Here is a 245972-nt window from a genome sequence, read left to right as displayed (position 1 = left end):
TAAAATAAGGAGAAAGTCAGAAGCAAACTTAATGCAAGAGGAGAATGGCTCCTCTGGATGATTTCATCACTGAGCTTCCACCTAGTGTGATGGGCTGCTAGGAGAGGGTCTAGACCCAGTTGGAGGAAAACAAACTCTGCATTTCTTTCACTAGTGGTGTGGAAGTTAAAAGTAAGAACTTAGCTTCTGTTAAAATAGGCAAGGACTCTGAAACCTCTATTTGTTGTGTGTACAGTGGTTGGATATCAGGTGAAGTTCAGTTAATGTTTACTTTATACCTGCTTTAAAGGTAGTATTTCCAGGTATTTAATGCCCTAAAGCGGGGGAAACAAATATAGGTTTCTCACTTTGGAAACCACCAGTACTCAGCTTAGTACTCTGTTATCAAGGCAGAGAATGATTCCACTGTCCACCTCCTCTCACTCCATTACTTCAGTGACTTCCTGCTCCACCCCACCTCACACACTCACCAATTTTGGCACATACTTGATTTTATAATCCCAAGTAACTGTACAATCTCTGCCTTCACCAATTCTGAAATTCCTTTATCAGACCACACCACCTCATCGGTTTTCCCATACGCTGCTCCCTGCCCCCCACAAATCTGTCCTATTCCCCCTGCAGAGACATCAGTTCTTTTGACAACCCCTCTATAGCCATCCTACCCCATTTGGTCTCTATACACCCAAACTACCTTCTCCTGACACACAAATCGGCACTCAACACCATCTTCTCAACTGAACTCATACCACTAACCCACAACCCTGGATCACCTCCACAGCCCGCTTCCTCCGTTCCTTTGCCAGAGTTGTTGCCAGCACTGTTGGGAGGAAATCCAGACATCCCTCAGGCCTTGTTGACCTTAAATTCATTCTAATCGGCTTCATTTGAGCCCTTTCCACTGCCGACAACAGTACTTCTTCTTAATTCACTTCCAAACCCATTGTCCCCACCAGCTGTTCCAGGTATTTACTTCCCTTCTCAAACCTCTTTTTCCCCCACCCTCTCTCCTCCTGACTCTAATGACCTGGCCCCATACTTTTTGTTGTTGATGAGGCATGATCTCCCTAAAACCTCTCCTGCTTCTCTCCTATCTCCTCTTCCTCCACCCTCTTCGATTCTCCCTATATTCCCAGCAGTAATTCAATATGCAAACTCTCTCCTCCTCTCTAAATCTAGCTCCTCCACCTATGCTTCTGAGCAGTCCTTTCATACCTTTTTAAAACTCACCCCCTCCTTTCTTCCCTCCTTGATTGCCATCTTCAATTGTTCACTTTCCAAGAGCTTCCTCTCCACTGCTTTCAAACATGCTTATATAACCCCTATCCTAGGGGAAAAAAATCCCTTGACCCCCACAGCTCCCTCCAGTTATCACCTCTTCTCTCTCTAATCCATTCTCTCCAAACATCTTGAGGGAGTTGTACAAACCCGCTCTCTCCACTTCCTCTCCTTCAATTTTCTTCTAGATCCCCTGCAATCTGGCTTCCAACCCTTTCACTCCACAGAAACAGCCCTCTACGGTATCTAGTAACCACCTTCTCGCCGAATCTGACAGTCTCTACTTCATCCTAGACCTTTTGGGCACCTTTAACACTGTAGACCACCCTCTTCTCCTTGAAACTTTATCCAACCTTGGATTCACTGGCACTGTCCTTTTAGTTTTCCTCCTCTCTGCCTCTTCCTCCTCAGCCTCTGTTGCTAACTCCTCTTCTGCTTCCCACCCTCCGGCAGTAAGGGTCCCTCATAGCTCAGTTCTAAGTCCTCTTCTAGTCTCCCTCTAAACCCACTCCCTAGGAGAATGCATTTGCTCCCCTGGCTTCAATTACCACCTCTCTGCAGATGACTCCGAAAATCTGCATCTCTAGCCCTCACCCCTCTCCTTCCCTGAAATCTCACATTTTGTCCTGCCTTCAAGGCATGCACCTCAAATTAAATATGCCCCAAACTGAACTCCTTATCTGCCCTTTGAAAACCTGTCCTCCCCATCTTTCCCAGCTCTGTAGACACCAACACTATCTTCCCTATCTCACAAGCTGGTAACCTTGTTGTTATCTTTCAGTAGTATTTATTGAGTGCTTACTATGTGCAGAGCACTGTACTAAGCACTTGGAATGTACAATTCGGCAACAGAGACAATCCCTGCCCAATGACAGGTTCGCTGTCTTATCCTTAACTCCTCTCTTTCATTCCACCCACATATTCAATCTATCACCAAATCCTGTTGGCTCTACCTTCACAACATTGTTAAAATCCACCCCTTTCCTGTCCATCTGAACTGTTTACCATGCTGAACCAAGCACTCATCCTATCCTGCCTTGCCTCCTGTCTCTCCCCACCCTAATCCACAGTTCACTCTGTGCATTGATCATTTATCAACAGAAGTGTTCAGTGTGTCTCTCCACTCTCCAAGAACCATCCTAACCATCCACCTCCACATCAAACAGAAACTCCTTACCATCGGCTTTAAGGCTTCCAGTCAGCTTGCCCCATCTCACCTCACTACTCACTTATTACACCCCTACTACTGCCCACTTTGCTCCTCTAATGCCAACTCACTGTACCTCTATCTCACTGCCACCCTCTCACCCATGTCCTACCTCTGCCCTGGGACTCCCTCCCACTCCATATGTGTCAGACCACCACCCTCTTTACCTTCAAAGCATTCTTAAGGTCATATTTCCTCCAAGAGGCCTTCCCCAATTAAGCCCTCTTTTACCCATCTCTCTCCCTTCTGCATTATCACTTTGAGCTGTGACCTTTGGACACAATATTTGCCCCATCCCCACAGCACTTTTGCACATTTTAAATTATAAATTTACTCATCTCTCTTCCACTTTAGACCGTAAGCTCATTAGGGGCAAGGAACATGCATGCTAATTCTCTTGTACTCTCCACATGTTTAGTCCAGTGCTTTGTGCAGAGTAAGTGCTCACTAAATTCTGTTGAGTAGAAGACTGCTGCATTTCACATACAGATCAGGGGATAAGCTTCCAAAACATCTAAGTTGGGGGAGCAGTCTCTAATGCTCCTGAACTTTACCTCAGGCTATCGTCTAAAGTGAGCATGGTGCAGCTCTTTAGAATTACAAAGCTTCTGCATGGCAGCACAGGAATGAGGTATGAGTCCTACAATGCAAGATGATAGCCAGATGAGTTGGGTAGGTCAGTGGGGACCCAGAAGGTTCACCTGTACTTTAAGTCCTGCCCCCTCTAACTGAAAGCTTAGGCATTCTTCTGCCATCTCATGAAGGGCCCTAACAATATATGTAGTACATAAGGCTAGAGCAAGGAAGCTAGTAGGAACTGGAAGTGACTATTTACAATTTATGGTGAAAATGAGTGAGGTGGCAGGGAAATGATGGACTCAGCCATAGCAGAGGGTATGCATAACAAAGTCTCTTGCTCTCATTTCAACTCAGGCTAAACCTAAGGTCTACTTTAATCATGTCAAAGCCCTATTGCAGGGAGGAGGTTGCTTATTCAATTTTCCCACTATATTGAGTGTATAGTAATGTGTGAGGCCTGCCTTTAAAACTCTTTGTGGACAGGGAACATGTCTACCTTTTATATTGTACTCTCCCAAGCACTTAGAGTGCTGTACAACCAGTAAATGCTAAATAGAGTGCTGGGCCAAGTTGGGCATTTTCAAACATTCTCCTATAAATAAGTTTATTGGGATTGTACAATCCCAAGCATCAACCATAGAGCCCCCTTTCTGAAAAGTTTTACAATAATGTTCCTACTTTCTTATCTGCCTTCACAGAAGTATTTTCCCCACCTCCATTTACAAATTGTGTAAATTCTTCAGTTTCTCTCCTTGACCACATCAGAGAAAGATGATTCAGGTACCTCAACTGTATACACAAGGCAGAGGTGGGGATGACCACTTCCTTGTAAGTGGATGAATAGCTTACTGTTGCATTTAATACTCGAAGGGCCACAAAAGATGAATGCAGGAGCAGTAGGGGAAGGAGTTGGGGAGGGTTGGGGCCTCTGACTAGATTGCTGCAGAGCAGTGGATGGAGCAGCACGTTAAAGTCATTGTTCATCCAGCTACTGTGTGTAATGCCTGTGGGGAGGGAGCTGTGTGGGACCAGGTCCCAGGGCTTCACCAGTTCAATTTACAGTGGTGATAACTTTCCCTACCCTCTCTCAAATCCTGTATTTCAGTTTTTTTGGGGGAAAATTGACCATAAAAAAGTGTAAATATTCCATCATTCAGCTCTCCATCTAATCAGCTCTAAGACCATGATTTTTGCCACCTTTTCTATTTTCTGAGTTGAAGTTAAAAAAAAATTCAGGACAAGCACATCATGCATGCAAGAGTTTTATTTCATAAAGTTTTACCATCTAAAGGCTCCTCCATAACCACCTGAAACAACACTATTTCCTTCTCATTTTTCTGTCTTCACTTTTCTCCAGCCTTCAATCAATACACCTCACCCTCCTACTCTCCTTTTCACACATCCACCTGAGCTTCAACCATACCCCTACTGTTAAGTCTATAGGAGGAAGTTTTGAGCACTTTAATACAGACTCATTACTCGGTACACAAGACTGCAACCCCACGTTCGTAGAAACTGCGAGGATCTTCCTTTGTTGCAATTTCAAAGTCAACAGTGAAGATCAGGTCTGCTCGTGTGAAATTCAGGTAGACAGGCAAGGTAACCTAGAAAAGAAAAATGAATGAAAAGCCTTAGTGTGTTATTGAAGTATTTCAATGACAAATTCACATTGAAAATGGATCTTTTCTCAAAGACCTCATAACTCCCTATATGACAAAACAAAAAGTCAACTCAGCATTAAATTAGCAGTAATTAAATCATTTGTGACTGACAGTCCCTAAAGTATGTCAATAGGATAAGACTGATTTTTTTTTTTTAAGGAAAAAGGTCAATGTAATCAGAAAGCCCTGGACTTGAGGGGAAAATTCAGCCTCTCCCTCCATTCTGGAGGGCAGTAAGATTCTAGACAAAGCAGCAGTGAAATAGATGTAACCAAGGGGATTCAGAAGAGTGGGGCAGCAAACCACTTTTTCCTGGTGCTGGCCTCTCCAGCCCATACGGCACCAGCCGAGGCTATCTTGGGGTTGTAGGAGCAAGGAGCCAGTGTTCTCAGCCTGCTTGTGTTAAATGAGATGCCCAAATAAGCATGAGAGGTTTGGTCAAACAATAGAGGATTCTAAGCATAGAGGGTTCCTATTCCTAGGAAAACAAATTCTTTTCTGGGAAGGAAAGTTCAAGCTCAAAGGCCTGAGGATAAGAACAAGACTTTATAAAGAGACTGTTAACCTATGTACTACTTACTACGTTGGCCTTTTTCTCTGCATTTGTTTGCTTGATCCAGCGAAGCTGTGTAATAGGCAGGATTGTGGAAATAGCATTTGAAAGGGACAGTTTATTATTACTGCATGTGGCACCCTGGAGCTTCAAACCTATGAAGAGAGTATCAAATTGAAAACAAGCAATAGAATGACCCCCAATCCTCCCCAGTCTAATCCCAGAGGCGCACAGCCTTTTAAAAGACTTCTCAATTGAAGGATTTAGCTTTAAAGCAAAAAAGTTACTGCATGAGCTCATAATACCAAGTTTATTCATAACCTGAGCTTCATAGGGAAGCTGATCTAGTACATTGAAATGGTTTGCCCAATACATTTCATTGAAGTCTCACTCCTTACTTTGACTGAAATTAGTAGGAAGACCTCTAACCCCTCTGACTCATTGCAGTGAAAAGCACAAACCAGGTAATCAATCACTCCTGACAGCAGCAACCGGCTACCCTGGGGTGGGACAGATTTGGCCTACTGCAAGTGAAAGTACAAGTTGAATCCTTTTGGAATTTTTCTACATGTGAATCTTTAAATCCCCCCTCTACCGTAAGCTTGTTGTGGGCAGGGAATATGTCTGTTATAAAACTGCTTAGTAAAGTGCTCTGCACTTAGTAAGTTTTCAATAAATATGACTGACTTACAAATCAAACTCCTTGACTGCAGGAAAAGTGGTAATGGTATTAAGTGATCACTATGTGCAAAGCACTAAACTAAATACTGGGAAAGTAATACACAGATGAGGTAAGGATATAGTTCCTGGCCTCCAAGGAACTTGTAATTTAAGAATAGGGGAGTCATGGGATTTGGCCACAGAGACTTAAAGGCAACAAAATACCTGAGACTGTACTCTAACGAAGGAGCAACAGGATTTCAGGCTCCTTACAGTTGTCACAAGTCACAGCTACAATTAGTGTGGTGACCATCTCAAAATTCTAAACGTTGGGAAGGCCTCACTGCTTCCATTAACTTTACTCTTTGTAACCTTAAGTTTCTAGCAGGATGTGGTGCAACTCACCTGTGACTCCAAAGCTACAGGCATCCAGGACTGCGTTCTGTGTGGTTGTAACATTGACTTCAAGGCAAAGCTCCTCAAGAGACCAGCTGTTGGCTTGTGCCACATACTGCCTCGTGGCAGTAATATAAGCCTCAGGTACAAACAAGCCACCCAAGCAGACATGTATGTTCTAGGGAAGAAAGAAAAGAAGTTTTAAAGGGCAATATGCGTGAGAGACCACTTTTCTCATTTCTTCATTCATTTACACAGAGATATCTGGGTGGAGATATCCTCTTAAGCATGAGATGCAGCATGACCTGATGGATGGAGCACATGCCTGTGAGTCAGGAAGAACTGTGTTCGAATCCTGGCTTTGCCACTTGTCTGGGTGACCTTGGGCAAGTCACTTAATTTCTTGGTGCCTTGGTTACCCTGCCTATAAAATGCGTACTGGACAGTCCAACCCCCAAATGCCTTTTTGTAGTGCTTAGCAATCAACAACAACATTTTGCTGTCCTAGAATCTTGGGGAATTAGCATGTTTGACAAGTTCCAGTAAGGCAAGACCACTTTAATGCATGTATGGCTATTATTTTTCCAAAATGTTTTTAACCCATTTTAAACTCATAATATTATTGGGAAGTAGGGAGAGGCTGGAAATGAGTTATTTTACAGATTAATTTTAATGATGGTATTAAGTGCTTACTCTGCATCAAGCATTATAGTAAGCGCTGGGTTAGATACAAATTAATCAGGTTGGACCCAAGCCTTAGCCCACATGGGGTTTACAGTTTAAGTAGGAGGAGAACAGGTATTTAATCCCCATTTTACAGATGAGAAAACTGAGGTACAGAGCAGTTAAGTGACTAGCCCACAGTCACACAACTGGCTAGGTGGTAGAGCCAGAAATAGAACCTAGGCCCCCTGACTCCCAGGCCCCGTGGGTCTTTGCAGTAAAGCCATCCTCCTCCTCAACTCCGTTACTACCTTTTTACCAAGATCGCGCTGCCTCCCATAGTACTTGATATTTCATTATTTATGGTACTTGTTAAATGCTTATTAAGTGTCAAGCACTGTTCCAAGCAGGCTGGGCACAGTCCCTGTCCCATGTGGGGCTCACAGTCTAAACAGGTATTTAATCTCCATTTTACAGTTGACACTGAAGGACAGAGAAGTTAGGTGACTTACTCAAGGTGTTACAGGAGGCAAGTGGCAGAGCCAGGATTAGAATCCAAGTTTCTGACTAGGCCACGCTACTTTCCTTGCTCATTCCAAAAGATATTACATACAAAGGAGCCACACCAAATTTTGGCAAAGAAGTTTAGAGCTCAAGCCCAAGGGGAGAGGAGGGGGATGTGTACCTTTAGTTCTTTTGCACCACCAGATGCAGCTGCCAGGGAGATACTCTGCAGTTGTTTAATGCGTTCACTAAAATCAGACACCCACTGAATGACAGTCATACCAGCAGGCACGGTGTAATGCGACCAACTCCGAGGCAAGATTCCTGCAAAGGGTGAAAGTAGAGAGTGTGGATTTGAAACCGCAATGTAAAACGGTGATAATCTGATAAGTGCTTTCCTAACTATTGTTTAGGAACAAGCATCTCATTAATGGATCTGACCCATGGTTCAGCCAGTTTAAGATTCTTTCTCCAACTTGGTCAATGAGATATCTGGAGGAACTTCGTGATGGTTGCCCTTCTTCAAGTTCTAAAAAAAAGTCCTTTGGATTTTAATTCCTTGACCAGGCAACCAAGGGTATGTCTTCCCTGTCCATTTTCTGCAGAATCTATTTTCTAGAATATAATCTTAAAAATGCAATGGTTGCCAGACATCAAGAGGGGAAAAATGCAATTTAATCCAATCTAGTCACAGAAATGCTGTGATCCAGTTAATGATTTACATTCTAATTTTTTCCAGTTGAATTAAATTTTTTTTCAGTGGGTAATTAGAAAAATGCACTAAAACTGGCTTTTTTTTTTAACTTTAAGTTCCCATGATGCCAGAATCTGGTCTTCAAATGAATTATTAAAATAATAGGGAAAGAGTAATCCTCTGATTTGACTTCCTTTGTCCAGGATCCCCTCCATGAGGGATCTGGCTCTCCTAGAGTCAAGAGTTTTTAAGGAGAGAAGTGATTAATCCCATCCTCAAGAGGAAACAACTAATCTGCATCAACCTTATACAAGACATGGGACTGAGCGCATTTTCATTCACTACCTGGAAAACATTCTCAAGCTATATAAATAGCCAATCATTGGTTAATTTGAACTGAACCAAAGCTTTCATCTTACTGTGAGTGAAAAGGAAAAGGATGAAATCTGATTGAGGTACCTTTCACCAGTTCATTTATAAGTGTTCGCAAATAGTTGGTTTGTTTCTTCTTTCCCTCACACACTTGAACCACATCAGCAAGATCCTGACGAACATCTTGAAGCAACTTAGCTCCCATTTTCACCTCTCTCTCAAAGAATCTGAATAAAGGATCCTGAAGTTTAAAGAAACGTGAAGGATAAGTCACATGGAAAGGAAATTAGATAGCGAGACATTTCTCTTAAAATTAATAAAACGCAAATATTCTGGTATTTGGGGATGTGGGGTGGGGGAAATCTGAGGGGAAATAATTGAGAACACCTTTTCCAATGACTCTTACCCTTAGGAGTCAGACTGAACTAGCACCTGACTAAAAATAAAAACTAGCTCCAATCTGTCACACAGCAAGCCAAGGGAGGAGTTTGTCTGACAAGGTGCTTTCTAAATGAATATACCGACTCTGGTCATGCCTTAGGATTAACTGCTTATTGGCTGACATTTGCATAGCCTGAAGAAAAGTTCAACCATCTCTCCCATGCACGTTACGTACGCTATTCCAATTATTGTATCTGGTTTTTACCACAACAAATAATTCTAACTGTTCTTGGGAAAACCCAAGAAAATAGCCAAAAGATTCTCAAATCTCAGGTGAAAAGATACAAAAAAAAAATTCTACCTTGATGTTTTCCACAGTTCTCTTGAGATGATTTAGAGTCTGGGGGATAAGGTGCAGCCAGTTAGAAGCTGTGGTGTGCAGGGTTCTCATCCAGGCTGGGCGTCCATCTGAAGTGGAATCTGTTCTTGTTTTCTTCTCAGTTTCTGCATAAGCTAGGTCATCTTCATCTTCTAGCATCTGCATTTTCAGCATTTTACTGATCATGTCAATGCCTGAACCACAACACAAAAGGTCAAGAAGGTTTAGGGTTTCGATAATGAACACAAAGAACAAAAATGAAACAGTTTCTAAATATCAGAGTAATTAATAGGTAATGTTTTTGGAGGAAAAAATACTTAAGTGGTGGGCAGACAATTCAAAACCTAGGTGATGCTGCAGGGCCACTCAAAAAGTCTTTCCTTACAATTTGAAGAAAACAGGGCTTATGGGAGGAAGAGGAGAACAGCTTCTCCATGGAAGAGGGCAGGAATTGGGTCAGTCTCATGTCTGGAGCATAGGTGCAATTACATCTGCCGGCCCCAAACTCCTCAAAGAGCAATACTTTCACATAAGTGACCACAAGTAACTTTTGCACAGGGCCCAATAAGCATTTTTAACTCATCTGGGAAAAGATGATAGACTAGTTTATGCAATAAAGAAGTATAAGCCTATTAGTCAAGGGACATAGACAGGAAAAAAAAAGAACTGGATAACTGGACCATCAGGATCAATGCATGGAAAATACCAGCCTGCTGAAGGGTGAGGTTACACTAGAATGACAATCTACTGCAACAAAGCTAGGCAAACAACATATGGTTAAAGAGGGATGAAGTTGGGTGATAGCCATTTCAGTGATACCCTTTTGTATGTTTAGAAAAAAAGAGGACCACACAAAACAGCATTAGGCACATTTGGTTAATAATGAGGTGTGCTAGGAGAGAAGGAGCATGGCCTAGTGGATAGAACATGGACCTGGGAATCAGAAGGACCTGGGTCCTAATCCTGGCTCCTCTACTTGTCTGCTGGGTGACCTTGGGCAAGTCACTTAACTTCTCTGTACCTCAGTTATCTCATCTGTAAAATGGGGATTAAGACCAAGCTGTCATTTGGGACATGGCCTGTGTCCAACTTGATTAGAATTTTGTATCTACCCAAACCCTGGGCTCCCTTGACTTTCCAATCACTGTAGACCACACCATAATCAGCCCATAACCTTATCTTTGATTCCTCTTGCTCATTAAACCCAGTCTATCACTAAATCTTGTCAGTTCAATCTTCACAATATTGCTACAAATCTGCCCTTTCCTCTCCATCCAAACTGCTACCACTAATTCAAGCACTTAACTTATCCTATCTCACCTTGAATACTGCATCAGCCTCCTTGCTGACCTCCCTGCCTCCTCAACTCCACTCCATATTTCACTCTGCTGCCCAGGGCATTTTTCTACAAAAGCATTCAGGCCGTGTTTTCCCACTCTTCAAGAACCTCCAGTGGTTGTCCATCCACCTCCGCATCAAACTGAAACTCCTCCCCATCGACTTTAAAGCACTGGATCACCTTGCCCCCGCTCCTACCTCTCCTTGCTGCTCTCCCACTACAACCCAGCCTCCACACTTCACTGCTCTAATTGCCAACCAACTAACTGTGCCTCGATCTTGTCTATCTTGCCACCAACCTCTCACCCATGTCTTTCATCTGGCCTGGAATGCCCTCCCTTTTCATATCCCACAAACAATTACCCTCCCCACCTTCAAAGTCTTACTGAAGGCACAACTCCCTGAAGAGGTGTTCCCTTACCACATCCCCATTTCCTCCTCTGCCACTCCCTTCTGCATCACCCTAATTTACTCCCTTTATTCTTCCCCCACACTCAGCCCCATAGCACTTACATACATATCCTTAATTTGTCTCTCACTCTAAACTGTAAGCTTGTTGTGGGCAGGGAATGTGTCTCATATTTTGTGTTGTGCTCTCCCAAGTGCTTAGTACAGTGCTCTTTCACATAGTAGAGCTTAATACCACTAATAGGTTAGCTTGAATCTATCCCAGCACAGTAAGCCCTTAAATACCTTAAGAAAAAAAAAGTACACAGTAGAACTGGATATTCATTTTTCAGAGACCATTTTAAGACAAGAGCTCTTGGAAGATTTGTTTACTTCCATGCTATCCTGAAGAGTTACCTAACAGCTATTGTATTCCTTCCAAATAAGATCAGACCGCTTCTCTTCACTTAGCTGGAACACCTTGAACCACTCATCCATGTCTATTTCAGTGTTCCTTTAAAAATGTGAGTTTTCTTGAAGTTGGACTTATTTCAAAAGAAACTTCCATACACAGCGTTCTCTCATGTTCTGAACTAGGTGAATGTGAATTGGAGGAATAGAACATTGTCGAATCACTTGCTGGTTAGAAAAAGGAATATTCTTCTATATTTATTCCTTTCTAGCCATGTGAATGCATTTCTACACAGTATCAAAAATCATCAGGCAGAAACTGTTATATAGATGGAAAAGTAAGCACAACTGCAAGTATGTATACATCAGCCCTTCAGGCCATTTTTGACAGATGCAGCACTGAGAATTAGTACTTCACCTTTTAGTAACAAGCACCACTCTTAATAAACGTTTACTGTAATAATTATAGTGGCATTTGTTACACCTCAAGCACTGTTCTTAAGCTGGTAGTGGACATAAGACAGTCCCTATCCCACATGGGGCTCAAGGGCAAAGTGGGAGAGAACGGGAATTGAATCCCCGTTTTACAGGTGAAAAAACTGGAGGTAAAAAAAAAATACGTGAATTGCCCAATACACAGCAGGCAAGTGGTAAAACTGGGATTATAATCCAAATCCTCTGATTCCTTGACCTGTGCTCTTTCCACTAAACCATGCCTCTCACTGCTTACATAGAAACAGAAAGTAATCTTAATGTGACGGCGAGAGCAGCCAGCCCAGTTTTGGTTTATTCAGCTACAAAATGCATCAAAGAAGGGCAATCAGTACTGCTCTTCCACTTTACTTGGGAAAAGCTAGTAGGTGACACACCCAGAACTTGCTAGATATTTAGGATTTAGTTTGGCCAGGGCTCTTCAGAAGTCAGCCTGACGCTGCTTTCTTGTTATATTTTTCTTACCAAGTGTCAAAAATGCTAATCTGTGTGCATCACCACACCCACTATTAAAATGGCTCGCGAACACACATCTTTTTCTGGCATGTAAATGCATCCCTCCCTTCACCAGATGGAAATTTAATCCTCTAGGGAAGATGAAATCTGCCTTGTCTTAAGGCAAAGAAAGCAATGTTCTGAACAGAATGCTCTGATTGTGCCGACGAATCAAAGAGGGCAAAGGTCATCAGGAATTTGTTTCTGAGCTTCTTAGTAAGGTCTTCAGAAGATCCAGTGGGGAAAAAAGGACGAAGCCTCTAACAGTGAGAAATTTAGTGGATGAGTGATTTACTCAAGCCAGTCCACTTGAATTTCCTTTACTCTAAACACACAATTATAGGCATTCTTCTACTTTAAAACGACTTTCATCTAAAAAAAAAAAAAAAGGAAAGCTCTCACTATAACCTACTCTTGATTATCTGTGACAATGGCATACAAGGGGAAGCCTTCTCATAAAACTCCACAGCCAGACCCCAAACTTTACCTGAACTAGCATTTCCAATAATAAAAAAAAATTACAGTCAGAATGTGTGCATTGCTTGAAAGTGCTTCCACATCAATTTCATCCTCACAAGATCCCAGTATGATAGGCAGGAATTCTGATCTCCACTCACAAATGAGAAAATAGAGGTACAGAGCGGTTAAGCTGGATCCAGGGTCATCCAGCATGACAGTGGCAGAGCAATAACTAAAAACCAGGTCCGACTCTCAGTCCTAGGCTCTAATCATTAAGCCATGCCACCTCCAAGTTTCCAACCCATCAGGAGGAAAGCTGTTGGGTTCCATCTTCCCTCCCTACCCTCTAATAGGAGCATCAAAGAGGAGTGAAATGGCCGACAGGCTGCCAGAGGAGAGAGGCAAAGGACACAGATAATTCAAAAACTGAATAGATATTTCCCCTAAATTGAGAATCAACATAACTCAAAACAAGTTCATAACTTTCCTACAAATATATGTATTTTGAGAAATAGGCTTAAGTAACAAGACTCCAAAAACTAGGAGTACTAAACTTACCCTGAGTAGTGAGGAGAACTTTCTCGGCATTATTTGGCAAGCCAAGCCAGGAAGGAGTCTGAGTATCTGGAAGCAGCTCAACCCACTGAACGAATTCCTCCCGTCTGTAAATCACAAAGTTTAGAAATATAAGTACAGATTAAGTTCATAAAGTTGCACACAACCTAATTAAAGACTACTGTGGTTATCTTGTGTTGCTGAAAGTCAAAATAAAAAAGCAGATCAAATAAATTGCAACAGACTCATGAGAACAAGTTGAAGTCACCAAAATTTATGAATAGAAAGGGAATACCTGATGCCATCGGGCATTTGTATGTCTTTATGTCCATCAACTTTGCAGGCCAGCTTAAATTCACTATCAAAACTTTTAGTAGTGAATAAACGCTCCAGGAAAGTGTTGAGAAGACGCTGATCAAATTCATTATCAACACGACCTCCATAAATGGACTGAGCCATCAGAGTCTTCAGGGCTGACCAAGGGATTTTATCAGGTGAAATATTCTGCCGGCCCTAAATGATACACATCCTTCCATAAGTTTATTTTGTACACTATACAGAGTGGGGGTGGTGGGGGGTGCAAAATCAATGTATTGTGATGGTCCATTATGTGCACAATGGCCACCCATGGCCCTCTTGGATCCTGGACCCACATGACACCAATGGAATCTTATGCACTATTTTCCTATCTGCATCCATCTAAATCCTTTTCCGAGAAAAGGCCAACGTTTTCAACTTGGATTGAATTAAAAAAAAGAAAAAAAAAGATTATCTCATCTGCTTGAACCTTTGCAATTAAGTCTTTAAAGGCTGGAAGGCAGCTCAGTCTCACCATTCCCTCTGTCTGCTCTACTGTCATTAATTTTTAGGGTAGAGCCAGCGCTGAATCCATCTGAACTCAGTGCATTTCTCTATGGGGAACCCCATCACCCCACACAGGTGTCTGTAAATACGGGTGGCATTTCTAAACTGTGAAACTCAGGTTCAGGAAATGTGGTGGAGGGAGGCTGGGGGCTTAAATAAAAATACTAAAAGGCATACGGAGGTCTATTCGTACTGGGCAGAAGACAGACCACCTGAAAACTGGATGTATGGCCACTAATTGTATGGTCAGTTTTTTTTTTTTGCTTTCTTTTTATACCAAAGTCAGAGATACCTAGCTACTTTGTTTTGGCTTCAGTTAATGGTGAATTGCCAGCTCATTTCCTCTGGCCTGAGCACGTTCCCTTATCAAAAATACCATCAAATCACCGAAAGCATCCTCCAGGGTCATCTTAGAATCCTGAGATGCAGATTTTACTTACCTTTGCTGTATCATCCAACCACGTGTCTACAGTGTCACAGGCAGATCGCAGATCTGATTCTCCAAACTCATATTTCTTTGACCAGCCCAAGGGGGCATATCTCAGACGCTCTTGAATGATGGCATGGAACCAGGCCAGGAGGAAATACAACCGAGCACGTTCATTGGGCGACTAGATGAGAAATGTCACAAAGATTAATACAATAAAGGTATTCTAGACATTGAGGGGGACATGGGTCAGTCAGACAAAGAAGGGACTGAAACATTTCCCCCAAATTCCCAACACATTCTGGATCGACAATTATGAAATAGATTATCTTGAAAGCATCCACAAAGGCCCTAAGCTATACTTGGCCTTTACCTTGCAAATTCTTGAAACAGGAATGCTGCTAAAAGTCCTCAGCATGTTAGCCTTTACACCTGGAGGAGGCTCAAATACAAATATGCGACCAGCTCGAAGCAAGTTAACTGGCACCTAGAGAAAAAACACACACACACATTACAGTTTGGCCCTTACACATGCTAGAAGCAAGGCTAGCTCTGGATTTAAACACACGGTTACAGAGTAATCGAGAGGAAAAACAGATCCATGCAGCCCATGAAACCACTTTTAGGAAGAAACATCAAACACGGTTGAACTCTTTACCTTGGGATTAATTTCCATGGTCAGGAAGAGTCTGAAGCAAGCATGAGGCTGGAGGGAATGGAGCTTCTTTTCCAGTTGCATTAACCAGCCAGGAGCCAGATGCACATTTTTCAGCATCACCCACCTTGGAAAAGCAAATGGAAGCATTAAATGAGATTTGGTTTGTATGTTACAAGGCATGGAGAAGCAGCGTGGCGTAGTGGAGAGAGCTTGGGCCTGGGAGTCATGAGGTCCTGGGTTCTAATCCTGGCTCCGCCACTTGTCTGTTGTGTGACCCTGGGCAAATCACTTCATATCTCTGTGCCTCGGTTAGCTCATCTGTAAAATGGGGCTTGAAACTGTGAGCCCCATGTGGGGGACAGGGACAGTGTCCAATCCAATTTGCTTGTATCCACCCCAGTGTTTAGTACAGTCTGTGGTACTTAGAAAGCACTTAACAAATGACACAATTACTATTCCAGTAGTATAAAACCAACTCAAATACCTACCTGCCAGACTTAACAGCTGTATTAATTGCCTTGTCAGCTTGGTTAAAACCCTCCGCAGAACCTAGAAATACAAAAAAAGTTTAGGGACTATTGACACAGAACACCATTTTCAAATCGTAATTATAAGAGTGTTCTTTTCTTCTGTGTCCAAATGAGATCACGCTCACCAATTGCAATCGAAGTAATCTGTGTATTTTGTTCAGCCGCAAGATCTTCAACATGGCCACTGGCATCATAACCAGGCACAGAGCACATGAGTACAGGGGTGTTTGGTTTAACCTGAAAATTCAGCAGTCCACAGTAAGTATTCATTCAGTACAGTCTACGGCTTACTTTCAGAAGCCAGGAGGAAGTGGGCAAGGAAAGAGTTCGAAACATTTCTATTTCACAGAAAAGTAAAACCTGCAGTCAAGGTCCCTTATCAGTCTAATGGAGGGGGACCTCCTTTTCCACTACATACACCTGATGTGCAGTACACAGATGCCAAGTCTACAGGCCTTGAGGAAACTGCTCAAAGCAATCCCCAGAGTATAGAGCCTCCCTGCTTCTTAGACTGTGAATTCCAGATGGGAAAGGGACTGTCTGATCTGATTATCTTTTATCTCTATCCCAGCACTTAACACAGGGCTTGGTACATAGTTTTGGTATTTACTAGGTGCTTATTCACTGGTTGTTCAGTGTTGTGAAGAGATGGGGCTGCCACAGGCCACGACCTAGAGTCTATTACCTCAGTGTCCACAATGTGAGTCAAATCCAATGGCTGCTCCATAATAGACATAAAGGACTCTCCGAGGTTGGTTGAAACAAACATATGAGCCATAGCCAGCAGACGATCGGGACGGAAAGCTTGAATCAGAAGCAAGCGATGGATGGCCTGACCGATAGGGGCTGAAATGAAAACGAAAGGGTTATTCTGGTGTGTGTGCTTCTGGTAGATAACGTGTATCTGCAGACAAAGCGATTCATCCTCAGTTGATCAGAGAATGGTCCTCCTATACCTTTCCCCTTCAGAATCTGACAAATGGAGGCACAGTCATTTTTATTTGCAACAGAAGACTTGCAAATTTCCCTTAAATGCTACAAAAACTCAAAAGTCACTTGAGCTTAATTACTAGAAACCACTTTTGTCTAACAGAGCAAACATCCAGCTGGTTCCTTAACACTCAGACACCGTTCAAATGATGAAGTACTTTTCAGCAACTACTAGCTGTTGCCTGGGGAAATTATTTCAGCTTCCGTGCAGTCTCCAATGCCAGTATGCATGTAAGATTAGGTTCACTTTAAAAAGTAATTTAAAAACTAAGGCATTCTTTTTAGGATAATGGGTCTTAATTTAGGTTGAAATATGCAGTCGGGGAAAAAGACCCAGAGATAAGACATACTTGCTGGCTTTTCTTCACTCCAGAGGTATGGCACAGTCTGCTCTGGTGAACTGCTATCTAACCAGATGCAGAATTGCTGCAATAAAAAGAAGTAATGCATTACAACCATGATTTAAAGTGAAAGCAAGGGTGAATTTCATTTTTTGGAGGCCAACATATTGGAAGCTGACAAGATTTCACAAGTACATTCTGTTTCACTGAAGACAGGCCTGCTTCCTAGAAAAGGCCAACGTTTTCAACTTGGATTCAATTAAAAAAAGAAAAAGATTACCTCATCTGCTTGAACCTTTGCAATTAAGTCTTTAAAGGCTGGAAGGCAGCTCAGTCTCATCATTCCCTCTGTCTGCTCTACTGTCAGGCCATTAATTTTTGGGGTAGAGCCAGCGCTGAGTACAATTTCTTTTCCTCTCAAGAAGTGTTGGAATTCAGCATCATAGGCAGGCTCCCTGAAAATGAAGTGTCTGGTTAGATAAGGTCTTAGTTGTTTGTTTTTTTTTTAAACCTGGTCCTTAAAAGCAAGAGTCCTAAAAGATAAAGCAGGCAGCCATACTTAGACTGCGTGCCCCTTGTGGGAATATGTGTCCAACCTGATTAACTTGTATCTATCAACCTCGGTGCTCAGAAAGGTGTCTGATACATAGTAACAGCTTAACAAGTGCCATAATTATTATTATTAGCCATAGCATACAATATTAGTAAAAAGTCAATGAGATTGACGACCTTCAATTAATCTTCCACCTGCTCCATTCCCCTTTATCATCTCAGCACTCATCAGCTGGTGTTTATCCATTGTGTTTGACGTATCTCTAGCATTTTTAATTATTGTATGTCTAGGCTATAACCTTGTCTTGGGCAGGGAATGTATCTAGGAACTCTGTTGTACTGTACTCCAAGCACTTAGTACACAGTAAACCTCAATAAATACCACTGATCAAACAATCACACTTAGTGAACACTTGGGAGAGAACAATACAATACTATTAGCAGACCAATTCCCTGCATGTAATGAGCTTATGTCATTTTGTGTGTTACCTTTGAGAGAAACTAGCAATGCTTACCCAATGGTGCCTTTCAGCTTAATTCTTGCTAAGAGCATAGCAAAGGTTATGTGATCCTGATGGAGCATGCCTCGAGCCACTCTGTTAAAAGCTACCTGTGGACCAAAGGGAAAAAAGACACCGCAGTTTAGGACACCATTCAATCGACTGTTTTCTATGGACTAAGCTTCAAATGAAATCCTTGATTTTTTTTTGGGGGGGGGCACCATACCTGGAAGAGATCTTTGGTGATGATAGAAAGGCGCTGGGTATGATCGGTAATCCCCTTCAAATTTGGGTTCTCATACAAGACATTGTGATAAATATCCAGGAAAAACTGGAGTGAGTATTGGTACAAGAAGTGTATCTGAAAAGAAGATTTAAACAAACATCAGGGGATGTAAATTCATCCAGCTACCCTCTCCACTGCACCAAGACTGCTGTTGCTGTTTCTCTGCTCTGTTCTTTCTCCTGTTACTGAAGCCAGGAGTTGGAGGCAAGGGAGGTGAGCCTGGCATCTGCCTCTGTGAGCCTGAGTTGTGCACCCTTTTAAATAAGTTATATTTTAATTAAATTAATGGAGTTAAAGACGAGTGATGGGCTCTGCTACAGCTGGACAGGCCAGTTTCATCATTGTTTCCACATGCAAAATGGAAATGAATAGTTGGAACTTGTTTTGCGGGTCAAGGTTTGTGTTAATAGGAGTTGAGATTTTCTTAGTTGTGCTTTGTTTAGACACACATAGGATCCTTCCTCTGGAGAAACAATCAGACCCTGCAATTACACAACACTGAACAATAGCCAACTCCCTTTCCTGAAAGATTGCTGGTTTAAGAAATTAATCCCTGCAGATGACTGGCACCTCACAAATGACATTTTACTTAGGCCCAGATGGGTCCTTGAGATCCAGATGTACATGCAATGTATTTTGAACAGAAATTCTGCCTTGACCTTCACTAAAACTACAAGAACTTTAATAACAGTAATAGGATGAAGACATTCCTGACACACAATTGCCTGAATCTTCTTTAAATACATTTTCCAAGATCCAATCTATTGGTCTACAGGCACTGAGTCTGAGGCTATGGGCATTATGCTCAGCCATTGATGAACCAGGGTTAGCAATACTCTAGGAGGGACAATTGCTCTCGCCCAGCCACAAAGAGGGCATTTGTTTTGCAGAAGCAGCGTGGCTCAGTGGAAAGAGCACGGGCTTTGGAGTCAGAGGTCACGGGTTCAAATCCCGGCTCGGCCATTTGTCAGCTGTGTGACTATGGGCAAGTCACTTAACTTCTCGGTGCCTCAGTTACCTAATCTGTAAAATGGGGATTAAGACTGTGAGCCCCACGTGGGACACCTGATTCCCCTGTGTCTACCCCAGTGCTTAGAACAGTGCTCGGCACATAGTAAGCGCTTAACAAATACCAACATTATTATTATTATTATAAATGCTTCTCTCTGCCTGAGGGAGGTAAAGAGTGCAGGTGGGACAGAGCAGGAAACATACATGCCAAGGTTAAGAGATCTGGGCTTTGAAAAGTTAGTTGTAAATTTGGCTGTCTAGAAAACTTCATCTAGATCCCAAGACTACACCATGAGAGCACGGCTGGCTGGGTCGGGACCAAGAGTAGCCAACCTGAGCCATTCCCCATCGCCAATACAGTAGAGTTGGGAGGGCTAGTGGGCCTGGCCCTTTCGACTTATCCCGCCTGGAGGATAGAGGTGTTACAATACGCTTTTGCAACTCTAGGAGACCCAATTCAACAGACTTGGAGCATCATCCAAAGTCCTAGAAATCGTCCTTCAAGAACTACTGCTTTCAGATGATTGTGACCTAGGGACCCAACACCTAACGACAAGCAAATGACTGTAACCTGCTTTCACTGAATCAGCCAGGCATTATGGGCAGGAAATAAATCTAAAGAAAACTGAGGTGAAGTATCCTGTCTGCACCAGGAAAGACAAATACAAAACCAGACAATCACTTTGGTAAAAGAGTTACAGAGCTCGCATAATTTTGTTACCTAGGCAGCACACCGACCAATGATATAATGATATATGAGGAAGTAGAAAATTAAATAAGAGGACCAGGACATTCTTTGAGAGACTATCAGAATGGGATGGCAATGTGGTATAAGGCTCCAGACCAAACTAAAAGGCTACTAAGCTGCACTGCTATCCAACCTTTTCTCTAGTTGTGAAATCCAGACCCTACATCCAGCTCCTTGAGCCATTCCATAAACATCATTTATAGGCCACAAATAATATCAAATAGCAAGGCAAGGTCACAGATAATTAAGTTCTAGAACACAGTTCCCCTTTCATCCAAACTTTGCTCGTCCAAACAAAGCTTTCTGGGTGAGAAAAAAAGAAGAGAATAAAAAGGAGCAAGATACCCAAACAACTTCTATATGGAGGCCTGAAATTGGGATACCAAGAGCAAATGTTTTAAGGACATGGTAAAACAAAAGCCTCAGATAATGCTGTGTACCAGCTGAAAACTGGAAAACAATTTTTGAGGGAAAACCAACATGGTGTATCACTTCCAAGGAAGAAGTGGGTCTCTTTAGAGAAGCAGCGTGGCTTAGTGGAAAGAGCATGGGCTTGGGAGTCAGAAGTCATGGGTTCTAATCCCAACTTGTCTGCTGTATGACCTTGGGCAAGTCACTTCACCTCTCTAGGCCTCAGTTACCTCATATGTAAAATGGGGAATAAAAGTGTGAGCCCCACATGGGACAACCTGATAACCTTGTATCTACCCCAGTGCTTAGAACAGTGCTTGGTACATAGTAAGCACTTAAGAAATACCATGATTATTATTTTTATTAAGCAAAATCTTTGTAAAGAAATACAGTTTAAGTAGGAAGAACACAATAACAGTGTTTCCGGGTGTACAGAGTGGTCATGGTTTAGGGTCTCAAGAGTATCCTTTTTAACTACATACACACACACACAGATGAAGTCAATCACCAGTGGTGTCTTCTTCAAATATGCAGGACAAGAATAAGAACAAGGACAAGGACCACACACAGAAAAATACAACACACACATGCCCAGCAGAGTGGAGATAAATGAACTACTAACCAAAAGCCTAGTAAGTAGCCAAGTCAAAATGGTTCTGGAAAGAAATATTTAAAATGTGTCCCCAAATGTCAGAGCACTGTTTGAAATCTGCAAGAGTAAAAAAGCCAAAGGGGTCCTACGCATTTTTACCTGTTTCAATGACTCCATAGTAAAATAAATACTACTGCAGGCAGTGGAAAGTGGCAGATATTGCTGAGATACAGTTTCCACCTCTTGCATGACAATGTCAGTCTCTTCCACTTTTCGAGTAACCTCAGCTGCCTCCTTCTTTAGGTTCTCCAGAGTAGTTATGATAGTGTCATCATCCAAAATACGGCCCTTCACTTCGTTAAGGGCTTGTAGCAGAGATTTTTCTAACTGACGCAAACGCAACTGAAATTCACCTTGAAGAAAAATAGTTGAATTAGTTATGCTATTTGTACTGTATAATCGCTGTATTTTCTAATAAAGCAAAAGGGATGAAAATAGGAGTGGAAGAGATTATTCCTTGAAGGTTCAATATAATCCCATTAATTGCTATCTGCATACTTGTTGCTATTAACTACAAACATTTTTAGTGTCCTTCCATACAAGATACACCAACTTTTAGACTCAATAGTATTTATTGAGCACCTACTATTCAGAGCATTGTACCAAGCACCTGGGGGAGTTATAATACAATTAATAGACATGATCCTTGCCCTCGAGGAGTTATGATCTAGTAGGGGAAACAAGACACTAAAAGAACTACTATAAATGTATATGAAAATATTTACATATGTGCTTTTGAGTAGTTAGGTGGCAGAGTGCTTAAATAGCAATTGTGGGAGATAATAAGGTGGGGAGATTAAAAATAAATAGGGGAAAGTCTCCTGAAAGATGTTTTTTCAGAAGGGCTTTGGGAATGGGCAGCGTAATGGTCTGAATATGGATATGAAGTGGGAGGGAGTTGCAGGCAGAAACAAGTCAGCAGTGGGAGAAAAAAGAAAGAGGCACAGTGAGTAGATGGGCTGGAGAGGAATGATGGGGTGCCTTAAAGTTAATACCTGAATGCCTCAGAGACTGTCCACTTAGTGCGGAGAGGTATGGGTAATCTCTGGAAGCATAAGCAGAATATGGTCTGTACTGGGGAGATGCTGGAAAGGTAGAGATCAGCAAGGAAGCTGATGCAGAAGCTGAGCCAGGATTTGACAAGTGTCTGGATCAGAGTGGTGGCTATTTGGATGGAAGGGAAAGGGCAGATTTGGGGAGTGTTATGGAGGAAGAATTGACAGGATATGTTGACAGATTGAATATGGGGGTTGAAAGAAAGGAAGGATTAAAGGATAATGCCAAAATTATAGACCTGACTGGTGGGGATGACGGTGCTGTGGACCGTAATGGGAATGTTCAGTAAAGGAGAGTATTTGGGAGGGAAGATAAGCTGAGTTTTGATAATACTGACTTTGACATGCCAGAGGAACACCCAGGTAGAGATGCCCAGGAGACAGAAGGAAAAGTGAGTTTGTAGAGAAGAGAGGCCATAAGATGAAGGTGGTTTAGAAACATACCTTGAAGTTTAAGAAGATCTGAACGCTTTTCATCCACATCAGGTCTCTCTGCTTTCAAAACCTCATTCAGACACTGGCTCTGTAAGCTGCTGCGGGTGACCGTGAAATTAACAAATGTAACCCGGGAGCAGAGATCAGGTGGGAATTCAACCTGTCAAAAATTTGGGATCACATTTAGTGCCGCATATTCATTTAACTTGGTAATCATCAGACTGCCAGACCTCCTAGATTGCCCTTTCTTACCGTTGGATCTCTGGTCGACAGGAAAATGACAAATGATGGTGATAAGTCTATATCCTGGTCTCCAAGGGTAATGAGCACTCTACCACCTGTTCTCCGAACTTCACGATTCAGCACTGGATTCAAAACTGGGTCATAGCTTTCCACGTCCTAAGAGTAAATACAAATGTTGGAATACTGAGGAAAGCAGTTGCTTTTAGAATCGCACCCAAAATGACATAAGTATGTAATCAGTGTAAGAAATTCCATCTTGCAAATACTTGGGGCTTGAAACTTTCCAGTTGAAAAAACAGAACAGGTACTTGATTATTTGGAGGGTTTAAGAGAAAACTCAAGTCACAATTCTAGAACTTGATCAGCTTTCTCCTCGTTTTCACCTTCAAACCAAATATCCTTCTCTCTGTACACAATTCCGTATAAACTACCCATTACCTGTTTTCAGCAATCAGTTCTGGAGTTAAAGACTAAAATGGAAGGGGAACCACTCTTGATTTGACTCACCTGAACAAGCAGTGGGTTACCAAACCGCAATGCACTTTCTAAATTCTTTCTGAAGGCATCATCCAAAAAGCTGGTTCGAGTGATTTTACGATCTTTGTACTCATTCATAATGAATTCTGTAGCTTGTCCAGAAGGATCGATAATCAGTGGGTACCTAGACGATCCAAAAATTAAGGGTTAAATTGGCCTGAAAGCTCAGGAGCTTTCATAGTAATGGCATTATTTATTGAGAACCTTGGTGCGGTGCACTACACTAGACACTTGGGAAGTACAGAATAATGACATGACATTATCTCTGACCCCAAGGAGCTTACCCTCTATTGGAAGAGATAAACACAATTATACTTACAACTAGAGAGGCCAAAAATAAAGCAGATATATGCGCATTACTGCCATAGAGGATGTAAGCTTGGAATTCTTGAATTTCAGCTAGAATTGGCTGAAAGGATGACATGCTCAGGATGGTGGGAAATTAATACAGGGAAAGCTTGTTGGAGGAGGTAGGAGTGAAATGTGGGGAAAGCTGTAGCCTGGGAGGTATGGAAAGAGCAAGTTCCAAGCTGGGGGGAGCAGGGTGAGCAAGGGGATGAAAGTGGGAGTCGAGAGTAAGGAGCAGCTAGAGGTTTGCCTTGGGAGGAATGAAGACAGTGAGCTGAGGAATAGTGAGAGAAGAAAGAAGGTAAGTAAGGTGGGGCCAAGTGCTGGGGAGTCTTCAGGCTGATTATGAGGAGTATGTAACAGAGATTGGAGAGGAAGAGGTTGGAGATTGGGAAGCCAGCGAGGAGCTTAATGCAATCATCAAGCCACAGTGTGGCAAGACCGGAATTCATAGTGGAGAAGGGGCAGATTTTTGGAATGTTAAAAGCCACTTTTATTTCCCAGTTGGCTACACATACAATTATACCATCACTGTCTTCAGGGAAAAAGGAAAAATTCCTTATCAAATTACCGTATTTGCAAAAACTGAACAGCAAAATTAGAAGCAAACACTGAAAGCTCTAGAACATGCTGTTTACTTTGTTAGTTGAAATCAGAGATCTAGTAACATTAAAACGGGCTCTTTAGGGAAATAAAAGAATGACAGTGTTAGAAGGAGCCTTTAGACATGACTAAAACTTTATTCCTGGAAAATAATATCTCTCTCATAATATCTCATAATATCATCGCTCTCATAATATCCCGACTGGATTATTGTGTCAGCCTTCTCTCTGATCTCCCTTCCTCTTGTCTCTCCCCGCTCCAGTCTATTCTTCATTCTGCTGCCCTATCTTCCTGCAGAAACGGGCTGGGCATGTCACTCCCCTTCTTAAAAAGCTCCAGTGGTTGCTTAACTTCCGCACGAAACAAAAACTTCTCACTCTAGGCTACAAGCCTCTCCATCACCTTGCCCCCTCCTACCTTTCCTCCCTTCTCTCTTTCTACTGCCCAACCCATAGGCTCCGCTCCTCTGCTGCCCATCTCCTCACTGTCCCCCGTTCTCGCCTATCCCGCTGTCGACCCCTGGGCCACATCCTCCCGTTGTCCTGGAATGCCCTTCCTCCTCACCTCCGCCAAACTAATTCTCTTCCCCTCTTCAAAGCCCTACTTAAAGCTCACCTCCTCCAAGAGGCCTTCCCAGACTGAGCTTCCCTTTTCCCTCTGCAGCCCCTCTACCCCCCCCTTTACTTCCCCTCAGCTAAACCCCGCTTTCCCTCTGCTCCTTCCCCTCTCCCTTCCCCTCAACACTGTACTTGTCCGCTCATTTGTATCTATTTTTATTACTCTATTTATTTTGTTAATGAGATGTACATCCCCTTGATTCTATTTATTGCTATTGTTTTAATGAAATGTACATCCCCTTGATTCTATTTATTGTTATTGCTTTTGTCTGTCCGTCTGTCTCCCCCGCTTAGACAGTAAGCCCGTCAATGGGCAGGGACTGTCTCTATCTGTTGCCAATTTGTACATTCCAAGCACTTAGTACAGTGCTTTGCACATAGCACTCAATAAACACTACTGAATGAAGACAGCAGTATTTTCATACCTTCCAGGGAAGGAGACTGTAGAACAGAAGAGGTCAGAAACCCTGGCACGTATATCTATGGGTGATACCTCAAGCTGGAGGCAACAACTACCTATTCCTGGGGTGGAAATGGCACTTCTGGCTTAAAGAAGCCAAGCCACAAATCTCTTCTGCCTGATCCTAACTTTGGTGGCTACTCAGCAACACCAACCATGCTACTGCCATTTCCCAAGGCCCTTCTCCAGTTGGCAGTATGGGTCTCCAAAGCTACAGCCTTAGCATTGTGAACCCAAAGTGGCAGCAACAACTGTAATAAGACTGACTCATTTTCGGTCCTTAGGCTACATGATCCCATTTCTTTTAATATTTAGGAGGAATAATTTTCAACCAGACCATTATCAGAGATTATGTGCAATTTTGGTTATTGTAATTTTATATAGAGAAAATGAGCATGGAAAAAAAATGATTAAAAGGCTGGGAAATAGGATATAACCAAGAAAGGTGCAAAGAGCTTAGCCTGGAAAGAAAAGAGATGGCTATAGGGTGATTTGACTGTCTTTACAGACATACATTTATGAAACTGAGGATGAGTTCTCCATGCCCACAAAACACGAGCAGTGAGCTTGGATTTCAGCAAAAAACTTTGTTGGACATAAAGGAAAAATTTCCTGTCAGGATGATTAAATATGGGAACATCCTTGGAGATCTTTTAGAAAAACATTGGAAAACATCACTTCTGGATGGTTTAGTCACAGGCCTGAGGCAGGGGACCTACTGACTTCTAGAGTGCCCTTCCCTTTATACCTCCCTATCTTCTACACATGGGCTGTGGGTTCCCCATTTTCTTCTGGGGTACTTTTTTCCCCTATTAAAAATTGTGATTACTTTGGAAAAACAAAGACAGAGGAATGACAAGGTATTAAAGTTTTACGTTTTCACATGCCCCAGCAGCTTGATTTTTGAAAAGCAGAAATAATTACCTGTTAAACCGTTTAAGCATGATTGCATTTTCTGTGCACAAATCATCTGCAGGTAAGGAACTTGCTTGCCAGCGAAGACGCTCATCAGCATTGGAAAGATATTCTGTTCTTGCAATATCTGTACGGAACTGAAAGATAGATCTTATTATTTTTAATCTCCCAAACAGCTGGGCGGCTATTTTAGCTCCCCTGGTAAATTGTAAACTCTTTGAGGCTACTTTCTCTCCAAAGTGCTGACCATGGAGATACTCAATAGGATGAATTATGTCTCTAGTTTTCAAGTTACAACTTTATTTGTAAGAGATTCCTTTATTAAACAGAATAACATTTTAACTCAAAGTTTAGAGTTTTTACCTGTATGTTTGCTTGTTGCAAGTGATGGGACCAAGTAGTGAACAAGTTCTGGCGCATCTGCTGATCAAAGTAACCAGCATAAGCAATAAATGCAGCTGAGAGCAGACAATCTCCTGCAATTGTAGACATCTGATTTTTAAAAGTTTCACTCGTTTTCTCCCATCTTTCACGCTCTGCAGACAAACTCTTCAGGAGAGCAGTACTTCTGTTTACCTAAAGTCAAAGAAACCAAATAATTGAAGATATTAGCGGTAATATACTGAGAGAGGCTTGGTTGGTATGTATCCATCGCTAATATTCATAGGATTATAGGATTTATTATATAATTGCGAGTAAAAACACACCACCACTGCAACAAAAACTCAGTGCTCCACATAAAAAGCAGAATTTATGCTTCAAATGTTTGGGTGTTGTGACACATGGTATCGTTTCGTTACAAAATTTCATTTTTCCTTTTGTTTCTACCAAAATGGAAAAATCACGCCTTCATCTTACATGTCTTCTGGTGCCATTTGGCTGGCAGGACTTGGGGGAGGAGGGAAAAGTCAAAAATACTGAAACTTAAAAGGTTAAGGATTAAGACTCCAAAAACATACTTTGGCCTCCACGGCAGCCAGGTCAGCTTTAATTGCTTGGGCTTCGGATATCAATACAGCATATTCTTCCTTATAACGAGCGATGCTAGCCTCAAGATCACGGATCATCTGTTCAACCTCATTAGCTTTCTGCTGGTTGTCTTTGGCATCATCTTCCAGCTTCTGCAGTTCGTTACGCAAGGGTTCTACTCGTTTCAGCATGTCTGCATAGTTGAGCTGTTGAATACACAAAAAACAAGAGTCATTTATTGGGAGCAAGGGGGAGTCTTCCTGATTCCAATTGTAAAGTATGTATTTTTTCCATTGGCAGGTGCCCAGGACATCCGTTAATTACCTGTGCGATTGCCCACTTTACCATAGGACCACAAGCGAGGGATGCTCGGTTTACAATTTCGTAATTGTAACTAGGATTGGACATATAGTTCTTCTTCATCTTTTCTCTTATGGCATCGCTGCAACAGAAAAGTTCCATTTTTTAGTATAGGAAAATGGAAAACAGAGCTAATACTCGATGGGGTGCAAAAATACTGACGTGGATACACTAGTGTGCTAGCCCAGTGACCGTTTAAGATAAACTAAAACCAATACCTTAGTTCTTCAATATTAAAGTTGACAATGCTGCTGATGAAATTATCTCTGAGAATAACTGGTCTGATCTTTTTCCAGTCATTTGTCTCCTCACCCAACAGAAGACAGATAGATTCTAAAGCCAGCTTTACCGCGGCAGGAGGGTTGGCCATTGCTCTTACTTCAACAAGATGTTGCTTCCTTATAGAGCTCACAGCTAGTGGTGGGGGGGGATGAAAAAAGTATTCAGCATGCAAGACTTAAAGAAATGTAACACTACTGCTGGGAACACAGGAAAGAAATTTGAGTTCTTCTTAGTGACAACAGTTTGTTTTAGTAACTAGGGTTGGCTTTCCTCCCCTTTAGTTTTGGCAAATTGAGCTGCTTTCAGGGCAATTTATCCCAAGATTACAATGATGACCATTTAGAGTGGGCTAATTTCGGCTCAGTGAGTTAAAAATCAAAACCTTTTTTGAACAATTTCTTTCAGTTCCCAGCACTAGCATAGTTCTTTCATTTATTCACCTGATCTCTTCAGCGGAAAAGTTTACAATAGTTGGGATGAAGTTCTCTCTCATAATGATGGAACGTATCTGTTTCCAGTCAGTTGTACTTTCACCCAACAACAAGCAGATGGACTCTAGGGCTAGCTTCACCGCTGCAGGTGGATTTGCCATTGAACGGACCTCTACCAGATGTTGCTTCTTTATTGATTTTACAGCTAAACGACAGCAGTCAAACCAGACGGGGCAAAAGCAGCAGAGAAGGCATTGATTGGGGGAGAAAGGAAGACAGACAGCACACAGTAAGACAGAAACTTTTTAAAAATCACAATCTGAAGCTTTGACTCAAATTAACTAGTGTCAATGCCAGAAAGATCTGCTAAGACTTGGTAAACTTTCAAATAATAATGATGGTATTTGTTAAGCGCTTACTATTTGCCTTTTGAATACCCATCACCAGCATCATTAAAAAAACCAGAAGCCAAGTATATACACATATATATTCTACAACAAATAGAATGTAAGATCACTAGAATTAGTTACAGTATCTAGTTAAGCAGTCCAGCAAGTTAACTGTACTAATTTTTAAATCAAGGTGGTGCAAAGAACTACTCTTGTGGGTGCAACTACATGTTAGCTATTACAGCACTTTAAGACCACTGGATCTTACCAGTGAATACATGATGATTTTACTTTCACAAAAGTTATATTTTTAACAAGTGTTCATTAAGCTTTATGTGCCAGAGTTTTGCAAATTGGGAAAAAATTTAGAATATATAACTTAATAGTTGATTACATTGCCATTTCCTTGTGGCCTTAATGCTGAAGTAATGGCTTTACGAATAAGCACCACAACCAATTCTAATAAACTTAGTTATTCCAGACCCACCCTGATATCACAATTCTTGGGAGTTTGGGACACAATTAAATCCTTCCCTAATATGCAAAGGCAATCTATTTCTACCAGTTGAGGGCTGTTTCTTAAAGATTCTAGAGGTAGATTTACCCTTGTTAAGGGCACTGGCCATCTGGCATATTTCCAAGAAATGTGATTCATGTAGACCATGTGGCCTAACAAAAAAGAGCACAGACCCAGGAGCCAGGAAACCTGGGTTCTAATTCCGACTATGGCCCTCGCCTTTGTGACCCTCACCTTAGGCAACCCTCAACTACAGTGCCTCAGTTTCCTCTTCTGTAAAAATTGAGGTAATTTATTTATGCTTATTAATGTCTGTCTCCCCCTCTAGACTGTGAGCTTGTTGTGGCAAAGAATGTGTCTGTTGTTATAGTGTACTCTCCCAAATGCTTAGTACAGTGCTTGCACACAATAAGTGCTCAATAAATACAACTGAAAGATAGAAAAAAAAGTCTTCCCCTCAGATTGTGAGCCCCATGAGGGAGAGGGACTGTGATTGATCTGCTTATATTTTATCCCAAAGCTTAGTACAGTGCTTGGCACACATTAAGGGCTTAAACACCACTTAATTAGTATTACTCCAGTCAGAATTGTGGATCAAATTCACTGGGTAATCACCAAGTTTCCATTTCCCCATGTCCTAGGTAAACACATTTAACAAGTGGAATCCCTCTCAAATTGGTGGAACTAGAATCTGAAGTCACTCCAATTCACTTTATAAAGCGATGGCTATCTTCAAGTGCCCAAAATTTTAGATATTAAGTACTTAATAGTGTACTCAGCACTTTCAGGAAAGAAAAGAGTTTCACTAATAATTACCAAAATTTGGAAATAGGTGGGTAGTTTTGCCTTTCATTACTGAGAAAAGCTAAAATAGGGTCTAGAAAGAGATGCTGCTGACTCACTTCCACATAGCAATTTATAGCTGGAAAGGTGCATTTTGGCAAGGGAGGGGAGGAGGCAAGGAAAAGTGAGACGGAATGACTGCTGCCTCTTATTTTTAACTACTGAAAATAATTTAACAAACATTAAGCAATAAGATAGAATTATGTTAAGATAAAATTATGTTTTACCATGTTATATAAAATTTTCAGTGCAACAAAAGAACGGCACTAAAAGTAGTTTGTCAGGTAACTAAAATGGTTCAAGTGTACTCAAATTTGTTTGCCAGTTTTGGGCTCTTTTGAAATGGGTTTTCCAAGATGAAGGAAAAGCTCAATTTTACTGCATATCAATATGTTTTAGAAACATCAAATCTACAGTGTCCTTGTTAAAAAAAAAACCATCAGTTGGTACTGGCCATCTTGGAAGCTTTTCTGCAGAATTTGGACCTATCCAAACCCCATGAGCATTATCTATCTGAAACCACTCTTTCTAGCAAGTTAAACATTTTATGGTGTTTACGTACCATTCTGAGCCTCAATGACAGCAGGCTCAACTTTGTCTAAATCTTCCTTCACACTCATCTGCTTGTCTGCAATTACTTCCTGTTGCTTATGTAGCTGTTCTTGAATTTCTTGGCTCATAACCTGCAAGGCAGGATGAGTTAAATGTTGGTTTATCTTTAATCTATTGAGAACAATTTCTGAAAAACACATTCTCTAACTTCCCTAGATTTTGGAACTTTGAATGTTCCAGAAAAATTACGAGACCTGCAATTTTTAGAGTAAAACTACATAGCCATATTACCTTTTTCTTTTCAGCTTCTTGCTGATCTTTAACCATCTTTTTCAGCTTGTCATTAGCCGCTGCATTCTTTACTTCCAACTCCTGGCTCTTTATTCGCAAGTCGCGACGCAGCTCTTCCACCTGAAAAAGTACAACACTTAGTGTAAACATCTGAAACTTAAGGAATTCTGTCGCTCCGTCAGTGTATTTTAAAGCTCTGTACCTGGTCAACCGTTTCCTTGATTTTCCGAAGGCCAACGTTCAAATGCATCTGCTGTTCCTCCAGTTCACTCCGCTTCTCGTTGAAAAGGTTGGCATAATGGTTGATGAAGTCCAAATAATGACGTGGTGTAATTGCCATAGTTCTGCCACCTCGTTTGGCCAAACGAGCATTGGCCTTAAAAACGGAAAACAAAAACACAACAACAAAAAAACCAACCAAAAAATATTTAAAACATTTTTTTGTAAAAATGCATTTGCAATTTCAATAATTAATCTAGTACAGTTAATCATTTTTGTAAGTTTTACTATGACTAACCCCTTTAAAAATCTCTTTCTGGAAGGTTATTTTAAATATCAAAACACTTAGTTTTCTTTTGCCCTGCTGATAATGCCAAAGACAGAACCCACCTGATGGAGAGTCTGATGAACAAACACACAACTATTCACTATAGCTTCCCTGTGTGATGGTGGTTGGGGCAATTTGTCATAGACAACAGGCATATAATCCGGTACAATGTAGTTTGGCTTTTCCAGGTCCATTTTACTTGTAAATTCCTTGCCAACTTGATACAGTGCTTCTGTGGACCAGTCACCAAACCAGTTCAACACACACCTGAAAGAGGAACAGTTTTCTCAAAAACACCCAAAGTAGTTCTCGCCTTTTATCAAGAAACACAAAGACTTTGAAGTATCTGCAGTAGCTTCAGAGCAGAACAGGTTACCTATTGAAGAGGGCAGGAGAAGTGGCAGCTCGGTCTTTAAGACCCTCAGAAGATGGATTCATTGTAAACACAACATGGAGATTACGAATAACTTGGCTGGTGAACCACTTATAGAGTTCTTCATGAGAATCCAACATCAAACCTTCTTTCTGTGCTCCTTCTTTACATTGAGTCATAAGAGTGGCATACTCATCTCCCTCAAAGAGACCAGGAACCTAAGAAAATAAAAGTCATCATTTAATCAAAGCTCAGTTATTACTCTTTAGAATAAAAAAGTGTCAGTGACAACACAGTGGTCCATTCAGCCCAATACTCTACCTCCAGAGAATGGCAACAGAATAGTTTGGAAGAAGAATGAGATGGATGCCCCTCCCTTAACATTGTTAGGGATGGGTTTCCAAATATCTCTTTTTCCCCTCTCTCTCTCTCACAGAGATAAGCTCATTAATTTATACAAAGCTTTCTTAGAGCTATTTAACAGATATGCCCTTTAGTTACCTCTCCATTGGCCAGAAGGGTGTTCATTCGCTCCAAGAATCCAGAGTCCAGTACATTTGACTCATCCATTATGAATGCTATCTTTTCATTTTTACAGCCAGAACGTCTCAGCACAGTCCTGAGATCTTCATCAAAGTCTTCACCAGTATATTTTCTGTGCACCTATGCAAATAGACGGTTTTAGCTCATTTCAGGCCCTATTTTAGAAAGGAGGCAGGCTCCCCACTAATTCTTCCCATTTAACGTATCTGGTCTCCTCGAATGTCTCCAAACTAAACTTGCAACTGGCACCTTGCTCGTGACTCTTCTTTCTCTGTCTCCTCACTCACGCTGCCCTCCCAGAATAAAATTCTGTTTCTTCCCCATTCTTGACAGACCACACTTCACTTGTTCAAGGCCTTCCTAGAATCCTCCAACAATATTTCCCCAATTAATTCCTGATACCTCAAGTCTTATCAACCCAACCCTAGTTCTTATGTATGTATACGTACTCTCAGAACTGGTGCATGCATGTATAATTAACTTCACTTTCAATTATTTGGTTGATAATTTCCAGATATTTTTAAGTTTGATTCCCTGATTAGGATACATGCTATTTTAGGGCAGGCAGTGTGTGTCTTTCTGTTGTACCTTCCCAAGCACTTAGCACAGTGTAGAGCACCCAGAGGATGTTCAGTAAATACCATCAATACTACACTAAACAATCAAGGCAATATTCATTTGAATAAAGTCTGTGGTTTTTCTTAAAGGAAAGCAGGCTTCAAGCTATTCTTACCTTAATCTGATAGACGCTTAATCCATTCATCCAGGCAACAAAGCGAGAAAGGGTAGTCTTCCCAGCTCCACTAACTCCAATAAGCAGTAAGTGGCCTTGAGGTTGACGGAAGATCCTTTTATTTAAATTAAAAAAAAAAAATAAAAAAGTGATTTGCTTAAAAAGCTTAGTGGAGCAATATGTTTTCCGATTTAAGGGTGGGACCATCTTTTAGATGACATTCAAATTTAGGTTTACATTTTCCCCCTCAGTAAATGAGGAAAAAAGTGCTATATAAAAGCAGAATGCTGAACAGAAACATTCCATATAGGATTTATTGCTTTGAAGCCCACAGTAATATTTTGGTTTAGGATTTTGGAGAGGTGAGTGGTTCCTCTAGACTGTAAGCTTCTTGTGAGCAGGGAACGTATCTACCAATTCTGTTGTATGGTACTCTCCCAAGCAATTAGTACAATGCTCTGCATGCAGTAAGCCCTTGATAAATCCAACTGATTGATTGGAGAGGATTTACCCTGATCCTCAAACTTTAAAAAAAGATGAAATTTAAACCTGCTTAGGCAGTTTGAATTTAGGCACAAATTAAGTAGAGGTCAAGGTGCATTAAACTCCTCTCACCTAAAAATGAAGCTCACCTGTCAATCCTGAGGACATGATCTAATACTTCATTGAACAGCACAAGAGGGACATCGAGTTCTTCTTCATAGAAGACTTTCAGCCGGGCTTTTACATAGTCTCTTAGCTCCTCCTGATCCACTGGAATGTAATCCTACAGAAAATTGATTTACGAACAAAATTTTTGTACCTTTGATTAAACAAGTTTTATATGAAAGAAAATCCCGACAACTATAAATCAAGACTTCAGTAGATCTGGCTAGGAATGCAATAATAATGGAAATTGTTAAGTGCTTACTTTGTGTCAAGCTCTGCATTAAGTCCTGAGGTAGATACAAAATAATCAGATCCCATATGGGGATCTCAGACTAAATACGAGGGAGGACAGGTATTGAATCCCCATTTTACAAATGAGGGAACTGAGAGAGAGAAGTTAAGTAACTTGCTCAAAATCACACAGCAGGCGACTGAAGTAGGCAGGATTAGAACTCAGGTCCTCTGACTTCCAGGCCCATGCTCTAATAAGCCATAATGCTTCTCTTAATATATATGTATATACATATACATATGTATATGCATATATAAAGCTCTTTCCATGTTCAAGTGTTATGCCTTAAAATATATTTAAAAAATTATATAACAGATCTCTCTCCCTAGAGTTGAAGCCCTATACATAACAGTTGAAATAAGGAGAAATCACCAAGTATTAATCAAACAAAAGTAACTTTTTCAAAAGGCAAAGGTTAATGGCTTATCCTGAAAGAACAGATGCACTTCAATTTAATCAGGAACAGGCCTGCCAATGGTAATCTCATTATCTGACCAAATGAACTACTGCCCAACCTGTTATTTGAATTAGAAACTAATCCCCAGGGTGATTCTAGAAGCAGTGTTAGCAGAACCTTTGCTGGTGGAAATGTCATCTTCATTCAGTGTGTAAACAAAGAAGAGGACTCAACCACTATAACAAAATTGCTTATGGTATCTGCTTTATAGACTAGCCCCCTGTGTTTATGCCTGTAGTCATTTCCCTTCCTTCTGGTGGAGAAATTTAATTAAAATTTGCTTTATAAATCTTAATCATTGAGTTATTTGCTAAGCATTTGCTATGTATCAAACACCGTGCTAAGCACTGGAGCAGATATAATATAATCAAGTGGACCCAATCCCTTGTCCGACTCAGGGCTCAGAATCTAAGTTGAGGGAGAAGAGGTTTGTAATCACTATTTTAAAGATGACAAATTCCAAGGGAGAAATGAATAGCTTGCCCAAAGTTACACAGCAGGGGAATGGTGGAGCCGGGACTAGAACTCATGTGCTTTTACTCCTAGGCCTGTGCTCTTTCCATTAAGTCATGCTGATCAAAAAAAAAAAAAAAAAAATCTTAGGACAAAAAATTCTTAATATAAAGGAAGTCAAATCTTAACCATGGACATATTAATTCAAGAGTTACATGCAATTTACCTTTGACAGCCAATTACTGTACAAGATGGGTCTGTTCATAGCTTTCTCCTTGTCAATGTTGGGGAAATGCTTTAGGGCTACCATATCAATATTTTCATCAGTCCAACGCCTCTCCTCATCTTCCACAAGTCTTTAAAAAAAAAAAGGCAGCATACTTGAGCGCCTAAAAACATCCCCCATCGCCCCTAAATTACTGGGCTATATCAATGCAGTTGTAAGCAATGGTTATCTTTTCTTGACCTCAACTCTTTGATGACATTATTTAGAATTTTATTATAAACCACCCCTTTCCTAATGACAGACTGAATATGAAGGTCAATTGACAGAGATGAGTTGAAAATAATGCCGTGGTTACAGGCTTTGGAGAGGGAGGATGGTGATGCTGCCTTTGGTGATGGGGAAATCTCGGGGAGGACAGGGTTTGGGAGGCAACGAGGAGTTCTATTTTGGACATGTTTCATTTGAGGTGATGGCAGGACATCCACCTCTCCAGCTTCAACCATGTCACTGAAGGCAGGAGGAAAATGCAAAACTACAGAGGAGAGGGGTTGGGGCTGGAGAGGTAGATCTGGGAATCTTCCACATAGGAATGGTAGTTGTATGAGAGCGAATGAATTCTCCAAGGGCGTGGCTTTAGATGGAGACTAGAAGAGGAACCATAACTGACCCTTGAGAGACTCTGAGTTGCAGGGTGGGAAGCAGAGGAGGAGGAGAAGCACAAGGTGAACTTGGAGCACACTAGAAAATCACAGAGCAAACTGCTCAGGAGAGTGTTCTGGAAATTGGGTCAGGAAAAAGTTGATGTCCCTTGCTGGAATATTCACTTTTTGACTAAATAATATTCTACTAAATTCAATCAACTAGATCTTCACATATTACTTCAGTGGGTCTTAATCCCAGCAACAGACTCTTATTTATTTACCTGTCCTGGAAGAGGCGGAGGGCTTCATGAGCCCAGATCCTTATAAGCCCTTCAACTGGTAATGTCTCTAAAGGTCTTAATGCTTCAAAGATACCCCGCACCCATCTGGTCATTTCTCGTGGAGAATAGATATAATGAGGCTGGGTGTCTTGGGTGAATCTCTCCTGAAAAGGAATAAGCATTAAACCGTTGTAACTGGATAAAAATAGCTCAGTAAGATTAAAAAAATAGGTAATTTTCCTTGAGTATGTGGCACAGGTCTTAATAGCACAAATGAAACTAGTTGCTACTACCAAATCTCAAAAGAACAAAAAGCCAAAAACCCCAAACTATCCTCTTCCCCAAAATACACTGGATTAAGACAATATACTTCTCAAAGTTGCCTACTAGCTGGTTAGGAAATAGGTATCAAAGTGACAAATTTAAAACTAAATGTACCTGAGACATTGTGTAGAACTCTACCATAGCAGCAGTAAGAGGTTCTGCATATGTGCGAAGTGATGGAATTAGCCTCAACATTGCACGATTGAATGTGCCATATATCTGAGTCAGGGAGGCAGGACCGGGATAATCCACATATACTACTGGTACGTGACGCAAAAATCTGTGGGTGGGTGGGGGGAAAAAAGTGATGAAAGGTTTTCCTCTAAGAATCAGAAAGGAGATCAATTTAAAACCTCTCCCCACTCTGGCCTGGAACGCCCTCCCTCCTCACATCTGACAATTACTCTCCAACTTTCAAAGCCTTATTGAAGGCATACCTCCTCCAAGAAGACTTCCAAGACTAACCCCCTTTTCATACTCCCCTTTGCGTCACCCTGACTTGCTCCCTTTATTCATACCCCCCCCGCCCCAGCCCCTCAGCACTTATGTACATATCTGTCATTTAATGTCTGTCTCCCTCTCTAGTTTGTAAGCTTGTTGTCGGCAGGGAATGTGTCTGAAATTCTAACTCCTCCAAAAAAGACTTTTACCATATTTTCTTCTTCCCAGGTTGCTAATGTGCTAATTGGAAAGATGTACTTTTGCACTCTCTCTCTCACTGCACTTCAGGACACGTTTTATGTATCATTTTAGCACATCTTCTCATCAGCCTCATTAGACTGCAAACTCCTTGAGGACAGGGACCTTGTCCCCTAGGTCTACTGTACTTTCCCAAGCATTTAGTACAGTTCTCTCTGCACACACAGGCATTTATTATCTACTGATTAAAGGAAGTTTAATGAGGAACATGAAGCACTTCACAGAAAAAGGAGCCTAGTTTATAAACGCATTACCTGTGAGAAAGGGGTTTTCGACCAGGATCAGTAGGAGGATTGCAAGCTCCAACAAACTGAATTCTCTCTAGTTTCACCCACGTCTGATCTGACGTGCGGTAGAAGCCCCCATGTTCTACCATCTGAAAGAGGAAAGCAGAATATTAGGAGGGAATAAAATTGTGAGTCTCAATTTTTTGTGCCTCTAATTTTGAGAAACCAACAAACCTGTCTGATAAAGGATATGACTCTCTGTGTGCCGTACTTATCCATATCTGGCAAGTTAATTTCATCACAGAACAGCACAAGCCACTTTCCAAGCTGAACAGGAGCCAACACTACTCCATTTGGAGTTCGCCTGTACTCACAATAGTGATCGAATGTTTTTAGGAGTAGCTCTGGAGTTGTAGCACTTGAAAAATTAAGCCCAACAACCTAGAGGAGGGAAAGCCAAAGAGGAAGTAAATGTCTGAATACCACTGCGCTTCCAATATTTAACTTGGTAGTGGCCTATAAGCTTTACCTCCATATCAGGTAGGGCTCTGAGAGCACTAAAGAGAGTCATAGTCTTTCCAGAACCTGGTGGGCCACACAGGACCAAAGGCTTGTGTTCTGCTAACCAGGTATACAAGAGGGCTTCATGCCGGACTGTATCTAATGTTGGCACAACAACATCGGGAGCAGCAACTTTGTGGGTCTCTACTTCAATCTGAGGAACCTTGGACTGCCATGGTGCCCATTCTCCACTAATAGAAACCTATAAAACAGAATCTGAAGTTAGTTCTCAACCAGAATAACTAATGACACTTCCATTTCTCTATGGTTCTTTTAATGACAAAATCTGACTAAAATGCAGTTTACACAAGTAAAGAAACAGAGCTACCTGATTTAGCATTTAAGAGCCTGGTATTTGTTCGTCCATTCATTCAATCATAGGCACAGAGAAGTTAAGTGACTTGCCCAAGGTCACATAGCAGATAAGTGGCTCTAGACTGTAAGCTCATTGTGGATAGGGAATGTGACTACCAACTCTGTAATACTGTACTCGTCCAAGCATTTAGTACAGTGCTCTGCACATAGTAAGCATTCAATAAATCTGACTGATGGATTGAAAAAGTGGTGGAGCCAAAATTAGAATCCAGGTCCACGCTCTCTCCACTAGGCTATACTGCTTTCCTAAGTTTATTCTATAGTAAAAGTGTAGCTACTACGCCACTTCAACAGAGGAACTGAGTTAATGTTTAACTTCCAGTTTTAGGCTGATTTTGACTAATTTTCCATATAACATCAGAAAGCTACCTCAGCCTTGAACAAAGTATTTTAAAATGGAGAAGATTTTACAAACCTCATAATCAATTATGGGTATATTGGGTGCAGTTGGTAGTGGCACAGTAGTAATTCTCCTGATGTATTCACCCAGCTCAGCTCTCATTTTCAGGCGGCTATCTCCCGACAATGACCACAGTATTGCATAAACTAGGTACCGCTGATGGAAGAGGAATGAAAAATTCACACACATAACGTTTCTCAAAGGAAAAAAAGTCACTCAGTGACAGTTTATCTTTTACAGCTATATCTAGAAGCCACTTTGCTTATGAGTTTCAGAATGGCTTGAGACTTTTTTTTACCTGGATGTAACGTTCTAGTTGATCGATCTGCATAGGAAAGTCTGGATGATTAGAATTGTACTGGGCTACGTTGCGGCAAGCCTGATGCAGCATGGAGAAGAGCGATCCAAGACAGCGCAAACGAGTGAGATCCATGATGTGCTCCAACTTGAAGGCGTGCTCGAGAGCTTTAGTGACCAGTCCATTGGAAGTGAAGTATGGCTGCATAATTGTCGCTGCATCCCTCTGGATCTGTGAGAGAATGGAGAGATAATTATTCTTTCACCATGGACATCAACTGCCTGAAAGATCTCTAGCAGAAAAAATTTTAGATGATGCCTGAATTTTACAATATGTAATTACCTTCTGCCACTACTGCTTTAGAAATAGTCCTGTGCATTTTTCAACCCCAAGTCTCTGACTACCTAGCTTTCATAAGATGCTAAAAGTCATACCTGTAACATTGGGGAAGCAGCTTCTTCCCCTTCATCTTCTTTGCCTTTCCGTCTTCGCTGTGCTTCATCTTCACCCTCATCCAAGGGAATACTTCGCAGTCTGGCCAGGAAATTATTGAATATCATGTCAGTACTCAGAACATCTTCGCTAAACCAGACCATCCCACATCTTGAAACTGTAGCCAGAGTTGCATATTTCAAATCTTGCACTTCAAACATAATTCGCACCTGTAAATAGAAAAAAGATATAAATTCAACAGGTGTAACGAACTGTAGGTTTGGTTTTTTTGAAAGTCTTTAAACCGCAGTTATAGCACTTTATCTGAAGAGGAAACGTCTACTAAAAACAAAACAAAAAGCTAGGGGCTTTAAGGCAGGCTTGAAAATAATTTCACTTTTCACCTTCCTCCAAATACTCTGGGCCCATTTCACACAAGTTTGCAGGGAGTAAGGATGATAACATCTGAAACCTTTCTTTATCAGAGCTGCTCTTGTTGGGCTGTACATGGATGCTCTCCAGAATCCGGTAACCAGCTTAGAACACGTGAAAGGAGCCCAGAGAAAGTTTCTGAAGCTTCCAAAACTTCATGGAGATACTTTATTTTTGAGAGAGGCACTTGTGATATTCCTCTCAATTGTCTGAGGTAATGATGTGAAAAATCAAATCCTGGCTCTGACTAGGCAGAATTGAGAGGCAGCTCTGAAGAACTGAGAGGCACCTCTCCTTGCATCTTCGAGACCCGCACAAATGCTTATTAGTTTTTCTGGGAACCACAAAAACTAGTTCTAGACCTTTTCTAGGAGCTGGCACTCTCTACCTGGTGGAGCTCCCACATTACTGGTTGACTGATATGGCATTCAATTTAGATGCATGCGGCAAGTAAGGGATCTGTTTCTGAAACTAGTTTAGCATCTGAAACTTTTGCAGATGTTTAATTTATCTGTTTTGTTTGAATCTGTTACCAGTCTTCATCAGTAGTGACATCTCCAACTAAAGATCATATTAAGCATCAATTACTATTATCTTCAAAAAACACTAATGATCCACAGGAAGGCAATAAATGATCAGAATGTTTACGATATCAACTCATTCCTTAATGAACGGATTGACAGGGATAAAAGGCAGTTATCTACAAATTGATATTAAGTACTTTTTGTTGACAAGTTTCAGCTACCTATAGGAAATAATATTGGAGATAAAAGTGAAAGGAAACTATTTACATTTGGTGGAAGGCTGAGACGTTCTCCATTTGGCAGAGTCAGAAGTTTATTGTCATCCAGGACAGAGTTTAAGTTTTCAACCCATTCAGGATCTACATCTCCATCAAAGATGATCCACTGCCGCTTCTGCAATTCACCTCTAACATTGTCTATGATCCTAAGTTATTACAAAGGTATAAAGGTGATGTTAGTTTGTTTTCTTTTTAAACCTTGCTTTAGTCATTTCCTGAATCCTTTCTGTGGCACATACTATAATTAACTAACTAAGGCTTATTGTGCACTTTCTTTCTGTCAAACACTGTGTTAAGCATTGAGGTGGGTAGACAGTCTCTGTCCCACAGAGGGCTCCATCTCCGATAAGCAAGGAAGGCAGATGTCATCCCCATTTTTAGATGAGGAAACTCAGGCATGAAGATTGCTTCCCCAAGGTCAAAAGTCAGAGGTGGACTTTTCAATAAGCCAAGCTATCTACCTCTCATGTGGCCCTCCTGGTTGGCTTGGTCCGGCTATTGGAGAACCATACTCTAGAATTCCACTAGATATGTAATCGATAAGTTATGACAACAATACTTACTTTCTCAGGACATGTGTGAACAAGCCATCTGTCCATTCTCTAGTATTTGGATCCAGGGTACCATACAGGTGATCTTTGCTGATTGCCTTTGGATCAATAATGTGAGCAACCCCTTCCACGCCTTCCAATCTCTCCAGAGCTTTTAGAAGAACTCGCCAAGCCATACTCTTTCCACTTCCTGAAGGCCCCACCATCATCAAGCCATGATTGATTTGGGTGATCTGATAGAGCTGAAGAACCTACATCAAACGAACCCAATATACTTTTTAGTACAAAAATCTTAGCCTAAGAAGTTGCACCCAATTTCAATGTGCTGAGTATTTTCTATTTTGAAACAGTGAAGTCCAATTTGGGCAAGAAACAAAGCTTTCCTAGGACTAAGCCTGAAGAATGGGATGGGAAATAGCCTCCCCCCAAAAACAAAAAAAACCTAGTACACAGTGCCACATCTCTTGAGACTGTAAACACTTCGTAGGCAGGGGATATGTCTACCAACTGTTGTACTGAACTCCCCCAAGCGCTGAGTACAGTGCTCTGCACACAGTAAGCACTCAATAAGTACCACTGATGGACTGATTTCATGTATGTTAGTCGAGTGATCTAGTGAGGCACTAATAGTGAAGATTTTCCAATTACCTTCTCAACCCACATCCCACCAACTTCTTCTCCATCACCATAGGTTAGGTACATTTCCTGGCACACTTTCTTAAGTTCCTCTCGCAGAGCAGTCATTTCACCACGATGATACTGAACTCCAGGGAATACATCAGACAAAAGACTGAACAACAGTGGAATGTCTTCTGCGACGAGTTTCGGTACCATGGTCTCACAAACACTCTGGATTAGGATCTGTTCGGGGGAGCGGAAAAAAAGGGTAGCTATCACTGTACCTTGATCACTCATTTTTTAGTTCACCATTCCAATTTACTTTGATGGTACAGATCAGAGAACAGTCAATTTATTCCTGCATATTTCACCTAGTCAGTATCAAAACAAGAGGCTTAAACAAAGAAGAAAAGACAAGGTTCTGTGATCATCATACACATACATATACAAAAAAACAAATTGGGACTAAGAACTAACCAAATGGTGTATTGATATCTGACAATACCTTTGAATACTATAAGAGATAACCCATTCTGTACGAACCTCTTGCTCTGGTAGATTTTCAGCAATTTCTCCTTCATCAACCACTTCACCCCGTTCTTCTTTCTCTCGCTTTATCTTCTGAATTCTCTCCCTCTTCACATTTCCTGCACTCACCAAGACACTCTTCAGAGCTCTCAGGCCAAAGTCATAATGGCTTTGAGAAGATAATTGTTCATCACACAGCCTGCAAAATGGCAGAAAATTATTTTTTCAGTTACCTAAAATCTAAATGCAAAATAGCATTATATATCTGGTTCTTGCTGGATAAAATATCTGACACTTCATATGAAATCAAAAGGTGGAATTTTTGAAAACATAGTTTTCACAGTAAATAAGTAAAATAAGTTCACAGTACTTATTACATGACAATTACTCACTTAAAAAATGGCACAATCTTGTTGGCAAGTACTTCAGCCGTGCGAAAGCCCTGAGAATACAACATGACTTGGGCAATCAACTGGCGATCTGGCTTCGTCATTGCCAAACTTCGAAACAGCTTCTTCAAGTTGTCTGGAAGATTCGATCTTCCTGCATAGCCAGGATTCATGGTAATGAAGATGGCCATATCCGGGCTCACTTTGACCTGTTTGTTGAGCAGCTCACAAGTGATAGGTGCAGAAGCTGAAAAATAGCAAAAACTGAGCTTCTAGAAAATAGTATTCAGACACTTCATATAAATTATTAAGAAGCAGGGATGCTAACTACCACCCTCCTCAAAACTGGAATAGGAAAATCTAGGGCAAAGACACAGTTGGATTCCGACCAGTGCTATCGCAGGGGAGAAACCCTAAACCCTATGGCTTTTCAATTCAGCTAATGATTGCCAATCATGCCTCCTATTGATTTTGCTAGTCAATTAGCCTCACTTCCTTAAACTTTCATTCCTACTCTTTTGGCTTGGTAATGACATTAACAGTACCTACTCTCCTCATCTTCTTTCCACATAAGAATTCAACTGCACATTTAAATTATAAAATAAGCAGAACTTAATTCCCACCATCTGCATTTGGGCAAAACATCTCATTTTGCTGTGCCTATGTTGTTTTTGATACTCTAGTACTTAATATTTGTCTGCATCAGACTAGAATTGGTGCCACAGTTAAAATCTAAGTTCAAAAGAATAAGAACTTCAGCTTTGATTACCCGCCAGTAACAAGTACAAAAGCCTGCAATTACTGCTACTCCAGTTTGAGGCACTATTGGCTTATATTTTCATATTTTGGTAAAAAAAAGACTTGAAGTTGAGAGAAAAAATGCTATTTTCTAACTTCCGAAATGGAAAAATACTATTTTAAAGAGTTCTAAAAAATATAGGGCAAATCCCCACTAGTGGTATGGGAGAAAAGAAGTATTCAGGGTAACTTTAGATGGCGATATTTAAATTCATTCATTACCAAAAAGACCATGGCACTAGGTCTTACCTTGATAGACTACACAGTAGAGTGTTAAGCTGGTAACCAAATAGGCAGATATGTAGGCCAGAACTAAAATGCAGTCAATGCCACCTACAATGGCTTCTTCCTGCTACTAAGCCAGCTGTATGGTCAGTAACTCTTATGCACCATTGGTCTTAGAGACTGCTGCATAGCAGGAGTTACTAAATACACCCCACAGCTAGCTTGGCACTAGATATGATCAACCAATCAATGGTATTTAGAGTGCTTACACTGTGCAGAGCCCTATACTAACTTGAGGAAGTTATTACACTTTGGCAATTTAATCCCCACTCTTCTACTGATGATCAGGAAGACATTACGTGCAGCACTCCAAATGCTCAAAATAACGGCACAACCTTGTTCTAGTAGTTTATACTTGAAATTAAACACTCCTCCCCCAAATTTTCAGTAGATACCTCTGCCCCCAATCCTTCATGCTCTGTTAAATTTTCTGGCAGCTTAAAACTTCCTCAATTGCAGTTTACTGGCCTACTGATTTTTTCCCACACCTTTTACTCTGATTTAATTCATGATGGGAGGAAAGAGACTAATAAAGCTACATTAATATGGCTTTAGAAAAGAAAAAGGTGTTTTACTCCTCTCGTAGTTTGGATTGGAATGTTCTCGCAGGGCTTCTTGGATGCACTGAACTTGCTGAGACACTGCAGACAACATACGCTCCTCCAGTCTGTTGAACTCATCAAAGCAGCCCCATGCACCTACTTGACAAAGTCCCACAAAGATACGTCCCATTGCCTAAAAAAAGGAAAAAAAAGTCAGTTTGTAAACAGTGTCAGTGTTTCTTGAGGAGAACAGAAGTAGTAGTGGTAAACTCCCTACTCTGTTCTCTGCCCAATAAAAAACTGCTAGCTCTTCTATTTGCAGGTCTCAAAAGGTTTTCTCTATTATGTTAACTATAGAAATCTCTTTGGAGTCAACAAAATATTTCCATAATTTGACATGCTAAAACTGACATTCTGAATGACCGAACTTCAAACGAAAACCTTACTGTACCTGAAAGTCGAATGTTTCATCGCAGTTGAAAACCAAAACAAATCGTCCAAGCTGGTGCCCAAGAGCCTTGACTGATTCTGTTTTACCAGTTCCAGCTGGCCCTATGTTTTTAAAAAGAAATACTTTCAGATTTCCAACACCCAGTATCAAACTGGCACATTTTTGTTCACATTAAAGGACTTGATATTAATTTAGTTTTAAAGTTAATACAGTATTATTGGGAAGTTTCAATAACGTGAATTTAGGGCTTAAAAATCATCTACTCTAGGTAATGTCTCTGAGGAATGCAATCTGATGATGTGAAAGTCTAGTTGCCATTTTTCCAGTTTGTTTCAATTCACCAAGTAAGAATATCTTACAAGCTACCCTCTTTTCCCCACTATGTACACGTCAACTTACCAAATGGAGAACCCCCAAGTCTCGCCTCTAAGGCTTGCGTCATTGTCAGGTAGCAACGGTCAGTAAGAGGTGTCTGTACTAGTTTATCCTGAACTCCAAGGTACTCAAAGCCATAATTAAATTTGGCATTTGCCATTTGAATAGACAGCTGCTGCAGAACATCAGTTTGCTTGGGATCAAAGTAGAATCGCATCTGGCTGAGCCACTCGAAGGATTTAGAGTTGTCAATCTTGCTTTTGATCAATGATCTTGTAACATCTCTTTGGTGCACTAACTCTGTAATCTATTAAAAAAAAAAAAAAGACAAAAGTTAACTCAGCGTTAGGCTTCCTGTGAAATGACGCCATTGAACACAACTGAGGCACTTAAGACCGTGAGTAAATGAGTGCCCAGAGGCGCCATCTTCTAAACTCTCACCCTGGCTCACGGAGGAATGTGGCATCCTCTGTAGCTCATATGCATCTTTGAGGACCACACATGCAGCCATTTGCTTGGGTGGGAGGTAGGGAAATGGAGTTACCAATTTTTTTTTTAATTAAGAAAAGGTATTTGAGTGCTTATTATAAGCTAGGCACTGTGTAAGTGCTGGGGTAGATATAAGATTGGACACAGTCCATCTCCCACATGAGGTTCACAGTCTTAATCCCCATTTTACAAATGAGGTAACTGAGGCACAGGGAAGTAACTTGCCCAAGGTCACACAGCAGACAAGTGGCAGAGCCAGAATTAGAACCCAGGTCTTCTGTCTCCCAGGTCCGTGTTCTTTCCACAAGGCTACGCTGCTTTCATTTTCTTCCCAAAGTCCCTTCAAGTAACTAGCCCACACGATTCAATCTTCCTCTTGTACTATGGTTAGCTACGGCAGGCTTTTCCAACCCATTTCCAAACTATTCAATCATCTTAAGCATTTTCTAGGTTTCCTCACTGAATTTATTCTAGTACACTTTCATGTATTTGTCAGGGGCTTGGGTGGGGCATGTGTTACAAGGCACACACTCACCAGGTGTTCCAACTTCCTCCGGCGGAGTGGGGGCTGTTCCATCAGCACAGAGTCTGCCAACACATTCAGAGTAACTTCAACATTAGTCAGCACAGACTGCAGAGAAGCAGAGTCACCTCCACCTCCAACAGCACTCAGAGCAGCCTCTACATTTTCAGACCATGCTATCTGGGCTGACAAAACAACAAGCTGTGCCTGAAAGAAAAACATATTTACAATGATTAAAACAAATCGATCATTAGGCACATCACCCCTCCAATCTGAAGTGCTTCTAGTTTTAAAGATACCTGGTATTTGTCGATCCAAGTGATATAGGTAGTTGGATCTATTGAAGTTGCTTTCCCAAAGATCTCCACTTCTGTAACCGACTCGGCAAGTAGTTTGGCTAGGGTGACCCGCATTTCCTTCTCCACTAGCGTGAGCCACTCATTGATTTTAGGATGCTCTGTGATTGACACTGGACTCTTAAACATCACCTGAAAAAATGAAAATGTGACTTAAGATCTGCAGCAGTGGTACTGTCCATATTTGTGAAATGTAAAAGGCAATCCCAACTACCTCTTCTCCTTCGCGTGATGAGATGCCCAAAACAACAGAGTTATCCTCATTTAGGATGATGCTAGAAACTCCAGCGAACATCTTCTTGAAATGCTTCTGCAGTTTAGCTACGTTCTTGCTGTTTCCGATGATCTCAAGCAAATCTTCATCACCAACGAAGTAGAACCTGACATTAATGGCAAAGAATTCATCTTTAGTTTTCCCACTTAAATGTGGGCAAAAGCAATCTAAAATGGATCCGAGGAAGATATACAATTGTGGGGAATGGGAAGGAGAGAGGCAAAAGGACTAAGGGCTCTCCAGAGTGGAAACTACAGGTGGCTTTTGCTTTTCTTGCACTTTCTGAATTTCATTCATTCATTCATTCAATAGTATTTATTGAGCGCTTACTATGTGCAGAGCACTGTACTAAGCGCTTGGGATGAACAAGTCGGCAACAGATAGAGACAGTCCCTGCCGTTTGACGGGCTTACAGTCTAATCGGGGGAGACGGACAGACAAGAACAATGGCACTAAACAGCGTCAAGGGGAAGAACATCTCGTAAAAACAATGGCAACTAAATAGAATCAAGGCGATGTACAATTCATTAACAAAATAAATAGGGGATGGGAAGGGAGAGGTGGAGGAGCAGAGGGAAAAGGGGAAAATGAGGCTTTAGCTGCGGAGAGGTAAAGGGGGGATGGCAGAGGGAGTAGAGGGGGAAGAGGAGCTCAGTCTGGGAAGGCCTCTTGGAGGAGGTGATTTTTAAGATCTTATCTGCCACTGTCCACAGGGTTTTCTCTTCTAGGACTATTGTTTTTGGGCCCCCTGCTCTTCATTGAAAACCTGCCTTTTCAGGAGAGAGCCAGACCTCAGCACACACTAGAAGTTACATATAACCCAAAGCAGTGGTAGGGGGGGCTTGTCAATTCCTGCTGAGGTGCCTACACGATCTTAATAAACATACTACACTGACACTAACCTACTAAAAATTTCAAAAAAAGTGTCTGCTTAATGTGCAAATGAAGTTCATTCTCTCCCCTCCCACTTCCACTGAATCCTATAGAACTATAAAGCTGCCACACAGTTATAGTTTATTTAGAATTTATGGTATCTATAACCCAATTCTGATGGCACAAACATTCCCAGATTAGCATTAATTATACAAAATGAAGAAAAATCACTTCCAATACCAGACCAGTGATAAGCTTCTTTCATATTCTGCTCCTCCCCAAACTATGTCTTCCCATATGTACCTCTGAGATCAGTGACCCCCCTTTTACCCCCTTTTAAGGTGATAGCTAGACAAGCTTAGATGGCTTTTAAAGGAAGATCATTAATCATGTTCTGAGCCCCTACTTACACAGGATTTAAGGAACAACATTATGGATATATATTTAAGGATTTAAGGAACGACGTATTGATGGCATATAGGATTTAAGGAACAACATTATTCAATTAAATGATCATCTGAAAGAGATCTGATGCACTTATTGGCAATGAAATGCCTCAGGGGATGGTGTGAGATTATAATCAGAAGAGGGGATTTAAGTAATACTTTGTCCAAAAAAAAAAAAAATTCAAATATCCTACCTGGGGAAGGATGATCTCTCTCTTTCCAGGTATTCTCCTAGTGCCTTTTGGATCTTTCCAAGCAAGTCTGCCAATCTCTCCAGAGACCTTTGTACACCCTGGATGTTAAGAACATCCATCACAAGAGGAGATTTGGATACTTTTTTCATCAGAGCCAAAAACTCTGTACTGATGCTGCAAGCCAAATAATAAAGAGTTTAGCTTTAAATTACAGAGAAATACAATATCTATCAGAAATGAAGAATCTCATTATCAGAAGCACACCTTTGGAATCTTTGAGTTTCCACTGGCAGAAGATGCTTGATATCAGCACTTCCAGTAAAGATCCCCTCTAGGTAGACCCACCGTCTCTGGACATCAATCCATACATCAAAGAGAGCCATGATACGATTCAATTTGTCTTCCCAGCTCAATGCATCTTCTTCAAATACCTAGCAGTGGTGGGGAGTGGGGTTAAGAAAGTTTTAATTACCTATTAACCTTCAGAAAATGATCAGTTAGCATACACATTTGATAGTCCAGACAGCCATTAGGTTATCCTACGATAAAGGCATTACAGATTAAAGGGCCTGACTGGGTATACATTATTCTTAAACATTTGAATTGACAAAGTCAACACAAAATTCTTTTACAGATACCTTGTAATATGGTGATAACTTCATAGCAGAAACACTGTTGATGTGCTCTTTGACCTTGTTGAAGAGATCATCCCATCCACGAATCAGGCGACATTTGTTCTGATAGTTGACTAAATCTAATTCATAAGTGTTCCACACTTCCCTTATCTAAATTAAAACAAAAGATTAGATTGATATTTGAATATCTACAGGAATCACAATGCTAAACTGGGGGACTCTCAAAGCTTACTTGTGACCAATTTTTAAAGAGCTCAAGTTTCAATAAAGGAATTATTTATAAAAATTTTCTTCTGGAAATATGGAAATTGTATTTTCTAAACATTTCTCCTGATCTATTTCATCCAGTTAGGTGTACTCAAACCTCTCTGGCAATATTTTATAGAGGGCAAAATCTACAAAAAATAAAATAAAATTCCAAACCATCTAGTTTTATTACTTACCTGTTTCAAAAATTCTTCCAAAGCCATTTCTCCCTGTGCTACAAGTAGCACATCTTTGACAATTGCTTCATTTTTCTGCAAATCAACATCCCAGATTTGTCCCAGCGTTAGCTCAGATACGACCCAGTTAACATGAAGCCTTTTCATCAACTGCTTCCAATGGCGATCTTTAAGTGCTTCAGACTTCAGCTCAATCACCAACATGTTTATCTACAAAAGGTATAAAGGGGAGTAAGTAGCTATAATAGTTTCAAACGTTCATTTTTGGTACACATACACCAGTAGTTTACCTTCATATAGCCTTTCAGAAGCCTCTGAACAAATTCATAAGAAGCATATTGCCGCAAACGTGCAGGAAAGTTTTTCAGCTGGTTCAGAAGTGCATCCAAATTTTGTCGAAGCTATCCAGAAAAATATAAAATGATATTTAGCTGATCAAAACCATACCCCCCTACACTGGACAAGAGTTTTGACTCACTTTTGCTGTGGGGTAGGAAGCACCCAAATCTACCCTTCCCAACAACATAGAGAAGTTTTAATTTTTGACTTCAGGGTGGGGTTTTTTTTGTTTTTTTCATGGTATTTGTAAAGCGCTTACTATGACCCAGGCATTGTTGTAAGCAATGGGATAGATACAAGGTTATCAGGTTGGACACAGTCCATGTTCCACATGGGGCTCACAGTTTTAATTCCCATTTTACATATGAGGTAACTGAGGCACAGAAAAGTTAACTGACTATCTCAAGGTCACACAGCAGACAAGTGTAAGAGTCAAGATCCTTCTGACCCCCAAACCCATGTTCTATCCACTAGATCACAATGCTTCACTATTTATTCTAATAAGAAAAGCCAAATATAATTTACATGTAAATTTCACTTATGAAAAACACTATCATTTGCTGACCAAAACCCTGAAGAACCTATATATACCTTACGAGGCTGTACTGAAACCCACGGCTGTTCCTTCATTTGATCAATCTGCTCCCAAACTTTAGAAAGCTCAGACCAAACACCTTTGAGATCCTGCAATTCTTCCAAAGCCACCTACAAGTTTGAAGAATTAAACAGAAATAAATACCTATGAGGTAGATAACACAAGTTCAATGCCAATTCATATTGTGTAAAATTCATGAGGAAAACGATCACATCTTTTACTTTGAGTGCACGCTCCCAAGTGTTAATACAGGCCTGTGGAGGCTCTAGTTGGCTCTAATACTGATGGATCGATACATACCTGCACACGTTCTTCACTGCCACTGAGCAGTCCTGTATCTGTCAATTCTAGTGCTTCCTTGGCCTTCGCACATTTCTCGCGATCATCCTTTAGCCGTCCAAACTTCCCTTCATAAATGGTAAGTGCCTGAAGAGCCTCCTCCGGACGTAGGTTGCCCTAAAATGAGAGTGAACAAAGAAGACAAAACATGAGATTGCTTAAATGCCCTATAATTTTTTTAGAAGTCTGAGGTCAGCCCTCACATTTCAGCAAAAAAAAAAAACCACCACCAAACTACTGTTCTGATCCAGGAATCAATTAAATGTAATCTTAAAGCTTCCATCCTTATCTCACTTTGGATGGAGGCTTTAAAATTACATTTAACTGATTTTAAGTTTTTAAGTTTACATTTTAAGTTTTCTGGAAGGGCTCTCTAAGATTAAGCAAGAATTGTCATTTCTGACTTCCACCAATCCAGGTTTGTTTCAAGCAGCAGCATGCCTACTGGAAAGAGCACAGGCCTGGGAGTCAGAGGATCTGCATTCTAAGCCCAGTTCCTCCACTTGCCTGGACTTTACTTCTTGGTGCTTCCGCTCTCATCTTTAAAATGAGGATTCTCCCTTCTTCTTAGACTGTGAGCCCCATGTGGGGCAGGGACTTTGAAGGACTCTGTCTGATTTGCATATACTCTATCTGCCCTAGTGCTTAATACAATCTGACAAATGGCAAGCACTTAAATCCCACAATTATTAACTTTTCTGCACACCCAAAAAGATCCAAATCCTGAGATGATTAAACATTGTAGTGACAGAGGAGAAGGAGACACATGAACCTGGAAAAGACAGGACAGAATGCGGAAAGAGGGAAAGGTAATGAACTATCTACTGCCCCAGAGAGAGAAGATAATTGAATATTTGTTCCTAGCAAGCAAACACTTAAGGGCCCAGAGAATATATATGCAAGCAAATTGAAACCATCAGGTGGGATGACCTTAAAATCTCCCCTACTCTTCTCCAATCCCCACCTCTTCCTCCACCCTTTTTGACCCTCAAGAAGAGATCTCTCTAATCTATCCCCTCCACCTGGGCTTCAGATCCCATCCCTTTTGCAACTTTTTAAAAACACTTACCCTTCCACCATTCGACTGCCATCTTCAACTATTCACTTCCCAATAGCTTCTTCCCCACTACTTTCAAACAGTGGGGAAGAAGCTGTTGAAAAGGAACAGTTGCTCAACCCTCTCTAGACTTTAAGCTTGTTGTGGGACAGGAATGTGTGTTTATTGTTGTACTGCACTCTCCCAAGCACTCAGTACAGTGCTCTGCACACAGTAAGTACTCAATAAATACAATTAAATGAAAGAAGGAAAGCATGCTTACTTACTTATCCCTTAACCCCTAATTCCTCTCTCCTCTTTGTCACATTTCCTCCTGCCTTCAGACATCTCTACCTGGATGTCCCATTGACATCTCAAAACAGACGTCCAAAACAGAACTCCTTTTCTCAGCCAAATCCTGTCCTCTCTTTGACTTTCCCATCATTGCAGACAGCAGCATCGTTCTCCCTGTCTCACAAACCCGTAATTTTGGCCTTATTCTCAACTCATCCCTCATTCCACCCATATACATGTCACCAAATTATGTGCTTTCTACCTTTACAACATTGCTATAATCCACCTTTCCCTCTTCACCCAAACTGCTACCATGCTGATCCAAGCACTTATCCTATGTGCCTTGACTACTGGCTCTGCCTTCTCGCGGACCTCCCTTGCCTTCTCTCTCTCTCCCCTTTCCAGTCCATTCTTTACTCTGCTGCACAGATCATTTTTCTATTGAAGAACATCCAGTGGCTACCCAATCACCTCCACATCAAACTCCTTACCATCGGCTTTAAGGCACTCAGCTTGCCCCATCTTACCTTACTTCACTGATCTCATAATACAACCCCGACCACATACTTCACTTCTCTAGCTCCAGTTTACGCTGTATCCTGATCTTGTGTATCTCATCGCCAATCCTTTTCCCACATCTTCCTCCTAGCATGGAACTCCCTCTCCCTCCAAATCCGCCATACTACCACTCTCCCCACCTTCAAAGCATTGTTAATGCATCTCCTCCAAGAGGCCCTGCCTGATTGAACCCTCTCTTTCCTTTCTCCTCCTCCTCCTGCATCATCTGTGCATTTGGCTCTGTGACCTTTGGGTGTTTGATATTCACCTCAATCCCACATCACTTATTATAAATTACTTATATTAATGTCAGTCTCCCCCTCTAGACTATAAGCTCTCCGAAGGCAGGAAATGTGTCTGCCAACTCTAGTGTTCTGTACTTTTCCAAGCACTTAGTAGAGGGCTCAGCACATAGTAAGCATTCAATAAATACTACTGATTGACTCTGAAGTGAAGTCACTAAGAAAAACAACTGAATCTCCAAATTAGAAAGTCAGATCAAGGCAATGACTTCTTTCCCATTCTCATTCTGTATTTCCCCTACACCTTCTGGTGAATTAGTTTAAATTCAGTCTACGTTAATCCAGGTCCTCTATCTTGTTATTTTCTCCAGGTTTCACAATAGGTGAGGTTCAAAGGAAATACTGAAATTGCTCATATGTAGTGTTTTTGGCTACAAAGAGAAAGGTTTTGCAAAATAAAAAGGAAGGTTTAGGGCACCCTTATAAGATTTGATCTTCTGCCTTTTGGTAATTGAGGTCAAAATGTTATGGCCATTATGAATTGTTATAACCACTCCTTAAAATATGCACATGTCCTTTGTCTTTCTGAGGCTTAAAAAGAGTTATATTATTCACCAAAAGGCTAGAATGAATTTAAAATAAACAGTTAATTATCCAAACGTTTGTTCCCAAATTGAATAATAATTATGGCATTTGTTAAGCGCTTACCAAACACTGTGTCAAACACTGAAATAAAATTGAAAAATTCCATAAACAAATTGGACACTCAGATATATCAGGCAAGCATCCCTCAGGTAGCTCAAACAATTATATACCACAGTCTCAGCCCTGGTTAGTTCAAATACTACAGCTTTCTACTTGTGCCAGTCAGCTGACATAAGCATTAGCATAGCAGATTATTTAAGGAGAAACATTCCTGCTGACATACAAAACAGTAGACTTACGGTTACAGGCTTGGTTTTCTCCCAGTCAGTCAGGAGGTCTGTAGTGCGGCTTTCCACCGCTCGGTCCTCTTGGACAATCTTCATTTGCAGGTTGGCTACTTGCTGTTGAATAGCAGAATCCTTACGGCGCATGATATCATTGAAAGCTCCCCATTCACCTTCAATATTATCAATATATAACCAAGACGGAGGAAACTGGAACCTCTGCTTTTCAAGCAGGCGCTGGCCATTGCGGTAGAGCTTTAAGAAAAAAAACAAACAAAAAATAGACATGACATTTCTTGCTAAGTGGACAACTTAAAAGACTAAAAATATTTATCAGGGATCTAAAATGTGACCCGCTGTTCGACTGAACTTAGAAAATTTATCATTCATTAGATAGCAAGCTCCTTGAGGGCAGCGATGTCTTTAATGTCAACTGTACTCTACCAAGAACTTAATACTGTACTCTACGTTCAGTAGGGAAATATTACTGAGAGCATCCTACGAGCCCACAATCTCACGATGAGATTTCCTGAAGACCTCTGCCTTCAGCAGGATGACATCTGGTCATCCTGAAACAAGATGTATGTTGGAAGTTTGACCACTTGAGTGTCAAGAAAATAAAAGCTGCCAAGCAGCACAAGGATAGCCATGATTCACATTGTGACTCATCTAGCCAAAATATAAATTAACTAGTTTTAAATGTTCATTAAAGTAAAAGTAGCCACACTATTTCACGTTGATTCAAAAATGAGAAAAAATACCAAGTTGCCCCACCGTTACAGAAACTTATTTCAAATACAGCTAAAAATGTACTTACTTCAACTTGTTTCTCAAACTGCTTGATCTTGCGTTTCAAAGACTGTACATATGTGATAAATGTCACTGCATCGGATGTGCTAGCTGTATCAACAGAATGCTGTTCTAATTCTTGCCGAGACTGTAAAAAAAGATTAGATTTTAGGAGCAAGTATTTAATGTTTTAAGAGGAACGAAAAAGCATATCAGAAGATTTGCATCTTCTCACCTTGGATATTTGAGAATGGAATTCTGTCATGTTCTGCCCCAGCATCTGTCCAAATTTGCTGAGAACCTCTTTATGCCAAGAATCATATTTCAAGTTGACTTTAGATTGGACCTGGAATACAGTGAAACAAAGTATTATGTCAAGGCTTCTCATATACTTGAGTTTAAAGTTTTTCAACAACTCAACCTTAATAACTATTCAATTAAGTGTCAATGACCTGTTGGAGTTTACCTTGCCATAGTCTATGACTACTGGTCCAAACTCTTTCTTGGTTTCTGCATTGTCAAAAGTTCCTCTGGCTTTCCTTATCTGCACCAAAAGGGCTTGCCATTTATTTAGATCTTCTCCAAGGCGATTATAAATGTTTTCAGCTTGCATATCCCATAAACACTGATACTGAAGCCACACCTATAGATCAAGAACAGTATAATAAGACACCATCAACATTTTTTGTACACAAGTTTCCAAAAGTTTTAAGAGGAAACAATCATTCCAAAAACATAGGCACCCAGAATTGGAAGATGTTTCATTTATCCAGACTCTGGAATTGTCAGATGAGAAATTTATTCACTACTTTACAAAAACAAAGAAAATCACAACTAAACACCAGCTAAAGTATCCCAAACTCTGTGAAGCAGTACCTTTAAATGGTTTGTGGATCACAACACATAAATATACCTGTACATTTTATGGAGTTTTGATGCTTCTAAATGACAGTTTTGTGTTTGACAAAGTTAGGTTTCTTACCTTGACATATTGTTCTACTTCAGAAACAATCCCCATGACCGCAGAATATGACTCTTCAAGAGCTGAAGGGCCATCAGGCATCCGGGTTAAAGCATTTCGGTAAAACTTTTCTTCTTCAGACAATTCATAATGCACCCCCACCTAGCCAAAATGATTCAAATTAATACTAGTAACAGCAAATACTAGCAGATCCAACTTAAAACAGGAAAATGGGATTTAGGTCAGAAAAGCAGACTATAAGTGCTCCTACCTCCTGTTAGTTTTCCAAAAATATAAGTATCTAATTTGAACGCCTTAAAGTTTGCTGAATCTTACCTACTTTTTTCAAAAAAAAATTTTCAAAATATTTAATGCAAAATTTGGAAGGGAAGTGGGGAAATCAAAAAGTCCTACATCATACTTTTTGTAAGACTCAAGGTTTTTTGCAAAATCAATCTGGCCTGAAAAAGTATTATGTGTTTTACAAATATAGATAGCAAAATTTTTTTTTGTTGGATCTTGGTATACTCAGGTGATACTACAACTGCTGAAGGCAAATATTGGTGGGGAGGAAGACTGGGAGTGAGGGTAGGAAGAAACCCAGAGGACAGTGGTGGTCTCCCCTCCCCACAACTGTTTGGACATGTAGCAGCTTTGTCAGGCATGTGTCAGAGAAATGAACTGCTATAGAAAAGGATTCCACACCCTCAAATGAAGAGTGTAGGCTGGAGAAAAATCTATTGCTAAACCTAGGAGAAGGTCCATGAGACTGTAAGGTAAGTCAGTGCAGGAGCCAAGAAACAAAAGTGATGAAATAGCTTTAAAAAAAGCCCACGGGAAAAACTGAAGCACACAGGGAAGGAAAGGGGGTCCTAGTCTTCAGCTTTTTTTTTGAAAGGGAGACAAGTGAGCTGAGTTAGAGGGTAGTGGGTGGGAATCAGAGTTAGAAAACAGACTAGACCAACAGCTCCCTTGCATCAACCTGGGCTCACCTAATCCAATACCCCCAAAAGTAACTGCTGATAGTTCTAAGCTACTCTAAGGATTACCAAATTAATATGGTGAACACTTGTTAGGTTATGAAAAAAGCACTTTGTTCAAACTAGAAGAACAATCAATACTTTGGTATCTTAATACTCCAAGACAAAAAGTCACAAATTTTGAACTTTAAAGAACTGCAATCCATAAATTCCTTTAAAAATGGTGATTTTGAAATGCTTACCTGATACCTCTGAGACTGAATTCTAGGAAGTGACAATATCACCATCTTCCATGAAAACATTTCCTGATAAAGTTTGTATCTGCATTCTTCAATTGGTGGATTCAAATAGATGACCTGGTTGGTTATCCTTAGTTCATGAATGACATTCTGCAATTGGAGGTATTAAACAGTTTCCAGTTAGGTAATTTCTTCAGGAAGATGTATAAGTATATATATATATTCTGTTCACATCTGGGAGGCCTATCTTAAGAAATGTTCCTCAGAACCAGGCCAGAATGCAAGGAAGTCAGCATTCTCCTAATGCCATAAACCCAACCACGCCAATAATTGAAAATCCAAAGTATCTACTAGGTGGTATGGTATGCAAGGTATTATACTAAGAACATGAATTTAATGATGCTCCCCTATCTGCCGCTTAACCACCAAACCAGAAATAGATGAGAGTATTCAGGTAAGAGCAGGAAGTAAGCACAGAAAACAAGCTGGAACCCAATTACCCCATTATGTCTCCACAAAGGCCTATTTTCAGCAAAGACTGCATTGGATATTTGGCAAACTGGCGAGAGTGTTTATGAAAAATTTTTCAGTTAGAAGACTGATGGCCCCAGAAGTACTTACTTTGATCTTTGGCTCTCCACCAGGTTTGTGACTGACTTGTGGAGCATCTGTATCCATGTCAACTTCTGCTTTATCATCTGCCTGACCAAGAAGTACCTGTGTCCAAGCCCTCAGACCAGCTTGCAGACGAACCCCTAATATTCTTTCAATCTAAGGAAAAAGAAACAGAATGGACTCATAACAATGTTTCTCTCCATGAGGTGGCAGTATTTTCCTCCTTTAAAGGGTAGTACCTTTAAAATTGAAATTGGTAGTAATAATATTTACAAAGCACAAACTGTGTGCCTATCATCGTACTTAAATACTAGGAAAAGTATACAAAGGTGGACACAAATCCAAATTAAATTATCTGTTCTTATTCCCATAGTTGTCCCTCCTTTTTCTCATCTCATATATATAATGCTCAACCTTTGTTACCATAATTATGATCATAACTATTCCTTGGCAAAGATACAGCATATAGCTGGACTTGTTTTCAATCCTCTTCAGGTCCAAGTTACATAAAGGACAAGAGTGCACTGAAAAAAGATTTACACTCTGTCACTAAAATCCAAGACAGTAGGCTACTAGTAACAACTGGTAGTTTCTGCTAGCTGATGGAGTAATGAACAAGATGTTTGCAGTATCAAAGGTTAGTTGTAGCAACCAAAAAATCCTAAAATACTTTATTTAGACTGGGTGGAAAGACAGATTTGCTATATAAAGGGAAACTTAAATACATCTCATACCTCCATATCCAGTTTGTTCACCCAAATGGGCAAGTTGGAATATGAATGAAGATTTAAGTCATCAACAGCTTTTTGGACTCTGTTCAAGATTTCTGAGAAAGTCTTGTGATCATACATGCATGTTTCCAAAGAGCGAACTTCAAGGTCTATTTTTTCTTCAATAATCAGAAGATCATCAACCTGTTGGGAGCAGACGTTGTCCAGTTAAAATTAAATTTCTAATGTTCTGCATTCAATCTTGTTTCCCGTGGTTTGTGACCAGTGGCTGAAATATTTTATTTTGCATTGGTGTGGGAATTGGGAGGAGAAATCTCTCATTACCTAAGCAGTACAATTTTGGAGACCAGTATGTTTAATTTTACTCCTCAGCACAGGTGTTTCTTCTACTTTCAACTACCACAAAAAACCCAATTTCAAAGAATTTTAGAGAATTACTTTATCATTCTCCCCCTCCACCCCACCTCTGGCACCCTGAAGTAGTGTGACTCTAATGTAAACTCAATTATATTGGTCTTCAGTGAGAGGCAAACCTCAGGCTGTCGAGCATTGTTGTGGTTGAATGTATTAAAGTAACTGAATACTTGGGATAGATAGAAATTACACTACTGTCTTCAAAATGCTGTATTTGTAAATCTTAATACTTCACACAACTTTAAGTAGAGACATCTATTCTTACATGCGTATCTTTAAATTATACATTATAAATTAATCAGTATTAATGCCTGTCTCCCCCTCAAACCTATATGCTCATTGTGGTTAAGGTACATGCCTGCCAACTCTATTGTATTGTACTCTCCCAACCGCTTAGTACAGTGCTCTGCCTACAATAAGTGCTTAATACCACTGATTGACTGAAATCTTACCAATATCCTTAGAGAAACAAACCTTTTCTTGGAAATTGAAGACAGCCTCAGCTAACCGTTGGACGTAAGGGTCAAGTTTGTAAGACTCCCACACCAATGCAATTCCTTCTCCAATCAATGCTTGAACTTCTTTTTTCAGACCAGCTACGAGGAGTGAGATGGTATTACGCTCTTCCACTTTTTCACAAGTCCGTTCATATGTGCGGACACTTTCAATCAGAGAGATGGCAAACGGATAGAGCTGGTTGGCCTGATGAGCCTTGTTCACAATTGCTAGGGGGACACGGAAGCCTAGCCATTTGAGGTTGCGAACTTCTTTTGAGAGCGTTATTATTTCAGGGAGGAAATTCACTTTTAATTTGAGGACATTCCCAGTTCGGCCTCTCACACGAGTGCTTTCGATGGTGAAAATCCGGCCAGAAACCCCAAGGTTGCGCTGCTGTACTTTCCTGGCCCAGTCATCAAATATTTCTTGCGTGTTGAGCTTCATGCGGAAACTGTCTCCATCCTGCTTCAGCTTCTGACCTTCAACGTGGTTCTCCCAACCTTTGCCAAGAACATCTTCAACACGTTTCATGTAGGCAGTCAGCTGACGGTCAATCTGTTTGGCCCAGATGATGGACCCAGACACAGGAGGCAGATCACGAACGTGACTCATTTTACAAGCCTGACTTTGCGGATACTGAACTTTAAACTTGTCATGGAGAGACTCGATGTCATCTTTTACACGCTGGATCAGCTGTGTTTGATACTCACGAATGGCACCACGAATGTGAGGCCGGACAAAGAGAGCATTGAATCTGGAGAAGATTCTGAACATCTCATTAGCATTCTTCGCTGTACCAAGTTGATCTCTGAGGCGAGCAGTGATTCTTGTTTCTACCCTATCGATTCTTTCATCGTATCTCTTCATTGCTGCCTCCCATGCTTCTGTACCCTCTTTGGAAACGTCTAGGCCATCAACCTCCTTGACATTTTCATAAGCAAGGTTAACTTCTTCAATGGCATTGGCATCAGCAGCATCAAAGAGGACTTCGGCTACTTTCATATCCTGGGGTTCAGGCACATCTCCCTGGTTCTGCTGGGCAACTGCAGTGACCTATTTCCAAAGACATGTGAAAAACCATTTACCAAAGCTAACTTTTGAATTTGTTAGACAAAAATATTGCAATTTTTCTATAAACAGACTCCAGTTCCAAAAATATTCCAAATACGTACAGCAAACTTCATCAACATACCAAAGTTGATTAATCAACTTTGCTTAGGGCTTCATGAGGACTAAGAAATATCATACACAGTTCAAAGCACTTGGTTCTTTAAAATTAACTTAGCTACTGAAATTTTGTCTAACAAACTTCTGGAATGCTTTAAAAATTATTAGACAAATTGAACCAGATGTGATCTGGAGTATAATAGGCATAATTTTAGTATATTTGAATAGTTCGTTAGATTGTGTGCCAATAAGAACACTATAACAAACACAAACTCAAAAATATTATTGCTAGGTAGTTCAAGGAGAGCTACCAATATTATTAACACAAGTGGATATAACATGGCCTGGAACTCAAAAGGACATGAATTTTAATTCCAGCTTTACCACTTGTCTGTTGTTTGCCTCAGTTCCCTCAGCTGCAAAATGGGGACTGATACTGAGAGACCCATGTGGGAGATGGACTATGTTCAACTTGATTAGTATAGTCACTGGCACAAAGTCAGCATTTAAATATCATTGAAAAACAACAACAACAAAAAAGTGCTATTGCAGGGATATTTTACAAATTTTACATAAGCATTTCAAATCCAATAAAATGTCAATAAGACAGGGAAAACACCTGAATATCCTTGAAGATTAAGGAGTGTCACTTTGAAAATAAAAACGTTACTATTGAGGTTCACTGTATTTTTAGATTCAGAATCATACCTGTGGCCTTAAGACTCTGACAATAACAGCTCTCAGTTGTTCATGCTGACGCCTGAATTTTCTCATTTGGTCAAGACGAGACTGAAGCTTTCTGTGGGCAGGGTTAATACGCCATACCATCTTCAGATTTTCTTCTCTTTTCCTTTTCACAATATCTCTCAGCAACACCTGAAGCTTTTCATACTCATCATCCCAAGTTTGGAAGACTTCAAAGCACGCAACCATTACCTAGGAGAAAATAATTAAAGAGAGGGGGAGGTTTTAAAAGTTCTTTGGATTTCAGGCCTGTAAATGACTGCTTTTTTTAAATAAAAAACCTACCTTTTCAAATTCTTCATAAGCCACATGCATCAGTTTTCTGGTTCCTAACACCTTCAGTAGTTGAGAGCTCAGGTCTCTTGAAATTGCCTCCACTAGGCGTAGTGCCCGTTGAATAGGATATTTTGTATTTCTGATTTTTCTCAGATGAGTGAATATTGCAACTAGTGCCTGCCTTATTTTGTCAAGCTCAGTAGCAGAGAGCAAGTCGTTTAGAGGGAAGTCTTTCATCAGTGGATTGTAGTCATTGACAGTTTCCAAAGCTTGTTTCAGACCTAGATTAACAAATAATATAATATAAATATTATAAATATAACATTAATAAAGTCATTTTATTGTTTTAGGATTTCTGAAATTTGATTTATATGAACAAACACAGGACTGAACAAATAAGGGTTATCTTAAGAGCTATTGTATATAATAATTTAATAAAAACCCACCTAGTAACTTCTAAGTTAAAATTTTTATTGTGATATTACCTGTGTCTGTGTCAAAGCTGACTGTGGCATGGAAGCGTTTGCCATGCTTCAGAATATCTAGTGTTAAAAGAACTTCTGGACTTTCCCGCTTTTCCTGAATACGGTACAAAGCACGTTCCAAATTTAGCCAAAAACTGATTTCCTGCAAGGCAGTTCCTGATGCGGGATCACGGTCTAGTTTGGTCACCTTAAGGAGAAAAAAGAGATTTTACATAAATCACATACCTATTTATAACTAAAGTTATAAATACCACTAACGTTAACTAAAACATGAATTCCCAGCCCAATCTTATGCTTCAAATAGCTCTGAAATCACACGGGGCTGGAAGGTAACACTTCTGAAAATGGTACCCCAACCTCCCTAGAGAGAGGACTGTTAACTTCTAATATTTCAAATCATAATCCAGTATGCCTTCTAGGACTGAATCTTTGCTTTGATATGTAATTTTTAAAAAAATCAAGAAGTGGCCCAGTTTACCATGCCCACCACAAATGCTTAAACCTGGTGGGTTTTTCTGCTTTCTTACTTTTTGAATTTCTCGAATCCAGCGGTTAACCCCAGACTGCAACTGGTTGAGAAAAGTGGGGTCTTCAACCTTATCTCCAAAGTCAGTCACTTTTGGCTTTTCTCCACGTTCATAGCACTGCTTTGCCACATTTGTAATAATTGGATGAATCGGCAAACTTATTTCTGGAATTTCAATATTCTGTTGCAAATGAAGCAATCCCATTTCAAGTTCTGCAATCTTTTTCTCAACTGAAGGAGCCATTTTGTCACCATCCCTAAGAGGATTCAAGGTATCATTAAAGAAAAAAAGTAAATGCATTCAAAATTTGTAAATAGCTTATGTTATTTACTATCAAATATTATTTTTTATGGCATTTGTCAAACACTGTTCTAAGCATCGGGGCATGTACAAGTGAATTAGGTCTAACACAGTCCCTGTCCTGTATGGGGCTCACAATCTAAGTAGGAAGGAGAACAGGTATCCACATTTTACAATAATAATAAATAATAATAATGATAATAACAATAGTAATGAAATTTGTTAAGCACTTACTATGTGCCAAGCACTGTGACAGATACGAGTTAATTAGTTTAGACACAGTCCCTGACTCACAAGGAGCTCACACTCAATCCCCATTTTATAGATAATGTAACTAAGGCACAGTGAAGTGAAATGACTTGCCCAAGTTGTCACAGCAGACATGTGACAGAGTGAGAATTAGAACCTAGGTCCTTCTGGCTCCCAGGCCCACGCTCTCTCCAGAAGGCCACACTGCTTTTCACGGGTTTTCTATAGTGCTTTTATTGTCAAAGCAACCTCAGATTAATTACCTCATTTCTGTCCTCACAACAATCCCATGAGGTATAGAGGTAACATATTATATGCTGTCCTCTCACATTATGCAGTTCTACTTCATGTCTACCAATAACAAGCCAAAAATCTGCAGAAATGCAAGCACATATTTCTTTCACATAATGGATAATAATAATAAAAATAACTTACCTATCTGCCTTGCCAGACTCCCTGATGTAGGATTTAAAAAATGGAGCCACTGCATTACTAATGAAAGAGTGCAGTGTTTCATAAGGAGAGTCTTCACTGAGTGTGAGAACTCGCAGTTGTGAAGAAACTGGCTTATCGGCATCAATTACTGGAGTACGCTTAATGAATGCCAAACTGAAAAGAAAATAAATTGGTCAGAATCAATAAGCCCTATTCAAAAACAGATTTTATGTTAACAGCAGCTGCTTCCATCTAACTCTATGTCAAAAGACTACGGTCTTCTGTGAAAATTAGCTGAAGCATGGTAAAACCTATGTTTAAATTCAACTTAAATATGAGAAATATAATTTGCTCTCATGTTTCAAATAATGCTACATCATGACCTCTAAACACTTCCCCAAACCCCTCAGTCTAGTTCTTCCCGGTTGTCTGGGTCACAAATGTTAAGATATACTTGAGTAGTGATTTGTGAACACATACACTTCTGCCCCATGCAATCCTTAACCACTGAATGTAAAGCCTTCAAAATACAGGTTAACTGAGCTCATTACTTCTCCCTACCAGGCGCTTTGCAAGGTATGTAAATGGGCAAAAGGGAACCAGGTGAGAGAGTATTGATGGCTCAGTGAGAACATTATTACTACTGCAAAAACAAGTAATGTGCCTAACTTGTTGGCAGTATGCCCAAATGGCAGGGGACCAAAAAAGATGCACTGTTGTATTTTCAGGGGCACAGTGTGCAAGAGACTTTCAATTTGCCACTCACACCCAAGCCACCGTCTCTGTGCAAACTGCATTATCTTGGAATCAAAGGCCCACTCTACTATCCTGTAACTAGTTTATGTTGTTGGAGAGCAAATAACCATTTTCAGGCCAGTGCTTACATCATTCATTCAGTCGTATTTACTGAGCACTTACTGTGTGCAGAGCACTGTACTAAGCGCTTGGAAAGTACAATTTGGCAACGGAGACAATCCCTACCCAACAACGGGTTCACAGTTTACAAGGGGGAGACAGACAACAAGACATAACAAGTAAACAGGCAACAGCAGCATCAAAATAGATATATAGAATTATAGATATATTCACATCAGTGAAACCTCTCACTTTTCCCAGGAGTCCGTATTATATTAACAGACTATAAATTTTAATTTGGATCCATCTAGCCCTAAGATTAGTCTGAATATGTATTAGAGTGTCGAAAACTAACTACAGTCATATTTAAAAGCATGTATTTGTAAAAATATGTTGGTTTGAATTAAGTTAATTTTAGTTTCCCTAAAGTTTGCATGGATAGTTTACAAATCACATAACTTACCTATTGGACTTTAGCCCATAATGAATGTCAATGTTGATGTTATAGGAAATAAATTCTTTTTCCTCTTCTCCTTCATCACCAACATCCTCTGCAGCACACAAAACACATACACACATATATATATCACAAGATTTGCCATGGAACTTCTGGAGATTAACTGGCACCAATAAGACTGACACTCCATTGAGGTTTCAGGTTCTTGAGAAGACTCACAATTTGGTACCAACAGAAATTTTAAATAGAATGGATGTATTGTGGGCAGTTGATGATTTGACAACAAAAAATTCCTCTTCAGAAAAAGTTAACTAATACGCTTCAGGTGGCTCAAACCACAAGTATGCTTCTCTTTGTGGACAAGCAAACTTGTACTAAATGCTTCAAGCCAAAATAAAGGTGGTAGTGATATACGCTTGCCTTAAATAATACATTTTATGGCCTGTTTAAAATGATATTTGTTAAGCGCTTATTATGTGTCAAGCATTGTACTAAGCTCTGGGGTAGATGCAGTCACTCAGGTTGGATATAGCACAGTCCATGTCCCACACAAGGCTCACAGTCTTAATCCCCGTTTTACAGATGAGGTAACTGAATCACAGAGAAGTGAAGTGACTTGCCCAAGGTCACATAGCAGAAAAGTGGCAGAGCCAGGGTTATAACCCAGGTCCTCTGACCCCCAGGCATATGCTCTTTCCACCAGGCCATGCTGCTTCCCACATTAATATTATCTGGTTTGCCCTCTAGCCCTAACTACTGCATGGGACACTTGAGGGTGGAGAATCAAAGCTTTTCTAATCAAAGGAATTGGGGAACTTCACTAACAGGAAGGCATTTTCAGCAAAGGGTAAGAGCAGTGTCCCACTAGACTATAACCTCTTGGTGGGCGCAGGGAATGTATCTATCAACTCTGCTATATTGTACTTTCCCAAGCAATTAGTACAATACCTTGCACAGAGTAAGTACCCAAATATGATTTTGGGGACTATGCACAATGCAATTTTGAAAAGATGATGCTCTCCACCTTGGCAGTTGATATATCTGTGGTGCCAGTCTAGCTAGAATATGGCTAAAAATTAGGAAGAGCTTTGGCAGCCATTTCTCTGATGATACCTGAATATGGAGCAGGTTCACAGTAAGTTTTCAACAAATAAATCTATCCCCTGAAACTAGGCTTTGACCACGATTATAAGACAAATACCCTCAAATTAATGTTTTTAGCTGGAAACAAGTTACATTAATTCAAAGGCTTTACCTGCTTTCTAGAAATGCAAAAATATTGAATATTGGAATTATTTTAATGTACTATAGTTAGGCTAATATAAGGTAGCTAACCTTTCAATTCCAACAGCCCTCTTAATTTCCCTTTGAAGAACAAGACAGAAAACATTTAAAAGATTTGTTACATTTAAGAGATGTGTTGAGCTCAAGATAGTCATCACAACTACACTAAGGATCTTTGTTACATTCTCTAAATACAGGTGGAAACTATGTTTGGCCCCATTTGAAATACTGTTTCAAATGGTATTTGAAAAATGTCATTTTTTAAATCACCTACCATGATAAAGTTATGGAGAAATTATGCAGCCTCACATTTTCTGTGATTTCTACTTTTTGTCCATTTAACGTGAAGAAATGGTGGCGAGAGATGCAGAAAGCATTAGTTTATGTGATAAGTCACAGGATGATGTAAGTGTTATAGAAGCTCACTTCTGCATTAAGACTACTGCAATGCAGCATAAAGCTACTTTTGACTGACAAAGACACACCCAATGACATAATCCTCAAAGAACAATGGCCACTGGCCTCTGCTGAATTTCGATTTCAATTTGTTGAAAATGCTCAGAGTTACATTTACAGGTTAGATTTATGAGAAATATGGGATTTTTTAATGCTAAAATGCTTTGTGCAAGAAGGAATTTGGAGTATTCAAAATGTGAGGTCTATTTTCACCTAGAATGAATGTTACTACTGTATATTTTTTCTTAAAAACTGACCAAAACATGTAGAGTTTAACTTTTGTCCACTTTAAAGATGAAATACAAGGTTATTTAAAATAAACATATCCCATTAAAACAAACTAGTTTGCAAAAGAAATTTGCGTATCTATAACTGATATGCAAATATATCAAACTGTCCTGTCCATTGTTAAAAAGGAATATATACATATGTACATATATACATATATATATACACACACACACGCACACAATTCTGAATCAGCTGTATTTAGTTTTAAAACAGAATGTTTAAAGTACTGAAAAGTGGTGTGTAAACTGTAGGTTATTCACAAAACTACTAGTTTTCAGACACACTTTATTACATTACTGAGTATTACACGGATACAGGAACAATACTTCAGTAAAAGTACAAATTATTTTCCTGGGAGTTAAATTTTTCTTTTTTGGCAGGGGGGGGTAGGGGGGAAGAGGCGAGGAGGAGTAAGAGAACAGTCCAGAAAGAGGTTTAGATGACTTGTCCAAGTTAACCAGCAAATCCAGTAAGAAAACTGACAAAACTCTGCAAATGATTCAATCCCTTGATTAAGCTCAGCAATCAAATATTTAAGTGACCTCATGTTTATATACCAGGACAACATAAACTATGACAACACTCCAAATCAAAAGGAGCCTCAAAGGTTAAGAGATTCTTAAGGGGTTTTATAGCATGTTTAATTCCAGCTTTATAAAATTTCTAGAGGATAAGCAGGGATCGAAAAACATTATTTTCTCCATTTTTTAAAAAAAATTACAGACCAAAACTTTTCATTTAAACTAGTGCAAGAATACATCGTTAGGCTTTTCTTTTTAATGATGGCAAAGATTTCTTTTCAAAATGTAAACCGACGATGGCCTTTACTTTCATCCTTATTTTATTTTGTCCTGGAGGCATGCCACTTTCGTTTCTCCCTTGCAGATTCCCAGACCCATATTTGTTTACTGAAAGTTTTGCCTGTGAGCACTTATCTTGCTGAAGACTGGTTCACAATGTGCCTTCCAAACCAACCATGCCTCACTTGCTATCGTACGCAGAAGTGAGGATCATTGCTTTGTTCATGCTGGTTACTGTAAAAGTATTCCACAAAACTTCGTGAAGTCAAAAGGAACAAATTGATTTTTGCTACTAGCGGTGCTCTTGTGTAAAATGACTTAGAGAACAAAAATGATTAACTACCAGGATGGATGACAGATTGGAAAAAATCAGAATGCGACATATGACTAGGCTGTAAAGAATTTTTTTTCAAAAAGTCCATATTTACTAAGTATTTGTTGTAATTTTGCAGTAACTTAATACCTTTGTTAAAAATACCAATGGGAAGGGCATATGGACTGCTTCTGAAGTATAACATGGGGGTTTTGTTCTTACAAAATCCCGCATTAAGGAAAATTTTAGATTGCAGTACTCATAGTGCCTGACACTATGCGCATGCGCATAACTGTTTCTTCTGACATCATGAAACCGAAACAGATTTAATAGAGGAAAAATATCCCCTAATTCCCTTGTAGCATGCTAGCTAAAACATACAGAGGAAAGTGCTCAGGTCAGAAGTGTATAAAATCCAAACAAGATTCAAAGACACTAAGAGGAGCACCTTGATAACTTCTTTTTCAATTTTTATAAAAAAAGGCAGGAGTGGGTAAACATCTGCATGTTTATTTAAAAGACCCAAATTTCCAAGATGTAATTATCACATTTTTTCAGAAACAATTACTTCTAATAATAATAATGTTGGCATTTGTTAAGCGCTTACTATGTGCAGAGCACTGTTCTAAGCGCTGGGGTAGACATAGGTGAATCAGGTTGTCCCACGTGGGGCTCACAGTCTTAATCCCCATTTTACAGATAAGGTAACTGAAGCACAGAGAATTTAAGTGACTTGCCCACAGTCACACAGCTGACAAGTGGCAGAGCTGGGATTCGAACTCATGACCTCTGACTCCAAAGCCCATGCTCTTTCCACAGAGCCACGCTGCTTGAATCTTCCCTTCCCAAAAAAGAGAGGTCACTGCTTTTACTGAATATTATAATTTTTTCTTTAAAGTCAAAAAGCTAATTTGGGGACTCGAAATATGCTACAAATAAGCTTTTAGAATGGACATTTTTAAGTCACAAGTCTGTTAAGAAATGACCATGAAATACACCTGCCCTTAAACTAAAAATTAAGTTAGGCCATCAGTTTGTCTTTCCACCCTCTCCCACTCAAATAATTTTTTTTTGTCATTCTAAAAGTACTGTCTTAGACACATGCTTTTCCAATGCTATTTGTGCAAGTCCATTTTAAGATTGCATTAATGCTCAGTCTTCTTTCTTCAAAATGACCTAAGCATTTTTAAGATACAAGAATTTTATTTGCTCAGAGTCACCTAAATTTTCCTTACAATTGGCTAATTGTGGCAAAATAAAATTTTCTTAATAATTCTTATTCTAAAGGATTTACTAAAGTATTTATGTATATGGCTATATATGGGCTAGGTTCTTGCAAAACCTTGTGTTAAGGATTTTCTCCCCAAGTACTTAATACAGTGTACTACACAAAATGCTTACTATTTCTGCTGCTACAACTGAGTTATATAACAACAACAAGTCTATTTACTGGCACTTTTCCCTTTATTTCATAAATGTTAGCATTTGGAAATAAGCTATTGGTCAAGAAATTAATCTTTAACAAATCTTTAAATATCTGAAAGGCATTGATGAAGGATTTCACTTTCACATTCCCTCATCACACTGCCAACTTTCAAAAAAGTGCAAGTCACTGTGGAGTAGAGATAAGAGGACTGACATGCCCAGGTATTAGTAATTATATTCGCTGGAAAGAACAAAGATGTTTTGTGTCACACTTTTGATCAACAACCTACATACACAACAAAACAACCATAATAACATATTTGGACAGCTATGGTTGTCTCCCCGAAAACAAAAATGTACTAATGGATTGACTGATAGTCTAAAAATCTACGTCCATGGGGAAGAATTTTATATAGCAATCATGACCCAACAAAAGCACGGTTTACAAGGGGCCCAACCAATAACTAATCACTGGAAACTGTTAGCTTCCAAAAAGCAAAAGAGGTAGGTGATGGCCACATTAATGTAACCAGGAGAAAGAAGCTTCCTATTATATAAAAAGAGATGAAATGTACAAATCTGGTCGGTTTGTGGGAAGTGTCATTTAAGCCTGAGTAAAGATGTTAAATAGCAAAAAAACCCCAGTTGAGCTGAAAAGTAAAGCTGGCACAAAGCAGGCTGAATTTTTAAAATAATAATGTTGGTATTTGTTAAGCGCTTACTATGTGCAGAGCACTGTTCTAAGCGCTGGGGTAGACACAAGGGAATCAGGCTCAGTCTTAATCCCCATTTTACAGATGAGGGAACTGAGGCTCAGAGAAGTTAAGTGACTCGCCCAAAGTCCCACAGCTGACAAGCGGCAGAGCTGGGATTCGAACCAATGACCTCTGACTCCAAAGCCCATGCTCTTTCCACTGATCCACGCTGCTTCTCCGGAAAAGAGGTAATGCAGATGAAAATATTACTTTAATTCCAAGCCAGATACCAATTTCAAGTGTCCTAACAATCCTCATACTTCAATTTAGTGGGTAACCATATTTACCTAAGCATACAGGCCTGGTTTTTTCTTTTACATTGTTTTTAGCTCTGTGCTGTGTATTGTCTGGACTTCTGTGACTATTACTGTTCTTAAAAGATGATGGTAGTGGCAAGAGCCTGGACTTGGGAGTCAGAGATCGTGGGTTCTAATCCCGCCTCTGCTACCTGTCTGCTCTGTGACCCTGGGCAAGTCACTTCTCTGTGTTTCAGTTACCTCATCTATAAAAATGGGCACTGCGACTGTGAGACCCACGTGGGACAACCTGATCACCTTATATCTACCGTGGAGCTTAGAACAGTGCTCGGCACGTAGCGTTTAACAAATACCATTATTATTATTATTATTATTGGCCACAAAGGCAATCAGACTGAAAACATCGATGTGACACCTCATGTTGGGGGGGGGGGGGCGGGGCGTCCCAATGGCCTAAAAATCTACGTGCATGGGGAATAATTTTATATAGCAATCGTGACCCAACAAAAGCAAGGTTTACAAGGGGACCAAACAATAACTAACTCATCACTGGAAACTCAGCTTCCAAAAGGGAAAAGAGGTAGGTAGTGGCCACATTAATGTGGCCAGGAAAAAGCTTCCTATTATATAATAAGAGATTACATGTACAAGGACTTTGGTTGTTCCTCTCTACAATCAGTGTGGCTCAGTGGAAAGGGCCTGTGTTTGGGAGTCAGAGATCATGGGTTCTAATCCCAGCTCCACCCCTTGCCAGCTGTGTGACCTTGGGCAAGTCATTTCACTTCTCTGGGTCTCAGTTTGCCTCATCTGTGAAATGGGGATGAAGACTGTGAGGCAGTCTTCTACGTGGGACAACCTGATTACATTGTATCTACCCCAGTGCTTAGAACAGTACTTGGCATGTAGTAAGCGCTTAACAGACACCAACATTATTATTACAATCTACCAAGCGCTTAGTACAGTGCTCTGCACATAGTAAGCACTCAATAAATATGACTGAATTCTACCAAGCACTTAGCACAGTGCTCTGCATCTACTAAGTGCTCACTAAATACGACTGACTTCTACCAAGCGCTTAGTACAGTGTTCTGCACATATTAAGCGGTCAATAAATACGATTGACTTCAACTAAGTACTTAGTACAGTGCTCTGCACATAGTAAGCGCTCAATAAACACAATTGAATGAACTGCTGAATTAGATTCCTTCTCCCACTGCAGACCAAAGGCTTGGATCTGAATAGATCTTGGCCCTGTTCCTGTTGTCTTCCTCCCAAATCATTACACCAGATTTTTTTGGGTCTGTAGAGGGAAGGAAGGACACCTGTCCAAGTCACTTCACTTCTCTGGGCCTCAGTTCCCTCCTCTGTAAAATGGGCATTAGGACTGTGATCCCCACGTGGGACAACCTAACAATGTTCTATTCCCCTCAGCGCTTAGACCAGTGCTTGGCACAGAGTAAGTGCTTAATAATAATAATAATGAAAATAATAATAATACTGTTGGTATTTGTTAAGCGCTTCCTATGTGCAGAGAACTGTTCTAAGCACTGGGGGAGATGCAGGGTCATCAGTTTGTCCCACGTGAAGCCCACAGTCTTAATCCGCATTTTACAGATGAGGTCATTGAGGCCCCGAGAAGTGAAGTGACAATAATAATAATGTTGGTATTTGTTAAGCGCTTCCTATGTGTAGAGCACTGTTCTAAGCGCTGGGGGAGATACAGGGTCATCAGGTGGTCCCACGGGAGGCTCGCACTTAATCCCCATTTCACAGACGAGGGAACAGACACAGAGAAGTTAAGCGCCTTGCCCAAGGTCACACAGCTGCCAAGTGGCAGAGCCGGGATTCGACCCTTAATAAATGCCACCCTTATTACTGCCACCCCCGCAAAGTGTGGGGAAGGTGGAAGGGGTCTTCAAGGTTCTCCATCCCCTTGCGCCCTTCTACCTCTCCTCCCTTCTCTCTTTCCACTGCCCACCCCGCAACCTCCGCTCCTCTGCCGCCCACCTCCTCACCGTCCCCCGTTCTCGCCTATCCCGCCTGGGCCACGTCCTCCCGCTGTCCTGGAATGCCCTCCCTCCTCACCTCCGCCAAACTAATTCTCTTCCCCTCTTCAAAATCCTAGAGCTCACCTCCCCCAAGAGGCCTTCCCAGACTGAGCTCCCCCTTTTCCCTCTGCTCCCTCTCTACCCCCCCCCTTCACCTCCCCTCAGCTAAGCCCCCTTTCCCTCTGCTCAGCCCCCTTTCCCTCTGCTCCTCCCCCTCTCCCCTCAGCACTGTGCTCCTCTGCTCATTTGTATAGATTTTTATTTTCCCTATTTATTTTGTTAATGAAATGTACATCCCCTTGATTCTATTTATTGCTACTGTTTTAATGAGATGTTCATCCCCTTGACTCTACTTATTGCTATTGTTTTTGTCCATCCGTCTCCCCCGATTAGACTGTAAGTCCGTCGACTGGGCAGGGACTGTATCCATTGCCGAAATGTCCATTCCAAGCGCTTAGTACAGTGCTCTGCACATAGTACGCGCTTAACAAATACCATTATTATTTTATGCTCTGCTGTCTGTCTCCCCCGTTTAGCCCGTGAGCCCGTCATGGGGCAGGGACTGTATCTGCTGCCGATTTGTCCATTCCAAGCACTTAGTCCAGTGCTTTGCACATAGTAAGCACTCAATAAATACTATTGAATGAGTGAAATTCCCGGGACGAGGGGGATTCCTCCCTTTCCTCCCAGGAGGACTGGGCAGCGGGCCTTGGACTCTGCACCGTCAGACTGCCTCCACCCCACACGGCCATTTTGAGAAGCCGAAAGAAGACAAAGAAATCCAACTGCTGGCGGCCGAATTTGCAGTCTTCCTTTCCCACCCGATTCCTTCAATAGTATTTATTGAGCGCTTCCTAGGTGCAGAGCACTGTCCTAAGCGCTTGGAATATACAAATGGGCAACAGATAGGGACAGTCCCTGCCGAATTTGCAGTCTTCCTTTCCCACCCGATTCCTTCAATAGTATTTACTGAGCGCTTCCTAGGTGCAGAGCACTGTCCTAAGCGCTTGGAATGGACAAATGGGCAACAGATTGGGACAGTCCCTGCCGAATTTGCAGGTTTCCTTTCCCACCCGATTCAATAGCATTTATTGAGCGCTAGGTGCAGAGCACTGTACTAAGCGCTTGGAATATACAAATGGGCAACAGACAGGGACAGTCCCTGCCGAATTTGCAGTCTTCCTTCCTTTCCCACCCGTTTCATTCAATAGCATTTATTGAGCGCTAGGTGCAGAGCACTGTACTAAGCGCTTGGAATGGACAAAAGATAGGGACAGTCCCTGCCGAATTTGCAGTCTTTCTTTCCCACCCGATTCCTTCAATAGTATTTAAAGAGCGCTAGGTGCAGAGCACTGTCCTAAGCGCTTGGAATATACAAATGGGCAACAGATAGGAACAGTCCCTGCCGAATGTGCAGTCTTCCTTTCCCACCCGATTCCTTCAATAGTATTTACTGAGCGCTAGGTGCAGAGCACTGTACTAAGCGCTTGGAAGGGATAAATGGGCAACAGATAGGACCAGTCCCTGCCCACTGACGGGCTCAGGGTCTAAACGGGGGAGGGAGACAGCAGAGCCAAAAATAATAATGGTATTTAAGCGCTTACTATGTGCAGAGCACTGGACTAAGCGCTTGGGATGGCCAGATAGAGACAGTCCCTGTCCATTGACGGGCTTACAGTCTAATCGGGGGAGACGGACGGACAAAAGAGCAATAAATAGAATCAAGGGGATGTACAGCTCGTTAAAACAAGAGCAATAAATAGAGTCAAGGGGATGTACATCTCATTAACCAAATAAATAGGGAAAATAAAAATATACAGTCTAATCGGACACCCTCTGCCCGGAAAAAACCGTGGCGCTGGGCCGGCTCCCCGAAGGAGGAGGAGAAATGTCCTCCTCGGCCCTCCCGCCCCCAGGACTGGCACCGCGGAGGGGACGGCGTGAGGGCGGCACCTTTGAGGGTGGACCTCTCCACCAGGACGGTGTGGACCTGCGGATCGGAGAGGAATTTGCGCATCTGCTCCAGGGCGCTCTTCTCCTCCAGGGCGGCCTCCAGGGCGGCGGGGGCGTCGCCCCCATCTTCGAGGAGCAGCGGCACCAGCTTGCGCAGGTGTTTCTGCAGCACGGCCACGTCGGCCACGTTCTGCACCGCCGACACCTCCAGGCCCGACGAGCCGTCCTCGCCGCCGCCGCCCTCCGACATGGCGGGGACAATGGAGCGATGGGGACCGGTCGGGGAAGAGAAGGGGAAACCGCCAACCGACCGTCTCCTCCCTCCTTCATGAAGGGCCGCCCCCTCGGCCTGTCATGGCCGCCCGACGCCCACTTCCGGTCACGTGACGCGGCGGGCCCAACCGTCGCCTGCAAAGGACGGGAGGCCCAGGCCCCTCCTCAGCCTCCTGAGGTGGCCATTTCAGAGTGTTGGTCTTTGTTAAACCCTTCCTAGTTGCCAAACACTGTTCTAAGCACTGGGTCGGCGGGGGGGGGAAATAAAGGTGATCAGGTTGTCCCCCGTGGGGCTCCCAGTTTTTTAATCCCCATTTTCCAGAGAAGGGAACTGAGGCCCTGAGAAGTGAAGTGACTTAATAATGTTGGTATTTGTTAAGCGCTTCCTATGTGCAAAGCACTATTCTAAGCACTGGGGGGAATAAAGGTGATCAGGTTGTCCCCCGTGGGGCTCCCAGTTTTTTAATCCCCATTTTCCAGAGAAGGGAACTGAGGCCCTGAGAAGTGAAGTGACTTAATAATGTTGGTATTTGTTAAGCGCTTCCTATGTGCAAAGCACTATTCTAAGCACTGGGGGGAATAAAGGTGATCAGGTTGTCCCCCGTGGGGCTCCCAGTTTTTTAATCCCCATTTTCCAGAGAAGGGAACTGAGGCCCTGAGAAGTGAAGTGACTTAATAATGTTGGTATTTGTTAAGCGCTTCCTATGTGCAAAGCACTATTCTAAGCACTTGGGGGGGAATAAAGGTGATCACATTGTCCCCCGTGGGGCTCACACTTTTCATCCCCATTTTCCAGACTAGGGAACTGACACCCTGAGAAGTGAAGGGACTTAATAATAATGATGTTGGTATTTGTTAAGCGCTTCCTATGCGCAGAGCACTGTCTAAGCGCTGGGATTCAGGATCATCAGGTTGTCCCACATGAGGCTCACAGTTAATCCCCATTTTACAGATGAGGGAACTGAGGCCCTGAGAAGTGAAGTGACTTAATAATAATAATGGTATTTGTTAAGCGCTTCCTATGCGCAGAGCACTGTTCTAAGCGCTGGGGGGGATAAAGGTGATCAGGTTGTCCCCTGTGGGACTCACAGTTTTTTAATTCCCACTTTCCAGAGGAGGGAACTGAGGCCCTGAGAAGTGTAGTGACTTAATAATAATAATGTTGGTATTTGTTAAGCGCTTTCTATGCGCAAAGCACTGTTCTAAGCGCTGGGGGGGATAAAGGTGATCAGGTTGTCCCCCGTGGTGCTCACAGTTTTTTAATCCCCATTTTCCAGAGGAGGGAACTGAGGCCCTGAGAAGTGAAGTGACAATAATAATAATGTTGGTATTTGTTAAGCGCTTCCTATGCGCAGAGCACTGTTCTAAGCGCTGGGGGGGATAAAGGTGATCTGGTTGTCCCCCGCGGGGCTCACAGTTTTTTAATCCCCATTTTCCAGAGGAGGGAACTGAGGCCCTGAGAAGTGAAGTGACAATCATAATAATGTTCGTATTTGTTAAGCGCTTCCTATGTGCAGAGCACTGTTCTATGTGCCAAGCACTGTTCTAAGCACGGGGGTAGATACAGGGTCATTAGGTTGTCCCACGTGAGGCTCACAGTCTTAATCCCCATTTCCCAGAGGAGGTCACTGAGGCACGGAGAAGTGAAGTGACTTGACCAAAGTCACTCATCTGATAGGGGGCAGAGACGGTATTAGAACCCATGACCTCTGACTCCTAAGGCCCCGCTCTTTTCACTGAACCACGTTGTTTAGACTGGGCAGGGATTCTCTCTATTCGTTGTCAAATTGTACATTCCAAGCGCTTAGTACAGTGCTCTGCACATAGCGTTCAATAAATACTATTGAATGAATGAATACTTGGCACATAGTAAGTGCTTAGCAAATACCATTATTATTTTTTGCTCTGCTGTCTGTCTCCCCCGTTTAGACCGTGAGCCCGTCATTGGACAGGGACTGTCTCTACCTGTTGCCGAATTGTCCATTCCAAGCGCTTTGTAGAGTGCTCTGCACATAGTAAGCGCTCAATAAATACTATTGAATGAATGAATGAATGGAATGTACAATTGGGCAACAGAGACAATTCCTGCTCAGCAACGGGCTCACAGTCTACTTGTCAGCTGTGTGGCTTTGGGCAAAGGTGCTTAACTTCTCTGTGCCTCAGTTACCTCATCTGTAAAATGGGCATGAAGATAGTGAGCCCCACGTGTTACAATCTGATCAACTGCCATCCTCCCCAGCGCTTAGAACAGTGCTTTGCACATAGTAAGCACTTAACAAATGCCATTATTATTATTATTATTGTTCTGCTGTGGTCAGTTTTAGGTGAGAACCTGCAGTGACTGTTGGAGAAGCAGCGTGGCTTTAATGGCAAGACCCCGGGCTTGGGAGTCGGGGGTTGTGGGTTCTAATTCCAACCCCCGCCACTCATCAACTGTGTGATTTTGGTCATATTTATTGAGCGCTATGTGCAGAGCACTGTACTAAACGCTTGGAATGTACAATTCGGCAACAGATAGCCACTGTCCCTGTCCAACAATGGGCTCACAGTCTACTTGTCAGCTGTGTGACTTCGGGCAAGTCGCTTAATGTCTCTGTGCCTCAGTTGACTCATCTGTAAAATGGGGATGAAGACTGTAAGCCCCAAGTGGGACAATCTGATTATCTTGTACTCACCCCAGCGTTTAGAACAGTGCTTGGGACATAATAAGCGCTCAGCCCCCCATTTCCTAATAGAAATACCGGTTTAAACCCTGGGAAGAAATAGCAAAACAGAAACACACCTCAACTGTGGGGTACATAGAATGGGTTTAGGAACTTCAAGGGGGAAGTCTTTCCTATTCCGGGCCGCTAATTCATTCGTATTTATCGAGCACCTACTGTGTGCAAAGTACTGTACTAAGTGCTTGGGAGAGGACAATTCATTCATTCATTCAATCGTATTTATTGAGTGCTTACTATGTGCAGAGCACTGTATTAAGCCCTTGGAAACTACAATTCGGCAACAGAGACAATCCCTACCCAACAATGGGCTCACCAGACACATTCCCTGCCCATAATGAGCTTTCCTATTCCTTAATTCCCAGCACACTTAACCTAGCCAAGATATAATAATAATAATAATAATAATAATGGCATTTGTTAAGCACTTACTGTGTGCCAAGCACCATTCTAAGTGCTGGGATAGATACAAGGTAATCAAGTTGCCCCATGTGCGGCTCACAGTCCCAATCACCAATTTGCAGATGAGGCAACTGAGGCACAGAGAAGTGAAATGACTTACCCAAGGTCACAGCAGATGAGTGTAGGAGTCGGGATTAGAACCCAGGTCCTCTGACTCCCAAGTTCGTGTTCTTGTCACTAGGCTAAATTAAACACTCATCTTAGTAATTTGAGAAGTGCCAAATGAATAGTTTTGTTTGCATGAGATTCTATAGTTAAAATGGACCCATTTCAATGAAGCAAAATTTCAGATTAGCAAATGCAGTGAAGTTTGTTAGAATAGCATTGTGCTGTATATCCAAGTTTTAGGTCCCAGAACATGCTCTTCTTCGCTCGTTACTTTGTTACATCCCAAACTGCTTCCTAAAATCTCCTAAATTTATCAGATCATCAAGGTAAAAATCGAGCGCCTACTGTGACTGGGGAGTCAGACCCCTTCCACGTCACCTCAACTCTAGTCCCTTTGCCTCACAGCACTTATGTATATATGCATATATCTATAATTCAATGTATTTATATTAATGCCTGTTTACTTGTTTTATTGTCTGTCTCTCCGTTATCCCCCTTCCCCTCATCCCCAGACTGTAAACCCATTGTGGGCAGGGATTGTCTCTATTGCTGAATTGTTCTTTCCAAGAGCTTAGTACAGTGCTCTGCACACAGTAAAGCGCTCAATAAATATGATTGAATGAATGAATGAATACCACTACACTTGTCCCAGAGCACACCTATTACATATTTTGTACTACAGTTTATAACATCAGTGTTATTGAGAAGATAAACCTGAGTAAGAGGGTGGTATAATATCATCACTGGCCATTAAACCCAGTAAAAGATCTGATGTATCCAAGTATTGACAATCATTCAAATTAATTAAATCCCTTGCTTGTCCCTAACCTTAATTTCTAAACCAACCCAACTCTTAGCACAACGTTCCAATTTTTAACCTTAATTTTACCCTAATACAACCTTAAACAATTGGCTTTCTGCAGGATTAAATCTGACAACATTTAAACTGGAGTTTATGACACCACAAAGAAATGTACTTATTAATGCTAGTTTGATTTTTTTATTATTTGTCATCAAGCATGGGTAGAGTGCTCTGCTCCACCATAAAACGTACATGACGATAATATGAATTAAGTGGGGAGGGATCTAAAATGGTTTAGCCCTTTTAATTTTATATTTTACATACACTGCACCTATTTAGTTAGAGGTATGAGTAATTTATAAACTATAAATGAAATTGTTTAGAATATCTGTACATACAGGCTGATGTTGTTCCAGTGTGAACCAGATTATTGGGTTTTTGCTGCACCATATTCAGAGAGGTATCTTTTGGTTGGTTTGATTGATTAAACATCTTGATGGTTGAAAGTCTACTCAAGGAATATACTGCAGTGATAAGGTCATTATGTTGCTCAGTGATTCAGCAGAAACTTAAGCAATGCAGTCACATAAACACCTGAACAATTGCTATTGATCTGTATTTTGGCACAGGTCCTAGAAAGAAAAGCATATATAATGACCTTTATTGGAGACATACTGTGTAATGGCAGTTAAAACGGTGTGTATAAGACAGCATGGCCTAGTGGAAAGAGATGGGCCTGGGAAGCTCGTTTTGGGCAAGGAATATCCTTACCAACTCTGTTATATTGTTATATTGTACTCTCCTAAACACTTAGAACAGTGCTCTGCATGCAATACCTGCTCAATAAATATCACTGATGGAGTTAGGGGAGCTGGAGTCGAGTCCCAGGCTTCCTACTGGCCTACAGTGTGACCTCCAGCAAGTGAATGAATGAATGACGGTATTTGTTTCGCACTTATTCTGTGTCAAGCACTGACTGTACTCTCCTAAGCACTTAGTACAGTGCTCTGCATGCAATAAGTGCTCAAAAAATATCACTGATTGAGTCAGGGGAGCTGGATTCAAGTCCCAGACTTCCTACTAGCCTACAGTATGACCTCCAGCAAATTGAATGAATGAATGATGGTATTTGTTAAGCACTTATTCTGTGTCAAGCACTGTTCTAGGTCCTGGGGTAGATATAAGATAATCAGGTTGGACAAAGTCTCTGTCCCACATGGGGCTCACAGTCTCTAGAAGTGAAGTGATTTGCCCAAGGTCACACAGCAGGAGCCAGGATTAGAACCCAGGTCATTCTGATTCCCAGGTCCATACTCTATCCACTAGGCCTCACTGCTTCTATATGTATATTAAAAAAAAGATTTTTAATTTCTCCATGCCTAATTTTCCTCTTAGAATGTGAGCCCCTTGCGGGACAGGGACTGTGTCTGATCTGATTATCATATTTATTGAGTCCTTAATGTGTACAGAGCACTGTACTAAGCACTTGGGAGAGTAGAGTATAACAATAGACACATTCCCTGCCCATAATGAGCTTACAGTCTACAGGGAATGTAGGGCCAAGTTGAATGCATGAATATCATAGCTTCCTATGTTGGTAGGTTTTCTGTGTTCTATGGAGACTCAACCTTAGAAGTGGAAAATATGTTCAAGAGGATATTAAATAGGATTCTGCCACCAGGCCGGAGCCAGCTCCTTCCTTCAAAGGTGCTTGGCCAGGTTATCTACCCCAGCAGCCCTTAGTTCAATACTTGGTACATAAGTGTTAAATAAATATCAAAGTAATTATAATGGCAGTGTATACACACATGTAAAAATAAAAATTATTTTGATAATTTGGCATCAACAAAATTATCTTGTATCATTCATTCATTTATCATTCATTTATCTCCTGTAAAAAAGCTAAAGCACAAATAAAAAAGGTATTGTGAGGGAATGCCTAGGGGAACTTTTCACCAGGTAAAACCAGTTTTCTACTCTCCTTGTACTTTTTCTGATCTTAAATTATTTACTGTACTGTACAACCTAAATTATACTTTCCAGGTGCATTGTACCAAATGGGCACTCAACAAATAGTCCTACTGCTACTAAAAAAAATGCTATCAACTCTTTCCACTAACTGAGCAGTTTGACTCAAATTCCCACCTCTGAGATACATATTTTAATATGCACAGATCCCAATCCCGTCTGTCACTTGTCTGACGTCTGAACTGGGACAAGTGATTTACTTTCTCTGTGCCTCAGTTTTCATACCTGTAAAATGGGGATTAAATACCTGTTCTCCTTCCTCTATACCCTGTAAACCCCACATGAGACAGGGATGGCGTCTTGTTCTGAATGTGTTCTATCTAGTACAACGCTCAGCACAGTGTTTGGCCCATAGTAAGCACTTGTCTTATGACGTCGAGTCATCTCTGACCCATAACCAAAAATGGTAGAGTACTGAAAACTCTCCAGGTGCGATCCTGAGAGGGGTAATAAGCACTAATAATATTATTATTATTATTATTATCCGCAGCATATTCTTTCTCCCTCAGTCCCCATCTCCATACAGTGGCTCCTACGCTGCAAAATAGGGCCGTATAGCAGCCTCAAAACTATAGCTGGAATTGTTTTGATCTGCAGTTGTCCCCTCTGCAGATTCTCTAATGCATCAACTACATTTATTTACTACTCTCTGGACCCCTGTCAATCGGTATTAATTTCCCATCAAAAGTCTCACAGCTAAGAATCCGGCAACTACCTCTCACCCTCTAGTGGTGGAATGACATATTTTTCTTTATTGCAACTGTTAATCAAAAGGGGCACCGGGTACTATTTTAGGAACTAGAGGTAAAACCGCAGTTACACAGTGTTGTTTTAAGCACTTGAGGGAAAAGAGTCACAGAGACTTTTCACTGCTAACGGTTCAGCTTTCGATTAACTTAATGAGCACACTTTCACCCTCAAATGGTAGAATGAAAAAGAAAGTAAATCTGGGAATCCTGAAAATTCGCTGTTGCATCACCCCCTCTGACAAAAACAGCATGGCTGATCGGAACCAATTTCTATTTGTGGATTGCAGATATGCCTCTATATGTGGGTAGCAGAGCGCTTACAAACATTAATAATGACATCTTCTTTCAGTTTTACAGGTACACCAAGGATAGGGAGAATGGCAGTTCAGATTTAAGGGCATAGAAGATGGAGGAAACCCAGAGAGTTGGGAAGCAGAGAATAGTAACTGAAGAATGAAACGCCTACAAGAAAAAAATCAGAATTGGGAAAGCCTACTGGATGGCAACTTAAAAAAAACACTATAACTTCCCTGTCAAACTCTTTTCTAAATGTGTTTCTTCTATTAGATGGCTAATCAATAAATCAAGCAATCATATCTATTTGTTAATGTGAATGACAAAGCACTTTAGCCATAAATGGATCCTGCACACAAAAAACCTATAGATGCACTTCATAATGGTGCTTGTGCCCTCCCACTGCATTCTATATCCCAGTGGAAACATGACTGGCTATTAAGAGAGTTTGAGAGAGAGAGAGAGATATGCTGCTTAAACCACTAACACTATAATCAAGGGCCTTTTGCAGACCCTTGGTCCAGATGTTTCGGTATCAAGGCTGATTTGTTCTCAACAGCAGATTCCATCATCAACATGTTCAAGGAGTATTTTCATTCATTCATTCAATTCAATTGTATTTATTGAGTGCTTTACTGTATTGTACTAAGTACTTGAGAGAGTAAAATACAACAATAAACAGACACATTCCCTGCCCGTAATGAGCTTATAGTCTTTGGGAGGAGGGGAGACAGACACCAATACAAATAAATAAATTTATAGTTATGTACATAAGTGCTGTGGGGCTGGGAGGGGGAAAGAGCAAAGGGAGCAAGACAGAAGGGAGAGATGAGGAAAGATGGAACTTAGTCTGGGAAGACCTTTTGGAGGAGATTTGCCTTCAGTAAGGCTTTGAAGCGGGGGAGAGTAATCGTCTATTGGATTTGAGGAGGGAGGGCATTCCAGGCCAGAGGCAGGATGTGGACCAGGGCTCAGTGATGAGATATGTGAGATCGAGGAACACTGAAAGGGTTAGCACTAAAGGAACTAAGTGTGTGGCCTGGGCTGTTGAAGGAGACAAGTGAGGGGAAAGGTGGTGGAGTGCTTTAAAGCCAATTCACTAGTTTTGTTGATGCAAAGGTGGATGGACAACCACTGGTGTCTCCCGAGGAGCAGGGTGAACGTTATTGCAGAAGAATGATCCGAGCAGCAGAGTGAAGCAGGGACTGGAGTCGGGAGAGACAACTCTGTGGGGCCACACTGTGTTTTAGTGGCCAAGCTTTGAGCCATGGCCAAGCAAGAAACAGGCTTAAAAGGGTCACCCAACTACTTAACAGTTCCACAGAAACCTTTCTGGCATTCTGTCTCTTCTGATGAAAATCATGAGAAGCGGCAAGGCTTAGTGGATAGAGCACGGGTCTGAAAATCAGAAGGACCTGGGTTCTAAATACCAGCTCTGCCACTTGTCTGTATGACCTTGGGCAAGTCACCTAACTTCTCTGGGCCTCTGTTACCTCATCTGTAAAATGGGGATTAATGCTGTGAGTCCCATTTGGGAAATAATAATAAAGATAATGACAATAATAATTGCATTCCTTAAGCATGTATGATTATTAAGCATTGGGGGAGATACAAGATGGTCAGGTTCCACATGGAGCTCTCAGTTTAAGTAGGAGGGAGAACATGCATTGAGCTGAGGAACAGAAAAGTTAAGTGACTTGCCCAAGGTCACACAGCAGGGACATGGCAGAGCTAGGATTAGAACCCAGGTCTTCTAACTCCCAGGACCATGGTCTTTCCAGTAAGCCCTGCTGCTTCTCTGGACTGGTTGCTGCTTCTCTGCTTTAGATGAGATAACTTGAATAACTTGTTTATACCCCAGCACTTAACAAATACCATAAAACAAAAACCCTGTTTTCTCTCAATCTTCCTCTGATTCTGGTAGAAATAGTGATACTCCAGGAACCCTAAAATAGATTTCAGTGTGAGATGGCATAATGATGGTGGGATCCCAGGTATATTCAAAATGAAAAATATGAAGTTACTTCTTTAAAACAAATTATTTGTTCAATCCCCTGTTTTTTTCTAGAAAAAATAATCTTTCCTGCAACTGGATTTGGTTTTCCAGGCCCCACAGGCCCCCCCAGCTTCCTCAGTTCATTTAAAGTAATTTATCTCTAGGCAACTGCCTGGAGTTTGGTTTTTTGTCACTCAGTTTATTTCCTAGGGAATATGAGCTTTCATCACCATAGCAGCACCAAAATAGAGTGCCCAGATCAGAGACTGTACCTGAACAGAGCAAAAAACAATTGTCAACATCAATAGTTTTTACTGATTTTCTATAGGCATAGCATTGCTCTAGATCTTTGGGAATGTACAATAAAGAGTAAGATGCACAGTCCCTATGCATGGAAAGCTTCCAAAAAATTTCTTAATGGTATTTAAGCACTTACTATGTGCCAAGCACTGTACTAAGAGCTGGGGTAGATGCAAGCTAGTCAGGTTGGAGACAGTCCAAATTCCACATGAGGCTCAGAGTCAAGAGCATGGGCTTGGGAGAGGATGTGGATTCTAATCGCGGCTCTGCTACTTGTCTTCTGTGTGACCTTGGGCAAGCCACTTGCCCAAGTGTGTCTTGGGCAGAAGAAGAAGTTACAGAAGTGTAACTTCTCTGTGTCTCAGTTCCCTCATCTGTAAAACGGTGATTAAGATTATGAGCCCCATGAGGGACAACCTGATTACCTTGTATCTACCCCAGCACTTAGAACAGTGCTTCACACATAGTAAGTGCTTAACAAATATGATAATTGTTAATTATTATTATTAATCCCCATTTTACAGAAGAGGTAACTGAGGCACATAGCAGTTAAGTGACTTGCCCAAGGTCATGGGACACAGCAGACAAGTGGCAGAGCCAGGATTCTTCTGACATCCAGGCCCATTCTCTACCACTAGGCCATACTGCTCCCCTGAATCTATATGTTTCTTAACAGTTCAACGTTTAAATCATCGAATGCCATCCTTCTATTAATTAAGCATCTACTTTGAGGGTATGCTGAACTAGCCACTTAAATATATAAAATTGCCTAGGTGGCTAACAAGATGGCATGATAAGTTTTCCAAACAAATGAAGGTTTGCAAAGTGTTCTTTTGGTGGTATTAAATTGACAGAAAGCCTCTTAGAGCCTGTGCAGTTGTGGATTATCCGTAGGTGATTATTTGTTCATGTGTGCCTCTCACATGAGAAACACAGTGGCCAAGTGAAAAGAGCAAGAGCCTGGAATTCAGAGGACCCAAATTCTAATTCTGGCCCCTGCTGCATGATCTTGGGCAAATCACTTCACTTCTCTGTGCCTCAGTTCCCTCATCTTTAAAATGGGGATTAAATACCTGTTCTCTGACTTAGACTGTGAGCCCCACATGGGGCAGAGACTGATGATCTTGTATCTATCCCAGTGCTGATTACAGTGTTTGGCACATAGCAGCCATCAAAGAAATACCACAATCATTATTATTATTAAATGGCCCTGACATCTACCAGAATGTCAAAAGGGCTGTGCTGTTTCCCATCTACCTGAATTCTGAGGACTTCCCAGGGACAGGGACAGGGCTGGGAGAACTTTTTTCAAAGAGCGATTTTCATTTCTCCATTCAGAGTGAGAATCTTAGTAAAACCTCATACTTTTAAAATAATTCTTAATAAACAGCAGAGACATCTTTAAGATTGAGTTTTCCTCTAAGGCTGATGACTGGTGCTCTAGAACTCTTCAACAAGACAAGGTTGCATCTTATGGCATGCAAAAAGAAGCCAGGGGGCTTGCATTCTAAATCTACTGACTCTAACTTTAGACATTTCAACTCTTTGCCTCAATTCCCTCAAATGAGAGCTCGTGACATCTGCATTTGGCCATCCTTCTGGGTTTGGTGGGAAAATTAATGAGATCATGTAGTGCAAATACTTTCAGCTCCACGGGAAAGACGGAACATTTTGTTTTTACCCATTTTCAAATAGGAACACTGACAGTGACTCTCCTCTCTTCTGAATTTAAACTTTCTCTTGTGCACTTTTAGTTCACGCCCAGGTAGTTCTCAATATATTTGTGGATTTTAAATAGAAGAATGATTCACCACCAGCAGTGGCAGATGCCAGCATTGCTTTTTTTGTGGGGGAAACTATTAATATCTTTTTTTCAGTTAGAAATCCTTTATTCTCAGGCAGTCCTAAAACACAAGCAATTCCTTATTTGTGAACCTCATAATCCTGATTTGTAAACCTGTGTGGGACGCCCAGTGTGGTGGGTGAAACATTTGGAATTCCTTTAGGTTTTATTTGAAGTTATTCAGTTGAATTAAAGAGAAAAAATCTCTTTATCATCAATGGTATGGACTGAGTGCTTCCTGAATGCAGAGCACTTTACTAGTGCTTGGGAGGGCACAATACAACAGAGTTGTTAGACACATTTCCTACCCGCAACAAGCCCACAGCCTAGAACAACTTCTTTAGAAGCACCTCTCCTCCTAGTGCTCCTGAGAAAAACTTAATAAGCTATTAGTTTCTCTGGCAGCCTATTTCTTCCCTTGCATATACGTAGAACTCTGCCCCGTTGAAAGTAGAAAGTTAATCATCAATAATTCCTTGAGGCTCATTCACAGTTGAATCTTGTGCCTAAATTCTGGGATATAAAGAAATGTTTTTTTACTGATGATTCTTGTTAAAGTTTAAAGTCGCATTATGGCCTACTTTCCTTTATGACTTTTATGTTTGCCTCTCTCCTGGATTCACAATTACTTCATCACATATTTATCCCATCAACTTGTATTGCTGGGATCTGGCTCTCTGCTGTAGGAGAGAAGACATCATCTATTTATCCTTTGGCTCTCACTGTTCCAGTGCCGGGACTGGTTGGTTCTTGACTTTTTCTGCTACCCACAGTAATGGCTTAGCAGAGTTGCTCTGGGGAAAGAGCCCAGAGCCACTCTAGGCTTCACTCTAGGCTTCAAGGCTCTACATCACCTTGCCCCTTCCTACCTCTCCTCCCTTCTCTCTTTCTACTGTCCACCCCGCACGCTCCGCTCCTCTGCCGCCCACCTCCTCACCGTCCCTCGGTCTCGCCTATCCCGCCGTCGACCCCGGGCCACGTCCTCCTGCGGTCCTGGAATGCCCTCCCTCCTCACCTCCGCCAGGCTAATTCTCTTCCCCTCTTCACAACCCTACTTAAAACTCACCTCCTCCAAGAGGCCTTCCCAGATTGAGCTCCCCTACTCCCTCTACTCCCTCTACCGCCCCCCCTTCACCTCTCCGCAGCTTAACCCTCTTTTCCCCCATCTCCCTCTGCTCCTCCCCCTCTCCCTTCCCATCCCCTCAGCCCTGTACTCCTCTGCTCCACTGTATATATTTACATTACCCTATTTATTTTGTTAATGAAATGTACATCGCCTTGATTCTATTTAGTTGCCATTGTTTTTACGAGATGTTCTTCCCCTTGACTCTATTTATTGCCATTGTTCTCGTCTGTCCGTCTCCCCCAATTAGTCTGAAAGCCCGTCAAACGGCAGGGACTGTATCTGTTGCCAACTTGTTCATTCCAAGCGCTTAGTACAGTGCTCTGCACATAGTAAGCGCTCACTAAATACTATTGAATGAATGAATGAATGAATGAATGAGCCCAGGCTTGAGAGTCAGAGGACATGGCTTCTAATCCCGGCTCTGCCGCTTGCCAGTTGTGTGACCTTGGGCAAGTCACTAACTTCTCTGTGCCTCAGTTACCTCAGCTGTAAAATGGGGATGAAGACTGTGAGCCCTAAGTGGGACAACCTGATTACCTTGTATCTACTCCAGTGCTTAGTACAGTGCCTGACACATACTAAGTGCTTAACAAATTCCATAAATGTCAGTGGATCTATAGGGAGCTATGAAGTAAACCAGTGATGTTTTCTGTCCTGTTCCCCCCTAAATCCTTAGTGCATCACATGAATGAATACCCAAACCCTCACCCTCACTTGGCTCTTGGATTCCTTTTCTCCTGGGCATGATCATTCTCTCTTCTCAGGCTTGAGCAGAGAACTCAGGACCTCCAATTCTAAAACTTTCAAATCATATTTCTTGGCCTAAGGTCACCCACCTAGTCTAGTTCTTTCATTCATTTAATTGTATTTATTGAACACTTACTATGTGCAGACCATTGTACTAAGCACTTGGAATGTACAATTTGGCAACAGATAGAGACAATCCCTGCCCAACAACGGGCTCACAGTCTAAAAGGGGGAGACAGACAGCAAAACAAACAAGTAGTCAGGCATCAATACCATCAAGATAAATAGAATCATAGACAATACACACCATTAATAAAATAGATTTAAAAATAATATATACAAATATACACAAGTGCTGTGGGGATAGCCGGTTATCTCCTTAGCAGTCTTTTCTGCATGTTTAGCCCAACACCCTCACAGAAAAATCTGGTACATTTTTTACTTAAAGGTGCTTTTGGGGGATGAGTGAAGGAAGTAGGAAGAAGTCCCTTTTGGTAAAGACTGTGGTCTGGCATTCTTCTGCTGGTGTTCCTATTTCTGGGGTTGGGAAATCCAATGTGCATGCTCACTAAGACTAGATGTCTCAAAAGACCCAGTGTTTTAAGTTCCCCTACCATCTATCTCCCTTAAGGTTGGCCAATCTGAGAATAGGGTGGAGGAGGAGGGGGGGGGGAACACAACCTAGGAGGTTATCCCACGGATTGCTTAGCTCTGTTTCCATGGCCCAACTGGCCCATTAATTAACATGAAAATCCTAGTTGACCAAGGCGTGAGTAGGCCAAATCTGACTCTGAAGAGCATACAGAAGCTCCTTCATTTCTGCCCATTGCATAAATCCCTTAACTGGCTTAAAGCAAATCCGGGGCTGCTGCTTACAGATTTAAGAGAGTGAGATAGAAGGAAGTAGAAGAGCTTCTGTGTCTCACACTTCCCTCTTTCCTCTTATTTCCTCCTTGATGAAGAAGACAAAGCTGGGGGCTGGGGTAATTAGCACTGGGGAATTACTCTGTGACTTTTGAGGTCAGAATCTCCCTCTGTAAAGCAGGGTTATCTGCTGCCAGAGTTCTTAGAGCAAGATTTAGACCAAGTGACAGTGTCCTTTAGCCACTTGTGGCTGGTGACTAGTGATCATCATCACCTAAGAGAAGCAGCATGGCTTAGTGGATAGAGATTGGGCCTGGGAGTCAGAAGGACCTGGGCTGTAATCCCAACTCTGCCACATGTCTGCTGTGTGACCTTGGACAAATCACTTAACTTCTCTGGGCCTCAGTTACCCTATTTGTAAAGTGGGGATTAAGAGAGTGAGCCCTAAGGAGGACAGAGAACTGTGTGTCACCTGATTGACTTGTATACACCCCAGCACTTAGAAGAGTGCTTGGCACATAGTAAGTGCTTAACAAGTACCATAATTATCATTACCATATACCATCTCAAGCACCATAACCTCTCTTTTGCTCACCTCAGGGGTTAGGACAGCTACTCTGGATCTACTTGTCCATGTCTTTATGTTGTCATAGCATTTTGTTTAATCTTTCCTTTTACATCTGTTGCCACTCTCCCATCCAACTTTATGTTTTTAAATTGTTAGCCCCTGAGTGACAGGGACCTTGTCAAATTCCTACCTGTGTATTCTTCCCCAGTGCTTAATAGTGTTCTGTGCACAGTAAGCACTTATTAAATACTATTGATACTAATATTAGGAGAGGAGAGTGTCAGTGAAGTCAAGTTTGAATAATGTTTCCAGGAGAAGGGGGTGGTCAAAGACAGTTGAGAGGTTGAGGAGGATTAAGGTGGAAGAGAGGGCACTGGATTTGGCAAGAAAGAGATTATTGATGACTTTAGAGAGGGCAATTTCTATGAAGTCACAGGAGTGGAAGTGAGAAAGCATGGGGTCCAGGAGAGAATTGGAGGAGAGAAAGTGGAGGTAGCTGGTATAAACTCACTCGAGGAGCATGAAAGGAATGGTAGGCGGGAGAGGGGGTATATTTGTAAATTATAATTTCATGATCTTAGAATAAGGATGTTTCATTTGCTTCCTCTCTTCCTCTGCTTAATCTATTTCAATTAAAGAAAATATTTCTCCCTTCCCCTCCCTGCATTAAGGTTAAAATGCCAATGCAATGCTCAGAGATTATTCAGCTGGCAGAGGCATCCAGCAAGACCCCAACTGTCCAGGTGTCAACAGGCTCCTGCTGAGTGCTTTATGTTGAGTTTCAGGGTCTTTGGTTGCAAAGGTGAATAATACTACTTATGCCACTTAGCTCTATTTCTCCGGCTGCACACCATATCCACACCCATGCTATGTGAGCAGCCTATCAGAAATCTCATTTTTTTGGTGATAATTAACAAAAGTTAAATCTGCTTTTGTCTTGAATTTTTTAAAAAATCATGAATTATTTTAACCCTAAGGTCATGGGTTCTAATTCTGGCTCTGCCACTTGTCAGCTCTGTGACCTTAGCTGACACTTAACTTCTCTGTGCCTCAGTTACCTCATATGTAAAATGGGGATTGAGACTGTGAGCCTCACGTGGGACAAAGGACTGCGTCGAACCCGATTTGCTTGTATCCACCCTAGTGCTTAGTACAGTGCCTGGCACATAGTAAGTGCTTAACAAATACCAGAATTATAATAATTATTATTACTTTGACACATTTCCTGTCCTCAGCTAAAAATCAGTACCAGAACATGACCAAATCCATTCTGGAGACAGAAGAAATTTTATGTTAAATGATTTATTACAGGCACTATCTTAATGCAAGGAGAATCAATATCCCCAGGAACATCATTGTCTTTTGAAATTGAAACTGGGCCATTTGCAGATAGGATTTCACTAAAAGTTGATGGTTTTGACTGAGTTTATCCCAAACTGAAAGGCACACTACTACTTTGAGAATCAAACTGTGAAGGACCTGAGTTGAACATTCATCTCTCTACCTGTCATTAGGGTGTTGGGTTTCAATCTTTTTTCCATGCAGGATTTGTCCTCTTCCCAAATCAAGCTCTGTCTTTTCACTGGCTCCACCTCCAGATCTGTAGGGAAAAACTAAATGAGCCTGCCACCCACTTCATTATTCTTTGGCATCTTGGACTCTGGGAACCTGGAAAACATCACCTGCCTTGTTTACTTAGATGAAATGAAGGGGGTTAGAAGTGCCTCCTTAATTAGGAGAATGGATGCAAGGAGGTGAGTCATCACACTATTTCTCCAAGCCATACTGACTGAATTCTGAGCTTGGTAGATCTCTGGACTTGATCCACAATAGCCTGGTTTACATTACTCCCATTAAATTACATTATTCCTCTTTCATTTTGCAATTAGCCTATACCTGCCATGCAGCCTAAAACAATCACATTGAGTGCTTACTGTGTGCAGAGCACTGTACTAAGTACCGAGAGTGTACAGTATAATGGAGATTGGTAGAAACGTTCCCTGCCAACATAAGCTTACAGTCTAGAGGGGGAGACAGACATTAATATAAGTAAATTCTGGATACATAAATGCTGTGGGGCTGAGGGAGGGGTGAATAAAGGGAATAAATCCAAATGCAAGGACGATTCAAAAGGGAGTGGGAAGAGGAAATGAGGGCAGAGTCAGGGAAGTCCTCTTGGAGCTGTGCCTTCAATAAGACTTTGAAGGTGCGTGGAGTAATTATCTGTGGGATATGAAGAGGGAGGGGGCTCCGGGCCAGAGGCAGGATGTGGGTGTGATATCAGTGGTGAGATAGAGGAAATTGAGGTTCTGGGATATAGCAGGAGAACAGCAAGGTAAGGTAGGAGAGGGTAAGGTGACGGAGTGCTTTAAAACTATCTCAAACTCTGCTAATTTTAATGGTATTTTAAAAATACTTATGCCAGGCACTGTACTAACTGCTGGGGTAGGTAGAACCTAATCAAGTTGGACACAGTCGATGTCCCACGTGGAGCTCATCATCTTAATCCCCATCTTATAGATGAAGTAACTGGGGAACAGAGAATTGAAGTGACTTGCCCATGGTCACCCCCAGACCCATCCACTAGGCAACACTGTTATTAAAGAGAGCCCCTCTCTCTGCCATTATCTTTATTTTCTTCAACATGCTGTAATCATTCTTGATCTTTCTGATTCTTATTCAGTTTCCACATAGCACTTTTAACAAAATGACCTTGAGGAAAAACCCTTTGGCTACTTTTTTGTTCTAATTTAAGAAACGAAGGCAGTAGGTGTCTGAGTCGTTACACTCTGAACTTGATAGCTGAAATTTTTTTTGTGACTTAACTGACAATGAAAACTATCAACACCTTTAATTTTAATTTTTCTGTTGCTCATCAAATTCAGATTCTGAAACCAAACCTCCCTATTTTACCTAGTTAAGAACATAAAGCCATAAGCAATGCCAATGTGGTCGGTTCCAGGATCCATCCATCTCAGTAGTTTGCCTCTCACAGTGGCAACACGAAATGGCAAAGTATGCTAATTTGCCCTTCTGGACATCCACCCTCAAGGTTAAGAATGGGCCATCTATCCCTTAACTTTCCCCTCTATTAGAACCTTCTCACACTTACTATAACTACTGTAAAAGGAGCCACATGGCCTAGGGGAAAGAGCACAGGCCTGGGATTCAGAGGACCTGCATTCTAAACTCAACTCTGCCAACTGCTTGCTGTGTGAAAGTCACTTCACTTCTGTGCCTCAGTTCTCCGGTTCTGCCTCCTACGTAGATTGTGAGCCCCATGCGGGACAGGGACTGTGTCTGACCTGATTAACTTTTATCTACCACAACACTTAGAACAGTGTTGGTCACATTTTAAGCACTTACCTTAATTTTTTTTTAAAATAACATCCCTAATTTTTTGCTCTAACTACCCATCATGAATCAAGGAACTAACCCAACCCTTCTTGAATCCACAGATACTTTCTTGTTTCACCACTTCCAAGGGAATGCATTGTACTGTGTGATACAATTGTAAATATTTCTGGCAAAATGTGTGTCCAGTGCATTTTTTGAACAGACCATAAATACAGAATTAAGGAACATTTTCTTGACAAATATGTCTAGCTACACAATGCAATGTTAGAAGAAAGTTTTGTGCATATGTGTGGCACTGGGCAGAGTCTGAGCACAACAAAATTTTCCTCAAAGTGGATTTCTTCAGATGCACAATTCCTGCATTATGGTAGCATTGAGTGCACTGTATCATGCAGAGGAATGTATGAAGTGGTGTATACCATTGGAATGGAACATTTTGGTTCATCATGAACATTAAAGAGCAATTTTATACTTACCACATAGGAAAAGGGAGTACAAGGGAAATCAAGATAGCGGTTCCACAATGACAACTTTCCTGCTGAAGTTCCTTCACGTGTGAAGTGCTCTGAACTGGAGTCTTGAGAAAAGTTTTGCTGAATGGCACAGGACACCTCAGAGGGCTCTGTGAGAGAACAATATGGTGAAGGGAAAGTGGCCTTCTACAACAACTGAGGGGGCTAGTGGGAGCTGGGACTTTAGTGCTTAACGATCATCATCATCCTAGGGGGATCTGATGAAAGGTCCTATCAGCAAGTTGAAGATTCCTGAGACTCTCCCTACCTATTGATGTAAATCCAATCTGCTAAGAAGCTAACATTGGGGGGATCGGAGAAGAGCACTCTGTTGCTACTGAACATAGAAGGTCTGAAAAGCACCTGACAGACTTCATGTGATAATGCCATTTAGTGCATACTTCCTGGTTGGCTGACATGCCCACCCAATCTCTAGACTGTAAGACTTTAAAGGGCAGGGAATGCATCTACTCTCTCCCAAACTCTTAGTTCAGTGGTCTGCACACAAGAAGTGCTCAATAAATACCATTGACTGCCTAAGGATGATAAGGCACTGAGTTTTCTCCACTTTACTGCCCAGTCTGCTTGGGTTCTGGTGGCTTTCCTGAAGCCCCTCAGTAGGGCTGGTAGGCAGGACCAAAGGGAGTCAATGTTGGAAGTATCACTGTCCAATTGGATGAGCAGGTTCACATCAGGACTCCCGGATGAATCATGCAGATGCTCTCAAGCACTTAGTACAGTGCTTCGCACACAGTAAGTTCCCAATAAATACGATTGAATGAATGCTGTCCTGCTCCTATTTCCACAGCATGATTACCACTGAATCAGTCATGTTTACTGAGCGCTTACAGTGTGCAGAGCACTGTACTAAGTGCTTGGGAGAGTACAAATGAGAGTTGGTAGGCACATTCCCTGCCCACGACGAGGTTTGCTCTGAACACAATCTGGCACAGATATCCAGGAAAATTCCCTTTAAAAAGTAGCTTCTTCTCAGGCAAATATAGGCACCCCTCCAGCAGTGTTGGCAAGGATAAGTAGACTCAGAATTAGACAACTCCCCTGGCAAATTCCATTAGCCTAGAAATGACCAGCAACTGCCAAATTAATATGAGCCCCCAAATGCCCTTGCCCCTAAATCCTGTGTATTTGGGGGCTGGTGCTCCATTAGCAGGGTACACTCTTCTCCACTGTGTTTGTGGAGCAAATATTCTGACAAATGAATACTGAAGACGAGCACTGTGTGCATTCTGAGCAAACAAGACTTCCATTTGACCAAAAGACATTCATTTCTAATTTCCACATAAAACACTTAGCGCTGAAGAGCCTTGGCTTATGTGAAGGGACAGAACATTTCTATTTTTGGCTGAACTGCTCATTTTTGGTTTGTCTCTAGTGAACTCCAATATGGTGCAGAGCTTAGTCCACCATGAGTTCAGTCTATACGACCCTAGAGGGGGTTCCCTAAACTGGGAATGGGGTAGTGGGCAAGGTAACAGACATCCCAAGGTTCCTCACTCAGTTTAGGGGATGCTGAAATCCTCTAGGGGTTTTCAACTTACTTGAAAGATCTCCTCCACCCTCCCATGCAATAGTAGGTGGTCAGTTAGGTTATTGTGTGCAAACAGCCAGGGGTGGGAGTGGAGGGGGAGGTGACTACCACTTGTTTGCTGTGTGACCTTGGGCAAGTAACTTCACTTCTCTTTGCCTCAGTTACCTCATCTGTAAAATAGGGATTGAGACTGTGAGCCCCAAATTGGACAGGGACTGTGGTCCAACTCTGTTTGTATCCACTCCAAGGCTTAGTACAGTGCCTGGCACACAGTAAGTTCTTAACAAATACCATCATTATTATATTAGTCTAAAGCACCCTGGGGCGAGGTGAGAAGAGGGAAGTAGCGTGGGTTAGTGGATACAGCATGGGTCTGGGAGTCAGGTCATGGGTTCTAATCCCCGCCCCGCCACTTGTCTGCTGTGTGACCTTGGGCAAGTCACAACCTCTCTGAGCTTCAGTTACCTCATCTGTAAAATGGGGATTAAGATTGTGAGCTCCATGTGGGACCTGGGCTGGGTCCAAGCTGACTTGCTTGTATACACCCCAGTGCTTAGTACAGTGTCTGGCTCAAAGTGCTTACCATCATAATTACTAATTATAATAATTTTCCTCTAAATGTTTTTCACTTCTCATTTGTCCTCCAGTTAATATGGGGAAGTTAAGAATATCTCTATTTTATGGATGAAGAAAGCAAACCAGCGAGAAGTTAGCTAAGGTTGCTTAGAAAAATCAGAGAGCCAGTCTCAGCTTCCAATCCAATCTATAATTTTCTCTCTCACCACCCCCCCAAAACCAAAAGAAATCCTTAAGTCTTCAAATGAGTTTTATACCTTATGTACCTGTGTAGGAGAGTCAGGCTTTCTTCACCTTTTAGTCATTGTCTTATGGCACAGCACTTATAGGCTTTCCCTGATAATATTTATATCTAATACACTACTCCATGTTCTTCCTGTGAGGGTAGATCTAAATTACTTAAAGGGATAAGGAAACAGGTTCAAAATACAAGAGAGCAGTCATTAGCAAGAGGGCTACTAAGTGCCAATTGCCGAGAGTGAACTAGGCTGGTAATATTAATAATTATGGTACTTGTTAAGTGCTTACTATGTGCCAGGCACTGTTCTAAGTGCTGGAGTAGATACAAGTCAATCGGGTTGGACACAGCCACATGAGGTTGGACACAGCCACATGAGGCCCACACTCCTAACCATTATTTATACAGATGAGGTAGCTGAGGTCCAGAGAAGTTAAATGACTTGCCCAAGGTCACACAGCAGACACGTGGCAGAGCCAGGATTAGAACCCAAGTCCTTCTGACTCCCAGGCCCATGCTCTATCCACTAAGTCACATTACTTATAAAAACTGGCATCAGGATGATTTTTCATTCATTCATTCGTATTTATTGAGCGCTATGTGCAGAACACTGTACTAAGCACTTGGAATGTACATTTGGCAATAGATTTGAACCCCCACCTCCAATAGGGACTGGAGGCTTAATCCAGCACCTTAGACTGTTATGCCATGCTTACCCAGCTACAGGGGTTTCAATCTTTAGGGATTGAAATATTATATAAAATCCCCCAAATTTAGCTTTCTTAAACTTTTCTTTACAACTAGTTACTGTGTTAAAGGATTTTATCTGTAGGAGCTAGTGAGGGGGAATCTTTAAATTGTAATCAGTTTGTGAGAATAGAGAAGCAGCATGGCCCAGTGGAAAGAGCATGGGCCTGGGAGTCAGAGGACCTGGGTTCTAATCCCAGCTTTGCCTCTTACCTGCTCTGTGACCTTGGGGAAGACAACTTCTCTATTCCTCAGTTACCTCGTTTTCAAAATGGGGATTCAATCCCTGTTCTCCCTCCTACTTAGACTGTGAGCCCCATGTGTGACTGTCTTGGATCTACTCCAGTGCTTAGTACAGTGCTTGGCACATAGTAAGCACTTAATAAAAACCACAGTTATTATCAGGTGTCAAACTTACGTCAACCTATGTGCTTCAGGTTAAGAAGGCCAATTTTAATTGATTTTTATATATTCGGTTGTTAAAACATTCAATATATTTAGGGATATTCAATAATGCTATTGAAAGGCCAATTTTAAGAGTACTAAAAATTAAATGGGAACTATAAAGATCTCATAGCCTCCATTCCACTGCCTGACTTTTACATAGTAACACGAGTTTAAGGATCAGAGGTCATCGGTTCTAATCCCGGCTCCGCCGCTTGTCAGCTGTGTGACCTTGGGCAAGTCACTTAACTTTTCTGTGCCTCAGTTCCCTCATCTGTAAAATGGGGATGAAGACTGTGAGCCCCACATGGGACAATCTGATCACCTTGTATCTACCCCAGCGCTTAGAACAGTGCTTGGCACATAGTAAGCACTTAACAACAAATACCAACATTATTATTTTTATTTCTTGATGTTTCTAAAACAATTACTAGACCCCTAGCTCTAGTACTGTTCACTGCTTGTGTTTCTAAGAGTCACAACCCACTTTCTCTAGTGCTCTGGCATACATTATTTTATAACAAGGAAGAATATAACTCCATTTGCTTCTTTAAAAAGGTATGGTTTTAAAAAGTGTACCTTAAGAAATGTTGTAGGGAACATCTTAAAACAACAACAACAAAAAATTTCAACTCTGTCCTTCCAGTTGGCTCCTAACCTGGTGCTGCTGATCTGAACTCTTACCAGAAGCAGATAACCCGACACTGTGGCTGAATTCAGTTTCATGATGAGCAAGGAAAAGTCACATTTTTTTTTATTTAGTCCATATAATACACCATTTTTAGAACTTTAAAATTAGATAAAAGAGCATATTAAATGGCAAGTGTATGAAGTTTCTCTTCATAAACAATGTCAGAACAAAAATTATTGAATTACAAAATGTTAAAAAATATGTAGGTACATTGGAACATAACATTTCACGAAAGCAGAGTTACAGATATTGTCTAAAGAAAATAATTGTGCCACTTACCTATTTTTGCTGTATCTATGAACTTTTTTTATTCTGTACATAGGACATTTTTGTACAAAATATGAAGTCTACATTTTTATTACTTATTACCATAAAACAAAGTACAATGTATGTACAATATTAAAATGAAGCCATACTAGAGCCACACTTAAAGACACTTGTAATATTATCATTGACATTCCTGATGTACAGGTATACAGTATTTTGGAAAACATGAAGATGTCAAATACAGAGCTTTATGAAGGAAAACAGTCACCAAATTTCTAGTTTAATGTTTATTTTTTGTCAGAGTAGTTTTAAAATTCATTCAGTACAGATTACACATTATAACCAAGTATGATAAGCAAGTTAAACAATTAGGGTGGGACATCTGACACTGTACTATGAAAAATTCCATAGGTCAAAATCTCAAATCCATTATTTGTAATTTCTTTCAAAAACATGACTATGCTTATCTTTTGGTGAATGTTTGTCTTCGATAAAGAACAGAAATAAAATTGAGACAAAAAGATGTTCTTTTACTTTACAGTCAACCAAACACTGCTTTCCCCCCCAAGGGCAAAATGAAATTACTTCTTTCCAGAAATCCCTTGCACAAGCATACTGAACACCCCAAATCAAAGATATTTGATAATCTACCTGCTAAAGACAGAAGTTCAAACAATGGTATATCAAAATACATAAGACATTGCTTTATGATATAAAAGCACCCTTTTTCCCTCAAAAGGAGAAGGCATCTTTAAACTTTGTTAATTATAGTTTTATCATAATGGTAAAGCAGATTCTTTTCAAGTTTCACAGGAAGTTTTCTTTACACAGTGGACATTTCCACTTCAAGCCGGGGTGGTCTTTCAATTTAGTTTTCTCTCTTACAACACTAAATCCCCTCCACAAAAATGATTTCCCGCCAAAACATAAGGAAACAAAACACTGTAAATGAATTTTAAATGAAACCAACAGACATCAGGCACTACAACTGCACAAGGTAACTATGTCTGCTTTTCACAATATTTTTATGGATGCATGAGACCCTTTCTTCTTTTTTAAATAAAACAGATTTTTAAAGAAGCCACATTTTATCTTCTTATGCATCAAGACATTTAACATTAAGTTATATTATCTTACTGCAAGAGACAAAAGAAACTAGAATCACCCATCTAGAATAGCAGAACACATTTCAAACAGCTTTCAAGCAGGATAAATAAGTCAAAATACTGGCCACCCTGAGAGAAATCAAAAATAGACAAAGCATTAAGTTTAAAGAGTTTTTTTCCTCCCGTGCTGTTCCATTTATAACAAAAAGCCCATTACATGCAAATAACTTGGTGGAATATATAGCAGCATTTGAAGATCAATGGCAATTTGAATGCATTTTCATTTTCCTTGTGAGGTGTATTTGTAATGAGTGTGCTCTTTTCCACAGAAGACATATATATCCACATAAAATTATCATCACTGTTGCTTCTCCCATGCTCCTAGCCTCACAGTTAAGGTAAAAAGGTAGAACAATGTCATTTTATCGCCTAGTTCACTTTATACTGCAGATGTTGGACATTTTGCCGGAATGCAAGAGTTTTTGCTAGGAAAAGAGAACTGATCCAACTTAAAATGACCTCATTCTGATCTCTTCCAAATTCTGAGCTCTTAGAGCCCAAATATTTATAGATAAATTTTAAAAAGCTCAGTTAAGGGGCAACAGCCAACAAGTGTTACAGTACGGACAAAAATCAGAATTTTGAAAATGAAACTATTTAACACTTTAAAAAACGGAATCCAATTCCAGGTTCAAAAGAAATTGGGCATAGGAAAACAAATTTCTTTTTATCTGTTTCTGGAACACTGGTGCTGTAGTAAAGACTTTAAAATATGGCTTTAGATATATGAAAAATTACTAGGACATGGTTCACATGTACTTATTCAAAATAAAGAACTTAGAAAACAACAGTAATGGAGGACGGTCATTAAGTCCAATATCTGTAAGCTGTGTGTCATAATAAAAGGAATCATTTTAAGTGGTAGGTTTTTTTTTAAACTGCTGATATACAAGATAACAATATGGAAACTATTTCAAGGTTTAAAAAAAAGCCCTAGAAAATGTGTAATACTCCAAATTGACGGTGTTATTTTGATTTGAAAACAAATGCTGTTACTTTCACAGTAGCAGCTACTTATAAGTGATATACGTTCCATTTTGGTGGAAAAAGGTACACAGGGCGATCAGGGTGCTTTTCTCAGGTCTACAATTTTAGAGACAAATTCATATTTGTAATATGCTTGGGTCTTTGATAACACTACCAAAAAAAATGAGGCCATTTAATACTAATCAACCCAAGGTTCCACATGTGTGAAGTCCAATAATTTACCATTGTTTGAACCACTGATCTTGAGCTGCATACTGAATTATTGCCTACAGAACTGGGTTGAAGAAAGCTTTGAGTTTGTGTGTAACTGATTGGTATGGCACAAAAAGTACGTATTTTCTACTGAGTCCAGAAAAAAAATTCTTCCCCGCAATATATTCCACTGAATAGTCTAATGCCCATCATGTGATATTATTTCATCAGCTCTGCAATGGGATTCCAAGGCTTTCATGGTATAGATATCCTGAGGCAGTTCTGACTTGCGCCGCACAAGAGGACGGTCCTTTTTCTGATCTTTCTGTGCCTGAAATTAAAAATGCAATGGAGTTGACCCAAAACTAATCTAAGCTATCTGAAAAGTAAGAGATCATTTATTCACAAGTTATATTTCAGAAGAGAAAATATAAATGAATTCATACTATAAAAAAGCATTAAGTAGCTGAACCAAAATGACCATACATTTCAAGGAATGGGACTTACTAAAGGACAAATAGCAACCCCCCCCCCTTAAAAAAACAACTGAAGGGGAAATATTGCCGAGTCCACCTGTTGCATCTGTCAATATCCTAATTCTCTAAATAGTAATTTCCATTTACAAAACCAAACTTACATAGTCAGCCATTTAGTACACTCCACACCATCCTATTAAGTCTTTTGCATACAGTGTTTTCTCCTACAACAAAACCAAACCTCCACTGCTCATCTTGAAACAGTCTTGTCTTATCTTATGCTGTCAGCACCATACAGGAACCTGAAGGAAATTTGCACAGGAGTGGAAAGACATTTACAATATACTGGATTTAAAGCCAGTGAAGATGGGTTGCTTAAAAATGAAAGGAAGAAAAGAAGTTTAATACAAAGAGAAATTGTTAATGGAGTGTGTGGTTGCAAGTTAGGAAAAAAATTATTTAAGAGCCAGGGAAAAGCATCTCCAGGCAATCCTAACCCTTCATTTGAGATGACCAATACGACAATCCTCTGGTATTAATCGAATTCTTGGCTATTTTCTTAGTAATACGTTAAACTTGAATCTTGAATCTTTTCTTCATGAATTTGCCACCCTACTCTCTCTCCTCAATCTGGGGTACCAAGCAGGGAAGGGCTAAAATAATTCCACAAGAAGTAGCAAGGCCGAGTGGATAGAAAACAAGCTTGGGAGTCAAAAGGACCTGGGTTCTAATCCCAGCACCACAATTTGTCTGTGTGATCTCGGGCAAGTCACTTAACTTTTCTGTGCCTCAGTTACTTCATCTGTAAAATGGGGATTAAGACTGTGAGCCCCCATTGTTGGATAGAGACTGTGTCCAACCTGATTATCTTGAATCTACGCCAGTACTTAGTACAGTGCCTAGCACATAAGAAGTGCTTAACAAACACCATTAAAAAAAATCTCTCTGCTGGAATCCAGGGACTTCATGGGGTTAAAAATGGGATTCAAGTCTTCTCTGGAGTCCCGGTCCTATGGTGAACGAAAAGAGAGAAGGGAAGAGAAGGAGTGTGGCTCAGTGCAAAGAGCTCGGGCTTGGGAGTCAGAGGTCATGGGTTCGAATCCTGGCTCTGCCACTGTCAGCTGTGTGGCTGTAGGCAAGTCACTTAACTTCTCTGTGCCTCAGTTACCTCATCTGTAAAATGGGGATGAGGATTGTGAGCCTCATGTGGGACAACCTGATTACCCTGTATCTACCCCAGCGCTTAGAACAGTGCTCTGCACATAGTAAGTGCTTAACAAATACCAACATCATTACTATTATTAAGAGAGTATATTGCTTGCTCCTGATTGACCTTATGAGGCTACAGGAGAAGCAGAGGCTTGCTTGGTTTCTGATCCTCCCCTCCCCATGTGCTTTTTGCCTCTTAGATATCTAGAAAAAAAAATGACCTATATCTGGAATAGGTATTATGTACCCTATTTTTGTTGCAGGGGGTACTTAGGTGCCATTCACCGAGTGAACAGACTCAGCCCCAATCATTTTGGAAAACTAAATTGGCTGACTTTTGGAAAACGGGCAGAGTACGCCTCTTCTTGTGCATAAGGAAGAATGCTGTTCTTCTCAAGACTGAATGGTGGCTGTGGCTCATGAATGTATACAATTGATGGCAAAATAATCCACTGTCATCTCATTCTCCAATTGCCAGTGGTATCTATCCCAAACAAGGGCAGACTCTTTCTTTTAGAATAATCAGAAGACCAGTGACAAGTTATTAAATATAGCAAAAGAGTAGTTAATACATACATTCAGTTCTTCTTGAGTCCCAAAGGCTACGTTCTTGACAAAACCCATGTTGAGGAAAACTCACAATATCATATCTGTGCCTTGACTGATGCCATGTGCATACAATTTCAATTGTTACATTCTAGATAGTGATCAAAACACTTAGCAAAAATACACATTTTGGAAGAATTGAGTTGTATTTCAACAAAGAAAAACTCATTGGAAACCATACTTATCCACAGAAAAATATAAAGTCACTTTAACAATAATTCCACCTTTTAAACCAAAGAAGAAAAACACCTGCAGTTTCTGGAATACCACTTGGGAGTATATTTGTGGGGAGCATACTGCTTCTTCCAGAAAATTACTGCCTTCTGAGAGCTCCCAAAACTCTGGAAACAACATCAAGGTTAAGGAATGGTTCCACTCTAGAACAGCTTCCATCCATTAGGTGACACGAGAAGCTTTCTAGGCTTAATACAAGTATACAAGGAAACTGTACTGCAAGTTCTCAAAAGGAAAAAAAATTCCTTCAACCCAGAAGTATTGTGGGAGAGAATAAAACCAAAACACATTATCCAATAAAGACAGGGTTAAAGCCAGGACTGGAGGATATGAGGGTAGAAAATTCAATCACGGCAAGATATTTTTTGCAAGGCCAACAAATGACAAATGCATATCTAGTACCTAAAGATTCTGGTCCAATGTACATGAGGAGAACCAGAGATTCTACAATCCACAGGGCAAAGTCAGGTTTGAGAAAGAGTAAGGCACCCTTTTTATCACTGGAGTGAATTAGGACCTGCTGGAGAACAAGGTCAAATTCCAAGTGGGATGGCAAATGAACTGAGATGAAGGCTGAGCAGGGGTTGAACATATTTTAAATATGAACTGAAAAACATCTCCAACTCAAAATATCTTCAGGTGAGCTTCATGCCTGAGTAAGACGACACAATTTTGAGAACAATAAAAGCACAACATATAATTGGGGGGATGAAATACAAATGGCATAGTCAGGCATATCAATCGCTTTAAAATAGGTCTGGTGAGTTCACAGGCAGGCTTTCACACTCTACCTAGGAGATAATGTTTGGTTTGAACTATTCAACTAAGGGATTTCTTGATGACAACCACAGATTGGAATGACAAGAAAAAGGGAAAATACTTCACGTATATATTTCTCTACTTGGCCCAGTGGTTTATTTCTTAAATGACTTAGGTTTTAAAACACACACTGTGCATGTTACCAATGAATACCTTCACTTCACATTTTTCGTCTTTCTACAACTTCCTTATCTGTAAAGCTGAAATTCTTTTTCCCAGGATAAAACTGTTAAAATAAAAATTGTAACAATTTTCAGTGTGAAAAAGTTGTTGCAAGTTAAAATCATTTCATAGTTTCCCCTTGAGAAATATTTTTCTAGAAACATAAGCCATTTTCTTAATAGGATTCTGCATGATAATTTCAGGGACTTGTATACCATTTCTGTATCACAAAGCCAGGTAAACTGATACAAGATATTCCTCCCCATCTCCTCCACCAGGGATATAAAAAGCTGTGAACACATCAGATTTCTGGCATTAGATTAAATGTGTTTAAGCTAATACATAAAGGAACTATATCTTTTCTGGAAAGATCTATTTAATAAGTAAATTCCACTTCTGGAATAGATTCATCCACTACGTTCACACCACTAAGCAGTAATACACGACCATAAACAATGACATCCTGGGTCACGCCAATGGTCAATCCAACCCAGAGTTTGGGTTTAGAAGAATCATGAGATGGTTGTCCTCTGTGACATCCACCCTCAAGGACATACCATCTAACGGTCCTAATTTTCGCTCTACCCATTATAGACTGCTTGCCCAGGAATTTATCCAAACCTCCCGAGTCCACTGGCATGCCCTATAAGAACATAAAACATTATGGTGCCAGGTTTAATGAACCAAAACTTGAGTTATAACTTTTCCTTCAAATTCTATTAGGTCTAAATTTAATTTGCAAATGCTTTCAGCTGTTGGATGCTTGAAGAAGCAGTGTGGACAAGTGGTATGAGATGTAGGTTCTAATCCAGGCCTAGCTACTTTTTTTTTTTGGTTAAGTGCTTACTATGTACCAGGCACTTTACTAAGCACTAGGGTAAATACAAGAAAGGTTGGAAACATGGTACAGATGAGGTAACTGAGGCTTAGACAACTTAAGTGACTTGCCCAAGGCCACACAGTAGACAAGTGGTAGAGCTAGGTTTAGAACCCAGGTCCTCTGCCTCCCAGGCCTGTGCTCTTTCCACTAAGCCACATTGCTACTTTTCATCTATACAACACGGATGAAATACCTGTTCCCCTTTCCATTTATCCTTTGAGCCTCATGTGAGACAGGGATTGTTTCCGACCTTATTTTATAATAATAATAATGATGGTATTTGTTAAGTGCTTACTATGTGTCTTGGCACACTGTTCTAAGCGCTGGAGTAGATACAAGCTAATCAGTTTGCCCTATGTGGGGCTCAGTCTTCACCCCCATTTTACAGATGAGGTGCTGATAAGTTAAATGGCTTATCCAAGATCACACAGCGGACCAGTGGCAGACCCCGGATTAGATCCCACATCCTCTGAATCCCAAACCTGTGCTCTTTCCACTGAGCCAAGCTGCTTCTCTACCCCAGTATATACCTTTATATATACTCCAGTGCTTAGTACAGGGCTTGGCACATGGTAGGCCCTTGACAAATACCTCACTTACTGCAATTATTGTGGTGATGAAGGACTCTTGAGCCAAATGTTCTAAGGGCCACTGAGTGAAGGCATTGTCATTTGTTAACTGATAAAGGGGCCCAGCTCTCAGTACTTAACTTTTTGTATCCAGGAGAGATTGCCTAGTAATAAAGTTGCAAGTTATCCCAACTTGGATGCCTCACCACCTTTAGAAGCATGATCATTGCCTAAGGCAACTGTGACAAGAATTTCAATTTATTTGCTGGGAACTCTGGGGTTGTGGGAAGCAGTGTGGGCTAGTGAATAGAGCACAGGCCTGCGAATCAGAAGGACCTGGGCTCTAAACCTGGTTCTGCCACTTGTCTACTATATGTCCATGGACAAGTCCCTTCACTTCTCGGTGCCCCAATTACTTAATCTGTAAAACAGGGATTAATATTGGGAGCCCCACACGGGACACGGACCGTCTAACCTCATTTGTTGTATCTACCCCAGTACTTAGTTCTGGCACAAAGCAAGCACTTAAATTCCAAAAAACAAAAGAGCAAAAACAAACAAAAACTCAGGGGTAGTGGAGGACCTTGAGTTATTTTCTGCCACCTCAGCCTTTTTCTGGCAAACTCCAAGAATGCCATCCTGTTAGAACTGAGGCTTAAACAAAAGGGATAGCTAATACTTTTGGCTGGTCTGCGGGGGACTGGGGAGGGAGAGGTGTGACAGTGAGGGGCTCCTTAGGGCAGGGGACAACAAAAAACAAACAAAAAAAGGCTTGTGATTTTGGAAGTCTGGAATCTTTTTTAATTTTATAAATGGTATTTGTTAAGCACTTACTTTTGCCTTCACCCCACCAGGCTACCATCTTCTTTCTCAAGGCTATACCTCATCCTGCCTAGTCGGGCCACATAGTTGAGGGTATTATGATAACAAAGGCATTTATTAAGCCCTTTTTAATGGTATTTGCTAAGCACATACTATGCACCAGGCACCATACTAAGCGCTGGGGTAGATATAAGTTAATCAGGTTGGACACATGGGGCTCAGTCTTAATCCCCATTTTACAGATGGAGAAACTGAGGCATGGAAAAGTTAAGCGACTTGCTCAATGTCACACAGCAGACAAGTGATGGAGCCAGGATTAGAACCCAGATCCTCTGAGTCCTAGGCCCATGCTCTACCCACTACGCCACACTGCTTCTCAAGCACTGAGCTAAGTGCTAGAAGAGATAAATGATAATCAGATCAGAAACAGCCCATATCCTGCAAAGGGTTCATATCACTGAAAAAAGTTCCTTCTTTTTATTGCCCGGAGTTGGAAACCAGACCTTGGGCTTGGAGGAAGCTTGCTTAATAACAGGTCCCAATACACTGTACTGAAATCGGGCCTTCACACCACATGTGGTTATTAGGGCTAAGTTCAGTCCAAATTGGGTTGTTTCATCTGTAACTCTACTGATGGAATAAGTCAAGCACCAAAAATTTACAAATTCTTTACTAAGACCAGCCTTCATTCCCCTATTCCTTTCTGCTTGCATGGCCTAAAGTGGCCCTGGACTGTGGTGAATGGAAGAGGGAGGCTATTTTCCATTCTGCTCTGGTGGTTACTAATCTTGGATTTCTCTTAGGTTGGAATTCTGGGATCTTTGGTCACTGTTACTTTCTGGGGCTTTTGGACTAGCTCATTAGTAAACAGCAAGAAGCAGAAGTAAAATGTGATTCTTTGGTGATTAAGAGCTAACAATTCCTACATGTAATTTTGTCTTTTGGCAAAGAATGCTCATTCCAAATAAAGAGGACAGATCATCTTTAAAAACAACCTAAAAATGGGGTAGGTGTAATGTGAAAGCCTCCATCTCTCGCTCCTTCCCCAAGAACCTCATTTCATTTCCAAGAGAGCTGAGTCACAGAAGCTAAAGTTTGCAGACTGGTGACAGAGAGGGACCAGAATCTGCTCTAAACATGATCAGATATAAAATGTACTTGCAGATCACCGTCACTCAGAGGTATCCACATGATATCGGTCCTGTCGGGTCTGGGGACCCACTGAGGAGCACAGATGGAGGTCCTCACCCTGGGCAGAAGACCTTGACTCCCAAACTAGTATTCTTGCAAAAATCTTGGGCAGATTTACTGTTTTACAGTCAAAACTGGTGGAGGGGACCATGACTCACTGAATTTTAAAAACCAACTTCACTTGCATTAATTAGGTTCTTCAAGCTGCCTGCACAATTCATCTGCATGAGTCGCAGATATAAAGGAACAAGGGAAAGGCACTGGAATTGATAGGAAAAACAAGGACTCCACAGTTGCACTAATGGCTAGTGACACTGTTCGGATGTCTGGTTACTTTATCTCTTCAGTGAGGACTGGGATATTAAACTGTCCAGAGAAAGCCACCAAGGCAAGTTTGTCCTAAGCCTTTCTAATAAATGGTTCTACTAGTGTGGACTTGTTTTTCTTGAAAAGGAATGGGTCTCATGAAAACACAGGGGGTGGGGGTGGGGGAGCTGAAATCTTAGCAAAGTCCAACTGCTGCCCAAACCACTCCTTTCAGGCCCACTCCACCAAATCTCCCTCAACTTCCAGTTGGCATATGGTCAAGTTTGATTAATTACTATTAGAAACAAGTCCCAAGTGGGTTTCAGCCCAAACAAAGAAAAAAACCAGCAGAATCGAACTGAGGAAACCATTCGTCAGCTCCCTATATCTCCCTAGTGGCTACCCATGCAATCCTGATGGGGACGTGAACAGGATCCCCTGGACTCTGCACATCAGAATGTCTGTGGCAGAATCAGGATTAAATGAAAGCTTCTAGGCTATGCTGACAGGGCTGCAGAAATATTTTCCCTAGGGACACACACAGACATGGGAACAGGGAAGAACCGTGACCTGTGGGAAAGAATATGGGCCTGGGATTCAGAGGACTTGCCTGGTATGTGGGCAAGTCACAACTTTTTTAGGCCTCTGTTTCCTCATCTGTAAAATGGGGACTAAATTCTTGTTCTCCCCACTAGACTGTGAACCCCATGTGGAATAGGGACTCTGTCTGACCTGATTAATTTGTATCTACCCCAGTGCTTAGAACAGTGCCTGGTACATAGTACGTGTTTAACAAATACCATTAAAAAACAAAACGAAACAAATCAAAAATAGTGTTTGACCCGTAATAGGCACTTACATACCATATTAATAGTGAAGAACCAACATTTTTCCATTTTTGATTTTTCCTCCTCCAGAGGTGGGGTAGGCCTTAGTCAACCTGCAAGAGTCACCCACTCTCCAGGGGCTATTCTAAAGTGCACCTTTTAAAGTCCTCCCTTTTAATGCCCTTACTCCTTGGGGGTAAGAAAGTATTTAAAAAATCAACTACAACTATTTAAGAGAACTTAGAAATAGGTATCCCAGTCTGTCCTACTGACAGTCTTGCAAGGTTGGTCTTGGCAGCAAAATTAGATTTTTTTTCTCTTAGGTCCCTACTTAGTTGGAAGATTCTTTTTCTCCAATCCAGGTAGCACCCTCTGGGAGGGCAGGGTGAGGAGGAGTAAGGAGAAGGAATTACCAGAAAGAAGATGAGCAGAGGAACCAGGATGGACTTTTTCCCTCCTTTCTCCTCCCTCACTTACAGCCCACACTGGGGAATCTGTCAAAGGGGAGGGAGGAGGAAGGGACAGAAAGGAAAGTGCTTTCTGCCACAGCTCCTTAGACCCCTGCTCCATGGACAAAAATGGCTTCACCAAAAATGAGCAGCCAATCTTGCCTTTCAACCCATGTCACACGCAGTGGAAGGCAGGAATATTTTGTTTAAATCAGAATGGCATTTTAAACAAAAATGAATATTATTATGGCATTTGTTAAGCATTACTATGTGTCAAACACTGTTCTAAGTGCTGGAGTCAGGTTGGACATATGGGACTGGCAGTCTCTGTAGGAGGGTGAACAGTTATTGAAGTCCCATTACATTTGGGGTAACTGAAGCACAGAGTAGTTGAGTGACTTACCCAAGGTCACAAAGCAGACAAATGGTGGTGCTAGGATTAGAACCCAGACCCATACTCTTTCCTTAGGCCATGCTGCTTCTAAGATACTGTCTTTGTCCAAAGAGAGAGACAATACTTTTAAATACTGCTCTAAGTGTATTTTATTTAAACCAGCAGTTTCTGTACCCTCAAACTGAAGTTGTTCCATAGATAATCAGATAAAATTTAAATGTTCACAGGATAAGTTGGTTCCGCAATCCCAGCAAGTAATTTCTGGTGCAATAAACCCACCAGTTTCACATTCACAAGGTAATTAGAGGGTTCCATCCCTACTATGGAATGCATTTCTGAGAAAGAAGCATAGCGGAGGCTGGAGCAGTGACTTCTAAACTCACTAGGAGTTATGTCAGTGGGTTTGGACTTCTTGAGGGAATTGGGCATGCTTATGTGAATGCACTTTTATCTTGGGGTTTAGGAGAGTGTGTGAGTGATAGCATCATACCTTTTAGGTCTCTAGACGGTAAGCTTGCTGTGGGCAGGGAATACACCTACCAACTCTGTTGTACTGTACTCTTCCAAGTGCTTAGAACACTGCTCTGGACACAGTATGTGCTCAATGAATGCCACTGATTGACTGATAAAGCCCCATGGGAGTGAGAGGGAACTGACCGAACAATTGGGAGAAGCTGGGAGCAGGAGCCAAGAAGACAAATGATGCCTTGGGATTAGCAACCCTCAAGACAGCATTTCCAGGGGCTGGCAGAAGCTGAGGGGAAGACTTGAGGGGAGTCCAGCTTCCTAGGATTTGTAAGACTAAGATGGGAGGCAGGGCAACTTTTTCACAGGTTCTCCAACCTTGCTGCCCTTTTGTTTCCCCTTCTACCTTTTCACTTCCTCTTTCGCAATCTCTGGGAAGATGGGGTTTCCTCCCTGACTTTGGCAGGTGCCTGGAGACGATGTTCTGTGAATCACCGACACTCAAGCAACTATCAAAGAGCCAAGAGCACCTATTACTTTTCCCTAAGATTTATTTCCTGGGAGACCCAGACTTGAAATTATGTGAACGCTACCAATTTAAATCTAAAATGCAAAAGGGGATGCCTATAGAATTTTAACTAAATATTAACAATGATAGAGTCCTGAATCAGGCTTGGGTTTGGGTTACTGTTTGTACTCCTTATTGAATTTCCAGCTAAAACTACAATTATTTACTAAGCAAAGATACACAAAACAGCTCAATATATCTTGAGGATTTTACCTGACGAGCCTCTTCATTCACTGTCTCTCTCAGCATCTTTAAATCTTCAATTAAGGGCCCATCGGTTTCCATTGCAACAGGACTGTTCAGGGCACTGGTGTCACTACACACTGCGTACTAAAATGCAAAGTGTTAAAATCATCACTCTCTGTTGCAAGCTGAAATACTACCAACTTCAAGGGGTGGGGGGGAGGGAATTATTTTGAGGCATGGCTTGTTTTAGTGTTTAGTTAACTATGATACGTTTAATCAAAACTGAACTAATGCCTAAAACCAGAAAACCATCCCCCTGCTCCGCCCTCAATCTCCACTAAACCTAACTGTACTTCCTAAAGCAGGGTCAGGCTCTTTCCATTTAAAACAGCACACTAAATTATTTTAAAAACATTAAAACCTCATTTCTAAGTCCTGCAAGAAAAGGTTTGGAGGGGAAAAAAGTTTGAGTATTGACAAAACACAAAAGTTTGGTGAACTGCTATTTGCTGTCTGGTAAGATACTGGCAATTAGTATTAAAAATAAATTAATCACTAACACGAGATCCAAAATGTAAGATTTGGGGATGAAAACAAAACTTTGAAATAATCTCAATAAGTTTCCTTTTGAGCATTGAAGGAAGAAATACTCAGTATTAGCTTTGGAAATCTGTTGCATGTTACAAGCTTCCAAACTGAAGGTAGACAACAATAATATACTCCTATACTGAGACTGAAAATTTTGAATTGTAAGAGTTTACAGAGGACTATAGATACTGACACGATCATCATTTGGAAATACACGTACTGACATGAAATTTTAACCCATGAAGTATTTTCCACTTTTAATTTTGCAAGTCATTCGATGACAAAAGTTAATGATTTAGTTACAAATGGTATCAACACAAAGATGAAATCAGGGGAATGTCAAATTGGCAGCATGATAGTTCAGAATAGCAGTCACAAAGTGCTTAAAATGGTTATTTGAAAACAAATTGTATGTTAAAACTATTGTTTGTTTAATCATGTGATTGGCATAATTGTAAGAAGACTTATCAAGAGAGTCACAAAAGGAAATATAAAAACAAATGTTAGGCAATTCAGTTAACCAGGAGAAAACAGAGACACAGGATGTGCATATGTTTGAGAAGAACTCCTGTTACCTACAAAGAGAAGCAACAAATGCATGCACAGTGATTTTACATATTGAGCTGATATGGCTGAGCAGTTTTCTTTTACTGTTTACAGAAAAGATATATTAATTTTCAGATTATTTTAATTACACAAGCCAAACAACCTACACAAAACTCTGAAGAATCTTTACTTTCTATATATGGTGGATGTTTTCTACTTTACTAACTTCAGTTGCAGGAAATATCCTTTTCCCAGTATCTGGGTCTGGAGAAGTGAATGTGACAATCTTGCATTTCGTGCTAGCTTTCAAATTTTATCTACTTAGCAAATAAACCCATGCAACATCAGGAAGAGCAGCATTTTTTCATAAGATAAAACCCCCAAAACCTACACCATGGTCAATAGTTTTATGCCTGCCTTTTAGGAAATTAATTTATGGTTTCTATAATTGTTTTTACAATTTCTATCTTTAAAATAAATGGAATGCACATTACACTACCTTTAAATGCCCAAATAGGTAGAAATATTAATTTACAAACAATAAGAAATAAGATCCAGGAGAAATCATTCATTCATCCTCAGTACAGACTCTTAATAACCAATGAATGTTTTCAAATTAAATAATCTTGAACTAACATGTACAATGTAAGCAAATTAATATTGCAAGGAGATATGTTCTTTGATGTATCTTAAAGACAAATGTAAACAAAGAACCTTAATCTGTAGCTCTACAGAAATGCAAAAAGAATCAATGGTTTACTCTATGTGCAAGACTGCTTTTAACTGGCATTAGAATGATTCTAGATTATCTGAGAAATAATATTAATCATGTACCAAGTTTCAGCAGCTAAACTATCAACACTAATCCATTAATTTTGCATGCACAAACAGAACACTCATTTCTCTTGGTCCTATAAATCAGGCTAAATTATTCGCTGTTAAACCAACTCAGCATAAAGTTTTGAACTGAGACTGAATAGATTTGAACAACTACTTTTAAAAGGTATTTTCTAATTTCAGAGTGGAAAAATGACAGGAATAGAAAGTCTGAAACTTCTCTCATTAGGTACTGGAATAACCCCCAATCACAGTACACATTACAACTTTGGGGCTTGTCAGTGGCTGGATTCAGGCAACAGCCCTTAAGGTAGTAATAATACTTATTGAGTACCCACTGGGTGCAATGCATATACTAAGCACTTGAGATAACAGTTGCTTTGGGAGATGTGTGAGAAGACTGGGAGCAAATCTTAACATGGCAAAGATACAGATGCTTGACATTCATTAAGAGGAACAATTAAAGACAGAACGACACACTGGAGCAGAAGGATTAAAGAGTTTCAGAACTGATTTTGTTTTAAGTCCCTGTCATTAAAAACCACCACCAATCCCCACACAATAATTTCATCCCCCAGAGCCAATCGACTTCTCCTGGTTAAATCTTTTTACTGCTAATCTACAGCCACTCCCATGGCAAGATGGATTCTACTAGAATCTACAAATCAAGAAGATCCTAGTCTGGTTCTAATCAGAAGTGAACAAGTTCCCTCCCAGCCAATTATAATGGAAAAAGACAAATGACCCACCAGAAATTGGCTCTAGGCCCAACGTCATCTATTTTTGTTCAACGAGATCAAATCTTCCCCTCTTGAATTTATTCTTTTATTTTTTTTTAAAGAAAAAGGGAAAACCCAAGTGTTGCTTGAAGCCATCACAGCTCTGATATGAGACAGCACAATTTCAGTCTGAAGATTTGCCATAGTACAAACATAAGGCACATAAATAAAAGAGCTAAATGAAAGCAGGCAGTGAAGTGGCCTTATTAATTTCCTTGAATCTCTTTTAGGGACAGTAAGGGACAAAATAAGTACTTGCACAAGAGGAAGGTTACAAAGTTTAAAAGTAATTTTTATTGCAGATAATTCATACATAGTATTAGTGGAATTGTTTTTCCCCAGATTAAGTCATGTATGTACCTGTTTTTGCAATGGTATTAACAAAAAACTTAAATGTTTTCAACATGTTACTCTGTTTTTCAGTACCTGGGGATTTGATTTGGCTAGATTCTCTATTTTAACCCATGCTTCTTCTCGTTCCTTCAGTTTTAGCTTCTCTCTGAAAAACAGCAAAATGCCATTTTGAAACTAGGGGAGGTGAAGAAATTATGAAGTTTCTAACAAAGTTTTCACCAACACAAAGTTATTTTTAGACTTGTAAAGTGACCTCTCACAGCCAGGAAACCATTTCTTCTTTCACCTTGTTAGATGGCTTGACTCAGAGTCCAAATTTGTAATTATTTTCAATGGGACAGGATGGTCATATCCAAAGCAAAACCATTCTACACAGCAATGTGGGAGACCCAAGTTGAAAAGAGCTGACATTTCAGCGTAAGCATTAAAAAGGAAGAGAATGCAAAGTGTTGCAAGAAAATAAGAGGGATTAACAACAGAAAATGTCTATCACTCTAGGTATGTGCCACTTTAAAAATAGTTCCAGCAGACTGAGTTAATTCTGTTTTTACAAAACAGGGTGTCATTTATTTTCTGGGGAGTACGTCAGTCAATCAATGGCATTTATTGAGTGCTTTGTGCAGAGTACTTATTGAGCACTTGGGAGAGTATATTATAACAAAGTTGGTTCCCCGAACACAATGAGCTTTTAGTCTAGAGGGGGATAGTATATATAGTACAGTAGGTAGTATGAAGACTGACTGACCAGAAACAGACTTGCAGCAGTGGGGAGAAACTTATGAAGGTAAAAAGGGGTTATGTACAATAAAAGTCTGCATACTTTGGAAAAGAGTAGGTGGCTGATCATTTTACTGGAGTCAAAAAGAAAAGTGGTTTTAGAGATAGAAATAAAAATCAAAATAAGAATTGGCAGCATTGTCTTTGGCTAACAACCATTCTCATCTTGCAGAAGATCCGTCTTGCCCATCTTTTTTAGTCCCACCTCCATGGGGGACTGTGACCTTGCTCAAGTCTCTTTTTAACTTTTGTTTCCTTTAACGAGGGACCAGCACAGATGAATCTCTGTGATTTCACAGTGCTGGATATTTGGAAGTGTGGAACTTACTGATTCTCAGTATCTGGAATCAAATACTGTCTTTTGCACATTTTACAAAGTTGTTTTCTGGAGACCCAAGAATGATGTAAGTTAGCAGTTATGAATTAAAATGTAATTTGAATCTCTCGATATTCATTTGTGGGCAATACAGAAAAAAAATTAAGTTCGGAGGGAGAAAACAGAGAAAGGAAATGCTATTAAAATCAAACTGGCTTATGATCTTTTACCCTAGCAACTGGAATCACGGGTAGTATCGCTTTTCAGAAAGGAAACCAAACCAACATCAAGAGATCATAGGATGATCTTTACAGAGGGTTTAATTTTTAAGAACACATAGTGGGAAAGAGATTATCCTACAATGTTCTTGTAAGTTAACACTAGGCAAAGTTGTCACAGCTTTTTTTAAAAAAAAGTGGTGGGTGACTAGATCAAATTCTGGGGATTGCTCACCTACCCCCCTGAGGACATATACAAAAATCCAAACTTACTTCAGTTTTTCTGCTTTAAATTGTTGTGTGCAGTCATCGAACAGTTTTTGGTTCATCTCCATGAAGAGTTTCAGCGCATTGTATATTAAGCCATGTATTGTCCTATAAGTAAAACCTCAGGTTGAAACGCGGGGTATTTTAAGTTTGCAAGTGATTTCAGAAGTACTTATCAGAAGATTTGCCTCCCAGCCTGCCCTATGTAATTTATCACCAGCACAAACTCCTGATGGTATTTCCAATTTACCATCAGGAAAGCCCCACTGAAGGCCCTAAAAATCTCTGCCTGACTGACTTTAACAGGACAGCGATAAAAAGCTTCCCTGCATATCTCCCCACTCGTTGCTTTGAAAATGATGCTACAAACATTTCCAGCATTAAGAAAACATGAGGCTTTGGGATTTAATTGCATAAGGGCCTTTGTTTGGTCCTGGGTAAAACCAGCCGATGAGAACGGAAAGTTTCAGTCCTTTGTCATACCCAAAGCAAACAAAAAAAGTTACAGAAGCAGTTGTTGTTTACATTTCAAGTCCAAGAGAAATGGATATCCAAAGTAATTGGATGGCATGCAATTACTTTTACAACAGCCTAGCAAAAGCCTGAACACTGTTTCTCCTTAGTTGTGCTATGAGGCAATTTAGCCACATATTCTTGGCTTCTGATCTGGAACTTGCTGAAATTCTATTTAAGGTCAAGCAGCACCAGTGTTTCCAAGCCCGAACTGAAGGCATAATAGGTGGTGCTTAGGGAAACTATAACCAGAAGTTTTATTTTTATAAAGTAAAAATATGAGAACAGGAGCAATGCCATTATGAGGGTCAGACCAATGGTCCATCCAGCCCAGCACTCTGTAAGGAAAAGATACGGCTGCAAGGAAGAATTGAAAGGCTATTACAGGTTCATTAAGGATATTTCTAGTTCTTAACATGCCAAATAAATTATTGGTGGGAAAAAGAACGTGAGCACCATTTCTCAAAATTCCTTTGACAGTTTGCTTTAGGACAGCATGCTATAGTAGATTAAATTTACCCTCGAATAATGAAATATGGAATTTTTAGTAGGAAGCCATTTTGCTTGTATATATGCCTGTTTGCCACAAAATTTACACAGTGAGCCCTATCCATCTCTTGTTAAAACTTATGTTATCTCAGTAACTCCTACAAGGGGGGGATGGTGGTGGCGGGGCACGAGAGGGGATGAGAAGAGAGAAAGGGAAGATTTTAAGGGCCCAGAATGGGAGGGACAGGGAAAGGGTGTGTCTAGTAACGGTGCCAGTGGTTCCAAAGCCATTTCAAGGATTGAAACTGCTGATGGTTTCAGCTCCATATAGTCCCCAGCAGAGCTTCCACAGAAAGAGCAAAAGCTGGAGAAGAAAATATTCCTCCTACTGAAGAATGCCATAGCAGCTGCTGACTAGGGAACAACTTCAGGGTCTGGGTCTGCATCCACCCTTTGCCCCCACTGGAGGCCGAAAGACTACCCACCTAGTCTATCATAAAATCAGCTTGAGGGTGAAGAGTGGGACTGATTGTGATTAAGGGCCAGGGCAAGATCGTTATGTCACTTAATTCCTCTGAAATACAATGGGGCAAATCAATCACTGACTTCCTCTATGGTGCTTTAAATCCAGAATCCAGTATTGCAATTGATAAAACAACATCAGGAAGTTTGTAGAGTCTGCAAAACAGTTACCCAACTTTTCACCATGTGCACAGAAATTTCTTACTTGTTCCAATGAGTCTTTGAATTGCGGTACAAGGATGGGAACATGATAGGCAAAATCTTTGCTGCATTGTCACTGATTAAACTCATAATGTACTCATTATTCCAGTAATACAGTGCTCGCTCTGCCACCTGAAAGACATAGGTAAACAGCTTTTTCATAATGGTTCATTGGTTAAAAGTATGAGGAATTCATTCATTCATTTTTATTGAGCGCTTACTGTGTGCACAGTACTGTACTAAATGCTTGTGAGAGTACAATACCATAATAGACACATTCTCGGCCCATAATGAGCTTACAGTTGGGGGGGGGGGAGACATACATTAATTAATACAAATAAATTATAGATATGTACATAAGTGCTATGGGGATGTAAGGGGGGGATGAACAAAGGGAGCAAGTCAGGGCGATGCAGAAGGGAGGGAGAGAAGAGGAAAGTGGGGGCGAGTAATTGTCTATCAAACTACAGAACAAATGGGAAGCAGCATGATCTAGTGATTAGAGTATGGGCCTGGGAGTAAGAAGGATCTGGGTTTTAATCCTGGCTCGGCCACTTGTCTGCTGGGTAACCTTACGTAAGTCACTTAACTTATTTGTGCCTCAGTTACCTCATCTGTAAAATGGGGATCAAGACCATGAGCCCCATGTGGGACATGGATTGTGTCCAACTTGATTAACTTGTATCTATCCCAGTGCTTAGAACAGTGCCTGGTACATAATAAGTGCTTAACAAATACCATAAAAAAAGCAATATTCTGTATCATAAATTCAAAATTTGAGATACCCATGACTTCCTCAGATTCACAATACAGCTGCCAATGCAGCCCCAAGAATAAGGCATAAAAATGTATCCTAAAAAGTTTACAACCTTGAGGTTCATATATTTCACCTGTAGAGATGTGGCTGATGAAAATGACTTCTGGGAGGAGACAGAAAATAGTGAAATTATTTGAGAAATAATGATGAAAAAAGGGATAATTTGGGAAAAGTTGAAGAGAGGCATGTCTGCCTAGGGAATATCATGACTCTTGCCTCTTGTACAGAATGATCTAGTAAGATATAGAGGTATGTTTGTGTATGCACACTCTAGTTTGGGATCTCTTCCTGTCAAATTTTCTGCATTAAAGTGAAAGCTATTTTCCTCTCTGCAAATTTGGAGAAGGAAAGTCTTAAATTCAGAGAAAAGGTAACAAAAATGTTACTTTCACCAGATGGGCTGAGGCAACCTACTTGCTGAAAATGGTAGATGAGGAGCTCCAACAGTGAAAATAAGACCCAAGCTGGGAGAGGCTGATCATCCCTGCTTTGTGTAACCTACTTTGGAAAAGTATCTCTATTATGGTTACTTAGAAATCTTTACATTTGAGAACTAAATGGTTTTGGGAAACCTACACTCCACTAGACTTAAGCCCTTTACACAATTACTGTTATTCTAGTTCATCAGATCCCACAACATCAAGTGCGGAGACTCCAGCAGTCAAGATGGTGGTTTTATCTGGTTGTACCCTGCCAGTCCACTGACTAGTTCATCCCTTTCCTGTCACCACACTTACTCCCTGTCCCCTTCCCAATTCTTATGAGCCCCAGGAAGCTGGGGCTCTAGACTGAAAGCGGTCACTATTCATTTATTTTGCTTTCTGTTAGAGATTTAAAGCTTAAAATTAAGCTCTACATTTTCCTAAACTATAATGTAAACCCTCATCAAAAACACCACCCCACAAGTCCAACCCAAACCCAACAAATGCATAAAAGAAAAATCCTGTTTACTTGAGAAGATCAAGGTGCATAAAAAGAAGTGGGGGTACAATTTCAAATATGGGGAGGGGAAAAATAGAAGTTATACAGCTTGGTGTGGAAAGCAGTCTGGGATTACTCTTGAATTTTAAACACTAGTGAACCCTTTTTCACAACAAAATGAGTAATCTCTGAAATGTGAACATATGCTCTGTCATTAAAAAAAAAGATTAGTATATAGGATAGCCAAACTATTTGGAATTCTTTGCAATTTCCTTTTTTTACTCTCCTGTCCTATGCTCAAAGCATATTCAAAGTGTTGTTGCTCAATGACAAAAATACTTTAGGGATTTCTCATGTTGTTCAAATCTACAATACTAGTATTTTTGCCTGGGTATACATTTTAAGTATTCCAAAATTATTTTAATAGCTCGCTTTCATTTAGAGCTCTGTTTTTGCCTATAAGAATAAAAAGTTTTGCCTATAAGAATAAAAATCTCATCTTCATAATGTTTACATTGGTAATTTTTTGAAACACTGATCTTTGAAAAATTAATTCAGTAGATTTTTTTATCTTATTTTTGTAGCCCTTGATGTGAAAATAACTTTGCTAATGAAAATAAATACAGCTAAACAGTTTACCTGTGTATATGTTTTTTTTTTTTTACCATATATGTGACAAACAAATCCTTGAACACATTAAAACAACTGCAAAATGTGGCCATAAGATACACAGAAACCTGAGGGCCGGAAATACAGAGGAGTCAAACTCAAAACCTCATGGCTACAAGGCATACAGTAATCAAGACAGAAGGAGCAACTGGATAATCTAAAACTTATTGAAGCTCAATAACTACCAATTCCCTAAGTGGGAGAGACTGACAGTCTAAGTTTAAAGCCTTACCAATGTAAGGTCAAAATACAGGGTCACATGTAATTTTTGCTTTTTTCCCCCCTAAGCTTAAAAACACATAAAATAGGCTTTTAAAAGTAGTTCTGAAAAATCATCATCATCATCATTGTCCACTAGGTGCCTGATATTCTTATTCTATGTTGGCTACACAAAAGATGACACAGTACTTGCTTGCAATATGTATTTTACTTTATTCATGAAGAAGCAATAGGGAAAAAAATTAAAGTTCAGTGGTATATGGAAAATTAGCATTCTTTTTATGAAAAAACTATAGCTTCATTTGTAATAGACAGTTTTAAAGTTTCTTAACTAGTATTATGAAACATGCCTATAGCTGTAATGATTAATTCAGGTAAAAACGTTAAAACATTTATATCTTTTCTACACAGTACACACCTGGAAATGTGGGCTGGAAACACATTTGGCTAGTTGTCTGAAGAGAGGCTCCATAACCTTTACAAATTCAGATGGTTCAATAACATCTAAAATTTCCTCTAGTTCATTTAAAAACATGACTTCTTTTGGACTATGAGTCTTTGGCCAGTACTTGAGAAGTGCCATCACCACCTATAGAAACAAAATTTACCATGTTAAAATTATGACTAGAGTATAATAATCTGTGATCAATAATTTTTGTCATGCTTCTTTGCCCCTGATAAACAAGAAGACAATTTCTTTCCTTGTGGAAACATGATGCAATGCAATATCACTGTGTTTGATGTCTTAAAACTGGACAGTGACAGATCATCCCATATTTTATTCAGTAAGTGCTAGTGATGTTTCCAAAAAGAAACCCCCCAACAACAACAACAAAAAAACTAGATGAATTCAAGAGTTCTATAACAATGCAAATAAATGTTTTTACATTTGCTTTAGCTTGGAAGTAGGATTTTCCTCCAATAAAGTTTTTTTAAGGGAAACTTTACAGCTGGCTTGAAGTTTAAAAAAACAAAAAGCAAAAAACCCTCCAAAACATCAACTCATTTTTCTTTTCTTTGACTGCAAAATGGGATTCTATGGATTGAGATAAAATTATCACTGAATCACAGCACCTAAACTAGCTGTGACATGACGAGAAGACTATATCCTAACAGAAAAAGCCCAGAACTGGGAATCAGAAGACTCGGTTCTGCCACTTGCTTGCTGGGTGACCTTGGATAAATCACTTAACTTCTCTGTGCCTCAGTTACTTCATCTGTAAAATGGGAATTAAGAATGTGAGTCCTACGTGAGACAGGAACTGTGTCCAACCGGATTATTTTAAATCTTCCCCAGCACTTTGTACAATGCCTGGCACAAAGTAAATGCTTAAATACCACGATTTTTATTATTACCATGTTTCCCTTACATTTCCAAACCTTTTTAATGTGTTCCCAGTAACAGAACTGAACACTAAATTCCTACAATGTACAGTTAGGAACAGTTAATTCAATTACCCATAAATGGTTAACCGGTTTTTAAAGAGTGCTTCCTGCAGATTTTTGAGGCCTTACCAACTGTCTGCCTACTTCACCTGTGATAAAAGAAGTTTCTCCAGGCCCCACTCATCTGGCACTTCCCCCTTCCAATTCTCTCTTCATCAACGAGGTGAAGTCCAAAACTCTTTCCCCATTCCATTCTTCCTCCTTCATTAGCCTGGGTATTAAAGGTTGGCTGTACATGGTTTTGGCCTATATCAGAGCTCAACCAGGCTTTTCAGATACTTCAAAATGCAGCAATCCTCTTTAACACATACTATTTTTTTTTCCAAAGAGAATCTAACAAGGAGCTGTTTACCCTCAAACTCATTTTTCCAGTGCTGAAAAACAACAAAAATATCCTCTGGATTTCTGAAATGCTTGAAATCTTGTGGCTGCCAGGGGTACTGACTAAAACTGAGTTTAGTGTGGTGGGGCCTTAACCAAGTTTTCAACAGGAATGCTGACAAAATTAGAATTTAATCCATTTTGAGATAAATTTAATTATTACAATTGCATTAATTTCTGAGAAACTCTGACTAAACTCTTTTTATGCATGTGATCTTTTTTAAATGCACGGATATGTTTGCACATCACCTTACACCCATCTTAAATTGAACTTGAGGAGTACTAGTGAATTAAACAAGTTTAATCTTATGGCATTGTGATTATGGTGGTTGCAATTATTTTTCCTTAAATTAATTCTGAGAAAGAACATTTTCTACATCTTTTGGGGCAAGGGGGTGGATATGAAAGTCGAGCAAACTGACATATTCTTGCTAAAATAACTGGGCATTAGGTGAACATTATTAATTGGGTATTAAGGTTGGCTAGTTCCTGGGCACATTCTACATAAGTAACCAGTATTTAGTCTCAAATGTGGCTACCACAGTCTCTTAGATTCGAGCCCAGTAGGACTAAGGACTGGGTTCATTCTTACTCTGTTAGTATCTGTAAGTACTTATTCAATTCCACAGTTATTATTTTATTTTATGGTATTTGTCTAGCATTGTGTCAAGCACTGTTCTAAGTACTGGGATTGGCACATGGTAATTAGGTCAGATACAGTCCCTGTCATGCATGGGGCTCACAGGCTAAGTGGAGGGAGAACAGGAGAACTGAGGCACAGAGAAGTGAAGTGACTTGCCCAAGGTCACACAGCAACCAACTGGCAGAGCTGGGTTTAGAATTCAGATCATTTTTACTTTTTACTTCGACTTACCCAGGTCGTGTTCTTTCCACTAGGCTACACTGCATCTCATGATTTTACCAAAACCACTGCTGGCTATTGGAAGGACTTCCATGGTGTCCCAGTGGCAGCTGCCATCCTTTGCATCACTGCTACTTTAAATGAGAGAGGTGGTTTACTTTTTATAGCCAAAATGGCCATACTAATGGCTAAAAAGCAAAGCCCTCCTCATTTAAAACTCAGGACTTTTTTTGTCATTAGCCTAATTTGAAAGAGCTACAGCCCAAATGTTATGGCTTCTGCACAGCCAGGCACAGCAAAATTTTCTTTATGTACCATCAGTCTAAACCAAAACAATTGGATGAAAAATTTTCAAAGCAAACTTTGGGTGGTAGGAGAAAGTTACAATCAATTACAGGTTTTTATGGCTATTAGAAAGGTAAAACAAGGGTGGTTTGCAATTATTTTCTTCCCTCAGTATAACACCTCCAACTCTTCGGTTCAGGACAAGATGCCCTGACGATGTGCCACAAAAGTGCTTTGGTATTAATATATCAATTTAATCATCTTGTGTCTTTGGCAAAATTAGGATGATCAAAACAATAAATATATCCTCTGTATGACATTCAGTACCTCAACTTTGTTTGACATTGAAGTTTGATATGATTTGGGACAATTCCCTTTGGGCTTCCCAAGTTTCAGACCCAAATATGGTGGGGAGCTCCTAAGAACCCTCTGGTTCTCTATGACAACACTTTAAGATGGCTGGAGGTGTGGATGGGAAATGTCAAGCAATGCACTCTACCTGATATTGCACCACGTGGCCTCTAACAGGAATTTTACTTCAGAAGGACCGAGGTTTTAGGGATTGAGATTAAGAATTTTTCCAGAGTTTTTTTTTTGGGGGGGAAGGGGAGAAAGGAGATAAAAAAGAGGGCTGGAATAGGTGGAAAAAGTAAAAGCTGGATGGATTTTTGAATGTGTATCCGGGAGAGAAATTTGTTCAGTATTCATACAGAGTCTAAAATCAATAATAATAATGTTGGTATTTGTTAAGCGCTTACTATGTGCCGAGCACTGTTCTAAGCACTGGGGTAGACATAGGGGAATCAGGTTGTCCCACGTGGGGCTCACAGTCTTAATCCCCATTTTACAGATGAGGGAACTGAGGCACAGAGAAGTTAAGTGACTTGCCCACAGTCACACAGCCGACAAGTGGCAGAGCTGGGATTCGAACTCATGAGCCCTGACTCCAAAGCCCATGCTCTTTCCACTGAGCCACGCTGCTTCTCGTGCGTGCTTCTCAATAGCACTTATTGAGTGCTTACTGTGTGCAAAGCACTTTACTGAGCGCTTGGGAGAGTACAATATAACAACATAACAGAGTAGGTAGACACATTCCCTGCCCATGACTGTCCAGTCTAGAGGGCAATCCAACAGTATTGGGTGAGAATGGGGTTTAAGAAAATAAAATTTTGAAATTAGTAATTCTATTTTTTCTTTTATTTAGTAGTTAATTTAAAAAATCAGGTCTTCTTAGTTGATGTTCAAAATGTTAACAGTTTTAAAACATTAAAACATGGCCTGCTGGATTTTTAATCTCAACAGTAATAATGTAACAACTGTGTATTTGATAAGTGCTTAATATTTGTATTTATATATTTATATATATATACACACATTATATATATATGTATAATATGTACATATTATATATATATACACACATACTTATATGTGCCAAGCACTACACTAAGCACTGAAATAGACACAAGATTATCAGGTCAGAAAGTCCCTGCCCTATCAGTTTAAATCTAAGACACAACCTGTCTTATATGGAAAATTATAAAATTGCAGAAGATTAAATGAAGAGGCAGAATCTGAATATAAACTCAAACTAATGGAGATCTTAATCTTCATTATTTGTGGCAGATCAAAACTAGTAATTTCACAACTGCCAAGAAAAAAGAGATCCTTGAATTTGCTATGAAGCAAAACAGAAAAGTGAAGTGGTGTAACTGAAAGACTAAAATATTCCTGCCTAGTGGGTGGCTTTTAATGCTTTGATGTCTAAGGGAAGAAAGAGGTGTAAAAGTCCAAAGGACTATCTTTATTATACAAAATGTTTATTGCTACATACTAATTACTTTAGTCTAAAGGCTCACCTTTAAAAAGTACCTTACATGTGTGAAGTAAGGACTGGCTCTGCATTTTATACTTTATGTAAAAATGAATGAAATAAACCCTAGTCAATTAGTATAACTGAACTACTGCAGTTTGGGAAAAATAGAAACACCAACTTTGCAATTTGCAATCATGAATTCAACAAAATATTAAAACATACTTACTGGTTCAGTAAGTGTGCTGTCCTTTTCTAAAAACTGAACTACACAGTATGCCAACTGAAAAGGTCAAAGAAGAAAAGATATATTAGCATTTCACTATGTATTAGGTGAATACAAAGAAAATCGGGGAAACAAAAATTCAAAGAACCTACCACAAACACCATAGACACGTGAAAGTACTAGTATCTTGTATAACTACTAACATTTCCATCTGAATTTTTCCATGTTTAAATCCCTAAATTAATATTTAAAATTATTATTTTAGGTATTGAAAACACTTGGAATATTTAGATTACGGAAAGCTTTTAAAAACCTTAGAGTAAGCAGCAGAGTGTTACATTCTGTGATATTGAGAAAAAATAATTTTGATTCAGGCACTACTTACTGTGAAGAATGAAATCAGAACTGCTTCCATTATAACAGTACTGAATTATTCATGCCAAATAGCCCACATATCTTGTCACAGAGAAATTACGACAAACATAAAAGAAACCTGGCTGTGGGTAGAGTTCTATGAGAACTAAAGATAACTCCCACATCACTGGTCATTTTATTTCCTCAAGTTGTGAGTGATTTCTTCAGATTACCATCAACTATACATTGGTAAGTGCAGAAAAAGGCTGGATAATTTTTTTTTTTTTTTGGTGGTGAGGAGGGACAATAGTTCTGAACTTATACGTGGGTCAATTCTAAATGTCTTCCCCCCCCAAATGTATTTACTGAACTGGGTGACATTTCACATTTGAAAATAGAATAAGAAAATTAAAATAGACCTTTGATTTACCATATCTTATCACTTCACTTGCACTTCAGTGGGGCAAACTCCACATGTCAAGATACCTGGCTTCTATTTCAGGTTTTGCTACTGACTTGCTGTGCAAACTTGGGTCTGGCCCAGATTCTCTCTGAGGCTTCAGTTTTGGCATTAGTAAGATGGTAAGATGGCAGAGATACTTTCTCATGTCGGGCATTCTGGGTGACGATAAATGAGAGACTAAAAGGAAGCATGCTTTTTAGGCTCTTCTGAAAAGTGTTGCTCAAATCAGGAATCACTATTGAATCTATTCTAAGGAGACCTAGAATTTTCTCTTTTTAGCCACTTTGGATTATTCTCCCTAAGATTTTTTTCATATTTAAGGCTTTGGCTTTCCTTGGACAAGAGAATGGCATTCAACTTTGGGCTCTGCAGCTTCAAGAAACGGCTAGATAATTTGAAGAGCTGCAAGAGCTGCTATAGCTCCCAGGTACTTCTCCATTTGCCACTCATCCTGGGAGGCTGCTATTATGCTGCTGGGTCAAAAATTAATATAACGCAATGAGCCATTTTCCCATGTGATGACTTAAGCCAGTTGAGCAAAATAATAAACACACAAAAAATTACAAGGCAGTTTTCGGAAAAGCAGAATTTGGGTAGGGGATTTTTCTTAAGATCTATGGGGACAGATTAAAAATCAGAGGGTGGGTATCATGGTTGGTAACCCACTCCTTTGACCCCAAATCAACAATGAATCTGAGCTGTACCAACTTTCAGCTCCACTTTTTGAGCATCCCTGCCTTTTCATCTTAGGCAGCAGACTGTTTGGGCTGTGGGCATTTCTATTTATTCCCTGCTTGATACTGGTTTCCCTTTCTGTACAATTTCCAAAATAGTCAAGGCAAGACGACTAGTGGCCACCTGGAACAACCTACCCAGAGCCTGGATTTATTGATGCAGGGAGTCAGTGCTTATTGGACTGGTGGTCCACTGGACTCAAAGCCATTTTTGTTGGCAAAAAGACTAAGGAAAGATGACTTTAAGGTCTGTACAACAATGAGTTTTAAACCTCCTGAGCATGGTCCGAGGTAAGCCGCCTGCCTCTTGCTTTGGACTCTAAGCGAATCTCATAAAACAGTGGAAATGATGGGATCAAAACCTGTCCATAATTTTTGCCAGGAGGCTCCAGCAGTCACACTCTTTGGGTGGAGAAAAGGACGGGTTAAGTCTTCCCTATACCAAAACCCGCCCCAAACCAAACCAAAAACACCCTCCCTCCGGATCCCACTGCTCCTCCAGCTCCGCTATATCAACATCCCCGGCCCCCAAAAAAGACCAAAAACACAAAAACAAAAACACCCTCCCTCTGGATCCTACTGCTCTTTCAGCTATCATCTCATTTTCCTGTTTCCACTTTGTCCAAACTTCTCGAATAGAATGTATACACCCACTGCCTTCCCTTCCTCTCCACCATTTTTCTTCTTGACCTGCTTCAATCAGGTTTCCACCTCTCTTCTCTCCAAAGAGACAGCGTTCCCAAAGTCACCAATGATCTCTTGTCACACTAAATCTAGCAGCCTCAGTTCTAATCCTCAATCTCTTGATATCTTCTCACATTTGTGGACATTTCTTCAGGAAACACTAATTATGGTTTTACTGATGCAGTTCTCTCCTGCTTCTCCTCTGACCTCTCTAGCCATCATCATCATCATCATTATTATTATTACTCCTAATGGTATTTATTGAGCACTTACTCTATGCAGAGCACTATACTTAGTGCTTCGGAGAATACATTACAACAGAGTTGGTAGACATGTTCCCTGCCCACGACAAGCTTACAGTCTAGAGGACACTCCTTGCTGGCTCTTTCTCCTCTTTACAACCTCTGGTGGGTCTCCCTCAAGGCTTTGTTCTGGGTTCCCTTCTCTCTTCCATCTAAACACACTGAGGAAGATCATCCACTCCCATGGCTTTAACCATCAGCTCTTTGTGGATGACTTCCAAATTTATCTTGCTAGCTCCAGCCTCTTGCCTCCATTGCAATCTTGTATTTCCATGGGCCTGCAAGACATTGCTATATAAAAGTCCCTCTGATACCTCAAGCTCCACATGTCTAAAACTGAACTCCTCATTCTCCCTTCCAGATCTCGGGTCCCACCCAACTTTCCCACCACCATCTTCCCCGAATCAGAAAGCCACAAACACAGCATTACCCTTGATTCCACCCTCTCTTTCAACCCCATATTCAGTCAGGGGCTACATACTATCGGTTTTTCCTCCACAACATTTCCAGGATCTGCATTCCTTTCCATCCAAACAGCTACCATATATTCCAGATTTGACACCTGCAATACTGATCTCATTAGCTTCTCTGCCTCTAGTCTCGTCTCCCCTCCAGTCCATATTTCACTCTGCTACCCAGATCATTTTTCTAAAATGTCCCTTTGTACACTTTTCCTCCCTCCTCAAAAAATCTTCAATGGGAGCCCATTCCTCTCTGGGTCAGGCAGAAACTCCTGACCATTGGTTTTAAGGCACTTGGGAAAGCTCTCTACCCACTATTTATCTCTTCACCTCATCTAATAATAATAATGTTGGTATTTGTTAAGTGCTTACTATGTGCAGGGCACTGTTCTAAGGGCTGGGGTAGACACAGGGGAATCAGGTGGTCCCACGTGGGGCTCACAGTTTTCATCCCCATTTTACAGATGAGGTAACTGAGGCACAGAGAAGTGAAGTGACTTGCCCAAGGTCACACAGCAGACAAGTGGCAGAGCTGGGATTCGAACTCATGACTGCTGACTCCAAAGCCCGTGCTCTTTCCACTGAGCCACGCTGCTTCTCTATGTTCCTCTTGCACTTGTCTCTCCTACCTCTGACCCCTTGTTCACAACCTTCCTAATGCCTGGAACTCCCTCTCCATTCATATCCACCACAGTAGAGCTTTTCCCATCATCTAAAGGTTCCTGAAGACACCTTTCCTCCAGGAGCCCTCTCTTCTCCCCAAGTTTTATTCCACCAGCTACCATCGGCCTTCTGAGTCAACCACATATTTATGTATTTACAACAACTGAAGTCCTTTTGTTCACACCCTAGTACTCACATATTCATTTACCTAAAATATCCACTTTCCTTCTTTGTCCTAGCTGTTAATTATTTCAGTTACTATCCCGCTAGATAAGCCTACTGAGAGCAGGGGTCATCTGTACATCATCTATCGTACTCTCCCAAAACTTAGTAGTGTACTCTTATGCACAGTAACTGCTCAAATACTAATGAGTTTCACAGAATAGCAAAAGTGAAAGTTGCCAATAATATTTATTGAGTGCAGTAAATGGTACTACGTCATTCATTCATTCATTCAATCGTACTGATTGAGTGCTTACTGTGTACAGAGCACTTGAGGGAGTACAATACAACACATACATTCCTTACCCATAATGAGCTTACAGATATGTATGTAAGTGCTGTGGGGCTGGGAGGGGGGCATGAATGAAGGGAGCGAGTCAGGGTGACACAGAAGGGAGAAGGAGAAAAAGTCCTTGGGAGAGTACAATAGATTCAGTAGACATGGTCCTGACCTAAGGAGCTTACATCTTAGCAAGGCAGACACTGAAATAATTCAGAGGTAAGAGGAAAAAGACAACGATACACACATGATTTAGAGTTTAAATAGTACTGTATTTTTAAGATATGTACTTGAGAGTTCATAAGTGCGCAGGTGGCATAGAAGAATGAAAGTGGTAGTTTGTGCAGGTGTATAACTTGGAGAACGCAGAAATCAGAGCCTTGCTTTGTAGCAACTAGTTTTAAAATAATGTCACTTAAAACAACTAATTAGGTCAATAACTCGTCTTGTTTTATGCTTCCCGAGCACTTAAAGTGTACTGCACTCAGGGGTGTTCAATAAATACTATTACTAAGACTGTACTTGCAAAAGACCATGTTCCCGGACCAGCAAAAATTTTACTTTGACTTTCTGAAGTTAACTAAAGTGGCAGTTTGCTTTATATAAAAGAAAAAACCCCAACACATTTCAAAAGAAATGTTCAAGTACAAGGCTTTGTATTGTGAGCGCTACTGTATTATACAAAATACACATTTCCCAACAGTTTCAGCCCAAAGACACCAATGTCCCATTTTAGTCAACTACGTTTACCTGTGGATGGTAGACACTCAGTGATTTCACTTTGTGCAAAGGTAATAACACCTTCAATAAGAAAATCTTGTGCTCTTCTTTCAATGGTAAGGCAAATCCATTAATTATACTGCAAAAAAAACCATGGTATTTAAAAGTTTTGTAAAATGGTTTTTCTGTTCCACTTCAACATCACCAATGAACTTGATCATAATGCAGTATCTATTAAGCTTTTCCTAGAAGCACAACAGTATTCACAATTAAGACGCATTGTCCCCGTTCTCAATGGCTTATGGTTTAAAGCTTTAGGACATGAAAACTTGGGCAAATATCCTCTTCACAGAAACACTGGACACAAAAATTAGGTTAAGCTTTTCTGCTATTTAACAGAAACTTGCCGAAGGCGACTTGGATATCTGAATTGGGAAGAGATAAAGGAATTACAAACATAAGTGTAGGATTTGCAATAGTTACATTGGCCTTACTGAGAAGCAGCAAGGCCTAGTGGATGGAGCATAGGCTCGGGAGTCAGAAAGACCTGGGTGACCTGGGTTCTAATTCCAGCTCTGTCACTTGTCTGCTGTGTGACCTTGGGCAAGTCACTTCACTTCTTTGTGCCTCAGTTACCTCATTTATATAATGCGGATTAAGACTGTGAGCCCCATGGACTGTATTTGACTTGATTACCTTTTATGTACCCCAGTGCTCAGTACAGTGCTTAGCAAATAGTAAGCACTTAACAAGTACCATTAAAAAATAGTAATAATGCTAGCCCCAGGGAGAGCTCAGCTTAACCCAAAGCTGGATCCAAGACTATGGGGTCTAACCCAATGCTGCTGCTTTCTGGGACTGCTCCAGCTGACGCACAATGACTCCCACATATGCACAATCCATTGCTTGAGTGCAGGATTACCACAATTATGTGTGCCAGGACCTGCAGTTTATCCCTTCCCCCAGGCCCTCTAATGAAAAAAGTTTGCTTCTTTTGGAACATAGATGAGAGTGTTAACTAAAGTAGAGTGTTCAAAACACAACAATCTTGACATTGAAAAGTGTATCCATTTCAGACCAAATGCCTGATGACAAAAATCTAAAACCTGTTTTCTTGGGGGCAGCCATTGTGAAACAACAACAGCAACAAAAATAGCTCAAGAGCATGCTTTGCTGGCTTTGGTTCAGCAGAGGGCCTGGCTAATTATAAAAACCCAAACACATAAACATGTATGTCCCATTCCAACAGTTTCCGTACATGTGGCACATTGCCCCAAGTGACTTTTGGAAGTCAGTAAAGAGGATATGAAATCTTCCTGGCGGCCCAACGACGTGTTTCCCTGGAGATACCCAGCCGTCACCAGCCAGCTAACATTCAACCAGTGGGTGCTGCCAAATCCTGGCAGAGTCCCAGGGGTTGTGCTGGCTTGCCAGGAGGTCCGAGCGGCTGCTGTGGTCAAGCTACTTCAGAAGCCGCCCCTTCCATCCCTCCAACTTTGCCTCCAGGGCTGTTTGCAAGATTGGAAACTGACAATATGGGGTAGATCTCCTGAAGGCTAGTAGTAGCTCCACTGATCTATCAATTAGTGGTATTTACTGAGTGCTTACTGTGTGCAGAGCACTGTACTAACTGTGTGGGAGAGTACAATATAACAGAGTTGGTAGGCAAGTTTCGGTCCCACAGTGAGCTTACAGTGTGATGCAGGAGGCAGTGGAGTCACCTCAAAGTTTGGAAGATCCCCACAGCTGGGTGGTACAATCAGTGTAGCTGCAAGGACCATCTAACTCTCCTATCCTTTCCCTTTGTGTTTCATTTGCCTGATGCCTGGTAAAAATGTAGCTGGGAATTCAGGTGACTTCAGGGGAAATATGGAGGTGCTGCACATTTTCTTCATTCTTCAACTGCCTAAATGAATGCAGGGTGAGTGAAAAAAGTGAATTCCTCATCCTTAAAGAATCATATAATTACAATTAGGACAGATTGTCCGACAACTTACTTTATGATTCTTTAAAAACAGAATTAGTTTTCAATCATCCTATATTTCACAACTATTTTACTTTGAATTACACTGAAGTTTTAGTGTTGACCTGCTTATATTTTTGTTTTAAAAACCAGAGGGCATCTTTCTGCATTCACTAATGATAATAATAATTGTGGTATATGTTAAGTGCTATGTTCCAATTAATCCCATTTATTGAGCCCTTACTGTGTGCAGAGCACTTTACTAAGCACTTGGAAGAGTACGATATAATGGAGTTGGTAGACAAATTCCCTACACACAAGGAGCTTAGGCTGTACCAAGCATTAGGGGTAGATACAAATAATCAGGTCCCACATGGGGCTCACAATCTAAGTAGGAGGGAGAATGGGTATTAAATACTCTGCAGATGAGGAAACTGAAATACAAAAGTTAAGTGACTTGCCAAAGTTCACAGAGAAGACAATTGGTGGAGCTGGGATGAGAACTCAGGTTCTCTTACTCTCAGGCCTGTGCTCTTTTGACTACGCCACACTGTTTCTCAACAGTGGTATGAGAAGCAGTGTGGCTCAGTGGAAAGAGCACGGATTTGGGATTAAGACGACGTGGGTTCTAATCCCCACTCTGCCGCTTGTCAGTTGTGTGATTTGGGGCGTCACTTCACTGCTCTGTGCCTCAGTTACCTCATCTATAAAATGGGGATTGAGACTGTGAGCTCCATGTGGGACAACCTGATTACTGTGTACTTACCCCAGCACTTAGCACATAATAAGCACTTAAGAAAAAACCACCATCATTATTATTATTATTTGTTAAGCACTTTCTATGTGTCAAGGACTGTACTAAGGGCTGGAGTAAATTCAAGAAAATCTGGTCGGGAAGAGTTCCTGTCCCACATAGGGCTCACAGTCTAATTTAAAGGTTTTACAGACTTGGAATTGGGGAAAGAATGGAAATTTCCATCAAATATAAAGTTTGGGGAAATGTGAAAAATGCTGGAACTTGCATGTTTTAGGTTACGAAAACAACATTATGTGTTCTTTAAGGAATGGCTGAAATTATTCCTTTTGCTGTCAGACAACTTATTCTATGATTCTTTAAAAACAGAATTCGTTTTCAATCGTCTTATATTTCATAACTATTTTACTCTGAATTACACTGAAGTTTTAATGTTGACCTGCTTATGCTTTTGTTTAAAAAAATAACTATTTTTAAAACCTGCACTTGAAACAAAATGATTCATATTGTGCTGCCATGGCAACCACTGGAGGAATAAGTGGTAGCGAATTTTATGTACAGAAAGAGGAAGGTGTGTCATAGCTAACCCTGACCCAAGAAACATAGCTTTTCATCTTTCTGACCACTGTACTTCTTGCCTAAATAAATCTAAGGGGAGTTTAACCCAGTCTTGAACACTATCTGAGCAAAGGCAATGAATCCCATCTCAAGATCAATATCCTTCTCATGAATTTAACATTTAAGCAGCTTACCTTCCCAATATTTCCAGTAGCTCTGCTATGCCATTGTGGTGCTCTGTTTCATAAATAAACCTAAAAACAGATAAAATGTGCATTCTAGTCAAAAGATGAGAGCAACTTTAGGTTAAGAAAAATCTCTAAATAGAATAAGTACTCTCAGGAAGGACAATTTCACAGCAAAATTAAGCACTATTTGCAAAACACAAATGCTTTCATAGCTAGTAGTTCTTCATACACAAAGATAACAATTTGTAGATGTGTTTTGTTATAATTCTTGACCTAATCTCCCTGCTCCTCTGATTTCAAGTGATGGCCAGCCAGCTGCCCTCATACTCATGACATGTGTTCGAGTCTTCAGTCATACCAGAACCCTGGAGTGAAATAGCTTGGACTGAGGATGCAGGGTTGCCATATACGGATGGCAGATTTCTAATCTGAGGGGTTAGGCAGGATTTCATTAGCTTAGTTTTAGAACAAATGCTGATGAAACAGAACGCTGACATTTTATTTTACCACAACCTTCCCCTCTTTTTACTGGTTCTAATTTAACCTTTATCTTGCCTCTTTAAATTGAGTACTTTTACAACAGAAACCTAACAGTGCAACAAATGTAGCATCCGTTACCCTATTTATGGAGTCAACCTTGTAAAAAATGAGAAGTAGGGCACTATTCTCATTTACCAGTATTGTGGGTTCTGATGCCCATTTACTAGCAAGTTGAGGATGTACTGCGGGGTTAGGGAGGTTGTACCCTGGAGTGGTAGTGAAGAAGAAAAGAAGGAGGTGAGGACTGGACAGACACACTAAGTCTAGAAAAACAGATCCTGGGATTCTGGGCTGCCAGACCTGGACTTTGTGGTATTCTATTTTATCATGCTTGTACATGTGCAGTGCCACTCCAGGACCTTCACTAACTTAAGGCACTTTGAATCAATCAAGGTTACTTACTGAGTGCTTTCTATGTGCAGAGCACTGTACTAAGCATTTACGAGAGTACAATACAATAGAGCTGCTAGATACAATTCCAGCTCACAAGGAGTTTGCAGACTAGAAGAGGAGGCAGACAGAATGAATTACAGCTATGTATTAAGTGCTGTGGGGCTGAGGGTGAGGTGAATATCAAGCGCTTAGGGGGTACAGATCAAGTTCAAGGAATAAAACACTGATTTTGCCTTCTGATTGTCACGAATCAAGAAAAAAGATTTTTAGTGAATATTTACAAATACACACTAAAAAATGTTTTGCTGTAAGTTTTGTATCCCCCTCCTCCAACCCAAAGCCTTTTTAAAAACATTTTTAAACTGTGAGTGTCAAAAGGAATGAAAATCGTGACTCCAACATCTGGTTTAAAGTTAGTAAAGGAAATTAGATAGTTTATGTGTTCTGAGAGTTACTGAACATGAAAAGGCAATGGAGAGCTGTTAAAATAAAGACATGACACTGGGCTGACTAAATCAGGAGGAGAGACAATGAGATAATCCTCCCATTATGGTCGGTTCTGGGATGTGTTCTGTTCTGTCTTTTGCAACCTGGAAACAGTTCACAGGAGAGCCTTTGACAATGAATTGCCTGGAATATACAGCCTGAGAAGAATTTAAGAAAGTAAAATAATTTAGCATTGAGAAGAGATTACAGAAGGGAACATATTGGGTAGACAGAGCATTATTTTCTGACTAGGGTACTCTGCTGTTCTCTGCAAGAGAACAAGAGGAGATCGCAGGAGATGGGACTTGGAATGCCCTGAAGTGCGAGCAGTTAAAAAATAAGACTGGGAAGAAAGGTGCCATAAAAATGCAAAACAACAACCTATCTACCAAATGAAATACATTAAGTCATTTTTAACCCATATACCAAAATCAAATGTAGTTTCCTTCCTAAAAATTAGAAGTGGGAGGTGTCAAAACTCTTTTCTTATTTACTTAGCATTATAACCCAGTGCTGCCAAAAGACGTATTTTCTCTTTGGGTTTTAACTAGCAAAAGCAGAGTTTAAGGAGTAGTGTTCCAAGAACTTTAGTCTGTCTGGATAGAATGTAATACAATGTTAGAAGAAGCAGTGCTACACTGTGGGGTTTTCTTACCATGAGGTTCAGCAATAATGTAACTGCTGTGTTACAACAGAAATGAGTGGCTTCTGAGAATTCATCTGATGTCACATCACCTGGGTGCAGCTACTTCCAAATAAGGCATGCATCAAAAGGATTCGGGATGCATTAAAACCTAAGACCTCCATCTAAATCTGTTCAAATTGTATCCTTTTATTATTGTTGCATGAATCATTTCCAGAGAGTTTCCCTTTCTGGTTTGATTATGGTCTTTCAGACAAAGTACTCATCCTTTTATTGTGGGAAAGACATGCAACAACTAGAGTACCTACGGCCTCCTTCCTGTTTAGATGGAGAAGATTCAGACTGGGTGTGAAAATGGGCTGCTTCTCATGCTAAACAAAACAATCCCAACACTCAATATGTCTTGGTTTGAGAGCTGAGAGGTAAAAGATCATATTTCTTTAAGGAATTTTCAGGGCACGGATTTAACGAGAACTAGCTGACAAGTTGAGCAAGACATCTCATTTTGCTAATGAAACTAGCATCTGTGTTTCTGCACTTGGAGAGACAATGTGATCTGGTAGAAAGGGTAAAAGCATGCTGATTTCTAATCTCTAAATCTGTCATTACTTGGGAATGATATTAATAATCACTGAGCTACAATTTTATCATAAGTCCAACAGACAAGGCAATACTGACCTATTTAAAGAGATGTTGTCAGTGATAACCACTTTCAAAGAATTTTGTCATATGATTGCCCTCCATTATTATCATGTACTCTGTGAATACCAATTCTAACACTTAATCATGCAGACTCCTGAATGAAATTAGCTTGAACAATTTTTCTAGGGCAATATGAAGAGAATGTGTTTCTTTTCCTTTTAAATAATATATGCAGCCAAGTGAAATAGGTGGTCCTTAACTGGGGTTAACGGAAACTAAAGAAAAGGTCTGGGTAGAAAATGAAAATCCAGGTATGGAAAGTTTTAACATACCTATAAAATATATTATTAATCTGTTTCCTGATGTAAGCTCGTAAGCCTAAGAATTTCCCATAGATTCTGTGAAGAGTTGTTTTAAGAAAATCTCTCTCCCGAGGATCTTCACTGTCAAAAAGCTCTAAAAGCTGTAAGAGAAATAAAAAATGCTTACTGACCAAGCAAAACCCCATTATGAATTAAAGTCTGTATATAGTTTGAAAATACTTTTTACCTCACCTGCAATACAAACTTCTGATCGATATATTTCTTAGCTACATTAGGTTGGAAATCTGGAGATTCTAAAAATCTTAAGAAAAATTCATAAACAAGCTGAAAAAAAGCAAGAACAATTAGTTATGAGTATAGGAATATAGCACTTTCAAAACTGTAAACTCAACTTGAATATTCCTGTTTAAAAGAATAACAAACCCCCAACCTGACAACAATGAACACGATTATGCCCCATATGCTTAAGAACTATCCCATAATAATGATAATGATAATAATAAAAATAATGATGATGGCATTTATTAAGCACTTACTATATGCCAAGCACTGTTCTAAGTACTGGGGTAGATAATTGGATACTGGGATTAGACAGGGTCCCTGTCATTCAATTCGATTGTATTTATTGAGTGCTTACTGTGTACAAAGCACTGTACTAAGCGCTTGTCCCATATGGGGCTCACAGTCAATCCCCATTTTACAGATGAGGTAACTGAGGCACAGAGAAGTTAAGTGACTTCCCCAAGGTCACACAACAGACATTTGGAGGAGTTGGGATTAGAACCCATGTCCTCTGACTCCCAGGCCTGTGTTTCTTAGGAAGGGCTAGAGTTCTTTCAAATGAATGCTAGCTAATTACATAGCTTCATTTAATTAGGAAAAACATGGGTCTTAACAACTTCCCCCAAAATGATGCTTAGAAAAAAATTTTCTTTAAAAATAACCTAATTTTCATGGGAAAGACAACACCATGGTTTTAACCCGTTGCTCCGAAAGGGCCACATAACCAGCAGGAATTATTGCTAAGTGCAAATGGAGCATTAATCCATCTCATGTAAATTGTAATTTCAAGGAACAGGTTACTATTCAAGAGAAATTCTGGGTGGCTTGATCAGGTTATTGCAGGCTATTGCCACTCTCCTCCCACCATTTGAAATTGTTTTCCCATTTCCCCATTACTACTGGGCACTTTCCAAGCTCCAGAGCTACCATACCACACCATAAAAAGTAAGCACTGAATTTCACCCACCTGAAACTAGAACCTAATTGTAAATTTGGATATGTAATCAAGTAGCCTATATGGTTGTACTTTACTACTCTGACAAACTGGACAATACTGCACGACTTTGCACATTCTACACAGGTATACTAAAACATTTAGTTGATGAGAGAAATAGCCCAAGCAGTAATCATGAGTCTTCCTTCATGCTGCTGAATTTTTAGTGTCTCTCACTCACTTTCTGGTTTTTCCTTCTTTCTCCTCTTTCCCACCTGTTGACTTTTGAATTTTCCTATAATAACTCCTCTTCCTAATATGTGCCCATTCCATTACTATAGCTTGGCTTATTCATCCTTCATATATTGTCACGTGGCTCAGTGGTAAGAGCACGGGCTTGGGAGTCAGAGGTCATGGGTTCTAATCCCAGCTCCACCACTTGCCAGCTGTGTGACTTTGGGCAAATCACTTTACTTCTCTGTGCCTCAGTTACCTCACCTGTAAAATGGGGCCTAGGACTGTGAGCCCCACTGGGACAACCGGATCACTTTGTAACACCCCTCCTCCCCCTCCCAGTGCTTAGAACAGTGCTTTGCACATAGTAAGCGCTTAAATACCATTAATAAGAACTGTAGCCACCTCGAGGCAGGGAACATGTCTCCTGACTTTATTGCCCTTCCTTCCTCTGAGATTGTAAACTTTGGGAAGGACAAAGACTACATCTGACCTGATCATCCTTGTGTCTAATCCTGTGCCTAGCACACTGTTGGGCACATAGTAAGTGCTTAATAAATACCACTATTATTATCCTTGCTGGTCTTACCTAAAGTTATTAGAAAAATCCTTAACTGGTCTCAGCACAATATCATAATCATAATAATCATACCCCCAAGCACTGGAAAAATACAAGATAATCAGATCCAAAACAGTCCTTGTCCCACATGGGGCTCACAATCTCAGGGTTTAAGTGAACAAAATATCATCCAGGACACACAGAAGTAACTTGCCCAAGGTCACAGAACACAGTGGCAGAACTGAGACCAGAACCCAGGTCACCAGCCTTCCAATACTGAGCTCTTCCCATTAGGTTATCCTGCCTATCCAACATAGTGGCATGCAGTGGCAAGCACAATACATACAGGAGAATTGGTGACCTGAAAAGGCAAACTGAGGAATGAAGAAGTACACAACCTAGGTGTAAAAACTACAGTAATAATTTACATTATGAACTGGCAGTCTTCAACTTAAGCCTTGAATTAAGGAAAATGGCACAGTGTTATTAAATTTGCAACCTATTTTGGTTTTATAATATATTGATTTGGACTTTACCACCTCAGCCTCCTTTACAGCCCTAACTCGGGAGCTTGGAAAGTACCCGGTAGTAATGGGGAAATGGGAAAACAATTTCAAACAGTGGGAGGAAAGTGGCAACACCCTGTAATAACCTGATCAAGGCACCAGGCAGAATCACCAAAGAGGGTTAATATGTCCATTTCATAGAACCTACCTTTCTAAGGAAGTTTTCAAATCAATACAAATGTATCAGTGTAACTGTTTTACTCATTTATGATTAACTCATTGTGGCTTAAGGGCTTATTGTGCTAAAGATTGGGGTAAATACATTTTATGAGATTTGGACAGAGTCCCTGGCTCTCGCAGCCTCACAATTTATCTTATTTTCACGGTATAGATGAGGAAACTGAGGTCCAGAGGTTTAATAGGTAGCTGAGGGCCACATGTAGTCCAGTGGTTGAGCTAGGACTTGAATTTGGATCTCCTAACATACAATCCCATGCTCTTTCCACGAGGTCCGGCTGCCTCCCCACTAATTCTGGGTAATTTTGGTGAAAATAAGATAGGTACTTGACCTCACTTCAGGAACCATCCCCAATTTATAACATTGTTCCTATGAGAAAATCCAATCTGATTTATCCTTAGCGCCTGAAAAACTGCTTCAACTAGGAAAGTTCTAAGCTCCCATACCGTGCTACTTTGTAAAGAAAATAAGCCTAACTCCTGATTTTTAAAATAGCACAGATGTCCAAATGATTGCATGCCAATTCTTTTCCAACACTCATTAAATATAATTGTTTTACAGTACAAAGTTTCATAAGCTACCAGTCAGTATAGGGCAGTGAAGCAATGTGTTTTAACATCCACTAGAAAAAAAATTAGCTTGGTATATATTTAGCAGAAAATACTGCCACTGTATTATAACAACTATTCTACATGCACTGCTTTCCTGAAGAAACCTAATAATCAGATACCTGTAGATGAGGCCAAGCAGCTTCTAGTGTGGGTTCATCTTCTTCTGGATCAAACTCTGCTCCCGTGGGATTGGAGGATGGTGGTAATGTTCGAAACATGTTAACTGCAAACTAAAAACCACAGACATCTTTATTACCAGAAGCAAACTATACACTTAATACTGATGGAAAAGCCAGTTTCTATATGCAATAAATCATCATAATCATTATAACTTGATAGTGGGTCCTCTAGACTATAAGCTCTTTATGGGGAGGAAATATGCCTACCAACTCTGTTGTGTTCTCCCAAGCGCTTAGTATTCACTCAATCATATTTATTAAGTGCTTACTATGTACAAAGCATTGTACTAAGTGCTTCAGAGAATACAACAGACCAATACAGAGATATTCCCTGCCCACAATAAGCTTACAGTCTAGGAGGGAGACAGACACTGATATACCTGAATTATAGATACAGAAATAAATTACAGCACATGCTCAGTAAGTGTACAGAGCACTGTACTACGCACTTGGGAGAGTACAACAGAATTAGCAGACACGTTCCCTGCCCATAATGAGCTTATAGTCTAAATACCATTGATTGACTGAATGGTTTTTAGTGACTGGAAGAGGTGACAAATGCTTCAAAAATATGGTCTTCCCTATGATCTTCAAGGTTTATAAGTGAGGTCTTCAGAGGTGAAGTTGGAATAGAGTTAGACATGCCATTACTTTGCCATGTGGCAGGCAATGCTACACTAACAGGTGTCTCTTTCTGGAACCTGGATGGACTACTGTTTTCTGTGGTTGGGCCTAGCATGACCTCTCCTACCATCCTCCTCAATGCCCAGGGGTTAATATGTTGCAAGTTTAAATTTTTCTGAGAACAGCTGAAGTCTGTGGAAAAGCACTACATGAACCACACTGCAATGGAACATAAAATCCAATTGAAAAAACAAAAGCTAATCCTGAAATCTAGTAAAATAAATTTATGAAAAGCCACTGCCTTAGTTTAAAATCAAATTTTCCTTCCTTGAAAAAAGTTTAAATACGTATAACCTGCAATAATCTATATAGAGAAGAGTTCATCAAAGGCCAAGGGATGACAATAAAAGGTAGAGGCTTACAGACGAATTACTGAAATTAATACTGTGCATGCTTAACAGTTAAGATTATGGTAAACTATGAAATATGTACGTCTTATGCTAAAGACAAAAATAAAACATTTACTCTCGCTTTGCTATCTCTGACATATCTCCTCAATCCTGAAATAATTTGCAAAAAGTATTCGACAGAAAATTCCCTCCTAGATTTAGGGTTAGGCTTAGGGACATTAACGCAGGAATTCTTCATTTACTATGTGGTACCCCTAGCCTCAAGAAGCAGACATGATCTCTCCCTCTCATCCCCTTTCCCTCTCTCCCCAACCCTGACAGCTAAATGAAGAAGCAACTAATGTGATAAAGAGAAAAGGGGTAACTAGAGATGAAAAATTAAAAGTCAAATGGCCAAGTATTTTCCCTTTTACTCTAAATAACTGTACAGATGGATCCATAATATGTGCAGAAGCAAGCAAATCATTTTTAAATGAACTGAAAATTGAGGTGACATAAGGCAAACCATTACTTATGTCAGTGTAGTCTTAATCACTGGGAAAAGGTCAAGATTCTCATAAACTTCATCTTAATCATTTTCAAAACAGCAGTAGCTAAACAGCATGAAACCTCAAATCACTCTTGTGTTTCTGGCCCATAGTAACATATGCCTTGGCAGGAAAGCTTCTGGGGTCAAATTAGCTTTAGGGTGATTAGCATTTAACTGCAATGGTATTAAGGTTAATGTGCCAGTTGTACTTTGCAATCAGATCAGCATGCAGTTCCCACAGAGTTGCAGTCGGTGAAAGCTACATATGATTAACTCAATTCCAAGACAAGGAAACAGAAAAAAATCAGTCTGAAGGGACTCTTGGGTCCAGAACAAAGTAAAACAGTTACATTACAATCTGACCCAAGGAAATGAAAGGCCTGAAGCGACCTTTGAAGTCCCCATGGGACTGATGAACAATTTTTACCACATGTTTACGACATACACCCAGTTCTCCCACAGCACGTTTTCACTCTGGGTTTGGATAGAATGGTCTTAGGCAATTAGGGAATGTACTTCCAACAATGTGCATCTGTCTGGATAGAATGAAATGTCTGAAGAGACACTTGTGTGAATGTCATGGGTCAAGTCCCATATTACTCTACTGTGAGTTTCCCTTAACGCAGAATTTAAAAATGAAATCCTTGCATTAGTGCAAAACAGAGTGTATGACCAAACCTCATCCTGGTCATTTAAACTGACACTTAGTCTGGGTCCTTTGGGATATTTACTGTAATGTTAATATAAGTATGAGATTCAGTCAAAGAAAAGAACTTGAATGATGGTGAGAAGCGAGAGGCGAGGAACAGGTAAATATGATGGGACAAGAAGAGTCAGGGTGAAAAATGGGGAAAGATTCATTCATTCATTCATTCAATACTATTTATTGAGCGCTTACTATGTGCAGAGCACTGTACTAAGTGCTTGGAATGAACAAGTCGGCAACAGATAGAGACAGTCCCTGCCTTTTGGGCTTACGGTCTAATCGGGGGAGACAGACAGACAAGAACAATGGCAATAAATAGAGACAAGGGGAAGAACATCTCGTAAAAACAATGGCAACTAAATAGAATCAAGGCGATGTACATTTCATTAACAAAATAAATAGGGTAATGAAAATATATACAGTTGAGCGGACGAGTACAGTGCTGAGGGGATGGGAAGGGAGAGGGGGAGGAGCAGAGGGAAATAGGGGGAAAAGAGGGTTAGGCTGCGGAGACGTGAAGGGGGGCGGTAGAGGGAGTAGAGGGAGAAGGGGAGCTCAGTCTGGGAAGGCTTCTTGGAGGAGGTGAGTTTTAAGTAGGGTTTTGAAGATGGGAAGAGAATCAGTTTGGCGGAGGTGAGGAGGGAGGGTGTTCCAGGACCGCGGGAGGACGTGGCCCAGGGGTCGACGGCGGGATAGGCGAGACCGAGGGACGGTGAGGAGGTGGGCGGCAGAGGAGCGGAGCGTGCGGGGTGGGCGGTAGAAAGAGAGAAGGGAGGAGAGGTAGGAAGGGGCAAGGTGACGTAGAGCCTTGAAGCCTAGAGTGAGGAGTTTTTGTTTGGAGCGGAGGTTGATAGGCAACCAAAGATTAAACACTCTATTTTCCTGGTCTCACTTTGTTATGAAGAATGAAGAGCTGTCCAAGAAACAAGAAAAATATAAAATCAGATATGTCAGTGAAGGCCAGATTTAAATCTAGGTACAAAACCACAAGGGTTATCATCACTTTTTTATGGTATTTGTTAAGCACCTGCTGTGTATCAAGTACTGTGTGTCTAAAGCACTGGGGTAGATACAAGTTAATCAGATGGATACAATCCCTGTTCCACATGGGGCTCACAATCTAAGGAGGAGGGAGAACTGGCACCGAAATTTCACTTTTCAGTGGAGAAAACAGGTCCAGAGTAGTGAAGTGACTTGCCCAAGGTCACAAAGCTAGCATGAGGTGGAGCTGGGATTAGAACCCACATTCTCTGGCTCTGAGGCCTGTGCACTATCCACTAGACAACACTGCTTCCCTTATTTGTTTGGTTTAATTCATTTGAATAGGATTTGCTCTGGATCTTTTTGTCAAATTATACCAGAGTTCTTCAACTAGGAAGCACACATTGTCAGAGGAGTGGGGAGGGGCAAAGTGGCACAAAAAATCTGGCAAAGGAGCAATCTTCTCATTTCCTGTTTTCTACTTAAAAATTAATACCATTTTTACTGAAAAGAAGAGCTTGCACAGGAAGTGTTTTAAATGGCTTGAAAAATGACTGCCTCATTTTAAAAAACACAGGGCAGACTTTTCATTTAAAGATTTTTCAAAGTAATAATAATAATAGTAATAATAATGGTATTTGTTAAGCATTTACTATGTGCCAGGCACTATACTTCGCACTGGAGTAAACACAAGCAAATCGTATTGGACAGTCCCTACCTCCATTTTACAGATGAGGTAACTGAGGCCCAGAGAAGTGAGGTGACTTGCCCAAGGTCATACAGCAGACAAGTGAGGGACCCAGGGTTACAACCCACATCCCTCTGACTCCCACGCTAGTGCTCTATCCACTAGGCCATGTTGTTTCTCTTAGTAATAATGAACCCTCCAATACCACTCCCCCTCCCACACCAAGGCAACACAGAAAGGAAAAGCAACATCCCTTAGGCCCTTCCCTTACTCTCTGCTGGATGAGGCCCTAAATCTGTTTCAATGGAGAATTATTCCCTGGATGGCAGTTCTGTCCTCACATGTGTATCTCTTTCAGGTGCAAGAATTGAGCAGTGGAGGCCATGCTGAAGGCAGAATGATTGGGGGTGCACACTTCTATTTAGATTCTGCTTGACAATCCCTGTAGGCTGGCTCTAAGGAGCCTGTGTGAGGCGAAAGGGGATTGGAGACAGGCTAAGTAGATCGACTAGGTAGCTCAATGTTTCCAACCCACTTGTTTTTTTATTGATCTCTTTCAGGTACTTCATTATATTGTTTAACAGAGGCACAGAGTCTATTTAGTTCACTCATGCTTCATCTGCCTCTGTGGAAGTAGCAGACTCAAAATGAGATTCAAGTTAATGAACCATCAATCTTTCCTTTTTCCTTTCCCCATCCATTCCAAAAGTTCCACCTCTAAAACGCAACATGCACACATGCGTACGCGGACGCGCGCACACACACACACACAATCAATAAAAAGTAAAGGCAGGGAAATGTGCTGGGAATAAGAGAATCAGTATTTGGTTTGGTTTCAGTTGATTTTCTCACTTGCTACTTCTCTTAAAAGCTATTAAGCACCAATATAAAATACAACTCCCACTTCCAAGTTACATGGATTTATCATAGACACTGGAATGTGAAATCATCCTATTGTGCTAATCCTTAGGAAAAAAAAACCCTGTAAAGTAACTTTTAAAAATGATCTCCTTCATGCTGCCTGAGATTTTATAACACATTGTTAAAGGAAAGAACGTGTCAAAATGTCAAGAAGTCTTATATACCTGAGCCAACATGAAGGTGAGTAAACTAAGGGAAGTTTATCTGTACTGAAATGGGCAAGACTTAACTACAGTTAGGGGAGAAAGCTCCTCCACTTGACCCAGTTGTATGGAGTATTGCTGATTTTCATTAGAAGGATGTCTGTGCTGTCAACTTCAAAGCCAAGTTAAAATTCTGCTTCAGAAGGCATTCTAATATAGGATTATGATCTCATACATCTGCCTATGCACTGAATTGTAAGCCACATGTGCTGCCTTTGTTATAGGGCAAGGACGAAGAGGAGAAAAAAGCATCATGGGTATCCTCTAATCTATGCCGTGATTCCTTGGGTCCTAAAGTTTGGGTTCTTTGAGATGGGGCTCCTGTTTTTAAACACGCATCTTAGTCAATGCAAAAATCACCATGGCTGTTAAGGTCAAAGTGCTTGTTGAAAACAGGCCTTGACATATTCCTGTGGAAAAGAAGAGTACATGAGCTGAAAAACGAACAAAAAAAAAATCATAGGCTGTAAGTTCTTCAGGTAATCAGTTAAAGAATGTTACTGTGAGCCTGGCAAAAAAACAATGACAAAAAAGGGAGGAAACCATACTCTTTATAAGAAGTAAAATAGAAGGGGATATTTCAACTCTTGACAGTTGTCTATCTCCTAAAACAATGAAAATTATCTTTTTTCTCTCACTTCAAATATATCCTCATTCTTTATGCAAAGGATGTTCCAGAATACTCCGCATATATGAAAAATAGAAATGGAAGGTGGAAATGATCCAATTTTTCCAATGCCCAACAATAAATGAGGCAGAAAACCAGAATCACAGAGACTTCATGAAAAGTGGAATTCCCTAATAAAAGCTCTGATGAAAAATCCTTTAGTTCCCAGAGGCCGAGATCTTTCCAAATCTATGCAGGAATCTATGGGGACTCAGAACTGAGGGCACAGGTGGTTCTAGAGAAAAGCAGCAACACCTGGCACCAGAGCCAAGTAGGTTAACCTCAAGTGCCCCCATCAGGCCCACAAATCCAGGGGTTATTACTGCCTGTCCCAAAAGTATATAAAGTTATTTTATTGAACAATCAGCATTTAGATTTCCTAAGTAAAACTTCCATAAGGGAATATTTACAACTGAACTGGAAATACTGAATGCTTATGACTCAAGTGAGTAAATATTCTAAATGGATTTCAACTATAACTTGAGGAAAAAAACACAAAATGCAAAGATTTCATTTTGGACTCTGCCATCATGCCAATTTGCCTGCTTTTCTCAGGCTGTTTCATATCAACTGAAATATAAGATATACATTCCCCCTCCCTACCTCTCAGGGATAGCTGGAGAATTAATGAGACATCTCTAGAGCTTGAGGCTTCTCAGTGCAAGATGGTGTCATTTTAAAAATATTATAACCAAACGCAAACATTGCTAATTCTTCAAATAAGGTATGCTTCAAAGTGAAGTGGATATCAACTACAGTTTTACAGTTTATTACTTGTAAAAACTTAAATGTCCAGGATTCAAACTGGGTGGAATCATACAGTTACCTTCTCCATGCCTTAGCCTCCATATATTTAATTGTGAGTGGCACAGAAAGAAGCAGAAAATTCATCTTCAGATGGTAAAGATGTGGAGGTGAATTAAAAACTAAGAAAAATCCAATCCCCAAACCAAAGAGAGAAACATAGAAGATAGCTAAAGCTTGGGAAGCAGCATGGCCTAGTGGATAGAGTACGGGCCTGGGAGTCAGAAGGACCTGGGTTCTAATCCCAGCTCTGCTACTTGTTTGCTTTGTGACCCTGGGCAAATCACTTCACTTCTCTGGGATTCAGTTATTTCATTTGTAAAATGGGGATTAAGACTGTGAGCCCCATGCCAGGGACTGGGCCCAACCTGATTAGCTTGTATCTACCCCAGTGCTTAGAACAGTCCTCAACACATAGTAAGGACTTAGCAAATACCATCATCATTATTAAACCCTTATTTCACTCCCAATGCAAAGACACACTCTTCAAAACCCCTCATGGTAAAGTCTCAGCACTCTGTTAAAACTTGATATTTTGGTAAGCACTCAGACCAGAGTGCCCAGACTCTGGTCTGCCAACCATCAAGCTCTAGGTGCTTGGGGTGTGATCAAATTGCACCTGGGACCACTGTTTCCTGAGGCTTGTGCCTGGATGAAGACAGTTTTAATGCAAATCTACTCAACTGTCAAATTGTTCTGGTTTTAAAAACCTCCTCTTGGCTGATGGATAATAGATAATTGGAATTCATGCCCCGACCTTTTTTTTTTTTTAAGAGACTGACTCGAGATAAAGTTTGGACATCCCCATTTTAACATTCAGAGGCAGCCAGGGAACAAAGAAATACAACTAGGCACTAAATCCACAGTGGTCTCTTTTGGATGTCTTAGGTCACTGCTTCCTAACCTTTCTTCCCTAGGCATTCTGCTTTCACAAGAATCTCTTCCCCTCCACTGCCTCCTTTTTTGGGGGAGCGAAGTTGTTCCCAGACCTCTCCTAATATGTTTGACATAACCAAGAATTACTTTATTACCCACTCATGCACACACTTACAGACACTCATACATGAAGCAATTCAAAAGTGAGGCCCAAGATTCCCATTTCTTGGTGGATTTTTTTTTCTCTTCGTAAATATTTTTTAAGTGCTTACTACATCAGGCACTGAACTAAGCACTGGGGTACATACAAGATCATCAGATTAGACACAGGCCAGACTGCGCATGGATCTTTACACCCATTTTACAGATGAGGTACCTGAGGCAGAGAGAAGTTAAGTGACCTGTCCAAGGACAAACAGCAGAAAAGTGGTAGAGCTGTGTTTAGAATTCAGATCCTCTGAATCTAAGGCTCACGCTCCTTCCACTAAATCATGGGATTTTATGGGATTCTCCTGTGACAATCGGCAAGGCACATCTGTTAAGAAGCTCTGCTCTGGCTTCAGCTCTGACCATGGAAATGCAGGACATCTTGGAGAGAGAGAGCATTTTCAGGTACTGCTTCATCTTCCATAATAAGTGTTCACTATAGAGCTCATGAACTTTTAGGTATTGTGAAAAAACATTTTTCAGATTAAAGTGGCTTCTAGGAACAATTTAAGGGACAATCATTCTATTAGGCCTACCTTTTCAGTAACTTGAAAAATGGGGTAAAAGAGTCTTAGGGTTCATCTACTAAAAACCAGAAATACTGAACTTTTGGATTGAAGGTGGCATTCTTTAAACTGGACAACAAATTACAACAGAGCTGCACAATAGTGTAAATCTAATCTTAGAGAAAGTTTAAAATGGCAATTTTGAAGTATTATGAATATAGACCCTAGGTTTATATAACACATTTTGTCAGCTAATTCAATATTTAAGAACCACTTCTAAAATTATGGATTCTGAAGATGTAGGGATAAATACAAAATACAGGAGAGCTTAGAGGAGAAAAGATTTCCCATTTCACTAATAATAACTCTATTAATAGGTACTGGGAAAAAGAGGTTTTTAGTGATATGACTGTAATTCTGAAACATCTGAAAACTTTTTTTTTTTTACCAAGTCTAGAAACTGTCAGGCTCTAGTTCGAGGGCACTACACAAGGTTATATTCCCCACAATTTAAAAAAGCTACAGTGCAGATGAGATTCACTTAGAAGCAAAATATTTATCTGAACTTAAAACATATAGGCAATATTCAATCAGTACCTACGAGCTTAAGTTCTTAGGAAAGGTTTCATTATTGTCAAAGGTCTTTATCAGGAAAAAGGATAATAATAATAATGAGAGTGGTATTTGTTAGGTGCTGACAATGTGACAAAGTAATCAATCAATAGTATTTATTGAACGCTTACTGTGTGCAAAGCATTGTACCTACCACTGGGGAGAGTACAATACAAGGGAGTTGGTAGATATGTATTAAGCCCTGCGGTAGATTCAAATTAATCAGGTCAGACAGCTCCTGATCCAAATGAGGCCCACAGTCTAATGATTAAGAGAAACAGGTACTGAATGCCAATAAAGAGAAGGAAGGCCTAGTCAATCAATGAATGGTATTAAGTGTTTATTGGGTTCAGATCACTGTACTAAGTGCTTGGGAAAGTGCAAGAGAGTTGGTAGACATGTTCTCTGCCCATAAGGAGCTTACAGTCTTTAAAGTAAAAGGCTTTTCCCTCCACTCCTTTCAAACCTGCTCACGTATTCCCTATCCTAAAGAAACCCCCCCAAAACCCTCCCTTAAACCCACAGCTCCCTCTGGTTATTACTCCATTTCCCTCCTACCATTCCTCTCCAAACTCCTTAAGAGTGTTGTTTCCACTTCCTCTCTTCCAATTCTCTCCTTAACCCCCTCCAATCTGGCTTCTGCCCCTTTCACTCCACGGAAACTGTTTTCTCAAATGTCACCAATGATCTCCTTCACGCCAAATCCAATGGCCTCTATTCAGCTTCACTCACACTGTCCTCTCCTAGTTCTCCTCCTATTTCTCCAACAGCTCATTCTCAGTCTCTTTCACAGGCTCCTCCTCTGCGGGGGGCTTCCTCAAGGTTCAGTTTTGGGTCCCCTCTATTCTCCGTCTACACCCACTCCCTAGGAGAATTTATTCAGCCCCATAGTTTCAACTACCACCACTACATGAATAATTCCCAAATCTACATCTCCAGCCCTTCTCTCTCTCTCCCTCTCTGCAGTCTTGCATTTCCTCCTACCTTCAATACACTTACTTGGATGTAATGAAATTACCTCAAACTTAACAGGCTAAAAACACTTCTTATCTTCCCATCCAAACCCTGTCCTCCCCTGGTTTTCCCCATCCCTGTAGACATCACCATCCTTCCTGTCCCACAAGCCTGTGACCTTGGCATTATCCTATATTCCTCTCTCTCTCATTCAACTTAGATATTCAATCACAAAATCTGTTCGTTCAACCTTCACAGCATCACTAAAATTCACCCTTCCCTCTTGCCTCCTTGCTGGCCTCCTGTCTCTCCCCACTCCAATCCATACTTCACTCTGCTGCCAGAATCATTTTTCTATAAAACCATTTAATACATGTTTTCCCACTCTTCAAGAATTTCCAGTTACTACTTTAGCATCAAAGAGAAACTCCTGACTATTGGTCTTAAAGCTCAATCATCTTGTTTCTTCCTCTCTTACCTCACCAACTTCCTTCTGTAACCCAGCACACATACTTCACTCTAATGCCAACCTATTCAATGAACTTCGATCTCATCTCTCTCACCGCCGACTCCTCGCCTATGCCCTCAACAAGTCTGGCCTGGAATGCCCTCCCCCAACACTCTCCTACCTTAAAATCTTATTAAAATCACATTTCCTCTAAGGGCCTCCCCTAAGCCCTAATACCCTACCTACTCCCTCTCCCTTCTGCATATCGCCCTTGCAATTGGATCTGTAACCTTTAAAGACTTGGTATTTGCTTTATTCTCAGCCCCACAGCATTCATGTACATAGCTGAAATTTATTTTAAAGTCTGACTCCTCCTCTAGACTGTAAACTCCCTGTGATCAGGGAACATACTAACCAACTCTGTTGTATTGTACTCTCCCCAAGCATTCAGTACAGTACTCTACAAAGAGTAAGCACACAATATATATGATTGAATGTAAATGGTAAAGAGTAGTATCTGCAAAATGGCATTCATAATGGTACACAGAAGTCTGAAGTTACCAAACGTCTCAAGGGGCATTTGGTGTGGGCATAAAAGATATAGCATGGGGCATCACTGTCAATGGCTTTGTGTCTAACGTGGACCTCATTTCAAAGCTTTAATAACATCTGATAAGACTCCAGGGTCAATCCAGGAATACTGCTTTGGGAAGAGGAAAGAAACAATATTACAGATAGTCGTCCAAACTAATTAGGACTACAGCTACTTCAAAGTGAACATGCTAATAATTAAACAAACAGAATTTGGGATAACAGACAAATGAGTGCTACTTAAGTTACTCCAACTTTTTCCTAATAACGGAATGAGCCTTGATAGAGATTAACTGATCATTCACCAGACACAAGTTCAGATAATTGTCATTTCCAGGAGTGGCCCTCCTCATCATGATTTGCCCACAGAGCATAATAATGTTGGTATTTGTTAAGCGCTTACTATGTGCCGAGCACTGTTCTAAGCGCTGGGGTAGACATAGGGGAATCAGGTTGTCCCACGTGGGGCTCACAGTCTTAATCCCCATTTTACAGATGAGGGAACTGAGGCACAGAGAAGTTAAGTGACTTGCCCACAGTCACACAGCCGACAAGTGGCAGAGCTGGGATTCGAACTCATGAGCTCTGACTCCAAAGTCCATGCTCTTTCCACTGAGCCATGCTGCTTCTACCAAGCATCATACCAAGTGCTTGGGTGATAATAAGATAAGCCAAACACAGGTTCTCCCTTCAGGTAGTTTACAATTTCATATAAAAGAGCTCGTAAAAGGAGGGAAAGGAGTAACTGAATTATACATAATATGGATGGGTTTAAATTCTTGTGCACCTGAATAATGTAGATCAACTGTCTTCAGAAATATGACTTGTACAGGTTTTGCTTAAAGGAACTCCCCAATTTAAACCAAACAAGATGATCTTTCTGGGCAACAGACTTGGGATGCTGAAGGGCAGTCACATGTAGTCCACTTCTGCATATATGGGGGTGACAATACTTGTAGCCACTTACCATATGTACTACCTCTGGGTAAATAGGCTCGGTGATCACATTGCGATTGTGGGTAATGTATTCTACCATTTCACTTAAAGCAGCTCGTTTTACTTCCTTCCACTTCAGGTCACTTAGTGGATCAGAAACGAAATCAAAGAGGACACAACACTGACGCAACTTCTGAATAAAAAGCTTCTCTTGATCAGCAGGAGGAACATCTAAAAAAGGCAAATATTAGAAAATTAGAAAATGTGCAAAAAAATTACTCCTAAACTAGACAAAAATTCCTTTAACCACTCTACTGCCCGTACTGCAAACTTATAAAAACAAAACAAAAAATCCCACCTCAAAAGATACGCTTTGGAAATTTCTTAAAGAAGAAATGGCTACAAAGAACGTAACGATCAAGTTCAATATCAGTCACAAGATTAACATCAAAATAAGTTTTGGAGAGTTTATAGAGCCTCACAAACTGTGTTTTGAAACCTCCTTATCAGAGAAAATGTTAGTTTCGTTTTTTATTTTCACAAAGAACTGCTCACAGCTGTTCAGAGCCCTACCTCCTTGCATCCCCTCTAGACATATACCCCCTCCGGCCTCCCTTCACCCTCCACCCCAGAGTGCCTACCCTAACACCGTCCTCGTGGTCAACACCGACCAGGGCCAAGGGCTCGTGGAGTAGGGTTAGACTTGTGCCCTGTCGATGCAGAGAGGAAGCAATATGGTGTATTGGATAGAACATGGGCCTCGTAGAGCCAGAAGGTCATGGGTTCTAATCCCCACTCCGCTATTTGTCTGCTGTGTGACCTTGGGCAAATCACTTCACTTCACTGTGTCTCGATGTTACCTCATCCATCAAATGTTGATCAAGATTGTGAGCCCCATGTGGGACAGGGATTGTGTTCAACCCAATTTGCCTGTATCCAGCCCAGCATTTAGTACAGAGCCTGGCACTTTGTAAATGCTTAAATATCACAATTATTATTACTATTATTAAGCTCGATATGGCAGGGAACGTGCCTACCAACTCTGTTATATTGTACTCTTCCAAGTGCTTAGTAAGTGCTGGGTATACAGTAAGTGTTCAATAAATGACTGAACAAAACAGAGAACTATTTATGGGATCTTTTACAAATAAAGCTGCATTTTGGCCTGCTGTAGTGGCCCGGAACCTTTTTGAAGTAATAGTAGTTGCAATAGAGAAGCTGAAAGCTGCTTCAACTGCCATATCTGCCTCATGGCCTTCAGTGACACATTATTTCAAAGGGAAGAAAAGCTACACACTGTTCTATCTGCTTTTAGCTAAGGATGTCAAAATCCTGGCTCAAAGTGATCTGGCATTTTATTTATTTATTATTAAAGAGAAATACCGCCCTGTTTCTGATTCTGGCCTCCCTCTCCACTGGCTGCTCTCCTGCCTCAGGCCAAAAGCTGACAATCCCGGGATGTTTTTGTAGTTAAAAAACAACAACATTGTTTTACTGATGGTATACCTATGTTTAGAAAAATGCTTTATTCAAACAATCTAAACAAAAACATCACCCATTGTGGAGGAATTGCCTTTGTCAGCTAATTTCCTTTAAGTAATTTCCTCTTTTTTCTATTGCCATATTTAGATAAAGTCATGAGGAAAGAGGAAAGGGGTTTTGACTACCATATTTGCTCACATAACTGCCCTACTTTTTTGAATAATTTTTGTTACTCCACAATAAGGGGGGGGTGGTATTACAGGAGGAAATACGTCTAGCAATAAAGGTAGGGGGAAGAAAAAAGGGAGGAAAAGACAAGGAGGAAAGAAGGGTGAAGAAAACAAGGAAGAGGAAGGAAAGGAAAAAGAGAACTTGAGCCTGCATCTTGCCCCACTGCTCATGTTCTCTCTTGGTCCTGGACCTCCCGCTCGGGTCACATCTGAGAGTCCACCACTCTCCCCACCTTCAAAACCCTTCTAAAAATCACACCTCCTCCAAGAAGCCTTCCCTACCCATCCTTCCTTTGGATTTGACACTGCACTTGGCTGTGTACTCTTGGCTGTGTACCCCTTAAGCACTCTGATAATCTAGGCCTACAGCACTTGTGTAGAGATCATCCTTTTACACTATTTCCCCTATCGTTCGTTAATTTTTATGTTTGTCTCCCCCTCTAGAATATAAGCTCTCTGTGGGCAGGGAGTGCATCTACCAACTATTACATTGTACTTTCCCAAGTGCTTAGTACATCACTCTGCTCACAGAGAAGCAGCAAGGCCTAATGGAAAGAGTATGGGCTTGGGAGTCAGAGGACCTGGGCTCAAATTTGGGCTCTGTCACTTCTTTGCTGTGTGACCTGGGGCAAGTCACTTCATTTCTCTGGGCTTCCATTCCCTCACCTGCAAAACAGGGATTCAACACCTGTTCTCCCTCCTACTTAGACTGTGAGCCTCATGTGGGACCTGGTTACCTTTTATCTATCCCAGTGTTTAGTTCAGTGGTTGGCACATAGCAAGTGCTTGACAAATACCAAGGTAAGCACCCAACAAATACCACTGATTAAATGCATCTCTTATTTCTATTGCACTTTCCCAAGTGCTGCCCACATGCTCTGGTGGAAAGCGCACAAATGTGAGTTCTAATGCTTTCTCTACCAACTGCCTGCTGTGTCACTTTACTTCGCTATGCCTTAGTTATCTCATCTGTAAAATGTGGTTCCCATGTGGGACAAGGACTGCGTCCAACCTGATTACCTTGTATCTACCCTAATAGTTAAAACAGTGCTTGGCACAGAGTAAGTGCTTAACAAATACCACAATTAATATATTATATAATTGCCCCATTCCTTGTTACTTCTCAGTTCTTATCTGACCCTACTTCTTCTTATTACCCAGGCAAGTGCACACACTTTTCAAAGCAACTTTGCAACCAGAGCCTGCATCTGCCAGGGTTCAACCCTCCTCCTCTGCATACCCTGGTGTATGCCGCTATCACTGCTTACAGAAATAGTCTTATTTCCTTCTCAAAAACCTGGGGGTGTGCAGGGAGGAGGAAGAGGTGGAAATGAAATGGGGGAGGCAACATGCAAGGGAATACGGTCATTATATTTTCTGTACATGGGAATTCTGTTAAAAGAAGTTACAAAACCTGTGCTAGCTATAATATTCTTAAATGGCAGACTATGCATAATATGCTATTGGTGATATCTTTTTTTATTTAAAGGATGTGTATGGAAATTGCAGAACTCATGGTTTAGTCATGATTCCAGATTGGGTCTATTCTTAGACTTGCCATCACCTTGCCTTTATTCATTCGTTATTATTTATTGAGCACTAACTCTGTGTATGGGGCACTGTGCTAAAGGATAAGGAAGAGTCCAAAAATAAGCTACGATCCCAGCCTACGGGGGTCTCCCAATTTAGGAATGATGTGGGAGGAAGGGGTCGGCGATGGAGACATATGGAGTTGGAAATAATAAAAGGCAGCATGGCCTAGCAGAAAAAGCATGGTACAGGGAGTCAGGAGACCCATATTTGAGTCCCAATCCTTCCACTGCCCTTCTGCAAATAAGAATAATTTTTTAATTTTTAATTTTTTAAGCACTTACTATGTGCCAGTTACTGTACTAAGTGCTGGAGTAGAGACAAATAGGGTTGGACACAGTCCCCATCCCACATGGTTCTCACAGTCTTAAATCCCCATTTTAAAGATGAGGACACTGAGGCCCAGAGAAGTGAAGTGACTTATCCAAGGTCACACAGAATTTGAGTAAGTTATTTAACCCTCTGGGTCTCAGTTTCCCCACATGTCAAACAATCCATACTTCACTCTGCTGCCTGGATTATTTTTCTCCAAAAATGTTCAGGCCATGTTTCCCCACTCAAGAACCTTCAGTGGTTCGCCCACCCACCCCCACATCAAGCAAAAACTCCTCACCATTGGCTTTAAAGCACTCCATCCCCTTGTCCCCTCCTACCTCATCTTGCCACTCTCCTACATCCCAACCCGCACACATTGTTCCTCTAAGGCTAACCTTCTCACTGTACCTCCATCTCACCTATCTCGCCACTGACCTCTCGCCCACGTCCTGCCTCTGGCCTGAAACGCTCTCCCCTACTTCAAAGCCTTACTGAAGGCACATCTCCTCCAAGAGGCCTTCCCTGACTAAGCCCTCCTTTCCCCGTCTCTGCCACCCTTTATTCATCCCCTCTCTCAGCCCCACAGCACTTATTTATATATCTGCAATTTATGTATATTAATGTCTGTCTCTCCCTCTAGTCTGTAAGTTCGTTGTAGGCACAGAAGATGTCTGTTATACTGTTGTATTGTACTCTCCTGTGCGCTTAGTAAAGTGTTATGTATACAGTAAGCACTCAGTAAACACAATTGAATGAATGAATGGGATGAGGTAGACTGTGAGCTCTGGGTGGGACAGGGACTGTGTTTTATCTCAGTCATGCATCTCTCCCAGTGCTTCGCATCTAATTCAGGTTATTATTACTAGGAAGAGCAACCTAAGGATGCAAGGATTACAAGAAATTGAATTAGAGCTGTGGAATCATCTTTATAATGACATATAAGCACGTTTCAGCTGTAATTCATGCTGCTTTGTACTTATAGCAACAGCCCCCTGTACAGCTGCCAGAAGATGGCATGCAATGGCTATCTGCCTGGCCTGACCTCTGGCACGGGTGCCCGCATACACCATTTCTTTAGGGATTCATACAACAGTATTTTCCATCGTTATCTTATCCAGGTAGTCTTTTCCCTTATTTAGGGCCTAAAGGTTGGAAATAGTGAAAAAAATAAATAATCACACTACCAACTTTGAGTCTCCCTTACCTTTTTCTGCCCTCTGCCATTTTCCCAGTTCATGTATGTCTCTGGGTAAGTGGCAGGGACTCTAGGGATATTAGTCCCAGAAGTATCATAGAACCACAGTGATTCTCATAAGAGAAGTAGCTGATTCTTAGAATGGCTCCTAGTGAAGTAGGCAATGCCCTTCCCTTTTCCCCTCGGGTCCTGGGAAAGTCCTGTCCAAACAGTGGTCCCTTGGAACAGTCCTTGGGAGGAGCCAATTGTGGGAATTCCCTGTAGAAGCACACCCTCCAGACTCATAAGCTTGTCAGTGGCAGGGAACATGTCTGCTAATTGTATTGCACTGTGCTCTCCCAAGCACTTAGGACAGTGAACTGCACACAGAGAGTGCTCAATAAATACCAAGGATTCATTGATTTAATAGCTAGTTTATCCAAAGAAAAGCAGCCATTTGGCCAGTTGGAGGGTAAATATGGCAGAATAAGGACAGAAAAATATTTTTACAGCTTCCTGCTTTAGCACACTATAAAATACCAATGCTAGAGCTGTGTTAAAGGTAACATTGAACGTAGCTTGTACCAGACTTCACAGTGATTAGACACGCGTGTGCAACAGATAGGAACCTAATAACTAGCCTTGAGTTTTATGACATGGTCTGTGCATCTCAGAGTAGTTTTTGACATGCCAGGCCATCTGACTCAACTAATAAGTGGTTACTAGGCAGACGACTCAAACGATACAATTACTTGGGAAAACGAATGCTACAAAACCAAACCCCTAATATTTATTTTGTATTCAGTTGAAGAGTGACAGTAGACATTATACATACTGAGAAGAAAATACTTACTCTAGAATAGACTGCAAACCTTAAGATCAACAGTAACCACAGAAACTGCCCACTTAAAGTTCACTAATGATCTCCCTTCTTGCCAAATCCAACAGCCTCTACTCCATCTTAATCCCCCTTGCCCTCTCAGCTGCCTTCGACACAAGGCAACATAAGCATACCAGGGTGAAACAAAACTGTGTTATAGATTGCCAGTGTTTCTACAATGGTTAGTTTCATAACCAGAAAAGAATCAGACACAAAGCAGCATGACCTTCTCTGTGCCTCAGTTACATCATCTGTAAAATGGGGATTATAGCACCCCATGTGCAACATGGATTACGTCCAATCTGATTAGTACATATCTACCTCAGTGCTTACAGTGCCTGGCACAAAATAAGAGCTTAAATATCATTAAAAAGAAAAGGAAAACAAAGAAAGAGGTGTTGAATGACAACTATTAGGAAAGAGTAATGATTTGAACAGGAATTTGATCAGCAATTACCAAGTCATTTAACTTCTAGAAGCATATGGGTTAAAGTAGTCCCTGCCAAGTTTTTGTTCTGGAGTTATTAGCAAATATTTCACTACTTGAATATTAGGACTTATGAAAAATTTCAGGTATTTTTCCTGTTCTGTAGCAAATCAATGTATAAACAGAATACCCAGAAATACATACACACATAGACACACACACACACATAACACCACAAGGCCCACTGCCTTCCTCCCATTCCCCCCTAAAAAATGGAGATTACCCTGTGAATTTCTGGAGCATTAGAAAGAGTTCTGATGTTTTGAAGAAATAAACTTGTTTCTGAGATTTCTAAAACTAAAGTTACACAGCAACAAAATATAATTATGAAATGAATCTCTTTTCATGGCTAAATAGATCTGAAACACTATAAATTGTGATTATTTCTACATTAAAAATTCACTGTAAGTTCCTTGAAGGCAGAGATCTTGTCAACTCGCTCTTTTGCACTCCCCAAAACACTCAGTTTGGTGCTCTTGCACTTAGTAAGTACTCAATAAATGTCACTGATTGAACAGTTAAACTGAATTTTCCATGATAAACCACCTATATGAATATTAGAGTGTCTTCTGATTTATGATAACTTGACACTCTGGGGCTGGTAGGCCAAAAAACTGCTGCAATTTCCTAGTCTCCTGCAAGAAACCAGGAATTGAAGAAAGGATGAAAAGTTTGCTTTCAATTTATGTAAGCATGGTTTTGTTTTCTTCGGTTTAAAGATAATGTTACTGACTACTGGAGAGCCTGGGTTCTGTGGGGTAGATGTGGAACAAGTCTGAAGTTTAAGCCTCAGTTTTAGGCCACAGGCAGTCTCGGAGAATGGTCAGGTAGGTGGTCCCCCAAATTCCTTCCTGTAAGGTGGGATCTTTCTGTGTGTAGGATGAAGCTGAAATGCATTCCTATGGGGGAGAGTCAGAGAAATCTGTGAATGCATGGCCCCCTGAATTTCCACATCAGCATATACCTTGGTTTTTTTTAATGGTATTTGTTAAGCACTTTCCATTTGCCAGACACTAAGTGCTGGGTTAGATACAAGGTAATCAGGTTGGACACAGTTCCAGTCCACATGGGGTTCACAATCTTAATCCCCATTTTATAGATGAGGTAATTTGGGACTACAGAAGTGAAGTGACTTGCCCAAGGTCACACAGCAGAGAAGTGGTAGAGCCAGAATTAGAACCCAGGTCCTTCTGGCTCCCAGGCCCAAGCTCTATCCTCTAGGGCACGCTGCTTTGTTATATCTTCCTTGTACAATCATGTGCACTCGTGCGTGTGGAGGGGTCCTGATGTCAGCGCTGTCGTCTTTGAAGACAGAGGATAGCACACGCTCTCCTCCCCACTCACTCACCACAGGCTGTGCTGCTAACCATCTGTGGGGGTGGGGTTGAAGAAAGCGATGTGTCACCAAGTCCTGCTGATTTCTTCTGTAAATTTTCAGCTCTAGCTTTTCCTCTTCATTGTCACTGCCCTAGTCCGTTCCCTAACCGCCTCAACTCCAACATGAGGGGACCACTTCTTGCCACTCTCCTTATCTCTGGCTTCTATTCTCTCCAACTTCACCTCAGCCCAATGGAATGAATCATCTCTCAAACATTATTTTGATTCATTCCCTTCCCTTTGTAAAACTTGGAGTGCCTCTGTAACCAACATGCTCTTAAAGTCCTCCACTGAATCCTCTACCTGGCACTGGGAAGCAGATTTCACATTGATCATGGTGGTTTTCTTAATCCCTACTTCTGGAGAATTAAGAAGGCCAGCAAATCTTTAAGGAGACTGTCAGAATAGTTTTGGAGAATCAAGAATCAATCCTTTTTTTAAAAAATTCTGGCATTTGTTAAATGCTTACTAAGCACTGGGTAGACACAAACAAATCAGGTTGGACACAGTCCATGTCCCAGATGGGGTCCAGTCTTAATCCCCACTTTACAGATGAGGTAACTGCGGCACAGAGAAGTCAAGTGACTTGCCCAAGGTCACAGAGAAGACAAGTGGCAGAGCCGGAATTAGAACTCAGGTTCTGCTGACTCCCAGGCCTGTGATTTTTACTTAGCACTTAACTTTAAGCGATCGGGAGAATACAACAGCGTTGGTAGATATGCTCCCTGTCCACAAGGAGTTTACAGTCTAGAGGGAAGGCAGGCACATCCTCTGGAATGCTGTTATAATGTGGCGGCAGTGAGGCATCTTGCTCCAGGCCAAGATAAGTCTACAGAGCTGTAATAATAATAATAATAATTATAATAATGATAATGATGACGGTATTTGTTAAGTGCTTACTATGTGCCAGGCATGGTACTAAGCGCTGGGGTAGATACAAGCAAATTGAGTTGGACACAATCCCTGTCCCGTGTGGGGCTCAAAGTCTCAATCTCCATTGTAGAGATGAGGTAACTGAGGGCCAGAGAAGTGAAGTGACATCCCCAAGGTCACCCACCAGACAAGCGGCAGAGCCGGGATTAGAACCCATAATCTTTTGACTCCCAGGCCCATTCTCTCTATGACTGTGACATCTGAACCCCACACAGGTACAACCCCCAGCTCCTTGAGCAGTTCCCTCAGTGTCATTTCCAGGCAAAAATCATTATTACACAGCAAGACGCGTCTGCCAACTCTGTTGTTCTCTCCCAAGTGCTGAGTAGAATGCTCGGCCCACAATAAGCGCTCGATAAATACCATTGACGATGAGGAAGACAATCTACAATCGATGAAGTGCTGGAACATAGAGTCATAGCATCAAAACTAATTTCACCATAATACAGCTAAAACAGGTGAGACGTGAGAGGAGTGAATAGCAGCTGCTGTGCGGAGAGCTGAAATTAGGAAATTGGATGCAAGGAGGGCAGAGGAAGTGTTTTAACGACATGGTAAAACGAGGCCTCAGACTCTGCTGCTGCATCTCGGCTGCAAACTAGGAGTCAGCCACTAAGGACATGCCAGCATGGCACACTGCCTTCATGAAAGGAGACACTCTCTGTGCAAAAGCTTCCCAAGAAATGAGACATGGAGGCAGAGGAATAAACAGCATTCAGGTGCTGCAAACATTAAACAGGATAAAACAACAAGAGACAATTTTTTGGTACGGACAAGATGGCCAGGACCGGGAGCTCTGCATTTGCATTTTCGGCCACACACACCTTCCCAGGTGAATTTCCCCATCAGAGGTATCTTCTTCCAATATGAAGGACAATTCTATACTTTCCGAGAACTCTTCTGCTCCACTCCGTGACTTTTCTCACTGTACAATCCATCACCTTCCAGAAGACTTTCCTTATTAGACTATTGTTCTTGTAACCCTCATTCCACCCTAATCCATTTGGATGGAGATATCAATGTTTCTGGTTTAGACTGTGAGCCCGTCATTGGGCAGGGATTGTCTCTATCTGTTGCTGAATTGTACATTCCAAGCATTTAGTACAATGCTCAATAAATACTATTGAATGAATGGTTAATTGCATAAATGTCCACTATCTCCTTCTCTTCTCTAATACAAAGTCTGGAGGAAGGGGCCAGACCCAATTTGTTTTTGGCATTTCCTGCTGTCTGGGGGAAGTGCCATATATTCAGAGAGTATGCAAAAAGTGCCAGTTATGATAATAATAATCATAATATTTGTTAAGCGCTTATTATGTGCCACAGACTGTACTATGGACTGGGGTAACTGGGTTGGACATAGTTCCTGTCCCACATGGGGCTTACACACTTCATCACTATTTTACAGATGAGGTAACTGAGGCACAGACCAGTTAAGTGACTTGCCCAAGGTCACAAAGCACACAAGTGATAGCAGGGATTAGAACACAGATTCTTGTGACTCCCAGGCCCATGCTCTTTCCACTTGGCCATGCTGAGGACTTACAATGAAAGAGATCGTGCAGCCAGTTCATCACTGATGATCCGACCTCCTGAATGGTCCCAATCAGTCAACTGGGCTATCAATCCTATTTACTGAACAATTACTTATGTACAGAGCACTTTATTAACCACTTGGGAGAACACATGAACTATCTGAATGCTATGCTGAAATGACGAGTGAAGCAGAAAAGCATTTTTCTCTTTGGAGATTGGCTCAGAACATTTTTTAAATGGTATTTATTAGGTGCTTACTGTGCGTCAAGCACTTTTTTTATGGTATATATTAAGTGCTGTCTGTCAAACGACATTCTAAGCACTGGGGTAGATACAAGTTATTTAGGCTGGAGTGAGGTACAGAAAAGTGAAGTGACTTGCCCAGAGTCAGGCGCAAGCAACTGGCAGTGCTGAGATTAGAACCCAGGTCCTCTGACTCTCAGGCCCATGCTCTTTCTACTAGGACATGCTCCTTCTCTGTTCTTAGCGCTTAGGTAGATACAAAACTATCAGGTCGGACATAGTCCCTGTTCCACTTGCAACAGAAGTCCTTCTCTTTAAAAAACAAAAACATGCACTATGTTCTATACAAACATCACTAGGAAAGGTAGCTGGCACGCAAGGATGAGATTTCTAATATGCCTCATTTAGGAAGAAGTTAACTATCCTGAGGTTCTCCCATAATGAGGGTTTCAGTCTTGTTCAACCCCACATTAAGGAAAGCTGGTGTGGTCACACTCAATTCATGTTCAATGCCACAGACACAGTGTACACAGAGTCGGTCCTTCAACACCACCTTGCACTATATTCAGACAGATAAACCCAGTAAAAGTACATTCCCTAACCATGCCTTCGCAGCCTATCCAAAACAAAGAGCAAAATCTGGTGTCTGGCAGAATGGAGTGCATGATGATTACCACACCATAGGGAATAACTGGAATTTACTCATTAACAGTATTCAGAAAAATGTCTTCGTGAACATGGAATTCTGTTGGGTGCTAAATAAATTTGTTTAGCTGAGTTAGGCATAACACAGGGCTAAATCAAAGACCCATTTTTTACGGTGAAGCTTTAGCTGTGGGCTCAGAGAAAGACACACTTCAGTCAAGCCTAAAAAGCAATGGCTTTATACTTTTGGGAAAATTTTTGGCTCAAATTTTTCATATCAACACTGTATAAATGGAGGATGGAGAGAGGATGGAGAAATGGGAATAGACTGGAAAGTGGCGGAGGAGGTAGAATGAAACGTGAAGGGAAAATGAAGAGGAAAGAATAATGGTGGAAGAGAACAACAGTGGCGGAAAAAGGAGTGAGGCAAATGGTGGACCCACCCTGGCAATTATGCAAATTGCAGGCAAAGATGATTTTTAATGCATTATTTGATATAAAAGAAAATTTCTAAGAATTACTGAAGTACCGAAAAGGATAAGTATTAAAAATAAACCATAAAGGCAAATTCTTAATTAGGAAGCTGGAGTTCATATATTTTTGGCCCATAAAAACTTTTGAAATACTTTATAATTGTTCATTAGTGTTCTTTTTACTTAAATGCAAAGAGGTGGGGAAATATGAAGTAGCAGCTACACAGTATAAAAAATGCCAGACTATCCCTAACAGACAGTTTCTAAGGACATCATTGGTGGTCAATCTACCTTCCTTTACCTTTCTCCCTTCCTATAGCAACACCAACTCCCAATCAATCATATTTATTGAGCATTTACTGTGTGCAGAACACTGTACTAAGTGTTTTGGAGAGTATAACTGACATCATCATCCTTGGGTACCTCCTCCCTCTGCCCCTCTCATGGTTTTTTTTCTTCCTCCATGGCATTTGTTAAGCACTTACTAGGTACCAGGCACTGTACTAAGAGCTGGGGTAGATACAAAATAATCAGGTTGGACACAGTCCCTGTCCCACATGGGGCTCAGTCTTAATTTTCATTTTACAGATGAGGTAACTGAGGCAGAGAAGTGAACTGACTTGCCAAGGTTGCACAGCGGTCAAGTGGCAGAGCGCAGTCAAGTGGCAGAGCCAGGATTAGAATCCAGGTCCTTCTGACTCTCAGGCCTATGCTCTTTCCACTAGGCCACGTTGCTTCTGATTGTGGGCAGGGAACGTATCTACCAACTCTTTTATATTACTCTCCCAAGAACTTAGCACAGAGCTCAGCACACAATAAACGCTCAGAAAATACAAATGATTGAGTAGTGGTAGGGTCATCTCCTCACCCATTGAGGACCCAAGCAATTTTCCTCATTTGGTATTACCATCCCACTAGTTCCCCTTCCTGATTAGCAAAGGTAATGGACAGCTGACAATACTTCTTGGAAAATAACACTGGTGGTGGAGGGAACTGTAGTAGGATGCCAAAGTCAAAGGACCTGCTTCTGAATAGGACCTGCATAATTAATGTCAGTACTACACGAAGCCAAAGATATCTATTCCCTTAACTGAATAAATAAAAACTTTGCTCATATTAACACTTAGATTAATCAAGATGGCAAACTAATGGAAAAAACAGTAAGGAAAAATAGATCTAGCAATTGTATTTTGGGGTAACTGACTTCAAACAAGTAATCATATTTGAATGTTTATTGTATTCTCCATAGTGATTCTTACAGTGCTTTGCATGCAATGGAGTTAGAAGACATGACCCCTGTTCTTAGTAAACTTACAATCGAAGGGGAAAATGTTCTATAAACTGAAAAGCAATATTTTCTTAAATCTCAAAAAAAATGACTGGTTATTGTTGCTGATACATAACTCTATGCTATTTATGACATTCATCACATTCTTGGCTCAGTCATTTGGTAATTTCACTAGGGCCCACAAAAGGTACATGCAGTGAAACAAGGGAGTAATCTTAAGCAACAGGATTTATCGAGTACAACTGAGTTAAAAGACACGATCCTGACCATTAATTCATTAAATCGTACTTATTGAACATTTACTGTATGCAGAGCACTGTACTAAGTGCTTACTAAGTGCTTTAATAATGTTGGTATTTGTTAAGCGCTTACTATGTGCAGAGCACTGTTCTAAGTGCTGGGGTAGATACAGGGTAATCAGGTTGTCCCACGTGAGGCTCACAGTCTTCATCCCCATTTTACAGATGAGGGAACTGACGCAGAGAGAAGTGAAGTGACTTGCTCACAGTCACACAGCTGACAAGTAATCTAGCAGGGAGAGGTGCAATATCAATCAACGGTATTTACTGAGTACTCACTATGCATCCATACTTCACTCAGCTGCCTGGATCATTTATCTACAAAAACGTTCAGGACATGTTTCCCCACTCCTCAAGAAACTCCAGTGGTTGCCCATCCACGTCCACATCAAACAAAAACTCCTCACCATTGGCTTAAAGTACTCTATCCCCTTGCCCCTTCCTACCTTACCGTGTTACTCTCCACTACAACCCAGCCTGCACACTGTACCTCAATCTTGCCTATCTCGCCAACGACCCTTCATCCATGTCCTCCCTCTCGCCTACAACGCCCTCCCTCCTCAAATCTATTACTCTCCCCCATTCAAAGCCTTACTGAAGGCACATCTCCTCCAAAAGCCCTTCCCTAACCCCCCTTTCCTCTTTTCCCACTCCCTTCTGCATCACCTGACTAGCTCCCTTTATTCATCACCCCTCCTGGCCCCACAGCACTTACACAAAATTTGTAAATTATTTCTTTATATTGATGTCTGTCTCCCTCTCTAGACTGTAAGCTCATTGTGGGCAGGGAATATGTCTATCTGTTGCCATATTTACTCTCCCAAGCACTTAAAGCACTCTGCACACAGTAAGCACTCAATAAATATGACAGTGAATGAATAATAATAATAATGTTGGTATTTGTTAAGCGCTTACTATGTGCCGAGCACTGTTCTAAGCGCTGGGGTAGACATAGGGGAATCAGGTTGTCCCACGTGGGGCTCACAGTCTTAATCCCCATTTTACAGATGAGGGAACTGAGGCACAGAGAAGTTAAGTGACTTGCCCACAGTCACACAGCCGACAAGTGGCAGAGCTGGGATTCGAACTCATGAGCCCTGACTCCAAAGCCCGTGCTCTTTCCACTGAGCCACGCTGCTTCTCCGTGAATGAATGTGCAGTACACCATGCACTTGAGAGTATAATATGACAGAATTAGCAGACACGTTCCCTGCTCATAACAAGCTTATAGTTTAGAAGGGGAAAAAAGACATTAAAATTAAGTTATCATAAATAATTTAAAGATATGTACATAAGTACTGTGGAGTTGGGGTGGGGCGAATATCAAATGTTCAAAGGTCGGAGATCCAAGTGCATAGACGATGCAGAAGGGAGAGCAGACCAGGGAAGAGTTAATCAGGGAAGACTTCTTGGAGGAGATGCGGCCTTAATAATGCTCTGAAGTCAGTAGTACTTATTGAGCACTTATTATGTGCAGCACATTGTATTAAGCGCTTGGGGAGAGTACAATATAGCACTAAACAGACATATTCTCTGCCCACAAGGAGCTAACAGCCTGGAGGGGAAGAAAGACATTAATAAAAACGAATTCCAGATATTTACACTCTCTGAAGGTGCAGAGAGTTGTGGTCTGGGGCATAGGGAAGGAGAGGGAGTTAGTTCCAGGCTAGGGGAAGGACAATATGTAATCTAAATTAATAAAATGGAAAGATCTTGCAGGCATTTCAGAAAATAGGAAAGGCACACAAATTTAAATTAAACCAACAAAAGAACTCTTCCATTTTATCCAGAACAGTATCCTTAAAGTGGTATTTGTTACCACTAAACCAGTATAACATGGAGATGGCAGAATTCAAATGGTATTTCAAAGAAATTTAAATGCTTTTTGCCAGATGCATTTATATGGCTGAAAAAGAATTGCACTCCAAGCAGGGTGGGGAAGAACAGATGCTATTCTGCTTCAATAATCAGAATATAGTACATTCAGCCAGATAGCACATTTTAAATAGGACTGGGATATTTCAATGCCTCAGGGTTGAACACACCTGTTAATCATTTGCAGTAAAGTTTGAATATAAGGAAAGGACAGAGCACTACCAGGAATGCTTTCTTGAATCATCCAAGGTTCAAGGAAGGGGGGGGAGGGAAATTAAAACGTTTTCAGGGGCAGCCACTGAATGAATGCTTTCTTTCCGAGAGAACCCAGGAAAAAAGGCCCACTGAAAGGATAGTGGGTAAACTTGGCTTTTCCTCTGAATCCCCCACCTCTCTTAGAGGTTCCTCATTGCCAACTGGATGCCTCTGTTTTACTAAAGGGGGCAGAAGTGGTGGGCTCTGTAACAGGGGAATCGCTACATCATGGGTGGGAAATGACTGCAGCCAGAGGGCCACATTCCAGAGGCTGAACAAGGATCTAGGGAAAGGGAAAAGAAGGGTTTAAAGGTGTGTAGGTGCACCCATTTATGCCTGCAGCAGCTTCTTCTGGGCTGGGAGCCAGGCCGGATTAACCTGCCTGGCAGATTGGGTCTGGTCCACGGGCCGTATATTCCTTACCTCGATTCATACAATACCACAGAAAATGGCGGAAAGCAAAGACTCAAGGGAAGCAGGCCTGCTCGCGGCACGCCCAAAGTGTGCTGGCGAAGAACCGAGTACAACAGGCTACTCTGCTCCTTTCCTGAACCATCCTTCCTTCAGTTGCTGTCCCCTAACCGAAACGTAAAAAGGACGAGGATGAGGTGAACAAATTCCTCCGGGTTAAATGCATTTATATTCCTTTTCTTTGTCAATTCAACGTTTAATATTGACCATCCTCAGTTGGAGCTGTATTAATAAAGCTGGACACAGGTCATTAATGTGAATGCCTTGAGAAATGCACATAAACGGAACAGACAAGGTCAAAAAAGTCTCGGAAGAACAATCAATCGATTAAATTTATTGAGCGCTTCGGCCAGAACACGAGACCCAAACATTGCTAAGGAGTTGGTAAACAGCAAGGGTCTGTTTGGATATAGCTTGCTGAGGGGTCAGAAGCAATAGGCAAATGCACGGCAATGGATACGGCGAGTACTACAGTGGCGGGTTTTACTTTGCCTGAGGTTTTGCAAGAAGGCAACTCCCAGATCCTAGGAGAACTGGATCTATGTGAAACCGGAGAAGATGACTTGAATGATACGAAGGTCAGTGAGAACAAGAGAGAAAACAGAGAGGGAGTAAAACAGAGAGATGAAAATAATGATAGAATAATGTAGTGCTGGACTGTGGTGATTCTTAGGGTGCCTTTCCCTCTCTGACTTTACAGTCCAAGTAACAGATAGAACTGCAGCCCAAGACACAACCTGTATGCAGGGACCACTATATAGGCCAGTGAGTTTGTTCTTGCTCATATTTAAGTTTTGACTGATAAAAAGGAAGGGATACTTTCATACCTTATTCCTACTATTTCTCAATCAATTGTCCAGTTATCTTAATATCATCAGTGTTTTGCTAGGCAGATTTTGAGGTCATTATGTTATAGTGTATGCTCCCAAGTGCTTAGTACAGTCCTCTGCACTCGGTAAGCGCTCAATAAATACCATTGATTGATTGAGGCTGGCTGGAAAATTTATCCTGTATTTAAGTTTAAAGCTTGTCTTTAAAAATCAAACAAAACCTGGAGCCTGGGAAATGCACCCTAGAGCTTCTGGTAAAGCTCCAGTTCAGAATTTGGGGGAGTTGCAATCTATAGGGCTAGCTAGAGGCATTTAAGAAATCCAGATCTTAAGATGGCTCCTGATTACTTTGCCAATTTGAACATAATCCCACGGATTCTCAATCAGCACAAAGGTGAATAAGGCTCTATCCAACCTGCACCAAGCAAAACCTAGGCAAAGCCAAAGATTTTTATTGGTTCTACTGAGCTGGAAGCAGACAACATTCTAAGTTAACCAAGTAATATTAGTTCTTAGTACAGTACCTGGCACACTTAGGAAGTGCTTAACGAATACCATAAAAAAGTAACAGGCATCATTTATAAATTTACCCTACAATGACACTGGTGAATGACCACACCAACTACTTCGTTGGTAAAATTGAAGCTATGGGGCATGAACTTCCCAAAGTCTCTTTATCACCCCCTCACTACTCTACTGCTGCTTCCTTATCTTTATCCTACTTCCCAGCTGTTTCTCAAGGCCTCCCTCTTATTTTCTAACTCCAGCTCCTCTAACTGTGCCTCTTGCCCTATCCCCATACCTTTTAAAAATCACTTGCCCCTATTCTCCTCCCTTCCCTTTCAGTTAACCTTCAAATAGGTTAAAGTCTTCTACATACTCAAAAAGCCCTACTGCCTGAATCTCCCTGCCCCCATTCCGCTCAATCAATGGTATTTATTGAGCACTAGCTATGTGCAGACTACCGTATTAAGTGCTTGGAAGAGCACAGTACAACAAAATTAGCAGATGAGCTAGCTCCCTGCCCATAACGAGCTTATGGTGTAGAAGGGGAAACTTCCTGAAGGGTCGTATATAGCCTCTGCCTTCATTTCCTCTCTACCACCTCTGTTCTCGACCCACTGTAATTGGCTTTCAACCGATACATTCCACTGAGACTGCACTCTTTAAGGACACCCATGAATGCCTTAAAGCCAAATCCAAAGGGCTATATTCTGTCCTAATCTTCCTTGACCTTCAACTGCTCTGGACACTGAGGACCACTCCCTGCTCAAAATACTATCAGGCCTTGGGTTTGCTGCCACTGTGACTCAGCTGGTTTTCCCCTACCTCTCTGATCTCTCCTTCTCAGCCCTATTCGCTGCCTTCTCTTCTGCCTCATCCTTTCACTGTGGGCTCTTATAAGGACCTTCTATTTTTCTTGCTTTTTTACTCTCTCAGGATGCTCATCTGATTACTCAACTCTTACCACTTCTAGGTGGAAGACTCCCAAATCTCACCCCGTCACCTTGAGCTCTCATCTGATCCGCATCTCTTTTTGTCTCTATGACATAATAAAAGAAATAATAGTATATGTTACGTGCTTACTATGTGCCAGGTATTGTATTAAGGGCTGGGGGTAAAGGATAATTGGATCAGACAGTTGTCCCACAGGGGGCTCAGTCTAAGGGACACTGACTCACAGTCTAAGGGAGTCATGTCCACTTGGAGATCCCACCGGCACTTCAAACTCAATATGCTTAAAACAGAATTATTTGTCTTTTTCCCTAGCCCTCTCATGTCAGTTGATGACATCATTATCTTCCCTGCCTTAGAAGTTTGCAACCATGGGGCCATTCTGAGCTCACCAGTGCCAGCTCTCACATCCAATTTATTGCCAGTTCTTCTACACAACATCTCCTCATTTTGCACCTTCCTTTCCACACAAGCAGCTACCATTCTCATCGAAGATCTGGCCATTTCAAGACCTTTGATTATATCTGCCTCCTCGCTTGATTTTCCTACCTCCGAACTATAATACATGCTGTTGACACTGCATGGATCATCTCTTTAAAGCTTTGCTTGGCCCCCACCTCCCCTCTCTTCAAAACCTTCTACAGGCTCCCCTAGTCTCTCTCCACCAAACAAAAGAGGCTCATCCCAAGCAGTTTCCAAGCTATTCATCAATTCACACCACTTCTCCATCTGCTCTCTTCCCCTGCTTGTCCCCAACTCACCCTCTTTGTTTTTCCCAAGGCAACTTTGCCCTTGACTCTCCTCTATCCCCTTGCTCACACTGTATTTCCCACTGGCAACTCCCTCCCTCCCCAAATCCATCAGAACACAGCTAAAATCCAGCCTCCAACAGGTCCTTTGGGATTATTTCACAGCACCCTAAATCTTATAAATCCATGAGATACGTAGCACTATGAGAATATTTTAACCTTGGCTCAGCACGTTGGTATATATGCTTATTCACTTGAACATTCAATTATTTAGATTACTCTATAAATATTTTATGTCTGTCGCCCCCATTACATTGTAAACAGAGAATGTGTCTGTTATTATTAGTTATGGCATGTATTAAGCATTACTGTTTTATATTTCCCAGGCACTTACTGCAGGGAATTACAACCACTGATGGCTCAATAAATGTTATTACGACTACATGTGAGACCCAGAATTGCCAACAACTACATAACCAACTTCTCAACAAGTGTCATAAATAACACTTTTAGGCCACCTTTACCAAAATGACAGGTTAGGATAAAACCTTCAGAAAGTGAGGTCTGGAAGCATTCAGTCAAAAGGAAATCAACTATTTAGCTACAAGGTGAACTATAGAACAAAACAAAAAAGCAAATCAACTGCTCTATGGTGAGATAAAGGGCAATCATATTCAGAGTGGTCAGAAGCAATACCAAGGATATACCAAGGGCATAGATAGGAACAATGTTAATATAGCAGCAGGCAGCTACAGAAACAACATTAGTGCAAATTATACTGGTGTGAAACAATCAATTTTAATCAAAACTCCATGCCAATTAGAAATCATAGAACCCAGAATGGCAAAAAGCTATATGCCCTGAAAACAGCAACTACAGAATAATCTAAGGGCAAATTCCAAATTTTAGTATGATCAAAGTGACTAAGGGTCATGGAACAGCCTTTTCAGTCTCACCTACATACACAGTCACAGAATTTCAACATACAAATAGAGAAAGAGAGAGAGAGAGAGAGAGATCACATTCATAACTCCCAACAATGACTCATTACATAACTACCCATGGGCAAGTTACAACCTCTCTACACTTTGCCGAAAGGATCTTCCAAATCTATGTGCTCTAAGCTTCTGAAATGGTATTTTAGAAATATAAAATGGTAAAGAAGTAGCTTTCCTCACCCATGATAAAAACCCATTGTACCCATCAATCACCAAATCACCATAATTTTCTCCACACTATAAATGTATTAAAGCTAATTTAAGCATTTTTTTTGCTTAAAAAATGAGTAAATGCAAGACAGTGTGAACATGGCTTACTTTTGTTTTTTTAATTACATTCCATAGTGAGGGGGGAAAGCAGGCAGGGTTAACTAATAATTAAATGGGGGGGTGGGGAGGAGCTTCTTTGAGAAAATGGACATAGCCCTGAGCATCTGATAACCTGTAAGGCCTGCTTGCTTTGTACTTTGGTTTATGATTGGGAGGGAGGGGTATACTTGAGTCAGTTAAGACATGGGCTAGATTTGCTTTCTGTGATCAATCAGAGGTACTTATCAATGGACTGGTTTTAGCAGTGGACACTCTGTCCTATACATATGCCCTTCTGTCTCCCCAAAAATGGCCCACAGGACTCATTATGACAGCTGATCAGGAGGTAGCCTGGGACCCTAGAAGAGAGTATCTCTCTACTTCCCTTTAACAGCAGACCTTCTGATAGGCCTGTGTTGAATGGGCCACTCACACCTTGCCTAAAAAGCCCTGGGGCCTTAACTACTCACGGAGCCCAATGGAATTCAATAAGAACTGACTATTAGGTGGGTGTGTTCCAGCAAAAGCTGACTTGGATGTTTCATATGATTTCAATGACCACCAGCTGGTGACATTGGGATGGTGGGGGAAAATAAGTCCTCCAGAATTCTAGTACATGCAAAATTCTTCCTCCTTACCCAGCCAAAAACTTCCACTATGATTCAGAAAACAACTACTCACCACCCCAGAAAACAGCAAGAGAAATTCTGCCCCTTATAATCAGTAGCATTTACGGAGTGTTGGAATGCACAGCGCTGACCTGTGCTATGTATGTAGGGGAGTACGACAGAAGCAAAACATTCTCTGCTTTCATTTCTTTTTCTGTTTACCTACAGATCTGCATATTGGCCAAAACTTTCCCCAAGAAGAGGAGAGGAGGGAGCAGAGGAATGGAGTCCCTCAACTCTGAGCCGAGTACTGTACTAAGCACTTGAAGAGTACAATATAATGATAAACAGACACATTCCCTGCTCACAACGAGCATCCACATAAGTCACTGAACACTGAAGATTCTCACAGAGCTGCCCTTAAGTACCTTGGTCCTTAGTCCCTCAGACGCCACTCTTACCCAGATACAATCATATTTATTGAATGCTTATTGCATGCAGAGCACTGTACTATGTACTTGGGAGAGTACAACACAGAATTGGTAGACATTCCCTGCCTACAATAAGCTTACAATCTAGATTACCTACTAGCACTTGGACCCCTGGAATGGCTTCACTATTGACCTTATCTCTCCTCGATATCTCCATATTTCTTCTCGACCTTCTCTCCCACTATCCTCCAGCTTCTGCCTCTTCAGGCAAGCAGGTCTACTTACCAACTCCGATAAGCAACTCACTCAAATGCCTCTGAGCCATTACCAGGTAATTTCTCTTCCCTGAATGCCCTTCCCCCACACCAATTTACCCAACCACAGCGCCATCTGTCTATTACAACTTAAGAGTTGCTTGTTTCAGGAACATTTTCAGGCTAACCCTAAGTGGGTTCGCTTACTTCAACTCCTATGACTAGCTCTGTATGAATGAAACACATTTTTATGTTTTACATGTTTCTATTTTTAATATTTGTGCACATATCCTTATTGCTGGTTCCTTGTAAGCTCTTTGAAAGTAGGAACTATCTTCCACTTTCTTTATAACTCCCTAAGAGCTTCAAGTTCAGAGTTATACTTAGTGAGGTCTCAAATGCTGTCAATGATGTATTTCAAAAAGATAATGTGAATTGAAATGTTTAATATGAAACAATATGTATCCTTAACTAGATCCTTGAATTGAGGTTTATTAAGTCCTTACTCTGCACCACCCACGGCGCTAAACACTAAGGGGAGACACAAATATAATATGATCACACAGTCCCTGTCCTACTTTGGGCTCACCTCTAGCTATAGAAGCACTATGAAAACATAATACATTAAATCAAAATGTATACAAAGCAAAAGAAAACTCGGCAATAATCACCAGCTGCTTCAGTAGTTACATAATTCTGAAAACAAAGCCAATTTCCTCAAATTGTTTCAGTCTACTGTTCAATACTTCCAAATCAAGTCACTTAAGGCCACTCCCTCTACCTGTCCCCTTCCCAATCACATGGCAACTTCTGAATTCAAATGTACCTTTCCCAATTTCTTCCTAAAGCATGATGAATAACAACCCCCATGAGAAATAATAAAATCTGGAAAGCTAGAGGTATATTTAAGGAACTCTATATGGCTGAAGCCAGGTTTTCAAGCAGGATACTGTACCATGGCCCTTTTTAATGTTGCAATCCTCTAAAGGTGAGGCAGCCTTGAGCCCCCTAACTCCAAAATCCCCTTTTCCCTGCACCTCAGTGGCACTGTTAAAAGTCTAAATGAGAGACTGCTCTGTGGTGGACACTTCATATCACAACTGTTTCAAATCTTGGAATGTCCCTCCTTCTGCCACTTGAGGAAGCAGCTATTTAAAATGGTTGCAGTCCAAAGACCCCAAAGACAATTACTGGCAGGGATTGAGTCTACCAACTCTGTTGTTTTGTACTTTACCAAGTGCTTTGCACACAGTAAGTACTCTATAAATACTGATGATTGAGGCTGATTGGAGAAGTGGTGTGGTTTAGTGGACAGAGCACAGGCCTGTGAGTAGGAAGGACCTGGGTTCTAATCCTGGATCTGCCACATGTCTGCTGTGTGACCTTGAGCAAGTCACTTCACTTCTCTGTGCCTCAGTTACCTCATCTGTAAAAAATGGGGATTAAGAGTGTGAGCCCAATGTGGGACAGCGACTGTGTCCAACCTAATTAACTTGTATCTACCCTAGCACTTAGAAGAGTGGTTGGTACCCAGTAAGCATTTAACAAGTACCATTACTGTTACTATTACGATCAACTGCTCCTTTAAAATTGCCACTGTCGGTTGGTCCAGGAGTGGAAAGAAGATTTTGAGGTTAAGTTTGGGGTTAGAGAATCCTTGAAAATCTCCCCGGAGCAACTCCACTAGGGAAATGTTGCCAGAGTGAAAAATGGAGACTTATGGATGGTCTAGATGCACCTTTTATCAGCTACCTTCTCCTCTTTTTTTGACTGTCACTCGGTTGTCCATTGGGAGTTAGTCACTACCGGGGAGAAACATGGGGAACTACAAAGAAAGAATATGAGAGTCCCAGTCCTTAAGGGCAGACAGAACCCCCAAGGCATGCTACATATAGAGAAGCCTATAAAAAAATCCAGCTGCAGAATAATAATAATAATGTTGGTATTTGTTTGTTAAGCACTTACTATGTGCCAGGCACTGTTCTAAGTACTGGGGTAGATACAGGGTAATCAGGTTGTCCCATGTGAGGCTCACAATCTTAATCCCCATTTTACAGATGAGGTAATTGAGGCACCGAGAAGTCAAGTGACTTCCCCAAAGTCACACAGCTGACAGTGGTGGAGCTGGGATTAGAACCCACGACCTCTGACTCCTAAGCCCATGCTCTTTCCACTGAGCCACGGTGGATGAACTGTATTTTGGGCCTGGGCCACCAGGAGGCAACCATGGCAGCCAGGGGCAGGGGGTAGGGAGGAGAGGACAGGACGCTCTGTGGTTGCTGCTAACTCTTCTGGCACAGTGTGGGAGAAAAGGAAGAAACTGTGTGGGAATAGGAACAGGCAGGTTTGACCACGAAGATCTGCTGCTTGTTAAGTAGATCATGAAGGCACGTATTAAGCACTTACTAGGTGCCAAGCACTGCTGCTATGGATGCAAACAACTGATCAGACACAGTCTCTGTCCCACATGGGCTCAAAATCTAAGTGGGGGTAGACAAAGACAATGGTAAAGAAGGATTGCAAAGAAAAACCAAGATGACTGTCAATTCAGTAAATTATTAGCCCTTGGATAGAGGAATGCTAGGCCTCTCCACAGTAAACAGCTACTAAAATAATAACAGCAGCATTTGTTAAGCCCTTATTGTGTGTCAAGCTCTACTCTAAGGGTTGGGATAGAATATAAGCTAATCAGGTTGGACACATTCCCTGTCCCACATGGGGCTCAGTCTTTAATTCCCATTTTACAGCTGAGGTAACTGAGGCACACAGAAATGAACTGACTTGCCCAAGGTCACACAGCAGATAGTGGCAGAGCTGGGAATAGAACCCAGGTCCTTCTGACTCCCTGGCCCACGTTCTATTCCCTAGCCATGCTGCTTCTCTTAATAATAATGAACCCTCCAATACCACCTGCAAGGCAATGCAGAGAGGAAAAACAATTTCCATTAGGCCCTTCCCTTATTCTCTCCTAGATGAAGCCTTAAATCTGCTTCCAATGGAGAATTACTCCCTGGATGGCAGTTCTGTCTTCTAATCAATCAAGCAATGGTATTTATTGAGCACTAAAACTAAGCACTTGGGAGAGTACAGTACAACAGACCCATTCCCTGCCCATAACAAGAAGTGCATTCAGGAAAGTGGCAAGGGAGCCCTTGCTCCAAACCAACTGCCTTCCTGCCATTGTCCTGCACAGATCTGGGTCATTCTCCGCTGTTTCAAACAATCAGTGGTAATAATAATAATGATAATAATAACAATAAAAATAATAAATATTTGTTAAACACTTACTATGTGTTCTAATCATTGGGGTAGATACAAGTTAATCAGATATTTCAATCAGTGGTATTTATTGAGCATTTACTGCATGCGGAGTACTGTATTGAGCGCTTGGGAGAGCACAGCCCGGCCCAAAAGGAGCTTAGAGTTAAGGCCTTCAAACAGGTGGGAAGTAGGAATAGGCTTTTTTTCCAGGTTTATTTTCCTTCCCTCAAAATACAAAAGATCGCCTTTTCTTTCCTATTCTGCATTTATAACATCTAATACAACAGTAGAGTTCAAGTGAATAACGTTTCCACTGAAATAAAACCAATTAAATAATAATAATAATGTTGGTATTTAAGTTCTTACTATATGCAGAACACTGTTCTAAACACTGGGGGAGATACAAAGTAATCAGGCTGTCCCACGTGGGGCTCACAGTCTTCATCCCCATTTTACTGATGAGGTCACTGAGACACAGAGAAGTGAAGTGATTTGCCCACAGTCACACAGCTGACGAGTGGCAGAGCCAGGATTCAAACCCATGACCTCTGACTCCCAAGCCTGCGCTCTTTCCACTGAGCCACGCTGCATGCTGTCTATATCAAAAGAGGTAAACCATCACCATGCTAGTCACTAAACATGGGTTTGCAAACATAATGCAAAAATTATTTTTCAACTTTTTCATGTCCATTTTACTTGGTAAAGCTTTAATTACCACATAGAGGCAAGTTGGCACTCCTGTCAATACTGTCTCAATCATTCAGCGTTTCTCTAACACCTCTGGGTGAGGTTCATACTCTCTGGGAAATGGAATTATTACCTACTTAACCACTTTGCTAATTCAAAGGATTAATACCTTCTACATAAGAATCAGTGGGTACTAGAGTTGACACTCCCACCATATCTTGCAAAGTTTAAACCCCTGTTCAAAATTTACATTCGTTTTCCATAATAGAAATTGCATTCATTCAACTTTGAATGAACAGTTTCACACACACATCAAATTATCATTGTTCCCCCAAGCTTAAGGCTTGCAGATTCTGGTAATCTTTTGAAGAACAAGCTAATGCTAAAGATAAGAAATGGAAACAGCTTCCTGGGGATCCTCCCTCCTGCTTTATCCCTTGATCATTCTTCACCTTTTGAGTAAGTAGGTTAGGGTTGTGACAGCTAGCCAGGCCAAGTTAGGCCCTTCTCACAGATAAATTCTGGAAGCTTCTAGAACAAGCAAATGGTTTGGCTCCCTAAAATCTCTCTCAAAGGGAAAGTTATTAATAAGGATGTCCAATCACTCACCTAACTGTGGTATTTGTTAAACGCTTACTATATGCCAGGCACTGTACTTAGCACTGGAGTACAAGCAAATCAGATTGGACATACTCCCTGTTCCACACAGGACTCGCTGTCTTAATTCCCATTTTACAGATGAGATAACTGAGGCCCAGAAAAGTGAACTGACTTGCCCAAAATCACATAGCACACAAGTGGCAGAGTTGGGATTAGAATCCAGGTCATTCTGGGTTCCAGGTCAATGCTCTATCCACTAGGCAAGACTGTTTCCCTAGGTGGCATCATTTGGAACACAGCCAATTCCCATGGAAGTGGGAATATAGAAGTTTGAAGCCTTTTTAAACTGCTTTTCTGATTAAAAAAAACCCCAAAAAACCCACAGAATAGCAGGATCATGGACGGTATGATTGTAGGGAATCTGCTAAGGGTAGAATGGCAGAATTTAGGTTAAAAATGACTGCAAAATCAGGAATAGGGAGCTTATTTCTACATCTGGTTTGAATTTACTGAACAATTACTGTTGAAATCTCTACAGCAAGTAAACAGTAGTTGTCTTTTCTTATGCCATCGTTTCCGATCCATAGTGACACCAGGGACACAACTCTCCCAGAATAACCAGCTCTCCATCTGCAATCATTCTGGTAGTGTATCCATTGAGTTTTCTTGGTAAAAATCCGGAAGTGGTTTACCATTGCCTCCGTCCGAGCAGTAAATCTAAGTCTCCGCCCTCGACTCTCTCCCATGGGCTGCTGCCCAACACACAGGTAAACAGTGGTTACCTGTTCAAGACTAGAGTGCCTGAGTAGTCTGTATGTTGTGAACCATGCAGGAGACTTCTGACTATTGAGGGAAGGAGTTGGGCCAGTAAACTGGGTCAGTAAACTGAAGCCCCAAAAGATTCCTGTGCCTTTTAAGGGGATTAAAACTAGGAGCATTACGGGGCATTATGGAATCTCCTATTTGGAACCAGCGTGATCTAGTGGAAGGAGCACAGGCCTGGGAATCAAAGAGTTCTATCCCAACTCTGCTGTGTCTGCTCTGTGACCTTACGCAAGTCACTTAACTTTTCTGGGCCTCAGTTACTTCATCTACAAAATGGGGATTAAGACTGTGAGCCCCATGTGGGACATGGATTACGTCCAATCTGATTAGTTTGTAACTATCCCAGTGCTTAGTACAGTGTCTGGCACATAGTAAGCGTTGAAAAAATACCATAACAAAAAACAAACCTGAAGAGTGATCCTGCTATGACTGGAAGCAGGCTGCTTTCGCTCGTTGTGGGCAAGGAATGTTTCCGTTTATTGTTTTACTGTACTTGTTATACTGTACTCTCCCAAGGACTTAGTACAGTGCTTTGCACACAGCATATGCTCAATAAATAAGATTGAATGAATGAATGAAGTGGCTCTATGGAGTCCAGAGAGAAAAGGAAGTTCTCACCCTTTTTCCGGTTCTCCTTTCAATTTAGAGGATGGGGAAAGCTCTTTTTTGGGTTATGTAGGGCAATGGTTTGGTTCCTTAGATCCCCCTCTCTCAGAAAGTTAGGATTAAAGCCAGGATCTTCATTTCACTCCCACATTTCTCTCCCATTGGAGTTGGCTGAATGTGCACTGGGTGCGGTGGGGTGGAGTAGAGAGGCAGAAAAGCATTGGCCTCTGACGAAGATAAGGCAAATGCATGTACAAACTGGCCTCCAACTCTGGCAAACATTTCAATCAAGGGAGGGAAATACTTCAGAGAGGGTAGACTAGTGGAAAGACTTGGATGGATTTTGGTCAAAAGTTTAGCCACTGTCCGGTTTGGGACTATTTCTTTAACCTTTCTATCTCCTTTTCATCAGTGATAAAATGGGAATGTCTAACTTTTCTATCTTAGAGGGAGAGCATGAGGTTAGTACAGTGAAGCAGAGTGGCCTAGTGGATAGAGCATGGGCCTGGGAGTCAGAATGACCTGGGTTCTACTCCCAGCTCTGCCACACATCTGCTGGGTGACCTTGGGCAAGTCGCTTCATTTCTCTGTTACCTCATCTGTAAAATGGGAATCAAGGGTGTGAGCACCATGTGGGACAGGGACTGTGACCAACCTGCTTAACTTGTATTGATCCCAAATTAAGAACAGTGTTTGGCAGATAATAAGCACTTAACAAGTACCATAATTAATTACTATAATTAATTGAAGCAATCGGTGCTGTTTGGAAGAAGCTGGATAAATCTAAAACAGAAATTGACATATGACAGACTCCCTACTAAGAAGTCTCTCTACAGAGGGTCTCTGGTGGTACCGATAAGGTTCCCAGCATTAGAATGTAGAAATAAATAGTAATTTCAACACTATGGGTAGAGTTGCTTTCATACCAAAGGTAGCTGTACTTTCTAGTCTGTGTACTTTCTAGTCTCTAGTCATTTAGGCTGGCGGTTTTCCTTTGTGCTTCAATGCAAAGCTCATTGTCCTTTCCTGCATACTTAAAAGGAGACAACAAACGATGAGAACTCCAAATCCCAACTCCAGATCTGGCCCCTGCCCTGTCCCGTTTCTATCCTCAGAACATAGCACTTAGGGAACAAGGGCACATTTGCAGTATGGTCACGGATCAGAAGCTTTTTCAACAGAGCCCCTAATGGGGAAGAAGACTTAGGCACAAAGGTAGTTCAGGATCTGACACACACTCTCACTTCCCAAACGGAATGTGGATGCTAAAGTGGGACATTGCCCCGAGATGAATCATTTTAAGGCTAATATCATTTCAGTTGTCTCCTTTCAACCAGCCTACAGAAGGCAAATATGGATTGAACTTTGAGCTGCTCATTAAAAACTGCGAGGCCTACTGAATAGACCATGGGCCTGAGGGTCAAGGACATTAACTTGTATCTACTCCAGCGCTTAGTACACTGCCTAGCAGAGAAAAAGCACTTAACAAATCACACACAAACAAAACAAAAAAAAAGAAATGGCCATGCATAGCTAAAGATTCCCTTTGGATTAATTTGTTCCAAATTGCAATGTACTTGGGAGTTAAAAAGAAAACTTCTTTATCTTTTTCAGTCTACAAATAAAGAGAAAGAGGAATATGAGGACTGAATTTTCTTAATATTCAGCTTCTCAGGTTCACATGTTAACTTTTGGAAAATAGTGGGTTTCTTAAAATTAAAATTCTAACTGAAAATTAAAAAAATTAGAAAAAATGCACAAGTATCTTGGAAAGATTTACCAACTCCCCATGACTTCAAAAGTATCTACTTTGATAAATGAAACAACCCATCTGTAATTCAGATTTCTAAAGTAATCAATAGAATTCAAGTGTGTGAGGGTAAAACGCTGTACAGAGTGCTTGGGAGAGTACAACAGAAGGAAGATGAGCTTCCTGCTTTCAAGAAACTTAAAATCAAATGGGGAAGTCTGACAGATGGAAGTTATTTACAGATAGAGGGAGGAGGAGGCAGAACAAAACTATAATAAACTTCAGGATGAAAGAGCTGAATATTTGAATATACATACACTGAAACAATGTGGCCTTATGGATGGAGCATGGGCCTGGGAGTCAGAAGGCCCTGGGTTCTAATCCCAGCTCTGCCACACGTCTGCTGTGTGACCTTGGATAAGTCACTTCACTTTTCTAAGCCTCAGTTACCTCATCTGTGAAATGAGGATTGAGACTGTGAGCCCCACATGGGACAGGGACCATGTCCACCCAGATTAGCTTCTACCTACCTCAGTGCTTAGTATATTGCCTGGCATAGAGTAAGCGCTTAACAAGTACCACAGAAAATACGTACATAAGTACTGACGGTAGGATTAAAATACATATGGGCTAAAGGTAGCTGTTGGACTGAGGTGAATTGGTTGGGGAAGACTTCCTGGAGAAGGTAGAATTTTAGAAAGGCTGTGAAGTTGCAGGAGTCCTGGTTTGGCAGATTAAGGGGTGGGGCAGGGAGAGGGAGTTCTATGCCAGAGGAATGGTATAAATGATGGGTCAGAAACAGAGAGTTAAGAGCAAGGTACAGACAGAAAGTGAGTCAAGGAAAAAGGGAAAAGTATGATTTAGGGTAGTGGGTGAATGGAGCCAATATGCAAGACAGGGAACACCACTGAGGAGCTTGAAACCAATTATGTTTTTTCACTTGATATGGAGTGTGATAGGTCATCAGAGGAGGTTTAGCAGTACTGGAGAGAAGTGTGCAATGTTCCAAGAAGATCCACGTTCTAAAGTGGGAAGCAGCGTGGCTCAGTGGAAAAGAGCCTGGGCTTCGGAGGCAGAGGTCATGAGTTCGACTCCCGGCTCTGCCACTTGTCAGCTGTGTGACTGTGGGCAAGTCACTTAACTTCTCTGTGCCTCAGTTCCCTCATCTATAAAATGGGGATTAACTGTGAGCCTCACGTGGGACTACCTGATTACCTTCTATCTCCCCCAGCGCTTAGAACAGTGCTGGGCACATAGTAAGCGCTTAACAAATACCAACATTATTATTATTATTATTAAACTTACTGTTTTCACCCAGATATCTCTTTCTCTTCCTACCAGAGGACTATCAGAGCCAGAGTTCAGGGAGCAGTGCAGCAGCAGCTGAAGCAGGTAATAATAATAACAATAATAATGTTGGTCATCAAAAAGCCAATTTGAGTGGCTGCAACTCTACTGCACAAGGGTAAACCACGGGCCTGGAAGGTCCTTCTGACTTCCACTTGTCTGCTGTGTGAACTTCAGCAAGTCACTTAACTTCTCTGTGCCTCAGTTCCCTCATCTGTAAAATGGGGATTAAGACTGGGAGCCCTATTTGGGACAGAAACAATGTCCAACTCAATTACCTTGTATCTACCCCAGCGCTTAGTTCAGTGCTTGGCACATAGTAAATGCTTAACAAATATTACAATTGTTATTATTCTATGATATTCAAGTACCTCTGGTTGAAAAATCTCCATCCTAATTCTCCCCTCCCCTCTTTCTCTTCTCCCTCTGGTTTGGCTGTTGGTAAGCCGTGAGAAAAGTTAACATGCTTCAGGCAGTGACGTAGGTGGGCACACCACCAATGATGAAACTGACAAAGCTGAAAACAAATCTGGCGGCTGCTGCACTAATTCTCTTATGGATCTCAATGAAAGCCTTTGTGCACATGCATGCATACAATTAGCTCCGGGCATGCCTTGCTCAGGTTACAACATCCTAACTGCTCAGAGGATTTAATCAATCAATACTATATCGAGAGCCTACTTTGTGTAGAGTGCTGAATTAGTCATTTGGGAGAGAGCACAGTAGAATTAGTAGAACTGATGCCTGAATTTAAGGATACTTACAATCTTCGGGGGGGGTGGGGGAGAGGGTGAGGAGATGCACTCAAATATATTACAAATAGGACTGACATAAAAGTATAAAAGGTATATGTAAAAGTGCAATGCGGGGTTATGAGCACTTAAGGGATTATGTGGCATAGAAGTTCTGAAATGGGATTTGGGGCAACTAGAAACCAACAGGGAAAAGATTTCTGGAGAAGATGTGATTGCACAAGGGCTTTGAAGATGAGGAAAGTACTGGTCTTCTGGGGTGGGGAGGAAGAGGGAGTTCTAGGCAAAGGAAAAGTTGTGAGGAAGGGTCAACAGTGGGGGAGATGAGAACGAAGCACAGTGAACAGGTTAGCTTGAGAGGACTGAAGAGTGTGAACTGGGATGTACTGGGGAAAGAGTAGGAGAGAGGGAACTGGTGGGGTGCCTTAAAGCCACGGGTCAGGAGGTTTTGCTAGAAGCAGAGAATAATGGACAACCACTGGAGTTTTGAAGAGAAGTACAGAGACTTGTGCTACACAATATTATAGAAAAATGATCTGGGCAGCAAAATATGAAAAGGTGACCAATCCTGGAGTCAGGGAGATCAGCAAGGAAGTTGATATAGCAGTCAAGTCTGGAAAGGACAAGCACCTGGACCAGCATGGTGGCCACACAATGGAGAGGAAGGATTGGATACTGGAAACGTTTTGATGGGAGAGACAACAGGATCTGATAATAAACGGAATATGGAGGTTTAAAGAGGAGTCAAGGATAACATTAGAGTTCTGGGGTTCACTGATGAAACAGATGGTGGTGTGGAAAAGATGGAAGAAAAACTACAGATGTGGGCAAACATTTCCTTATAGTGTTAGTAGTGAAATCCAATCAATTGTATTTATTGAATGCTTTCGGTGTACAAAGCACTGTACCAAGCACTTGGGAGAGTACACAATATAAGAGTTGTGAGACATGTTCCCTACCCACAGTGAGCTTACAGTCTAGATGGGGAGACAGACATTAATATAAATTACACATATGTATATGAAGGGAGGAGAAATATGTGGGGCTGGGGGGGTGGGTGAATAAAAAAGTGTAAATCCAAGTGCAAGGGTGACCCAAAAGGGAGTGGGATAAGAGGAAATGAAGGCTCTGTTGGGGAAGGCCTCTCGCAAGAGATATGCAGGTGGGGAGTGCCTCGTTTGTTGGAGGGCATTTCAGGCTGGAGGCAGGATGTGAGCGAAGGGTCAGTGGAGAGATAGACAAAATCAAGGTATAGTGAGTACGTTCGTATAGGAGGAGTGAAGTGGGTGGACTGCGTTATAGAAGGAAATCACGGAGGTAAGATACGGGAGTAAGGTGATTGAGTGTTTAGGAGCCTATGGTAAGGAGTTTCTGTTTGATGCGGAAGTGGATGAGTAATCATGGGAAGTTCGTGAGGAGTGGTGAAACATGGACTGAATGGTTTTGTAGAAAAATGATCTGGGCAGCAGAGTGAGGTATGGACTGGAGTGGGGAGAGACAGGAGGCAGGGAGGTCAGCAAGGAGATTGATGCAGAAATCAAGGCGTGATAGGGTAAATTTTTTTTTTTTTTTTGTGGATTACCGTGGTAGCAGTTTGAATGGAGATGAAAGGAGAGATTTTGGCAATGTTGTGAAGGCTGAACAATAATAATGATAACAACTGTATTTGTTAAGCCCTTACGGTGTGCCAGGCACTATACTAAGCACTGGGGTAGATACAAGATAATCAGAATGGGCACAGTCCTTTTCTCACATAGGGCTCACGGTCTTAATCCCCATTTTACAGGTGAGGTAACTGATGCACAGAGAAGTGGAGTGACTTGCCTGAGCTCACACAGCAGACGTGTGGTGTAGCCAGGTTTAGAACCCAGGTCCTTCTGATTTCCATATCTGTGCTCTCTCCACTAGGCTGCACTGAACCAACAGGATGTGGTGACAGACTGAATATGTGGGTTGAATGAGAGATGAACAGACTAAAATACCAAGGTTATGGGCTTGTGAGACAGGGAGGATGGTGCTGCTGTCTATAGTGATGGGAAGACAGGAAGAGGGCAGGGTTTGGGTGGGAATATGAATACTTCTGTTTTGATTATGTTAAATTTGAGGTGTTGTGGGGACATCCAAGTAAAGATGTCCTGAAGGCAAGAGGAAATACGAGACTGCAGAGAAGGAAAGAAATCAGGACTGGGGATGTAGATATGGGAATAATCCACATAGAAGTGGTAGTTGAAGCCAAGGTAGCAAATGAGTCCTCCAAGGGAGTGGGTGTAGATGGAGAATAGAAGGGCCCAGGAACTGAATCTTGAGGGAACCCCACAGTTAGTGAGTGAGAGGCAAAGGAGGAGCCCGTGAAGGACTGAAAATGAGCAACCAGCGAGATAGGAGAAAAACCAGGAGAGGACAGTGTCAGTGAAGCTGAGGTTGGATGACATTTCCAAGAGAAGGGGGTAGTCGACAGTGTTGAAGGCAACTGAGAGGTTGAGAAGGAGATTAGGATGGAGTAGAGAAGATTTGGCATAAAGGAGATCAGTGGTGATGTTTGAGAGAGCAGTTTTGGTGGAGTGAAGGGGATGGAAGCCAGATTGTAGGGGGTCAAGGAGATAATTGGAGGGGAGCAATTGGAGGCAGTGGGTGTAGGCAACTCACTCAAGGAGCTTGGAGAGGAATTACAGGAGGGAGATGGGCAATAACTGGAGGGAGCCTTGGGTCAAGGGAGGCTTGTTTACGATAAGGGAGACATGAGTATGTTTGAAAGCTGTGGGGGAGGATCCAATGGAGAGTGAAATGTAGAAGATGGTGGTCAGTGAGGGCAGAAGAAAGGGGGCTAGTTCTTTGATTTGGTGTGAAGGAATAGATTTGGAGGTACAGGTGGAGGGAGTAGATTGGAAGGTCTTCTCTTAAAATACTGCTGGGAAAGATGGGAGAGTTGAAGAAGGGGCAGGAGGAGAAAGAGACTGGTGAAAGGAAGTGAAACAGAACCTACCAGCTAGAATCTGAAGCAGGGGAAAATGATCCAGAAACCAGGGCTCAGATAGTGCTCATCCCTTGGACTGCTAGAGGCTACACACTTCTGGGGAACTAGCCCCATTTTAAGTTCTCATTAGATTTCCATTTTATAAGCAGCTTATACTCTGAAGGTTTTCTCCTTGGTTTACTTACAGAAAATTGCAATGGATTGTTTAATCTTTATTAAGTAAATCACATTAGGTTTCAAGATCTTGGCCCCCTTTAGTTTCCTAAACCCATTTTCTCCATAGTTGATGCTAAATGTCCTAGGAAATAAATACTAAATGGACTCTTAAAGGCATTTACAGAACTGCGAAACTTCAGTCAAAACCCCAAGAGTGGCCAATTCTGATCTAGCTAGCTATTATGAATCCTGGTCAACTTGACTGGCCCAAATCTGAGAGTTTAGGGTTTGCAGAAGCAAGATGGCCTAATGGATAGAGCATGGGCCTGCGAGTCAGAGGACCTGGTTCTGCCATTTGTCTGCTGAGTGACCTTGGGTAAGTCATTTCACTTCCTCTGTGACTCAGCTACCTCATCTGTAACATAACAATTAAGACTGGGATCCCCAAGAGGGACATGACTATGTCCAACCTGATTAACTTGTATCTATCCCAGCACTTAGTACAGTGCCTGGCACATAGTAAGTGCTAATAAAAATACCATAAAAAAGAATATATTTAGGATTTTGGCCACCCGACTAAGCCACTATTTATAATGATCAAGTATTACTTGGATTTAGTCAAGTACTGGCTGTAGTGTTCTCTGTTGCTCATTTTAAAAATGTGTGATGACATGAAGAAGAGACATGAGATGAAAGAACCAATGAGGAACCAAAGAATTAAACTATCTTGCTGGGACTCAGAATGTTGCTATCCCTACTTCTAAGACTAGCTGCCTCTGTCCTAAATTGCAAGAAGCAGCCAAATCTCATTGTGGGCAGGGAATGTGTCTGTTCTTATATTGAACTCTCCCAAGTGCTCAGTACAGTGCTTTGCAAACAGTAATGGTCAATAAATACGACTGAATGAATGAAATCTACAGGCGAGCTGGGGACCCTTAGGGCGGGCAGGGATCTTGCCGACCAACCCTGTTGTGCTTTCCCAAACACTAAGTACAGTGCTCTGCACACAGTAAGTGCTCAATAAATACCACTGATTGATAAGTGGCAGATAATGGAAGATCCACCCCAGAAAACTCCATTCCCTGCTACTTGAATTTATAAGAGACTACAGGGATTTGGCAAATTTCATTAGGAGTTTGATCAATCAATGGTATCTACCGACAGCTTGCTGCGTGCAGAACTCTGTAGTAAGAACGTGGAAGAGTACAATACAACAGAGTTGGGAAACAGGTTCCTTGCCCACAAAAAGCTTACAGTCTAGAAGGGGACACAGACATTAAAATAAGTGACAGCTATGGACATAAGTGCTATGGGGCTGAATATCAAGTGCACAAATCCAAACGCAAGAATGATGCTGAAGGGAGAGGGTAAAGGGGTACAGGGGGCTTATTCGGGGAAAGGTCCCTGAAGGAGATGGGATTTTAATAGGGCTTTGAAGGTGGGAAGAGTGGTGATCTGTCACATATGAAACCAGACGAGTTCCTGCCCAGTTTCACTGAGCATAAAAGGGGAAAGTGCAGAATCTTAGAAGTGCACTCCTTTAAAATGTTAGATAAATGAGTTAAAGTCTTTTTGAGACTAGTATTAGAGTTCCTATGTGGGAGGACATAAAAAAAAATGGAAGTAAAATAATCTGTTCCCTGCCCTCAATGAATTTACAATCTAGCAGACAGCAACCCCCATGTGGAACAGAGCTTGGGTCCACTTTATCTTGTATCTATCCCAGCGCTTAGGACAGTGCTTAGCTTATAGAAAGCACCTAACAAATGCCAAAATTACATTGGAAAAGTGATAAGTATCCCTGACTGTTAGGCGGGAGACCGGGATTCGATTCCCTGATGGGGAGGCTGTGAAATTTTAGAGAAGCAGCATGGCTCAGTGGAAAGTGCATGGGCTTGGGAGTCAGAGGTCATGGATTCTAATTCCGACTCCACCACTTGTCAGCTGTGTGACTTTGAGCAAGTCACTTAACTTCTCTGTGCCTCAGTTCCCTCATCTGTAAAATAAGGATTAAGACTGTGAGCCCCAAGTAGGACAACCTGATTACCTTGTATCTGCCCCAGCTCTTGGTACATAGTAAGCAGAGCAGTAGAATACCTGGTAAGTGATGATTAATTGTATTTGGAAGCAATATTAATTTAAAACACAGCAATTATCAAATATATTTAGAAGGCACATAGAAAATTCTCAGATTCAATAGCTTGTTCCTTCACAAGTGGAAAGTTACTCTCTTAAGGTTCAGGAAAAGCTGAACCAAAGGAACCTTTTCACAACATGTCTTTGAGATTCTATTTTTCAAAATTCTGGAGAAATGGAAGGAAACAGTCGCTGGACAAGGTAATGAAAGCTGAAAGCTGAGGTTCTGATTTTAAATCATTAATTCTTTCATTTATTCTTGTATTCTTACAAATTGGGATGAGGTTCAAAAGTTGCTCAGTGTTTGAAGTGCCACAGCCCTGAGTGGTATGTTAATGTCGCTCTCCCCTGCTAGACTTTAAGCTCATTGTAGGGAAAGAATGTCACTAGCAATGCTATTGTATTGTTCTGTCCCAAGTGTTTAATACAATGCCCTGGACAGAGCAAGCATTCAGTAAATATGATCGTCATATCTAAACTTCTAAATCATGCTAAAGTGGTACAAAAATTAATGAGTTTAAGAAAATACACATTAAAAATAGACAAGTTATATTCCTTCAACCGATATCCATTTTTAAACTGCTGTGCATATTAAGACAATGTTATACAGTATGCAAATATAGTACATTCAGTACTACACACCGTTAAGAGGTTCATCCATGTTAATACTGCAAACCACTGTGCTTCAAAGGCCTGAATGCACAGAAATTCGAGCACCTAAACCACAAAAATTACAATTCCTTTTATTACAAAATAAAAGATCAAGATTTAGGAAGACATATTTAGGAGAATTTTGGTCTATGCCTAAGTTTAAAGAGGGATGTAATGATGATAATGATAATATTAATAAAACCCTTACTATGTGTCAAGCACCGTTCTAAACACTGAGATAGATACAGGTTAATCAGGTCAGGCACAGTCCCTGTCCCACATAGGGCTCACAGTCTAAGTAGGAAGGAGAACAGGTATTGAATTCCCATTTTACAGTTGAGGAAATTGGGGCACAGAAGTGAAGTGACTTGCCCTAAGTCACACAGCAGGCAAGTGGAGGAGCTAGGATTAGAACCCAGATCTCCTAACTCCCAGTCAATCAACTGTATTTGTTGAGGCCTTACTGTGTGCACAACACTGTACTAAACACTTGGGAAAGTACAATATGACAATTTGACACATTCCCTGCCCGCAATAAGCTTGCTTACCACTCTGCCATGCTGCTTCCCATAAGTATTTTCAGTGAGCTCCCTCAGAAAAATTCCCAAAGCCCCAAAATATGCTTGGGTACTACCTGTCTCCTTGGCCTTAGCTTATTTTCATTTTTAGATTATATGGTATTGTTCTTATCTTTATAACCTCTTTCAGCTGCAGGTTTCTAGTTGGCCCCATCTATCAGAAACTACCCTGAGATCTATAGTCCTGCAGAGGGAGAAAAACACTCTCCCTTACAAGTGAATTCTGTTTATTCAATTGCACCAAGTGTTACCAACAAACAAACTTGATTAATTTTAATGTCTTATGAGTAAGGAGTTTACTCACCCTATGTGATCTGTTTCCATAAATTAACTAAAGGATTATTTTAAAAAGGCAGATCACAACACAATACAATCTCAAATGAAAAAAAAAACTAAGAACACTTGGAAAATACAGTGCACTTCCAAAATGTTATCTGAGAGCGAAAATTAAGTAAATGTAGAAAAGACTTTTTTTTTTTTAAAGAGCTGAGTTTTGAAAGCATGATGTTCTGATGCTTTGGAAAAGGAAAGCAAGAAAGTGAACTTGTGTTGTAAATCTCCCATCATGCAGCAGTGTATTATTATGGCATTTGTTTAGTGCTTACTATGTGCAAGGCACTGTACTAAGTGCTGTACTAAGCAAGCATGGGAAAGGAACTTACTGCCTTAGCAAACAAATTACAGCAAGATCTGAAGAAACTTTGGCCTCAGAGAAACAGGGATAAGGATTCCTCAGATCCTCACACCTCTCAGGTACTGACATTTTTGACCTGACAATGAGTAGGACAGAAACCCCCAAATATTTCTCCAAGAACTATAGATAGGGTGTTTCACAGCTCTTAAGTGATGTGCACACACACACAAAAAAAGTGTATATATTGGAAGGGTCTTTAGTTTTCACCTAAGAGAAAAATACAAGATTCAGGAGTACCTCTGATTTTGTGTGTGCCAAGCAGGCGGAGTATAGTCAGGGCAAATAAGTAGCCCGAAAATTGAAAAGAGGAGAACATGAATGTGTGTGTATGAATGGAAAATGATAGCCTTGCCTAAGATTGTTAAACAAAGCACGTGACTGCAATGGTAAAGGCCACATACTAGAGACTCCGTCTTGCAACATTTAATTACATTTACACTTCAAGATGAAGTCCGGGGCTCTAATCTAGATGTCAGAAGTTTTTCTTGTTTTAGTTCATTAACTTGCTCCACTGAAAAGAGGCAAAAGGAGAAAGCAGAGTGCATTTACAGACTTTCTGTTTTTATTAATATCAATACATTCTGAATAAAACCTGCTATATAACATTAACTAGCACCTTGCGTTGCTTTTAAGGTCCCAACACACTCAACCAAATATTATTTTTAGTGAAATTACTTCCTAAAATAGCATCCCTATTCAATAATTTGCCTGGTGAATAAAAGGAATTTAAAGACATCAGCACTATAATTCTAATAAGAAAATTATGGCTTCAAAATAAATTATTCAAATTTAAAAAACGTAATTTTTGCCAAGTTCCCAGTTAAGCGTTCAGTACAGAACTCTGCACACAGTAAGAGCTCAATAAATACTTCTGAATGAATCAAAATGAATTAGGTTTCAACATTAGAAGTTTTTAAGAACCGAAGTACTTAAAGTCATCTCCAGTCAAAACAAAACAGTAATGCAAGTGTTCACCAAATAGAGTGGAAACACTCCAGCCATTTCAGCTGCTAAGGCAGGATGAATACTACACTCAATAGCAAGTAATCCTCCAAGAAACCAAATGATTCAGGAGAGAATGACCTCAGCCAATTCCAACCACAAAAAGTCAAAGTTACACCCTTACCTTCATGACCCAGAATCTGCATCTTCTGCCTTCCTAAATGATACCATAAGATCGCCCAACTTGGTTTCAGGTGCCCGGTAGAAATAAAGTTCACAACAGAAGTCCCTCTTGAGATAAGTTTAATAAAGACTCCAGGGATTTGCCTCTGTGGTGCAGTCAGAGAGAAAAGTCCCAGAGATCTGAGCCCAGGATAGTGAGTCAGAAAACCCCAGTTCTTGTCTTGCCTCTGTCACCAACTCCTTCAGTGGCCCCAGGCAAGTCGTGCAACCTCTTTGGTTTGGTTTCCTCCACTGTAAAAGTGGAGATAATAATACCTAGTTACTTACCTCATAGGGGTGATGAGGATTAATTAATGTTTGTAAAGTGCTTTGAAGATTAAAAGTTCCATGAGTGCTAATAACAAATAATAATATTCATTTGAACTACTACTATGCTACACACACGCTCTTCATCATTGTGCACAAGAGTACACTGAACTGCTCAATGTAAGTCTGCCTTACTTCAAAAACATCACCCACTTGCTGGCAATATTTTTTAATATTCTTATAAGTGAAATGACTTTTGGAGTGGTTAGGAGTAAACATTTGCAGGCTTGTATTCTCCATTATACTACTGAGTCCAAATACCAAAAAACAGAAGGAGCGATCCAAAACATACTATTTTGATATACCTAGAAGACATGAATGGGTGCAGTTGGCTTATTTTACCACATGATATAGCACACAGGGAAAATACTGAATAGTGAGGAAATGCTGCTGAGGATCTACCTAATTGGTATAATTATGTACATGGATAGACTTTTGTATTACTATGGATACATTAGTTGAAGCTGCTAACTGGCTCATAAATAATTTTCTTTCAGTCATTCAGAACTCTTGATCAACATGTTTCTTTCTAGACTGTAAGCTTCTTGTAGGCAGGAAACATGTCTACCAACCTTTTTTTATGGTTTGTGTTAAGCACTTACTGTATGTCAAGCTCTATTCTAAGCACTGGGGTAGATAGGAGTTAACCAAGTCAGCAACAGTCATTCCACAAGGGGTTCACAGTCTAAGTAGGAGGGGCAACAGGTACTGAACCTCCATTTTGCAGTCGAGGAAACTCTTATATTATACTCTTACAAACAATTATTATAAAGCTCCGCACGAGTAAACACTCAAGAAATACCATTGATTGAATGTCTTCTAGTTTTTAATCGCAAGATTTTTACATCTCCATGAAATTTTTGAACTAAATTATCAGTTAACTTCCATTTAAGCCTTTTTTTAATAAAAAAAGGCATTCAAATAATTGGTTAATTAAGCCTTCACGTGTGCACACACTCTCTCACATACTTAAAAATGATTGTGGTAGTGACTGCTCTCCATGTGAAAAGGTGATATGGAAAAATCCAAAGCACTATCAACAGACCTTTCCACTCTACTTCCACATAATGCCTGCCCTGATTTGTGACTGCACCTATGGGCTATCAGTCCAGCACAGTTTAACAATCTGCCACTAAGATTCGATGTCTTCAACACTTTTGATCAGAAAGGAGTCACTATATTTCTGAGTGCTAAACATCAGGATGGTCTGTTTTACTTGATTTTCCAGTAGTTCACAACTATGCTGCACCACTCTTAACTTGAGGTTGGATTTCAGTGTGTCTTCTGCCCAACCTGCCTGTAGTTGCACTAGCTGGCAGCTGCTTGGATTTCCTGTTGTCACTCATTCTTTGCACATGCCCAGCCCAGAAGAGTTGTGTAGCAGCAGGAATCACTCAATGCTGATAGGCTGGCTGCATTCCAGGACCTTATTGTTGACAATCCTGTCTTGCCATTTTCAGGGATGGCTCATAGGTGATGCAGATGAAACTGCTCAACAAGGCAGAAGTCACAGAGTAGAACCAGGCTTCAGAGGTAGTTAGACATTACCCTCATTTTGTAGTCCCCCAGTTAGAGCTGGAGTTTGTAGCCACGTTGGATCCACACTCTGCCTGCCAAAGGACATTATGGGTCTTCTTTATTCTGTTGGGTTTTTTAAAATTTTGTTAACGCATCTGGGGAGCAAAATTCAGGGACAGCTTTCCATTCCATATTTCCATGGAAAATTCTTTGCGGCAATTAGCATTTCCCTAGTCAATACAAGACCTTTGTTTTCTACAAGTTTATTGTAATCCAGAGAAATGCACTGACTTTGCAAATAGGAGTGCCTTAAAACACTTGTGAGGTTATTTTAAATAGAATCAGTCACTTAGAATGAAGATTGTTCTTTGTAAAAAACAAAAAAATTAAAAAATGCAAACTGGCTAATTGAAATTTTCAATATCGTTGTCTTCATGCAAAACCTGCGAAATGACTCCATAAGGAGGAGTCAAAGATTCCCATCTCTATTTTTTAACTCCTATTTGGGGCCAACATTTCTAATCCTTCATACTCTTCCCCTTCCATCACTGGCCCATACAATCGTTCCAGCCTGATGCTCCCTAAACCTAATGTCCCCACTTCCCAACTTCAGAAACAGACAGTGAGTTACATTCTTGCTACTTCTACCTTGCTAATCTAAGCATTTATCCTGTCCTACCTTGATTACTGCAACCACCTCCTTGCTGACCACCCTGCCTCTCCCCACTTCAGTCCATCCTTCACTCTGCTGCCTGGGTCATTTTTCTACAAAAATGTTCAGTCCACATTTCCCCACTTCTTAAGAACCTCCAGTAGTGCCCATCCACTTCCACATCAAACAGAAATTCTTTATCACAGGCTTTAAAGTACGCATTCACCTATCCCCCTTCTACTTTACCTAGCCGCTTTCCTACTACAGCTCAGCCCACACACTTCGCTCTAATGCCAACCTACTCACTGCACCTCGATCTCGTCGCTCACCCCTTACCCACATCCTGCCTGTGGCCTGGGAACTCCCTGACTTCATATCTGACAGATGATCACTCTCCCCAACTTCAAAGCCTTATTAAGCCTCCAAGAGGCCTTCTTTGACCAAGCCCTCATTTCCTCTTCTCTTACTCCCTTCTGCATCCCCCTTGACCTGGGATTTGCACCCTTTATTCACCCTTCCCTCAACCGCACAGTGCTTATGTACATACCCATAATACATTTGTTCACATTAATGTCTGCCTCCCCTGTTAGAATGTAAGCTCGTTGTGGGCAGGGAGTGTGTCTACCAACTTTGTTATACTGTACTCTCCCAAACACTTGAGTGTTTTGCACACAGTAAGTACTCAATAAATATGATTGATTCATTCCTAGGAAGCTGTCAGTTCAGCCTCCTACAAGAAAAAAAAACTTGGAAGATGTGATACAATCATATGCATATTTTGAAGGCTTTATGAAAGGCTTTTAATAGAAAAAAGAAACTTCTTGGAAAACAATGATCTTTCTCAGACAACATATTTTTCTGATTCTTATTTATCTATCTTGACATTCTTTCTTGGTTTTGTCCCTCACCATCTGTCCAACTTAAGAAGGTACTAAAAATCGAACATGCCAGAGTCACGTTAATATGAGAAGAGCAGGTTATGAGTAGAGACTGATTATCAAAATTTGGTGGGGGCAAACAAATACCATAATTATTACTATTATTATTATGACTGAAGTGTTCACCTTATGAAGACAGTGATCACCCTATCTTTCAGATGGAGACCAAGACATAGTAAAAGTTAAGTGATGCTCCCATTTTTTTTCTAAAATATAAAGAAAAAATCAGACCTTTTAACTTCTATTTCAGTGTCCTTTTTTGCACATCACCTACCCACCATGCTAGAGCTATCTTGGAATCTGCAGAAGCATCACTGGATACTTTCTACAGTATACAATTAACTTTAACATTTCATAAAATAGCTTCACAAAGTAATCAAGTTAATACTAAAATTCATTTATGAACAAAGGTTTTATCCTACCTACAACTATTTCTAGGTTGCATTGATTAAATAAAATTACATCTCTGATCTATAAAATTAAAAAAGTAGTTTTCCATTATGCCAAGATGAGGTTGTCCCCAAGCATTATGGCTTCTTACACATCCAGGCTCTAAAAAGTAAAGATCAAGGATTTTGCCAGGGTAGCATAAAAATAGAAAGTGAAGAGAAACTGCTCCAAGAATTTTGGGTTATGTTAACATTAGATCATACAGTTTATGAATAATAATAATTATTATATTTAAGACCTATGGGCCAGGCACTGTACTAAGCGCTGGGGTGGATATACACAAATTGGGGTGAGAACAATCTCTGTCCCACCTGGGGCTCAAAGTCTTAAACCCCCTTTTACAGATGAGGTAACTGAGGCACAGAGAAGTTAAGTGACTTGACCAAGGCCACTCAGCAGACAAGTGGCAAGCAGAGCTAGGATTAGAACCCATGACCTTCTGACTCCCAGGCCCGTGCTTTATCCACTATGCCAGGAATTGTAGTGCTTAGTACAGTGCCTGGCACACATAGTAAGCACTTAAATGCCATTTAATAAAAGAAAGATTTAAATATAAAAAATACTGAAAAATGAAAAAAAAAAACCCTCCTCCACAAAGATCAGTGATTTCATTTTTAGGCCACTAAATTGCATATGAAACAATCTAGGTCGACAACCGTTATCAATAATGCACCAAGAATCCTGAAAAATGAAAGAAAGGACAAAAGTGTTCGTATGAAGGGCTCCATGGCAAATTAGAATCTGCTGAACATTACCCTTGGGGTGCAATAAAAATCGATGTGTGGATGGTAGGTTCCTGGGGCTTCAATGAGTCACCAATGAATGGCTGGAAATGATCTGGAAATCAGGGGTAAAGCAGCCCATCCTCCAATCCGGACTGAGGCTGATTTGGAGAGTTGGAGTTCCTATCCCAAATTTACAAATGCAAGAACACCAATTGGTTATTCAGTAAATTGCTGGTCCCCATGCACCTATTTGGCACTGGGGGGCCAAGAGACTTATAATAGTCTCTGGTGTCAATTCAGATTCAATAAATAGCAAAAGTTGAACAACATAAATTCTGTACGAAGCCTGAATGGGATGTATAGCAAAATGGAGAAGACTTCAGCATTTTTAGAGCAGCAAATAAAGTCATACTAGTGCAAACCCTCAGCTTCTCTATGTTTGGGGAAAAAAAGGAACAGAACATGACCATTGGAAAAAACGGGCAATTCCATGGCTCATCTTGAAAAAAGGCCTAATATCTGCTTGTCCAATAGCCAGTCAGGTTGCTAGGGGAGTCCTGCCTAAACAATTACACAGAGCATATACCTCCACTACTATACCCTATGCATCCTTAGGCATTACAGCTCCAAAGAGCCCCAGGTCTCAATATTTACTGAGCACTTACCATGTGCAGAGCACTGTAATAAGCACTTGGGAGAGTACAGTAACAGATGATAATAATAAGTATAGTATTTGTTAAGTGCTTACTCTGTGCCAGGCAGTGTACTAAGCGCTAGGGTGGATACAGCAAATGAGGTTGGATAGTCTATGCAACATGTCCCTGTTATCTGGGCAAGGGCCAGGAAGAGAGGGAATTGCATGCCCAGGTCTGTTTTGGTCTCAGTCTGTCAGGTGAATATCCTGTGTGGGACAGGTGGGAAATCTGCTGATAACTAAAGTTCACATGATAGCAAAGAAGCCCACTCCAGCCAGGCCCCAAGCGGCCACTGAGAAGCAGCATGGTGTAGAGGATACAGCACGGTCCTGGTAGCCAGAAGAGCCTCGGTTCTAATTCCGGCTCCGTCACTTGTCTGCTGTGTGACCCTGGATACGTCACTTCACTTCTCTGGGCCTCAGTTACCTCATCTGCAAAATGGGGATTAAGACTGTGAGTCCCAGGTGGGACAGGGACCATGTCCAAACTGGTAATCTTGTATCTATCCCAGAGCTTAGTTCAGTGCTTGGCATATAGTACCATCATTATTATTAATAATAGTAGTTCTTTCTAGCATGGCAGACTCTAAACCACAGTACTGGAATTCAGAAAAGGGGGATGAGCTGTTTTACTGAGCAGAGGCTAATGGGCTATTGTTTGCAGGAACCCTCAGAATACTGATCTTTGAGAATTTTGAGCTCCTTGTCAATGGGCTGAGTAATTTTAAGCTATCAAATATGAATGAATTTTAGAATGAGCCAGATGACTCCTTCCTCCGCCTACCTCCCAGTCTCTTAATGGGGAGAGAAAAGAGAAAGACAGAAAAGAATGCTGAAAGCAGAAACATGGGTGGAAAGATGTGCAAGGCATCACAGGTCAAAGCCATTTCAAAAATTTCCCATCTCGCTTAAAAATAACACCACTGTAAACTGAGCAACAAAGGGAGCAAAGAATAGTTTATACTTAAACTGTTTGACTTAATTTTAACCTTTTAATTACACAAGCCCAGAATTCCATTTTGGAGATCTGATGACCATACAGATTACAACCTCCTCACTCATGTTTTTTTAGTGTGAGGTTGCAGTTTAAAAAACAAAAAAAAAAAGAAAAAGCCAAGTCTTTCTATTTGGAGAGGAAGCCAATAGTGATCTCTCTTCCACGTGACAGGATGAAAAATACGGACGAAAAATACAGATACACTCTCCAAAGTTCAAGTCTTGAACAGTCAAGCAGAGCACTGATAGGTTTATCAGTCAATTAACCAATCAATGGTATTTACTGAGTGCTTACCAAGTGCAGAGCACTCTGCTAAGCTCTTGGGAGAGTACAAAAGACATGGTATCTGCCCATAATGAGCTTACAGTCTACTGATGCCTGTCTGTCTACTTGTTTTGTTTTGTTTTGTTGTCTGTCTCCCCCTTCTAGACTATGAGCCCGTTGTGGGGTAGGGATTGTCTAACCAACAACTGAAACGCCAAATTATACTTTCCAAGCGCTTAGTACAGTGCTCTACAAACAATAAGCACTCAATAAATACGACTGAATGAATGGGGGAGACAGACATTAATATAAATTTACAGTATACAATTTAAAGATATATACATAAGTGTTGTGGGGTTGGGGGTGCGGCAAATATCACATAATTCATTTCTTCTAGTTATCAATCTTTGAAGAATATATAAAAACCCATGTACAAATGATCTTTAAAGCATTTTTATTTTATGCAATTATGGTTGGCACTCACACAAATAGCATAACATGTGATTTCTAAGATTCTTTATCAATTCACCAAATGTCATCTTTGCATTATCATTGGACAGGCCCCAAAAAGTGAAATTATAGAACTGATTAGAAATCTAACTGATCAATCAATGTAGAACAGTGTACTGTTTGGGAGTGTACAATAGAGCTGGCTCCCTGCCCATAATGAGCTTACAATGATGCAAAAGATGGCTAAATATTCCATGGTGAAAAGATCACAGATAGCAAATGACTGAATAAATGACAACAATTGTCATTTAACACCCAACTTATAAAGGCAGATATTTTTGAGATGTATAATGTTATCCTCCCACAATTTATCCCAGATGGCCAAGCTAATTAATTTCTAAAAATTAAATATTTCCTGAGAGTATTTTGAAATTTGAGGCTTCGCAACCTTCCTTCATAACAGTGAAAGTTAACCCCTTAAAGGCATCTATTCCTCTATAGCTTAGAATATAAAATAGAAACATTTATCCAGGAAGCAGCGAGGCTTAGAGGAAAGAGCATGGGCCTGGGAGTCAGAAGGACCTGGTTCTAATCCTAACTACCACTTGTTTGCTGTGTGACCATGGACAAGTCACTTCACTTCCCTGTACCTCAGTTACTTCATGTGTAAAGTCGGAATTAAAGACTATGAGCCCTATGTGGAACATGGACTGTGTCCAGCCTGATTAGCTTCTATTTACCTTAGTGCTTAGCCTGGCACAGAGTATGCTTAAATACTATAAAAAGAGAATACTGGTTGATATACAATCAAGGGTTACTTCAGGAAAAGCAATGTTACATGTTTTTACTGTTGCAATACTTTTTAAAAAGGACTAATCAGTATATTTGTTTCCACTACTTTTCCCCCCTTTGAATGGTTTACCAAGGATTTGAGATTTATGAATATAAAGCCAGTTAGCAGGTTTAAAGGCGATGGTGGAAAAATAGGATTTGGGCTTCTTTTGGCAGCAGCTTATCCCTGTGCTTTTCTGTGAGTATGTGGTTCAGGGCTGATAATGAAAATTGGAAGGCTGTCTTTTGATATCTTCTTCCCTTGAGTTAGAAAATATGGGCAGTGTTCTTCTCAGATGCCAAGGATCCATATTTTTTAGTGTAGATAAATCAACCTGGCCAGAAAAAGGTAAGTTTAAAATCAACGTGGAGATGTGATTGGCAGTAAAAATATTTTTGGACCAGCTTCAATAGGGGGCATTTATTGGACTTGAGGAGCCTCATTTGAATTATCTTGTAATTTAAGCTTACCCCCCTGACAAAACCAAGTCTGATGGACTGTATTTCAGTATAATCAGTGTTAGCAATATTTTCACACAAACCATTTCAAAGGAACTTTACAGAATGTAGGACACAGCTCCTTTTATTTTTTTCTAATAATCAATTTGTGTACCTCATCTATACTCACATTTACAGCAAGCAAGTTTTATATATTACCATAGATATTCTGAACTGAAGAAAAATAGGGAAGAGGTAGGGAAATTTTCACATTTACTAACAACTATTCCTTGAATATAGCTTTCTAATTTGATATGCCGTATATTAAGGGCCATCAAAATCATCTTTGGGATTTTTAAAGAGTGTTAAAATACTAAAGATCTTGGCAGATTTACTTCTCTGCTGCTACCAAATCTGACATATGGATCTATGTTTACTTTGGAGGAATTCTGCCCTAATCTGATGTTTCATTTCAAAATAAACACAAAAAAAGATATGCCACAATGCAGGTAGAATAAAAACATACAGAGTTGGACTACATTATAATTACTCTAATACTTCCTATTAATATCATTCTTTGCAATCAATCATTCATGCAATCAATTTTTTAATGGCGCTCATTAAGTACTTATTATTTGCTGTATAATATCACTGTATTAAGCACTGGGATAGATACAAGTTAATCAGGTTGGACCAGAGTCCATATCCCACACGGGGCTCAATCCCCATTTTACATATGAGGTAACAGGCATAGAAAAGTTAAATGACTTATCTGAAGTCACACAGCAGGCAAGAGGCGGAGCCAGAATTAGAACCCAGATCCTTCTGACTCCCTGAGCCACGCTCTACCCATCAGGCCATGCTAAGTGCTTACTGTGTGCAGAACACTGTACTAAGAGTTTGGGAGAGTACAATATAACAGAGTTAATAATAATAATAATAATAATGTTGGTATTTGTTAAGCGCTTACTATGTGCCGAGCACTGTTCTAAGCACTAGGGTAGACATAGGGGAATCAGGTTGTCCCACGTGGGGCTCACAGTCTTAATCCCCATTTTACAGATGAGGGAACTGAGGCACAGAGAAGTTGGTAGACACATTTGCTGCCCACAACAAATTCACAGTCTAGAGGGAGAACAAGGCTTTTGCAACAGGGCTTTTCCAAACAGCAATTTCCAAAGTAAACATAAAATGGCTAAAAACTAAAAACTGTTACTTTATTAGAAATTAATTAACAGCATATCAGGGATGATAATTTTGCAAGAAAAAATTCTGAAGAGAAACGTTTATACTAAAAGATAGCCATGGCTGTATGAAATCTTTAGTAGAGAAAGACTATAAATAAAACTGAAGGCTCTAATGAAAGGATACACAAGGGTGTAATTACCTGGAGAGCTGTTCGTTACTTTGGTTACTAAGGTACCTTAAGGAACTTCAGAAAGGTAGAAGTCTCTCTCAGTCACTTCTGGTTGGGTTCTAATAGTGCAGAAAAGTTCTATTAATGTAAAAATTACAATTATACAGTGTGCGAGAGGGTACACAAGGAAACACAAAGGCCTGTATGAGAGGTAACTAGAGTAGCCGTAGTTGAATAGGTAAAATATCAAGGATTAGCAGCACTTTAAAAGGATTTTTTTTGCAAGTGAAGGGAGATTCTTCCCTTTCCTCAATCAAATTCTCCTACTCTTGATATACTGTTGCTTTAGTCACAAGGGGGGAAAAAAGCGCTAACTTTTTTCAGTTAAGGGCTCTCTCTCTCTACCTGCCCCCCTCCTTTTTTCCCTCCTAGGGTTTAGGATTCTTAACCCTTTTCCAGATGAGCAGGTGATGAGGAACCAAATCTAGGGGAAAGATAAAATAGAACCTTTTTTAAAATGTTCCCATCACACGCCTTCCTGGAGGTAACAAAACACGGAAGGTCACACGGAAGGTGCCTGGCTGCTGCTCTCATCCTTAAAACCTGCCAAGGCAGACAAATTGAGAAGCTCTGCTCTATGGTAAACACTGGTCATTTAGAAAGTAGAAGCTGTTTTTAAGCGCTTAGTACAGTGCTCTGTACACAGTAAGTGCTCAATAAATACGACTGAATAAAAGAGGGGTTGACTGCAGGTAGCAGGAAAACACATCCAACTTCTGCTAAGCCTGGTACAAGACATGAATACATTTCACCTCTTTCCCACTACATCCACCTTAACATTCAGCATTAGCTGCCTCTCCCTAAAACAAACTACCTTAGGAATTGTAATTGATTTCTTAGACTCTAAATGAAAAACAGGGTCTAAAAAATAAGCTCTCTCCCATCAAATTCAAGTTGTGGAGGACAGCACTTGCTGAAGAACTGCATCTACTTCCACCAAAAACAGCATGGCCTAGTGGAAAAAGCTCAGGAATGGGAGTCAAGAAACCTGGATTCTAATCCCAGCTCTGCCACTTGTCTGTTGTGTGACCATGGGAAGTCACTTAACGTGTATGCCTCAGTTTCCTCATTTGTAAAATGGTAACTAAATACCTGTTCTCCCTCTTCCCAAGGCTGTGAACCCCAGGTGGGGCAGGGACTGTGTCTGATCTGATTTTAACTGTGTCTACACCAGCACTTAGCATACTGCTTGGTACTTAGTAAGCACTTAAATACTGCAATTATTATTATTATTATTAGCAATAATAAGATGAAGGAGAAAGGGAACCAAGTCAAATATATCTGACTAGTTCTATCTACCCCAAAGCTTAGATTAGTGCTTGGCACATAGTAAGTGCTTAACAAATATTGAAATTATTATAAGCAGCTGCATGGCTAGTGGAAAGCACAGAGGCCTGGGTGTCAGGATCCCTCATTTCCGAACCCAGCTCTGCCAGTTGCCTGTGTGAGCTGGGGTAAGTCACTAACTTTTCATTGCCTCAGTTTCCTCATCTGTAAAAATGGGGATAAAATACCTTTCTCTCTCCCCTCAGATTATGAGTCCTCTATGGGTTAGAGTCTACCCACTCTACTGAATTGTACTTTCCCAAGTGTCTAGTACAGTAATCAATCATATTTAATGATCACTTACTGTGTACAGAGCACTATACTAAGTGCTTGGGAGAGTGGACATGTTCCCTGCTCACAACGAGTTTACAGTGAAGAGGGAGAAGACAGACATTAATACAAATTATGGATACAGACGTAAGTGTTGTGAGGCTGAGGGTGGGGTGATCAAAGGGTGCAAATACAAGTGCAAGGATGACTCAGAAGGAAGTGGGAGAAGAGGAAACAAGGGCTTAGTCGGGGAAGACCTCTTGGAAGAGATGCATTTTCAATAAGGCTTTGAAGGTGGGGGAGAGTGATCGTCTGTAGGATATGAACAGAATATGAATGACCCCTCCCACCCCCTTTCCCCCCCCGTTCCTCCCCATCTCTCCCCACTCCTTTTCCACGAGGTTGGGGGTGGGGTGGTGGGGCGGGGGCAATCCCTTAGCTCTGTTCCCAGACTAAGCCCCCTTTTCCTCTGCTCCCTCTCCCCACCCCCACCCCGACTCGCTCCCTTTGTCCTCCCCCTCCCCTCACAGCACTTAAGAATATATGAACATATTTATAATTCTATTTATATTAGTGATTTGTATATATCTATAATTCTATTTATACTGAAGTTACTGATGTCTATTTACTTGTTTTGATGCCTGTCTCCCCCATTCTAGACTGTAAGCCTACTATGGGCAGGGACTGTCTCTATTTGTTGCTGAATTGTACTTTCCAAGCGCTTAGTACAGTGCTTTGCACACAGTAAGCACTTAATACCACTGAATGAATGAATGAACGAAGAGGGAGGGTGTTTCAAGTCAGAAGCAGTAGGTGGGTGAGGGGTCAGCAGCGAGATAGTTGAGATTGAGGTACAGTGAATAGTTTGGCATTAGAGGAGCAGAGTGTGCAAGCTGGGTTATAGTAGGAAAGCAATGAGGTAAGGTAGGAGGGGGCAAGGAAATGGAGTGCTTTAAAGTCGATGCAAAGGCGTTTCTGTTTGATGTGGAGGTGGATGGGCAACCACTGGAGGTTCTCGAGGAGTGGGGGGACGTGGTCTGAATGCTTCATAGAAAAATGATCCAGGCAGCAGAGTGGAGTGGGGAGACAAAGGCAGAGCAGTCGAGCAAGGGGGCTGATGCAGAAATCAAGGCAGAATAGGATATATGCTTGGATTAATGTGGGAGCAGTTTGGATGGAAAGGAAAGGGTGGATTTTTGTGATGTTGTGAAGGTTGAACAGACCAGATTTGGTAACAGACTGAATATGAAGGTTGAATGAGAGAGATGAGTCAAGGGTAATGCCAAGGTTTCAGGCTTGTGAGACAGGAAGGATGGGAAAGTCAGGGAAAGGGCAGGGTTTGGGTGGGAATATGAGAAGTTCTGTTTTAGACATGTTAGGCTTGAGGTGTTGGGGAGACATCATAGTTGAGATGTCCTGAAGGCAGGGAGAAATAATCTGCAGAAAAGGAGAGAGAACAAGGCTGGAGATGAAGATTTGGAAATCATCAACAGAGATATGATACTGAAGTACACCAAAATGTAAGCAATAGCTTTGGTTAAAAAATACTCCCCCTCTAGAATGGGTTTCAAACCCACCCCCAAACACCGGAATTGCTGCTCTCATCCTTTTGCCCTTCTCTCTCACTTGCCCTTTCTGAAAATACACACACGGAGCCTATTCAATCCATCATACTGGTTGAGTATACTGTGTGCAGAGCAATGTACTAAGCACTTGGGAGAGTACACAGAGTTGATAGACACACCTGCCCACAACAAGTTTAGCATCTAAAAAGATACTGAACATGGGTTTACTTCCTTTGTTGCACAGTAAGGCACACAATTTTTTAAGTGACCAAGTCAACAACTAGAAATCCCTATATCACTCAAATCTAACACAACCCAAGAAGCTATGTTTCCCTCATACCATGAAATTTGGGTTCACAATCCCATCCCTACTGGAAAGATTCCCTCACTCCAAAGGACTACCAAGGGGGAACAAGGAGAGAATCTGCCAGCTGCCAGAATGGGCTAGAAATGGGGACAAGTAATTGCATGAGGGTGTTTAACCTTGCATTTTTCATTTTGAATGGCACACACACACCCCACCCCATCCCTCCACCCCCAATCAGCAGCAAAACAAAGAACTTGGAAATAAAAACATAAAAAAAAACTTTTTTTAGGAATTTACCAATCAAAATGAATCTTAAGACACTTCAAACAATAACGTTTTCCTTGGATTTTTTTTTAAATTCAAACGTCTTTCACTCATAAAAAGCTGTGGCGCAATAATCAGTTTATGTTCTGAATTAGAGTAATTTGGGAGGTAAATAGGGAATCAGTGTGCTTCAGTGGAAAGAGCAAGAACCTGGGAGTCAGCCTGGGTTCTAATCTTGGCTTCACCACTTGTCTGCTGGGTGACCTTGGGCAAAGCACTTAAATTATTTGTGCCTCAGTTCCCTCATCTGTGAAATGGGAATTCAATACTTGTGCTCCCCCTTAAGACCGAGTGCTCCATTTGGGACTTGATTACCTTGCATCCACCCCAGCACTTAGTACAATGCTTGGCATGGACTAAGCTCTTGATACCACAATTATTATTATTATTATATCATTATATATCATTATATATATTATTACAATATCAGAATGCTGGAATCTTAAGGACTTCCTATTCCTTGAAAGAGCACAAACTGCTCCCATGCACTATGCTTAACAGTGCTTTCCTTCCCTTAGAAAAAAAATTAAAGAATCTATAACCATCTGGATTCAAAAAATAATACAACCAGCATCTTTTCGACCAGTTGATATTATTTAGAATAACTTCCTTCATAGCTTATTTTCCCTATACCTTAAAAAATGGTATGATTCATAAGTACAAAATCTCAAGGCTTAAATACAGGTTACTATAGGGATCAAAAAAAATTGCTTATTACGTATGCACGTACCGAAATAAATACATAAATTTAACAGAAATTAAAGTCGGATGATCAGCTGCACTTCTTTGCATTTTATGCCAGAATCTAAAATACCCAGCATTACAATCAAAACTTCGAATATTGGAGACACACATTTCCTTCCTTAGCCAACAGTTTGTCATTTTAGCTGTCAACTGCTTTTAGCTTAATGGTACAAGAGCTTTTTCTAAATGGGAAAAACCCCATTTTGATCCAATCGATACTGTACAGGCTTCTTTGGGTACACCCTAGAATCTGAAACATCTTGTCCGGCATTTTAGTCACCCAGGCTATTAGTCACCTAGAAATCTTCCTCCACCCTCTCTCACTACAGACATTTGAAACAGATTCCCATTACAAAGTTATATCTTTTCGATTCATCTGGAGTGGGGTTACAGCAAATATGATTTGCAAAATAATTATAATAAGGTCTAATCTACTTCCTGCCTATTCTTCCACCACGTTTTAAAATCCGTATTTGACAAATACTAATTAGAAACCACATAGACTGGCTTACATTATTTCGCTTCTAAACTACGAGTCGTAATCAATTGCCCTTGCTTGCACTGCAGAGTAATTTTTCATGTATTCAACACAAAAACATCAGTGATGACAACAAAGATAAACCAATTAAAATTTACTGTTGCTCACACACACCTCTCAACTGGCTGGCATTTCACATTACAGAAGGCCAATGGGAAGGGCAAATTTAGCTTAAACAACAATGTGCACGCAAATTGGGCGATCACACTCCACTCGGTTAAGCCTGCACTTCGGTTAAAACAATTCAGAAATTATGCACGCCGGAGTTCGATATTTGCAAATACAGGTTCCTTTTCATTGCAAAAAAAAAAAAGGAAAAACAGAAGAACACCTTTTCTAAAACCAAAAGATCTTGCGGAACGTTAGCTACTTTGCAAATTGCATTCCTCTGAAATTAGCTTAGGGGATATTTTCCTTGGAAAAGCCGAGCGACGAATGCAGAAAATATATCCTAGACTTTGCCTGCTGGTTAAGTTGGCTGTGCCCTGCCCCCCCCCCCAAAACCTTACTGGGTTAGTGACTTCACATCCTTTGACATCAGCACGAAAAGGGGGATGGGGAGAGGGCAGAAAGCAGCAAAACCTGCTTTTAACTAGGCCTGCGATGCTTCCCTGAATTCTGAAATTCTCTCAATAGCACTTCAAACCCCCAACTCACGTTTCCCCCCCTAATTCTGGGAGGTTTGCAAGCCAAACGAAGCGGGCTCTGCTAAAAAGGACTTCCTGCTTTCCCTTAACTGAGCAGCACAATAGCCATTTATTAACCAGCCCCCAGAAGGTTGCGATTTCCCTAAAACACCCAATAACTTACCTCTGATGTGTAAGAGGGCCACGGGCTGGAAAGGCCCATTGGAATTGGCTGCATCCACCACCATCCTGCTGCCAGCTTTATTACATGTCAACATCTAGGCTTCAGCAGGGAAGGCAATGTACTCCTTAAGGCAAGAAACCAGCCTCCATTTTAGTTTTTTTTCTTTTTTTTTTTTTAAAAAAAAGACAAACTGGAGCTCTCTGCAGCTGGAGGGAACTGGCTGGCGAGTGACGTCAGCAGGCAGAAGCCAATCTCATTGGCCCAGAGCTGCAACTTCAAATGACACTAAAAGGCTGCAAATGGAAAGAGCTCTTCTGTTTGGCTGTCAGTGGGCGCTGGCAAGCTTGGACATTTTTTCGGCTTCATGCAGCCTCCATTTGTCGGGAACTTCGGGGCAGGGAGGCTGGCTCCCAGCAGACGGGAAGGCCGGGGTAGGAACTTCCACTGGGCCAACCCAGGAGGCTGGGAAAATGGTTGCAAACTTTCCATTGCAAGGCTAGCCGGGCCTTGCCAAAAAAAAAAAAAAAACCCCACACAAAACAAAAACGCAGCCTTTTTCAGGTACGTGCTAGTCTAATCGCTTTCACGCAGGCATCGGGACGTTAAAAAAAATAAAAATCTAGCCAGATTCTCAGAAATAGTCTCTTTTAAAATCAGTTGTTAAAATCGCATTTTGGATCATCATTAAAAGGGGACAGGTTTGTTCACATATTGGATCCTCATTAAAAGGGGACAGGTTGAACAGCCCACTGATTTTTCAAAAGTTTTCCGGTGGCCACTGCCAAACTATTCTTGGGGTTACACCAAAGGTTTCTGATGAATTTTTACCATTCCGATTTTTAGGAGGGGGAGAAAAAGGCACTAAACTATAGGTATACTACCCTACCTTCTAGTTGCTGATGTAAAAAAGACAAAAAAAATTACAGACTCAGGAGAATTTTTTATTTAAAACTTCAAAACATAGGGTTATATTCACCAAGTTCTTTATTAATGTAAAATATTAAAATTATCCTGTTTATCTGATTAAAAATGTCAAATGCTGTAACTCTGATTTCCTATCAAAACACCAAAGTGTTTGGTAGAAAGGAACAGCTTCTTGAGGGAGATCCAAAAAACTTTGAATTTCCGTAGATTCTGGTGTTCTCGGTCAGACCCTGCCTGGGAAATATATGCCTCTGGCACAGACAGGGTAGGAGTTGGAAGTTGCCTCGAATAGGAAGCTCCCCAGTGTCCTCTGGGAACTGGACTCTATGATTATGATTATTATTATTATGGTATTTGTTGGGCTGCACCATTATCCCAGAAAGAAACTGAAGAGGCATCATGGGAAATTAACAAATACCGCAGTTATGGGAAACTCTGACCAAAGCCCAGGCAGCCTCCAGCAGTCTTTCCTGCCACAGTAATCAATCCTATTTACTGAGCACTTGCTGTGTGCAGAGCACTATACTATGTGTTTGGGAAGATACAATATAACAGAGTTGGAAGACATGTTCCCTGCCCACAAAGGGGTAACAGTCTGGTGGGGGTCAGGGGAGACAGACTAATGTAAGTAAACTATGGCGTTGTGCATGGGCTTACTATTCCACTAGATTGTAAGCTCCTTGAAGGCAGACATTGTCATCATTATAATTACACTATTTGTTAAGCACTTACTATGTACCAAGCACTGTTCTAAGCGCTGTGCAGATATAAGTTAATCAGGTTGGTCACAGTCACTGTCCTACATGGGGCTCGCAGTCTAAGGGTTTGCCAACTGTATTTATTGTACACATTGTGCTAAGTGCTGGACTAAATGTGAGATAATCAGATTTCTTTTATGGTATGTTAGGTGCTTACTATGTGCCAGGCACTGTACACTGAGTGCTGGGATAAATATAAGCTCATCAGGTTGGACACAGTCCATGTCCCATATTGGGCTCACAGATTTAGTCCCCTTTTTATTGGATCCAATAAAAGGGATGATGAGGGAACTGAGGCACAGAGAAGTTAAGTGATTTGCCCAAGGTCAGACAGCAGACAAGTGATGGAGCAGGGATTAGAATCCAGGTCCTTCTGAATCCCAGGCCTGTGGTTTTAGCACTAAGCCATGCTGCTTTTCTTATTGGACATAGTCCTGTCCACAGGGGTCCCAACTGAAGGAGGGAGAACAGGTATTTTAGCCCCATTTTACAGGTGGGAGTATTTAGGCCCAGAGAGGTTATGAGACTCAAGGACATATAGCAGAGAAGTGGCAGAGAAGGGACTAGAACTCAGGTCTCCTGACTCTTGAGCCTGAGCTCTTTCAACGAGATCGCGCTGCCTCAACTGCTCAATTCTGATGGCTCCTCCTTTGCTTTCAAACCCACTCCTCTTCCCTATCCTAAAAAATCCTCCCTAATCCAATCACACAATTTGGCTATCACCTCATCTCTTTCTTACAATATCTGTCCATCCTCCTTGAATGGATTGTTTATACTCGCTCCCTCCATTTCCTCTCCAACTCCTTAACTTTTTACAGTCCAGCTTTCCGTCCACCTCAAGTGCTCTCTCTAAGGTCACCAGTGACATCCTTTTAAAAGAAAAATATATATATATATATATATTTGTTAAGCACTATGTGTCAAACACTGTTCTAAGCACTGGGGTAAATATAAGTGAAATAGGTTGGACATAGTCCCTGTCCTGCATGGGGCTCAGTCTAAACAGGAGGGAGAACACGAGAACTAAGGCTTGGAGAAGTCAAGTGACTTCCCAAGGTCACACAGCTAGGATTTGGCAGAGCCGGGATTAGAACCCAGGTCCTATGACTCCCAGGCCCAAGTTCTATCCACTAGGCCACGCTGCTTCTTGCCAGATATAACAGATTCTATTCTGTCCTTAACGTCCTTGATCTCGTGATGGTGTCTGACACCATGGACCACTTCTCCTGGAAACATTTCATCCTGGTTCCTCTGACAGACTTCTCCAAGTTATCCTCCTAGTTCTCTGACATATTTCTCAGTCTCTAGGAGCATGGGTCTGGGAGTCACAGCCTGGGTTCTAATTCCAGCTCTTCCAGTTGCCTGCTGTGTGACCTTGAGGAAAATGGGAATTCAATACCTGTACACCTCCTAGACTGTGAGCCCCATGTTGGACACAGACTTGTCCTATCTATCTTGTATCTAGCCCAGTGCTTAGTACAGCCCTTGGCACCTAGTAAGCACTTAAATATCATCACTATTTTTATTAACAATATTATTTTAACATCTGCTTCAGCTTCCCACCCACTAACTGTGGGTGGAGCCCTCAGTTTGCTTCTCAATCTACACTGACTCCCCAGGGTAACTCCTGTATTTTCAAAACTTCAACTGCCACCTCTACTTGACTAACTCCTAAATCTCCCCCAATAGCCCAGATTCATTCATTCATTCAATCATATTTATTAGCTCTTACTGTGTGCACAGCACTGTACTAGGCGCTTGGGAAGTACAATTCAGCAACAAATAGAGACAATCTCTGCCCACATGGGCTCACAGTCTAGAAGGGGGGAGACAGACATCAAAACAAGGAAGCAGGCATCAGTAGCAACATTAAAAATAAATAGAATTATAGGTATATACACATAATTAATAAAAATAAATAGAATTATAATTAAATCTCATCTCCTCTTACCTTGAGGACATTTCTCTAGGGATGTTCTGCTGGCATCTCAAGCTCAACATTTTTAAGACTGAGCTTCTCTCCCATATCCTCTCAATGTAACTTTGCTTTCACAATCAAGTGATATCACCATATTTCCAGGCCTCTACCAATCCTAGTATTCAATCGAATACCAAAAACTGTCGCTTCCTCCTTAACAATATTTCCAAAACCCACCCATTCTCCATTCAAAGTGCCACCATACTGACCCAAACTTGTGTTATACCCTGACTCTACTGCATCAGCCTCCTCGCAAACCTCCTGGCCACAAGAGTCTCCCCTTTCCAGTCCATATTTCACTCTGCTGCCTGGACCATTTTTCTAATACATTATTTTGTACTCATGTCCCCACTACTCAAACCTGATTAGCTTGTATCTACCCCAGTGCTTAGCACAGTGCCTGGCACACAGTAAGTACTTTTTATACTGTTAGGCACTTACTTTGTGCTAGGCACTGTTCTAAGCACTGGAGTAGATACAACCTAATCAGATTGGACACAGTCCATGTGCCGCATGGGGCTCACATCCCTGTTTTACAGATGAGGTAACTGAGGCACAGAGAAGTTAAGTGACTTGCTCAACAGCACTCAGCAGATAAGTAGAGGAGTCAGGATTAGAACCAAGGTCCTTTAAAAAAAAACAACCCGCAAAAAACATGAGGATGTTTGTTTATTTTGACTACTCTAGTTACAAATATTTTTATGTTTCTCTCCCTTTACAGTGTAGTGTCTTCATGGGCTGGCAATATGCCACTTTTGTTTTTCTCTACTTCCCAAGTACCTAGTTCAGTGCATCATAACAAATGGGTCCTCAATAAATGCTGCTACTACTATTTCCAGGATGCTGGAAGGACAGGTGGTAAGTAACTTCGAGTTCATTAATTCTGTGTCCATGATATATACCTCACTAATGTTCTCTGGGCTCCTATTGTTGCCTTTGCTTGTAACTACTTGGGAGAGACAAAGTAAAGTTTCTACAAGAAAAATTTTTTAAAAATAAGCTTGTCCCAAAACTATGTGGCCTCTAACAAGTAGTAAGACTTTTAGCTTTTTTCCCCATAGTATGTTGGTATTTGTTAAGCGCTTACTATGTGCCGAGCACTGTTCTAAGCGCTGGGGTAGACACAAGGGAATCAGGTTGTCCCACGTGGGGCTCACAGTCTTAATCCCCATTTTACAGATGAGGGAACTGAGGCACCGAGAAGTTAAGTGACTTGCCCAAAGTCACACAGCTGGCAAGTGGCAGAGCCGGGGTTCGAACCCATGACCTCTCACTCCAAAGCCCGTGCTCTTTCCAGTGAGCCACGCTGCTTCTCTAGTGAGCCACGCTGCTTCTCTAGTATAACTGCAACCAAAAAGTTAGAGATTATTATTTCTCCAGTCAAAACTTGGAAAATCTCTGACAAAACCATCCAAAACCATTTACTGATATTAATAAGAAAAATCTAATTCACCACGTCTTTTGAGGAAAGATGAGACACCAGAGTGAGAATTTAAAATTTTTAGGGACTATGAAGTTTGTACTTAGACATAATTATCTGGAGGACTTGATTTCAATCTATTTTAATTTTTTGCAAGTAAAAACTGCATTTTTTAAAGAGCTATAAAAAGAGTTAACCCAATAACCCCCAAGCTGAAAAAAGCTTTGATTCACCCAAGGGACAGACATTTTATTGATGCTTCTGATGCTTCTCCAGTACATGGTCCGGAGATGGGCTAGAGGAAATAGTCTTGAGTATTTGATAATTAGTCATAAGGGTTTTGAAATTAAATCAAACACTTTGTTTTAGAAAGCTGCTCTTTTCTGTTGAATTCAGACAATCAGAAATGGACAATTCCTTTTCCTTATTTCAGAAAAAAGAGTTTAAAGAAGCATGGATGAACATAATGATCTTCCAAACTCGAGAAGCCAGATCCAGAAGCATGAGATGGTCTTTATTAATATTTTTCCCAGATGGACAATATGAAGCTCCTAATCAAACCAGGAGAAGCGGCAAGGCCTAGTGGAAAGAGCACGGGCCTTGGAATCAAGGACCTGGGTCCTAATCCTGGCTCCACCAGCTGTCTGCTGTGCAACCCTGGGCAAGTCACTTAGGTTCTCTGTGTCTCAGTTACCTCATCTGTAAAATGGGGATTAAGATTGTGAGCCCCATGTGGGACGTGGACTGTGTCCAACCTGATTATCTTGGGTCTAACCCAGCACATAGTACAGTTCCTGGCATGTGGTAAGTGCTTAACAAATACCATATTAAAAAAATATTAGAGTCTGAGGGACAAGCAATCCTCAGATTTGAAGTGTAATGTCATTCCTAGGCAGAGATTTATTTCCTAGAGTTCTATGGGGTCTAAAACTGGCGAGGCTGAGTTCATTTCAGCAGGGTGGGGCTGCATAAGCACATTGTGTTTTGTGTGTGTCCCTTCTAATCCCGGCAGGCACACGGTGTGTGCGTGCACCTTTGCATATATAGCAGAGATGCACTGCCAGACTGGCTGAGGTCTGAAATTCCCCCCGCTGCCTCCTCCCACTCTCAAGCCAGCTGACGAGAAGTTCAAGGAGGTCTGAAATGGAGATGTAGGAAGAGTGTACATGAGAGCTGTCCCCTGATTTAGCCCCATGGAGGGCTATCACCTCTGGTGGGAATGAGTCTTCTTCAAAGGAACAGAAAGGAGCCAGTGGCCTTTCCAATGCAGCCACTCACAGATTTATCCAAACCCGTGTCCTCCCCTGTTCCAAAGAGTTATTTTAAGCTTGATTACGTCTAGGGGAATGACAAAGCAGGTTGCTAATGACAATCACGTTTTGACATTTCCAAGGAGAGAAGAGTTACAATATGTAGATTAATATTTAAGTGAACATTAATAAACTCTCTGGGTTGCTTTTTTAAAAAAAAGACTGTAAGCAGAATGAGAATTAAATTTAGTTCAGTGTGAGATCATTAATATTAGGTGGGGTGTTTGGGAAATGTGGGTACTGACAATCCTTTGTCCCACAAGCGATGCCAGAAGGAATTGGATTGCCTGAATTTTCCATTTTTGACTCTCAAAATCCTCAAAGAAGCTATATACCCCTCTAACTTGCCTCAGAGATCAATTCTAGTTTCGAGAGGTTCCCTCGGTGTCACCTAGAGCTAGCCTTATCAGACGAAAGGATAGGATTACCTCAGAGATCCTGTAATATAGCCAGTCCACCAGTATCAGAGTGACATTCGGCTGGAATCGACACGTGTAGAAGATAGATAACAGCAAAATACCTACACAGCTACTGTTACGCAAGCTGAAACAGGGTTCCCGAAACAGAGCAGGTGGGTATAGGGACATTATGAGGAAACATGGCAGCAAAGCTCCAGGCATACAGCATGAACTATAGGGAGAAGGGAGCAGAGCACGGCATATTTGCCCACCTGGCACGCAATCAGAATAGAGGAATTCATTTTGGGTAAAGCACTGGGCAGTCTCTGAGAAAAAGAAGTATGTCAGAGAAATAGCCACGAAAGTTAGAACTACAGCCAGGAACATAGGCCATGTAAGCTCGTTGTGGGCGGGGAATGTGTCTGTTTATTGTGATATTGTACTCTCCCAAGCAGTACAGTGCTCTGCACACATAAGCGCTCAATAAATACGACTGATTGACTTCACACACTTATTCAGTTAAATCAGGACTGGTGGTCATTTACCAAATTTTTCAACCACTTTACACAAGGACCACTACTTAGACCATGCTAAGACATGGACTACTAAAGATAATAATAGATCATTTTTGCCTTGTCAGGCACACTACAGAGTTTTTTTTTAAGTTACCTGTTGAATACTCCCTTAAAAGTTTTCATAACCTATTCAACTGTAAAGAATCCTGAAATCCGGCAAGTGAAAGAAGCACTTATCCCCAAACAACCACAATTAAATATTGCATTTCTTGAATAGAAGATAGCTGTAAAGGTTGCAAACGATACCTCACAAATTCAGATCTATAATAACTAATAGGAAGGTATTTACTACACTCAGTTTGGCCTGAGTCTGCAGAAATGCTAGGTGTTTTGGCTGAAATATAACAGCAGAATTTGGGAGTACTCTTCTGATAATACAAGCCTGTCTGGATACAGTGTGATGCCGTGTTAAAAGAAATGGTTGTGCCTATGTGTGATGAACAAAGGGGAGTAATACAACAGGAGCTTTCTTCTTGGGGACAGGGAATGTGTCTATCAACTCTGATGTACTCTCCCAAGAGGTTGGTACAGTGCTCTGCACTAAGTGCTCAATAAATACGATTAATACAGGGTTCTGTAAAATACACTGAGGCCATTTAAATGTGGATGATGAGGGTGTTAGCATTCAACCTCTCCAAAAAATGAAGACCTTTTATATTAAGACAATCCAATTATGCTTCTTTTTACCCAAGGTAATAATAATAATGATAATCATCATCATCAAGCACCTACTATGTATGTGCCCAGCACTGTTCTAAGCGCTGGGGTAGATACAAGATAATCAGATCCGACACAGTCCCTCTCTATCCAAAGTAAGGCTCACGGTTCTAAGTAGGAGGGAATAGGATTTAATTCCCATTTTACAGATGAGGAAACTGAGGCATAGAGAAGTTACATCACTTGTCCAAGGTCACACAGCTGGCAAGTGGCTGAGCTGGAATTAGAACACAGGTTCTCTGACTCCCAGGCCCGTGCTCTTTCCACTAGGCCACATTACTACCCCATATTAAAGAATATACAGGAAGAAGGCCATGGTTTAGCTTAAGAAGGGTTACAATTTTGGCTCCCAGTATCACTAAGCAGATATAAAACTCAAAACAATTGACATCTTTTTAGAAAGTCAAGCTTCCAAATCTTGAGTGAGTTTGAGAAGGGTATCCTGGGATATCCTCCCTTAACATCACTGTAACCAATAACTCTCGCATCTGCTACAGAGGAAAAAAGTTATTTCCTGCTAAAACCTGAAGCCTGAAAAGCCGCCATCATTGCCAAGACGGAGGATAAGAACAGTTACGTATGACCAGACAAGCCACTATTCATCTTGGTCACTTGGCCACATAAGAAACATTTATTACACTCCTGATTAAGAATCCAAGTAAGCCAGTTATGACATATGGGAGGACAGCACTTGAACTCAGTTTTTCTGTAAGAATTCCTCTAACAAAAATAATACTTAGTAGTTATTCAGTATAGGAGACCAGTTTCTTTAGATCAATGCAGAATATATTTCAGGGAAACAGAAAAAAACATTGGCTTCTAATACAAAAGTTTTCGACACACACTAATCTAGGAGAAGATAGTCAAAACTAAAACTCACTACCAGACAATTTGCCTGAAAAATGTGCATTTATTTTCAGTGTTCCTTGTTATGTGTTTACTTTGGTGCCAAGCACTGAACTAAGTGTTGGGGGTGCATACAAGATAATTAGGTTGGACACAGATCCTATCCCATATGGGGCTCACAGTCTTAAAAGTAATTATATTTCTCTTTGAAAAGTTTCTCTTTGAGAAAGTAAATATAAGTTTAACCCTTCCACACATCCAATAAATTGACAATTGAATCTGATCCTTTTCCATTTATATTGACTGGTAAATGGTTTCTTTTTATGATAGAGGTGACTCAAGAAATGATATACATGATTAATTCATATTTCTAGCATATTTTTTTAAAAAAGAAAAGCAGCTCATTCCCAGTAAGAATTGTTACAACTTGAAGAATTTGAAGAGAAAAAGGTAACAGCTATTAGGAATCTTTTGCAAAAATAAATTAATTTATGAGTCATTTAGCCACAGTACATCAGTACTCAGTCCAAATTAGCAGAATGTTTACAGTTTAAGTTATTTTAAAACCAAATACACAATATTTTAAAAAATTACAAGTGTAAAAGGAGACTTCAAATTATAAAACACAGCTCAGGCCTGTTGAATTTACTCAGATACCAATATATGCTACAATATTCTTTTATTTTGTGTGGGGTAAGGGGTGAGGGAGAAAGTGGAGAGGAAAGCAGTGAAAATAAGGTCACTGAGTTTTCCAAATGAGTTATGTGGTTTATATTCTGAAGTTTACTAAACATATTAGTTCTCTAGAGTTGGAGTATCAAAAACATGCAATGGTGTTCAATCACGTATAAACTGAATCAAGACCTAAATCAACACTATGTCTTTCACTTCAGGGATAACAAAGCAAGAACAGTGTTCCTCAGTCTAGCACTGTGGTTGGTTTGAATAATCTTGAAAATTAGGAACTATATTCTGGGGGGCTAGAATACCTGCAAACGCAAAACAAAAGAGCAGAAAAATAATTCTTTTTGTAAAGTGCCTTCCAAAAGCAGTCTTGAAATACCTTCAGTAAGTATCACATTTATTTTAAACAGTTTATCCCCTTTCAAAGAAATCTCTCTGAAGTAGATAAGACAGCTATGTCACCAAAACTCAAGACAAGCAGAAACTTCAATGAAAAGGAAATGATCAAACATGGTAAATCTTCTTCTTCTTCTTCTTCTAGATGACATTATAGTTGTTGCTCAAGACAAGATTATGCCAAACAACCCTAAAACAAGTTTCTTTAAAAAAGTTAGCAATAGGACCACCAACCCACAAAAGGTAATCAATGGTATTTATTGAGGGCTTACTAAGTAGTGCTTGAGTGCTTGGGAGGGTACAATACAACATAGTTGGCAGACATGTTCCCTACCCACAGGGAGCTTACAGTCTAGAGGGGGAGACAGATATTAAACTATCAATCGGTGTTTATTGAGTGCTTACTGGGTGCAGAGCACTTTACTAAGTGCTTAGTAGAGTACAACATATCAAAGTTGGGAGACACTTCCCTGCCCACAACAAGCTTCTCTCTACTCCAGATATGCACAGAATAGTATGTGTTAAGTGCTTACTATGTGTCAGGCACTGTACTAAGCACTGGGGTTGATAAAAGAAGCAGCGTGGCTTAGTGGAAAGAGCATGGGCTTGGGAGTCAGATGAAGTGGATTCTAATCCAGCCTCCACCACCTGTCTGTGTGACCTTGGGCAAGTCACTTAACTTCTCTGTGCCTCAGTTACCTCATATGTAAAATGGGGATTAAAAATGTGAGCCCATGTGGGACAATCTGATTCCCCTGTACCAACCCCAGCGCTTAGAACAGTACTTGGCACAGAGGAAGCATTTAACAAATACCATCATTATTATTATTAAAAGCTAATGAGGTTGGACACAGTCTGTATCCCACATGGGGCTCGTGGTCTTAATCCTCATTTTACACATGAAGGAACTGAGGCACAGAAAACTTAAGTGACTTGCCCAAGGCCACAAAGCAGAAAAATAGCAGAGCCAGGTTCAGAACCCAGGTCCTTTTGAACTTCCAGGCCTTTGCTCTATCCACTAGGCCATGCCACTTCTTGAATAACTGACAATGTACATCACTATTTAATGAATAAAGCACTTGTCATTGCATTTGAATGTTTACATGGCAATTTATCATTATATCCAAAAATAGTCTTGGAATAATATTCAAGTTGGTAGCTTTCACATAGAATACATTAAGTTCCATTTTGAGACATAAAATAAGATTTGAAGGAAGTTTTTTTATGCTTGTTTTACAAAGACTTTATATGAAGGAGGGATCTTAATTCTGGGGGTTTATCGGTTTCTGAACTGTTTTCCAATTACATTTGCAAATTTAAAATCCTCTGAGATCACAATTAGTTTGCATAAGATGAAATAATTTAAAAAATAATCAAATGCAAAGTAAGACTTTTAAATTGGCAAACACAAATACAAGTAGTGAGGAGGGGATAAAACAGTTTCAGAATTTTAAAGGGTATCAATTATTTTTTCCTCCCAAAATCACCTTTTTCCTGGTTTTTACAAGAACAAGGAAAAGACCTGCCTTACTCTTATTACACAACTTTGGGCATTACTCAGAGCTGTCTTACAAAACTGGTGAGAGCACAGTGGTATCTTTTATTGTAGAGGTCTCAGGTATGTGGTTTTGGTTCTGTGACCACAGACTGTATGCATTCTCCCTATCAACCCTCTCACATGACACTGAGCACAGAGGAACTGGGTTGAGAGTGTTTAATGGCTCAGCACTAACCAGTACAAACATTGTAATAATCACCCCCAAGTGTTTGTTTTGCTAGTCGTAGGACATACCTCTTCCCTCAACTATGGGTGATGTGCATTTTCACAGACGTAGTGTGCTGGTGCTTTTCTGTATAACGCTCACACCTACATATTCAGTCTCACCACTAGAACTGTCTCCCCCGATTAGACTGTAAGCCCATCAAAGGGCAGGGACTGTCTTTGTTACCGATTTGTACATTCCAAGCACTTAGTACAGTGCTCTGCACATAGTAAGCGCTCAATAATTACTACTGAATGAATGAATGAATCTTTGAACCTAAGGATAATTAATTCTACATGGGCGACAGGAGAGGCAGATATCCTAGATTAACAAGAGGTTAAGACCTATGTTCTTACATTCCTAGTCAGTCAATCATATTTATGGAGCTCTGTGTGCAGAGCACTGTATTAAACACTTGGGAGAGTACACTGTAGCAATCAACATGACACATTCCCCGCCCACAACAGGCTTACAATCTCTAAAGGGAGGAAAAGGGATTTGGGAAGTGGGAAGTGAATGTTCTGTTATACTGTTGTGTTGTACTCTCCCAAGCACTTAGTACAGTGCTCTGCACATAGTAAGCGCTCAAATACAATAGATAGGGAAGAGAAGTCAAAGATTTTGGTCAACAATGGTCCTTTTGATATATCCTGCCAGCCTAGAGGGCCAAAAGCTGGAGAGAGAAGCTTCTGTTATACTGTTGTGTTGTACTCTCCCAAGCACTTAGTACAGTGCTCTGCACATAGTAAGCGCTCAAATACAATAGATAGGGAAGAGAAGTCAAAGATTTTGGTCAACAATGGTCCTTTTGATATATCCTGCCAGCCTAGAGGGCCAAAAGCTGGAGAGAGAAGCTTCCATGGGGTAACTGAGATCTAGTCGGGGAATTAGTTGGGGGAGAATGTGCACTGGGTTCATTCTTCCCTCAAACCTGAGAGAATCAAGAAACTGGCACCTGGAGACATAAAAGTCCAAGAGGAGAGGAATCAGAAGATCAGAAGGTCTGTCTCCCCATCTATACTCTAAGCACACTGTGGGCAGGGAACATGTCTCCTAATTCTGTTGTATTGCCCTCTCCCAAGTGTTGAGTAGAGTGCTCTGACAGACAGCACTCAATAAATGCCACTTATTGACAGATCAGGAGAGAGTGAAAAGGAGAGAACAGAGAAGGCTGCAGTGGTGTACTTTTGGGTGTTGGTTGCATTTTGGGAGTTTAAATTGTCAGAATAAGGCATTTTTGTTAGGCGCTGTAGCTGCCTGGAAGAATCTGTACATTTTATCATCTTGAAACTACATTAACATAATTATAGAAAAGATCCTTCTTAATAAACAACTGACACGTGGTTTTAGGCTAGTTGGGCTGGGCCATTTCACAAAATATTAGCATCTAAAAAACAGTTTTTAAAACATTACTTTAGGGGCCTCAGTACAATTTTCTACTTAAAGAAAATTTGAGAGCTATTAATCACCATGGCACTAGGAAGGAAGCATTAAAATCCACAACTGAATAGACCTATAACTAAAATGGAGCAAATTACAATTCCTCTGAGGGAGAACTTACTGAGAAATAAAATATGCTTTTCAAAATTCTGTTAGTCTCATAAGTCCAAAACTCCCTACCCCCAACCACATACTCACAACATACAAACATGAGCAAGAATGCAAAAATCACTTAGAAGTGTTCAATCTCTGTTACCCAGGGAATACATAGTTCATAAATCATTTTAATCTAGTACTCTGGTCTCCTAGCCATAAAGGCCACCAGAAAACTTCATCTTTAGTTGTCACTGTCAGAGTGGGCTGCAGATGGAGATGGATTTTAAAGGGTCTGGGTTCTAGCTCTGCATTATCTAATCCCTAAGGCACCATGAATACTTTTTAGCTAGCAGTTGTGTAAAACCAGGGAGACTGTCACAAAAGGGAGTATTCAGTTCACTGGCTGGATCAAGACAAGGAAAATATTCAGATAATTCAGAATTTCTTAAAAAGTGTACTTTGGTTAAAAAATATCCAGTTACTACAGCAAGTCTTTTTTCATCTGAAATATATGGGGAATTCAGAACAAAGCATATTTTGGAAATCTCAGTGATGTATGCTTTGTATGAGTGCTAAAAGATGCTTATGGGAAAGAGCATTATTCTGGTGAATTCAAAAGCAAACCTACACACCTGAAGTGTTGGCTAATTCTAAATAGTGTAATTTAAAAGATTATATATTGTGAGCCAATATGACAAAAATGCAGTGACAGTTGAAAAATAGTTGATTTCTGAGTTAAGGCCAAAATTATCCCTTGCAAGCAAACCCTAATGACAAAGAGAATAATGAAGACAAAGTTACCATTGCAACAAATTATGTTATATTTGGGTTTACCCCTAAAGGCTGACTATTTCTTTTAAGTCCGGGTTTAGAAGCCACAGACTTGACTGTATGGGGCAGTGGGGTGCACCCACTGGCCTGGGTGACTTTGGACAAGTCACAACCTCTCAGGGCATTAGTTGTCTTATCTGCAAAATGGCACAAGATATTTTGTATTCCATGAAAGACAGGAATTGTGTCCAATCCCTTGACCACCAATCAATCCAACAATAGTATTTATCACACACCTGCGTCAACAACTAACGACTTGATAGCGCTTGCCCATTCATACCAGACAGATGCTTTAATGACTAATCTCGGCTCAGAACTGGGAGGTCCTGAGTTGCCACCTACTACACACAGGCCACTGGGTCTACCTTGCACCCTAGCTCCAAGTGTCCTTAGTCCCCTCCCTCTGATCCCCCCACCCCTCCCCTCTGTGCCCAGAACTGCTTATCTCCCTCCCATCACCCAAGGCCAGCCCTCCTAGGTTCACTCCCATTCAACCCCTCCCCACCCCTTGCATCACCCCCACCCCTCTCCCTGGCCCCACCCTGTCATCCTGCCCCAGCCCCTACCAGCTCACTCCCATTCAACCCCTTCCTACGCCTCATGCAACAGCCCCACCTCACGCAACCTCCCCACAGCCTCAGCCAAGTGCGGCCTGTGGAATCCCAGCTCCATCATGGGAAAGTTTCCCTTCATCCCTGACCTGATCCTGACCCAATCACTGCTCCTTCTCGCCATCACTGAAACCTCGCTCTTCCCAGATGACAGGACATCCCCTGCCACTCTCTCTAGAGGGGGATTTGTCTTCTCCCACTCCACCAGACTCACTGGGAAATGGGAAGGAGTAGGCTTCCTTCTTCCCTACCTGCCCCCTGCACCCCCCAAAGGCTGCTTTGGCACCAGCCCACTTTTCTTGGAAGCCCATATCATCCACTTTACCACCTACTCCAATTACTAGTCACTGTCATCTACAAGCCTCCAGGCCCCACCTCCAGTTTTCTGAACCATTTTGATTTCTTTCTCATATTGCTTCTCTCATTCTCCAATTCTGCATTGATCCTTGCATGGGGTTGACCCCAACAATCCTTCCACTGTCCACCTCCTTTCACTCCTCTATTCCAATGACCTCCTGCTCCACCCCCACCTCCCAGACTCACCAACTTGGGTCACACTTGATTTTATAATCTTTAGTAACTATACAATCTCTACCCTCACCGATTCTGAAATTCCTGTATCAGACCACAACCTCCTCACTTGCTCTTTCCCAATACACCCACCCCCAGCAAATCTGTTCCTTCCCTGTCACAGACACCTCCGTTCTTTTGACCCCCTCCAATATTCTTCGGCCATCCTATCCTATTTGGTCTCCAACCCAAAACTACCTTCTCCTGATGCACACATCAACACCACTCTCTCCACTAAACAACTCCCTTGCTCCCCTGTCCCTCCAAAGGTTTTGTACCACTAACCCGCAACCCTGGTTCACCTCCACAATCCGCTTCCTACACTCCTGTGCCTGAGCTGCAGAGAACTGTTGGCAGAAATCCAGACATCTCTCTGACCTCGTTGACCTTAAATTCATTATCTGCTTCAATTCGGTCCTCTCCACTGCCCGACAACAATGTTTCTTTTTCCTAATTCACTCCCACATCCACTGCCCTGGCCAGCTGTTCCAAGCATTTATCTCCCTCTTCAAACCTCTTGTCCCCTCTACCCCCACCATCTCTTTCCGCTAATGACCTGCCTACACACTTCATCAACAAATTTAAATCCATCAGGCATAATCTCCCAAAAATCTCCCCTGCACTTCTCCAATCCCCCACTCCTCCACCCTCTTTGACTCACCTGCTAATCCCTGCAGTAACTCAAGAAGAGAATTCTCATCTTCTCTCTAAATCTATGCCTTCCACCTGTGCTTCTGACCCCACCCCTTCATACATTTTTAAAACACTCGCCCCCTTCCTTCTTCCCTCCTTCACTAACATCTTCAACTGATCAATTTCCAACACCTTAATCCCCACTGCTTTAAAACATGCTTATGTGATTTCCTATAAAATCCTCCCTTGACCCCAGAGTTCTCTCCAGTTATCACCTCATCTCCCTCTTATCATTTCTCTCCAAACTTCTTGAGAGAGTTGTTTATAACCACTGTCTCCATTTCCTATCCTCCAGTTTTCTCCTAGGTCCCCTTCAATCTGGCTTCTACCACCTTCACTCCACAGAAACAACCCTCTCAAAAGTAACCAATGAACTTCTCACCAAATCCAATGGCCTATTCTCCATCCTAATCCCTTTAGACTTCTCAGCCGATTTTAACACAGTAGACCACCCCCTTCTTGAAACTTTATCCAAGCTTTACTGTTTCACCTATATTGTCCTTTTTTGGTTCTCCTCCTGCATCTCTGACCGCTTCTTCTCAGTCTCTTTGGATGGCTCCTCCTCCTGTCTCCCACCCTGACAGAAGGGTCCCTCAAGGCTCAGTTCTAAATCCTCTTCTATTCTCCCTCTCCACCCATTCCTCTTCTATTCTCCCTCTCCACCCATTCCCTTGGAGAACTCATTCGCTCTCGTGGCTTCAATTACCATCTCTATGCAGATGACTCCCAAATCTACGTCTCCAGGCCTGACCCAACTTGTTTGCTGCAATCTTGCATTTCCTCCTGCCTTCAAGACATATCTACTTGGATGTCCTGTCAACACTTCAAATTATGCATGTCTAAAACCTAAACCGCTTATCTTCCCACCCAAACCGTCCTCCCCATCTTTCCCATCACTTTAGACAACACAACTATCCACCCTCTCCCACAAGTCTACCTGGGAATTGTCCTTGACTCATCTCCCTCATTCCACCCACATATTCAATATGTCACCAAATCCTGTCAGTTCTACCTTTATGACATAGCTAAAATCTACCCTTTCCTTTAGATTGTGAGCCTGACATTGGGCAGGGATTGTCTCTATCTGTTGCCAAACTGTGCTTTCCAAGTGCTTTGTACTGCTCTGCACATAGTAAGCACTCAATAAATACTACTGAATGAATGAATGAATCCAAACTGCTACCATGCCGATCCAAGCACTTATCCTATCCCGTTTTGACTACTGCATCTGCCTCCTCAATGAACTCCTGGCCTCCTCTCTCTCCCCACTCCAATCCATACTTCAATCTGCTGCATGGATCATTTATCAACAAAAACATTCATCCATGTCTCGGCACTTCTCAAGAACCTCCACTTCAAACAGAAACTCCTTATCATTGGTTTCAAAGCACTCAGCTTGTTCCATCCTACCTCACCTCACTAATCTCCTACAGCCCAGCTCGCACACTCCGCTCCTCTAGCGCCAGCTTACTCACTGTGCCCTGATCTCATCTATCTCATTGCCAATCCCTTCCTCAGGCCCTCCCCCTTAGCCTGGAACTCCCCCCTCCAACCCCATATATGCTATATCACCACTCTCTCTACCTTCAAAGCATTATTAAGGACACATCTCCAAGAGACCTTCCCCAGTTAAGTACTCCTTTCTCTTGCTCACTCTCCCTTCTGTGTCATCTATGCACTTGGACCTGTGTCCTTTGGACTTCAGATATTTGCCCCACCTCCAGCCCCATAGCACTTGTGTACATATCTTTAAATTATATATTCATGTTAATGTCTGTCTCTCCCTCTAGACTGTAAGGTCATTATAGGCAAGGAACGTGTCTGCTAATTATGGTGTACTCTCCCAAGTGCTTAGTACAGTGCTCTGCATATAGTAAATGCACATTAAATACCATTGATTGATTGCCTAATTATACAGATGATTCCCAAATCTACATCTCCAGCCCTGACCTCTTTCCTTCCATGCAGTCTCACATTTCCTCCTGCCCTCAGGACATTTCTACCTGGATGTCCCATCACATCTCAAACCAAACATGTCCCAAACTGACCTCCTTATCTTTCCACCCAAATCCTGTCTTCTCCCATCTTTTCCATCACTATAGACAATACCACCACCCTCCCTATCTCACAACCCCATAACCTTGGCACTGACCTCGACTCATCTCTCTCATTCTAATCACCTGTTCGTCTCCAAATACTGTTGGTTCTGCCTTCACAACATTACTAAAATTCACCCTTTCTTCTCCAAACTGCTAGCACACTGATCCAAGCACTTATCCTCTCCCTTCTTGATTACTGCATCTGTGTCCTCGCTGACCTCTCCACCTCCTGTCTCTCTCCACTCCAGGCCATACTTCACTCTACTGCATAAATCCTTTTTCCACAAAAACGTTCAGTTTTGGCTTTAAAGCACTCAATCAGCCTGCCCCATCCTATCTCACCGCACTAATCTCCTACTACAGCCCAGCCTGCACACTTCGCTCCACTAGCGCCTGCTTACTCACTTTGTCTCGCCACCAACTGCTTTCCTCCCCTAAGCTTACAACTTCCTTCTCCTCCAGATACACCAGACCACCACCCTCTCCATCTTTAAGACATCGTTAAGGTCACATCTCCTCCAAAAGGCCTTCCCCGATTAAGCCCTTTTTTCCCCAGCCTGGTCTCCCTTGGATGTGTGACCTTTGGATATTTGATATTTGCCCCACCTCCCCAACCCTTATGTACATATCTTTAAACTATATATTATAAATCATTTACTTATATTAATGTCTGTCTCCCCCTCTATACTGTAAGTTCATTATGGGCAGGGAATATGTCCACTCATTCTTTTGTATTATACTCCGTGCTTAGTGCTTATTAAGTGCTAAATAAGTACCACTGATTAATTAATAATAATAATGGTATTTGTTAAGTACTTACTATGTGCCAAGCAATTGATTGACAGTGTGCAGAGTGGTCTACTAAGAACTTGGGAGAGTACTAAGGACTTGGGAGAGTACCAAAGAATTGGTAGACATGAACCCTGCCCACAAAGAGTGGGAGACAGACACGAAAATAAATTACAGGTAAGAGGAAGCAATAGACTATAAAAAGCCAAGTAACAGGGAAGGATACCTGTATAGCCACAAGTGCTTTGCAGATAGTAAGCACTAAATAAATACCATAATTATTATTTTCATTCTGTCAGTTTGACTGCAAAATGAAAAGATGACATACCAGAAGATCTTAAAACCATATGCTCAAGTGCTTTGAGAAGTTTGAGATTTTTCCATTTCTGTGATCAAGCAGCTATGCCATCACTTGCCCCAACCTCTGCATGCACCAACTTGGATATCTGACCAGTCTTCCTCTACATACCAGCGCAGAGGGTGCTCAGGACTCTACCCCACTGCTGAGAGCAGAGGCCAGGAACTGTGGGGACTTGTGATTAGAGAACTGACTACTGGACATATTTGAAGGTTAAGGAGACTTTGGCTGTTTGAAACCAAGGACTGTTCCTGTAATGAGGAAGATCATCAGGACTTTCCCCTAAGAACTGTTTAGTTGTCCATTTACTTTTCTTTACCCTTGATTTTCAGGAATAGGGACTCACGCTTTGTAACCACTCCAGCAACTTTCCCAAATCCCACATGCTTCTACTTAAATACATTTTCTTTTTGTCTATCCTCAGTGGAATTGGAATACTTGGTTGCTCATCTCTAAATAAAAACCTTTCCAAGAAAAGCTACCTCTATTAAATTGGTTCTCAGACTTCTCCAAGTCTTTAGCCTTTTCTCAGAGACAAAAACATGATATTTTTAAAATGCCATAATGGGCGAGGCCTTATGGTCTATCTGGTCCAGGATTCTAACTCAAACAGTGGCAGCAAAGAACACTTGGAGGACCCAAGTCATACGTGGCATCCTTAAATTCATCCTCATAATTAACTGTTTAATAATACTAACAATTCTCCTTAATAACCCATTCGATTAAATTTATCTGAAGTCTTCCTTGAGTGAACTAATTTTTGCCTGACCAACTTTGCAGTTACAAATTCAACATCTTTAGTATTTGATCTATGAGGAAATGTGTCTATTTGAAACTTGCCACCTTCAAAATACTCCTGTCCCAAAGTTGTGGCATTTGGTGAACCATTATTCTATAACTTCCCTGTCCACACACTTCATGATTTTGTAATTTTCAATCACGCCCACGCTCAGCCTTGGTCTTTCCAAACTGAATTGTCCCTTTGAGCTTAGCCACATGTTGAAGCAACTCCATCTGCTCCACCCAATCATTTTTACTGTCCTTTTCCAAACCATCCCTAGAACTACACACAGTACTCCAAATGTCGAATTCTAAGCCTTTCCTGATGAAGTCCAACAACTGTGTTGGGCACTCTTTGGTTATTGTACTTTGGACCAACAAGAATCTCACTGAATAGCGCCTTTATGATTTTTCCTGAATTGGGATCACTTTGATGCACTCATCATATAGCTGTAATTTGGATTTTTTTTTTCTGGAAAATCATTACAGCTTACTCAAAATGAAGTTTATTTGGCATTTCCTGCTCTCTCATTCATCAGTATATTTTCCCACTCGGAAGTGTCACATTCAAACTTGAAGATCTGATCTTGCACTTTCTCTATGTAAAATGTTAGATAAAATGGCAATCCCTGAGGACCATCAGTCCTCATATTTACAGGTCTATCCAAAAGAGTGCTCATTTATTCCTCCCCTTTGTTTCCTATCATTTGGCTAGTTTTCTATTCACATTCTTCTAGGCTCATGGTAACTCGAATTTGCAGCGTGGCTCAGTGGAAAGAGCACGGGCTTTGGAGTCAGGGCTCATGAGTTTGAATCCCAGCTCTGCCACTTGTCGGCTGTGTGACTCTGGGCAAGTCACTTAACTTCTCTGTGCCTCAGTTCCCTCATCTGTAAAATGGGGATTAAGACTGTGAGCCCCACGTGGGACAACCTGATTCCCCTATGTCTACCCCAGCGCTTAGAACAGTGCTCGGCACATAGTAAGCACTTAACAAATACCAACATTATTATTATTATTAAAACTCTTCGGTGTAGAACCTTGCTAAAGGCCTATTGAAAAACTAAGTACAGCCAGTTCCCCCGGTTAGCTTGAAATAAAACACCATGGGAAGAATTGGAAAACATTCTTCTGTCGAAACAAGTTTGCCTGGATAGAACCTGATGTGGTTTCAACAGAGTGGAGATCAAGGCATGGGTGCTACAATGTGAGTTTTTCTTAACGAGACATTCTTCAAGAATGCACATCCAACACTAAAAGAGAACTGATGGTTTTCTATGTCTACTGCTTCCCTTTTAACATATGCTTTATTGATCCCCTCAGAACTCAAGAAGATTATTGAGATGGTATTGGAATGGGAAAAAATGAGTGCATCTTTCCCCCAACCGGCTGAATTTTTTTGAAAACTTCACTTGTAGATGTTCAATATAAAATTCAGGATCACTTTGCCAGCATTAGAAGTGCAACTCACTGGTCTAATTTCCAGATTCACCGGGAGGATGGAAGTTCCACTAACATTTCAACCCTTTAATCATCCTAGCACATTATGCCTTTAGAAAAGATCTGATTACAGTCATGTCTAATAGGATAACCTCATCATTTCTGTACCATATATCAAAGTTCTTATTAACATTGGTATTAATTATCTGGGTACAGGATCCATTTGAGTTATATGTTGACTTTTCAATAGTATTCTATCCCATTTGAGGAACTATATTCAAAATGGAAATGTGCAAATAGTGATCTCATTTCCACCATAAACATCCTTAAGTACCCTTTACTTAAATATTTGTAAAATATTGTCAATTAAGTTAATGCTAGCAGTCCCCAAATATTAAATATTTCACACGGTCAATAATTGTCAAAAAATAGAAAGAAATAAAAAGTTCCCACTAATAACTCAATTACAAGCAGCTCCTTTCCTTCCTTAAAAGGAACCCAATATGAACTCAGAAATGGCAGAAGGAAAAATACCTTTTAAAGCTGGTAGTTTCTGGAGTTCTCTGTTATTGCTGATACTAAATCTCGAAGAACTCTGGCGTTTTTCTTTCTTTAATACAGTCTGCGCAGTAGGTACTTTTATTTTTGATAATGGAGTTTGGGGAGGAGTCGCGCTGTTGGCTTTCTTGTTAGAAATCTGTTTCCAAGAAAAACACAAATGCACATTTACCAAATGTCACGTTTTCCTTCACAGAAGGTGAGAATTCCATGAGCAAAGTTCAGATCACATTTCCACCAGAGTTTTTAAACACAACCCTTGCCTTAATTTCTTAACCTACTTTATTATATCACCAGCTTCCGAGTCATCTGTTCCCTACTCAAAGCTGTTCCATGCATACCTGAGGCAAGACTACCAGCAGGTTGGAATCGACATGCAGCTCATGTCACCAATAGTATCTCAGAGTAGTCATTAACATTAAGTGGACTGGCTATTACTACTTAGTCACAGTTTGGCACAGCAGGATTCAAATCCATTACTTGGTGCAGTCAAGGGCTCAGTGGAAAGAGCATGGGCTTTGGAGTCAGGGCTCATGAATTCGAATCCCAGCTCTGCCACTTGTCGGCTGTGTGACTGTGGGCAAGTCACTTAACTTCTCTGTGCCTCAGTTCCCTCATCTGTAAAATGGGGATTAAGACTGTGAGCCCCACGTGGGACAACCTGATTCCCCTATGTCTACCCCTGCGCTTAGAACAGTGCTCGGCACATAGTAAGCGCTTAACAAATACCAACATTATTATAATTCCTGTGAGGGTGAGACTGCACCCTCGTATGGGTCTCCTGCTTGGTCCAAGAATCTGTTTGACGGCTGCTGTCCATGGGTCTCGGTGGCTTTTTGCTACCCCTTTCACCTCACCACCAGCCTTCCCAGACTCTCCACCAGCCATGTGGTAGGTGTGCTGTGTGTCTTGGACTTCACCTGCCCTCAGCCATCTGGCAGCCAGATAGACGGGGATGGTGATGAAGGCAGCGTGGAGATACTTGGCTCCAAAATATTACTTTGGCCTGCTGCCTTTAGCCTGTTGCTGAATGAGGTTTGCCTTGTTAGATTTGGAAAAAGAGACTGGCACAGGAATGGGATACTTTATATATTCTGTATACTTGTTGACCTAATGAGTGAAAACTCAAACTACTACTCCCTCCCTCACCTTCAAAGCCTAACTGAAGGCATATCTCCTCCAAAAGGACTTTCCTAAGTCCCCCTTTCCTCTTTTCCAACTTCCTTCTGTGTCACCCTGACTTGATCCCTTTGTTCTTCCCCCCTCCCAGCCTCACAGCACTTATGTACATATCTGTAATTTATTTATATTAATGTCTGTCTCCACCAGCTCTAGATTGTAAGCTCGCTGTGGGCAGGAATGTCTCTTTGTTGTATGGTACTCTCCCAAGCGTTTAGTACAGTGCTCTGCACACAGTAAATGCTCAAAAAATATAATTGAATGAATGACCTCCAAAATACAGCTGACATGGGAGCACAAAGTTCCATTAATGAAAAATGAATAAATCCCTAATTCTATTAGCTACAGTACTTCTTTAATTATTGTCCTGTTTCAAGAGGTAACAGGAGTTGGACAACTTTGTTGTACAGTCCTGCAATCGCTAGGAATACTCAATATCCTAGTTGAAGCTGGAATTAGCTCTCATGGTCATTCAGTTATGTTGGTCCACTTAATCCCCTTTAAAGTCAAACTGAAGGAGGTTAAATTAAGGCAAAATTCTACTATTGTATGAATCTATATTTTATGGAAATATAATTCATATTTTCATTTCTTGGCAAGAAACAGATGTTCAGCAAAATTTAAAATGGAGTTAATTCATTTTCCATCTGCCAACATTTGAATATCCTCTGGTGTATAAAGTTCATAAGGAATCAATTCTGCAATAAATACTGACACTAACCCCACCTAAATTGCAACCGATCAGCTCTTTACTCCAGAAATTTACAAACTGTCCATTTGGATATTCAAGATGTTTTCCAATAACACAAGATATCAGCTTTAATGATCTCAAACCCTAACCCAGCAAAAAGTTGCTTATGGAATTCGTTGCTTGCACAGTGAAAAGATATTGGTAGAATCAATCATATTTATTGAGTGCTTACTGTGTGTGGAACACTCTACTAAGCACTGGGAGAGAACAACACAATGGAGTTGGTAGCCACGTTCCATGCCCACAACGAGTTTACAGTCTAATCTTAGAAAACAGCTTTTAATTGATTTTTAATATACACTGGTTATTGAGGCTGTATCTATCATGCATTTTGTACAACCTGAGAGGCTTCTACCCAGAAGTTACAATTTAGAAGCCTGATATCTCTAGATGTCCTTTGGACTTGGGGATGATATTACCAACACTGCAGATGTGTTGCTGACAGTCCCTTCCATATGGCATCCACAAAACAATGCTACAAATGTATTGCTAGGTAGTCATGAGACACTTGCTAGTTGCTTTGGACCAAGCTTTGCATTTCAGCAATTTAACCATTGATAAGGCAGTTATTTAACAACCAGTTATTTACTGGTCTCGTTGTCTCCTATCTGTCCTCTGAACTGGGTGTTACCCAAGAAGGGTGTTCTTGGGTGGCTCCCTTACCCCTTGTGCTTGGTCTGATTTTAGTACACAGGCAATATCCACTCTAGAAGATGAACTTGGTTTTGAAAGTTAGAGATCCCAATTTGGCCTGAGCTTCCCAGGTGTCCAAGGGCTCGTGCAACCAAAGTGAGCTGCTGAAATTAAGGTCTGCAATGATGATTCTGTTCTGGTAAGACAATCCTCGGGTCCTTGACTGCCTGAAGCCTTGACTGAGCAACTCTTCAGCCACAGTTATCTTTTTAAATAGTATCTGTTAAGCACTTACTACGTGTTAGGCACTAAACTAAGCACTGGGGTAGTAATGAACCTAATCAGGCTGGACACCACCCATGTCCCTGCTGGGGCTCACAGTCTTAATCCCCATTTTTAAAGATGAGGTAAATGAGGGACAGAGGAATAATAATAATAATAATAATAATAATAATGTTGGTATTTGTTAAGCACTTACTATATGCAGAGCACTGTTCTAAGTGCTGGGGTAGATACAAGGTAATCAGGTTGTCCCACGTGAGGCTCACAGTTAATCCCCATTTTACAGATGAGGTAACTGAGGCACAGAGAAGTTAAGTGACTTGCCCAAAGTCACACAGCTGACAAGTGGCAGAGCCGGGATTCAAACCCATGACCTCTGACTCCCAAGCCCGGGCTCTTTCCACTGAGCCACGCTGCTTCTGTGACTTGCTCATAGTTACCCAGGAGACAAGTGGTATAGCCGGGACTAGAAAAGTGGCCTAATGGTTAGAGCACAGGAGGCAGAAGGACCTGGGTTTTAATCCCAGCTCTACCACCTGTCTGTGTGACCTTGGGCAAGTCACTTAACTTCTCTGTGCCTCAGTTCCCTCATCTGTAAAATGGGGATTAAGACTGTGAGCCCCATGTAGGACATGGACTGTGTCCAACCTGATTAGCCAGAATCTACCCCAATGCTTATTTCTGTGCCTGGCACACAGTAAACGCTTAATAGCATAAAAAAACAAAAACACCACCAGATCCTTCTCCCAAGCCCGTGATCTATCCACTAGGCCACACTGCCTCTCTTGGTGAAGTCAAAGGAAATGTATCCTCTAAATTTTGTCTAGTGGCTTTCTATGCCCAGCATAAGCAGAGAAGCGCAGCCCTTGCTAGGTCAATTTCAGACATGTACACAAAATCTGGCTGCACTGTAGGTCTTTCGCCACTCCACTCCCAGGGGACTGAAGTTGTGTGATCAGCATAATAGCTGCCCCTCTAGTTCCGGGTCAGAAGGGAGCTTCAGGACCAGAGGATTCGTAATGGCTCTTAGGTGGTACAGCTTTCAGTTGGCCTGTACTTTACACCTTTATTTCTCCAGGCCAAATGCAATCCCAGGATAAAGTACTTACTCTCAGTACCTTGATCTTTTCTATCTCCCTTTTGATCCCTTGCCCCCATCCTCCCACTGGTCTGGCACTCCTCCCCCTTCACTTCCAGCATGAAGCAGCATGGTGTAGTGGATAGAGCACGGACCTGAGTTCAGAAGGTCATGGGTTCTATTCCTGGTTCCGTCACTTATCTGCTGTGTGACCTTGGGCAAGTCACTCACTTCTCTGGGCCTCAATTACCTCATCTGTAAAATGGGGATTGAGACTGTGAGCCCTATGTGGGACAGGGACTGTGTCCAATCTGATCTGCTCGCATCCATCCCAGCGCTTAGTACAGTGCCTGGCGCATGGTTAAGTGCTTAACAAATACCATAAATATTGATGATTATTATTCCAACAGACCACTCTTTCACCCCATCTTTCAAAACCTACCTGAAATCCCTCCAAGGGGCCTTCTCCTGACTGAGCCTTCATTTCCCCTACACTTCCTCTGAGTTGTCTATGCATTTGGGCGTGTGTCCTACTAAGCATTTGGTATTTACCCCACTCAATCCCACAACACTAATGAACACTTCCATACCCTCTACCATTACAGTCTAGTCTTAGAAAACAGCTTTTAATCAATTTTTAATATACAGTGGTTACTGATTACTATTTTAAGGTCCATCTACCCCTCTAGATTGTAAGATTATTGTGGGCTGGGACCATGTCCAGCAACTCTACTGTACTGTACTCTCCCAAGCATTTAGTGCTCTGCATGCAGTAAGTGCTCAATAAATATCATTGATTGGGTTGGAAGGGAATCTAATGACATCAGCCTTGAGGAATCTAATGCCAACTTATCAGAAGGTATCATATGGTAAACTGCAGTGAACATAAGTCAACTTCCTTGGCAGACAGAAGAAAAACTAGCAATTGCCAGTACAGAGGTACAGCCTACTTTATTACCTTAGAGGTAAAATGTTTTCTTCCTGGTCCTAGACAGCCTAGACACTAGCCAATCTCATATGATAATATCGAGCTCTCTGTGATCTGATCTTACTTTCAAGAACCAAGCTATAAAAAACAAAACAAAACCAAAAAAAAAAGCCACTAAACCATGCACTGAGGTTTCAAAATGAAATATTTTGTTAAATGTATTTCCCTCCCTAATGTTTTCATTTCAAACCCTCAATGTATGTTTCAGTCTGCTATTTAAGATATTTGTTCCAAGTAAGGATAGGGAAGTCTCCATGGTACCTTTAGTTTCCTTCTATATAAGTAAAAATAACTCAAGTACAAGAAAAACACCTGTCATTCACCACTCTGGAATCAAATTCCAACATCTTTAAACTTGTCTATAAGAACAGAGATGTTTTAGAAGGGTTTTCTGTATTGTTTTAAAATTGGTAAGCACCAGATTCCTTGCTGGAATAGACCAAATCTCAAAAGTAAACTTAAAAATGACTTCTAATGTTATCAGATGAGAGACTGTTAGGAGCATAAAGAATGGCAATAACTAGAACACTAAACATGCTGACCTACATTAGAATACTTTCCACACAACCCCGTCACATTTCCTCCATCAACCACAACTCAATATTAATAACTTGACATTTAAATATATATGAGAGATGTACTTCATTAATTGCACTTATGTTCATAGCTCTGTATGTACATATGCATCGAATTCTCCTAAGCACTTAGTACAGTGCTCTGAACATGGAAAGTGCTCAATACCTTAACTAGTTAATTTGGTGCCTATATAATTTATATTTTTTAGAATGTGTAAACTATTGGAAACAAATTATTCACTTGAATCTATTTTAGCTTCACAGCAACCAAAAACATTTTGACTACTGATCTCTTTACTAAAAATATGAAAAGTCTTCTGAAAACTGGGGTTCAGAGTTTTGGAACTAACATCACTGTTGATTTCAGATGAACAGAACCACAAAGACAATATACATTATGACTTCACTGATGTCAGTTTTAGGTCAGAACTAAGGCACTGTTAAGAGGACACTCTTCTTTGAGAGAGCTGCAGTCTCCCTCAGAAATGCCAAAAACAAATAGTTTCAAAAATAATTTTAATGCTTTGGTAAAAGCAAACCCATCCAGGCACAAACCCAGCTCCCCGAAAAAACTCAGGGCTCTTTGCAAACTGTTGACATAAAAATATTTACTTTTCTATTCAAGAGTCCTATCTCTAATTTCCAGGCTTCTCTCACTCCCTCAGTTGGCAGGAAACGGGAGTGCAATGTTGTTACGGTTTTAGGAGAGTCTGTTGGCACTTGAAGAAGAATTGGAAAATGTTTTTTTTAACATGAAGACTTGTGGTGATTTTGCAAGACTCACATATAGGGAACCCAGGGGATGAATTTTTTCATATCTTGTCAAAACCGATACATTTGAAACTTCAAATCTGGTCAACAATTCTTTTTTTTCGGAGTGTCTATCCTGGTTTAAGTTTTGTAAGTTCCAAGTTGTTCCAAATGTACTGAACTACTTTTATTTTTAAAATGGGATAGAGTCAGCTCTAGGTTTTTGTGAAATTAATTGTGGTTATCTAATATTCAGCTCCTTAAAGCAGAGTGTGATTCTCTTTCTTTCTGACATTTCCTTTTTAGCCAAATTTTTTCCCTTTTGTCATTCAGCAGCAACAGCAAAGGAGAAGGTACAGGAGGGTGGGGGTGGGGAATGGACAGAAAGACTAAGCTATGACTGAATACGTGCCACATTCCCAGAGGTGCCAGCAGCTGCCATGTACAAGAACAGAGGGAGTGAGCACTTAAGCTGGGGGATTTTACTGCTGGGTAACTCCAAAAAATAAATTGAAGGGCAAGGGTAACAATGAGGCAGCACAAACCACATTAGCTTCTCTCACACTTAAACTCAGACTTCAGCATTAAAAACTGTCATCTTTTCAGTGGTTACTACAGGTCTCATCAATAGTAAGCACGCATGGGGCCAAACTGAGTTCAGGCTATCTATAATAGCTGTGAGAATGCTGAAGCTCTTTTCCCTATGAAATACTTGGTGGCATGCCTGAACATATTAACTTCCTGTAAAAAAAAATGGTAACTGATATTTTACACATCCAAAGTACTGCAAACACAAATATTTCTTGTTCTATTACAGAGTGCTGCAGACTCCAAAAATATAAAGATACACATATATAGAACTGCATCTTGCTTTCTGAAAAGATCAATATTCTAAACACAATTTCTCTTGCCCATCTATATAGTTAACACATAAATATAGGCTTATGACATCCTAGTACAGTGTGGCTTAGTGAGAGAGGACGAGCTTGGGAATCAGAGGTCGTGGGTTCTAATCCTGACTCCACCACTTAACAGCTGTGTGACTTTGGGCAAGTCACTTAATTTCTCTGTGCCTCAGTCACTTCATCTGTAAAATGGGAATTAAGACTGTGAGCCCCATGTGGGACAACCTGATTACCTTGTATCTACCCCAGCACTGAGAACAGTGCTTGGCACATAGTAAGCACTTAACAAATACCATCATTATTAGTATGGGTGAAATAGTATGGGTAAAATACAGCACTGTTAAAGAATTAAACAGGAGATGGTGATGAAAGGGGAAAAAATGTCACCTCTGGGAAACACAAGGAAATCTGTTGACAGAGTTAGTAAAATCAGGAAATAAATGGATCTGGAGTTTTTCCTCCTATTTCAAGCCTGGGTTCAACTCATAATTATATGATCTTTCTGTTTCAGGAGATATTGATAAAGATAAAAGATGCAAAAGAGCAGAACAGGGCAAGTTATGGTGGCTACTGTCTGGTTCTTCTTTCATATGTCAGGTAAGAATTGTGGTAGAAATTCCAAAAAATAATACAGTGAACGGATTTAATGCAATATCAAAAAGCAGTGTTGGCAAAGCTTTAACGTTGTTTGTACGTAACTCCCAAATCCAAAGGAGAATATTCCTCAATATGTAATCTAGTCCCATACAATTAAATAAAAGAAACTCAAACTGAATCGTTGAATATGAATATTCATAAAATGATTCTGCTGCATATGTTTGCCCAGATTTGGATATTATACTAAGGGGGCTTAAGAGTTGCTCAAGTACTCTGTATCCCTTTACTAATCTTCAAAACACATTCCAACAAGTATTCATTTGTGAACATATTTGATTGGCTTCCTTTGGCCATTTCCTTTAAGGAGGAAATATGCACTGTCTATGAGACATTACACCCTGAGCAACAGAAAACCATGGGCAAAAAAATTACTCAGAATGTGAATATTCAATTTTCAAATGTGTAATTACCAAAATATTTTTTAATGGTACAAAAGCAAAAAAGCAACACTAATCCATTTGCTGTGGCAAAGCAAATAGAGATTTGACAGAAAATTTTAAGCTCTAAATCAATGGTATTGAGTACTTACTATGTCCCAAGCATTGTACTAAACACTTGGGAAAATACAGAGTTGACAGGCACAAATTACAGTCTAAATTAAAGTCTAAAAGGTGAGACAAACATTAAAATAGATTTTGGATAAGGAAGATAGTAAAATAATATTTACAAAAATGCTTTGGAGCTGGGGTGAGCATCCAAGTCCTTAAGGGGTACGTATCCAAGTCCTTAAGGGGTACGTAGCCAAGTGCACAACTGATGCAGAGTGGAGGGCAGATAAGGAAAATAAAGGACAGTCTGGGAAGGCCTTGTGGTGAAGTGATTTTTGGAGGGTTTTGATGGTGGGAAGAGTAGTGGACTGTCAGAAATGAAAGAGGAGGGAGTTCTAGGCCCAAGGGAGAATGAAGGTAAGGGGTTGATGGTGGGATAGATGAGACTGAGGTACAGAGAGCAGGTTAATATTAGAGGAACAAGCGTGCGGGTTTGGATTGCATGCCTTAAAGCCGACAGTAAGGAGTTTCTAAAAAGATTTTGCATCTCACCATCACCTTCCTACTTTCAACTCCATTCTCTCTTTTGCCATAACCAAGTGCTACTAATCCTCTGGTCTGTCCCTTCCTCTTTCTACTTCCACAGCTTCAGAACCTGGTCTAGCCCCAACCACTTTGGAACTCTTTGCCTGCAGCTATTCCTACCCACCTTTCTAACCAACACAAAGCATTAAGACCCACCTCCCTCGAGGGTCAGGTGTCTGTGAGAGGAATGCAAGATAGTAAGGTTGGACAGGAAGAGAAATTCACCCACGTGCAAGTCAGTCGTGTTTAGTAAATAGGCAAACCTAGAAGATGATGAAAGAACGATGAAGAAACCATCAGTAGAAAGAGGCCAATTCTGTGTACAGATGAACCAAGAGTTTCTCAGTTTATTTTGCCTCGAAATAATTCACATGAATTTACTGTGATGTTACTCTTTAAAGAAAAATCTCTCAGAATGGCTCATTTCAGTAATTTCCGGGAACAGTCTGGGCTTTCTAGTTTGAGATTCTATAATCTAAATGGGAAGAAGATGAATTCTATAACCTGGATGGGAAGTTTGTTGCCTACTGAAGACAGCATGGGTCCGAGAGTCAGTAGGCCTGGGTTCTAATCCTGGTTCTGCCACTTGTCCGCTGTGTGACCATGTGCAAGTCACTTAACTTCTCCGTGCCTCAGTTTCCTCATCTGTAAAATGGGGATTCAATATCTGATCTCCCTCCAACTTGGACTGTGAGCCCCACATGGGGCAGGGACTGTGTCCACCTAATAAACTTGTATCTACCACAGGGCTTAGAACAGTGTTGGACACATAGTAAGCACTTAATACCAAATAATAATAATAATGATCACTCTAAGAGCATAGGGAGGGGATTAAGGAGACAAAACAGACCACCAGACTCATTTAAGAACTAAACTTAAAAAAAGTTGGCATGGCCTAGTGGATAGAGCATGGTCCTGTGTATCAGAGGGTCATGGGTTCTAATCCCAGGTCTGCCACTTGTCTGCTGAGAGACCTTGGGCAAATCACTTCACTTCTCTGTGCCTGTTACCTCATCTTAAAATGGAGATTAAGGCTGTGAGCCTGATGTGGAACAGGGATTGGGTCCAATCCAATTTGCCTGTATGCCCCCCAGTGCTTAGTATAGTGCCTAGCACAGAGTAAGTGCTTAACAAATACCACAATTATTACTATTATTAGGGACACAGTGGATCCCCTTGCCAAACATGCCATAACTAGGTTTTTACCAATCCCTTGCACTATCCTCCCTTTAACCCTTCCTCCTCTTCCTAGGAGTAAATCCTATACCCTCGAAACCGCTGATTCTTCTCCTGCTCTTAAAATAATCTTCATCAGCAAGTACTTGAGAGTCTCCAGGGTCTAAGCACCCTAGTAATACCTGGATTTTACATAGCATTTTTATTCCCAAAGTGCTATATCATACTACTTATCTCACTTTTGTTCTCACAGCACCCTTGAAGTATGGTAAGGTGGGTAATTGTATATCCACTTTACAAGTAAGGATACTGAGGGAGAGAGAGGTTGTGACTTGCCCTCAGTTGCAGTCAGCCAGTGGCAGAGCTTGAGACCAGAACCTAAATCCTCTAATTCCCAGACCCATTTTCTTTCCACTATGCCAACGTGGCTTCTAGTTAGCGGCTTAGTGTCAAGACTAAATGGAGCCCCTGCACCCATGCAACTTCCAACTTAATATGGGAAACAAGCCAGGCCAACACACATGTGTATTATACTGTGCTGTAATATGTGTATTATACTGTGCTGTAATGTATACAGAACATAATACAAGAATTAGTTGAGGTCGGTACGGATAATGCAGGATATCCCAAAAAGGAGTTTAGTTAGAACTTGCTTCCTGAAGGTGAGCTCTGTGCTGCAGGTTTAGAAAGCCAACAGCATGGGCCTGAGAGTCAGAAGGACCAGGATTCGAATTCCAGCACTGCCACTTATAATAATAATAATAATAATGATAGTATTTAAGCGCTTACTATGTGCCAAGCACTGTTCTAAGCACTGGGGGAGATACAAGGTAACCAGGTTGTCCCACGTGGGGCTCACAGTCTTAATCCCCATTCTACAGATGAGGTAACTGAGGCACAGAGAAGTTAAGTGACTTGCCCAAAGTCACAAAGCTGACAAATGATTGAGCCGGGATTAGAACACATGACCTCTGACTCCCAAGCCCGTGCTCTTCCCATTGAGCCATGGTCTGCTATGTGACCTTGGGCAAGTCACTTCGCTTTGCTGTGCCTCATTTACCTCATCTGTAAAATGAGGATTAAGACTGTGAGTCCCATACGTGACTGGACTGGGTCCAACCTGATTACCTTGTATCTACCCCAGAGCTCAGAATGGTGCTTGACGCATAGTAAGCACTGAATACCATTACTGTTATCATCAGTAAGTAAAACTGGAGTAGGTATGTAGCAAAGCACAAGACATTCATTCATTCAATCGTATTTATTGAGTACTTAGTGTGTGCAGTGCACTGAACTAAGCGTTTGGGAGAGTACTATACAATAATAGATACGTTCCTTGCCCACAACAAGTTTACAGTTTAGAGGCACTGACATCACCTCTTTGGCTAGGCAGATGAATCAATCAGTGGGTATTTATTGACAGCTTCCTTTGGGCAGAGCATTGTACTAAGCACTTGGGTAAGTACTATACTGTAGAGTTGGGAGACACAATCCCTGCCTACAAATGGCTTACAGTCTAGAGGGGAAGAAAAATGGATAATACAAGAATTCCCAAGATTATTTTTTATGGAGAATTTAGCATGAGCTCTGTCTATGGAGAGCTTACAATCTAGCAGGGGGAGGCAGACACAAAATCATTTAGATACAAAAGAAAGGAAAAATGGATATACAAATGAGTAAGGGCTTAAATAGTATACTTAAGTTGAAATGTATAGAAATGTTACAGGTGGCTATGAGTGCATAAGCATATATTTACCACAGAAGTGATAGTTAGAGGTACAAGACCAGGGGAGGAGAACAACTGGGGAGGTGTGAATTCAGAAGGGCCTTGAAGTTGGTGAAAGCTGTGGCCTGATGGATATGACCGGAGAGGGAATTCCAGGCACAGGGAAGGTCGTGAGAATGGGATTGGAAGCAGAAAAGATGAAAATGAAGCACAATGAGTAGGTTCATTCATGCACAAAGTAGACTATGAGCTGGAGTGCAGTGGGAGAAGAGAGTGGAAGGCATGACTTTGAAGCCAGCAATCAGGAGTTCCTGCTTGATGAGAGGTGGAATGGGAAAGTTTTTGGAGGAGTGGAAAGATGTTTTAGAAAAATTTTCGGCACAAGAGAGTGAAAAATCAGACTGGAGAGGAGCAAAACATCAGCGAGGTTAATCAGTTGAGGACTAATGTATTTGTCGCAGCGAAGGAGAAACACACTAGGTGAAAGGCAATTTCAGGCACTGCTTAAAAAATAGGGCTGATCTCCACAAGCCTAGCCTGTGGTTGGCCAGGTACCTTGTGGCTCAGTCTCTATGAGTACCTCAAAATTCCACAGAGGCACAGGACCCAGACATCCAAATTTCGCTCAAATGCCAACCTACTCACTGTACCTTGATCTCATCTGTCTCACCACTTGTCCCTTACCCCTTCTTCCCTCCCTGACCATCTTCAACTATTCACTTTCCAATGGCTTCTTCCCCATTGCTTTCAAACACACTCATGTATCCCCATTCTAAACAAAGCCCTCCTTTGATCCCACAGCTCACTTGAGTTATCAACCCTACACTCCGACCTGCTCCCTCTGCTCTACTCCCCTCCCCGTCCCACAGCACATGTGTACATATGTACATATTTATTATTCCATTTACATTATGTGTATATGTCTATAATTCTATTTATTTATATTGATACCTATTTACTTGTTTTGATGTCTATCTCCCCCCTTCTAGACTGTGAGCCCGTTGTTGGGCAGGAATTGTCTCTATTTGTAGCTGAATTGTACTTTCCAAACACTTAGTACAGTGCTTTGCACACAGAAAGCGCTCAGTAAATACGACTGAATGAATGAATTCCATTTTCCTCCTACCATTCCTCTCCAAACTTCTTGAGTTGTGTTGTTTACACTTGCTGTCTCCACTTCCTCTCCTTCATTTCTCTCCTTGACCCCATCCCATCTGGTCTCTGTCCCCTTCACTCCATGGAAATGGCCCTCCTTCCCAAATTCAAAGGCCTCTACTCCATCCTAATCCTCCTCGACCTCTTAGCTGCCTTCGATACTGGGACCACTCCCTTCTCCTGGAAACATTATCTAACCTTGGCTTCATTGACAATGTACTCTCCTAGTTCTCCTATCTCTCTGGCTACTCATTCTCAATCTCTTCGGCTGGGCTCCTCCCTTGCCTTCCACCCTCTTACTGTGGGAATCCCTTAGGGCTCAGTTCTGGATCCCCTTCTGTTCTCCATCTATGCCCACTCGCTCAGAGAACTCAGACACTCCCATGGCTTCACCTACCATCTCTACGCAGATAATTCCCAAATCTACATCTCCCGCCCTGACCTCTCTCCTTCTTTTGTAGTCTTGTATGTCCTCCTGATTTCAAGACATCATTACTTAGATGTCCCATCAATGCCTTAAACTTAGTATGGCCAAAACAGAACTCCTCATCTTCTCACACAAACTCTGCCCTCCCCGTAACTTTCCCACAACTGTAGACAATTCCACTGTCCTCCATCTCATAAGCCTGTGGCTTTGGAATTATCCTTGACATCTCTCATTCAACCCACATATTCAGTCTGTCACTAAACTCTGTCAGTTCTACATTGCAACAACCCTCTCTTGCCTCTCCAAATAACCGCTACTTCATAATCCAAGCACTTATCACATCATGCCTTGATGCATTAGCCTCCTCCGTGACCTCCCTGCCTCCTGTTACTCCAGTCCTTACTTAGCTGCTGCCCAGATCATTTTTCTAAAAAAAAACAAAAAAAAAAATCAGGCCACAGGGAAGCAGCATGGTCTAGTAGAGAGAGCATGGGCCTGGGAGTCAGAGGATGTAGTTCTACTCTCAGTTCTGCCACATGGCCACTGTGTGACCTTGGGCAAGTCATTTTACTTCTCTGTGCCTCACTTACCTCAGAGGGATTAAGAATGTGCCCCATGTGGAACGGGGACTGTGTCCACCTGATTACCTTGTATCTACCCCAGTGCTTAGAACAGTGCTTGGCACATAGTAAATGCTTAACAAATATCACAATTACTATCTACCCACTCCTCAAAAAACTGTAGTGGTTGACCAACCACTTCTAAATGGAAACTCCTAACCATCAGTTTTAAAGCACTCAATCGGCTCACCCCTTCCTATTTGACCTCACCGATTTTCATACTACAGCCCAGCCTGGTTGCCAACCTACTCATTTTTTTTTAATGGTATTTGCTATGCGCTTACTATGTGCCAGGCACTGTACTAAGCACTGGGGTAGATACAAGCTAATCAGGTAGAATACAGACCCTATCCCACCTGGGCCTTAGAGTCTTAATCCCCATTTTTACAGATGAGGGAATTGGGGCACAGAGAAGTTAGGTGACTTGCCCAAAGTCACACAGCAGACAAGTGGCAGAGCCGGGATTAAAGCCTAGGTCCTCGTGTACCTTCAATCTAGTCCGTCTCGCTACTGACCCCGTGCCTATGTCCTATGAACTGCCTCTCCCTTTATATATGTAACTGATCACCAATTCCCTACCTTATTAAAATCCTATCTCCTCCAAAAAGCCTTCCCCAACTAAGGCCTCATTTCCACTACTCCCTCTCCCTTCTGCATCATCTATGCACTTGATATTCACCCCACTCTCAGCCCCAACGCATTTTTGTACATATCCATTATTTATTTTAATGTCTATCTCCCCTTCTAGACTGTAAGCTGCTGCTGGGCAGGGAATGGTGTCTACCAACTTGGTTATACTGTAAGGTTGGTATTTGTTAAGCGCTTACTATGTGCAGAGCACTGTTCTAAGCGCTGGGGTAGACACAAGGGAATCAGGTTGTCCCACATGGGGCTCACAGTCTTAATCCCCATTTTACAGATGAGGTAACTGAGGCACAGAGAAGTTAAGTGACTTGCCCACAGTCACACAGCTGACAAGTGGCAGGCCTGGGATTCGAACCTATGACCTCTGACTCCAAAGCCTGTGCTCTTTCCACTGAGCCACACTGCTTCTACTGCTGCTGCTTCTACTGTACTCTTCTGAGCGCTTAGTACAGTGCTCTGCACACAGTAAGTGCTCAATAAATACCACCGATTGAGTGATCAAGTGGCGAGGAGCACCAATTATCGCCAGAGCAAATTCTGGGTGTAACTAGGGAACCAGCTTCATAGGTATAAAGAATCAAACTGAAGAAACCCAAACTGGACTCTGGGCAGTGATTAAAGCAATTTTATCTAAATCAATTTATCTAGACACCATGCTACAAAGCAAGCAATTCCAAGTTATAGACAACTGCTTCCCAAAGTAATTTCAACTGATTCTAGTTCGGTCAAAATGGGCGTGATTGACACTTGCAAAATGAGAAACCCGCTTTGTGGCGAGAACAGTAGCCATAATGGGGCAGCTACAGAGAGCATTTAACTGAAGAGGCTGCCATCTAAACCAGGTCCTTTTCCACAGCTGAATCGACGTGATGAGAGTCAAGAGAAACAATTGTAAAATAAAAGATTGAGTGGAAGAATACAAGTCGGGGGCATTCAAGAATGCAACCCCCTCCGAAAAGCCCAAAGAGATACACAAAAGAAATAAGTTTCTTGACAAAGAGTGAGAAGGGGCAGGTGAAAGAAAGACCTGGCACAAGAGAGTCACCCTAACAGCTGAAAACTGAGGATGGGCAGCTGAAGGAGAGTATGAAGGGGGAAAAGTGCAAGTAAAAAACAAGGAGGATCAGCAGCTGATAGAGAGGCCTGGCAGCTGAAAAAGAAATAGGGTCCAGCAGCTGAGGAGAGCAAGTAGTAAGATGGATAAGTGGAACATGTGCCAAACCGACATGCCTCAGTGACTGACAGAAACAATACCAACATGTACACTAAAGAGTGAGAGGCAGGAAGAGAATGGGTTTACTAAATGTGCGTCCTGGGGTGGGGGGTGGGGAGGAGAAGAGAGGAGGAGAATTGCGGTTCAGAATTCTATAATCAGAGCAAGAGTTCATTAAAAGGCCATCTTTGTATGGTTTAAGAAAATTTACCTGATTTAATATAAATAAAAAATGGCAGAACACAAGAGATAGAACTGTAATCTCATTTGGAGAGACATTTTAAGCACTCTGGACTGTCACTCTTTAGTTTTTTTAAATCTGAGTTAGTGCCTGGTACAAAAATTAAAGAGGGAATACTTGAAAACCTGCTTACCTCATGTTCTGAGTTATCGGGTACTTCTTTTCCACTTTTCCCACCTTTTCCAGATTTGGCTGGTTCCTGGATGGAAAAGTTAAGACCGATAAGTTTAGCACATCTGAGCTCGACACACATCAAAATGCCCAGTACACTTAACTGTTAAGGCTAACAACAGGTATTTCATTTTACAGTCGTGTTGTATTTTAATAACACCCAGATTGTTGCCCCTTAGTATTCAGTTCACTTTATAATGAGAAAGAAAAATGCATAATCAGCTTCACTAACTGCTAATAGGTGGGGGCAAAGTGTACAAAAGAGAAGTTAAACACAGAATGAAAACGAAAAGGTAGTGGTAGGGGAATAAAAATAAGCAAAACGACCACATTACAGCACACTCCCCTTGTCCCACAGCCCCTCTGTTCCATGATTCTACATTCTAGGGGAGTACTGAAACGTTACACACTCCCCATTCTCCCACAACTCCTCTAAGATTCTACGGGGATACTGACATGTTAGAGAACCCGAAACTCCAAGGAGCAATCCAAAATAAATTTTAAAAAGCCAATGCAAAGCACGCAACACATCACAACCCAGGATAATAATAGTACTTTACAGCCCTAGAATGCCTTTCTTTAGGAGAAAACAAAACGCTTTATAAACACGAAGCCTGACAACTCACCAGAAAGATAGGATCGGTGAGTGAAATTTTATGAGCAGGGTTAAGGCTCCCTTCTTAAATAAACCTCCTTCCAGCCTGCAAAATTCCCCCATCCTTCAGGCCCCCCCTAAACGTTGCTGCACCTCCTCCATCACCCTCCCCAAGCACAACCCAGGACATCTCGCATCCTTCCATCTCCTCAACTCTTACGGCTTTCAGAGCTCCCTGGGTTGCGGGGGAGGATGAGGAGCTGCATCAACCTCCCCCCACCCCCAATTAACCCAGACTTTTCTGCACCCCCCCTTTTTAGGGCCTCACCCCCCTAAGGCATCTCCGGGTGCAGCTGTCCCTGGCCTTTGGTCCTGAGCGGTCGGGGGAGGAAAAAGAGTGGGGGAGGAAAAATAGATTTGGAAGGGGGTGCAGATGGAGGGGAGGGGTGCAGATGGGGGGAGGAAACAAGGGGGGGCAGAAAGGAGAGAAGTGGGCAACTGCTGCCGCCACATCAGGCCCCCTCCTCCCCCCTTGAGCTCCTGGGCATCCTATTAGGTACATCTGCGGCTTGTTTGGGGGTGGGGGCGGATATGGGTGTAGGAGGAATGGGGGTGAAGGGCAACCTCGCTCAACTCCCACCCTGGGCAATGGAAGTTGGAAGGGTGGGAGGGTCTTGCCGCCCCCTACCCCTCCTCCCCATCTGCCCAGCCCCCCCCCCCAGCCCTCACCCCCAAGGAGAGGCAGGAGGCTAGAGATCCAACCCCCTCTTCCAAAGAAAGCTTCTCCCCCTCCCCATGCACCCTCCCCCCTCCCCAGACTCACTTTCTCCTTCTTGTTTTTATTCGGCATGGCTGGTGCGGGGTCCAGGCCACCCCGCCTGCTGCACCCCCGCACCGAGCAGCAGCAGCAGCAGCACCCTCTGCTGCTGCTGCTGCTGCTGCTGCTTCCCGGGGGGGGGAGAGCTCCCGGAGCCCCCTTTCCCCTTCCCCGGGAGCTCAAGGGCTGCGGCAAAGCGGGAGCAGCAGCAGCAGCGGAGCAGCAGCAGCAGCAGCAGCGCCCCTCCCCCACCCTCCGCTAGGCCCCGCCCCCTCCCTCCAGGCCCCGCCCCCCGGCCGCAATGAGGCGCCGTCTCATTGGCCGCGCCCCGTCACGTGGTGCCTCCGCCTCGGCCCTCCGTCGAGCTGCTCCCGCCCGGCGGCGGAGAAGATGGCGGGCGGGCGGGCGCGAGGAGGGGGGATGTCGCTCGCCGTCGCCGCCTCCCCCCCCCCCCCCCCCCTTCCTTCGGGCGGGACGGAACCGGGGCGGAGAAAGGAGAACGGCC

The 245972-nt window shown here is 41.1% G+C and overlaps 2 protein-coding genes across 10 annotated transcripts; both read right to left on the bottom strand.

Moving 5' to 3' along the window:
• Positions 1–4310: 4310 nt before the first annotated feature.
• DYNC1H1 (dynein cytoplasmic 1 heavy chain 1) lies at positions 4311–74756 on the bottom strand. 2 transcript variants are annotated; one of them, XM_001512633.5, is made up of 78 exons: positions 74432–74756; positions 64856–64943; positions 63538–63711; positions 62554–62809; positions 62027–62213; positions 61551–61822; positions 61230–61457; positions 59331–60407; positions 58446–58625; positions 57718–57867; positions 57100–57246; positions 55899–56039; positions 55383–55559; positions 55152–55262; positions 54945–55064; positions 54143–54382; positions 51030–51185; positions 50726–50839; positions 50086–50196; positions 49796–50005; positions 49356–49502; positions 48982–49148; positions 48718–48891; positions 47145–47310; positions 46874–47062; positions 46587–46781; positions 45587–45869; positions 45188–45288; positions 44770–44929; positions 43115–43358; positions 42738–42921; positions 42225–42437; positions 41589–41827; positions 41015–41171; positions 39794–40021; positions 39360–39590; positions 39077–39217; positions 38255–38488; positions 37960–38166; positions 37753–37874; positions 36914–37079; positions 36476–36639; positions 35554–35683; positions 34110–34243; positions 33478–33592; positions 32703–32864; positions 32205–32419; positions 31891–32095; positions 31484–31657; positions 31282–31401; positions 31001–31121; positions 28699–28894; positions 27941–28058; positions 27607–27822; positions 27011–27223; positions 26657–26784; positions 23675–23828; positions 23177–23323; positions 22934–23084; positions 21534–21787; positions 18553–18687; positions 18342–18436; positions 17555–17729; positions 17284–17359; positions 16629–16789; positions 16069–16180; positions 15902–15962; positions 15414–15537; positions 15129–15242; positions 14769–14939; positions 13760–13977; positions 13468–13571; positions 9310–9521; positions 8655–8808; positions 7683–7825; positions 6344–6512; positions 5306–5433; positions 4311–4668 (listed from the first exon to the last, which is right to left on the bottom strand). In XM_001512633.5, exons 1-78 carry the CDS (start codon positions 74679–74681, stop codon positions 4540–4542), a joined length of 13935 nt encoding a protein of 4644 aa, XP_001512683.1. In that variant the 5' UTR covers positions 74682–74756; the 3' UTR covers positions 4311–4539. The 2 variants fall into 2 exon arrangements, with proteins under 2 accessions (XP_001512683.1, XP_007667572.1); XM_007669382.4 differs by lacking the exon at positions 28699–28894 and adding an exon at positions 28195–28390.
• A 22698-nt stretch (positions 74757–97454) lies between these two features.
• On the bottom strand, positions 97455–245595 carry PPP2R5C (protein phosphatase 2 regulatory subunit B'gamma). 8 transcript variants are annotated; one of them, XM_029068772.2, is made up of 16 exons: positions 245474–245595; positions 244018–244083; positions 227787–227949; positions 150857–151056; positions 139103–139213; positions 135851–135943; positions 135629–135759; positions 132599–132658; positions 129160–129268; positions 124250–124303; positions 119652–119822; positions 116612–116739; positions 114889–114990; positions 113377–113449; positions 110228–110344; positions 97455–100368 (listed from the first exon to the last, which is right to left on the bottom strand). In XM_029068772.2, exons 1-16 carry the CDS (start codon positions 245498–245500, stop codon positions 100237–100239), a joined length of 1737 nt encoding a protein of 578 aa, XP_028924605.1. In that variant the 5' UTR covers positions 245501–245595; the 3' UTR covers positions 97455–100236. The 8 variants fall into 8 exon arrangements, 7 of the variants coding, with proteins under 7 accessions (XP_028924605.1, XP_028924673.1, XP_028924738.1 ...); XM_029068840.2 differs by lacking the exon at positions 110228–110344 and having other exon boundaries at positions 245474–245594; XR_005660005.1 differs by lacking the exons at positions 227787–227949; positions 244018–244083; positions 245474–245595 and adding exons at positions 100675–100815; positions 103535–103607 and having other exon boundaries at positions 100279–100368.
• Positions 245596–245972: the final 377 nt, after the last annotated feature.

Source organism: Ornithorhynchus anatinus, chromosome 1, assembly GCF_004115215.2.
Source record: "Ornithorhynchus anatinus isolate Pmale09 chromosome 1, mOrnAna1.pri.v4, whole genome shotgun sequence".
NCBI classification, from domain to species: domain Eukaryota; kingdom Metazoa; phylum Chordata; class Mammalia; order Monotremata; family Ornithorhynchidae; genus Ornithorhynchus; species Ornithorhynchus anatinus.
This window is presented reverse-complemented; position numbering and strand designations above follow the sequence as displayed.

Excerpts from the sequence above, each read along its gene's own strand:
- DYNC1H1 (XM_001512633.5), bottom strand. The coding sequence starts at position 74,681 with ATGTCGGAGGGCGGCGGCGGCGAGGACGGCTCGTCGGGCCTGGAGGTG. Across the intron at positions 46,782-46,873 it reads CTTGGATCGACAAATACCAG|GCACAGCTTGTTGTTTTGTC; the intron begins GTATCTTTAAAA and ends TTTTTCTTTCAG. Across the intron at positions 26,785-27,010 it reads TGCAACAAGCAAACATACAG|TTCCGTACAGATATTGCAAG; the intron begins GTAAAAACTCTA and ends TCTATCTTTCAG.
- PPP2R5C (XM_029068772.2), bottom strand. The coding sequence starts at position 245,500 with ATGCCGAATAAAAACAAGAAGGAGAAA. Across the intron at positions 151,057-227,786 it reads GAAACTACCAGCTTTAAAAG|ATGTTCCTCCTGCTGATCAA; the intron begins GTATTTTTCCTT and ends TGCCTTTTTTAG. Across the intron at positions 113,450-114,888 it reads TTTAAAGCAGAAAAACTGAA|AGAGAAGCTAAAACTGAAGG; the intron begins GTAAGTTTGGAT and ends GCTGTTTTTCAG.